The sequence below is a fragment of the Moschus berezovskii genome, chromosome 11, assembly GCF_049115385.1.
Source record: "Moschus berezovskii isolate FMDL1 chromosome 11, NW_MosBer_1.0, whole genome shotgun sequence".
Classification (NCBI taxonomy): Eukaryota; Metazoa; Chordata; class Mammalia; order Artiodactyla; family Moschidae; genus Moschus; species Moschus berezovskii.
Genome location: NC_142470.1, coordinates 39,844,506 through 40,103,992, shown reverse-complemented (window position 1 = coordinate 40,103,992; position 259,487 = coordinate 39,844,506). Strand labels below are relative to the sequence as shown.

Here is a 259,487-nt window from a genome sequence, read left to right as displayed (position 1 = left end):
AGCAAAATGGAGTTACAGATAAATAACCTGGAGAAAAGGATTGAGAAGATGGAAGAAAGATTTAATAAGGACTTAGAAGAAATAAAAAAGAGTCAGTATACAATGAATAATGCAATAGATGAGATCAGAAACACTCTGGAGGGAACAAACAGTAGAATAACAGAGGCAGAAGACAGGATTAGCGAACTAGAAGATAGAATTGTAGAAATAAATGAAACAGAGAGGAAAAAAGAAAAACGAATTAAAAGAAATGAGGACAATATTAGAGCCCTCTGGGACAATATTAAACGCTCCAACATTCGAATCATAGGAGTCCCAGAAGAAGAAGACAAAAAGAAAGACCATGAGAGAATACTTGAAGAGATAATAGTTGAAAACTTCCCTAAAATAGGGAAAGAAATAATCACCCAAGTCCAAGAAACCCAGAGAGTCCCCAACAGGATAAACCCAAGGCGAAATACTCCAAGACACATATTAATCAAATTAACAAAGATCAAACACAAAGAACAAATCTTAAAAGCAGCAAAGAAAAAGCAGCAAATAACACATAAGGGGATTCCCATAAGGATAACAGCTGATCTTTCAACAGAAACTCTTCAGGCCAGAAGGGAGTGGCAAGACATACTTAAAGTGATGAAAGAAAATACCCTACAGCCCAGATTACTATACCCAGCAAGGATCTCATTCAAATATGAAGGAGAAATCAAAAGCTTTACAGACAAGCAAAAGCTGAGGGAATTCAGCATCACCAAACCAGCTCTCCAACAAATGCTAAAGGATCTTCTATAGACAGGAAACACAGAAAGAGTGTATAAACTTGAACCCAAAGCAATAAAGAAAATGGCAACGGGATCATACTTATCAATAATTACCTTAAACGTAAATGGGTTGAAATTTTCAAAAAGGCTAGGAAACAATTCTCATAGCCATCAATAGTTCAGTGTTGAGTTCATGAATAGTTTTTAAAGTTTGGGACAAACTGTAGTATTTGCTATTTGAAGTACTATTTGTAATTGGCATATTATGATGTAACATTGGTCTTCATTTCCAACTTAAAACGCCTAAAAATGCCTAACAGGTTTTTAGATTTGTGAATTTTAGTTGATATGTATTTTATGATGTTACTGAACCTGCAGAAATATTGAAATATTTCAGAGAACTTATTCGCTGTACATTTAATTTATTTTATTTATAAAAGTTATGAACTGTAGAAAGTTTTACTTGTTGGGTCAAATGCTTGTTGCTTCAAATGCTTGTTGCATTTGAAGTGCTAGTTACAAGAAAATCAAATACCTTCAATGTATAAATGCTATTAAGTTTTTAAAGGACTCTGGAGTATAAGTAAGTTTGTTTAAAGAAATTTAGTCTATTCAACCTGAATCAGCTCTGTCAAACATTAATTAAAAGCCTCATTTAAAATAAATAAATAAATAAATAATGGTGGTGGGAGGGAGGGTTGGGAAGCTGGCTGGAGGTGGAGGTGGAGGTGGTGAAGTTTATTAATCTAATTAAAAATGAAGTTGCATTTCCATTTTCCAAAACCACCCATTCACCAGCGTACTGTGTCACTAGACATTATGTACGATTCTACTTTGCAACAGAAACCATTACATTTAAAAATTCATTACAGCAAGGTTAGTTAGACACATGATGGATGCAGCTTTAATCCTGCCATATATTATTACAGTTAAAATGTAAATGATGAAAAATATTTTGTGCTTATCAGCATTTATGTGGAAATGTGTTTTACAGTGATATATGGTGTTATATTTCTATTATTGTGATGAAAAAGAAAGCAATACAAAAAGACGAAGTGTTTATTAAAACGTGAAAAAAAAAAAAGAAATAAATGGTTTTGCAGCACTGAAGAGATTATAGAAAGTAAATAAGCTAGATCAGACCTGTTTTATGTAGTAATTTTATAGTTTATTTTAATTATTTCAGTTGTAAAATATTGTTATACTGTTCATTAGTTCTGATTGTTCATATTAAACTATTGTAATGCAAATAAATAAATAATTAGAAAAAAAAATAAAATGCCATTGAAAAGCTAAAAAAATAAATAAATAAAAAAAATAAAAAAAAATAAAATTAGTGGTGATGGTGTAAAACTGTAAATATACTAAAATCCATTGAATTGTATACTTTTCTATGTGGGAATTTTATGGCATATGAATTATATATGTCAAGAAGGCTATGATAAAGAATGCAAAAGGTGACATTGGCCTTTTAGAAAGAAAGAAAGGAATTCAATATCAGAATATATTCTTAGAAGTTATGTGATTGGAGAAGGCAATGGCAAGCCACTCCAGTACTCTTGTCTGGAAAATCCCATGGATGGAGGAGCCTGGTGGGCTGCAGTCCATGGGGTCGCTAGGGGTCGGACACGACTGAGCGACTTCACTTTCACTTTTCACTTTCACACATTGGAGAAGGAAATGGCAACCCACTCCAGTGTTCTTGCCTGGAGAATCCCAGGGACAGGGGAGCCTGGTGGACTTCCATCTATGGGGTCACACAGAGTTGAACACGACTGAAGTGACTTAGCAGCAGCAACAGCAGCAGAAGTTATGTGATAGCTCATGTTAATTTTTAAGAACAGTTTGATGTGCTTTTCATAAACATCCTGAAGACACTTTTGAGTATAACGAATGTATAAATATTTAACTTCATTTTAATGAAAATTTTCTGCTTGGACTATATATAAGTGTATGATTTTCAAAATAGAGGCAAAAGTGATGAAATTGGTGTGCTCAAAAGCATTGCTAACAAAACTTGATTTAGTTGCTGTCCTAAATAGTGGATTGAGAGTCAACTATCCCTATCATGGTATTCATAGAATTCAAGCTATATCCTAACCTCCTCCTTCAAGCTAAGAATGGTCACATATACTTTCCTCACTAATGTGCTTAATTCGAAAAGCAAATGTTTAGGTGAGGTGGGTTTTCTGGGACCTTGGGAAGCTAGAGACATGAAGATTTTCAGTGACACGTGGGTACTGATTCTGCTTTTCACCCAAGTTGAGGATGACATTATTGATACTATTTCTAGAATTAGAAGACCCTAATGATTGTAAACATTCATTATAATGAAAAGAAATAGATTGTGAGTGTGATTTTTCCAGAATGGTGATGTAAAGGTAAATGGATAGTGACTTTCTTCTGATTTATCTGTGCGAAGTTCAGTGTCACCAACACATCCCGTCGAGGCAGAAACCACACACCAACGTGCTACATCTAGCCCTGCTCTTTGAGTCCACCTTCTTGTTCCCATTACTTTCTCTTTCTTGAGGAGGAATCTGTAAGAGAGTCTCTGTATGTTCTTCCTGCCAGTCTGCAAACCTACAAAGCTGCTCCTCCACAGTAGGTATTGAAAGAAAAATGATATTGCTGAGATCATTACTGGCCATCCTGATATAATGTACACAATAAATTTGATTATCATAAGCAACCACAGTTGTACTCTGTTCTGCCCAAGACCCTGTCTTATGTGCTGGTGATTCAAAGAAGAATAGCATGGAGTTTCTGTTTTCAGTGTCCTACAGTCTACTGGGGAAGATAGGAATATTTATTCATTTGGTAACAGCGACTGCAGAATACTGTGGAGAATGCAAGGAAGAAAAGGACATCGCTTCTACAGTCAGAGAGCTCGCAAAAGCAGTGAGGCAAATATGCAAATAACATAATGGGTAGAAATGCAATAGTCCGAGAAAGGCATGCCGGAGTATAATTTAAATGGCCTGTCTTGCTGTGTATTGAAATACAGCCTTTGTCTGATTGAGTTGCAAGCTGAACTTATAGATTTTTTTCATGGAACACAACTTTTATCTTCAAAAATGACTGGCAGACATACTGCGGTTATTCAGAATGGAGTGTGTGGCTGGCATTTCCTCAAAAATGAACTTAGCCTATTTTTTTTTTTCCCAAGGAAAACATTGAACAGTATATAATTGTAAAAATGAGCTTTCAAACAAAACTTAGAGTTTTAGAAAACTTCTATATGTCACTGAGCTTGTTAGGTCTCCAAAACTTTAAAAATTTTTCTGATGATATTGTTCGTGATATAATACAATGAAATGTGTCAACATTTGGAAGATCTATAAAACTGAGCAAGCCAATGTTTTCCGAATGACCAACGCATATTATAAAATCACGCATGGGTAAAAGATCCCCTCAAAGCATAAAATAGGCCAACGAAACTTAGTGTAACAAGAGTCTGTAAAGTTCATTAATATGACTTCAGATAATACATTGTGCCTAACACATTTCAGAAGCTGCTATTTATTTTTGGTGGCACATCAAAAATAATATTCGCAATTATCTGAAAAGCGTATGAAACTATTTCCTTTTCCAATTACGTATCTTTTTAAACCCTAATTTTCTCTATCTACTTCAAGCAAAACAACATACAAGAGCGCACATGAGAATCTAGCTGTCTTCTGTTAAGCCAGGCATTAAAGAATTTACAAAAATGTGAAGCAGTGCCACTCATTTTACTAAGTTAAAAGATTATCATAAAATATTTGTGTTTACATGTAATGAATTATTTTAAAAATCATTAGCAAATACACTTCTCAATTATAATTTCAAAAAAGGTGTGTATCTATAGATAAGACCCTCATAAATGAAAGCTCTTTGGGATCCTCAATAATTTTTATGAGTTAAATCTTAAGTCTCAACATTTTGAGAACCATTTAATTAAGTCACTATACCAATCAGTGTCAGATTTTATTTTCTTGGGCTGCAAAATCACTGCAGATGGTAACTATAGCTATGAAATTAAAAGACACTTGCTCCTTGGAAGGAAAGTGTGACAAACCTAGACAGTGTATTAAAAAGCGGAGACATTACTTTAGCAAAAAAGGTTTGTCTAGTCAAAGATAATTGGAGAAGGAAATGGCAACCCACTCCAGTGTACTTGCCTGGAGAATCCCAGGGAAGGGGGAGCCTGGTGGGCTTCCGTCTATGGGGTCACACAGAGTCGGACACGACTGAAGTGACTTAGCAGCAGCAGCAGCAGTCAGAGATACGTTTTTTTCCAGTAGTCATGTACAGATATTAGAGTTGGACCATAAAGAATGCTTAGTGCCAAAGAACTGATGCTTTTGAATTGTGGTGCTGGAGAAGACTCTTGAGAGTCCCTTAGACATCAAGGAGGTCAAACCAATCAATCCTAAAGGAAATCAACCCTGAATATTCATTGAAAGGACTGATGTTGAAGCTGAAGCTCTAGTACTTAGACCACCTGATGTGAAGAGCTGACTCATTGGAAAAGACCCTAATGTTGGAAAGATTGAAGGCAAAAGTGGAAAGGGTGGCAGAGGATGAGATGATTAGGTATCATCATGGACTCGATAGGAATTTGAGCAAACCCCAGGAGACAGTGGAGGACAGAGGAGGCTGGTATGCTACAGTTCATGAGGTTGCAATGAGTTGGACATGGCTTAGCAACTGAATAACAACCACCATTCAGTTAGGCTAGTTGTAGTGGGATAATCCCCAAATCACAGTGCCTTAACACAAGGAAAGTTTTCTTAAGCCAAGATTCTGTGTTGGATGAATCTTCAGGCCACTGTCTTTCATGTGGCAGCTCATCATTCCAGGATTTCAGAAGCTCTGTCATCTTGTAGTTGCACACTGGAACATGAAACTTACCAATCATGACTATAAGGGGAATAGAGAAAGTGAAAGGTTGTACCCTGTTAATTAAATGCTTCCGGCTGGAAGTGTCTATTCAACATCTCTACTTTAATGATAGACATCTTGAACTTTACATGTTCAGGACTGAATTCTAATTGCCTTTTTTTTGCTCCCACGCAAACCTTCCTCTCCTGATCAGGCTAAACAACTTGACATTATTCTTGACCTCCCACTTCCTCCTACACTCAGCAAAATCTTGATGGATCTACTTTCAGAATATATCCAGAATTTGACTCTATGTCTGAACTTCCACTCCTGGCAACTTGGACTCCCTGCTTCATTCTTTGGCTCCTACAGTCATGCACTTCAATTCAGTTGCTCAGTCGTGTCCAACTCTGTGACCCCATGGACTGCAGCACGCCAGGCTTCCCTGTCCATCACCAGCTCCCGGAGCTTACTCAAACTCATGTATTGAGTTGGTAATGCCATCCAACCATCTCATCCTCTGTCATCCTCTTCTCCTCCTGCCCTCAATCTTTCCCAGCATCAGGGTCTTTTCAAATGAATCAATTCTTCACATCAGGTGGCCATAGTATTGGAGTTTCAGCTTTAGCATCAGTCCTTCCAATGAATATTCAGGATTTATTTCCTTCAGAATGAACTGTTTGGATCTCCTCACAGTCCAAGGGACTCTCAAGAGTCTTCTCCAACACCACAGTTCAAAAGCATCAATTCTTTGGCACTCAGCTTTCTTTATAGTCCAATTCTCACATCCATACATGACTACTGGAAAAACCATAGCTTTGACTAGACAGACCTTTGTTGGCAAAGTAATGTCTCTGTTTTTTAATATGCTGTTTTCGGTTGGTCATAGCTTTTCTTCCAAGGTACAAGTGTCTTTTAATTTCATGGCTGCAGTTACCATCTACAGTGATTTTGGAGCCCCCCAAAATAAAGTCTGTCACTGTTTCCATTGTTTCCCCATCTATTTGCCATGAAGTGATGGGACCAGATGCCATGATCTTAGTTTTCTGAATGTTGAGCTTTAGAACAACTTTTTCACTCTCCTCTTTCACTTTCATCAAGAGGCTCTTTAATTCTTCTTCACTTTCTGCCATAAGGGTGGTGTCATCTGCACATCTGAGGTTATTGATATTTCTCCCAGCAATCTTGATTCCAGCTTGTGCTTCTTCCAGCCCAGCATTTCACATAATGTATATAAGTTAAATAAGCATCTAAGTTAAATAAGCTGAGGACAATATACAGCTTTGACATACTCCTTTCTGATTTGGAGCCAGTCTGTTGTTCCATGTCCATTTTAACTGTTGCTTCCTGATCTGCATACAGATTTCTCAGAAGGCAGGTCAGGTGGTCCCATCTCTTGAAGAATTTTCCACAGTTTGTTGTGATCCACAAAGTCAAAGGATTTGGTGTAGTCAATAAAGCAGTTGTTTTTCTGGAACTCTTGCTTTTTTGATGATCCAACAGATATTGGCAATTTGATCTCTGGTTCCTCTGCCTTTTCTAAATCCAGCTTGAACATCTGGAAGTCCATGGTTCACATATTGTTGAAGCCTGGCTTGGAGAATTTTGAGCATTACTTTGCTAGCATGTGAGATGAGTACAATTATGTGGTAGTTTGAGCATTCTTTGGCATTGCCTTTCTTTGGGATTGGAATGAAAACTGACCTTTTCCAGTTCTGTGGCCACTGCTGAGTTTTGCACATTTGCTGGCATATTGAGTGCAGCACTTTCACAACATCATCTTTTAGGATTTGAAATAGCTCAACTGGAATTTCATCACCTCCACTAGCTTTGTTCATAGTGATGCTTCCTAAGGACCACTTGACTTCACATTCCAGGATGTCTGACTTTAGGTGAGTGATCATACCATTGTGGTTATCTGGGTCATGATGACCTTTTTTGTATAATTCTTCTGTTATATATAGCCTTAGTGTATAGTTATATATAGCCTTAATTTGGTGCTAGTGGTAAAGAATCTGCCTGACAGTGCTGGAGACATAAGAAATGAGAATACAGCCCCTGGGTTGGGAAGATACCCTGGAGGAGGGCATGGCAACCCACTCCACTATCTTTTGCTGGAAAATCTGATGGACTGAGGAGCTTGGCAGGCTATGGTCCATAGGGTTGCAAAGAGTCAGATACAACTGAAGTGACTTAGCACGCACGCACATACATATTAGGATAAAGACTACAAATGAACTAAGTAGTTTTCTCAGGAAATAAGACAAAGGCATCAAAATAAACCCAAAGAAAATAGGACAGAATTAATAAAGTAAAACTTGGAATAAAAGATTAAAAAAATAGTAGACTTGATCAATAATATACAAAAATAATTCTTTGAAATGATTGATAAAATAGAGCTGTGGTGAAAAGAGACAAATATTAGAAACAAAAAGGGTTAGAACTATATATAGGAATGATGTAAAGTTTTTATAATATAATATGTACAACTTCTTATTAATAAATTTGTAAATCTAGATAAATGTATGATTTTCTGTAAAAAGATAATCAAAGCTTACTTTAAAATAGATTTAAAATCTGAATAAATCAATAGCTCTAGAGGAAATAGAAAGTATTCAAAATTCTTCCCCTAGTGTGGTACTAAATGCTGGGGATTACAAGTAGGGCTATTAAATCTTTGTGCAGCAAATAGTTCTCCTGTTATAAGAACTATTACAAAGTGTGGAAAGACATGGGTCACTCTCCAGTTCTCCAAATCAGCCAAAGACATCACCGAAAAGCTTACAGATTTATTTCAATTTGAACATAGACATAGATATCCTAAATTGTTACTCAACTTGTCTTCAACAGTGCATTAAGATATCATGACGTAACAGGATTTATGCTGAGAATATAAGGGTAGTTCAGTGTCAGTTAATCTATGAATGTAATTCATCACATTAACATCATTGATCACATTAAGAAAGGAACAACTTATGATCTCATAAAAATCCAAAAAAAAATACTTGATAATTCAACACTATTCTTCAGAAAACAAAAAGAAAACACTTGGAAAGCTAGGAGTAGAATTAAACTGCTTTAACTTGATGAAAATATTTATTGGGTTGGCCAAAAATTTCATTCTGATTTTTTTCTGTAAGATGTTACAGAAAAACCCGGACAAACTTTTTGGCTAATCCAATATTAGAAATTTACAGCAAATATCCCAATTCATAGGGAAGCATTAGAAGTGTTCCCAGAGAAGTCTGAAATGAGACAAGGGTCTCCATGATCACTTCTACAATTTCATTTTCTGAGTATCCCACCCCTGGTAATAGAAATGAAGAGAAATAATGGTTTTCGGTATTGGCTAGAAAAAAAGCCTGTTACTATTTGCAACATATTTGACTACTTAGGAAACACATGAACTGAAAAATTCTTAAAATTAACAAGGATATTTTTTAAATTGGCTAGATACAAGGTCAGCAAAAATTAACAGCTTCCCTTTCTATCTGCAGGAACAAGTTAGAATGTATATGTGAAAATGTACTCAGCCTTAGTGTACATGGGTGAAAATTAATGAGGTTTTCTTTTAACTTTATTTTGTATTGGAGTATAGCTGATTATGTAATAGTTTCAGGTGAATAGTGAAGGGCTCTGTGTATACATGTTTATATGTATACAAACATATACATGTTGTGTTTATATATATATTTATATGTATATGTACATACACATACTCAGTCATACATATACACACGTTTCCCCCAAACTCCCCTCCCATACAGGTTGCCACATGACACTGAACAGAATTCCAGGTACAGTACAGTAGGTCCTTGTTGCTTATCCATTTCAAATATAGCAGAGTGTACATGTCCGTCCCAAACTCCCTATCCTGTCCCCTCATCCTTCCCCCCAGCAACTAAAAGTTCATTCTCTGTGAGACTGTTTCTCTTTTGTAAGTAAGTTCATTTGTATCATTTCTTTTTGGATTCCACATGTAAGTGGTGTCATATAACATTTTCCCTATGTCTGACTTACTCACTCAGTATGACAGTTTCTAGGTCCATCCAAATTTTGCTGCAAATGGCATTATTTCATTCTTTGTAATGGCTGAGTAACATTCATTGTATATGTGTACCACATCTTCTTTATTCATTCCTCTGTCAATGGGCATTTAGGTTGCTTCCATGTCTTGGGTATTGTAAACAGTGTCATAATGAGCATTGGGATGGATGTATACTTTAAGATCATTTTATATGATGAAAGAGTTCTTGACTGCCAAGTTTTAAAATCTGAAAATGTTGACAGCTTTCAGTGATAAGGAGTACAGTTCATCGGTCAAGTCTTTCTGGAAGACAATTTAGCTGTAGTTATAAATATTTATGACTGTGAAGAAAGCTGATCGCTGAAGAATTGATGCTTTTGAACTGTGGTGTTGGAGAAGACTCTTGAGAGTCCCTTGTACTGCAAGGAGATCCAACCAGTCCACTCTAAAGGAGATCAATCCTGGGTGTTCATTGGAAGGACTGATGCTAAAGCTAAAACTGCAATACTTTGGCCACCTCATGCGACGAGTTGACTCATGGAAAAGACTCTGATGCTGGGAAAGGTTGAGGGCGGGAGGAGAAGGGGACGACAGAGAATGAGATGGCTGGATGGCATCACCGACTCTGTGGACATGAGTTTGAGTGAACTCTGGGAGTTGGTGATGGACAGGGAGGCCTGGCGTGCTGTGATTCATGGGGTCGCAGAGAGTCGGACACAACTAGGCGACTGAACTGAACTGATAAATATTTAAAGTTCATGCCCTTTGAGTATACTCCTATTTTAGGAAACAGTCCTGCAAAAACATCTGTGTAACAAATTTAAAGATGTAAGCAGGTGTAAAGATGAATATTCCACAAAGTCCATTGCAGCTTTGTCACTAGTAAGAAAGAAAAAGAAAAGGAAAAACCCTTAATTTCCAACTATCAATAGGGAAATAGTCTAATAAATTATGAAGCACCATATTATGGAGTGTTATACAGCCATGAAGAAGAATGTGTTTGACTTTTGTACAAATATGAAGAGCTCGCCAAAAAATTCTATTTCAAAGAAAAGAAATAATTGAGGCCAGTATGACCACATTTATGCAAAGAAGTACTGTGTATATTTATGTACATTTGAATAGAAAAAAAACAGGATACAGGTAACTGTTAATAGTACTTACCTGTGAGATTGGGAATGGATGTGGGAAGGGAAGGCGATTAAGGGTAGACTGTCAAATTTGGTCTACTTACTAATGTATTGCAGAATATATTATTATAACAAAGATATATTCAAGTATCACTTGTGTCCAAAAAAAAAAAACAAAAACAAAAACATTACTGAGGATCCTCATTGGTGAAAGTGATAGCAGTGCAGTCCCAAGATAAAGCCCTCAGTTCAGTTCAGTTCAGTTCAGTTCAGTTCAGTCGCTCAGTCGTGTCCGACTCTCCGCAACCCCATGAATCACAGCACGCCAGGCCTCCCTGTCCATCAAAAACTCCCGGAGTACACTCAAACCCATGTCCACAGAGTCGGTGATGCCATCCAGCCATCTCATTCTCAGTCGTCCCCTTCTCCTCCCGCCCCCAACCTTTCCCAGCATCAGAGTCTTTTCCAGTGAGTCAACCCGTCGCATGAGGTGGCCAAAGTATTGCAGTTTCAGCTTTAGCATCAGTCCCTCCAATGAACACCCAGGATTGATCTCCTTTAGAATGGTCTGGTTGGATCTCCTTGCAATGTAAGGGACTCTCAAGAGTCTTCTCCAACACCACAGTTCAAAAGCATCGATTCTTCAATGATCAGCCTTCTTCACAGTCCAACTCTCACTTCCATACATGACCACGGGAAAAACCATTGCCTTGACTAGACGGACCTTGGTTGGCAAAGTAATGTCTCTGCTTTTTAATATACTATCAAGGTTGGTCATAACTTTCCTAAGCCCTCAGACACATGCATTATTTCTGCTGCTGTCAAGAACATTTCTGTCAATGAAAACTATTTTAGTGACCAGGACAAATCCCCCCTATGCCCATGGCTCCAGAGGTTTTACCAAAATTAAATTCAAATAAAAGCAATTTAACTAGTAGAAATGTAGGCGCTTTTATGGATTCAAGGTATACTCTATGCCATGGGTATCAAACAGTGAAGAAACATGAGAGATTTTACCAAGAAGCTAAGCTAAATTTTCCCAGTTCCCTCCAAATTCCAAGTACTTAACCAATGTAACTCCTGGATGAGGAGTCTAGAGGAAGCTATAGAAGAAGGAGCATCATAAGGTGTGACTGGATGAACCAGCTCAGCGCTGCATCCCCGTCCAGTCCCAGAAGGAATCTTTTTCCCTCCTCCTGGCAATCTCTTGGCATTCCATGGTGTTTAGCATCCATCATATATACTGAATGTCTCGGTGCCTGAACTCTTCCACTGTGTCAGCATCATTAGGTCAGCAAGCATGCACCCATGATCGTTGATATCCTATGTATTATCACAGAGCAAGGTGAAAAGCCAGGAGGGCTCACCTATTGGTCCTGAACATTGGATGAGGAAATGCACACTGAAGAGTGTGAGCTAATTAAGACCCCAAATAATTCCCATCCCAGTCCAGTGCTTAAGTGAGAATTCCAGAGTATTCCCTAATTGTGTTCATGGAAAAACAGTGGAAACAGTGTCAGACTTTATTTTTTGGGGCTCCAAAATCACTGCAGATGCTGATTGCAGCCAGGGAATTAAAAGATGCTTGCTCCTTGGAAGGAAAGTTATGACCAACCTTGATAGTATATTAAAAAGCAGAGACATTACTTTGCCAACCAAGGTCCGTCTAGTCAAGGCAATGGTTTTTCCCGTGGTCATGTATGGATGTGAGAATTGGACTGTGAAGAAAGCTGATCGCCGAAGAACTGATGCTTTTGAACTGTGGTGTTGGAGAAGACTCTTGAGAGTCCCTTGGACTGCAAGGAGATCCAACCAGTCCATTCTGAAGGAGATCAATCCTGGGTGTTCATTGGAAGGACTGATGCTAAAGCTGAAGCTCCAATACTTTGGCCACCTCATGCGACGAGTTGACTCACTGGAAAAGACTCTGATGCTGGGAAAGGTTGGGGGCGGGAGGAGAAGGGGACGGCAGAGAATGAGATGGCTGGATGGCATCACCGACTCTGTGGACATGAGTTTGAGTGAACTCCGGGAGTTGGTGATGGACAGGGAGGCCTGGCATGCTGTGATTCATGGGGTCGCGGAGAGTCGGACACGACTGAGCGACTGAACTGAACTGAACTGAACTGAGCTTGTGTATGTGCTCATTCACAGTCTTGCCCAACTCTTTGTGACCCCATGGACTGTAGACCACCAGGCTTTTCTGATCATGGGATTCTCCAGGCAAAAATACCAGAATGGGTTGCCATTTCCTCCTCCAGGGGATCTTCCCCCCATCTAGGGATCGAACCCGCATCTCCTATGTCTTCTGCATTGGCAGGCAGATTCTTTTACCACTGAGCCACCTGGGAAGCCCCTGGAACAAATCATCTATGCCTAAATATTAACCACGCCACGTGGTAAAGAGATGGGCCCTTTTTATGACTTAGCAGGTTGATAGGTCTGTGAAATAATGTTTGAAATTAGCAGACTGGATAAATTTTCCCTAATCAATGACACATGTTTGTTCCCCCCAAACTTTTTTTTCCCCAAACTGGCACCCTATCTGTATTCCTCTAAATACTAAAAAAAAATCACAGTTACCTAAGATGTTTTAACAAAACAAAACTATCAGCTCTATCAGAATGACAAAGTTAATGAAATTCCCACATTTTTACTCAGCACGTCCTTGGTTCATTTTAAAGAACATCGGAAGTTTCCTTAGTGGAGGTTGCCCACTGGTGATGGTCTGTAGGCTCTGAGAACGTGCCCAGGTGTGATTCAGGGGACCACACCCCAACTCCATGACCCTACCTCTCTATTCTCAGCCACTGATGCAGGGTGAACTCAGACCCCACCAGGCCCATCAGGTGCTCCTTCTAGGAAGTTTGTTCTGAATGAAGACAGAGAGGAGTTGGAGCTGGGGCACTTGGCGCAGTGGCTGTCTTGAGAGCGGGTCTCCAGACCTTTGACTGAACTGCCAAAGGGTCTTCTTTAGTTTCCTTAAGCTGGCTAGAATTGATATCTGCTGCATCCAAAAAGGAGAAAAAAAAAACACCCTTTTAATTATTACCCTATACATTATGATTAAGCTATGTAGTCAACACTACAGTTTTCATTTAATTAAGGGAATTTTAATTATTGTTACAATCTTTCTTCTGTTTTCTTCAAAAGTCAGTAATTAAAGAGGTAGGCTGAGATAGAAATGTTGAAAAAAAATATTGTCTGTCTTTTAAAACATCTCACATAACACTTTCAGGTGAAATTCTTGGCATTTTATCAAGTGATGAGTCTCAAAATGTATTTCGTTATACAGGTGCTATTTCAATGCTTCCTAAGCTCAAATATGTACAGGGTCTTCTTAAAGGAAGACCCCAGTATGTCAGCATTTATTCAGCTGATTAGAGATTTAAGAATAGCTTTAAACTACCAAAACTGGAAGTGAAAGAAAAAAAACCAGTGACTCTATTTCTTAATAAAACATTACATAAATATGAATTTATGATTGCATAGAAATACTACTGTTACTAATATTAATAATAAATATTTTTGCAAAGTGAAACAAGGGAAAGTCATTTTCATTAACTTTCTGCTCTGGAAATTTGAAACAACATTTTTCCTGCCTTTGAGGAGGAGCTGCATTTCATCCTCAGTAGAGGCGGGAAATCTTGTTTCACTGTAGAATGCCAGCTAATACGTGGAGAAGAAATGAGAGAACTAGGAAATCACCATTTTCTGACTTGCCAAGTGATCACAGATTCAGTCAAGGACAGTCAACACATCCTGAAAAGTATCACCCTGTAGAGAACTTATTAGAGAATGAATGTAGCTTTACAATGGGGAGGCAAGGTGTCACCACCAGTATGACCTTATGTGCTTCCTGAAGTGATGTTCTTTACCACAATATTTTATTGAATCTAATAAAGCCTTTGAAATTAACTCCCAGGATACAGGAAAATAGAGTGGGTAGAGAACCATGGTAAATGACACCACAATAAAGTAGTCAGATAAACACAAAATGTAGGACATTATACCTGATCTCTTAAAAAAAGACAGTGTTCTAAAAAGATTGACAGGGAACCACTCTAGACTTAAAGAGAATATAAAGTCATGAGCACCACAAGCAATGCACAAATCTTGATTTGATCTTTCTTTGGGGAAAAAAAAAACAGCTATAAAAGATATTTTAAGGACTATTGGAGAAATTTGAGGGCTTCCCTGGTGGCTTGGCAGTAAAAGAATCCATCTGAAATGTAGGAGACCCAGGTATATGACCTAAATATTAGAAAATTCTTAATTCCTTTGGCTGTGATAATAACATTTTGATGCTGAAAAAGAATGTTCTAATTGTAGGAGATATAAGCTGAGGTATTTATAGCTGAAGTGGCATAATATATTAATATTTAGCTTATTTTCAAACAGTTCCATTTATACTTTTTGCCATTTATACAGTGAAGTTAAGTGAACAATATGAAGAAATAGAGGAAGATAATAGAATGGGAAAGACTAAAGATCTCTTCAAGAAAATTAGAGATCCCAAGAGAACATTTCATGCAAATATGGGCACAATAAAGGACAGAAATAGCAAGGACCTAACAGAAGCAGAAGAGAATAAGAATAAGTGGCAAAAATACACAGAAGAACTGTACAAAAATGGTCTTAATGAACCAGATAGCCATGATGGTGGGTCACGCACCTAGAGCCAGACATCCTGGAATGTGAAGTCAAGTGGACTTCAGGAAGCATTACTATGAACAAAGCTAGTGGAGGTGGAATTCCAGTTGAGCTATTTCAAATCTTAAAAGATAATGCTGTGAAAGTGTTGCACTCAATATGCCAGCAAATTTGGAAAACTCAGCAGTAGCCACAGGACTGGAAAAGGTCAGTTTTCATTCCAATCCCAAAGAAAGGCAATGCCAAAGAATGTTCAAACTACCGCACAATTGTACTCATCTCACATGCTAGCAAGGTTATGCTCATAAGCATTCAAGATAGGCTTCAACAATATGTGAACCAAGATTTTCCAGATGTACAAGCTGGATTTAAAAAAGAGGAACCAGAGATCAAATTGCCAACATCTGCTGGATCATAGAAAAAGCAAGAGAATTCCAAAAAACTCTACTTCTGCTTCATTGACTACACTAAAGCCTTTGACTGTGTGGATCACAACAAACTGTGGAAAATTCTTAAAAAGATGGGAATACCAGACCACCTTACCTGCTTCCTGAGAAATCTGTATGCAGGTCAAGAAACAACAGTTAGAACTGGACATGGAACAATGGACTGGTTCAAATTTGGGAAAGGAGTATGTCAAGGCTCTATATTGTCACCCTGCTTACTTATATACAGAGGAAATCATGCTAAATGTGGGACTCAATGAAGCACAAGCTGGACTCAAGGTTGCCAGGAGACATATCATCAACCTCAGATATGCAGAAGATACCACTTAATAGCAGAAAGTGAAGAGGAACTAAAGAACCTCTTCAGTTCAGTTTCAGTTCAGTTCAGTCGTTCAGTCATGTCCGACTCTTTGCAACCCCATGAATCACAGCACACCAGGCCTCCCTGTCTATCACCAACTCCCGGAGTTCACTCAAACTCATGTCCATCGAGTCGGTGATGCCATCCACCCATCTCATTCTCTGTCGTCCCCTTCTCCTCCTGCCCCCAATCCTTCCCAGCATCAGAGTCTTTTCCAGTGAGTCAACTCGTCACACGAGGTGGCCGAAGTATTGGAGTTTCAGCCCCAGCATCAGTCCTTCCAATGAACACCCAGGACTAATCTCCTTTAGAATGGACTGGTTGGATCTCCTTGCAGTTCAAAGGACTCTCAAGAGTCTTCTCCAGCACCACAGTTCAAAAGCATCAATTCTTCGGCGCTCAGCTTTCTTCACAGTCCAACTCTCACATCCATACATGACCACAGGGAAAACCATAGCCTTGACTTGACGGACCTTGGTTGGCAAAGTAATGTCTCTGCTTTTTAATATACTGTCTAGGTTGGTCATAACTTTCCTTCCAAGGAGTAAGTGTCTTTTAATTTCATGGCTGCAATCAGCATCCACAGTGATTTTGGAGCCCCAAAAAATAAAGTCTGACACTGTTTCCACTGTTACCCCATCTATTTCCCATGAAGTGATGGGACCAGATGCCATGATCTTTGTTTTCTGAATATTGAGCTTAAGAACCTTTTAATGAACCTTAAGAACCGCTTAATGAAGGTGAAAGAGGAGAGTGAAAAAGCTGGCTTAAAACTCAACATTCAAAACACTAAGATTGTGGCATCTGATCCCATCACTTCATGGCAAATAGATGGAGAAAACGTGGAAACAATGACAGATTTCATTTTCTTGGCCTCCAAATTCATTGTGGATGGTGACTGTAGCCATGAAATTAAAAGACGCTTGCTCTTTGGAAGAAAAGCTATGACAAACCTAGACAACATATTAAAAAGCAGAGACATCATTTTCTGACTAAGGTCTGTATAGTTTAAGCTATGGTAGTCATGTATGGATGTGAGAGTTGGACCATAAAGAAGGCAGAGTGCTGAAGAATTTATCCTTTTGAACTGTGGTGCTGAAGAAGATTCTTGAGAGTCCCTTGAACAGCAAGGAGATTGAACCAGTCAATCCTAAAGGAAATCAACCCTGAATATCCATTGAAACTATTGATGATGAAACTGAACTTCCCATACTTTGGCCACCTGATGCCAAGAGTTGGCTCATTTGAAAAGACCCTGATGATGGGAAAGACTGAGGGCAAGTGGAGAAGGGGCAACAGAGGATGAGATGATGGATGGCATCACTGACTCAGTGGACGTGAGTTTGAGCAAGCTCCTGTAGATAGTGAAGGACAGGGATGCCATATGTGCTGCAGTTCATGGGGTTACAAAGAGTCAGAGACGACTTAACAACTGAACATCATATGGATAATGCAAACATGACAAAAGTGTCAATTAATATTGAATGTAGGTGATAAATATCCAGATGTTCATTGTATTATCATTTTAACTTTTCTGTGTTTTGAAAAACTTTCTTTAAAAATCTTAGAACAGAATATTGTAGTGGTTTTTGTCATACACTACAATATTGTAAAGCAATTAGCCTCCAATTAAAATAAATAAATTAAAAAAAAATCTTAGAATAGAATAAATGAAGATAAATCATGGGGGTGTTTTTTAAATTACAAAAGAAATTCATGCATAGCTCTATCCTAGTCAATCTGATGACAGAAGAATTCTGTTAAAAATATGGATTATTTCAAGTTGATCTCATCCTTTAAAATATTTTATTTTTTGTATTTTATAGTGCACATAAAATTAATATATTAATATAGTGGTGCATATAAATACTTTATGTCAAGTATTTATGTGGATACTTGATTTAAGATTTAAAAAATATACATGCTGAAAATTTCTTGTTGATGCAATGTGCAATCAAAAACATTTGGAGACCACTTCTGTGTTTAAAATTTCTCATATTTCCAGGTCAACTTTTGAACTGCTACCAAGACAGGTAGAATAACTGCTTGTGGGTTTGTAGAGCAGAAAGTAAGCAGAGTAATCAATTAGCAAGAATTTGTTAGGGGGCTTCAATCAAGATTGGGAGTGTTGGGGGGTGGTGTCTCTCTTAAGCCTCAGAAGTTAGAATTATGGCTGTACCAAGCAAAATTGCAGAGAGCTCTCTAGACTGTGTTTCTCTGTCTTCAATGACTTATTTGACCCCTTGGAAATTTGACGTCTATGTAATATGATCAAGAAATTTCCTATAGCTGAGCTCCCTATGGCTCTGGCTGCAGTGTTTCCTGGAACTAAGGCTCATGGAAAGATAATAAAATGATAATGTATTATATACACTGTAAAACAGAAAATCAAAAAATTTGAAGGATGAGGTCAGCTTGAAATAATATTTTTAACAGGATTCTTTTGTCTTCAGATTAACTAGGATAGCTGTGTATCACTTTCTTTTCTAATTTAAGAAACCACCCCCATGTTTTGTTTGCCTTTATTCTAAGATTTTAAAGAAAGTTTTCAACAAAAACACAGAAAAGTTAAAATAATAGTATAATGACCATCTGGGTACTCACCATGTAAATTCAACATTAATTCACATTTTGCCATATTTTCATTGTCTCTGTGTATATACGTATAAGTGAAACCATTTAGATCTTTGGTAGAAGAAGGTGTCCTTGAGGAATGATATTCGAGTCAAGAAATGAATGAAGCAAGGCAGTGGTCACTAGGGAAGTGTCCCCAGCAGAGGTAACAAGTACGAAGGCCACAGGCAAGAAGGAGCTGTGGTTGTTCAGAACCATCAAGAAAACCAGAGTGCTTAAGGTAGAATGAGCAAGGCTGAGGGGAGTAGGAGGCCAGGAGGAGTAAGAGACTTCTCCCTTTAGCAGAGGGCAGAGCCAGATCATGGGGATTTTCAGAGAAGACGTGAACAGTTAGGGCATCTGGGAGGTGATAGACTGTGAGTTACAGAGAGTAAGTTTTGGAGTTGGGAAGGAGTGAGAATTGCATATATGTTGAAAACATTGGTAGTAATACGATACTAGGTGAGATTACTATAAGATACTAGTTGAGAAGTGATCTTAGACTGACTGAAGCAAACAGGGCTGTGGGGCATGATGAGATGGATCTGATAGAAAATAATTAGCTCTAATTGCAGCCTCCAATGAGGCTTTGTCTATGGGCAGCTGAGTCTTTTGTGGTGTCCTGAAGGAGAGGAAGGGGAAGCATATTACCAGGGCCATTCAAAACTCATCGGGGTTTCATTATTTCTAACTGAAGGCCCTGCCCCATCAGGGAAGGATGGTCATGTGGGTCCAGTTTCCTTGAGGGTGAAAACTATGTTCTCTTTTTCTTATGCATTTCTTAGCCCCTTGCTGTATACATAGCTGATTTTTACTGAGTGTTTTTTCCAGTGAATTGAATTTAGATCTTGTGACTTTGAGATGAATGATCTAGAACAGAAAGCGACTTGCACTATAGCCAACAGAATTCATTGGAAGTACTCATGCTGAAGCTCCAATACGTTGGCCACCTGATTTGAAGAGCTGATCAGGGAAACATTGCTGGGAATGTTTGTGGGCAAGAGGAAAAAGGAACAACAGAGGATGAGATGGTTGAGTGGCATCACAGACTCAATGGACACGAGTCTGAGCAAACTCCTGGAGATGGTGAAGAAAAGGGAAGCCGAAGCCTGGAGTGCTGCAGTCCATAGTGTCTTAAAGAGTTGAATATGACTTAGTGACTGAACAACAACAGAATCCAAATCCATATCAGCTGAGAGAAATATAGATTCACAACACAAGAAACCTTATGAACATTTCTATTATAACCATTAATAACACTCATAATATTAAAAATTTAAACACTTCAAATGAAAACAATAGGCTTTTATACATATTAATAAAGCATGTATTATTTTACATGTATTATGTGTATAAGTGGGGAAGGAAATGGCAACCCACTCCAGTGTTTTTGCCTGGAGAATCCCAGGGACAGGAAGCCTGGTGGCCTGCCGTCTATGGGGTCGCACAGAGTCTGACACGACTGAAGCGACTTAGCAGCAGCAGCAGCAGCAGCAGCATGTGTATAAGAGGTATTTATTCATGTTAATAAATCATGTATTATTATACATGTGTTGATATGTGTAGAAGAGATACTAAGCTTAAAACCTTCTTTGATGCTCAGTGTGTATTTGAATCTTTGTTTTCCTCCTTAAGGAAAAGAGAAAAACCTTCATATCATTTTTATCTAATTGTTGTTCAGTTGCTAAGTCTTGTCTGTAATTCCATCTAACTTAAAAATGTAATTTCTTCTCTGGCCATCATTATGCTGGAAAAAAAGCTATTGAAAATGTGACTAATCATGCCCTTTCTGTAAAGCAGTTTCTTGAATTGATGAGAGGTTAGCTAATATTCCTGAACTTCTCTGTAGGGCTCATTAACTCCCTGCCAGACATTAACCCCAGAAAGCGTTTCTGTTTCACCGTAATGACTGGAGAATATGTACTGGTTGAAAGTAGTAAAGGTATCATTATCATTTAATTTTATTGCTGGAAAAAGCTTGAGAATTTATTGAGAAGCAATGTAGACTGTGAAAAAATGTTGACTATAATTTGAGACAATGATGAGCTTGTTTCCTCTGTTATGACCCTGTGTGTCTGAAGAGCCATCAAAAAATATAGAGACTGCAAAAGAGACATAGGCATTTAGAACAGTCTTTGGGACTCTGTGGGAGAGGGTGAAGGTGGAATGATTGGGGAGAATGGAATTGTAGCATGTATATTATCATAAGTGACCAGTCCAGGTTCGACGCATAAATTTTCCTCTGTTCAAAAAAAAAAAAAAAAAAGAACATTCATCAGTAGGGAGGCAGTCACTTAACCCTAAGGAAATATTAATAATATCAATGTGTAAAGATCAAATAATATTTAAATTTATAATAGGCTTAAGATTTTATTTCCAAAAAATCAGAGGAAACAGAGAAGCAGAAAGAACAACATAAAAGTCCCCCATAATAACCACCACCACCTCAGACCATCGCTACTACTTTTCTTTCAGAGTATTCTATTCCCATTTTACAATTGGTAAATTAAAGATCAGAATGTTAAGTGAATCTTCCGAAGTTACAGATGAAAAATTAGTAGCAAGGGTAGTTCTAGGAGGGGATGGCAGGTGATTTAGGCCTTTTTGTCATTCACTCTACATCAAGTTCTCCCTTCCAGCCTAGGGTCCTTTCTACCTTCTGAAGCAGCCTCCAGGTAGCAGAGGATTGGTTTAGGGATCGAATTGGTTCACCTGATGCCTGAACCAACCCTCTCACACCTAATCTTATAAACAGAACAAAGCCCTAAGGTCAGATTTTTATCTCAAACTTTGATCTTGCTTCAGGGCACTACTTTAGGATGTGGACAATCATTGACAGGTTAATACCATTATCAGCCCTACTGAAATCCATCCTCTTAGTGAACTAAGGTCTTGTTTGCTAGATTTGCTGCTTAAAAGAATGAGAGCTATAAGAGAATAAAATAGGTGCCAACGTGGCATCATTCTTTCAGTGATAAAATATTTCTGAAAGGAGTTTCTGCTTAAAGATGCAGGGACCCTGTCATGCTAATTTCAGCCAATTTCCTGCCTCGAAATGTCTTCCTGTCTCTCTCACTGCCAGTGACTGACAGCTGGCTTAATAATTAAATTCAAGGAGTGTTTGCTTTTCTTGACCTTTACTGAGAAATGAGTTTTCAGGCTCTGGACATGAACAGAGTGCTTTAATTTGGGGGAAATAATGTGTTTGCATCATTCCCAGCAAACCGTGGATTTGATTACCTGTGCTATTTCTACATTCCACTTCACAGCAGACTTCCAGAGGATGACTGGTATTGTAGCTTCTCTGTAATTAATTCTGAGCTTTGGCTATCTGCACATTCATTACCTAAGAGAGGGCATGCTTGTTTTTGATTGGATGAATAAAGGCTCTAGCTGACCACTGCTCTCAAGAGCCTTCAAAACCTATTTATTTTGAACACTAGATTTTTCATGTTTTACTAAGGTCTTTGTTCGTGCTGGTTCATATGATCAAGTAGTTTTGTCCAGTAGTCTTGATTTTCTTGCCTGTCTTCACCTTGTGTCTCTCCTTTGTTTCCCTGTTGCTCTCCACCCCCCTCTACAGGGGAAGACCTGATGGTGCAGCAGTAAAGAGCCCTCTGGTTTTGTTGCAGGAAAGGGAACCCCTTCCAGGGCCCGAAACTGGGCTCTTGTCTAACACTGGGAAAAGAATTGTCCGAGGAGACACGTGCTGACAAAGCAAGAGACTTTACTGGGAAGGGCACCCAGGTGGAGAGCAGTAGGGTAAGAGAACCCAGGACAACTGCTCTGCCACATGGGCTGCTCTGCAGTCTCGGGTTTTATGGTGATGGGATTAGTTTCTGGGTGGTCTTTGGCCAGTCATCCTAATTCAGAGTCTTTCCTGGTGGCACACGCATCACTCAGCCAAGATGGATGCTAGCAACAGGGATTCTGGGAAGTGGACAGACACCTGGTGTCTCCTTTCCACCTTTCCCGAACTCTTCTGGTTGGTGGTGGCTTATTAGTTCCGTATGCCTTATCAGGATCTCCTGTCATAAAACAACTCAAGCAAATGGTTACTATGGTGCCTGGCCAGAGTGGGCGGTTTCAATCCCTGTGCTTCCCCTAACAGTTTCAAGAGTGAACTTCAGGATTTCAAGGGTAAAATGGAGAATAATAGCCATCTCATAGATGTATTGAAAGGATGAGGTCAAACCATGTATGTAATGTGCCCAGCAAGTGCTTGGCACATGCTGCGGTAGGTGTTGGATCCATGTAACTGCTGCTATTTTCTTACCTATCCAAAGTCTTCTTTATGACCTTGATTTCTCTTGCTGTGTGGGCTTTACAGGTGGTCTCCCTTCCTTTTTTTTTTTTTTTAAACTGTGCAAATTTCTCAAAGCCTTCAAAGAGAATCAATTTCTTGAGTGAAAAATCCCCTCGCCCCTTTATCAGCATTGGTTTAGCTATTTCAGAACATCCTGGGACTCTTTCTTTGGTTAGTCCTTACCCTAAAATTTCTCCAGTCCTCTCCGGACACTGGAAGATTCCACCTCCAAGAACTCAGCTGACTCCAAGCAGGAAACCTCCTTTGTAAATGAAAGGGTGATTCTATTTCTGAGAACTCATCTAAATTGAGTCTAAGGATGAATAAGGACAAGCCCATAAACCTTAGAGGCCTGTTGTGGGGGTACAGGATGTCCAGACATGTTATGTAAAGCCAAAGTGACCATATAATATACCACCCCACTGGGACACTTCTGAAAGTGAATGGAGACACTAAAATTATCAGAATTAAATTATTTTTATTTTTTTCAGAATTAAATTATTTTTAAAATATTTACTTAACCAAAAAAATTGGTTTCATTGACCTGCAAAAGAGTTTTATCCAAAACTATTTTTCAAAACTAAAAATCTTTTTAAAAACTTGAATACATAAGAGCATAGAGTAGATCAAAATTTAAAATTCCCTTATAGGTTTTCTTTACTATTAAAAAAATAACATAAGCAGAGTATTTATTTTGGATAAATCCAAACAGACTTAGAAAAAGATGGTCAACATCACTTATCATTCAGTTCAGTTCAGTCGCTCAGTCGTGTCCGACTCTTTGCGACCCCATGAATTGCAGCACGCCAGGCCTCCCTGTCCATCACCAACTCCCGGAGTTCACTCAAACTCATGTCCATCGAGTCGGTGATGCCATCCGGCCATCTCATTCTCTGTTGTCCCCTTCTCCTCCTGCCCCCAATCCTTCCCAGCATCAGAGTCTTTTCCAGTGAGTCAACTCGTCGCATGAGGTGGCCAAAGTATTGGAGTTTCAGCTTTAGCATCAGTCCTTCCAATGAACACCCAGGATTGATCTCCTTTAGAATGGACTGGTTGGATCTCCTTGCAGTCCAAAGGACTCTCAACTTATCATTAGGGAAATGCAAATAAAACCTGCAATGAAATATCACCTCACACCCACTGGGATGGTTACTTTCCAAAAACAAACTATTACCACAACAAAACCCAGAAAATTACAAATGTTGACGGTGATATGGAGAAATTTGCACACAAGTGTGTCCACTATTGGTGGGATAAAAGATGACGAAGCCATTGTTGAAAACAGTACAGAGGTTCCTTAAAAAATTAAAAATAGGACTGCCACGAACAACTTTACTTCTGGGTATACACGCAAAGGAGTTGAAAGCAGTGACTCAGATATATTTGTATACCCATGTTCATAGCAGCGTCATTTATAATAGCCAAAAGGCAGAAGAAACTCAAATGTGCACTGGCAGATTAATGAATAAACAAAATGTTCTGTACACACACAATGAGTATTTTTCAACTTTAAAACAGAAGGGAATTCTGACATATGCTGCAACACAGATGAACCTTGAAGATACTGTGCTCAGCGAAATAAGCCAGTCACACAAAGACAAATAGGGTAATGATTCCACTTATCTGAAGTATTAGAGGAGTCAAATTCATAGAGACAGTTTACCAGGGGTTTGGGGTAGGGAGAAAGTGGGCAATTGTTGTTTATGGGTATAGAATTTCAGTTTTGCTAGATAAATATCTGAGATTTCCTTGTCAAGCAAAGTGGATATACTTAATATTACTGAGCTTTTCACTGAAAAATGGTTAAGATGGTAAATATTACGTTACATGTATTTTTAACACAATGGAAAAGAAAGAGGGCAGAGGTGAGAGGAGGAGCCTGGGGAGTGCCCCACATCAACCTTCCTGCAGTCACCTCACTACCACAACCTCACCTACCCTCTCAACCACCTCTCCAAACCCTCCAACCCCCATTTCCCAAATGGTAGCATCCACCAGCCTTCCCAGACCAACTCCCAGTTGCCAGTACGTGCTTTAGCCTCTGGGACTCAGTTCAGTTCAGTCGCTCAGTCGTGTCCGACTCTGTGACCCCATGGACTACAGCACGCCAGGCCGCCCTGTCTATCACCAACTCCTGGAGCTTACTCAGACTCATGTCCATTGAGTCAGTGATGCCATCCAACCATCTCATCCTCTGTCGTCCCCTTCTCCTCCCGCCTTCAATCTTTCCCAGCATCAGGGTCGTTTCCAATGAGTCAGCTCTTTGCATCAGGTGACCAAAGTATTGGAGTTTCAGCTTCAACATCAGTCCTTGCAATGAACATTCAGGACTGATTTCCTTTAGGATGGATTGGTTGGATCTTCTTGCAGTCCAAGGGACTCTCAAGAGTCTTTTCCAATACCACAGTTCAAAAGCATCAGTTCTTCAGTGCTCAACTTTCTTTATAGTCCAACTCTCACATCCATACATGACTACTGGAAAAAACATAGCTTTGACTAGACAGAGTTTTTGGCAAAGTAATGTCTCTGCTTTTTAACATGCTATCTAGGTTGGTCACAGCTTTTCTTCCAAGGAGTAAGCGTCTTTTAATTTCATGGCTGCAGTCACCATCTGCAGTGATTTTGGACTGTGGGACTAGGCCCCATTAAAATTTTTTTTTAAAAAGAAAATTCTTCTTATAAGTAGAGACATTTCAAAGCACAATTAGAAAATATCAGTTAAAATTCTCATTTAATTTTTAAAGGTCCTGTAACATATATAGGAATAAATGTCAATGTTTCTGTTTATAAGCTTTGTTTTCAAAGATTGTAATTTGCTAAAAGCTTTAAAACTTGACTTGTTTTGGTATTATAGTTAGTGACACTTTAATTACAGATTTTAAATTATTTTATGCTTAAAATGCATCCAAATTTAAATTTATTTAAAATTTAATACAGTTATAAGACACTTTAACTTACAAAATTATTCCTTAAGGGACCCAGTTTTATAAGATCTGATTAACAATAGAAAATAGAGACAATAGATTCTGCCAAGCTAAAGGTTTTTCTTTAGATTAATTAGTTAATTTGGCTGTATTGTGTCTTAGTTGGATTTTCATGGCATGTAGAATCTTTAGTTGTGTTATATAAGATCTAGTTCCCTGACCACGGATCGACCCTGGGCCCCTTGTATTGGGAGCATGGAGTTTTAGCCACTGGACCACCAGGGAAATCCCAAAGGGCTTTTTTTTTTTTTTTTTTTTGGTATTTAGCAATAACTTAATTTTCTGTACTATTCCATTTATACTCATATTTATAAACGTTGTCAACTGCAGCTCCTACGTGGTTTTATAGAATATTGAAAGCTTGAGTATGATTATGAATTATGTGTGCAAAAAACTAATTCTAGAGAGAGAATTCTCCCAGAAAGTTTTTTAATTTAATAAGAACATAGCTCTTATTACAACACTGAAATTCAGATTACCAACACACACACACAAACACACACATCCCCCTCAAACAATTTTATCATAAATGTTGAACTTATTACTTGATTCTATAATAGCATTTAATATAATGGCAAATGTTTGTCTTTTCCAGAATAAAGTTCCAAAAGCTTTACTATATGATTCTGTGTTTTAAAAAAGTAGTCAACCCACTATTGGAATCAGTCCAGCTGATTTTCAAATAGAATCATTTGATGATATCAATGTAAAATATATAAATTTTTTCTTTGATAAATGAGGCCTGCCTATATACCAACAGCCATAACTTTGTTTCTATATGTCAAAAAAACTTGAGTTAAAGCAGAGTAAGAACTTAGTAGTAAGAAAGTAAGAACTTAGAAAGTAGGAACTTGGAAGACTGATCATTTATCTAAATGAAAAGTTACACTTCACAGAATGATAGGTAAATGCACCTTCTGCAGTTGGTGATGGCAAATTAGACACAATCTTAAAATAATCTCTAGCTGTTATAGTAGATAGTGATGCTTTAACAAAAGATATGTATCTTCTTGTTTTCTTGTGGTCAGTGATATCACTATGGCCCCCATAGTAAACATTTATCATCAATTTCCCTTAAAAAATAATTAGTATTTTCCTTTCTGTAATTTCATTGCTATCAAAAGGTTTTATTGCAAAATAATTTTTAAAGGCACCAAACCATATTGTAAAATTTTAAACTTTCATGTTTTTCTGATGCCTGAAGATTCCCATGAATAGACTGTGAGCACCCTGCCCAGGTGACCAGGAGATAAGACTGGTCCCTGCCACATGTTCCCCTTCTTGCCTTCCCTGACTGTGACCTAGAGGCTTTCAATCACCCCAGTGAAATTCACTCACACCTTTTACTTATTACTTCACCTGAACCCCCAGTATGGCACTTGTCCACAGGGCCTCACTCTCTCTTGGCTGCCCGCCTGCTTGGGTGAGCCCACTCCCCTGGCACTCCTCCTGTGTGGCCCCTGCCCCAGTGCTGGGTTTACCTCTTCTAGGACCTGTGAACACAGTAAATCTCTTGCACATTCATGTCTCTCTGTGGTGTTATTCTGTGTCTGTTCACTGATCAGCCAAAAGATCCATTTTACGTAATAGAATTATTACAACACACAAACCCTAAAATAAATACACAGATCTGGATTTACACTGTCCCCAAAATAATGAAACTACTATAACACAAGCATTCAGACCACTCTCTATAAACTCCAAGGCAGGATAAGTCAGCCTCTGTTCCCACAGTCCTGTCTTATCACTTTTTATGTTTGCCAGGGACCCTGACAGCTGGTGGCAGGAAGCTTGGAGCATCTCACAGGCCACAGCATGTGAACCATGGCACAGCTGGCAGATTTACCAAGGAGCCAGCAGGAACAGAAATGGTGAAGACCTGAAGGAGTTACGTGACTCTCAAACCTGGTTTTATCTGCCCCTGGAAGCGTCATCTATTTACACTTCCTTCCAGGCAGATGTTTGAGTTTGTCACTCCTGGTTCTAAAATTCTTTACCATTCAGTTTTGTGAAGGTGTATTTTTGTTTGTCATCCTTGGATTTCTTTAGGTGATTTCTTTCTCTGCTTTCTTTTTCTTGTAGCGGCATATTATCTAGTTTTATTTTTAATTTATTTTTTATTATTGAAACATATTTGACTTGGATCACGTGTTAATTGGATACAGTTATATATTGTGATTTGATTGCCATTTTAGTGAAAATTAGCAACTTTATCATGTTGCATAATTCTCCTTTCTTTTCAGGAGTTGAAATAGTTGAGTTATAGTCTCTTAGCAAGTTTGGTAATCATGGTGCAAAATGTTACACAAGACTGTGGATTGTATTTCTAAGGTTCATTTACTGTTTGTTGTACCTGGATGGTATCTAGGGCTTCCCAGGCAGTGCTAGTGGTAAAGAATTCACCTGCCAATGCAGGAAATGCCAGAGATGCGGGTTCAATCCCCGGGTCAGGAAGATCCCCTGGAGAAGGAAATGGCAACCCACTCCAGTATTCTTGCCTGGGAAATTCCATGGACGAAGGAGCCTAGCAGGTTGCAGAGTCAGACACGAGTGAGCACGCACGAATTCAAGAGATGGTCTCAAATACTTCTTCTATCCATCTACTAACTTTCTCAAGTACTTCTGACAGAAGCAAAGTGCTGCTCCCTTTCCTGCAGTCCAAGTAGAAAGTACAGATGATAAATGACAGTGCAGGAACGTGGACCTTGATTTATCTGATTTCAAGGCCCACGTTCCGTCCAAGACTCGGTACTGCCTGGCTTGTACCTAAACCCTGGTGAGAACAGAGATAATGGATGACTGTTATAGCCCTTGTTTGTTGAGAGCTGCCAGGTTCCATCATAAGCACTTTAGCTTCTGAAGTACTTCAAAGTTTCAAAGTGGTTGTTTTAAGTTGCTTGGTTTGGGTGATTTTTATGTAGCAATCTATAATTAAAATGATTAATGTTTAATTTGATTCCTTTAACCAACTTCCCGACTTTATTCATCTTCCACTGCTGCCCAAGAAACTTACCCAGAGAGAAGGGGTGATTCATGGAGACTGGTATACTCATGATTCCGTGTGCATTAGAGCTTTCCTTTTAAATTTGTAAAGGGAAATAATTTTATTCTTCAGTCTTGCATGGTTGACTAATATGAGCCCACTCTTAAGAGGTGGATCAGCTATTATTTGGCCAAAAATCAGGTTGCTGAGGACTGTAGCTGAGTGGTTGTGAACATAGGGAGTTAAAGATTGCCCTGGGAAGGTAAGCCAGCCTTCAGGCCATTTCTTCCATGAATGCACCTGCTACTCCACACAAAACTCCTCAACATGGGAATAAGAGTAGGAGTTCCGAGGAGCCTAACTCTCATGGAACCTTGAAATGGCAGAGCCCCATGACTCATCTGTTCTCTGGTTTAAGTTTTAATGAAAGTTGAATGAGATTGAGGCAGTTGTGGTTAAAGAAATTGAATATTTATGGGCGTGTTAATTATTGATTATTGTGTAAAAATCATCCAAAACAACGAACACTTATTATTTCTCCATTTGTATGGGTCAGAAATCTAGGCGTGTCTGAGCTGGGAGCCTCTGTGTTAGGAGCTCTCACAAGACTCCAACCAAAGTGGCTGATGTGGTTGTGTTTATCTCAAGGCTCAGCTGGGAAAGTCTACTTCCAAGCTCACTCACATGGAGTGTCAGGCCTTATATCTTCACTGGCCATTGGCCAGAGACATCAGTTTCTTGCTCCATGAACCCTTGCCCCAAAGGGCAACTCATATTATCGTAGCTTCCTGGCTCTAGATCAATTGAGGGAGCAAGAGAGTGTGCCTAATACAGAGTCACAGTCTTTAAAACCTGATCTCAGAAGTAATGTCATCACTTTTGCTATGTTATATTTATTAGAAGTGAGGCATTAGGACTAGCCTGCTTAAGCAGAAGGGGTTACATGTGGCATGAATACTAGGAAGCAGGGGTCACTGGAGGTCACTTTAGAAACTTCCTTCCACAGCCCTCCTTGTTGTTTTTGAAAGTTGCCATGGCTATTCTTGCAGATGAACTTTAGAATCAGTTTGTCAAATTTAGTAAGGAATTCTATTCTGATTTTTAATGAAAATGCACAAAATTTATAATTTAATGGGGTGATGCATATTTACACACCCCTCGAGAAGGAAATGGCAATTCACTCCAATATTCTTGCATGAAGAACCCCATGGAACCTGGCAGGCTTAGGTCCATGAGGTCCCTAAGAGTCAGACATGATTGAGTGACTGAACAGCAGCAGCAGCATATTTACAAAATTCAGTCTCACCCATGAACATACCAGTCCCTCCATCTATTTGGTTCTTCTATATGCTTTAGTATTATAGCTTTTAAAATAATGCCTTGCATATATATTTCTTATCACTTTTATTTCTAAATCAGTTCAGTTCAGTTCAGTTCAGTCACTCAGTCGTGTCCGACTCTCCGCGACCCCATGAATCACAGCACGCCAGGCCTCCCTAACCATCACCAGCTCCCGGAGTTCACTCAAATTCATGTCCACAGAGTCGGTGATGCCATCCAGCCATCTCATTGCCTTTGTGAAGGGAACATATATTTCCTCTGCATTTTCTAATTGGTTATGGCTATTGCTATGAATAAGAAAACAACCCAAATTTTCTGTGCTGGCCTTTTATCAGACCAATTTAATGGAGAGCCTTATTAGTTTTAGCATTTTTTAAACACATTCTGAGAGATTTTCTTGTTTGACCATGATACCATCTGCAAACTATGGCAGCTTTGTTTATTCCTTTCCAATGTTGGCACTTCACTTATTTTTCTTGTTGCATTAAGTGTTGAATGATGGGAACTTGTAGCCAGATTCCTTACCTTGTTCCTGATTTTAACGGGATTGCTTCTAAGGTTTCACCATGAGGTATGGGACTCACTGCCATTATAGACTAAAAAGATCATAGACTTAGAACTTTACAAAGCTTTTGTTCTTTGCATAAATAATTGTATAGAGAAAGAAATAAGGGACACACAGTAATTTAGTCTTTTTCACATAAAAATCAAGGTCTTTTTACAATATTAGCATGACCTAAGAGCTGCTCTGCCTGTGCACCCTAGAGCCCGTGCTCCACAACAAGAGAAGCCACTCATTGAGAAGCCTGCACTCCACAACTGGAGAGAAGCCCCCACTTGCTGCAGCTAGAGAGAGCCTGCATGCAGCAATGAAGACCCAGGGCAGCCAAAAAGAATTTGCATTATTTTAAGCAAGGAGGAAAAGGGTCTCATGACATAAAATTGGGGGAGATAAGACCCAAGACACTCAAAAAGGAAGGTTAAAGTGGTACTTATGTCATAATTTAGAAACTCCAAGTCCACTTAAAAAAATCATTGATAACACACACATTATTTGTCCAGAAAAGTATTTGAGAAGGCACCCTGGCATCTTTTCAAGGAGAAGATTTAGAATTTTATGAAGCTTTGTTTGTAAAGCACTGAAGATCTTTTTCTTTTCCATGGGGATGGTCTTGGTCCCTGTCTCCTGTACAATGTCACAAACCTCTGTCCAGAGTTCATCAGGCACTCTATCAGATCTAGTCCCTTAAATCTATTTCTCACTTCCACTGTATAATCATAAGGGATTTGATTTAGGTCATATCTGAATGGTCTAGTGGTTTTCCCTGCTTTCTTCAATTTAAGTCTGAATTTGGCAATAAGGAGTTCATGATCTGAGCCAGAGTCAGCTCCTGGTCTGGTTTTTGCTAACTGTATACAGCTTCTCCGTCTTTGGCTGCAAAGAATATAGTCAATCTGATTTCAGTGTTGACCATCTGGTGATGTCCATGTGTAGAGTCTTCTCTTGTGTTGTTGGAAGAGGGTGTTTGCTATGACCAGTGCGTTCTCTTGGCAAAACACTATTAGCCTTTGCCCTGCTTCATTCCGTACTTCAAGGCCAAATTTGCCTGTTACTCCAGGTGTTTCTTGACTTCCTACTTTTGCATTCCAGTCCCCTATAATGAAAAGGACATCTTTTTTGGGTGTTAGTTCATAATAAACTGTGGAAAATTCTGAAAGAGATGGGAATACCAGACCACCTGACCTGCCTCTTGAGAAACCTGTATGTAGGCCAGGAAGCAACAGTCAGAACTGTACATGGAACAACAGACTGGTTCCAAATAGGAAAAGGTGTACGTCAAGGCTGTATATTGTCACCCTGCTTATTTAACTTATATGCAGAGTACATCATGAGGCACGCTGGGCTGGAAGAAGCACAAGCTGGAATCAAGATTGCTGGGAGAAATATCGATAACCTCAGATATGCAGATGACACCCTCCTTATGGCAGAAAGTGAAGAGGAACTCAAAAGCCTCTTGATGAAAGTGAAAGAGGAGAGTGAAAAGGTTGGCTTGAAGCTCAACATTCAGAAAACAAAGATCATGGCCTCTGGTCCCATCACTTCATGGGAAATAGATGGAAAAACAGTGGAAACAGTGTCAGACTTTATTTTTTTGGGCTCCAAAAATCACTGCAGATGGTGATTGCAACCATGAAATTAAAAGACGCTTATTCCTTGGAAGGAAAGTTATGACCAACCTTGATAGTATATTAAAAAGCAGAGACATTACTTTGCCAACCAAGGTCTCTCTAGTCAAGGCAATGGTTTTTCCCGTGGTCATGTATGGATGTGAGAGTTGGACTGTGAAGAAAGCTGATCGCCGAAGAATTGATGCTTTTGAACTGTGGTGTGGAGAAGACTCTTGAGAGTCCCTTGTACCGCAAGGAGATCTAACCAGTCCATTCTAAAGGAGATCAGTCCTGGATGTTCATTGGAAGGACTGATGCTAAAGCTGAAACTGCAATACTTTGGCCACCTCATGCGACGAGTTGACTCATTGGAAAAGGCCCTGATGCTGGGAGGGATTGGGGGCAGGAGGAGAAGGGGACGACAGAGAATGAAATGGCTGGATGGCATCACTGACTCAATGGACAAAAGTTTGAGTGAACTCCGGGAGTTGGTGATGGACAGGGAGGCCTGGCATGCTGTGATTCATGGGGTTGCAAAGAGTCGGACACGACTGAGCGACTGAACTGAACTGAAGATCTATAAAAAGATCATGAAGTTGGTCTAGCAGAATAAAATACTAAATAATTCAACTCTTGTGACCTCCTGGATTATTGCCCACCAGGCTCCTCTTCCATGGGATTTCCCAGGCAAGAATACTGGAGTGGATTGTCATTTCCTTCTCCAGGGGACCTTTCTAACCCAGGGATTGAACCTGCACTTCCTGTATTGCAGGCAGAGTCTTTACCACTGAGCCCCCAGGAAAGCCCAAATAATTCTTTGCTGAGACGTTAAGATCTGCAATATGTGACGTGAAGTTTTATTGATAGTGGGCCTGTTTTTTTCTGTACGATCGATTTCTAGTTAAGTTTACTTTTATTCACAGCTTATGAAGAATTTTTAAAAGAAAAACTGTTTTTTAATTTATCAAATTCTTTAGCATCTAGTGAGTATGTTTCTTCACCATTCGCTGCTTCATGTAATGAATTACATAGTAGATTTCTAATGCTGAACCACGCTTTTAACCATGGAATATATCCTGGTTGTGATTCTTCTACTATATCCAGTTTTACTAATATTTATCATAAGTTCTTGATCTTTGTTCATAAGGAGGGTGGGTAAATATTTGGGGGGAATTTCCATCATCTGTTACTCACTCTTCAGGAGACTTTTTACATAAATCTGGCTTTGTTAACTTTCATAGGAATAGACTTCACTTTTTCATCTAATCTATAATTGTGATTTTTGCGATGAGCTGACTCACTGGAAAAGACTCTGATGCTGGGAAAGGTTGGGGGCGGGAGGAGAAGGGGACGACCGAGGATGAGATGGTTGGATGGCATCACTGACTCTGTGGACATGAGTTTGAGTGAACTCCGGGAGTTGGTGATGGACAGGGAGGCCTGGCGTGCTGTGATTCATGGGGTCGCGGAGAGTCGGACACGACTGAGCGACTGAACTGAACTGAACTGAACCTCTTTTGAGTCAATTTTTGTAATTTATAAAAAAAGATTCATTTCATCAAGTTTATAAAACTTTACTGTCATATTTTTAAAAATCCTGTACAACCACATTTACTTCCTTTTTTGATTCCTAAAGCTATCCTTTGTCACTGATCTGTTTATTTTCTTCAGAAATTTTGTGCCTTTGAAACTTTGCCTTGGTAATGGTAAATGAGGTTTGTAGGTGATTTGAATGTGTATGATTTTTGTGTGCTTCCCTAGCATTAACTGTTAATTCCTTTATTCTGTTTGCTCTAGCTGCCTCCTCAGATCACTGACCACTGAAAAATCATAATCAAGTAGGAAAAATGTTCTAAAATCCAGCCAGACACCTGGATTCTAAGCCTGGTTCCAAAATTTACAAAGTTTGTAAGCCTAAATCTCAAACACATACCATGTCATGAACAACCCACTCCTCTCAAAGTGAAAATTATTATAATAAGAGCCAATGGCCCTAGGTGGGGGAGGGTAAGCCATAGTGATGTTTAATCTCTAGTCTTTCCCTCATTCAAGAATGTAACTATAAAAAAGCACTGTTATGGATTGAACTGTGTTCCCCCCTTGACTGATATTGAAGCTCTAATTCCCAGTACCACAGAATATCACAGACTTGGAAATAGGGATACTGCAGATGTATTTAGTTAAGATGAAGTTATACTGGAGTAGAGTGGACCCCTCATCCAATATGACTGGTGACCTTAAAAAAAAATTCAAGCTTATGAAAACATTTGGGCATAGGAGAATGCCATGAGAAGACGAAGAGAGAAATAGGGTGATGGTACAATATCACAGATTGCCAGCAAACCACCGCAAATAGAGACACACAACAGAATCTTCCTCATAGCTCTCAGCAGGGACCAACTTTGCACCTTGATCTCAGACTTTGAACTTCCAAAACTGTGAGACAATCAATTTCTGTTTTTTAAGCCATTCAGTTCGTGATGCTTTGTTACTGCAGCAGTAGAAAACTGGCCCTAGATGGGCTCTCAGGGGTTATTTCTAGATACCCCAGCATTTCATGCTGTTTGTCTTTGTGAACCATTACAGACTGTATTAGTCAGCGTTTGCAGCAATAATGGAGCATTACTAAGCCCCTCAAAGCTTAGTAGCTCAAGTCCCAAACAGCTATTTTTCACTTGTGGATCTGTGGCTGTGGCATTGCTTGATGCTGCTGGGCTGTGCTGGCCTTGACAGCATGTGGGAAAGATCTAGGTTTCTCTGTCCTCTCGTTTTAGGACGAAGGCTGAAGGAGCAGCCACTTTTTAGACATGTTATTTGCAGGTGGAAGATAGGAGTTCAGAAGGCCAAGTCAAACCATGCAAGTGATCATACTATGTTCATGCACATTCTATTGGCCAAGCAAGTCCTAAGACCATGCCCAAAGTCAACCCAGAACGGGCGGGGCTTGTAGCTAATAGAGTTAGCAAAGTATACTCTACCTAGATAAGTATGAACAAATAATTAGTGATAAATAATACTGTCTAGTGCACAATCAGGCTTAAAATAAGTTGTTGGTTTGGTTCACAAGATGTCTATATATCTACATCTATATTTAGTCATATTTGTATTAATCCATAGAAGTTCTCTGAGCCATCACTTTGATTGTCCTGAAATGCCCTCCCCACCTCCATTTCCTCATTTCTCCTTTCAAAATCTACCTGGTTTCTTTATTTAAAAAACATACACAGAGAGTCTTCTAACAAACCATGTTCACCAATAGAGTATTAGACTAATGCTCTGGCCCTCAGGAGGGTATTTTTTTTTTTTTTTGGTAGCACCCTGTGGCAAGCAGGATTTTAGTTCCCTGAAAAGGGATTTAAGCTGTGGCCCCAGCAGTAGAAATACAGAGTCCTAGCCACTGAACCACCAGGGAATTCCCATGAGGTGTGTGTTTTGAACATTTGTGGCTTTATAGTCTACTGTCTACTTATATTTTAAAATACATTGACATATGCTAGCATCGCATTAATAAATTCTGTATAAAATGATTTTAAGACACTCTGTTCTTAGGAAAATACCTACACCAAACTGCTAATAGTGGGATTTAGGATAAAGGTAAGTGTGAGAATTTTCATTTTCTATACTTAATATGGTTTGAAATTTTGTTTCACAACAACAAATGTTACTTTTATGATCACAGACAAAACTTAAACAGCCTGAAAATATATACTTGATGTACTATGCCCAGTTAAACACCATATATGTGTGTTCTTGAGAACACACATTTCTTTGTTCTTGAGAATAGTATATGATGTTGGGGGGAGAGAGAGAGTATGAGCAGGTGTAAGTGAGCATGGAGTCTAGAGACACAACTGAGCTTGGATGAGGTGATGTCATCAACAGGAAAAAAGCTGAGGAGATGAAGTTCTGCCATACAAAATAGCATTTTGGTCTGAACAGCTTCAACTCTTCTCAGACCCTTCCATCTAGGTCATGGCGTCTGCTCTACTTTACCTAAATGACAAAAAGTCATGTACTTTGTTTCAGTATTCACTGCTTTTACCCTTTCGGTAAATTAACATTGAGAGCAGTTTCATTAGATGAGCTGTATCACCGCAATCTGGCTTTTGGCCAGTGATAGTGACTCGATGGACATGAGTTTGAGCGAACTCCGGGAGTTGGTGATGGACAGAGAGGCCTGGCGTGCTGTGATTCATGGGATCGCAAAGAGTCTGACACGACTGAGCGACTGAACTAAACTGAACAGTGCTTCCAGGCGGTTGCCATGTATATGACTTGTCTCCCACCTCCTCTACACACCCTTGCAAACCATACACAGACACACACACACAGACATGCACACACACACACACACAACTTGAAAACGGTCTGAATATAAGGCAGTTTTGTACATTATTCAGTAAAACATGTAAAAGATCAATTTCACTTTTTATGTGTAATTTGAATTCAGCCTTCTCCTGTGCATTTCTCTATAAGAAGCACAGAACTCTGACACTTGACTTAGAATGACATCATCTTCTTGGCTCTGTGCCTGTGGCTGCAATTCAAGCAAATGTTAGGCAGATCGAAAATCAGAAGAGGGAAAAATGGTTGTGTGAAATCAACTGAATCAACTCACATTTATTATAAAGCAGCTCTTGGCACAATGCAAGAAAGGCTGAAGAATCAGAGAAAAGCTTAAGATATTCTCAAAGTGAGAGGGTTTATTTGAATTCTTAAATTAAGCTACTGATCCAGTTTCCATTTTTACAATCTGTGATTGTGACTAATTTGGGATAGGCAAAATTGTATCTCATTGTTTTTAGATGAAATTTCTTTGATTACTGGTGAGAGTAAGCCCTTTAAAAATACATTTTTATTATTAGTGGTATTTCTTTTCATGAACTGTCTATTTGTATATTTTGCTCATTATTCTTTCGAGATACCAGCTTTTTCCTTATTATAATGTAAACAGTATTTCATATATCAAGAATCTTGACCTTTTGTTTGCAATATTTGCCATCAATATTTTTCCTAGTTTGACATTTAGTTTTGACTTTTGTTTATAGTTTTTCTGACTTTCAAATGTTTTTAATCTATCCATTGCTTTGGTGATCATCTATTACCTTTTTGATTTTTACTTCATAAAGCCTTCACTATCACTACTCTGAAATCTCATGAATTTCATAAATTTTTTTATCAGCGTTTTCTTTCAGTTTTTAATTCTTTGAATTTAACTCTTTAATCTTTCCTTATTGCATTTTAGAATACACTGTGAAATAAAGATCTAAATTAATGATTTCCCTTAATAGTTGATTCTCCTATTCATTGTATTGATTAATTCACCCTTTTCTCATTTATAAAATTTAAAGCATTATGCAAATAATATAGCTTCATTTAAGAATAAGAAAAATAAAAATATTTGAAATAAGGGAGAGAACACTTGTATTTTCTTTCCATTCTGAGTTGAGTGTTAGCAATTTTAAAGACATTTTCTTTTCCAGAGGATGCATATATTTCTCCTGATGTTTTTCCATTCAGTAATGCATCATGACTATCTTTCCATGTCAATCAATATCCTTTTACAGTACTATGTCCTAAGTAACTTTTCATTGAAATATACTGTACATTCAGAAATATTTACATGACATAAGTACATAAGTACTTAATGGATGAATTGAATTTTTACAACTGAACACATTCGTGTAGCCAGCTACCAGATCAAGAAAAAGAATATAACTAGCACCCCCAAAACCTTCAAGATGGCTCTTGCCTGTGAATCTTCTTTCTCCAAAGGTAACCACTGTCCTTCTGTCCTGACTCATAACACCATAGATTCATTTCACAGTCCTATTTCTGACAGCTAAATGTATTCCATCATACATAAATGCATCACAATATACTTGCTTTGGGTTAAATTGTGTCCTCCCAAAAGATATTTTGAAAACCTAGCCCCTAGTACCTGGGAATGTAACCTTATTTGAAATAGGGTCTCTGAAGATGTCATCAAGCTAAGATGAAGTCATTAGGGTGAGTCTTCATCCAATATGACTAGTGTCCCTACAAGAGGAAAATGCCTTATGAAGACAGAGACACACAGAGGAGAAGACTATGTGACCCTGGAGGCAGAGATGAGAGTGATGCCGCTGCAAGCCAAGGAACCCGTGGGTTGACAGCCACCACTGGAAGCTAGGAAGAGGCAAGGAAGCATTCCAACTAGAGACTCAGAGGGACCATGGTCCTGCCAACACCTTGATTTCAGATATTAACCCCTAGACTATGAGAGAATAAATTTCTGCTGCTTGGACTTCCCTGGTGGCTCAGAGGTTAAAGCGTCTGCCTCCAATGCGGGAGACCCGGGTTCGATCCCTGGGTTGGGAAGATCCCTGGAGAAGGAAATGGCAACCCACTCCAGTACTCTTGTCTGGAGAATCCCATGGACGGAGGAGCCTGGTAGGCTACAGTCCACTGGGTCGCAAAGAGTCGGACACGACTGAGCGACTTCATTTTCACTTTCACTTTCACTTTAAGCCACTTAGTTTGTGGTACTCTGCTATGACAGCCCCAGGAAACTGATGACCCAGTTTTGATGGCTTTGGGGTTTTTCTAACATTTTGTTATTCTATAGTGTTATGAATATTTATTGTTTACCTTAGAAGAAACTATAAGAATGAACTATCTAAAACAAAGAATACTAGTAGACAATACGAGTACAGTCTACTTAGTAAGACAAAGGCTGTGTGTGTGTATGCTCAGTTGTGTCTGACTCTTTTTCACCCCATGGACTGTAGCCCACCAAGCTCCTTTATCTATGGGATTTCTCAGGCAAGAATACTGGAGTTGGTTGCCATTTCCTCCTCTAGGGGATCTTCTTGACCCAGGCATCAAACCTGTCTCTTGTGTCTCCTGCACTGGCAGATGGATTCTTTACCACTGTGCCACCTGGGAAGCCCAAAGACAAGGCTCAGTTCAGTTCAGTAGCTCAGTCATGTCCAACTCTTTGCGACCCCATGGACTGCAGCATGCCAGACTTCCCTGTCCATGAACAACTCTGGGATGTATCTAGTTCTTAACAGTGGGCACACCTTCTGCTCAAACTCATTACCTGCTGCCTTCTTGAACTTTCACATTTTGATATTTACAGGTAAAATTTCATATTATTTCTCTTCTTTTTCAAAACATGTATGCCATCATCTGTTTACTTTTCCAGATAAACATATGAATAGTTTTGTCAACCACTAAAAGTTGTCAGGGATGGCATCAAACCAATTAAATTAACAAGAGATTTGACATCTTTGGTGTGTTTGGGAATGAGAGCATGTCTCTGTGCCTAGCTGAATCTCTCTTTACATCTCCTCCTGAGGGATTTGGGGAGCTGGAGAGGAAGGCAGAGAGCAGTCCAAATGACCTGCTGAGTGGGCTTTGGGAAGCCGATCAAGCGTTGCTGGCTTGAGTATAGGGGAGGTCATTGGAAAAGGAGGCAGGTTGAGTTCTTAGCCAGCTCTGGGTGTCTTCCAGGAATCCTTCATTTTTTTCATGGCACAGAATGAGAGTGTATGCCCAGGGAACAAATCTGATGAAAGCAGAAAATAAGCTGTTTTAGTAAATTTGCCAGACAGGAGGAATTGTGGCTGAACCCTGGAGCCAAGGATCATGGAAAGAGGGGCAAATTGAGAATAGGTAGTGATGTGTATTGTGGGTGTGCCTGGCCAGGGAGGCAAGGGTTGAGCTGAAGTCCAGAAGACTGGATTCCAATCTGAGATCTGAAGTCAGCCTGTTCCCTTGGGCTAGAGGCCTCCCCTTTTAAGCATCGGTTTGCTCCTTTCTCAATATGAGGGTTCACAGAATGACCTCTAAGGCCCTCCCTGAGCCGGGATTCTAAGTGGCATTTGCTAGAGCATCACGGGAGTTGCATGGCTGAAAAAAACCCCAAGATGTTAAATTTTCATGTCTAACCAATGAACTTAATTATAGAATAATATGATGAAGAAATGCAATTCCAAAGGGCCTTTGGGATGATTCCTACTAGTGGAATGAAGTGAAGTGTAAGTCACTCAGTCATGTCCAACTCTTTGCAACCCCATGGACTATAACCCACCAGGCTCCTCTGTCCATGGGATTCTCCAGGCAAGAATACTGGAGTGAGTTGCCATGCCCTTCTTCAGGGGATCTTCCCAACCCAGGGATCAAACCTAGGTTTCTTGCATTGCACAGATTCTTTGCCATCCGAGCCACCAGGAATAGGAGAGGACAAAAATCCAAGATAACTCATGAACATTATTTAGGGGTGAGGGACACCTAAAATCACTAAAAAAAATGCTTTCCAAACCAGTTCTTTCTTTCAGTTTTCTTTGGTGAGGGCTCCCTGGGATGACATTCTCTCAGGTATTGTGACTTGCTTTGTAGGCAGGATGAGGCAAAGCACATGCCCTTTGTGGCAGCAGACTCTAATCACACACACATACAAAAACTTCCAGGTCATTGGTGTCTCTGGGACTAGACATTTGGAAAAAAATGACATTACTGGAGTTCCAAATTTTTTTAAAACCCTTTCCTTTCCTTCTTCTCCTTAGCTTTTCTTTTTTTTTTTTAAGGAAAAAAAAAAAGCAACAAAAAACCTTTTTAGTTCCAGATTTTGCTATAAGTCTGGGTTTAACTCTGTCACAGAGATGAATTATTAAAACTGACTGCCAGATGGATGTCTGCTTCTCAGATGGAGGGAGCTCCCCTGAAGCCTTTGGCAGAGACTGATCTGTAGGGACCAAGTCCTTCAAAGGAGTCCCACCAAGACCTTCAGTGCATGGAACCTGCCAGACTGTGTCTGCCTCCAATATTTCCCTTTTCCCCAGAAGGGGTCCTGGCCAATACGGTATTTCAATTATACCTTCCTGACTCCAACTCCAGAAGCCACCCTGTACCTCCCTACTCTGAAGGTCAAAAAGTCTTCATTGTGGCTAACTTTGTTAGCCTCAAGAACCGTTTGTTATCAGGTTTTTGATGGGGAAATAAGAAAATTCTAATTTTGCATTAGTACCTAGCTTCCAAGATGGCCTCCAAATCAGCTCCCAGTGATCCCCCTCTTGGTATTCATGCACTTGTGAGGTCCCCTCCCACACTATGGCAAGAGATGTGTGTGTGACAAATACATGCTGCAGAAAAGAGGAGGTCAACTGCATGTAGTGAGGTCACTTGGGCAGTCTATGGTAAGCCCCCCATGAATAGGAGGAACTAAAGTCTCCAGCAACAGCCAGTGAAACCTAGAGGCATGACAACTTTGTGAGTGAACTTGGGAGTGGATCCCCTCCACCCCAGTTGAGCCTTCAGATGAGGTATCACCCAGGCCAACAATTTTACATCAATCCCAAGATATACCTTGAACCTGGAACAGGCCAGCTAAGCCACTCCTAAATTCCTGACCCTTAGAAACTAGGTGAGACCCTACCTGTTTATTGCTTTCAACTCTGAAGTTTGGGGGTAATTTGGAATGTGGAAATAGATAACTGAAGCACAGTGTGCTTTGCTTTATGATTGTTTGAGTAAATAGGAAGACATACTATGTGGAATGAACACATATATGTTATCTGGAATGACAAGTCAATAATTGTCTGAAAAACTTTTTCTATCTTCCCTTTGTTTGGGGCAGGACCTGGGACTTGTATGTTTAACTAACACCCCAAATGATTCAAATGACCAGGAAAGTCTGAGAAACAGTATGGAAGAGGATTAAAAAATGAATACTTGTTTTTCTCTTTCTGACTTACTTCACTCTGTAAGACAGACTCTAGATCCATCCACATTTCCACGTATATGGTATCTAGAAAAATGATACAGATGAACCTATTTTACAAATGAGACAGTAGGTTTTGGTTAGCACATGGTTCAAGGTCATGTAGCTCCTGTGTGCAGTACTAGGGAGAAAGGAGGCAGCTGACTCCATCCGCCATGCTTTTAACCACTAGGGTGTTCCACGTCCCAGAGAACATGAGTCTCGCTGATGTGAAAGGGCTGTGGCATTTTTGCAAAAGACAGGAGTTTCATGGAAATAACAGAAGTTGTCCATGCCGGGGATACGGACCAGAGGAAGATACTGCGTGGAGTGTTGGAACCTGGCAGTAATTTCCAAGGGAAAGCTCAGCTCATTCATTTAGTAAATGAGGAAGGGGAGACTCAGAAAGCTTTTGTGACTTGTCCAAAATTTGACAGCAGCAGAGAGGAATAAAGGCCAGGTCCCTGGCAGCCCCCTTTCCAGTGTGGACAACTGGAGGCCAAACTTGGATGTGGTGCTAAGGAGGTCTGAGCTCTTTGATGGCTTATGTTTGTTTGTTTGTTTAAACAATTTTAAGCGTACAGTTCAATGATGTTAAGTGTATTGGGTGTTGTGCAACCATTACCGCTATCCATTTCCTTGTCATCAGCCCAAACAGAAATTCTGTGTCCATTAAATAATTTCTCGCTATTCCTCCTCCTCATTCTATTCTGTCTTCATAAATCTACTTGTTGTAGTGCCTCAAATATGTGCAGTCATGTGTGTGTCCTGTTGTGTCAGACTTTTTTCACTTAACATGTTTTCAAGATTCACCCATATTGTGTCATGTGTCAAGACTTAATTTTTTTGCCCCATTTTTTTCTATTGTGGTCAAATACACATAATATTTGGGCTTCTCTCGTGGCTCAGTGGTAAAGATCTGCCTGCCAATGGAGAAGATGCCAGTTTGATATCTGGGTTGGGAAGATCCCCTGGAGAAAGAAATGGCAACCCAGTCCAGTATTTTCGCCTGGGAAATTTCCATGGACAGAGGAGCCTAGTGGGCTACAGTCCATGGGGTTACAATGAGTCAGACGTGACTTAGCGACTAAACAATAACAGCATATAATATTTACCATCTTAACTGTTTTAAGTATGCAGTTTAGTGAATTAAGTACATTCATATTATTGTGCAACTATTACCACCATCCACCAGCAGAACTTTTTTCATGTTACCAAATTAAACCCTGTTTGTATTAAATAGGAACTCCCCTTCGCTTATGCCCCCAGGCCCTGGCAACTACCATTCTACTTTTGGTCTCTTATGATTTTGATGCATCTAGGTACCTCAGATAAATGGAATGATGCAGCATTTGTCTTTTTGTGACTGACATTTCAATTAGCATAATGTCCTTAAGTTTCATCCATATCCTATCATATGTCAGAATTTCCATCTTTTCAAAGTCAGAAAAATATTCTGTTGTACAAGCTGCAATTGTATTTATGCATTCATCTGTTGATAGACATTTGGGCTGGTTCCACCTTTTGGCTGTTGTGACTAACCTTGCTAAGAATATGGGTGTACAAATATCTCTTTCAGACATTGCTTTCAGTAATTTTGGGGATATACCCAGAGGTGAAATTACTGGATCATATGGTAATTCTTTTTTTTTATTTTGGTGGTCCTGCCATATTGTTTTCCAGTGTGGCTGCATCACTTTAAGTTTCCACCGACCGCACACAAGGGTCCAATTTCTCCACGTCCTCAACAACGCTTTTATATTTCCTTCCTTGCTTCAAGGATGAGATATATTCTAATGTATGCATAACCACATTAAAAAAATTCCATTCATCAGTTGATGAACATTGGGTTGTTTCCACCCTTTCCCCTGTTGTAAACAAAGCTGCTGTGAACATTCATGTGCAAGTATTTGAGTCCTGGCTTTGGTTATTTTGGGAAGTGGAATTGCTGGGTCATAAAGTAATTTTATAGGGCTTCCCTTGTGGCTCAGCTGGCAAAGAATCTGCAGGCAATGTGGGAGACCTGGGTTCGATACCTGGGTTAGGAAGATCCCCTGACGAAGGGAAAGGCTACCCAAGGTAATTTCATATTTAAGTTCTTGAGAAATTTGTAGACTTGTGAATGAGATCAGTGCTCTGTAAGTTAGCTTTGAGCATCCTAGCTTTTGGAACAGATACCCCTGGGTAGATGGGTGGATGGGCGGGTAGGGGGCTCCTCTCTCTCCGGCATCCACACCGCTACCCTCCCCCAGCTTCCTTGCTTTCTGGAAAGCAGTTCTCTGAGCCTCTAACACCGGGGTCAAACGGCTGAAATGAAGCTGACCCCCACGTCCAGTTGGGCTTGCCCGGGGGAGCGACGTTTGAGTTGCTCCCAGTGTGTCCTGCGAGGGCGGTGTGGGCAGAAGGGGAGGCTCCTCCCGGTTCTTTGAAATCTCGCCGGCTCATCAGCCCGGCCGCCCACTCTGGCGGTGGCTCCGGGGCAGGCCAGGTGAGCGGCCGAGCAGTCCCGAGCCCCGGGGACTGCGGGGTGGGTACCTCGGAGTCGGCGCTGAGCCCGGCTCCCAGCGCCGCCGCCCTTGTTCCCGCCCCGGGCGGTCGTTCCGGAGCCTGAGCCCAGGGAACGCGCGCTCCCTGCGGCGTGTCCTCGCCTCCGGCTTCGCCTCTGCGTCCCCGACACTCCGGCCCGGGGGCGACTCCCGGGTCCCCAGCGCGCTGGCCTGGGCGCCCCGACGTGGCCCCGCCTGGAGCCCAGACCTCCCAGCCTCGGTGTCTCCCGGAGCCTCGCGGCCCCGGCGGAGCACGCCTCCCAGAGCCGGCCACCCGGGCTCTGGGCACCCCGCGGCCCCCGGGGCGGGGACGGCGAGTGCGGGGCGGGGGTGACCTCGCCGCGGAGCCGCGCTCCTCGGCTCTGCGGCGGCGAGAGCGCACCTCCTGCCGAGCCCAGCCGGGAGAAAGCCCTGAGCGGGGACCGTGCTCCTCCTGCGGGCTTCTGGGAGCAGCGGCTCGTGTCCTCCGACCCGGGCTAAAGAGCCCAGGATCTCGTCTGCCTGGCTCGGGACTCCGGGATGAATCAGGTACAGAGCGCGCCCTCCGGAGCGATGCTCCAAGGACTCCAGGCGGCACCGGCCGCCGGGGCGCGAGGGCTTTTGAGTGGGAAGGGGGCTTTCCTAGAGACTCGCACTCGTGCTCATATCTTCACCGGATCCGGGCCGCCCGCTCCTTCTGTCCTTAGGCGTAGCCTCTGAGGCTCCGGAGGACAAAGTTGCGAGCCGGAGACAGCTTACCGGCAGGGGCTGCGAAGGGAGGCTTCCAGAGACGGGAGGGGTCTGGCCAGGGGGGCGAGCGCTAAACGCTGGGACTCCAGGGGACACCAGGTGACAGTGGGGTTCCTCTCGGGGAGGTGGGAATAAAGGATAAAGAAAAGATCCCTGGACAATTTCTCCCCAAATCCCAAAGCTCCTAACACCCGGTCTCCCCAAGAAGTTTTTATGCTCTTTGTTTTAAAAACGTGAGGGAGGTGGGAGGGGGGTTCAAGATGGGGAACACATGTACACCCGGGGCGGATTCATGTCAATGTATGGCAAAACCAATACAATATTGTAATTAGCCTCCGATTAAAATAAATGAATTTTTAAAAAAATAAATAAAAACGTGATTCTGAGTCTTCCAGGTAGTAAGCTTGCAGGGCCTTTTCCAGAGGCGCCCTGCCTCAGAGACACACAGGGCCCACCAGGGATAAGGACTGTCCCACTCTGCCTGGGTCTTTCCTGCCTGGGTGGCAAGCCTGACACCCTCTGCCGTTTAGGCTCTGGATTCTGCTTCTTACATCTGACAGGGGCAAAGGGCAGGGCCTGAGAGGGGCAGAACTGATGCTCAGAAGAGGAAAGAACTATCTGAGGAAAATAGAGAAGAGTTGGGGGCAAGATGGAACTGGAGCCGAGCCTCCCTGGGGTGCAGAGGCACTTTAGTTCTACCCGCAAAGGCAGGCTCCAGGCGTGTCACCTTTGAGGGATGTGGACAGCAAGCTCTCCTGGGGGGGTCCCTGGAGTCTTCCTTGTGTCTCCCTGTCCCAAGAACCTCAGACTTCCACATTTCCCCTCCCTCTCCAGATTTCCTGCCCTCCACGGAGCTCTCTAGACTCCAGCCTTCTTATTCTATCCCAGCAACCTGGTCTGATGCTTGCAGACTGTGGGATGGACTGGGTCTGCAGGGTGAGTGCAGGGGACATGGGGACTCTGGCTTGCTTGCTCTTGGTTCTCTGTCCCCATCGGTGCAGCCGACAACCCCTCCTGATATCCCAGCCCCAGCATCTGGGTCAGGTGGACCCTCTTCTTCTTGCAGCTGACCGAGGAGGCTTGGGTCCTCACTAGGAATTCCTTGCAGTCCTAGGGTGTAACACCCTCCCTCTCCACGAAGCTCAGTGCTTTACAGACATCACTGGTCTCTTGCCTGGAGGATGTCTAAACTCTTTATCTCAGGACACACAACCATCCCAGGAAGGACTTTGCTCCGGTGTCCCCTTTCTAAGTCACTTGGTGATTAGGCTGAGCATTCACCCTGCAGTCCCTGTCTGGGGACAGGCCTTGGTAAATGCTGTGTGTGGCTTCTAGGGGCTCAGCTGCCTTGGATGTAGGAACAGGAAACCCAGTGAGGAGAGGGACAGGCAGCTGCTACATAGGCTCTGTGATTTTAGAGCAATGTTTTGCCAGAAGGAAGGAGGCCAGCTCATGGAGAGCAGTCAGGTTTGTCTCAAAGCCTTGCTTCTTCAGTGGGATTCAGAACAATTTCTTTTAAGCCACAGAATGGGACAATTTCTCAAGGACATAGTTCAGGCTGTTGAGATAAGGAAAGGAGTTTGGAGCAGGTCACTTTGGTTCTCTTCAGCCTCCCCACACTCCTACTTTGGCCCCTGAGAAAAAGTGCAACATTCAGAATCTTCAATGGAATGGAAATAAACTGAGTTGGTGCCTGTTTGTCTCTATAGCAATCTAACCTTACCTAAATGAGTGGGTATGTGGTTTGGATTTCTTTGTTTTCTTCCCCTGGTTCCTTTATTTCTATTCCAACCTAGTGTTCACTCTGGGCAGGTGGCTAATGGGCCAGCTTAGGTTACAGGATGGTTTTAAATTTGGCCTGGTTTGTGAGTAATGTCTTTTGTGTGCCGATTGTGTATAATGTCTTTCAAAGGCTTAGGATGAAGCTTGGATTCTGGACCCCAAGGATGTTTGCAGGAACACACTGACTCATGAAGGAAAAGCTGAGTTTCAGCAGAAAGGGGAGACCTCAGCCTAGCAACATCACCCCAGAGGAATTCCCATGAGTGTGGCTCAAGGCTTCAACTGGCCAGATGGAGATCACCATGGGGGTCATGGATGAGAATGCCACCAATACGTCAACCAACTATTTCCCTCTGCTTGACCCCCTCGGAGCCCAAGCTGCTTCTTTCCCCTTCAACTTCAGCTATGGTGACTATGATATGCCCTTGGATGAAGAGGAGGATGTGACCAATTCCCGGACCTTCTTTGCTGCCAAGATTGTCATTGGCATGGCGCTGGTGGGTATCATGCTGGTCTGTGGTATCGGCAACTTCATCTTCATCACTGCCCTGGCCCGCTACAAGAAGCTACGCAACCTCACCAATCTGCTCATTGCCAACCTGGCCATCTCTGATTTCCTGGTGGCTATTGTCTGCTGCCCCTTTGAAATGGACTACTACGTGGTACGCCAGCTCTCCTGGGAGCATGGCCACGTGCTGTGTGCCTCTGTCAACTACCTGCGCACGGTCTCTCTCTATGTCTCCACCAACGCCCTGCTGGCCATCGCCATCGACAGGTGAGTGGAGGTGGGGACAACCAAGGAAGGACAGTTGTGATTGATGAGAGGTATCTGTATTCACCAGAACTGTGGGTGCATGGAGGGGCCAAAGGTGGCCCATTTATTGAAAATGAGAATTCTAGTTTTCTAGCTGTAAGGAGTCAGGAGGTAGTAGAGGCCCTAGAGTTGGGTAGCCAGGTATCTTCTGATCTCTCTGCCATGGACTTGCTGCTAGGTGTTGTATCTGTCCAAGGCCTGGAGGCAGACAGCCACCAGGAGGTGTGGAGGGAGAAGTTTAAGTTGCAGGCAGTTATCTCTTGAGTCAACTTGGTAATCTTGAAGGAGGTTTCTATCTCATCAAGACCTACTATACTAAACATGACACCCTACTAACACCAGTTGACTTTTTAATAGTTATTATTATTTAAAAATTTTTAATTTTATATTGGAGTATAGTAGATTAGGGCTTCCCTGGTGGCTCAGATGGAAGAATCTGCCTGCAATGTGGGAGACCTGGGTTCGATCACTGGGTTGGGAAGATCCCCTAGAGAAGGGCATGGCAACCTGCTCCAGTATTCTTGCCTGGAGAATTCCATGAACAGAGGAGCCTGGCTACAGTCCACAGGGTCGCACAGAGTCCGGCACAACTGAGCAACTAACACAACTACTACAGCTATAGTAGATTAACAGTGTTAACACTGGTTGATTTTAAAGAAGGTTGAGGAATTTGTTTTGAACAAACAAGTCAAAATAAAGTATATGCTTACTTACTCTTTTTGTTTTTGTTACAATAATCAGTTTGCTCCTTTTCATACATTAGCGTGCAACAGTACAGAAGAGCTGATTCTAGTGAAGACAAAATCAGTAAGAGCAGCCTATGCCAATCTTATATCTTCAGGCTTTTCATTTAGTATAATCACCTGTGCTAATGGGCCAGAGTGGTTTTTGTGCCCTTGGGACAGTCTTTGAAGGCTCCTCTGCCCAAAGTTGAACTCCTGTTACAAAATACCATGTTGCAGTGTAGAGACAGTTACCCTGAGGGTCTGACTGGGCCTCTGTGTACTTGGATCTGAACAGTCTGTCTCTCCTTCTTAACCCAGAGGGCCTGAGCACAGATGCTCTCTGTGTCCCATGGCCCGAGGGCTCTGGTGGCATCTGGCCCACTCCTTGCAATTAGGATACCCTGGGATTGAGAGGGGGTTGAGAAGGAACCTGGCTTTAAAACCTCGAAGCATGTCAGAGGGTTAGCACATTAATCAGCCCTTGGTCTGTCATCTGTAGAAGGTGTTTGGAAGCGTCATCCCTGAAGAAGGCTTGGCTGAGGTCCTCATTGTGAGCCATGGAGCCCCATGGTGTTCTTTCCACCCATGAACAGACCCTGGGTGAATATGTGGAAGGAGCAGGAGGGGGACAGTTGAGCAGAGTACCTGCTTCCCAAGTCCTCCTCACAGCTGTTGAGGAAGATCTCCAGGGACCTTGTCTCTGAACTATTCTGAAAGTGGAAGCTGCACCATCTCTTTTAGCACACGAGCAGGACAAAACATATGAGGTCATTTCCTGAAGTTTCGCTCTAGCAGGACATCCTTTCACAGAGGGTGCTCCCAGGCACTGCACGGGGGTAGTAGATGCCTGCTGTGGGGTGGGCCCCTGCTGCCTGCGTGAGACCCATTTTACCAGGAAGGGGCCTAACTGGTGGAAAGGGGTAACACTCAAGGAAGAATCAGCTTCAAGGGGAATGGTAGCCAGGGTAAAATCAGGACATTGGGCTATTCTGAACAAGTAAGATAATATTATCTATTATTATGTCAATCAGCTCACCTCCATCTACCAAACTCTTTCAAATTCTTATTCAACTTTCATATGAAACAGTTTGTCTGAAATATTGCAGGCATTTCTCTTATAGTGGGGGTTTTAATTGGGAGCATGCTTTGCATCCTGGGGACTGCTTTTGTAGAAGTGTTGTGATTGGAAACTTGAACCCAGACACTGGAGGAAACTGTTGCCTGCACAGGACCATCCAATGGCCTTGGCCGACTAACTGACTGCTCCAACGCATTAAGTTCATATAGTGATGATTGTGATCTTTGTTTCAAATTATTTAGATTTTTATGTGTTTTTCACATGTCAAATTTCAGTTTCATGAATAGATTCCTGTTTGGCCTCATGTGTTCAGGATTTGATCAGTGATTTTCAGGTTTGATTTTGTTGTTGGGAACTAGTTTTTATCTTGATATAACAAATATGCCCACAGTTATAAAAAATATCTTTAATTTTATAAATTTCTGTAGGAATAGTATGAGCAGTTAGTCTGTTGTTCAGTCACATCCAACGCTTTGTGACCCCACGGACTCTAGCCTGCCAAGCTCCTCTGTACAAGGAATTCTCCAGGAAAGAATACTGGAGTGGGTTGCCATTTCCTTCTCCAGGGAATCTTCCCAAAACAGGGATCCAACCAGGCTCTCCCACATTGCAGGCAGATTCTTTACCATCTGAGCCACCAGAGAATCCCCAGCAGTTAGTCTTCCCGGGTTTAAACTCCTACTGCACTGTCTATTGGCTTCAGGGCTTTGTTATTTGACCCCTCTCTCCTTCAGTTTTCTCATGTATAATATGAGAATGATAAGAAAACCTAACGTATTGGATTGCTTTAAAGAGAACATGAAATAACACATGTAATTCTTTAGAACAATGCTTAAAGCAGAGTAAATCCTAAATAAACAGCGGATGTTATAATATGTAAATTACCCTTTAAAGGAACAGTAATAACAAAACCAGATAAACTATGACTATTTCTGATTGGCTAGCCTCTTTGCTTTCATCGCAGAGGTTGTTTCATGATTTGATTAAAGAAATAATACTGCAAAGTTTCTAAGAAATACAGCTCTCAAGTTATAGTAGAGCAAAACTATTTATCTCCTACCTGTTCTCAGTCTCTACTGTTGGTTCCATGGTTCTCCCAGGCATCTCACCTGGCAAATCCCTTTTGTCCTTGCTGCTTTCTCCCTTTCTCCACCACTCATTTTATTCCCAGGGCCTGACAGTACCCCCCACCCACACCCCCTGCTCCCACCTCCCAGTTTTCCAGCAGGGGCTGAACTGTCACAGTCTTCTCTTGGCCTTCCTGCCACCAGTGTTTCTTGGCTCTGCCCCTCTGCCCACCCTCCTCCCTCACAGCCATCCTAAACATTCATTCTTTCACTCATTTGTTCATTCAAACAATGCATTTTTATAGAGCGCCTTTGATGTGACAAATACTATTACAAGCACTGGTGAAATGATGGTGAATAAGCAAAAAAATTCCTTGCACTCACAGAGCTTGATGGAGAGAGACCAGTCAGGCAAGCAAAGAAAGAAGGTAATTTCAAAACATCAAAAATACTCTGAGTAAAAGCAAACATATACATACCCTATAATGAAAAAGAATCCAAAAAAACAAGTACATGTAGGCATAACTGAATCACTTTGCTATTTACCTGAACCTAATGCAACATTGTAAATTAAGTGTTCTTCAATAAGGCAGACACACAAGCAAACGCTGAGAGTGACCGAGCGTGGGAGATGCTCTAGGTGGGAGTAAGGAAAAGCGTCTCAGAAGAGATATGGAAACAGATCTCTGAATGATGGAGGAAAAAAAACTGGCCTTGTAAAGACTGGGAAAGAGTATTCCAGACACAGGGTGCAAAGGCCTCAAGATGGGAGCAAAATTGAAGGTTGTAGGAATAGTGAGAAGGGCCCTATAGACGGAGGGAAGAAAGCAAGACGACAGCCAAATTAATCTTCTGCCTCATACACCCCTCTTTCTCTTGCTTGAAAGACCTCGAACACCACCATTGTCTACAGAACACGGCTGGAATCTTTTCATCTGCTTTTCCAACGTCTTATTATTGAGCTCCAGACCGCCTGGCAGTCTCATGCTGGGTTAACACATTGATGTCCTGTTTTCCAAAAACAGGTTGCAATTTTTTTGAGAACTGTCACCGTGGCCTATTACATTTCTGTTCATCCAGAGCGAGGTACTTGTCGAGGGTGAAGTTTTATTAAGATTGTAAGTACCCGGAGTTCACAGTCAGCAAAAGGTTATGAAAGAAGTAAGACATGATCCCTATTCTTGGGAAGCTTGTCAACCAGGGTGCAGGGAGGGGTGAGAACTAACATGGAAGAGTTAGAGGGGAAGTAAAGCGTCAGTTTGAAATGAAATTTGGAAAAGGGGAAGATCATCCGATACCAGAAGAGTCAAAGGAGGCCTCAGGAGACAGATTTTTAACTTGGCTTCAATCAGTGACTATCAGTAAAGAAGAAGAAAGGATTTCCAAGAGGGTAGAATGGCGTTTGCAAAAGCTGAGAGGTGAGAATGCTTGCGGTGAGAGTGAGATTCGGGGAGGACAGGAGGTGTGGGGACAGAGCAAAGAATGTAAGAGAGTAGAGATCAGAGAGAACAGCAGCCTGCTCTAAAAAATAAACGAATGGGACCTAGTTAAACTTAAAAGCTTTTGTACAAAGGAGGAAGCTATAAGCAAGGTGACAAGACAGTCTTCAGAGTGGGAGAGACTAGCAAATGAAACAACTGACAAAGAACTAATCTTCAAAATAAACAAGCATATGAAGCTCAATACCAGAAAAGCAAACAACCCAACCCAAAAGTGAGCAGAAGACTTGGACATTTCTCCAAAGAAGGCATACAGATGGCTAATAACACATGAAAAGATGCTCAACATCACTCATTATTCAGTTCAGTTCAGTTCAGTTGCTCGGTCGTGTCCGACTCTTTGCGACCCCATGAATCACATCACGCCAGGCCTCCCTGTCCATCACCAACTCCCACAGTTCACTCAAACTCATGTCCATCGAGTCGGTGATGCCATCCAGCCATCTCATTCTCTGTCATCCCCTTCTCCTCCTGCCCCAATCACTCATTATTAGAGAAATGCAAATCAAAACTACAATGATGTATCATCTCACACCCATCAGAATGGCCACCATCAAAAAGTCTACAAACAATAAATGTTGGAGAGGGTGTGGAAAAAAAGGAAACTTTTACACTGTTGGTGGGAATGCAAATTGAAACAGCCACTGTGGAGAACAGACTGGAGATTCCTTAAAATGCTAGGAAAAAAACCATACAACCCAACAATCCCACTACGGGGCATATACCGAGAAAACCATAACTGAAGAATACACATGTACCCCAGTGTTCATTGCAACACTATACACAATAGCTAGGACATGGAATCACTCTAGATGTCCGTTGACAGATGAATGGATTAAGAAATTATACACATACACAATGGAATATTGCTCAGCTATTAAAAGGAATGTATTTGAATCAGTTCTAATGAGGTGAATGAACCTAGAGCCTATTATAGAAAGTGAAATAAGTCAGAAAGAGAAAGACAAATACTGTATATTAATTCATATATATGGAATCTAGAAAGATGGCACTGATGAACCTATCTACAGGGCAGCAGTGGAGATGCAGACATAGAGAACAGACTTTTAAACACAGTGTGGGAGAGAGAAGCTGGGATGATTTGAGAGAGTAGCATCGAAACATTATACATTACCATATGTAAAGTAGATAGCCAGTGAGAATTTGTTGTATGATACAGGGAACCCAAAGCTGGTGCTCTGGGACAACCTAGAGGAGTGGGATGGGGAGGGAAGTGGGAAGGAAGTTTAAGAGGGAGGGGACATATGTATACCTATGGCTGATTCAAGTTGACATATGGCAGAAACCATCACAATATTGTAAAGTAATTATCCTCCAATTAAAAATAAAATAAAATTTTTAAAAATAGGATCTTGCTCTACAGGATCACAAAATCTGGGCACAGGGAGTCAGACCTGAGGGTAGCAGGGGACTGAGAAAAACCCTTAGAGCCCTCTGTCCCCTAGGTCTGGGTTTCCTCTTTGATATGGAGATAAATGCACAATCCTTGGGGTGTATCTTTGGATCTCAGGCACATAGGGCACTGGAGTCCCTTCTTTCACCTGGAATCTAGGGGAAGCTGACCAGTCAGCCTGCCTATTGGCAGCTCTTCTCTACTGTCTGGATGAGGCAACTAAGGCAGGAGGAACAGCATTCAGCCTTAGGAAGCACAGATACTTCCTTGTGAGCTTATTGGTTGCTTAAGGAGCAGGTTGTGCATTAGCTGCCCATCCCATTAGCCACCTAGTAGCCACTGTGATCACCATTTCCATGATGAGATCTGGGGCTGAGTCCCGGGGACAGAAAAGGAGCTCCAAGCCTCTTTGCTTAATCACACAATCCACTGCCATCACACAGCTAGTGGCTGGACATTTCTCTGTCTGGCAGCCTTCATTCTTTGTTCTCTGGGAAATGCTGACTCTAAGTGGATCTGAACCTGAGCCATTGTAGTGTTAGACACACTGGTCAAGCCAGTGGCATACTCCTAAGCAAAGAAAAGTAGTTGCCAACTATCTAACTGCATTTTGTACCATCTATAGGTAGAAACTGACTATGATGAAAAGAAGAGAGGGGCTGCTAGGATTTCAGGAGGGAAGGATGAAGGGTTGCTTGTTCTGGTTGGAAATGGAAAGAACAAATGGAGTACTGGAGAACCCACTGGATTTGGAAGAAGATACGGATGGATCTGCATCATCAGTATCAGTTCAGTCACTCAGTCGTGTCCGACGTTTTGCAACCCCATGAAACACAGCACGGCAGGCCTCCCTGTCCATCACCAACTCCCAGAGTCCACCCAAACCCATGTCCACTGAGTCAGTGATGCCATCCAACCATCTCATCCTCTGTCGTCCCCTTCTCCTCCTGCCTTCAATCTTTCCCAGCATCAGGATCTTTTCCAATGAGTCAGCTCTTTGCATCAGGTGGCCAAAGTATTGGAGTTTCAGCTTCAATATCAGTCCTTCCAATGAATATTCAGGACTGATTTCCTTTAGGATGGATTGGTTGGATCTCCTTGCAGTCCAAGGGACTCGCAAGAGTCTTCTCCAACACCACACTTCAAAAGCACCAATTCTTCAGCACTAAGCTTTCTTCACAGTCCAACTCTCACATCCATACATGACCACTGGAAAAACCATAGCCTTGACTAGATGGACCTTTGTGGACAAAGTAATGTCTCTGCTTTTCTATATGCTGTCTAGGTTGGTCATAACTTTCATTCCAAGGAGTAAGCGTCTTTTAATTTCATGGCTGCAATCACCATCTGCAGTAATTTTGGAGCCCAGAAAAATAAAGTCAGCCACTGTTTCCCTCTCTATTTGCCATGAAGTGATGGGACCGGATGCCATGATTTTAGTTTTCTGAATGTTGAGCTTTAAGCCAACTTTTTCATTATCCTCTTTCACCTTCATCAAGAGGCTCTTTAGTTCTTCTTCACTTTCTGCCATAAGGGTGGTATCATCTGCATATCTGAGGTTATTGATATTTCTCCCAGCAATCTTGATTCCAGCCTGTGCTTCCTCCAGCCCAGCATTTCTCATGATGTACTCTGCATATAAGTTAAATAAGCAGGGTGACAATATACAGCCTAGTTCTGTCAGTTACTAGCTGCATGGCTTTTGACAGTTATTTAACTTCTTCACATCTCAGTTTGCTCATCTGTAATACGGGCATCTTTGCTTCCTTAGCAATAGGGTTGGGGTTATCTAACAAGAAAGTAGATTTGAAAATGCTCTGTAAATTGTAAGCTGCTTTAGAAACTTAAGCAAGTATTACTAATAATATGCCTCCCTGGTGGCTCATATAGTAAAGAATCTGCCTGCAATGCAGGAGACCTGGGTTCAATCCCTGGGTTGGGAAGATCCCCTGGAGAAGGGAATGGAAACCCACTCCAGAGTTCTTGCCTGGATAATCCCATGGACAGAGGGGCCTGGTGGGCTACAGTCCATGGGGTCACAAAGAGTCAGACACAACTGAATGACTTTTACTTACTAATAATGGAGTTCGGAGTGTAGCATAGCCAAAGCTCGTGGCTATCCTTGAAAGAGTTTTCTGCAATTTGCTTATTGGTAAATATATTTGGAAGGCCTCTTGCACACCTCCTGGTGCTGACCTTGGGGATGGAGGTGGAGTGATGTCAGGATGAACTGATGGGAAGTCACATATTACCCTGAAGATTAGTGTTGATGCAAAAATGAACAAATCCAATAAAGTAGATCCAATAAAATAGAGCCAAGTAGCAGAGGACTTGCAAATGCAGGATTGGCAAGTAACAGGTGAAAGAAAATTGCTTGCTATACAAAATAGCTCTGAAAAATACATTTTAGGATACTAACAATTTCTTGCATATTAATAGTCTATTGTTTATATGCAGTGTCACTTTGGAGCCTCACAGTATCTCTGTGAGTTTGAAAAGGCAGTTGATATTCCCATGTCACAGATAAGGAAATTGAGTCCACAGGGCTAAGTAAATGACAAATTTACATAACAAGTTTGTGGCAAAGATGGGATTAGATTCTTAATATTCTCATTCCTGGATCAGTATTCTCTCTTACATAGTCACTGAAAAAACACTCTGAGTTCGAAACATCATAAAAACAGGAAATTACTAGTGGGAAAAGAAGGAATAGAATTGTATGGTATAAATTCAAATAGCAAGCAAGTATAAATACAGAAACCTTCTTTGACAGAGAAATCAGCAGAACATGGTGGGGTAGATAAGGGAGAGAGATGATGAGAACAAAAGCTCTAAACTCTCAGTTTTCGTTATGACTCAGAGCAGATTGGATGCCCGCCTTACAGCAGGAGCGACATGGTCTTCAGGGAGGTCCACTGCATGCATTGACAAAGGCACCACCAACACGCTGCAGGCATTCCCATTTCACCCTCAGCATCCAGCCTGGGAGACTGGTGACTACCAGGGTTTGCTGTTGGTGGTAGAACCTGTCAAGCAGTCAGCTGGGTGGCCAGCATGAACCCAACACATCCAACTTCATCTAACATCTGGAAGAGAGCAGAAGTCTTGTGCCAGTGAACTCTCCAAGTAACACTCAGCGGGGTTGGCTGTCTGTGTTATGGGATGGACAGAAACAGCAGAAATATGAAAAAAAAAAAAGAATGAACCTCCTGTTGCAATCAGAATCCCAAGTAAGATGACCTCAAGGGGATCAGTTGCAAAGAAAACAGAATTGTTTAGCTTTCTTCAGGCGCCTGTCATGTTTGCCCTTGGTTTTACCAGGAATAAGCTGTGGATGCGTGAGGATATGTTTATTTCCAGTGTTGATTAGTCATTCCCTCCCACTTCACTTTCCATCTTTCTCCTTCTCCTGCTTCTACCCCCTGCCAGACAGAATGTCTTCCAGGAAATCAGAGCTGTCTGCCTAAGTGTGTGCACTCTCTCTGGGAAGGATGCTTTCATACTGCACGAATGACTCACATCCCCCAGAAAATGCTCTCTCTTCTTTCCTGGACAACTGTGTGGTTTAGGGTGAAAGGACAAAAGCAATATCTTTTACTGTCTGTTGCTTTGTGGTTCAAAAAACATGTTCATGTATATTCTCAATTGATTTTCACATCAACCATGTGAGATAGGGTTAAATGTTGAGAGTACTATGGTATATGACCTTAAGAAAGTCAGTCATTTCTCACTAAGCTGCATTTTCCAGCCTGAAAAATAAGATAAATGGTCACATGCTTTTCTTTCACCTTTGCATGTAGAGCAATGTTTTAAATGTATTTAAAAGTATGGAATGAAGGCAAAACCTTGCCCACTATTTCTATCAGGAAGATCAAATTCTCCCAACAAGTCCTTGGAATTATCAAGTCCTATTAACTCTAAACTGTGGGATAATTAGAATGAATTTCCCTGAAAACAGCATGGACCTGGGAATAGTGCCAGGCTAGAAACCAGTAGGAGATGTTATTCTTACATTTAATAATAATAGTTACCATTTATTGCGTGTATACCATGTTTAAAACTGTGCCAGAAATTCTGTATATACTGGCACGTTTAATCGTTAAAAACAAGCAAAAACTTTTGCAGGTAAGGAAGTCAAGATTCAGAGAGATTAAATTTAAGTTGCCTGTCCTGGGCATATATCTGGAGAAAATGCTACTTCAAAAAGATACATACAGCCCTATGTTCACAGCTGTACTATTCGTAATAGCCAAGACATGAAAACAACCTAAACATCCATTGACAACTGAATGGATAAAGAAGATGCGGTACATATATACAATGGAATATTACTTAGCCATAAACAATGAAATAATGTCACTTGCAGCAACAAGGATGAACATAGAGATTATCATACTCAGTGAAGTAAGTCAGAAAGAGAAAGATAAATATCATAAGGTATCACTTGTATGTGGAATCTAAGAAGTGAAGTGAAGTAAAGTGGCTCAGTCATGTCCGACTCTTTGTGACCCCATGTACTGTAGCCTACCAGGCTCCTCCGTCCATGGAATTTTCCAGGTGAGAATACTGGGGTGGATTGCCATAAAATATGACCTAAATGAACCTATCTATGAAACAGAAGAGACTCACAGATATAGAGAACAAACTTGTTTTTGCCAAGGGGCAAGGGGTGGGGCTTGGGGCAGGGATAGATGACCAGTTTGGGGTTAGCAGATGCAAACTATTATATATAGAATGGATAAACAGCAAGGTCCTACTGTATAGCACAGGGATGTATATTTGCTATACAGCAGAAATTAACATTGTAAAACAGCTGTCCTTCAATTAAAAATAACTTGCCTGAGGTTGTACAGCTAGTAAGATATGGGGCTGGAGCTAGCATGCAAGTCTGCCTTTCCTGGAAGCCCACATACCATAGGTGCCATTTGATTGTGCCTCAATGTTGCAAAAATAATATCCTCCCGCACTTCCTTACTATATGTTGATACCAACTGTGTCCTTATCCTAGATATCTGGCCATTGTTCACCCGCTGAGACCCCGGATGAAGTATCAAACAGCCACTGGCTTGATTGCGTTGGTGTGGGTGGTGTCCATCCTCATTGCCATACCATCAGCCTACTTCACCACTGAAACAGTCCTCATCATTGTCAAGAGCCAGGAGAAGATTTTCTGTGGCCAGATCTGGCCAGTAGACCAGCAGATCTACTACAAGTCCTACTTCCTCTTCATCTTTGGCATCGAGTTTGTGGGCCCAGTGGTCACCATGACCCTATGCTATGCCAGGATCTCCCGAGAGCTCTGGTTCAAGGCCGTCCCTGGTTTCCAGACGGAGCAGATCCGGAAGCGACTGCGCTGTCGCCGGAAGACTGTCCTGGTGCTCATGTGCATCCTCACAGCGTACGTGCTGTGCTGGGCGCCCTTCTACGGCTTCACCATCGTGCGGGACTTCTTCCCCACGGTGTTTGTGAAGGAGAAACACTATCTCACGGCCTTCTACGTGGTCGAGTGCATTGCCATGAGCAACAGCATGATCAACACGGTGTGCTTCGTGACTGTCAAGAATAACACCATCAAGTACTTCAAGAAGATTATGCTGCTCCACTGGAAGGCTTCTTACAATGGCAGTAAGTCCAGTGGGGACCTTGACCTCAAAACCACGGGGGTGCCTGCCACAGAAGAGGTGGACTGCATCAGGCTGAAATAACTCCAGAACAGGACCTTTGGGCCCCTGACAATGTGCTTAAGCCCACACTATCAACCAAGAACTCTAGGTTTGCTGCACAGGGCAAAAGAAATGGACAAATATGTCAGTGCTGTGTTCAGGGAGCTCAGAATCTCTAAAACTGGTGTGACTACACCATCACCAGTGGCTGACATTCAATGAACATCTAATTTGTGCAAAGTGTAGGCACTGGTGAAATCTATATCTGTTGGTGATATTTGATCGGCAGAAAGAAATAGGGATTAAACAAACAAACAAAAAATAATAATGATGGGACATAGTGTGGAATGATGGATTTTCCAGAAGGGAACCTGAGTAGTCACTAAAAACTGTGGCCTATATGTTTGTAGGGTGAGGTTCTCTCTGGATCATCTCAGCTACTCATCAGACACTGAGATAACCTATCTCTGGGATTGTTCTTAGGCTTGAGTTCACACCTAACGCTTGCTGACCTGGGGCAAGAATACAAAGCAGGTTCCTGGCTCTTTGTGCAATCTTCCCTTCCATCCCTGGTTCTGACTCTCACCCTGGGCACCCAGGAAAGAAAGAAACATACAAATAGGTGGTGGGGGGCCCAACAGTGAGATTCAGAGGGCTTATTGAGGGTTTGTCCCTCTTTTTAATCCACCTCCTTTGTTTGGTGTTTTGAATTGGAAATTTGGAACCAGACGATCTGACCCAACCTTGGATCTGTATGGGCCTGGGTAAGGCCTCTCGGAGGGCAATGAAGATGATATAATACCTGTGACAGCTACCAATGCAGTGACCGTGAAGAACCAATAAGATAGTATATGGGAAAACTCTTTCAACCATGCAAGTAATCAAGAGTGGACTAATAGCTATGTGTAGTGCCCTGAAAAGGAAAAGCTTGTCATCTTAGCTTATATATCTAGAATCCTCACCATCTCCCCCTTTCGTATTGTTTGTGTGAATTATTCCTCTACCCCTGTTAGCAGTTCTATGTATGCATTACGTTCCTAATAACAGATTGGTACAAAAAGGCATTGAAATTTGGTGGCAGAATTGTGAAAGGAAATGGTCTCCAGTGAGAAAATGAGCTCAGGGTTTTAGAAACTTCAGAATCAGAGCATCTTTGTGACTGATCGTGGAAGTATCAGTCATGCCTGTTCCTCGCCAGCATGAATCTGGGGGATGTGATTCTTTTTTTTCACTCTAGTTTCATCTCTGGGGGTGGATAGATGTGGAATGGATTTGTCTTCTTATTAAATAATTCTAGAGCAGCACATCTATTGACATAATGCTATTTAAGTGATGTCTGTATGGTGTTTCCCCCTCCAAATATAGTCAACTCTTTAGTTTTGGTGGCAAAGTTTTGTTTTTTTTGTTTTGTTTTGTTTTTTAATAGTTACTGTATTTGCCTGGAAGACGTATTTCTAAAACCTGTTTGTTTCTTTTTATTCATCGTCCAGCAGATTTACCTTCCGGTTTAACTAGAATACTCTCAGAGAATGAAAACGAATTAAAATATTAGCCTGAAGCCAATCTGCTTTGGAAGGCAATTCTATTGCATTCTAAAACTAGGAAAGTTTAATTTTTGAACTGAAAAATGATAAAATTACATAATTTGTTGTCCTTTTGTTCATCTTTTCCATTAGGAATGTTAAACATGAGTTGACTATATTACATGGGAGCTTTTTACATGTGACAATCAAACCTCTTCCTGATTTTCAGCCTAAAATATCAAATTTTCACTTGTTTGCCTGTCTGTAATATTTCTAGATATTATGTCTGTTTGTGATTGTACAATGAATAAAAATGTTATTATCAACTGAACTAAATAGTCTCTCTATGTATATAATTATTAACCATAGTATTCCTGTAATTTCCTCCCTCCCCCATTCTTTTCCCAGTTACAGTGTGATGGTTTTCTGAGTGAACACTGAATAGGTGCTGATTCCATGATCATATGAATTCTGAGAACAATGCTCTTTCATGTTCTTCTTGCCTGTGAACTTCTCTCCATCCTAAAGAGATTTAGCTGGTTTATATTTTTCTCCTGTAAATCTACTTTGGTAAATCCATAGCACCTGAGTGCCAAGACTGGAAATCTGAGGACCACTTTATGCTGGTTACATAAACTAAAGCTAAATCTTTGAACAGGCTCAATGTCCACACATAGAAAGTGAGCCAGGAGATGAACTTAGGGTACTACATCTCTTTCAGATTAGTGGCTGAGTCACTGAACTGAGCAGTGGTCTGTCCAGCTGATGGCTTCTCTAAAAACTGGTAGAAAATCCAACAAGGTGGCACTTGTACTTATGTATTTCTTTTCTATTTTCTAAATACTTACAGTATGCAAAGAGATATGCACATTGTCCCATACAGAAGAATTAAAACATGATTTTATAAAATCAAACCATCTCCTAAACCAAAGTAAAAGAGGAGGGCAGGTTTAGAGTAAAACTTTGAGAGGTTTTGCCTAATGAGTATACATTTAGAGAATAATTTCTTAAAGACATTATGAAATGGCAGTCACCATAGCAAGCCCTGAAGCGTGAAACAAGTTCCATGCTCAGTGTGGAAAAGAATGCTCAAGAAATTGTAAGATTGCCAGAAAATTATAAACACACGTCTTATTTTTTGAAAAATATGATTAATTTTGGAATGCGTCCATGAAGAATGAATCCAGTTCTCCTTCCTAGAGTGTAAGAATATCAAATTCCAATGATTTATTTTGCAGGTAATGAAACTGAAGTCCAGAGAGGGGAAGAGAAGTTCAATATCACATAGCTGATAACTGTAAGAGCCAGGGTTAGACCCAAAAAAACTCCTGAAGCCCAGTCCAGAGTTTTTCTACCACAGCATTCATGAATGTAGGGAGCATCAATCTTGGAAAGAGAAGGATCCTTTCCAAGAACCCTTGAGAGTACTGTTCATCTCCAGCCTAACCTTCTCTGGAGACCCTTAAAGAGTTTAACAGAGGCATTCCTGGTTCCTCTGCAAGCCAAGTTTAACTCATCCTACCCCTGGGAACTTTCAGCACAGACATGGAGATCAGGAGGTTTTAGGGAAGAACTCCTAAAAATATTTATAGCCATTCTTTCTTTAAATGCTTAGTTGGGGGTCCCTAGGAATATAAAAGAAAGGTATCAGGCCCCTGTCCCTGAGAATAACTGCCTTGCCCTGGAAAAGCAGAGGAAAGTGATAAAGAAGACTGGCTTAGTCTGGTGTCCAGATGAAGGGCAGGCCTATGTGTTCAGTGGCATCAGAAGTGAAGATGAGAGGTAAGGAGATTGTGGACAAGGTCAGACTTGAACAGGACAAGTCGGGTGTAGAAAAGCAGAAGGCAAGCACTTTACATGGGAAGAGAAACATTATTTTTATCTGCTCCAGTAAATCGAAATTGATCTTTTGCTGGGAGAAAAGGCTTCTCACTCAACGATAAGATTATCATCCCTGGAAGAGGTAACCAAGCACTGAAAAACACGCAGAGACATAAGCAATAGTACAGGGCTTATCTGAGAGTGGGTTCTGATAGGAGGAGAGGGTGGAGGGAAGGAGAGACCGAAAGCAGCTTTGCGAAGCCGGTCTGTATGATGGGGTGAGGGAGGCATCTCATTATTAGGTGGGAAAAGTACAAAAAGGATGTGGAGGAGAAGTTGAAAACAAATTTGGCTGACTTTAAAAAACCTGCAGTGAGGGGCAGCCACCATGTGTCAGGGGCTGAGCTGAGCAGGTTGCAGGAATTATCTTGCGCAGTCCTCAGAAGAGACCCTCCAAGGTGGGGGTGTGTATGACCCTCTCTTTATAGATGAGGAAACAGAGCTGCTCAAGGCCATTCAAGGAATGAATGGTTGAGATTTGAACACAAGAAGCTCCACTCATGGGCTCGAGCTTGTGATCAGTCTGTGCTGCAGCCTTCTCATGATCTTCCATGTGCCTTCTAGTATACCAAATAAATGCCAGTCTCCTTTGTGATACATCATCTAAGTTAATCAGATTTTCTCAAAATCCGAGAATGACACAAATCCCACCTTCATTTTTCCTTCTCTGAGAAGTTTTTATTACCCTCAGCAGCTGACCATGATATAGAGTTCTTAACCTTTGAATGCCATGGGTGCTTCTGACATCTTCTCAAGTTCATAGCCCCTTCTCAAAACAGTGTATTGAATAAAAGGTATTAAATAAAATATATAGATATACCAAAAAATGAATTATATGGACATACTCTTATCAAAATATTTTTTTTAATTTATAGTATAATTGTATCAATATTTATATTAATTTTTTAAGTTAAATATTTAAGGCCTTAAATTATCAGATTAAGATCAGGGTTATTAACTACCATGATGGTTGTTATAACTACCAAGATGGTTGGATGGCATCACCGACTCCATGGACATGAGTTTGAGCAAGCTCTGGGAGTTGGTGATAGACAGGGAAGCCTGGCGTGTGGCAGTCCATGGGGCTGCAAAAAGTGGGACATGACTGAGCAACTGAACTGAACTGAACTGAATAACTACCATGCTTCTGAAGTAGTGATGAATGTAAATGACATTTTGAGCTCTCTTTTCAAGCTGCAATATAATATAAAGTATCTTATCATTTCCCTTGGGAACAGTTTCAGCGACTGTTAATGTTCAAGGGATTTGTTGCTTATGTCATAATAGCAGGAATTGCTAAAGTTTAATTATAGGTTAGTGAGAATAACAGTGGAATTTTTCCATCAATATTTGTGTTGTGCTCAGTCGCTCAGTCGTCTCTGACTCTTTGCAACCCCATGGACTGTAGCCTTCCAGGATCCTCCGTCCATGGGGTTCTCCAGGCAAGAATACTGGAGTGGGTTGCCATGCTCTCCTCCAGGGGATCTTCCCAGCCCAAGGATTGAACCCAGGTCTCCTGCACTCCAGGCAGATTCTTTACTGTCTGAGCCACCAGGGAAGCCCACCATCGGTGTTTATGGCCCCTCGCTTGCCTGAGAGGGAGGCCAAGGCAAGCACAACTCAGAGTGGGCATTGGTAGAAATGGAGATGGCAGGAAGGAAGATGCGTGTGCATGTGAATGGAATTAAATCAACAGATCTTTTTTTGGGGTACTTTTCTTATAAAAACACTTCTAGAGGCGCTGTGGTTCACCCACTGTCTATCCTGTGCCTTCTCAGTGGCCCCAAACCTCATCCATGTGGAAAAATTCATTCAAGAAGCTAGAGATGGTCTCTTTCCTTATAACCTGGATACTCAGGATTCTTTCATAAAATTATTTAACAATCATATATTGTCTTAGACTGTGAAGTTACAAAAATGAATACGACACAATTTCAGCTCCTGTTCTTTAACAATTGGTCTCAAAGAGACCAGACATTTGGTTGATGGAAAATACAAAACAGATTTACCTATCAAATGACTGCTTTGCTTCTCTGTTTTGTTACTTTTAGGTCTTATATAGGTTGGCCAAAAAGTTCCCTCGGATTTTTCTGCATGGTGTTCTGGAAAAACCCAAATGAAGTTTTTGTCCATCCCAAAAGTTTTATTTTGTTTCTGTTTTCCTCATTTTAATATTGTTGATCCTTTCATGTATTCTTGAGTTGAATACACATTTCTTTAATTTGTATTCTTTCTGTGTCTTGTAAGTAACTAAGGGAGCAAGCTTTCTCTCCCTAGAGCTTTACTCTTGGTTGGAAGTATTGAGTATCCTTATCTCTGAAACATATCTTTTTATTTCATTATGTCTGACAAATGTATTTCTTTCGTCAGAGTTTCCATATTCTCTCTATGTGTTTAAGATTTCCAACATTTGCTGTGTTTGTTTCTCTTTGTTCCTTTGATATTTATTTATTCCATAGTAGACTTCATTTTTCTTTTGCAGGATCTCTTTCTTTTTCCTCTTTTTTCTTCTTTCTTACTTTCTTTTTTTGCATAAACATGCATTGTTGTCCTGTTTTTTTTTTTTTTTTTTACTGACCTTGGGCAGAACCAGCTCTACTGGCTCAAATACCGTCATTTTATGTCTTCTGTTTGTTTCTTCCATCTGAGCTTCAGCTGGATAGTTTGTGCTCCATGTTCTGCTTTGCTTAGGATGGGAAGAGAGGACTATTTATAACCATGACTGGTGAGTTGGGTCTTTTTTCTATTACTTTAAGTCCTATCCTGGGGTTCAGGTTTCCCAGGTGGCACTAGTGGTGAAGAATCTTCCTGACAACGCAGGAGACATTAAGAGAATTGATTTGATCCCTGTGTTGGGAAGATCCCCTGGAGGAGGACATGGCAGCCCACTGCAGTATTCTTGCCTGAAGAATCCCATGGAAAGAGGACCCTCGCGGGCTACTGACCATAGCGTCACAAAGAGTCAGTCACAACTGAAGCGACTTAGCACACACGCATGCATCCTGGGATTCACTGTTGCTAAACAGGTGCATATCCTGCCCTTGGATTTTGGATTGTTCCTTCAACTCAAGGAGAGCCACTGAATCTTCACTTCAGTCAATGATAATCTGCCCTAAACTAATTATTCCCAATTTCATCTTATTTTTCCCCTCCTATTTCTCTTTATCCTCCACTAGTCATTCAGTGGGAAAATAGAACTTGAAGGCTTTCATGAAAGGTTTTTGCAGTAGTCATGTATGGCTTTGAGAGTTGGACCATAAGGCTGAGAGCTGAAAAATTTATGCTAATTAGTGCTGGAGAAGACTGTTGATAATCCCTTGGACAGCAAGGAGATCAAACCAGGCAAACCTAAAGGAAATTAACCCCGAAAATTCATTGGAAAGACTGATGCTGGAGCTCCAAAACTTTGGCTACCTGATACAAAGAGTCAGCTCATTGGAAAAGACTCTGATGCTGGGAAAGACTGAAGGCAGGAAGAGAAGGGGGTGACAGAGGATAAGATGGTTGGATGGCATCACTCAATGGACATGAGTTTGAGCAAACTCCAGGAAATAGGGAAGGACAAGGAAGCCTGGCGTGCTGCAGTCCATGGGGTTGCAGAGTCGGACAGTGAAAGAACAGCAACAACAATTTCTTCTTTGCTTCTCTGAATCCTCCCTCTACTCTGTTCTAGAACCCAAGAGACTGACTTTGGGGTTATACCACTGATAAGCCATATGTTGTATTTCTTCTAGCTTCTTGTTGGATTAAGTCAATGGCAGACACTGGCAGAGGGTCAGAGGATAAGACAGAATGAAGATGGGACTCTATTCAGTTGACTCCCAACTTTCCAGATCGCAGGGGCTGCATTCTACAGCTGTTGGTTCCCTTGGGTACCGCTCCTCCCCTTTTCCTTTAGGGCTGGGGGAGATCCTTTGCTGGCTTTAGGGAGCTCACGACTCCTGGTTAACTTCTTCTTAGTCCTATCTGTACCATTACAAACCTGTCCTTTATTAAGGATAACCCCCAACCCCGTTTTTCCTGATAGTTCCCTGGCTAGTAGAGTATCAATCACAGCACTATGAATTCTAGTGGAAGAAGGCAATCATGCATATCTCTTATGGATTACCCACCCTGTAAGATTTAAAAACAAGTTATTATCTGACTTTTAATTTTCTCTTTCCATTTTGCTAAGTCACTTTTCATTCTCAGAAATATTAACCATGGGTAGTCATTCTTCAAACCTTCCTTGACTTCTTCCCAGCTGGTGAAAAACAAACTGGTGAATCCTGCAATTTTTCTCATTTCTGGTATGTTATCACCCATAGTAGTCGGAAAAGCTTTTAACCCAGAAAGGAATTTTTAGTTTGTTCCTCTAAGATGCCTACCTCCCACATGCAGTATATACTTCTTTTGTATTATTTTTCAAAATTTCATCTTCTCACCTTGTTTGTGGTACCACTTCTAAAAGATACACTATATATATATATATAAGGTTGTGATATGTATCATTAGGTTTTGTGGTCCTATGTCTCCTTTACCATATTTCCCTAAAAGTCCCTCATATGTAAGAGTACTACAGGAAGATTAGTATGTTGGAAGGATTTTTGCCAGAAGAACTAGAACCAGATAGATCATTAGAAAGTTAAAGAAAATGAAAGTCACTCAGTCGTGTCCGACTCTTTGTGACCCCATGGTCTGTCCATGGAATTCTCCAGGCCAGAATACTGGAGTAAGTAAGTAGCCATTCCCTTCTCCAGGGGATCTTCAAACCAGGTCTCCCACATTGCAGGCAGATTCTTTACCATCTGAGATCATTAGAAGGGAGTTAAAAATGCAAAGGAAGACATGGATGGAGTGAAGGTTTTAAAGCGTTACTGGAGGTAAGGAAAGGGGAGCAGGAAGGGATGATGCTGATGTTTTGAGTTTGGCTGACTGGAAATTCAGGAGGAGGAACTGATTTAAGAGGGGGCAGATAAGTTTATTATTATATTGATTTTGAGGTACTGATAAATATTTGGTTATATCCATCAAGTTTTTATTGATGAGGAATATAGGAGAAAATTGGAAGCTAGAGAGTATGGCTACCATCCACACTGAATTATCACAAAGGATCAAATTGTCAAATTAGACTCACAAATTAGAGCTCCTTTTCAGTACCAAGGTTTACTAATGATCTCAAGTCTCAAGAAATCCAGAGGCTTAGGTCAAGGAGGGATTTTCTAGGACAATCTAGTGGCTACCTACATCCTTCCTATGTAAGACATTGCCTTTGCTCCCAAATAAAAGATGAGGTCTCTAACTGAGACTGAAAAAGCGTTGGACAAAGAAGGTCATCTTCATGTAAACATACACAGAAGTTTATAGACTCTTTGAATTGGAATATGTATTTGAGTTTTATTGTAGTTATTTTTGTATTCCACCAAGAAAAAAAAAATGTCTGTTGACTCTGAAAACGGCAGTTTGTAAAATAAACCACACCTTATTCTTGGTGTACCTCCAGACATGTTAAAAAGCTTTTGGATCCTGAGGGAGAGGTCAGGTCTTTAGATAAAATGTCCTTAGGAGTAGGTCAGTGTATCCATGGCAACCTATTTCCAAACCAAACAAATGTACCCCTCCCCCAATTGTGAGAAAGCACTAATATCACATTTGCTTAATGTAATTGTCATTTCATTGTCGCCTGTGCATAACAGCAGGAAGTCCTCATGTATGATCCTCTTTTGAAGTATTACTGGGGCTCCCCAAGGAAGGTCTAGGTCCCACAAATTTCTTCTTAGTTTTTGCTCATCACTTCAACCAGGCTCTCATGCCCACAGTCTGCACCAGCTGTTGTTTGAGTCTCTAGGCTGTGCCCTCCACAAGGGGTCTCCAGATGGCCTGCATGTTGTAAGCATTTGTCTGCCTCTCTTGAGGTCCTTCAACACAGGAGCGATAGGCTTATCCAGTCTGGGACCTGGCTGCGTACATTTCCTTTGTCACAATTTTCTCATCTCTCACCCAGGGGTTTATTAATATTTCTCTCGCCAGTGACTCAGCGATAGAGAATCTGCCTGCAACGCAGGAGCTGCAGGAGACTCAGGTTTGATCCCTGGGTCCAGAAGACCCCTGGAGGAGGATATGGCAACCCACTCCAGCATTCTTGCCTGGAGAATCCCATGGACAGAGGAGCCTGGCAGGCTACAGTCCAAAGGGTCGCAAAGAACTGGACAGAACTGAAGTGACTTAGTGTGCTTGCATGTACTCACTTACAACCTGAGTTTTTAGTCTTTAATGCATGGGGTGGGGGAGGGAGTACCAGTCGTCCACCTCAGCTGACTTGTGCCAGAAGTCTAACTCCTTCCATTCAGAGGGAGGTAAGGAGCAGTTGGCCCCAATGTGTGGTCTTGAAAACGTGCTATTCAGTCAGTAAATCTTTGGGAAAAATATACATGCACCTCTACTAAAAATGAACTCTTAATTTTAGGGATTATTCACAATCCACACTTGGGATGTGTCTGTTGACAAGGTAGAAGAAGGTTGCTTTTGGTTGTAAGGACATAGTCTCACCAATGATATATCGAATTACATTGTGAAAGCCAAATTTATCTCAGTATCAACAATCATGTAATGGTGTCTTCTCCGTGAACAGTGAACAAGGAGTGGTTATTATTAATGTATATACTATACATATATAGTACTGCATGAACTGACACCACCTTGGGCTCTTCCAGATTCTCCTGTCCTTTCGCTGACTCTACCAGGGACTGTACTGTGTAATAAATCACTTCTCTGTGGTCGATGGCTTTGCACTTAATAGATACTGTTTAATCATTAGGATCAGGTGGCCTCTCTGCCCTGTTCATCTCCAAACAATGATGAAAACCTTCACTGACATATTCCCAGCACTCGAGAGAGTAGTTCCCCATTCATGAATTTTTTAAAAAATTAATTAATTTTATTTTAGTTGTGCTTGGTCTTCATTGCTGTGTGCAGACTTTCTTTAGTTGCAGTGAGTGGGGACTACTCTCTTGTTGCTGTTCATGGGCTTCTCATTGTGGGGCTTCTCTTGTTGCAGAGCCCATGGGCTTCCCTAGTCACAGCTTGTGGGTTCTAGAGCACAGGCTCAGTAGTTGTGGCTCATAAGATTAGTTGCTCCATGGCACATGGCATCTTCAGGGATCAAGGATTGAACCCATGTTCCTTGCATTGGCAGGCAGATTCCCATATACTGTAATACCAGGGAAATCCCCATTCATTAATTTTCACTTAGGAATGTACTGTTTCTGTAGCATCTACTGCCACCTCCTAGATTAACTATAAAATCTCATGGCCACTTAGCTGTGTGGAGTGTAGCTTCAAGTGCTTCCAGATCACTGTCCATGGGATCCTGATTCTACCCTGGAAGTAAGTAACCCTATAATAAATGAATCCATTGATTATATAGAGCTAGCTTTCTCTCTTTTTTTTTTGTCTCAAGATGCCTTCCTGGTTTGATGGATGCTTTTCATTCCTTCCTTCCTCTAACAAGTATATAGAATTTACTTTGTATACTGTGATAGGCTGAATAATGGCCCTGAAGATACCCAGGTCCAAATCCCTGCAGCCTATTGAATACTTTGTTATATAAAAAGGGACAGTGCAGATGTGACTTAGTCAAAGATTGTGAGATGAGGAGGTGGTTTTGGATTAGTCAGGTGGACCCTAAGTGTAATCACGTATCCTTATAAGTGGGAAACAGAAGGAGGAAAGGTGGCCCTGTGACCACGGAAGCTGAGATTGGAGTCACATGCTTTGAAGATGGGAAAGGGGGTACAAGCCAAGGCCACTAGAAGCTGAAGAGAAATGGATTTTCTCCTGGAGTCATTCCCACCAACACCTTGACTTTAGCCCAGCGAAGCTGATTTTTGGACTTCTGACCTTCAGAACCATTAGATGACACCAAACTTTACTTAAAATTGCTGCCTGAGACTTTGCTTTTCAACCCTCTCAGATCTGCCTCTAGAATCACTTGTGGGAGCTCCAGGGTAGGTCTTGCCTTCATGCAAATCCCTCAACTCTAGATTCCGTTTGCTGTTGGATTTCAGGCTCCAGTTGCCAAACCTGCCCTGTCATGCTGAAAATGCCTGCCAAGGCCTTCCTTGGGGGACTGCATTTTTAGAGAGTGAGATTATTATTGTGGTAAATGAGATATCTTGACTACCATGGAATTTCTTTTCATTGTCCTCTCTTTACCCCTTTTTACAATGCAGGTAGTCCATAGGAGTTGACAGTCTAAATGAATAAATGCTCTTCTTAGAAAAGCCTCCTTCATGGCATAAAGTCCATCCTTCCTCCTCCTCACCCTCCCCTCCTTCTCCTCTCCCCTCTCCTCCTCATGTCTTAGAGCTGAGAGAAATCGTCCCAGCTGTGAAAAGGCAGATCACTTGATCTATTCTTCCTCCAAAGGATTCTCCTTGAACCATCAGTCAAGAACCACGTTCCTTGGTAGGTCCTTGGTCCATCTTTGATAGGAATGTAAATTTGTCCAACCACTATGGAAAACAGTATCGAAGTTTTTCAAAAAACTAAAAATAGCGCTATCATGCCCCAGCAATTCCACTCCTGGATCAGAAAAAAACAAAAACACTAATTAGAAAAGATACATGCATTCCAATGTTTAGAGCTGCCTTGTTTACAGTAGCTGAGAAATGGAGCAGCTTAAGTGTCCATCAACAGATGAATGAATAAAAAGGATGTGGTATACACATATATATGTATGTGCTGCTGCTGCTGCTAAGTCACTTCAGTTGTGTCCGACTCTGTGTGACCCCATAGACGGAAGCCCACCAGGCTCCCCCTTCCCTGGGATTCTCCAGGCAAGAACACTGGAGTGGGTTGCCATTTCCTTCTCCAATGTGTGAAAGTGAAAAGTGAAAGTGAAGTCCCTCAGTCATTTCCAACCCTTAGCGACCCCACGGACTGCAGCCTACCAGGCTCCTCCATCCATGGGATTTTCTAGGCAAGAGTACTGGAGTGGCTTGCCATTGCCTTCTCCGATAATTGAATACTACTCAGCCATAAAAAATAATGAAAGTTTGCCATTTGCAACACCATGGATAGACTTGGAGGGGGGTATTATGCTGAGTAAAATAAACCAAGCAAAGAAATACAAATACTGTATGATATCACTTATATGTGGAATCTAAAAAATAAAACTAGTGAATATGACCAAAAAAGAGGTAGACTTACAGATGTGGAGAACAAACTAATGGTTACCAGTGGGGAGAAGGAATAGGAAGGGGTAAGAGAAGGATAGGAATTAAGAGGTACAAACTACTATGTATAAAATAAATAAGCTACAAGGACATATAATACAATACAGGGAATATAGCCAATATTTTATAATAACTGTAAATGGAGTATAACCTTAAAAATTGTGAATCACTCTTATATACCTGAAACTTGTATAATATTGTAGATCGACTATACCTCAATTTATAAAAAACAGAATCGCTTTCCTGGAGAATTTAGCTCACTTGGAACTGAGAATGCTTCTCCCTTGGTGTGTCCCAGTGAAAGCATTTTATTTATATGCAAATAACAAGCGAGGCAGCAGATGACTTGTTTACATACTTAGCTAACAGAGGTGCTGTATTGCTCCTCTTCTGTGCCTGAGGCTCTGACAGAAGGGAGGTGCCTCTGGGGCTCACAGAAGAATTATAGAGCATGCTGTTAGTCTAAATATGGTGTCTGCAGCTACTCCCTTGAGGGCTTGAACGTGTAACAAAGATGAAAGCAGTTTCTTTTGTTTTGCACAAACTTCTACTTTATTATTTCAGATTGAAAATCAGAGAAGCTATAAAAACAATTATTGCAGTTGGAATCATTGTTTTTACCATCTGACATTATTTATTCATTTAACAAATCTTGTATTTAATGCTTACTCTGTACTAGGACCATGTAGGTGTTGGGGATTCAGCAGTGAATAAGACCAAGTTCCAACCTTCATGGAGCTTATAGTCTAGATCGATCAATCAATTAAACAAACAATACCACATGCATAAACATAATTTCTGATAGTGGTAACCATTATTAAAAAAACAAAGTAGAGCAAGGTGAAGGGACAGCAAGTGACAATTCGTGGAATGAGGTCTAAAGGAATTGGAGGTGGTTTAGGTTGGAGGTCAGGGAAAACTTGGCTTCTTGGAGACTTGAAATGAAGGAGCCAGCTCTGTCAAGATCTGGGAAAAGAGCTTTATAAGCAGAGGATCTAGCAAGTGCAAAGCCCCTGAGGAAGGAGCAAGTTCGTATGATGTGGAACAGCAAGAGACTAGTGTGGTTGGAATGTCAGGAGGGAAAGACCAGAATTGCCCTTGGTGAGGAATACATTAGATAATGCAGGACCTCACAGGCCACAGTAACTGTGCGAATTTCATCCTAACTGTGAGGGAAGTTAGCTGGAGAGTTAAGTTAGCAAGGAATTAATATGGGTCTAAATTAGGGTTTAAAATTAAGCATTCTGCCCATTGCACTGAGAGTAACTTAGAGTGAGTGGGCCAAGTTTGGAAGCTGGGAGACCAGTTGCAGAGTTATGACTTGCTCTAGCTTCTGAAAGAGTTCCGTTCCAAGGAGTATGTTTTCATATTTTTAATTGCTAACGAGATTCGTTGGTTCTCTTAGTATTCCATTTTAATAGCATTCTCTTCTTGTTCAGCATTCTTATTTTCTTAGATAAAACTTCTTCCCTTATATTACAAAGGATTATATTATTGTTAAATTTTGAAGTTCCGTTTTCTAATAATTGCCTTTATTACTAACAAGTGTGTCTAATTTATTATTATTGTTGGCTTTGTGGTTAACAGCATAGATTTAAGCCAGATTGCCTGGTTGAAATAACAGCTTCTCCACTTATTACCTGTGTGACCTTGAGCAAGATACTTACTATCTTTTTGCCCCTGTTTCTTTATTTCAATGGAGATAACAATAGTGTTAAATGCTGATTATAGGGTTAAATGAGTAAATTCATATAAAGTGCTTAGAATAGTACCTAGGTCACATATATGCTCAATAAGGGTCAGCTTTTATTTTCTCTATTTGCTTTGGTCTAATTGTTACATTAGATGGTTTCCTCAACTGTCTGGGAATTCTTGACTCACTGTACAAACTTATGAATGAGGCTCTAGGCACAGAGGAAAGGCTTGTCTACTGTGGGCATGATTCTAGCATTCCTGGTTAAATTATACCTTAATTATACCTAATCTAACTTGCTCTTTTCTCTTGGAGTGATCAGGTTCATAGAGAAGGATCTCCCATTCTCCAATTTGGAGATTACAGGCTGAGCTGTGCCATCTTATGAAAAAGAGCCAGAGATCTAAACATTCAGGCTATAAACTTTCATCTAATCCCCCTGTTTGTGAGTGGTGCCCAATGAGTGTTATCCATTCATCCATCAACTGTGCTTTATGCCATAAATCCATAGTTCCTTGTTTAATGATCTCCAAAGAACAGGTCTTCTCCTGGATAAGGTGGGAAAGACATTTAACTGTCTAAGGTTGGGAGAAAATCTGGAGTTCAATTTTCTTTTCCACACACTTTCCATCTCCTTGTTTTCAGCCTCATCTTTACTCTCACTTCCAAAGTGCCAGGTCCTACTAATTCCTGGATTTTCTGGGGATTCAGTGGTGCAAACAGGGCTCTTTCTCAAGCTGTTTTCACTGATTTGGGGAATTTTGGCTTCTTGAACACCTAACTCTACCTGTTTTCAAATTTCCAAATACTATTGCTATTTTTCCTCTTTCATTTTTCTTTTCTTTGTTGAAAATTCCTTTGCAGTTGTCCGTCTAGTCAAGGCTATGGTTTTTCCCGTGGTCATGTATGGATGTGAGAGTTGGACTGTGAAGAAAGCTGAGCGCCGAAGAATTGATGCTTTTGAACTGTGGTGTTGGAGAAGACTCTTGAGAGTCCCTTGGACTGCAAGGAGATCCAACCAGTCCATTCTAAAGGAGATCAATCCTGGGTGTTCATTGGAAGGACTGATGCTAAAGCTGAAACTGCAATACTTTGGCCACCTCATGCGACAAGCTGACTCACTAGAAGACTCTGATGCTGGGAGGGATTGGGGGTAGGAGGAGACGGGGACGACAGAGAATGAGATGGCTGGATGGCATCACCGACTCGATGGACATGAGTTTGAGTGAACTCCAGGAGTTGGTGATGGACAGGGAGGCCTGGCGTGCTGTGGTTCATGGGGTCGCAGAGTCGGACACGACTGAGCAACTGAACTGAACTGAGAAAGGATTAGAGATACATATGAGTGTTCAATCTATCATTTGTAATTAGATGTTCAGCTCCTTGTTTTTTTTTAGAAATCTGAAGCCTGAGGTCTAGGGAGGCTACGAAGCTGGTTGGAGACAACATGAAATTAGGATTGGTTTCTTTTGATTGTGGTCAAATGCTTTCCCCACTTGTTTTAGTCTGTTCTGACTGCTATAAAAGAGTATCATAGACAAGGTGACTTGGAAAGAACAGAAATTTATTTCTCATGGTTCTGGAGCCCAGGAAGTCCAAGATCAAAGTGTTAGCAGGTTCAGTGTCTGATGAGAGCCCAATTCCTGGTTCATAGACAGCTGTCTTCTCACTGTGTCCTCATACGAAGGAGGAGGCAGAGGATAGTTCAGGGGTCTCCTTTATAAGAGCAGTAATCCCATCATCAGGGCTTTACCCTCATGACCTAAGAACTCCCAAAGTTTCCACATCCTAATATCATCATATGGGACATTAGGTTTCAACAAATGAATTTTGTGGGAGACACAAAGTTGCAGAACATAACATCACTACTATTTCATCCTAACTCTGAATAGCCTCAGGAGAACGGATTTGATAAAGCAGAGCGAATTCCATTTGTGATCTCCGTGGCCAAGATCAAAGAGCCCACTCTGGCCTCCAGGCTGTTATTAGAGTTTAAAAAGTTTTGATTCTACCTCTGCCCCATCTTCTTACCCACACTTCTTACCCATTAAGTTGTCATCTGTGCATTGGAGAGCAACTATTTTCCCTCACGGAAGGCTAATACCTGAGGGAGGCACCTCATTTTAAGAAATTAGTTTTCATAAAGATGGTGAAACTCCCCTGAATTTTAAGCGACATGATAGATCAGTTCAGTCACTTAGTCATGTCCAACTTTTTGTGACCCCATGGACTGCAGCATGCCAGACTTCCCTGTCCATCACCAACTCCTGGAGTTTACTCAGACACACATCCATTGAGTTGGTGATACCACCCAACCATCTAATTCTCTGTCATCCCCTTTTCCTCCTGCCTTCAATCTTTCCCAGCATCAGGGTCTTTTCCAATGAGTCAGTTCTTCACGTCAGATGGCCAAAGTATTGGAGCTTCATTTTCAGCATCAGTCCTTCTAATGAATATTCAGGACTGATTTCCTTAAGTATTGACTGGTTTGATCTCCTTGCTGCCCAAGGAACTCTCAAGAGTCTTCTCCAACATGACAGTTTCAAAAGTGTCAATTCTTCAGTGCTCAGCTTTCTTTATGGTCCAACTCTCACGTCTATACATGACTACTGGGAAAGCCATAGCTTTGACTAGATGGAACTTTGTCAGCAAAGTAATGTCTCTGCTTTTTAACATGCTGTCTAGGTTGGTCATAGCTTTTCTTCCAAGGAGCAAGCATCTTTTAATTTCATGGCTGCAGTCACCATCTGCAGTGATTTTGGAGCCCAAGAAAATGATAGATATGGCCCGACAAAATGATAGACATGATAGATATTTCCTCTCAAGTTGAAACTCAACTAGACAATGAAATTATGTGTAAAATACAAATGAATGTGATATAATATAGGGGATGAGTTGGGGTGAGGGGGAAATGGCACCCAATCAGGGCTAGGATCAAATAAAGAAAATTAAGAGAAGATGAGTCCTAGGATGAGCTGGTGTGTGGCAGAGAGGGAGAAATTCTTTAGAAAGTTTTATCTGCTGAAGTTCTTATATTTGGGGGTTGTGACTATCCTAACTATAAAAGAGAAAACCTTGCCATAATATGTGTCGAAATGTTAACTGGAGTCTGCTATAATTCAGAACAATAGATGCCAACAAGGCTTGATATCTTATCAGTATCTACCTGCCAGCCCATGAACCACTGAATATGACTCTGGAGAGAACCACTCCTGGTACAGGAAAAACTGCAAGAAACCAACTATCCAATAGACCTGGGCCTCCACTTCAGCAATTATTGTTGAATCTCTGTAAACCCAGGTTCCCCCCTTCCTACCCACTTGCTATGAATGGTCCCATTTAAAAACACCTGAATGAACAAAAATCTTTACAGAAATTTTAGGGCTTATCATTAGACCATTTGTGAGCTGGAAGAGACCCTAGCAATTACTTAATCTATGTTTTATATTAATAGTAAAGGAATTTGGTCCTAGGAATGTTTAAGGTTCTGTAACTAACTCAGTGGAATTTTAGAAAAATTTAATTCCCCTTCACATAGGGATGTAGAGGATGTTGAAAGTCATTTATTCTTTCAACAGATATTCATTGCAGGCCAACTATGTGGCAAGTGGTGCTCTGGACATTGGAGCTCCTGGGGTGAACAATCAAACACAGTTTCAGTTTCATGAAGCTCATATTCTAGTGGGGATTGGCAGAGGGAATAAACCAATAAATGAATGAATATATGATACAGAACATGGGAAAAAGAAAAGGCTGACAGTGAGCAGGGGGTGATAGCTGTTTTAGATTGATGGTCAAGGAAGTTTTCTTTGAGGAAGTACACATGACCTGACACCTTAATAAAGTGAAAGGAAAAAACTGTGGCAATATCTAGGGCAGATCATTCCAGGTTGAAGGAACTGCAAGTGTCAAAGCCCTGAAAGGGAAAAATGGCTCACGTGTGTGAGGAACAGCATGAAGGCCATGGTGGAGGTGCCGAGTGAATAGATGGGGGAAATGGGTGATAGGAACAGGGCAGCCAGAGAGCAAATTCCACAGGATCTTGTAGGTGTGGAAGAATATTGGTTTTAAGTGCATGGAAGATTTGAGTAAGGAAATAGCCAACATGAATGGCCCTCGCTGCTATGTGTAGAATAGACTGTGGCAGACAATGGTAGAAGCAGGGGGACCAGTTAGGAAGCAGCAGTCCAAATATGTTATAAATGTATCACAGACGAGGATGGTGATGGTAGACGGGGGAGAAGTGGATGGATTCATGTTATATTTTAGAAAGCAAAGCTGATCAGACTTAATCAGTTTCAGATATGGTATAGAAGGACATAGGAGCAGGTTTTCTTCCTGAAAAGCTGGGCAAATGATGATATTTTATGTGATGAAATCACAGGATGATCAGGTTTGGGGAGGATAGTCAACTGAGCATTTGGAAAGACTTAGTTTAAGTGTTAATAAAGAATAAAGAAGTTAAAAAATCATTTGGATATCAACTCTAAAGATCACAAAAACAATTGGAGTTGGAGATAGAAATTTTCGAGTCATCAATGTCCAAACAATATATATTCAATTTTGTATGATCAAAGACAAAAATATAAGCAAGAACCATAGGACTTCAAGCAGAAGACAGTAGAATATCTTCAAAATCCTGGGCAGAAACAGACTTTCTAAAATTAAAAAAAAAATTTTTTAAACACCAAAACCCTTTTATATTGAAGTCTAACTGATTCACAATGTTGTGGTAATTTCAGGTGAACAGTGAAGGGACTCAGCTATATATATACATGTATCCTGTACACCATGGCTGATTCATGTCAATGTATGGCAAAAATCACCACAATATTGTAAAGTAATCAGCTTCCAATTAAAATAAATAAATTAAAAAAAAACATATACATGTATCCATTCTCCCCCAAACCTCCCTTCCATCCAGTCTGGCACATAAGGTTGAGCAGAGTTTTCATGTGCTATACAATAGATTTTTGTTATCCATTTTAAATATAGCAGTGTGTACATGACCTTCCCAAAGTCTCTAGCTGTCCCTACCCCTTGGTAATCATAAGTCCATTTCCTAAGTCTGTGAGTCTCTTTCTGGGAAACATATTTATTGACATATGAAAAGAGTAACATAAAATAAAAGTTTGATGAATTGAATTCATCAAAACAAAACATTTTGCACATTTAAAGGCATCATTAAGGAAATAGGCAAGTTACAGACTGGGAGAAAATTTTTGCAATACAGAAAACTGACAAGAACTTGAATCCAAAATGTATTTAACAACTCCTCAAATTAACAATAAAAATGACAAACAACCCAATAAAACACAACAAAAGACTTGTATAGATACTTCACAAAAGAAAATATATGATTCATATGTGCTGATAAGCACTTGAAAATGTTCTCAAACATCATCAAATATTAAGAAAATGAAAATTAAAACCACAAGATGTCAATTCTCACCAACTGGAATGGGTAAAATAAAAGATATTAGCAATACTATTGTTGTTGTTCGGTCACTAAGTTGTGTTCAACTCTTTGCAACCCCATGGACTGTAGCACGCCAGGCTCCTCTGTCCTCTCAGAGTTTGCTAAAATTCACATCCATTGAGTCAGTGATGCTATTTAACCATCTTGTCCTCTGCTGTCTCCTTCTCCTATTGTCTTCACTCTTTCCCAGCATCAGGGTCTTCTCCAATGAGTTGGCTCTTCACATCAAGTGGCCAAAGTATTGGAGCTTCACCTTCAGCATCAGTCCTTCCAATGAATATTAGGGTTGATTTCCTTTAGGATTGACTGGTTTGATCTCCTTGCAGTCCAAATGACTCTCAAGAGTCTTCTCTGGCACCATAATTCAAAAGCATCAATTCTTTGGCACTCAACCTCCTTTATGGTTAAACTCTCACATTTGTACGTGACTACTGGAAAGTGAAAGAGGAGAGTGAAAAGGTTGGCTTGAAGCTCAGCATTCAGAAAACGAAGATCATGGCATCCGGTCCCATCACTTCATGGGAAATAGATGGGGAAACAGTGGAAACAGTGTCAGACTTTATATTTTGGGGCTCCAAAATCACTGCAGATGCTGATTGCAGCCATGAAATTAAAAGACGCTTACTCCTTGGAAGGAAAGTTATGACCAACCTAGATAGCATATTAAAAAGCAGAGACATTACTTTGCCAACAGAGGTCCGTCTAGTCAAGGCTACGGTTTTTCCCGTGGTCATGTATGGATGTGAGAGTTGGACTGTGAAGAAAGCTGACCGCCGAAGAATTGATGCTTTTGAACTGTGGTGCTGGAGGAGACTCTTGAGAGTCCCTTGGACTGCAGGGAGATCCATCCAGTCCATTCTAAAGGAGATCAATCCTGGGTGTTCATTGGAAGGACTGATGCTAAAGCTGAAACTCCAATACTTTGGCCACCTCATGCAACGAGTTGACTCACTGGAAAAGACTCTGATGCTGGGAGGGATTGGGGGCGGGAGGAGACGGGGACGACAGAGAATGAGATGGCTGGATGGCATCACCGACTCGATGGACATGAGTTTGAGTGAACTCTGGGAGTTGGTGATGGACAGGGAGGCCTGGCGTGCTGTGATTCATGGGGTCGCAAAGAGTCGGACACGACTGAGTGACTGAACTGAACTGAACTGAACTCTACTGTTAGTTCCTTCTGATGTGTTTTTCATTTCAGGTATGTTATTCTTCCGTTCTGGCTGGTTCCTTTTTATATTATGTGTGTATAATACTTTCCTAGATAAAACAAATTATGTACATGCTTTTTTTCCTCTTGTTTTGTGTGTACTTTGACTAACCCTTGGTTCATTTCAGTTCAGTCGCTCAGTCGTGTCTGACTCCTTGAGACCCCATGAATCACAGCACGCCAGGCCTCCCTGTCCATCACCAACTCCTGGAGTTCATTCAAACTCATGTCCATCAAGTCGGTGATGCCATCCAGTCCTCTCATCCTCTGTCGTCCCCTTCTCCTCCTGCCCCCCATCCCTCCCAGCATGAGGGTCTTTTCCAATGAGTCAACTCTTTGCATGAAGTGGCCAAAGTATTGGAGTTTCAACTTTAGCATCAGTCCTTCCAATGAACACCCAGGACTGATCTCCTTTAGAATGGACTGGTTGGCTCTCTTTGCAGTAAGGGACTTTCAAGAGTCCTCTCCAACACCACAGTTATTAGGACAAATTTTGAGTTATTTCCCTTAGTAGGAAATAACCAAGACCATACATTTGCAAGGGGTCTAGCTAAGGTCAGGGGTATACCTGGAACCTTGAAACTGTTTTTCTCATAGCAGCTCTGAGGTAAAACATTGATAGATTTGAGCATAAATCAAGCCCTGACCAGTGAGAAGCAGCCTCTCAGTCGCTGACCTAATGTGCCAAGATCTCTTCTCTTGCCAGTCATAGGGCTGATGTATAGACCTCAGGATTGGGGGCTCAGGATGCTGTGTGTGTCATTCAGCTCCATGCCTCATTTTCCTGGTCATCATGAACAATAAACAGCTTGAGCAGGTTGAGAGGTATGACCTTTTTGTTATTGGTTGACTCCTCACCAGCTTCAGAAGGAATGCACTGATACTAGCAAAACCCTTAAGGAAAGGAAATGAGAAAACCAAAGATAAGAAATCAGCAAGACTTCAGAAGTTTGGGTGTATGCAGTGCTGAATGCCTCCCCAAATTGCTATGATTAGTTTCTGAGAATTTTTCAGGAGGATAGGAACTGTGAAGAGAGGGTCACTTAATCAGGGCTTTCAGCCTAAGGAAGCAAGGCTGTAGGTACCATTTTAAAAACCAAGCATATTTGGTCAGGTTAATGCTTAGCCTTTCCCCACCTCTATTAAATCTGTAAAACAGATATAAATTTGACCTGTAGCAACCAGAATAAATGTAAAACATAAAAGAAAACTTTTAGGACCTGTGGTTCCTAACCAGGAGGTCCAATAGAATCATCTTGGATTCTTTTTCAAAATAAACATCTCTGAACCCTTCTCAGGCTTACTTCTTTGTAGGGCGGGCTGGAGAATCTCCATTTTACTTGGATTTATCATTGGGAAGCCCCCTCTTCTATTTTCATCTTTTGGTGCACTGGGCTTCTTGAGATTTTCCCCATTGATGTGGATCTAACTTCCCTATCAGCTCATGTGTGGCAAGAAAATGGCCCTCTGGTGGCACTAGTGGTAAAGAATCCACCTGCGAATACAAGAGATGCAAGAGACACGTTCAGTCCTGGGTCGGGAAGATCCCCTGCAGTAGGGAATGGCAATCCATGCCAGTATTCTTGCCTGGAAAATTCCTTGGACAGAGGAGCCTGGCAGGCTACAATCCATGAAGCTTCAAAGAGTTAGACATGACTGAGCAACTGAGCACACACATACAAAGCACAGGACCCCTGGTAATAAGGGGACAAGTGGTTTTCTGATGGGCCAGCAGAGGGAGCTGAGAAACAAGGGCTTTCCTCTTACCAAATATTCCCGTGGCTACGGATGAAGAAGCTCTTTTCTTAGAATGAGTGTTAGTCGCTCAGTTGTGTCTGGCTTTTTGCAATCCCATGGTCTGCAGCCCATCAGGCTCCTCTGTCCATGGACTTCCCCAGACAAGAATACTGGAGTGGGTAGCCAATGGGTTATATTTTCAGTTCAGTCCAGTCACTCAGTCGTGTCCAACTTTTTGTGATCCCATAGATTGCAGCACGCCAGGCCTCCCTGTCCATCACCAACTCCCAGAGCTTGCTCAAACTCATGTCCATTGAGTCAGTGATGCCATCCAACCACCTCATCCTCTGTCATCCCCTTCTCCACCTTCAATCTTTCCCAGCATCAGGGTCTTTTCCAATGAGTCAGTTCTTCGCATCAGATGGCCAAATTATTAAAGCTTCAGCTTCAGTGTCAGTCCTTCCAAGGAGTATTCAGGGTTGATTTCCTTTAGGATTGACTGGTTTGATCTCCTTGCAGTCCAAGGGACTCTCAAGAGTCTTCTCAGACATCACAGTTCAAAAGCATCAATTCTTCGGCATTTAGCTTTCTTTATGGTCCAACTCTCACATCCATACATGACTACTGGAAAAACCATAGCCTTGACTAGACAGAGCTTTGTCAGCAAAGTAATGTTTCTGCTTTTTAATATGCTGCCTAGATCTGTCATAGCTTTCCTTCCAAGGAGCAAGCTTAATTTCATGGCTGCAGTCACCATCTGCAGTGATTTTGGAGCCCCCAAAATAAAGTCTGTCACTGTTTCCATTGATTTCCCATCTATTTGCCATAAAGTGATGGAACCTGATGCCATGATCTTCGTTTTTTGAATGTTGAGTTTAAAGCCAGCTTTTGGACTCTCCTCTTTGCTTTCTGCCATAAGGGTGGTGTCATCTGCATATCTGAAGTTACTGATATTTCTCCAAGCAATCTTGATTCAAGCTTGTGCCTCATCCAGCCCAGCATTCCACATGATGTTCTCTGCATATAAGTTAAATAAGCAGGGTGACAATAAACAGGCTTGACGTACTCCTTTCCCAATTTGGAACTAGTCTGCATGTTTGAAACACATTATATAAAGATCTTAATATTCCAGAATTCGGCAAGTGAGTGTGCCTGATATTTCATTATCACTGTGCCTACCTGAGTCAGTCATGTGGTCCTTGTCCTTGTGTGATGGGAAGACAAATATAACACTGTGTCCAAATGTGGAGATTCATGATGCCTGTAATACTCTCTGGGTAGAGACAAAGAGAGCAGAATCAAACTGGATTACAAGACAAAAAATGGCTACTGCATTTCCCTTTGGATTTTTTTCTAATAAGTTAAAGAATGATTTTCCTTAAAGCAATAGTGTTATTTATTCTTTTTGAGAGACAGCTTAGTGAAAAGTCTAATGGCAAGCCCTTCCATTAATCCATAAAAAGAACAGCTAATTACTCAGGACAGATAGCATAAGGTTGATTTTATGCTAGGTCTACAAGTGACTTAAATAGATAATTTATAAGGGAAGAAGAGAATCAGCCATAGAAAGGGAGGAAAAAATATTAATTCAATCTAGGCTTGCAATTGTAAAGAGAAATGGAAATACTTTGAAAAAATACAAAATTTGAATTAAGACATATTGTTGAATAAATCCATTAAGTTCTTGAGTAAATGGAATAATGCAATAATTTTGTTCCAGTGACAGAACTTCATATTATTTCCTGGGTATTAGTGGAGAACGATGGCCAGAACCAATGGAACAGGATTATTACTGGAGTAGGAGCCTGATGAACTCTGGACGGAGGTTCGTGACATTGTACAGGAGACAGGGACCAAGACCATCCCCATGGAAAAGAAATGCAAAAGAGCGAAATGGCTGTCTGAGGAGGCCTTACAAATAGCTGTGAAAAGAAGAGAGGCGAAAAGCAAAGGAGAAAAGGAAAGATACAAGCATCTAAATGCAGAGTTCCAAAGAATAGCAAGGAGAGATAAGAAAGCCTTCCTCAGTGATCAATGCAAAGAAATAGAGGAAAACAACAGAATAGGAAAAACAAGAGAGCTCTTCAAGAAAATTAGAGATTCCAAGGGAACATTTCATGCAAAGATGGGCTCGATAAAGGATAGAAATGGTATGGACCTAACAGAAGCAGAAGATATTAAAAAGAGGTGGCAGGAATACACAGAAGAACTGTACAAAAAAGATCTTCACGACCAAGATAGTCACGATAACGTGATCACTGACCTAGAGCCAGACATCTTGGAATGTGAAGTCAAGTGGGCCTTAGAAAGCATCACTACGAACAAAGCTAGTGGAGGTGATGGAATTCCAGTTGAGCTATTTCAAGTCTTGAAAGATGATGCTGTGAAAGTGCTGCACTCAATATGCCAGCAGATTTGGAAAACTCAGCAGTGGCCACAGGACTGGAAGAGGTCAGTCTTCATTCCAATCCCAAAGAAAGGCAATGCCAAAGAATGCTCAAACTACCGCACAATTGCACTCATCTCACACGCTAGTAAAGTCATGCTCAAAATTCTCCAAGCCAGGCTTCAGCAGTATATAAACCGTGAACTCCCAGATGTTCAAGCAGGTTTTAGAAAAGGCAGAGGCACCAGAGATCAAATTGCCAACATCCGCTGGATCATGGAGAAAGCAAGAGAGTTCCAGAAAAACATCTATTTCTGCTTTATTGACTATGCCAAAGCCTTTGACTGTGTGGATCACAATAAACTGTGGAACATTCTGAAAGAGATGGGAATCCCAGACCACCTGACCTGCCTCTTGAGAAACCTGTATGCAGGTCAGGAAGCAACTGTTAGAACTGGACATGGAACAACAGACTGGTTCCAAATAGGAAAAGGTGTACGTCAAGGTTGTATATTGTCACCTTGCTTATTTAACTTATATGCAGAGTACATCATGAGGAACGCTGGGCTGGAAGAAGCACAAGCTGGAATCAAGATTGCCGGGAGAAATATCAATAACCTAGATATGCAGATGACACTACCCTTATGGCAGAAAGTGAAGAGGAACTCAAAAGCCTCTTGATGAAAGTGAAAGAGGAGAGTGAAAAGGTTGGCTTGAAGCTCAACATTCAGAAAACAATGTTGGTCCCGTCACTTCATGGGAAATAGATGGAAAAACAGTGGAAACAGTGTCAGACTTCGTTTTTTTGGGCTCCAAAATCACTGCAGATGCTGATTGCAGCCATGAAATTAAAAGACGCTTGCTCCTTGGAAGGAAAGTTATGACCAACCTTGATAGTATATTAAAAAGCAGAGACATTACTTTGCCAACCAAGGTCCGTCTAGTCAAGGCAATGGTTTTTCCCGTGGTCATGTATGGATGTGAGAGTTGGACTGTGAAGAAGGCTGATCGCCGAAGAATCGATGCTTTTGAACTGTGGTGTTGGAGAAGACTCTTGAGAGTCCTTTATACTGCAAGGAGATCCAACCAGTCCATTCTAGAGGAGATCAATCCTGGATGTTCATTGGAGGGACTGATGCTAAAGCTGAAACTGCAATACTTTGGCCACCTCATGCGACGAGTTGACTCACTGGAAAAGACTCTGATGCTGGGAAAGGTTGGGGGCGGGAGGAGAAGGGGACGACGGAGAATGAGATGGCTGGATGGCATCACCGACTCGATGGACATGAGTTTGAGTGAACTCCGGGAGTTGGTGATGGACAGGGAGGCCTGGCGTGCTGTGATTCATGGGGTCGCGGAGAGTCGGACACGACTGAGCGACTGAACTGAACTGAACTGAGGAGAGCCTATTCTTTAGATGATGAATGGGATAATGATCTAGAGTAAATCAGGCTAAAAACAGTTGTAGGACTTTATCTTAGCCCCTGTGATAAGTCAGGCTTGGCATTCTGATTTTTGCATAGGTGAACATCAGCCTAGGATTGCTCAGAGTTGTTTGATCTGAAGGACGTGATCAGTTTTTGGTCATTCGCTCCCATTTCAGCTGACTCTTAATACCCCAGACCACTCTTTCTTTCTGGAAGATGTCCCTGCCACAGGTAACAGTTTTCTCAAGGTCAAAGCCCTCAGTCAACTGGGTGAAACATTTGTTCCCTGATATGGACTCGGTGGTTTTTCCTAGTTCTTATATGACAAACTGGGATGTCAACTAGGGGCTGACCTTCCCCTCGAGACGTAGGTTAAATTACCTTTGACCTTCTAATAACTGGTCCTGTGGAAAGTAAAAAGGATTTCTGCTCCATTTCCCTAGGGTGGACCAGTCTGATATTGCTCTCTGAGTCTCCTCTGCCCGTTTGGCTTTCTGCTTCCTCCTGGGTTGTCTGGGTCATCTTAGGCCAAATGTGAAACAGAGCTGCTTTAGTTTCCACCACAAAAACTCACTCAAACAAGCGTGTGTAAGACTCTTAACAGAAAGAAGGACCTGGCGAAATGATGAAGGAGATCCAAGTGAGAGTTCACAGCTCAAAATGCAATTCCTCCTTCTCAGTGGCACCCAACTTTGTCTCCTCCTCTCTGCTTTCCAGTGGATTTCCTGAGGAGGTCCAATGACTTCTTTCATTTGTAGGTCATTTCAGCCCTTTTCTCTTGAGCCTTCATTTTGGCCTTGATGGAGCTTCATGCTGAGTAGCAGTGGAGGCGATATTTTTCCTCAGGTTCTTTTCAAATTATTTTTCCAAAGGGGAAGAGTCTTCTTCCTCAGACAAATTTTGGTGCAAACTAGAGGTTAATATTTTGTCAACCTCGGGGCTTCCCTCATGGTCCAGTGGTTGAGAATCCCCCTGCCAATGCATGGGGCATGGATTCGGTCCCTGGTCCAGGTCAATCCCACAAGCCTTGGAACAGCTAAGCTAGTGCACCACAACTGCTGAGCCTGTGCCCTAGAGCCCTTGAACCACAACTACTAAAGTCCACGTGCCTAGAGCCAGGGCTCCACAACAAGAGAAGCTACCGAAAGGAGAAGCCTGCATACTGCAACAAAGAGTAGCCCTCATTCACCATGACTAGAGAAAGCCTCTACACAGCAACAGAGATCCGGTGCAGTCAAAGTAAATCAATAAAATGAAAATGATAAAAAATATTTTTCAAGCTCATGATGATGATTTTAACTCAGTTACTCAATAGCTACTCCCAGCTGCATTAAGCTCCATTCACAACCTTGATATTGATACATAGCAATGGATGATTAGAAAAAGGAAGAGAGGGAAGATGTTCTTTAGGAAGAAAAACACGCATTACAAAAGCATTTTAAGAAAGCAATAATACAGATGAAAAGAAAACTCCTATCAGTTCAGATGGGCACATAATCATAGTAAAATATCTCATTACTTCCTTCCATCCCCTCTTCTCCCTCCTGCTCCCCAGGGGCAGCCACTTTTGACCATTTCTGCTTTTAGTTCACCTGATGGTTACAATCATAACTTCCCTGAATGAGAGAGATGACTAAGCTCTAAGCATGAGGGTGGACCGTGAGCACCAGAAGCCTTAACTTAAAACACGTGGGCAGGAAGTCAGGTTAGAACTATTTACAGTGCTGAAAGAGGATGGGCCCTTTCACTGTTGGTTGCTTCCTCAAACCCAGTAACCACCACTATCAGCATCACCTGGGAACTCTTCAGAAAAGCAAGTTTTTGGCCCCATCCTGACACTGAACCAGAACTTCTGAGGTGGGATACAGCACTGGGTGTTTTAACACACACTCCAGGAGAGTCTGATGCACACTCAAGTTTGAGAGGTACTGCTCTAAATCAGCCACAGAATCACATTCCTCTTGCCCACAATTGGCTTAGGGTAGACATGTGACCCTGTTCTGGCTACTGAGATGTGGCAGGTTTGTTTGAGGGGCTTCTGAGAAAAGAGTGCTTTCTCTTAAAAGGGATGCATGAAAGAATGGGAGCCATCCTTGGTCCTTCTACCAGGAGAGAGGATGGAACTCCTGTGGCATCTATTGGTGGTGGGGTGAAGTGACAGAGTGAACAGGGCGGAGTTGAGAGGTGGAAAGAATCTGATGTCCTAATGATATCCTGGGGCTCTGAAACTAACCATCCTGAAATTATCCTCCTGGGGACTTCTTGTTGTATGCATGGGGGAGGAGAGAGGACAGGAGAATGGACCTACTCCGTCGTTTATTTCATAAACATTTGTTCAATCATTTTCATCCCTGAGTCCAGGACCCCTGTTCTGCAGCAGGCTTCTCTTGGACATGTTCTGAGCTGACATCCCTTCTGCCAGTGTCTATCCCTCTGTATAATCCCAACTATTGACTCGCTTCCAGAGAGCCATGGAAATCCTCAGTCTGCTGATCCTCTCCTATGCTCTCCATTCTTCCTGGTTTTCTTTATTGTCACTTAGATGAGATTGGGGGGAGAGCAGAGCAAGAAAAGGAATATGCTTAGCTTTGCTAACTTGAATCAGAAGTCCCAGTTTGTTAGTTTGTTTGCTCTTATTGAGACTTGACACCCATTTTCCCTGGTAACCCATTTCAAAAGGAGAAAGAAAGCATAGGGAAAGAGGAGAGCTGTTCAGAGTGGTCTCTTCTGGGACATCCATGTAACCCTTGTGAGGCATTTCCATATGTGGAAATTATGCTTAACTTTGTCATGCTGTGGCTTCTCCCAAAACGTGGATCCTTCAAGAGAGACAGGACTACTGCAGTGAGTCAGTGTGGCAGTAGAGAAGCCCAGTAGGGCTCCTGAGCTTGTCTTTTGTGGCTTCTACCGTTTCCTGGACCTTGGGACAACATCCTTCCCTCCCAGAAGTAATTGAAACGGAAGTTTCAACTGTCTAGCACAAAAGGATTAAAAATGTGTGTATAGTTTTATCCAAACCCTCAACCACATGAAGTAATCTCTTAGCATACATTGATTTATTGATTAGTGTTACTGAATATAGCTGGTTTACAATGCTGCGTTAGTTTCAGGTGTACAGCAAAGTGAATCAATTATGCATGTACATATAGTCGTTCTTTTTCAGATTCTTTCCCCATACAGGTTATCACATGATGTAATCTTGAAGTAGCACTTACACTAGTGAGAAACTGCCATGGGATCTCTAGAGCCATTTTGGATAGACATCTGTATTCTACTTTATAGAATAATTTTCCAACCTATACTTCTTTCAATCTGATGTGGTTTTGCCACAGCTATTTCAATTTGCTCTTTGATCTTAACTGAGCAATAAATGTGATTCTTTTTCTCTCTGTAAAGGTCAGAACGTGACATTCTGTTGTTTAGAAGAGCGACCCTGGGTTGTTGAGGATCAGCCAGGATGGAGAGGCTTTTTCTGACTCTAGAACTTCATCAATATATGCCTTTCTTTTTGACCTTCAGATTCTTCCTCTGCAAAAGATAGAGATTAATCGCAGCTTCCGACAGGCTTGTGGTGCTGAGGCTTGACAGGGGTGGTAAGTAACACTGACTGCAATGTTGTGTAAGAAAAATCAAAGTATAGTATAAGTAAGCACACCATTCCCACACTGAGAGTGGCAACAATCAGTTGATCTTTTAAATTTTCACTTAAAAAGTAGATCCATATTCCCAGATGCATAGTTGTTTGTGTAAATCTTGTCTGTAATGCACTGGCAGAAAAGTTGTGGTTTCTTTAAAATGAGAGTGAAATTTTAAAGGCACGTTTTAAAATACTCAGTGTAGAGATGTTTATGATTCTCCCTTGCATTTACCCATCTGTGATTTGACGTATTTGATAGTGACATACATTCACTCTCTTTCCAAAGCCATTAACTTAATTTTCATAAAAAGAGTTCTGCTTTTATCTTCACACTCATATTTCATTGGTTTAGGTAATCAACTTAATCCTATAATTAGAATAGTAAGTACAGCTTTATTGCCTTGAGACACACTCACTTGGGGACAGAGCCAACTGAGTTTATATGTAGAATATACTTGGTAGGAGTGGAAATGAGTTATGCACGACCTGCTCTGGGCATGCCTCAGACACCTGTCAAAGTTTTATAGAGGACTGGACAGAGTTGGGAAGGTGCCAAGCAAATGTATTGCCTTTGTCCTTATTCACTGTTGTTGGAAATGTAAATTGGTGCAGCCACTATGGAAAACAGTATGGAAGTTCCTTAAAAACTAAAAATAAAATTACCACATGATCCAGCAATTCTACTCTTGGGTGTATATCTGGAAAAGACAAAACCTCTACTTTGAGAAGATACATGCTCCTTAGTTCACAGTAGTACTATTTACAATAGCCTAGAGATAGCCAAGCACCCATCAACAGACAATTGACTTAAGATATATATATATACACACACACACACACACACACACACACACATGTATGTGTGTGTCTGTGTGTATACACGTGTGTGCAGGCTCAGTCACTCAGTAACGTCTGACCTTTTGTAACCCCATGGAGTAGTCTGCCAGTCTCCTCTGTCTGTGGGATTTCCCAGGCAAGAATACTGGAATAGGGTGCCGTTCTGTGGCTCATGCATTGGCAGGTGGATTCTTTACCACTGAGCCACCTGGGAAGCCATATATATGCACCCACACACATTAAAAAAATGACATATTGCCATTTATAGCAACACGGATGGACCTACAAAACATTATACTTAGTGAAGTGAGTCACACAGAGAAAGAAAAATATATGTGGAATCTAAAAAATAATACAAATGAATCTATGTATAAAACAGAAACAGACTCACAGACATAGGAAATAAATTTTTGGTTACCAAAGGGGAAAGAGAGAACAGGGGGTAAATTAGGAGTTTGGGATTAACAGTTATAAGCTACTATGTAATAAAATCGATAATTTACAAGGAAATACCATATAGCTCAGGGAACTATGTATTCAACATCTTGTAATAACCTATCATGAAAAATAATCTGAAAATATATAGATAATTGAATCACTTTACCACACACTTGAATCCAACACACAAATCAACAATACTTCAGTTTTTTAAAATGCATGTTCCTCTAGAGAGCCTGGCGACTCAAAGGCTGATCTGGGGACCCGCAACGTTGCATCATCTGGAATGTGTTAGCAATGTAGCGTCTCGGGCCTCACCCCAAACCTGAATCGGAATGTTCATTTTATTTATTTTTAATTCAACAACTTGTCTTACAATTCGCACATTTCATAGAAGAAGGAATGTAGCACACGATCAGGTTGTATGAAAAACAATAAAATGCAGGTTTGTTGCAGTTGCTCTACTGACACCTAGGGCAGGCTCTTTCCGACATCAGGCAGAGCAGCTGTGCTTGTCCAAGGCCCCTCTGCAGATGCAGCCCCGGGCACACTCGCCCAGCCTCCAGGGCAGCCGAAGCAGCAGCTCTCCTTGAGGGAGGTGTACCTGCAGGCTCCTTGGGTGCCGGAGCCACCAGTGGACAGGAGCGCTGAGGTTCCCACGGGAGGAGAGCTGAGGCCTGAGGTCCAGAGGAAGTGGGCAAGCAGATCCACCGGTCTGGTAGGGGGGCATTCAAGGTTCATTTTAACCAGAACCCTGATAATTCAAAGTCACAGAAAAGTCTGAGAATCACTGCTCTGTGGTCTGCTTTAAGGCCTTTGTTCTTCCCACTCTGCAAACTCAAAGAGCTATGTCATGGATATGTTATAATCTTGTTCTGAAAAAAAGGGAAAGGTTGTTTTGTTGGAAATTGCCTCCCTGGCCCAAGCTAGCTTATGAACCACCCAAGAAAATAAGTTTTAGAATCTTTATATGAGTTTTTGCTTGCTCTAATGACAAATTACCACAAACTCAGTAACTTATCCTGGATTTATTCTGAATAATACTGGAGATCAGAACTCCAAAACCGGTCTCACTGGGCTAAGTTCAAGGTGTTAGTAGGGCTTCCCTGATGACTCAGACTGTAAAGAATCTGCCTGCAATGCTGGAGACCCAGATTCAATCCCTGTGTCAGAAAGACCCGTTGGAGAAGGGCATGGCAACCCACTCTAGTATTCTCACCCAGAGAATCCCGTGGACAGAGGAGCCTGGTGGGCTACAGTTCATGGGGTCGCAAACAGTTGGACATGACTGAGTGACTTGCACTTTCTTCACTTTCAGCAGAGCTAGTTCCCTCTGAAGGTTCTGAGGGAGGCCTGACTGTCTCCTTACCTTTTCCAGCTTCTAGAGGTCACCTGGATTCCTTGGCTGTGCTGCCTTTCTCACCTCACTCCAACCTGTTCTTCCATATACACATAATCTCCCCGTCTCCTTCTTAGAAGACCCCTGGTGTTGACACTGGGCCCACCTGGCTAGCCCAGTATCGTGTTCCCATCTCAAGATCCTTGACTTAATCATACCTGCCAAGTCCTTTCACACATTTTCAGTTTCTGGGGATTAGGATGTGGACATCTATAGGCTGACCATTATTCAGCCTTCCACATTGTCAGACACTGTTTTAGGGAAAGTTAGCCTTATTATCCGGAGAAGGCAATGGCACCCTACTCCAGTACTTTTGCCTGGAAAACCCATGGACGGAGGAGCCTGGAAGGCTGAAGTCCATGGGGTCGCTGAGGGTCGGACACGACTGAGCGACTTCACTTTCACTTTTCACTTTCATACATTGGAGAAGGTAATGGCAACCCACTCCAGTGTTCTTGCCTGGAGAATCCCAGGGACGGGGGATCCTGGTGGGCTGCCGTCTATGGGGTCGCACAGAGTCGGACACGACTGAAGTGACTTAGCAGGAGCAGCAGCCTTATTATCATTGTGGGCATGCTGCATGTTAAGTCGCTTCAGTTGTATCTGATTCTTTGCGACTCTGTGGACTATGGCCTGCCAGTCTCCTCTGTCCATGGGATTCCCCAGGCAAGAATACTAGAGTGGGTTGCCATGCCCTCCTTCAGGGGACTTTCCCCACCAGGGGTTGAACCTACATCTCTTATGTCTCCTTCAATGGCAAGTAGGTCATTTACCACTAGCATCACCTGGGAAGTCACTATTTAACAATGCCTGCTATGTCCTGGCACTTTACAGCCATGAAGCCTAATCCTCACAAGAATTGCCCATAGTAGATATTATCATCTGGTCCTTGTAGATGAGAAGTCTGGGATTCAGACATCACAGTAACACAGAGACTATTACCCAGACCTTCATGAGTCCAGACCTACTGAGCACCCCTTGGTACGTGGCTTGTTAACTCAACGCGAGTGATGAATCCAGGCTTGTCCAGTGGCCTGTTATCCCCACTGATCTTAAAGCCCATATTAATTTTGAGAAGAAATTTTGAAATGTTATTCAAAGACCAAAGTGATGGTTTTGGTAAAAAGCCCAAATGACTTCCTGTGCGCTATCAACTGAGTGATCAGCCCATTTCTAGAAATCACACCCCTAGACAGAAAAGTTTCCATCCTTAAAACTGCAGAAGACAGAAATGCTGTCACTTGGCAGGAGGCAACTTGTGAGATGCCACTCTGATGAGCTTCCAAGGCAATCCGTGGGCAGAGGAATGAAGCTGGGACAGAACAGAGGTGGCAGACATGGAGATGTTTCAGTTTGTTTTTCTAAGTAAAAAACAGCTCTTACACTTGCTCTGGAAGCCGTGCTATGGGCAGAGGTCAAATTCCTTTCAATATGTGGCCATAATCACCTTGTTATTGGGATCATTTAAAAGGGCAAGTTCAAGGACCACAGTTTGCTTTCAGGATTGCCCCAACCCCCAGATTCAAACATCCTTTGGCAAAGGTGGGCAAAATCTATGCGACTCTAAAATGTGTGCATCTGCAGATGAATGGATAAGAAAGCTTTGGTACATATACACAATGGAGTATTTTTTAGCCATCAAAAAGAATGCATTTGAATCAGTTTTAATGAGGTGGATGAAATTGGAGCCAATTATACAGAGTGAAGTAAGCCAGAAAGAAAAACATCAATACAGTATACTAATGCATATATATGGAATTTAGAAAGATGGTAACCTGAATCCTGTATACGAGACTGCAAAAGAGACATAGGCATATAGAACAGTCTTTGGGACTCTGTGGGAGAGGGTGAAGGTGGGATGATTGGGGAGAACGGCATTGTAGCATGTATATTATCATAAGTGACCAGTCCAGGTTCGACGCATGATACAGGATGCTTGGGGCTGGTGCACGGGGATGACATGGAGGGAGGATATGGGGAAGAAGGAGGTGGGAGGGGTGTTCAAGAAAGGGAACACATGTACACCTGGGGCGGATTCATGTCAATGTATGGCAAAACCAACCAATATATTAATGTAAGGTAATTTGCCTCCAATAAAATAAATTAAAAAAAAAACAAAAAACAAACAAAAATGTGTAGGCTCTTTTCTGATATACTTACCCTCACTCCCAGCCGTTCTGGAATATTTGAAGGTGATCTTTTTAGACACCTCTGCTTGAGCAATATTATCTTTCAAGCCTGAAATAAGCTTTTGTAGAAATCAGCTGTGATTACAGACTGAATGCAGAAACACTTATGATATGCCCAGGCTCCAAGGTCTTCAGTTCAGTTCAGTTCAGTCGCTCAATCGTGTCCGACTCTCCGCGACCCCATGAATCACAGCACGCCAGGCCTCCCTGTCCATCACCAACTCCCGGAGTACACTCAAACTCATGTCCACAGAGTCGGTGATGCCATCCAGCCATCTCATTCTCCGTCGTCCCCTTCTCCTCCCACCCCCAACCTTTCCCAGCATCAGAGTCTTTTCCAGTGAGTCAACTCTTCGCATGAGGTGGCCAAAGTATTGCAGTTTCAGCCTCAGCATCAGTCCCTCCAATGAACATCCAGGATTGATCTCCTTTAGAATGGACTGGTTGGATCTCCTTGCAGTATAAGGGACTCTTAAGAGTCTTCTCCAACACCACAGTTCAAAAGCATTGATGCTTCGGCAATCAGCTTTCTTCACAGTCCAACTCTCACATCCATACATGACCACGGGAAAAACCATTGCCTTGACTAGACGGACCTTGGTTGGCAAAGTAATGTCTCTGCTTTTTAATATACTATCAAGGTTGGTCATAACTTTCCTTCCAAGGAGTAAGTGTCTTTTAATTTCCTGGCTGCAATCAGCATCTGCACTGATTTTGGAGCCCCAAAAAATAAAGTCTGACACTGTTTCCACTGTTTTTCCATCTATTTCCCATGAAGTGATGGGACCAGATGCCATGATCTTTGTTTTCTGAATGTTGAGCTTCAAGCCAAACTTTTCACTCTCCTCTTTCACTTTCATCAAGAGGCTTTTGAGTTCTTCTTCACTTTCTGCCATAAGGGTAGTGTCATCTGCATATCTGAGGTTATTGATATTTCTCCCAGCAATCTTGATTCCAGCTTGTGCTTCTTCCAGCCCAGCGTTCCTCATGATGTACTCTGCATATAAGTTAAATAAGCAAGGTGACAATATACAGCCTTGACGTACACCTTTTCCTATTTGGAACCGGTCTGTCGTTCCATGTCCAGTTCTAACTGTTGCTTCCTGACCTGCATACAGGTTTCTCAAGAGGCAGGTCAGGTGGTCTGGGATTACCATGGGTTAAAGTCTTCATTCTTTTTTCTGCCCAAGTGTCTGGAACCACACATGAAACTCCTTGGTGACAACTTTACTGCCATCTATTAACACTGAAAAGAGTGATGTTTCAAAATGTGTCCAAGTTTTAATTTGTGCTGGCTAGGTAAAATTTCATAAACAAAGCTTTTTTGGAATAGCACATAAAGTATGTTGACTCCTTTTATAAAACTGGCCAAAAGTCAGACATTTTACTGAACTCCTCTTTTTACCATCAGAACTAGCAACCAGCAATGAATTCTTGGGACTTCCCTGGTGGTCTAGTGGCTAAAACTCCATGCTCCCAATGCAGGGGACCTGAGTTGGATCCCTGGTTGTGGAACTAGATCCCACACACCACAATAAGAGTTTGAACACCCCAACTTAAGGATTCCACATACCACAATGAAAATGAAAAATCCCAGGTGCCACAATTAAGACCTCATGCAGCCAAATAAATATCTTAAAAAGGAAATGAATCCCTATGTATAAAATAGAATACCAACAAAGACTTACTGTATAGCATAGGGAACTATACTCAATATCTTATATAAAGACAGAGAATGTAAAAAAAGAATATGCATATGTTCTTATATGTATTAGTATATGTATATACATATACATAAAACTGAATCAGTTTGCTGTATACCTGAAACTAACACAGCACTGTATATCAACTGTATTTCAACAGAATTTTTTTTAAATAAATAAAATTAAAATTAAAAAAATGAAATGATTCCCTTGCTTTATTTTGCATTTTATACTTTCTTTTAAGGATTATATTGTATGTTTTGGGACTATTAAGGTTTGCAACAACTCATGGACAAAACATACATGTCTGACCTTACTCTTAAACAAGTTAGCTCTCTAGTCCATGCTTCAGCTTTCTGATCTGTAAAATGGGATGCGTTGTGTAAGTTTGTTATGAAAATCATAAGGGGAAAATGGGTTTGCAATGGGTGTGAAAGTCAAACTGTTCTCATCACCAATGTGTGGAGTTAAAGTGACATGCTCGCACCAAATTCCCTTCCCTCAGCAAGGTCTGGCTGTACTGTGTGTAATTACTCAATGTGAACTGTGGGTTTTATATCACCAATGAAATCAGCTGCCCTTGTCATTTCCTGTTCTGGCAGTACCCTGCTGAACATCTTGTGATCTCCGGGGACTAGAAGCTGGCTGACAGAGGATGGGCCTAACAATATAGCTGCCCAACTGTTGGATTAGATTTCCTCTTGGTGATAAAGCTCCAGGTAGACAAGAGACAACACGTTTATCTTTCTGCAACTTGAATCCCTTTCTCTCATCTCTGTGTTGGGATTAGAACGCTACCCCCTCCCCACAACACCACTTCCTTCCTCCAGTGTGTCCAGGCTGGTGAATTGGGTGTGTCATTGTTTGCCCACGTGCTGGGCTGCTGTGGGGTGGTGGGGATGGGGGCTCTTTAAACCACAGTGCTGGTTTGTGGTCCAGAATTAGTCACTACTCTCAGCATCTCAGCCCTGCAGTGCTTTGTGGACAGACAGCGCCCTTCCTCACTCCAGTCCACACCCCTCCCCACCCCTCCCCAACCAACCCAAGTTGACTTTGCAGCCTCATAGACCATTGAAACAAGGCCGGTCCCACCTGTTCCCCAAGTGGTAGCTGATACAGCATGTGTTAACTTGTTAGCTATCAGCTTACTTTCTTATTAAATCACATGAAGTGGAACTTCAAGGACTCTTCAGGACGCATCATTTTGCCAGTACAAATTATATTCTTCTTCAACCTTTGTTAAGAACTTGCTATGTGGCAGACACTATCTTCAGTGTTTTTGATGTGTTGTCTCATCTGATCATCTCATCAGCTCTATGAGATAGATGTAATTACCTTCATTTTGTATATGGGAGAAGTAAAGCTTGGAGAGGTTCATTAATGTGGTTACAGTCACACAGGTAGACTAGTGAGCAAGGAAGATTCAAACCTGGGAGTTGGCTTTAGAGGCCCTGCTCCCCATGGTGACTCCCACCCCAACTCAGGCTCCTGACCCTCCCAATACCCCACCCCGACCCCCCACCGACATTTCCACATCAGTGATGGGTTCCTGAGCCCTCAAAGACAGCTTTGTGAAGCATTGGGTCAAAGACTCAGGGCAAACACCAGCCAGTGCCAGTAGGTGTGGATGCCCTTGTGCAGATGGGGAATAGGTGAACCATTTCCCCACTCTCTGCACTGAGGGGAGTGCACTTGGCTTGGGTCCATGCTGAGAGGAGTGTACTTGGCCTGGGTCCACTCTGAAGGGGGTGTGTTTGGCCTGGGTCCACACTGTTCAGTTCAGTTCAGTTCAGTCACTCAGTCTTGTCTGACTCTCCACGACCCCATGAATCACAGCATGCCAGGCCTCCCTGTCCATCACCAACTCCCAGAGTTCACTCAAACTCATGTCCACAGAGTCGGCGATGCCATCCAGCCATCTCATTCTCGGTCGTCCCCTTTTCCTCCCGCCCCCAACCTTTCCCAGCATCAGAGTCTTTTCCAGTGAGTCAACTCGTCGCATGAGGTGGCCAAAGTATTGCAGTTTCACCATACTGAGGGGAATGTTTTTGGTCTGGGTACATGTTGAGAGGAGAAAACTTGGCCCGGGTTCACACTGAGAAGAGGGAGCTTGGCCTGGGTTCACACTTGAGGGGAGTAAACTTTTCTTGGGTTCAAACTGCAAGGATTGAGCCTGGCCTGTGTTCACAAGGAGAGGGGTGGTCTTGGCCCGGATTTACACTGAGGTGGGTGAGACTGGCCTGGATTCACATTGAGGAGAGTGAGCTTGGCCTCCATTTACACTGAAAGGAGTGAGCTTGGCCTGGGTTCACACTACGAGGAGTGAGCTTGGCCTGGATTTACACTGAGGAGGGTGAGCCTGGCCTGGGTTCACACTGAGAGGAGTAAACTTGGCCTGGGTTTACACTGTGAGGAGTGAGCTTGGCCTGCGTTTACCCTGAGAGGAGTAAACCTGGCCTATGTTCACACTGAGGGGGGTGAGCCTGGCCTGTATTCACACTGAGGAGAGTGAGCTTGGCCTAGTTCACCCTGCATGGAGTGAGCTTGGCCTGGGTTCACACTAAGGGGAGTGAGCTTGGCCTGGATTTACACTGAGGGGGGTGAGCCTGGCCTGGGTTCACACTGAAAGGAGTGAGCTTGGCCTGGGTTCACACTAAGAGGAGTGAGCTTGGCCTGGATTTACACTGAGGGGGGTGAGCCTGGCCTGGGTTCACACTGAGGAGAGTGAGCTTGGCCTGCGTTCACACTATGAGGAGTGAGCTTGGCCTGCATTCACAATGAGAGGAGTGAACTAGGCCTAGGTTCACACTGAGGGGAGTGAGCTTGTCCCAGATTTACACTGAGGGGGGGTGAGCCTGGCCTGGGTTCACACCAAGAGGACTAAACTTGACCTGGGTTCACACTGAGGGGAGTGAGCTTGGCCTGGGTTCACACTACGAGGAGTGAGCTTGGCCTGCATTCACAATGAGAGGAGTGAACTTGGCCTGGGCTCACACTGTGAGGATTGAGCTCAGCCTGTGTTCACACTGCGAGGATTGAGCTCAGCCTGGGTTCACACTGAGGGGAGTGAGCTTGGCCTGGGTTCACACTGTGAGGAGTGAGCTTGGCCTGCCTTTACACTGAGAGGAGTAAACCTGGCCTGGGTTCACACTGAGGGGGGTGAGCCTGGCCTGGGTTCACACTGAGGAGAGTGAGCTTGGCCTAGTTCACCCTGAGTGGAGTGAGCTTGGCCTGGGTTCACACTGAGAGGAGTGAACTTTGCCTGGGTTCACACTGAGTGGAGTGAGCTTGGCCTGGATTCAGCTGGATGCACGTGGGCCTGTATTCCAGCAGAGAGGCACCACCACCTCTTTGCTGTCTCTCCTTATGGGCAAGTGTGACAGTGGCTGTGTTTTGCTCTTGAGCTGGCCATTCCCATGCTCACATAGCCGCATGGCTGCAGATGGTAAGGAGAGAGGAATAGACAGCAGATTCTATGAAGCTGGGCCCACTGGGAGGAGTGGTCATAAATGGAGTTTCTCTTATCAGAGATTTCCAGCACATGATAAAGGGGTTCATTTATTGTCCAACAGTGTGTGGCCATCCATTTGAAAGAGATGGACAATCCTGTGGCTTAAAGCAAAGCCCCCTGTTCAGGAGCAGGGAGCCTGGAAAGTTCATCTGCTTGTTTTGGCCAGACCCCTGGGGATGCAGGCCTTCTCACTTAGCTGGCAGACAATGTGTTTCTATATCTGATAGATTCCTAGTTGGCCTTCCTGGCCCTTGGTGGCTGTTCCCTCACTGTGCTGGTTCTGAGCATGGATCCTGCAGGCCTCTGGGTGCTATGGGCTCATTGTCATGGCTGCTGTACCCAAAGGCTCCTTGTGGTTTTTCATTCCAAGCATTTTTAGTTTTCATAAGTGGACCCCTCACCCACCCCCATAGAGCACAATCCAACATTTGCAGCCAAGAGGGGGGAGACCCTGGGTACCCACTGACCCTCCTGCCCATGATCAACCCTGCACAAGTGATGGAACCAGTGTTTCCTCTGGTAAAGTGTATTGATTTTGAGTAAATGCTGCCCAACTAGGTGTGCAGAAGGACTAGAGGGGGTCCTGGGGTGGAAAGATGTCTCCCCTACCCCAAGGGTGCTAACATGTCAGGAGAGAGCAGTAATCAGAGTGGCCACAATGTCAGCAGACCACTGAAATCCCTGAGAGGGTGGGTGCAGATCCTAAGAAGGGGTGGCAGTCTGATGGCCATACACGGTAGACTCCCCACCGGGGGGAATGGGGCCATCAACCTGCAGGCCTTCCATCCCTCTGATTCTCCTCACAATCCGGAAGGACTAGGGGAAAAATGGGACCCAAGATACTTCCCTTGGATAGTGCAGTTACTATATGAATACACTGTCCAGACTCTGGGAGAATGAGAGCTGGGGTCCCTAAGGCATGAGCCACCAGAATCTCTAGATGAAATCTCTGCGCTGTGGAGTGACAGGCAGCAAGGGGCTAATGCAGGGATTTTTTTTTTTAATGGAAAAATAAAGTATCTAGACTAGCTGATCAAGAGTGGGCAGACACACCTGGCCCAGCCTTTTTTTTTTTTAATACAATTTTAAAGGTTATTTTGCATTTACAGTTATCACAGAATATTAACTATCCTCCCTGTGTTGTACATCACTGAGGCTTATCTTTTTAAAAATTTACTTATTTTAATTGGAGGATAAAACTTTACTAGGGGTTTCCCTGATAGGTCAGTTGGTAAAGAATCTGCCTACAATGCAGGAGACCTGGGTTCGATTCCTGGGTTGGGAAGATCCACTGAAGAAGGGATAGACTACCCACTTCAGTATTTTGGGGCTTCCTTTGTGGCTTAGCTGGTAAAGAATCCTCTTGCAATGTGGGAGACCTGGGTTCGATCCCTGGGTTGGGAAAATCCCTGAAGAAGGGAAAGGCTACCCACTCCAGTATTCTGGCCTGGAGAATTCCATGGACTGTATAGTCTATGGGGTTGCCAAGAGTCGGACACGACTGAGTGACTTTCACTTTCTTTCACTTACTTTACAGTATTGTGATGTTTTTTGCCATACATCAACATGAATCCGCCATACACATACGTGAGTCTCCTCTCTCCTGATATCCCTTCCTACCTCCCGCCCCACCCTATCCCTCCAGGCTGTCACAGAGCACTGGCTTTGCATTTTCTGCATCATACATCAAATTCCCACTGGCTGTCTGTTTTACGTATTTTTGTATATGCTTATGTTAATGTATATGTTTCAATGTTATTCTCTCAAATCATCCCACCCTTTCCTTCTCCCACTGAGTCCAAAAGTCTGTTCTTTGTATCTGTGTCTCCTTTGCTGCCCTGCGTGTAGGATTGTCAATACCATCTTTCTAGAGTCCATATATATGCATTAATATACTGTATTTGTCTTTCTCTTTCTGATTTACTTCACTCTATATAATAGGCTCTAGGTATATCCACTTCATTAGAAGTGACTAAAATGCATTCCTTTTTATATCTGAGTAATATTCCATTGTGTATATGTACCACAGCTTCCTTATCCATTCATCTGCCAATGGACATCTAGGTTGCTTCCAAGTCCTGGCTATTGTAAATAGTGCTACAATGAACACTGGGGTACATGTGTCTTTTTCAATTATGGTTTTCTCAGGGTCTATGTTCAGCAGTGTCATCTGCATATCTGAGATTATTGATATTTCTCCCAGCAATCTTGATTCCAGCTTGTGCTTCTTCCAGCCCAGCATTCCTCATGATGTACTCTGCATATAAGTTAAATAAGCAAGGTGACAATATACAGCCTTGACGCACTCCTTTTCCTATTTGGAACCAGTCGGTTGTTCCATGTACAGTTCTGACTGTTGCTTCCTGACCTGCATACAGGTTTCTCAAGAGGCAGGTCAGGTAGTCTGGGATTCCCATCTCTTTCAGAATTTTCCACAGCTTATTGTGATCCACACAGTCAAAGGCTTTGGCATAGTCAATGAAGCAGAAATAGATGTTTTTCTGGAACTCTCTTGCTTTCTCCATGATCCAGCAGATGTTGGCAATTTGATCTCTGGTGCCTCTGCCTTTCCTAAAACCTGCTTGAACATCTGGGAGTTCACGGTTCACATATTGCTGAAGCCTGGCTTGGAGAATTTTGATCATGACTTTACTAGCGTGTGAGATGAGTGTAATTGTGCGGTAGTTTGAGCATTCTTTGGCATTGCCTTTCTTTGGGATTGGAATGAAGACTGACCTTTTCCAGTCCTGTGGCCACTGCTGAGTTTTCCAAATTTGCTGGCATATTGAGTGCAGCACTTTCACAGCATCATCTTTCAAGATTTGAAATAGCTCAACTGGAATTCCATCACCACCACTAGCTTTGTTTGTAGTGATGCTTTCTAAGGCCCACTTGACCTCACATTCCAAGATGTCTGGCTCTAGGTCAGTGATCACGTTATCGTGACTATCTTGCTCATGAAGATCTTTTTTGTACAGTTCTTCTGTGTATTCTTGCCACCTCTTCTTAATATCTTCTGCTTCTGTTAGGTCCATACCATTTCTGTCCTTTATCGAGCCCATCTTTGCATGAAATGTTCCCTTGGAATCTCTAATTTTCTTGAAGAGATCTCTTGTTTTTCCTGTTCTGTTGTTTTCCTCTATTTCTTTGCATTGATCACTGAGGAAGGCTTTGTTATCTCTCCTTGCTATTCTTTGGAACTCTGCATTCAGATGCTTATATCTTTCCTTTTCTCCTTTGCTTTTCGCTTCTCTTCTTTTCACAGCTATTTGTAAGGCCTCCTCAGATAACCATTTTGCTTTTTTGCATTTCTTTTCCATGGGGATGGTCTTGGTCCCTGTCTCCTGTACAATGTCACGAACCTCCGTCCAGAGTTCATCAGGCACTCTACCTATCAGATCTAATCCCTTAAATCTATTTTTCACTTCCACTGTATAATCATAAGGGATTTGATTTAGGTCATACCTGAATGGTCTAGGGGTTTTCCCTACTTTCTTCAATATAAGTCTGAGTTTGGCAATATGACACTACCCTTATGGCAGAAAGTGAAGAGGAACTCAAAAGCCTCTTGATGAAAGTGAAAGAGAAGAGTGAAAAGGTTGGCTTGAAGCTCAACATTCAGAAAACAAAGATCATGGCATCTGGTCCCATCACTTCATGGGAAATAGATGGAAAAACAGTGGAAACAGTGTCAGACTTTATTTTTTTGGGCTCCAAAATCACTGCAGATGCTGATTGCAGCCATGAAATTAAAAGGCGCTTACTCCTTGGAAGGAAAGTTATGACCAACCTTGATAATATATTAAAAAGCAGAGACATTACTTTGCCAACCAAGGTCCATCTAGTCAAGGCTATGGTTTTTCCCGTGGTCATGTATGGATGTGAGAGTTGGACTGTGAAGAAGGCTGATCGCGGAAGAATTGATGCTTTTGAACTGTGGTGTTGGAGAAGACTCTTGAGAGTCCCTTGTACCGCAAGGAGATCCAACCAGTCCATTCTAAGGGAGATAGATCCTGGGTGTTCATTGGAAGGACTGATGCTAAAGCTGAAACTGCAATACTTTGGCCACCTCATGTGATGGGTTGACTCACTGGAAAAGACTCTGATGCTGGGAAAGGTTGGGGGTGGGAGGAGAAGGGGACGACCGAGAATGAGATGGCTGGATGGCATCACCGACTCTGTGGACATGAGTCTGAGTGAACTCCGGGAGTTGGTGATGGACAGGGAGGCCTGGCGTGCTGTGATTCATGGGGTCGCGGCGAGTCGGACACGACTGAGTGACTGAACTGAACTGAACTGAACTGATGTTCAGCAGTGGGATTGCTGGGTCATATGGTAATTTTATTCCTAGTTTTTTAAGGAATCTCCATACTGTTCTCCATAGTGGTTTTATCAGGCCTATCTTACACCCAATAGTTTGTGCCTACTGACCCCTCATCCTTATACTGCCCCTCCCCCTCTCTCCCCACACCCAGCTCAGTCTTAAACTGGACTCACAGTGAATACACTTACACACCCATTTGGGGAACATGGGAAACCCCGGAGGCAAAGTTGCACAGCCCTGCCAAGACCACAGGCAGCACCTGGATCAGCCTGCCCTATGAATCCCAGGCAGAATGGGTACAATCCCCAGGGCTCCATCTAGGAAAGAGGGGAAAAAGGGTAGAGAAAGTCCAAGAAGGGAGCTTAGGTCAAATCACCATGAGAGGTCCTCACCTGAAGCAGGAGGGCTAAGAGCAGTTTTGTTAGACAAAAAATGGAGGAGTTTCCAATTCCTAAACCACAGGGGGAAATGCTGAAAGCCTGAAAGGGGAACCAGGCTTGGCAGAGTCTCGGGAGAACCCGGGCATGTGTGCCTGAGTTCTGTCCATCTCTGCAAGGGGCAGCGGGCTTGTGTTCAAGACCAGGGGGACCCAGCTGGGCTTCAGAGAGCCTATGGGCAGCCACCTAGGTTCCAGCACTGTGGCTGCTGGTTAATAGCAAAGAAGGCTCAGCAAAACCAAAGTGAAGGAAGCGGGGCTCTCAGCCCAGTGAGGGGCATTCGGGTGGGCTTGCCCTTGTTGGACTCCTTGGTCAGTCTGTCCAGACCTGTGGCCCTACTGTGGGACCAGCTGTGAAACAGAAAGCCAGCGGGCTTTCTCAAAAATGACAGGAACGGACCACATTTATTGAGAAATTTCTCTTGTGATAGTTGGACAGAGTAAGAAGGAACAGATTACAAACCTCGAGCAGGTATGAGAGGGAGGGTGACCATGCAGAACACGGCCAAGGTCAACGAGGAGAAAGAGCAGGAGGACTCCCTTCCTGCCCTAGGGCTCCCTCTAGGGATCGGTGAGCCCCTACTCCCCACTGGGTTCCAAGAATGGGGGGAAATAAAGGGCACTGAGTCTTGGCACCTCAACCATTTTCACCCATCTTTGGGGTCTGGGGTGAGCTGAGTGCTTGGGAAATGCTGGGCTGTAGGGACTCCCTGGGGGGCAATCATGAGGCCCAAGCTCCTCCGTCATGGGAAGACCCCTGGGCCCCTGAGAGTGATGAAGGAGGGGTGGGAGAACTAGTCCTCCGTCCCTTGCTCACAAGGCCTGCTTGGCCATGTTAGCCTCCGACTTGCTCTGGCCTCGCCTCCTGGGTGTTGGTGCCTTCACTGCAAGACACTTGTAAAAGGGTTTGAGTGAGGGGGACTGGGAGGAGACAGGCTCTAGTACTGCTTGTAGCCAGTCAGTCTGGGACGGACACAAACTGGACCTGAAGATGGGCATGGGTTTATACTAACACACTTTCTGATCCCTAGAGGTTCCTTCTGGTGGCAGGATGAAAACTCCTTGCTCCTCTCTGAGCCTATTGCTCCAAAGAGAGGCACACATCACCTGACTCACTTGGGAAGGAATGGAAGACCCCAGCTGCTTGACCATGGATATGCCCGACACTGGGAGGTGGTGGAGTAGGGTAGCTTCCCAATCCAGACACCACAGAGCTATGTCCTGTGTGCCGAGCCATTGGGGTCAGAGAGCCGAACTAGAGCTGAGCAGGGATGTCCAGTGGAGACTGCGCGGCCGGGAAACACGGGGCTTCTCTTCTACCAGTGGGAGAGGCTGAGGCCCCCCTGGACTCAACTTCCCATTGGACTGGGGGCCCTGACTCTCCAGGTTAAGGAGTGGATGTTTCCCCCAACCCCCTGAACACCTGGGCTGTCCCTAAGACCCCTTGACATCTGAGCCTGCCTGACATCTGGGCCTAAACTGAATATATCTCCTGGGCAAGACCTCTCATGCCCAGACCCAAGGAAAAGGAGAACAACCTGTTAGGGGGTGCATATCCCCACAGGAGCAAGGCCCACAGTGCATTATCTCTGCAGGATGCGAGGAAAATAGGGCCGGGAGCACCGGAGGCCCTCAGTTTAATACCAACTGTACTTACTGATGTTCTTCCTGAGCCACAAGGGGGACCAAAATAAGTGTAAGGTCAAGGAAGTGTTTGTTTACATGAACTAAACTATCCATCCAATGGATCTCAGCCCCGAACACCAGACTCCCACCCAACTGCCCACTGGACCATCTCCACTTGGAGGTTTATTGGGCATCTTTAGCTCATGATGTGCTGACCTCCACCCTCTCTGCCTGGCTTGAACCTTCCCCATCTCAGCCAGTGGAAGCCTCATTGTTCCATTCTTTCAGGCCAAGACCCTGTACTTTCCTATGAATCCTCTCGTTCTCTCACACCCCTCACCCAATCTGTTAATAGAACTGACAGGACTGATCCACGATGCATTTAGAATCTCAGCCCTGCATCATGCGTCGACGCATGATGCAGGATGCCTGGGGCTGGTGCATGGGAATGACATGGGGGGAGGATATGGGGAGGAGGGAGGTGGGAGGGGGGTTCGGGAGGGAGAGCACATGTACACCCGGGGCGGATTCATGTCAATGTATCGCAAAACCAACCAATATATTAATGAAAGGTAATTTGCCTCCAATAAAATAAATTAAAATTAAAAAAAAAAAGAATCTCAGCCCTTCTCACTAGCTCTTTGGCCACTGCCAGAGCCTGTGCTGGTCCATATGATGATGCTTTTGTAATATTTAGAAAAATATCACTCCATGACTTAGTGGGTAGACAGAGCATTTGAGAAAGGAATGGTTCCCCTTCTTTTGGAGGAATGCAATTCCATACTCAGGTCCTGGCTGGATCCCAGGGCCCCTTCAACCTGCTGGTATGGCCGGTGCCTCTGCAAACTATCAACTGCACAACCATGTGTGGTGTGCTGGCTGGTCCGCACCAATCCAGACCCACCATCCCCTCTCACCTGCATTGTTGCAGTCAACCTCGGAAGTCTCTGCTTCTGTCCTTGCCCTTCTCAGCCCTCACACAATTTGCTCCTTTTTGTTTCCTTCCCACCTACTTAAGCTGGGATCTCTTATCCTCTCTCCCCCAGCCCTCAACATGGAAGCCATAGTGATCTTTTTTTTTTTCTATCTACTGAAGTGCAGTTGCTATGCAATATTATATAAGTTCAGTTCAGTTCAGTCGCTCAGTCGTGTCCGACTCTCCGCGACCCCATGAATCACAGCACGCCAGGCCTCCCTGTCCATCACCAACTCCCAGAGTTCACTCAAACTCATGTCCACAGAGTCGGTGATGCCATCCAGCCATCTCATTCTCTGTCGTCCCCTTCTCCTCCCGCCCCCAACCCTTCCCAGCATCAGAGTCTTTTCCAGTGAGTCAACTCATCACATGAGGTGGCCAAAGTATTGCAGTTTCAGCTTCAGCATCAGTCCTTCCAATGAACACCCAGGATTGATCTCCTTTAGAATGGACTGGTTGGATCTCCCTGCAGTATAAGGGACTCTCAAGAGTCTTCTCCAACACCACAGTTCAAAAGCATCGATTCTTCGGCGATCAGCTTTCTTCACAGTCCAACTCTCACATCCATACATGACCACGGGAAAAACCATTGCCTTGACTAGACGGACCTTGGTTGGCAAAGTAATATCTCTGCTTTTTAATATACTATCAAGGTTGGTCATAACTTTCCTTCCAAGGAGTAAGCGTCTTTTAATTTCATGGCTGCAATCAGCATCTGCAGTGATTTTGGAGCCCCCCAAAAATAAAGTCTGACACTGTTTCCACAGTTTTTCCATCTATTTCCCATGAAGTGATGGGACCAGATGCCATGATCTTTGTTTTCTGAATGTTGAGCTTCAAGCCAACTTTTTCACTCTCCTCTTTCACTTTCATCAAGAGGCTTTTGAGTTCCTCTTCACTTTCTTCCATAAGGGTGGTGTCATCTGCATATCTGAGGTTATTGATATATCTCCCGGCAATCTTGATTCCAGCTTGTGCTTCTTCCAGCCCAGCGTTCCTCATGATGTACTCTGCATATAAGTTATGTACAATATGGTGATTCACACTTTTTAAATGATGTACTCCACCTATAAAATGTTGGATATGTTCCCTGTTGCTGTACAACCCCTCCTTGTAGATTATTTCATACCAATTAGTTTTTCCCTCTTAACCCCCTACCCCTATATTGCCCCTCCCCTTCCCTCTCCCCACTGGAAACTACCTAGTTTATTTTTTCTATCTGTGAATTCACTTCTTTTTAAAAAATATTTACTAGTTTGTTGTACTTTTTTTAGATTATGCATTTAAGTGATGTCATACAGTATTTGTCTTTCTCTGTCTGACTTATTTTGCTTAGAGTAATGCCAAGTCCATCTATGTTGTTGCAAATGGCAAAATTTGATTCCTTTTTATGGCTGAGTAGTATTCCATTACATATATATCACTTATATCTTCTTTATCCATTAATCTGTTGATCAGCATTTAGTTTGCTTCTGTATCTTGGCTGTTGTAAACAGTGCTGCTATAAACATTTGAATTAGTGGGTGTTTTTTTTTTGGATATATAGCCAAGAGTGGAATTAATAGGACATATGATAGTTCTTGGACTTCCCTGGTGGCTCAGACGGCAAAGTGTCTGCCTACAATGCAGGAGACCTGTGTTCAATCCCTGGGTCCAGCAGGTCTCCTGGAGAAGGAAATGGCAAACCCACTCCAGTATTCTTGCTTGGAAAATCCCATGGCTGGAGGAGCCTGGTAGGCTACAGTCCCTGGGGTCGCAAAGAGTCAAACACAACTGAGTGGGATCACTCCTGATAGTTCTACTTCAAGTTTTTTGAGAAATGTCCATACTGTTCTCCATACTGGCTGTACCAGTTTATGTTCCCACCAACAGTGCATGAGAGTCCCTTTTCTCCACATCATCACCAACGTTTGTTACTTATGTTCTTTGGATGATAGTCACTCTGACAGGTTCAAGGTGATAGCTCATTGTGGTTCTGATTTGTATTTCGCTGATGATTAGCAATGTTGAGCATCTTTTCATAGTGGTCTTTTAAAACTGCAAGTCAAGTTACTCTTCTGCTCAAAACCTCACTCCAAGCATAAGCCAGAGTCCTGGCCAGGTTCTAGAAGGTCCTGTGCAGTCAGCCCCCTGTTACCTCATCGACCCATCCCCAGCGATCTCCCTTTCTTCCCTCCACTCCACGTACAAGGCTGCCTCGCAGTTGTGCGTGAGTGGGGGCCCTTGCATTCACTCTCCTTTCTTCTGGAATGTTCTTCCACAGATACGCACCTGGCTCATTCCTCACTTTCTCAGGTCTTTACACAAGTGGGGCACGTCCACCCATTTACAGCTGCAGCCACCCCGTCCTGAAACTCAGCACCACTTCTCCCTTCCCAGGGCACAACTACTCTCCCCCACAGCCCTCACCCCTGTCTAACAGAGCACACCCACTCTGCTTACTATTGTGGTTCTCTCTGCTCTCACCAGAATAAACTTCACAAAAGCAGGGGGTTTTCGTTATCCTGATTCTGGCTGTGTTCTCAGCACCTAGAACAGTGCCTGGAACATCACAGGTGAACAACTTATTTGCTGCTTGTTGAATGAGTGAGTGGCAGGAAGCACAGTGGGACTTTTACACTGAAATATGACGTTCTTTTTGCAGGTTCAGTTCAGTTCAGTTGCTCAGTCGTGTCCGACTCTTTGCGACCCCATGAATCAAAGCACGCCAGGCCTTCCTGTCCATCACCAAACTCCCGGAGTTCACTCAAACCCATGTCCACAGAGTCGGTGATGCCATCCAGCCATCTCATTCTCTGTCGTCCCTGTCTCCTCCCATCCCCAATCCTTCCCAGCATCAGACTCTTTTGCAGGTTAAAAGTGGTCAAATATCAGGAACTTCATGCAGTTCATTTAGCCTAATACAATGTAACCCATGTTTAGCCCAAAGGATGTATTATGTGGGAGGACACTTTCCTCACATAACATTTGCTCTGTGTGCTCCCATTCAAAAACTTAAGATTCTGTGTATAATCCTTGGGTGACAAATTTCCAGCAGCAAGAGTAGATCTTAGGCATTCTGACCACACACACACTCACGCACACACGCAAAGAGTAAGGATGTTAACTACGTGAGATGATGGGTGTGTGAATAATCTTAATCTTAGTAATCACACATGTAGAATGTATATGGATATCAAGTCATCACATTGTTCACTTTCAGTATAAATAATTATATTTGTCAATTATTCCCTAATAAAGATAAAAATGCATATACACCTACACTACATCCACAGAGAAGACAGAGAATGAGAAACATTTTCATTACATCTTAAATGGTAACAGTGACTTTTATTGTCTTTCAGTTCAGTTCAGTTCAGTCGCTCATTCGTGTCCAACTCTTTGTGACCCCGTGAATCACAGCACGCCAGGCCTCCCTGTCCATCACCAACTCCCGGAGTTCACTCAAACTCATCTCCATCGAGTCGGTGATGCCATTCAGCCATCTCATTCTCTGTCGTCCCCTTCTCCTCCCGCCCCCAATCCCTCCCAGCATCAGTCTTTTCCAGTGAGTCAACTCGTCGCATGAGGTGGCCAAAGTATTGGAATTTCAGCTTTAGCATCAGTCCTTCCAATGAACACCCAGGACTGATCTCCTTTAGAATGGACTGGTTGGATCTCCTTGCAGTCCAAGGGACTCTCAAGAGTCTTCTCCAGCACCACTTCTCCAGCACCACAGTTCAAAAGCATCAATTCTTCGGCGATCAGCATTCTTCACAGTCCAACTCTCACATCCATACATGACCACGGGAAAAACCATAGCCTTGACTAGACGGACCTTTGTTACTTACTTAAATATATGGAATTTAGAAAGACGACAATTATGATCCTAAATGCAAGGCAGCAAAAGAGACACAGATGTAAAGAACAAACTTTTGGACTCTGTGGGAGAAGGCAAGGGAGGGACAATATAAAAAAATAGCATTGAAACATGTATAATACCATATGTAAAATAGATGACCAGTGCAAGTTTGATACATGAAGCAGGGCACTCAGAGCCAGTACTCTGGGACAACCCAGAGGGTTGGGGTGGAGAGGGAGGTGGCGGGGGGGTTCAGGATGGGGGTTTCGGGAGCACCCATGGCTGATTCATGTCTATGTATGGCAAAACCCACCACAATATTGTAAAGTAGTTTTCCTCCAATTAAATAAATTTTGAAAAACTTGCATAGACATCTCTAATGGTAAAAATAACAATACAAGAAATGTTTAAAAAGTCCACTGTTGACTCTCACCCCAGGGTAGAGTCCAACCCCTCAGCCAGTGCCTGAGGCCCTGCCCCTTTGGCCCGTTTTTCCTTCCTCCAGACTTACCCCGCAGCCATAGACCGCTCCGGGTACTTCTCTAAATGGGTTTCCTGTTGTAGCTGCTCTCTGCTCTTTCATCAGCCAGAACATCTTCTTCCCGCACCCCGACCCTGCTCCTTGTCTGCCTGGTCTCTCCTGGGTCACCTCTCCTGGGAAGCCACCCTGGCCACCCAAGCAGAGCTCACATTTCCTGCTCGCACCCTACCCTGTGTGTGCATTATTTTTATGCCTCCAGTGACATGGCTGTGATGTTTACACTTCTCTCTCCTGAGTCATTTGAGGATTCAGTTCAGTTCAGTTCAGTCGCTCAATCGTGTCCGACTCTCTGCGACCCCATGAATCACACAGCACGCCAGGCCTCCCTGTCCATTTGAGGATCAGGCAGGTTGTTAATCATCCTGTTTACTCATCATTCATCCAGCACAGTCCTGGATAAACGTTTATGGAGTGAAGCGGGGAATGAATGAATGTGAGCTCTGGGCTCTCCCACCAGCAGAATATCTGCTCTTAGCACCTGGTAGCTCCAACCTGCCCCAGACTGACAGAGCCCACTGTCTTCTCCCTGGGGTATCTCTCCTTCCTCATTAGCAACCCTCCCTTTTTCTGTCCACCCCCCACCTCTGTGATTGGAGCCTCCATCTCTGCAGGGCCAGGGGCCAGGACCGTGAGCATCTTTTTTCTCCCATAGGAACTCGTCGGGTGCCATCAATCTTACCACCTGTCTGGCTCTTACCTTGTTTTCCCTCCTGCTGTCTTTCACTGTCACTCTCCCTTGGATGTCTGTCCCAGCCTCCCCATTCTAATCCCAATAAAAAGCTCCCCAGTGGCTTCTATTTCCTCCAGTGTAAAGTCAAACCTCTCTCCAGGGATCCAGCCCTGATCCAGCCCTGGTCTCTCTCCCCAGCTTCACCTCTCCTCCATCCCTCCTCTTTTATCCTTTTTAGGAGCAACCTGATAAGTTCTTTCTTGCTTCTGTGCCTTTTGCATGCTGTTTGTTTCATCTAGAAAACATTTTAAACCCTTTTGCTTCCCTAACTCATTCATGAAGCCTTAAAAGACACTTCCTCCAGGAAACCTTCCCTAACTCCCTAAGGCCCAATTAGGGCCCTCCGAGGTAAAGTCTCCTGCTTCCCAAACTTTCAACTCAACATACCCCTTCTCATGTCATATTTAATTGTTTACTTAATTGTTCTCTCTCAACAGATTGTAAATTGAATGTGAAACAAGAGCGGCTTATTTAACATTCTGAACATGAACATTCCTCCAATATCCAGTAAAAAATTAAGTCCTGGGACTTCCCTGATGGTCCAGAGGTTAAGACTTCACCTTCCAGTGTAGGGGTGCGGGTTTGATCCCTGGTCAGCAGCAGCAGAAGCATGCCCAAAAAACCAAACATAAAACAGAAACAATAATGTAGCAAGTACAATAAAGATTTTAAAAATGAACCACAACCTAGATGTCTATCGGCAAATGAATAGATACATATACATAATGGAATATTCAGTTCAGTTCAGTTCAGTCGCTCAGTCGTGTCCGACTCTCTGCGACCCCATGAATCACAGCACGCCAGGCCTCCCTATCCATCACCAACTCCCGGAGTTCACTCAAACTCATGTCCACAGAGTCGGTGATGCCATCCAGCCATCTCATTCTCTGTCGTTCCCTTCTCCTCCCGCCCCCAACCTTTCCTAGCATCAGAGTCTTTTCCAGTGAGTCAACTTGTCGCATGAGGTGGCCAAAGTATTACTCAGGTATAAAAAGGAATGCATTTGAGTCAGTTCCAATGAGATGGATGAAACTGGAGCCTATTATTTAGAGTGAAATAAGTCAGAAAGAGAAAGACAAATGCTGTATATTAATGCATATATAAATTAAGTTCTCAATAGCTGGTTAGCATTCAATAAGCAAATAGATGAATGAATGTTTGCTTTTCCTTTAGCTGTTGCAGATGCTGATTCAGTCTTTGGAACCAGACAAGACATCTAGTTCTTCATTTTCTGGAGCCCAGGAACTGGGGAGCAGCCCTGCAGTGGTGCTGCCATCTACCCCTACCCTGGCAGCAAAAGGCGTCACAGCAGGCTCTTGGAGGCAAGACAATTGTGCTGGGCCTTTCCGGGGTGCTTTTCTTCTGCCCGCCTTTCCAAGTATTCACGAGCAACTTCCCCATCAGTCACGAGTTTTTCCAAGACTTACAGGAACCTACACTGAAGAGTAAGGGAAGTTCTCTGCATGCTTCTACATGCTACCTTTAAGATATTTTCAGAGTTCTTGAGTTTAAGGTCTCAGGACTGAAACTTTGGGTGATATCAAGTTCCCTGTCGAGATGCTGCTGGTCTGAGCTCAGGATGGCTATCTACTTGTGCCCCCTCCCCACACCCCCTGCAAGTGAGGACAGAAAAAGAATAGTGTTGTTTGGGTTGGGCAGTCAGTCATGCAGAGTGGAGGCTGTGAAATGTGCAGTTGGCTGAGTCAAGTTCAGAGGAATCCAGCACCCTGGGGGTGGTTAGAAGGTGGCTGAATGAGCCGGGTTGGTGGGATGGATTGGAGTATTGATCAGTCTCTTTTAGTCTCTCCTCCCTTCTTCCCCCTCCCCCTCAGGGCTGTATTTCCTGTCTCACTGACGTTGGACTTGGTCACTTGATATGTATTGGCCACTGGAATGTGAGCAGATATGATAAGAAGAGAAGCTTTAAATGTGCTCCTGTGGTTCTTCCCTCTTACAGTCTTTTCACTCACAAGAAGGATATGCCTCAGGTCACCTTTGCCCCTTCAGCCTGGTTCCCCAAATGTACATTCTGGAACAGTTTTGTTTGAGATGGTTATTCATTATATGAGCAGAGATGTGTATGACTGGAGGGTTCAGGGAGCAATTTGGGCTGGAAATCTACATCGGAGGGGTCAGCAGATGCGTAGCATGCAAGCCTTGAAAGCCACTGAGGCGTGGGGACAGACGGAAAAAAAGTTCACTGAATGCATCCTGGTTTCTTCCGATGTTAAGAATTCAGAGATGAGATGGAGTCAGCAAGGATATGGAGATGGGGCAGAAAGACAGCAAACAACCTTGCCAGCAGGGAGTCCTGGGGGCCAAATGGACAGTGGGCCTGGAGCTGGAGATGGTAATCAAATGTGTCCAAAGTGAAATGACAGGGGAGCTGACCAGTGGGTTCAGTGATGTCATCAGTGTCCTTGATAAGAGTACATTTGGGGGAGTCATGGGATCAAAAGATCAACGAAAGACATTCAGAAGAGAATAATAAGACAGATATTTGCAAGTACACAATTCTTAAGTAAACTTTGCTCAGAAATGAAGGAGAGAAATAGAGCCATAACCAAAGGGGGAAGAAGCATCAAGAGAGATTTTTTAAAACTGTAGGGTGAAAAAGAGTAAGTTTGAATGCTGGTAGGAACGATCCAAGAGAGAAGAAATTGATGATGCAGTAAAGATGGAAGAGGGGTGACATGATTCATCCTTTGTAGCCAGGAGAGGATTGAGTGTGTGAGCTTCCCTGCGTGGAGGTGGGGCCTACAGTGGTGGGAGCTTACAGACATTCTTCTCCATTGCATCAACTTTCTCAGTGAAACAGGAAGCCAGGTCACCAACAGAGTGAGCATGTGGGAGGCAAAGAAGCAAGTACGGCAGAGGCTTCTAGGAGAGTGGAAGAAGGAATGAACCAAAGCTTTGCAGCTCGCAGGCTGGCCAGTAGCGACTCTTGTGAGCTTTCTTACCTATTGCTTTATTAGCCCCATTACCTTATGGCCTCATTAGTCTTATCACCTACTATCTTTATTAAGCCTCATGACAGCCCTGTGAAGTAGGTCCTATTGTTTACCTCATTTACAGATGAGACTATTGAAGTACAGAGTAGTCAAGAAACTTGTCCAAACTCATACAGTGAGAAAGTGGTTGGGCCAGGATTTGAACACAAGCAGTCTGGCTCTGGGCCCAAGTATTTTATCATTAAGTTAGTCCAGCCCAGTTGAACATTTGAAAGGCTGTCACAGAACTGAACTAAATGGAATAAGGATTGAAATACATTTGTGGGGCACCCACTGTGTGTACTAGATGCCTTCACAGCTCTGTGCAGTCATGGTTACTATCAACCCATTTTACTGCTGAGGATACTAAGGCCCAGAGAGATTCAGTTGCTTATTAAAAGCTATAGCGCTAAAAAGTGGAAGAACTGAGTTTTGAACCCTGATCCACAGCCTGTACAGAAGATCAAAGAACCGTTATAACACCTAATACATCACCTAATGTGTAATGTTATAACACCTAATACATCAGAATCCTCCTGACATCAGGTTGAGATCACTTGGAACCTTTACCCAGAGCAGGTGGAGAATTTACTATGTGGGCCTTATAGCAGGAAGAACTCAAAGAGGGAGACTTTGGGGGAGTGCTGATTGTCTTAATGATCATTTTTGGAAGCGCAGTCTGTTCAGTGAGAAAGGAGGCTTAGAGGTATATGGCCAGAGTCTTCGAATTTTAGTCAAACCTATAAACTTTATTTATAAACTTTATGGAGAAGGAAATGGCAACCCACTCCAGTGTTCTTGCCTGGAGAATCCCAGGGACGGGGGAGCCTGGTGGGCTTCCGTCTATGGGGTCACACAGAATCGGACGCAACAGAAGTGACTTAGCAGCATAAACTTTATAGCCCAAGAGCACTTACTCTACTTATATAAGCATTTCTAAAACCTATTCTCTGAAGAAAGAGCTTCAGAGCTCAATGTATCATCTACACTGAACAGCCACCCACTTCCTCAAATGCAAGGAAGCAGACAGTTAAAAAAAAAAAAAAAGCCAAGAGGCAGCCGTTGTTTATCACGACCTCGCCTCAGTGAGGCCTGAGATTCTTTCGAACAGGAGCTTTGCTTCCCATGACGCAGAGCGAAGTGTCAACTGGGATATTTCTGGTAATACTGAAAGCAAGAGAAGCAGGGTGTACACTTCACAAGGCACCAACCCCTGAGGGACCGTGGGTTAGGGCTTGGTGCCATCCCCCATGACAGATGGATGGACCTTTCATCTGAGAAAGGAGAAGATACTTGGACAGATCAACCTCAAACCCAAGATTGCTTGTGAAGCAATCGTTAAGGGGAAAAACACATACACACACACACACACACAAACAAAGCTTGAGAGGCAAGAAGATCAAAAAGCCAAGAAGGGCGCGAATTGTGGCAGACTCCCCGCTTCAGCAGCGACTCATCCAGACCAGAAGCAAAATGTCCCTGAAGTTGCCAAGAAACTGGGATTTCAACCTGCGAGGGGAGGCTGGCAAAATAGGTATGGTCAAAGTCTTTTTGCTGCTTTTGTGGTTCTTACACTTGAGTTCCCACCATTTGCATGTTGGTCTGCAGGGAGCATAGTCTGCTTAAAAATGGATCTCTGGGCAAAGCTGAGTTTAGGGTGAAACTTGCATTCAGATTGGTATATTGGCTCAAAGTCCCCAAGCGCCAGGGGAAGCCTAATTTTTTTTGGTTTGTTTGGAGGTGGTGGGAATGGAGCTTCTTGGCATGTGGGATCTGGGGTACTTGGCGTGGACTAAGGCTACAGATCTCACAAAACACGGTAAGTTTTTCTCTGTTTATCTTGGAAGGATAATTTCCCTCCTGTTTGGACACATCCATGTACGAGTGGGTTTTGACAGAGTTTTGGAAGTGCTTGATCTGTTCTGTTTTGTGAGCCCACTGGGTCGCCAGACTTTTGTGGACTTGGGGCTGAAATGGTGTTACTTGTAGCAAAAAGTAAATAGTGTGGACAAGACAGGAACATACAGGCATTTGAAGGTATAATAAAGACACTTAATTAAAAAGGACAGAATGGAAGGGAAATCTAGAGGAGTTGAAATAGATGCATTCTAGATAAATTAAATTAAGGGACTCTGGTATGTTTTCTCAGATACTCTGGCCTTTAATTTTGGTGTCTTCTCATTAACAATATTGGTGATATTTTGATTTTTTAAAATAAATTGTTATTGAAATACAGTTGATTTATAATGTGTTAGTTTCAGGTACACAGCAAAATGATTCGGCTGTATGTGTGTGTGTATATATATATATATATTCTTTTTTTTTGCATCATCTTCCACTATAGGTTATGATAAGATATTGAGTATACATTTATATCATTTTTTTAGATTTCACATATAACCAATATCATATGATATTTGTCTTCCTTTGGCTTACTCTACTTAGTATGATTATCTCTAGGTCCACCATGTGATCCTTTGATTTTAATCTGTTCTATAATTGTTATCATCAGTTTCTTTATATGGATTTGTTCTACAATTAAATTGATCACAGTAGTTTACAATAGAGCAATTGGGTTGGAAATGATTCCCTGTGTTTTACCTCTATACAAGTATAGTGAGATAACTTCCTTGATACTAGACATAAACAAGTGTTAAGGTATTTCTAATGACTTAGAAATATTCAGTTTGGAACAGGTCTAACTTGGACTTCTAATGATGGTTAATGTGCTACTAAAACAAAGGGTTTGTTGCAAAAAGTCACGTAGCTGGGTGTTAATGATACAGGTCTAAGAAAAGATTTGAAAAAAAATTGAGAGTAATCAGAGAAGCCATTTATCTTGGTAACCAGAGAGGATTAGTGGTCTCTAATCAAGCTGGGAATTATTGCAGGTTGGTTCAGAGAATAAGGAGAGATTTTATATAATCAGAGATTTTTCTCCTAACTACTGTTGATAGCAAGGTACTTGGCTAATGCTTATTCTATTGTATGTCATAAAAATTTGCTTTTAGAAATATAACTTCTATGGTTCTGTTCCTTTGAAAGTGTCTTGCTTCTGTTTATGTGGGGTCATTCTACCCCCTTATCTGTGTTTCAGTCTTATTCTCCTTCTGTTTAAAAAATGGGAAATGAAACAATTAATGGTTAAATGATTAATTGATTAAATAATTAAGGTTTTTTTGGGGGGGGATATAGGACATTACCATATTAGAGTGTGGGTCTACATAATCTCAGACTTGGGATTAGGTTGGGTAGATTTCATGTGATATCAACCACTATTTCTTTTTTATTTATGTATTTATTTTTTAATTGGAGGCTAATTATTTTACAATATTATATTGGTTGGATTGTTTCTTAAACCATGGTCCCATAGTTAGCCTGTGTTAGAAGTCACCACAAGTGCTAGGTAAAAATACAGATGCGTGAGCATCATCCTGACTTGTAAATCAGAATCTCTGAAGGGAGACCCAAGCATCTGCAATTTAATAAGCCCCCAGCCCTCCATCTCACCTCATCAAGAAGTCCTGCTGTAGGGGCTGTGGTCTAAGTCAGTGGACTTAGGAAATTGCCATTCATCTTATACAGCATGGTGCTTGGTCCCAGTGGGTACATGGCAAATATTTGTTGACTGAATGAATGATTGAGTACAAGCAGATGATATTGTTTAGTACTATCTAATGAAAATATCAGACTTCCCTGGTGGATCAGCGGTAAAGAATCCACATGCCAAACAAGAGATGAGGGTTCAATCCCTGGGTCAGGAAGATCGCCTGGAGCAGAAAATGGCAACCCACTCCTGTATCCTTGCCTGGGAAATCCCATGGACAGAGGAAACTTGTGGGTTATAGTCCATGGGGTTGCAAAAGAGTTGGACATAACTTAGCAACTAAACAATAGTAATAACGAAAAAAATCATAATCACAAAATTAAATACAGAGGAGCCCTTGTCATTATCTATGCCATTTACAAGTTTGTCACCCCAAGGATTGGACTGCAGCCAGAACACTTTTCGTATCACGTTGGTGAGAATTCAACTCACAAACTGAGCCCTCCGAGGGAGGAGAGTTACTGACTCAGCCATGGGACCTCTGGTTCCCTCTCCAGCATCCTGGGTCCAGGTGTGACTGCAGGAACTGGCTTAAGAATAACCAAAGAAGCTTATGTCTATTAAGAGAGTCGTGTCAGGGTGTCAACGACCTGTAGTTTCTGCAGCCTGGGCTAGTCAGGAGTAGATCAGTTTCTCAAGCTGGACACCACAAATTTTTGTGCTGGTTGTTTTTTGTGATGAGGGTCATCCTCTGCATTGTAGCAATGGTCCTCAGGGACTGGTTACGTGGGAGACAGTTTTTCCATCGGCTGAGTGGGAGATGGCTGTGGGATGGCTCAAGTGCGTTACATTTATTGTCCCCTTTATTTCTATTATTATTACACTGTGATAATGCGGTAATGAGAGCAATGGGGAGCGGCTATAAATACAGATGGTGCTTCATTCACTTGCTCACCTCCTGCTGTGTGACTGGGTTCTTAACTGAATGGTTAAGCCTGTGGGTTGGGGACTGGTATGCTGTCCAGTATGATGACCGGTACTGGTCCATGGCCTGGGGTTTGGGGACCCCTGCATTCTAAGATGTTAGCAGCATCCTTGGCTTCTATCCAGTAGATGGTGGTAGCACTCCCCTACCACCACTAGTGTGACAACCATACATATCTCCAGACATTACTAGATGTCTTGGGAAGAGACAACTCTCCTAGCTGAAAACCACTGAGGCAGATTATCATCAAGAAGGTGTGGTTATCAGGCCACTTGGATCTGGAATTCAACTACCACTTCATGATTCATTGTCAAGGGCAACTTTCAAGAGGCTCTTAGTAAGTTATAACTTCAGGGGATGGACAGTACCCTAGAAGGATACCAGCTTCAGCACTTGTTTAGGGAAATAGCAAGACACTGATGTGGCCCAGGAAAGGGCCCAATATCTTTTTGCTGAGTGGCACTTTTAGTTCCCCTAAATCTTATCTTGAGAGTGCTGAGCCGAGGCTTGAATGAAAGTGAAAATTTCCAAGGTGGGGGGCAACTCTGTACTTCCATCTCAAGACTGAGGAGACCCCAGTGAATGGGAAGTGGATGTAAGACCACACCATGGGTCTGGATGTATGGGAGAACCTGACCCAGGCCACCCTGAATCTGATCTATTGGTCTTGGGAGGGAACAGGGGTTGGAGGTAAGGGAGGTAAGCCAACGACTTGACTTGAGATGGAGCCAAGAGCACACATTTCTTCCTTTGATCCTTTGTCATCTTCAGTTTTAGTCCAACACTTAAAATTGCGACAGCTTTCCATTGCTTTCTTGCAGTGTTTTGTCTTACTCTTTGCAAATATGTTCTATCACTTATTTGTCTAACAGAATTGTAAGCCCTGAAGGGTAGTTTTAGAATGCAGTGTCCTTTCTTGCATTCTCTCCAAGGGTCTGGCACATCCAATGGATGGAATGTAGGTGCTCTATTGAGAAGGTATTGACCATCAAGGGAAAGTCCCTTCTGCCCTGCAGCTGGAGAGTGCTTAGTTAGAATATGACTGGGTGAATTTCAGGACTACATTGTATTCATCCAGTTGCAGGCACATCTTACTTTTTTCTCAGGTACCCTAAGCCAAACTAGGGGAGAATGGGCCCTAGAGAGCATATGACTCTGAGATACATTTTTTAAAAGAAGTGACTATGGAGGGGTAGTGTTTTCAACTTTCTTTTGTGTTTGGACATACAGTTTTAAAATTTTTATTGGAATATAGTTGCTTTACAATGCTGTGTTAGCTTCTATTGTACACCGAAGTGAATGAGCTATACTTTTAAAACAAATTTATTTTTACTTATATTTTGACTGTGGTCGTATGTGGGATCTTACTTCCTTCACCTAGGGATCGAAACTGAAGCCCCTTCAATGGAGAATCTTAACCACTGGACTGAGAGGGAAGTCCACTCAACATTTTTTCTTGCTGAAATTTCATGTTGAGAAAAACTTATTCAGAAACAAAAATTCATTGTTTTAATCTCCCAAGTAGAAAAGTGAATAATGACGGTAGAGGAGGGTTTTTCCCCCACTTGATAAATCATTATTTTTCTGATATGGAATCTAGTTTTGTCCTTTAGAAAATTAGCATAAGGAGAATAAAAATATTTGTTACTTAAGGCCCTGGAACTAGATCAATTTCCAGTGTAAGTTATTATTCTTGTTAAAAGAAGTTAGATTTGAAAGTATAGTTTTAGATAGATAGATGCATAGAGATAGATCAACAGAGACAGAAAGAACTGAATATATAAATAAGTCCAAGAATCCATAAAAATGCTTTTAAAAATGAACAAACAATATGAATAGGCATTTTACAGAATAGGAATAATGATTTCAATAAATACACAGAAATATGGTTAACCACAGTAATTAGGAAATATAAATTAAAAGTATGCAGGTCAAGAAGCAACAGTCAGAACTGTACATGGAACAACAGACTGGTTCCAAATAGGAAAAGGAGTACGTCAAGTCTCTATACTGTCACTCTGCTTATTTAACTTATATGCAGAGTACATCATGAGGAACGCTGGGCTGAAAGAAGCACAAGCTGGAATCAAGATTGCCAGGAGATATATCAATAACCTCAGATATGCAGATGACACCACCCTTATGGCAGAAAGTGAAGAGGAACTCAAAAGCCTCTTGATGAAAGTGAAAGAGGAGAGTGAAAAGGTTGGCTTGAAGCTCAACATTCAGAAAACAAAGATCATGGCATCTGGTCCCATCACTTCACGGGAAATAGATGGAAAAACAGTGGAGACAGTGTCAGACTTTATTTTTTGGGGGCTCCAAAATCACTGCAGATGCTGATTGCAGCCATGAAATTAAAATACTATCCAAGAGCAAAAAACGAATTGTGATGTATTTAAATGAGACTGAATGGCAAAAACTTAATATTAGACAGAAAAGGGAAGTCACAAAATCAGAATGGGGACTCATTTATAAGAAACTTAAAAACTGTGTACGTCTATGTATGTATATGGCAAAACTATAAGGGAAACAGAGAAACCAATTAACATAAAGTTCTGGGTGGTTGTTACTTCTGGAGGGAAAAGAACAGGAAATGCATTTGGAAACTCCAAAGGTACTTAGATGGCTCACTGGTAAAGAACCTGCCTGTCAATGCAGGAGATGTGAGTTCAATCCCTGGGTCAGAAGAATCCCTGGAGAAGGAAATGGCAACCCATTCCACTATTCCTGCCTGGGTAATCCCACGGACAGAGGAGCCTGTGTGGAGTCAGACATGACTTAGCGACTCAACAACATCAAAGGTACCTAACTAATCTTAATTGGTAGGCACATAAGAGGGTATTTTATTAATGTGTATAAAATGAACAAAGAAAGAAAGGTGTAAATAAACCCTCAAAAATCTGGAAGGTGGTATACAATTTGTTTATACAGTTGACCTTTGAACAAGGTGGGGTTGGGGCACAGGGCCCTCCCTCCCCATTCCATGCAGTCGGAAATCTGGGTACTGTTATCTTTGCCTCCAGAACAAAGGAATTGATAAATGACTCACCCAAGGAGGCAGGATATTGAAATAGGAAAAGAATCTCCAATTGGACACAAACTTTGTGCTACACTTAGTTTATTTAAAGATCTGTAAAGTGAAAACACAGAAACTATATTTAACAAGAAAAGAATCACCTATAATTGGACATGCCAAGTTCAAACCCATGTTGTTCAAGGGTCAACCATAGTAGCTAATTATGGGTGAAAGATTTATGGGTGAGGTATACCCACACATATATGTATTATTACATTACAGGTATTTGCCAGAGTTTCTACAGTGAACAAATATTATTAATAACTACATCATTAAGAATATGTGGGTGCTCAGTTGTGTCTGACTCTTGGCAACCCCATGGAATGTAGGCCTTCAGGCCCCTCTCTCCATGGGATTTCTCAGTCAAGAGTACTAGAGTAGGTTGCCGTTTCCTCCTCCAAGGGATCTTCTCCACCCAGGGATCGAACCCATGCCTCCTGGTGCTCCTGCATTAGCAGATGGATTCTTAACCACTGAACCACCCAAAACAAATTCCAGTGCTTGGCTAGGCGGGTTGACATGAGGTCTGGCAGGCAGCCCATGCTGTTAGAGCCAGCCGCAAAGCCCTCCTCCAGCTGCAGAGGTTGCAACCAGCTAGGACTTATACATGGGTATCTGCAGACTTTCTGGGCCTCTAGCCTTGGGATACAGGGTTTTCTTGGAACTACAAGGTCCTTCTGTGACCAAGCCAGCCTGGTTGAGCTCCCCAGGTTGGAACAACAAAGATCACGTAGCCTGTGGTGACTGGTGAATGTTTGTGGCATTCGGCTCTGGTGAAGGCTTCCTTTATAATTCACTGCCAAACTTCCAAAGTGCTCATCCAGACCAGCCTGGGGTCTGGCCCAAATGTATGGGGCTATATGCTGTGGCTGCCTTTGCACACCCTGAGCAGCTCCTGGTCCCTGAGGCGTAAGGGGCCCCGCACACACAGGCCGAGTCCAAAGGAAGAGTGTTGATTCCTCAGCCCATGACACAGGGTTACTCCTCTCGGAACCCACCCCGTCTCTGTTCCTTGTTCCAGTAAAAATGTCTCTTCCTGTGCAGTCACTGACTTACCTTTGGATACAAATTAAATACATGCCTCTTGCTGCCCAAGTTGAGAGCCTCCTGACCACTTGGGGAACGGGGACTGACATCATCCTAAACAGCAGCAGAGCAAAGACCAATTTGAGTAATGATGGGAAGTCAAAATCTTGTTTTCTGCTTACTTATGGATAAAGTCGTCCCAGCAGACACTAGGCAAGGCTGACTTAGAGTCTGACTTAGATTCTGCAATTTTGTTAGATTGGAGCCAAGTGCCCTTGGATCGGCAGAGGTGAGCTCAGTCGCTCTTGGTATATGAACTTCCAAAAATGTGTCTAGGGTGAGACGTGCCTAGACACACACCTAGGCATGGTGTACACAGACGTAAGTACCTTCCAGGCATGGTCAAGCTGTCGTCTCTGGCTCTGTTTATAAAGCATTAGCAGAGAGCATCCTATGGGAGAACTAGGGAAACTCTGCCCCTTCCCTTCAGAGCTGGAGCGTGGTCCTTTGAGAAAAGGACACTCATTATACAGCAGTTAGAAAGATCCTGTGACTGATTAAGAAGACTAAGTTGGTGATAATGGTCCCACCACACACAAGACAGCTTGAAAGAAAAAAAAGTGTAACCTCTCATGAGGCAGCTCTGTTGTTGATTAACTGGATATGAGAAGGGACTGTATAAGGAGCTTTTATGAAGCCCCAGCTGTGGCCACAGCAACTGACACCAAAGGGCACTCATAGAGACTCAGGGAAATACCGCAGGGAGAGCCAGCATGGAGCACAGGCCAGTGGGAGGGATTCTAGCAAGAGCATGGTATGTAAATTTTGTATAATCCCCAGACAGGAACTGAGATGCAGAAGTTACAAAGAGAGAAGATAATTTACATTTCTTGATACTTTACTCATCACCATTTTTCTCCTTGAAAACTTGATTTATCCTTTGAAAATGTTCTAAAAAATCAAAATCACTGTACAGAAAAATGATACCCATAGGTCTGGCAAACAAATATAAAGGCAGTCAGTTCTGCTCTCTGTTTTTGCAAGGCTTACAGGCTAGTGGGGCACAGACAAACAATCAAAGGACATCAAGACAAGTCCTGTGATGAGAACAGTCATGGGAGCCATAGGAGGGCGCTTAGGAATCTGCATTCCGGTCCCGCCACCCCTCTCCCCATCGCTGCCATCCCTTTTCTTTAATATATAGATGCATATGTTCTTCAGTGAGTCCCAGACTTGCCATCCTTCTCACACTGATTTTCCTGTACATGGTCTCTGTTCTTTCAGAGAAGAAAAAAGCTCTATAATTTTGTGTAGCCCTTGTCTCTTGCAGGACCTGCTTCCCCAAGCAGACACAGACACGCTCTAGACTGCAGTCACATCTTCTGCAGCTCCTGCCCTTCCTCATCTGTGTGGAACCCTGTCTCCTTAGGGCTCCCTTAACCACCACCCGATTCTTGCTCATGGTTTAGCCCTCCCTTGATCTCACTTGACAGACTGACATGCTTCCTCCTTTCTGTAAAGACAGTTGTGAAGCTGACTGTGTGTCTTTTTTGTCCTGGCTGCCAGGAAGCTCAGAGCTAAATAGAAACTCTATCATGTTTTAGTCATAGAATAAACGCCTTGTCCCCTGGGAGCTCCTGAGCCTGAAAATCACTGGAAGGAGAATATAGCAATCCTTTCCCAGCCCATTTGAACAGAGACACTCAGAGCTCTAGAAACCGTGGACTTCCTTTGTGGTGAACTCAGTGAAGGCTCCTGAACATGCAAGATATGACTCAAACCTACTAACTGATCACTGGTTTTTAAACAAAGACATTTCTCCTTAATCAGTAATGTGCAACACCAGTGCTCTAGGCCCTCCCTGGAGAGAATTAACTTGAATTGTCTGTAAAAAGGGGCATTGACTGAAGTGTGTCTAAGGGATGAATTGCCCATTGGTTTTTCTTGATAGGATGTAGGAAAACAAGAGGGTGTGTGTGGTACTGAAGACAGTGCATGAGCTTGGGATGCCTTTTCTAAATTGCAGAAACATTCACTTCATTATTAAACAGAATTAATAATACATATGTTGAGAGGAAGAAATTTCATGCATATAACACAGTAGATGTTCAGCAAACACCTGTTTCCTTTCTTTATAGATAATCTCATTTCTAACCTCAGATCAAATGAGAAGCTGTACTAGGGCTGCCTTCCCTCAGCACCCTCGGTGAGACAAGTTCACTGAGCTGTGCTTTACTGTCACACCATCAGTTTCAATGGACTGCCTTCCCTTGGCACCCTCGGTGAGACAAGCTCACTGAGCTGTGCTTTACTGTCACACCATCAGTGTCAATGACCATCACAGGTAATGAGTTCTTGAAATCCGCTCCTGATTATTTTGTAACAATGAGAACAAGAAATGAACAAGGCAGGTGACTCTTAGATGTAACTCTAGGTGAGAAAATTCGCTGAGAATTCAGTGCTTATACTTTGTCTCCTTTGAGGGATTGGCATACTTCCTCCTTTCTGTTAAGACAGTTGTGAAACTTACTGTATTTCTCTTTTTATCTTGGCTGCCAGGAAGCTCAGAGTTAAATTGAAGCTCCATCACAACATTCACCCAGGCAGCTAAGTACACATATTTTCCTTTGTCTTTGGCATAAATTTATGTGTTCATTGCAAATGAGTTTTCTATTTGAATATGAAAAACCCATGAAGTCTTTTCTTTTAAGGAGAGAGTATAAGTATATGTAATCTATCCATATATACCTCCTCAGGTATCCTGGCAGTAGACTTGCTACTTATTAGTGGCATCTGGGTATTGTAATTTTTCTAAAACCAGTGTTCAGAAATTATTGATGCTGAGAATCAATTCTTTTAGTTCACAAATGAAAGCACATTTCTATGATCACTCATATTTTTTCGCTACTTACATCAAATCATGGTATGTTCGGTATACTAAGACCAAACATTTAAATTTCATTCATTCATGTAACATATATTTGCTCACCTTTACATTATAGACCCTTTTAAGGAGCATTCTCAATATCATGCCTAGTGATAGCTGGTTCACTTTCTCCATGTGCTACTCAGTTCATTTCAGTCACTCAGTCATGTCAGACTCTTTGCGATCCCATGAACCGCAGCACACCAGGCCTCCCTGTCCATCACCAACTCCTGGAGTCCACCCAAACCCATGACATGTCCGTTCAGTCGGTGATGCCATCCAACCATCTAATCCTCTGTCGTCCCCTTCTCCTCCTGCCCTCAATCTTTCCCAGCATCAGGGTCTTTTCAAATGATTCAGCTCGTCACATCAGGTGGCCAAAGTATTGGAGTTTCAGCTTCAACATCAGCCCCTCCAATGAACACCTAGGACTGATCTCCTTTAGGATGGATTGGTTGGGTCTCCTTGCAGTCCAAGGGACTCTCAAGAGTCTTCTCCAATACCACACTTCAAAAGCATCAATTCTTCGCCATTCAGTTTTCTTTATAGTCCAACTCTCACATCCATACATGACCACTGGAAAAACCATAGCCTTGACTAGATGGACCTTGGTTGGCAAAGTAATGTCTCTGCTTTTTAATATGCTGCCTAGGTTGGTCATAACTTTCCTTCCAAGGAGTAAGCGTCTTTTAATTTCATGGCTGCAATCACCATCCACAGTGATTTTGGAGCCCACAAAAATAAAGTCAGCCACTGTTTCAACTGTTTCCCCATTTATTTGCCCTGAAGTGATGGGGCCAGATGCCATGATCTTAGTTTTCTGAATTTTGAACTTTAAGCCAACTTTTTCACTCTCTTTCACTTTCATCAAGAAGCTCTTTAGTTCTTCACTTTCTGCCATAAAGGTGGTATTATCTGCATATCTGAGGTTATTGATATTTCTCCCGGCAATCTTGATTCTAGCTTGCGCTTCCTCCAGCCAAGCATTTCTCATGATGTAATCTGCATATAAGTTAAACAAGCAGGGTGACAATATACAGCCTTGACATACTCCTTTTCCTATTTGGAACCAGTCTATTGTTCCATGTCCAGTTCTGACTGTTGCTTCCTGACCTGTACACAGGTTTCTCAAGAGGCAGGTCAGGTGGTCTGTTATTCCCATCTCTTTCAGAATGTTTCACAGTTTATTGTGATCCACACAGTCAAAGGCTTTGGCATAGTCAATAAAGCAGAATTAGATGTTTCTTCTGGAACTCTCTTGCTTTTTTGATGATCCAGTGGATGTTGGCAATTTCATCTCTGGTTCCTCTGCCTTTTCTAAAACCAGATTGAACATCTGCAAGTTCATGGTTCACATATTGCTGAAGCCTGGCTTGGAGAATTTTGAGCATTACTAGCATGTGAGATGAGTACAATTTTGCAGTAGTTTGAGTATTCTTCGGTGTTACCTTTCTTTGGGATTGGAATGAAAACTGACTTTTTCCAGTCCTGTGGCCAATGCTGAGTTCTCCAAATTTGTTGACATATTGAGTGCAGCACTTTCACAGCATCTTTTTTAAGGATTTGAAATAGCTCAACTGGAATTCCATTACCTCTACTAGCTTTGTTCATAGTGATCCACCCCCAAAATGTGTACACACAGATCTTGTTTCACTGGGCTGGTGACACTCTACTGCTGGAACTCTGGCCTATGACTTCTGAACCATCTGTATGTTTCCTTGTTGGTTTGGGGGTTTCAAAGTGAAAGAGGAAGTGGTACAATATTATGTTTCTGATGCTTATATAAAATATTTTTTAATATTTACAAATAATTTTATAAAGTTTACCAAATAGATTTGTAACAAAGTCTGAACTAGCTACCGTGGCATGAGCCAATTATGTATAGTACAGTAGTTAGAAAGTTACCCTGGAGTCAGACTGCCTAAATTTGAATACCACTGTCACTCGTTGCTAGTCGTGTGACTTTGGTTCTCACTTTCTTTATCTGTAAAATGGGCATAATCACAGTGCTAACCCATATGGTTATTGCAATGATTAAAGGAGATGATCTTGGTAAAACTCCTTAGCATAACAGCAGACATTGACATGTGTTTCATAAATATCACTTATCATCATCACCATCAAGGGCATTACTACAATTTAGGTATTCTACTACAACTCCTTCTAGCCAAGTCATTGGTGAAGGCCACAGCCAGCAACGCTAGAGTCCACTTAGGTTTGTCTTGGTCCTTTTTAATTCTTCTCTATTTTCTTTAGACAAATGGTCTTTGCAACACCTGCTGACCCACTTTCCTGCCCAGTGTTGTTTGCCTGGCATGTCTTGTTTCTGACTCCCTTACCTCCAGTCTTTGAATCTGCAATCCTTCTTTAAGACATACAAATTTTATCCATTATGTTTATATAACTTTGTCATTTTTCCTTTTTCTTTCTTCTTGCTTTTCTCTCTCTCTCTTTTTTTTACTGACATTTCTTTCCCAAGTTGGTAAAGAACCTGGGTTGTGATTTTCCTATAAGGATAAGGAGGAGCTTTTGGTAAGTTCCTGAAGGATGCCTGCTGTCAAAAGTTCAGTCTCCATGCTGTTGCGATGGGGGCCATTCCTCATGCTTAACTCTGGGTGGGAAAAGAGTGAGTGACTCTGGGTGGCACACCACCTGGAAGACCCCCTACTGTATTATCGAGAAGCTGTTTCCTCCAGGGCTGCAGCTATCTCCCATGTCACAAGTCTCTGGCCTCTGATATGAGCTTGCATCTTGTTTGTTTGGGCCTCACTCGGGTCAATGTTTAATGTCTGTGATCACTTACATGTGAGTTACGTAGCAGCAGACTAGATTTTCCAGTTCTGTAAGAATCCTGCACGTGGCCATCTATTCATTTCCACATCATTATTTTTAGATACAAGTGAAGAAAGAGCAGGACCTTCTAAATGAGGTCTCTGTCTTTCTTGGCCTCAATTCGGCTGTTGCAGCTGAAGGGCTCTTGTGAGTGTATTTTCCCCTCCCTGTCCTGCATTTTGCTCTGGGAATTTGGTCATTTAGATACTGGAAGCCCATTTTGCTGGTAGATGAGGAATCTCACCAGGCATACAACTGAGAGTTATAAGGCTCACAGGTACAGAGCGTAGTTGTCATTCTCAGTCCATTCTTAGCCAGGGCCCTTTGTGCTCTGTTCTGAGACCAGCTTGGGCACCCATCTTCTCTGTGTGAGCCATCCTGAGTTCTTCCACTCAGCTAGGGTGACCAGCTGTCCGGATTGGCCTGGCACTCAAGAGGTTCTTAAAATATGAGACACTCAGTATAGAAACCAGAAAGTTCACCCTAGTCCCATGCTCTAAGTTTGAGATGTTTTGACAGAAAATTGCCATTATTCTAATAAGTAGTCTCTCTATTCATTGAACTAGCTTTCCAATGAGGTTGTACAGTTTAGGGTAAAATAAATAGGAAGAAACATCTTTAAACCTTGACTTTTTCTTTTTTGGTACTTATGATCAAAAATCCTTCCAGATTCTTCCTTCAGGCTACCTGAATCTGCCATGCTAACTTCCTCTGTTTTCATGAAATTTTAAAATTCTTGCTCATACTTTCTCTTGAAGGATTAAGGGCCACACCTGTCAGTCATGGCAAGGAACATCTTCCCAGAATGACACAAAAACCCTGCTTTGTGGAATCTATATCTGGCCCCTGGGTTTGCCATTATACTTTCTGGGTTTTCTTTCAATTCTACCCCTTCCTCCCCACCACTGTGGCCACCACCCATCTCCCTCTGGAAGCCTTCCTGAAATTGCCCAAGTAAGATTAAGCCCCCTTTCTTGTGTGAGATTGTTCCATTTTGCTCGTTTTCCTTCTCTTTTGACGAACACGTTTATCAGACACCTACAATGTGCTGGGCACTGTGCTAGGCTCGGGATATAAAAAGATAAGAAATATTATGCTCTTCACTTTAAGTAGCTCAGTCTCATTGGAGAGACAGGAAAGCAGGGCTCTCCCATTAGAGAGAATCAGAAAGTCATAAATGACCTAAGTGCGACTGTAACATTTTAAAAAGCTGACGCAGGGTTTGTTCTGTAACTAAAGTTTCTGAGCCCCAACTGAACCACAGCCCCTAAATATCTACAAGGGGCAAGTTTTCACTTGTTAATACGTGCGCGCCCCGCCTCCGCCCGGCAAAAATCTCCAACTCCAGATGGCTATTCTGACTAAGTGCCAGTAGAGGGCGCCCACATACAACATAGCTGCATTTCCAACAAACTGTTTCCCTGGTTTCTCTCCAGAAAGCCCTGGATTTAACCAGGCTGTGATCATCACAAAGTTGTCCCCATATCTCATTCCTCTGTGGCCTGAAATACCCAGCATTAGAACAAAAGTCACCTTTGTATCTTTAGAGATACAAAGTGAGTTCCAGATAATACCTATTTCTTGAGAGGAACTGCTCATAGTCCTAAGTAAACCATGTCATTCTTTATCACTGTACCCTCTCTGAAGTCTCACTTGCAGGCTTCCCACGTGGAAATGTGACGTGACCACCACATCTTACCTGCCCAGGCCACGCACTCCAGCAATTCCTCCCATTCCATTGGTTCTACCACTTTTCCACCATTAATCATCCATTATATTCTCTTTAACATAGATAATTCTGGGATTGCAGAGCTGTTAAACAAACACCTTCGACTCCTCTGCCCCTCCATCTCACCTTGATAATCACCTGGTAAAACCCTTCACTATGTTTAAACTCAACAACTGACTTTCTTGGTGCCTTGGGCATCTAATCATCACTAGGGAAAATCAGACCACTGAGCTGCCTGGATTTACTTAAAATTTGTGATCGATCATGTTAGGTGGCTTGGAGAATTTTGAGCATGACTTTACTAGCGTGTGAGATGAGTGCAATTGTGTGATCGTTTGAGCATTCTTTGGCATTGCCTTTCTTTGGGATTGGAATGAAGACTAACCTCTTCCAGTCCTGTGGCCACTGCTGAGTTTTCCAAATTTGCTGGCATATTGAGTGCAGCACATTCACAGCATCTCTTTCAAGATTTGAAATAGCTCAACTGGAATTCCATCATCTCCACTACCTTTGTTCGTAGGGATGCTCTCTAAGGCCCACTTGACTTCACATTCCAAGATGTCTGGCTCTAGGTCAGTGATCACGTTATCATGACTATCTTGGTCGTGAAGATCTTTTTTGTACAGTTCTTCTGTGTGTTCTTGCTACCTCTTCTTAATATCTTCTGCTTCTGTTAGGTCCATACCATTTCTGTCCTTTATCGAGCCCATCTTTGCATGAAATGTTCCCTTGGAATCTCTAATTTTCTTGAAGAGATCTCTTGTTTTTCCTATTCTGTTGTTTTCCTCTATTTCTTTGCATTGATCACTGAGGAAGGCTTTCTTATCTCTCCTTGCTATTCTTTGGAACTCTGCATTCAGATGCTTATATCTTTCCTTTTCTCTTTTGCTTTTCGCTTCTCTTCTTTTCACAGCTATTTTTAAGGCCTCCTCCGACAGCCATTTTGCTTTTTTGCATTTCTTTTCCATGGGGATGGTCTTGGTCCCTGTCTCCTGTACAATGTCACGAACCTCCGTCCAGAGTTCATCAGGCACCCCGTCTATCAGATCTAGTCCCTTAAATCTATTTCTCACTTCCACTGTATAATCATAAGGGATTTGATTTAGGTCATATCTGAATGGTCTAGTGGTTTTCCCTACTTTCTTCAATTTAAGTCTGAATTTGGCAATAAGGAGTTCATGATCTGAGCCACAGTCAGCTCCTGGTCTTGTTTTTGCTAACTGTATAGAGCTTCTCCATCTTTGGCTGCAAAGAATATAATCAATATGATTTCGGTATTGACCATCTGGTGATGTCCGTGTGTAGACTCCCAGATGTTCAAGCAGGTTTTAGAAAAGGCAGAGGAACCAAAGATCAAATTGCCAATATCCGCTGGATCATAGAGAAAGCAAGAGAGTTCCAGAAAAACATCTATTTCTGCTTTGTTGACTATGCCAAAGCCTTTGACTGTGTCGATCACAATAAACTGTGGAACATTCTGAAAGAGATGGGAATCCCAGACCACATGACCTGCCTCTTGAGAAACCTGTATGCAGGTCAGGAAGCCACTGTTAGAACTGGACATGGAACAACAGACTGGTTCCAAATAGGAAAAGGTGTACGTCAAGGTTGTATATTGTCACCTTGCTTATTTAACTTATATGCAGAGTACATCATGAGGAATGCTGGGCTGGAAGAAGCACAAGCTGGAAACAAGATTGCTTGGAGAAATATCAATAACCTCAGATATGCAGATGACACTACCCTTATGGCAGAAAGTGAAGAGGAACTCAAAAGCCTCTTGATGAAAGTGAAAGAGAAGAGTGAAAAGGTTGGCTTGAAGCTCAACATTCAGAAAATGAAGATAATGGCATCTGGTCCCATCACTTCATGGGAAATAGATGGAAAAACAGTGGAAACAGTGTCAGACTTTATTTTTTTGGGCTCCAAAATCACTGCAGATGCTGATTGCAGCCATGAAATTAAAAGGCGCTTACTCCTTGGAAGGAAAGTTATGACCAACCTTGATAGTATATTAAAAAGCAGAGACATTACTTTGCCAACCAAGGTCCGTCTAGTCAAGGCTATGGTTTTTCCCGTGGTCATGTATGGATGTGAGAGTTGCACTGTGAAGAAAGCTGATCGCCGAAGAATTGATGCTTTTGAACTGTGGTGTTGGAGAAGACTTTTGAGAGTCCCTTGGACTGCAAGGAGATCCAACCAGTCCATTCTAAAGGAGATCAATCCTGGGTGTTCTTTGGAAGGACTGATGCTAAAGCTGAAACTGCAATACTTTGGTCACCTCATGTGATGAGTTGACTCACTGGAAAAGACTCTGATGCTGGGAAAGGTTGGGGGCGGGAAGAGAAGGGGACGACAGAGAATGAGATGGCTGGATGGCATCACCGACTCTGTGGACATGAGTTTGAGTGTACTCCGGGAGTTGGTGATGAACAAGGAGGCTTGGCGTGCTGTGATTCATGGGGTCGCGGAGCGTCGGACACGACTGAGCGACTGAATTGAACTGAACTGAACTGAACTGATTTTTGGTGGATGTTCAGCCAAGCCAGAGAAGCCTACTATGCCTACCTAATAAATTTCCTTTCCTTTTCGCCAAAACGTGTTTTTCTTTTCTGAATGTTTTAACACCTACTTCCACAGTCACGCTCACTTTTACATTTCTTAGAGAAAAATATGTGCAACTGATTGATAACCACGTTGTTTTCCTACCACCAAGTGCTTCTGTCTACCCATATCTACCCCCATCTTCCCCTCAAGAACTTCCCTTTAGATCTGGACATGGGACCCCCATTTCGAGACTTGGATCTTATAGGGTCCTGCTCAGATCTGGCTCTGTGTTCTCCTCATAAGACAAGGCATCTTCCCACCTGTAGCCTGGGCCCTGCTTGCCATCTGGAGCACTTGGGAATGTGCAGTTCCTACAAGGATGGCCAGAGCTGTCTTCCTGGGTCCCCCCAGTGGTTGTTCTGCAGATGGTTGTTGGCAAGGAGGCCCAGAATAGAGCTTGGATGTCTGGGCTGGTGTGTCTACATGCATGTATGTGAAGCCCCTCACTCTGCTAAATGGAGCTGGGATTGGGAGGAGAAGGGGTGTGGGCTACAGGATGAGGGGCCTCTATCTGTGCCATACTTTCTCCAAGGTTGGTGGTGGAAACCTGGCCACTTGTCATCTACAGTCAGCCAAGGTAATCACTGGGGACCCCACTCCACTAAGAATGTCCTTGTCAGCATCACTGATTGTTGGTATCTTGGTCAAGGGGGCATGGCTGTCCTTGTCTCATTCTACTACCCTGCAGCGTTTAACCGAGTTAGCCATCTCCGCCTTGAGATAATCTCCAGGCTGGCTTGATGCCACACTTGGGGACTTCCTTACTGAATTAGCCACTCTTTCTGAGTTTTCTTTAATGGAGTTTCCTTCTCCACCAGACACTTAGCTTTGAGGTGTTCAAGGCAGAACTGGAGCCGTCATTTTTAGGGCCTGGTGCTGAGTGAAAATGTGGAGCCCCTCATTCCAAGTTATGAAGAATTTCAAGATGGTGCACTTGAAGAGCCCTTCAAGTAGTGCGCTGATGCAGGGGCAGAGATGTGGGGCCCGGTGGGACCAGTGTGTGTCTATGAGGCCAAGCCAGGCCTCAGGACTCAGTTCCCTCGTCTTCTTCTGTTTATCCGTCCTCACTTGTTGGGTGCTCTCATCCCTTCCTGAGGCTTTAAATTCCATCTACCCTTTTCTCTGTTCACCCTAGTCTTCGTGCTGGGCTCCAGACTGCTCACCATCTCCACTTGGATCCCCCTCAGGCTTCACTCTCCCAGTATGTCCAACACAGACTCCAGAATTCTCTCTCTTCCCATTCTTCCCCACCCTGTTTACCAGATCTCAATGAAAGGCTCCACTTTTCACCAGGTTGCTCAACTTCCACCTACAGTCCTCTTCCACTCATCTTTTTCTCTCCCACCCTACATCTAACCCATCAGAAAAAAATTTCTGTATTCATGATTGATTTGGGTTCCCCATCTGATTATTTTTTATTATTTCTGATACTGTAAACACCATCATTTCCGGCCAAGTCTTCTGCATTTGTTTGCTGACTAGTCTTCCTGTCGCCCATCTTGTTCTATACAATTTACACTCTGCACCAAGGCAAGTCTCAATAGCGTTTTTTTTTTCTTTTTTCCCCCCTTCAATTATTTGCTTTAATATAATGAAGTTGCTATCCAGATGAGTTTTACAACATCAGTCCTGATTTCTCAGAACATTGAATAACTGCCCCCTCAATAGAATTTAAAAGCAGAAATCAACTTGTGGAATGCTTTCTCCAGTATATTTAGAATGAGATTCAAGCCAATGAGACCTGCCTATGGGATCTGACCCCAATCATTTTCCCCAACCCACCTGCTGCTTCTCTGCTTCTCTCCCACTGCCCTTCAGCCACACTCACCTTCTAGTTCCTTGAACACTTGGAGTTCAAGGCCACCTAGAGGTCTGTCTTGCCACTGTCTCTCTGACATGCCCTTCCCCAGCTCTTATGATGACCTTTCGTCCATTTGGCTTCAGTTCGAATATCCTCTCTTTGAAGATGTCTTTCCTGCCCACAGTATCTAGTATAATAACACCCCCTTACTTCAGTCTCTTTATCTCATTACTTTATTCCATTTTCTTTATAGCACTTTAGCACCAGAAATGATATTTATTTGATTTCATTTTATGGTCTCCAACTCCTACTAGACTATAAGTGCCTTGAAGGAAGGGCTTTGTCTATTTCCCTCACTTTTAGGGCATTGCTGCCAAGAACAGAGCCTGGAATCTAAACAGATGATCTTGGAGATTTTTGTGGTATATCTGGGGACTATCCTGTGGCCTGCTAACTTTTCTCCACCCCAGTGAAATTCGTGAGTAAAAATAAGATCAATGCATGTTTTTAACTGCTGCCCTTACTACTGTGGAGCAATGGTTTGATCCAGAGAGATGATTCTGAATTTCTTTAAGAGAAGGAAGTAGAACTTTTGGTTTCTGAAGCTATTTTGGAATAACATGAAGGTGACTGAGTGTCATCTGTTCTCAAGAGAGGTCAGGACCAAGTCACAGGGTTTAAGCTGCTGAATAGGGTGACAAACTATGTCCTGCACTGGCTTTGGTAAGCCCACAACCCTCCCAAATTTGTATGAAAAATTATATGTGCAGATTCTCAAAGGAGTCTATACAAAGGCTAAAACCGCTGTTTTATGTTTCCAAGCACCAAAAAAAAAAAAAAAAAATCCCTCACTAAGGAACCTTGTGATAATTAAGTACAATGTAGTGGGCACATGAGTCTGTCCTCTGTCTTTTCCAAGGGTATTTTCTGGGTGTCGTGTGTAAAGAGTGAAAGGCCAGAAGACTGAGTGGTGGGAAAACGCCACACGGTTCCCTAGTTCACAGCCTTTCCTGGCCCCACAGTGTTCCTGTCCTGGGGCGATTTGAGGGTGACAACTAACTGGGAAGTTCCTAGAACTGCTTCTTGTTGCTGACCTGCAGGTCCTGGCATCCTGGACCACATCCCGGTCATGGATGTGTAAGCTGAAGTGGCCTGTGGCCACCAGAGGGCAGCACACTCAGCTGCAGCTGGGGCGGATCTGTAGGCCCAGACAGACCTCGGGAGCTCCCTTGGGCAACTGAGCTGGTTCAAGGCCACCCTGCCATTTCATTAGCTTCAAAATAACGTGGTCTTGTGCTGCAGATGACTGATTTTGGCCCCCACTTGCTATGTTGGGGCGGGGTTTGACTGTACTTTCTAAACACTCACTTGGTCCTTAAACCATAAAGTTCAGGGGGAAAATTACCCTTTATATCCTGGTAGCTCTAAGAGAGTAAAACTTGGGACTGACATAAGCAAGCAAAACTTATAAATGTTCATGGAATCCATTATGCAAACTGGGGAACATAAGTTATGGTTCCATTTATTGTATAGTAGCATAAAAAGTGCAAACTGTTCTTCAAGGGTGAAAAAAGCAAGATTATGAATTCCATTTCAAGGAGAAACCTACAGCTTCTACTTCCAAGGGACTTGAGAACCACGGTCATTTATTTAATGGTAGGCTTCTAGTAGGTAGAAGCCTTGTCATCACTTTACAGATACGTTCAGTAACGTCTTGGGGGATGTATTCCCAGCTCCCCCTCTTGGCTTCTAACCCATCTCCATGGGTGGCCACAGGCTCAACCTTTGCAGGTCTGCCCTTGGACAGAGCTGACTCAAGCTGCATCTGTCTGGCTTGCTCTCTCTCAGCCTGAGGTTCACAGAGAATGGGCATTTGCAACAAAGCCCTGCACATTGTAGGGTGCTGAGAGAAAGGTCCTTGAACTCTAAGAGCTCAAAACTTGCAAAATCTATCTTAATTTCTCATCATCCTGAGCCATGGTCTTTTCCCCCAAATTGCCTTAGTTTTTTAAAATAATATGCTATCTTTAAAAAGATTATGCACACATGCACATTTGTACATTATGTATATACATGTATGTGTGTGTCTGTCTTTATATCAGGTTTTGTCACCCTCAGCACTGGTCCATTTTGGTCTAGACATCTGTTTCCTGGGAGGGCTGCCCTGAACACTGTGGGGTATTTACCAGCATCCCTGGACTGCTCTACCTCATGGAAATAGCAACCCTCCAAGTTGTGACAAACAAAATATCTCTGAACATTGCCAAATATCCCACGGGGGTAAGAAGGTCCCGCATTAAGAATGATTGATTGTTCTAGCTATTGGTTCATGTATGTGTGTTTGTGTGTATATATGTATATATGTACATATGTGTCTATCTATCCATCTATTATCTATCTAGCTTGATTCAGAGTCTGTTTTTTGCAGCCAAAACAAAAAAAGAAAAGTCTGGTAAGACAATGATAAAACATGAATAAATTCTGTAAACTGCTCAAATAAGAGCACAGTGAGTTAGCAGCAAAACCAGGCCTGGAAAATCAGGTCTCAGAAACACCGCCCAGTGAAACTTGTACTACTTGCCACCAGAGAACTCCTTTTAGGGGTCTCTCACACCACCAGCTTGCCTATCCTTGTGCTCGCCCTTGTACTACAACATGGTAACACTGGAATGAAGAAACGGTGTTGAGGTGAGGAAACAGCGTGGCTGTGTTGCCTTGTTAGCCTGGACACCAAAATGAGTCATCCGGGTGAGGACAGTGGTCAGACTTTCTTCCTTGGATGTAGGCTTGGTGCTGGGGATGGCGGGCCATGAGGTGGACCAGCCTTTGCAGGGCTACCATCCACCCTTCCTGTGATCCTGCTCCCTTACCATCAGGGGAGATTTGGCTTAATATCTTGGTTCTCCTAACATTCCCTTGTTTTTTGAGGTCACTCACCTCACCCAAGTCACTGTGGGATGGTAGGAGTCACTTTTTTTTCCATTCAGAACTTACATTAGCTATGGAAACTTTTGAAGGTCAGGAGGAAGTGAGAATGTCAGGTGGTTCTGTGTAACAAACATACAACAAATGAGAGTGGACGAAAGAATTATTTTGAAATTCACATCTAGTGAAACATATTTACTTTGCAGTTGTATGCATTTTGGAAAGTGCCTAGAGTCATGTGATAACCATGACAGTCAAGATACAGACAGGTCCAACACCATCTCTTTTTAATCAACCCTTCTTGGCCACCCCTGGGCAGCCCCTCATCTGTTCTCTGTCCCTGTAGTTTTTCTTTGTCCTAAATGCTGATAAATGCAATTGTACAGGATGTAGCCCGTCTGGAGTCCGATCGCTTTTGCACAGCAGAATGTATTTGAGGTCCATCCATGTTCCTACTTCTATCAGTGGTTGTGTCCTTTTTATTGCTGAGTATTATTCCATCATACATATGTAGCCACTTGTCCGTTCAAAGACACTGGGATTGCTTCCAGTTTTTGGAGATTATGACTCACCTGCTATAAATATGGTGCTTATAGGTTTGTTATAAATATAATGTCTCATTTCTCTTGGGTAAATTTTGAGTAGTGAGACTGCTGGGTCATATTATAAGTGTGTGTTTAGCTTTGTGAGAAACCACCAAATTATTTTCCAAAATAGCTGAACCATTTTGTACTGCCACCAGCCAGGTTTTAAAGTTCCAGTTGCTTCTCCATACCAGTCCATACTGTTTGCTTTTAAATTTTATCTCAGTCATTCTAATATGATTGTAAAGGTAGCTCATTGTGCTTTTACTTTGTTTTCCTAATGGTTGATGATGTTTGGCATCTTTTCATTTAGTGAATTATCTGTTCAGTATTTTACCCATTTAAAAAATTGGTTTGTTTGTTTACTTATAGTTGAGTTTTAAGAATTCTTTATGTATTCTGGGTACAATAGCTTTGTCAGATATGTGATTGGCAAACATTTTTTACCCCCAATCTCTGGCTTGCTTTTCATTCCCTTAGTACCTTTCAAAGAGCAAAAGGTTTTAATTTTGACAAAAGCCACCATCAGTTTTTTCTTTTCTGGACCGTGCTTTTGGTGGCAGAAGTAGTTTCCGCTAACTTTGACCCAGGATATTCCATGGATATCAAATATGTTTTGTAAATGTTATAGACTCTTTGAGTCTCTCATTCAGCTCCTGCCTGCAATGGTTTGCAAACAGTTTCTTTCATGTTTCCTCTCCAGCACTGCCCACATGAACACACCCACACACTTAAGCATTACAAGCACAGATTTCCTGTGTCACTCTGAAACCTCAGCCCTCCCTTTCCAGGCCTCCTCCCAATGATCACAGAAGTCACATTTTCCAAAGTATTTTTTATCATGCAGTGGAAAGTGCTGGAGATTGGAATGGTCAGTGCTGTTTTTAACGGCTAAATAGTCCAGAATGTCACTGTGAAGCCTCTTTCTCAAAATTATGCAATTAAAAATGGCATTCTGGAATCTCGTCCCTGCAAATACATCCATCCCTTGTGTAACAAAGCTCACACTTTATGTCAATGGGATTTAATGTTCAAGTGAATTAATCAGCTATGTTTGTCTACTTGTATTTTGAAATATCTTTCCATATATTCAAAGGAACAGATGATTTTGGGGGCTATTTTTAAGTCTGGGTACAGCTTCCTGTCACTATCTTAGGTAAGATTTGAAGTCCTCCCATTTCACAGCTGATACAAACTAAGGAAATGCCAGAAAAGTGAAGGAGAGCGGGGAAGGGTGGAGTTAAGGAATTGAAGGAGAAAAAAAGTGTGATCCATTCTTGAGCACATGAATAAATCTTTTCTTCCATGTTTAAAATTCCACATTAAGATGTTTGCTACTTCTTTTCTGATTGAACCCCATGGAAGCTCATTATAAAACATGTCAGTTATTTTATCTTTATTTAGTGCATATCTTGAGTTGAATGAAATCATTCCCTTTCAACAAAACCTCATGCAAACATAAGTGATTTTTTTACCTTTTATGCTGTAAGGTGGGCCAGACCAGAGGGACTTGGAACTGGGGACAAACCTTGCGTGTCATAGTACCGATCACCAAGTCACCCATGTGTGGTTCCCTGTCTTCTGCTTCCTGTTTATCCATCTGGGCTTTCTGCTTCTTCAGCTTGCACACCTACAACTTCAAGGCTTAGTTTGTCCTCCAGTGGCCATTGGCTGAAAACAAACAAATGGATAATGGAGGAAGAAAGAAAAGTGATGTTTTTCTACATCTTCTATGGACAACAAGAGATGTAGTGCAGAGGCTGGGAGGACCATCAAGGTGGGGGGGAGTCAGCCACAGAGAGCGATCAGGGGAAAGGTCTGTGTCTGCCTGTCAAAGAAGCCCACACTTCAGACAGATGGTTTCAGAAAAAATCCTAACATTTTTGTGAGGACCTCGAGCGATAATAGGGAAACCCCCTTGAGCATTTTTTTTCAGACAGCTGATAACGTTTGACAGCTTTGAAGAGGAAACACAACTGTAGCATGTCAGCAGCAGAGTCGCAGGGGAAATTCTGTCTTCTGAGAAGCCTCACTCAAATACCGTGATGCATAGCCTGAAATGGATAGAAATGCTGGTAAAGAATATTATTTCCCAAAAAAGTAAAATCTCAATGATTTCCCACATCATTAGCCCTATGTGAGACCTTGATGTTAATTTTTTTTTTCTATTGGATTATGTTTCGTGGACTTTAGAGTAATTTCTTTTGTTGAGCCTCAAAAAAATGTTTAATGGAACTGTAAACTGTCAGAGCAATGGAAACAGTCAGGCAGTCCACAGCCCTTGATTATATGACCCGGGAGAGTGTCAGAAATTTTATGCTGTGCCATCTTCTGTTTCTTTGCAACTCTCTCCTTCATCACTTTTCCTTACACAGCTGAACACCCTGCTCCTAAGAACTTCTTTCTTGAAGTTTTCTTAAAGATGCTTTCAATTTTCAGTAGTTGAATTTTAGACAATGTAGAGTCTCCTTTCAGCTTCCTGTCTCTGGTTTGAGATAGACCTTTCTTACCACCTAAGCATGTATTCTATTCTTGATAATTAATTTTGTAATATCAATCGATAGTTAATTTATCAAATGTAAATTCAAAATATTTAAAAAAACAAACAGCCTTTCAATTCTTTTACTTATTGCTGTAATAAACCATTGTATAATTTTCTTAATAATGAAATATTTGCATTCCTGGAGTATTCCAGACTCTTGGGCTACCTAAGTGGGAAATCACTTAATTTGTGGAGTTTAATGATCTATTTTAAATGGTGAAGTGAAAATCACTCAGTTGTGTCTGACTCTTTGAGATCCCATGGACTATACAGTCCATGGAATTCTCCAAGCCTGTATTAATGACTTGTAAAATGTAGTTATAAAATTCCACTGTAAAATGGAGTGGAGCTACACACTCCAGTATTCTTGGGCTTCCCTTGTGACCCAGCTGGTAAAGAATCTGCCTGCAATGCGGGAGACCTGGGTTCAATCCTTGGGTTGGGAAGATCCCCTGGAGAAGGGAAAGGCTACCCACTCCAGTATACTGGCCTGGAGAATTCCATGGGCTCTACAGTCCATGGGGTCACAAATAGTCAGAGACGACTGAGAGACTTTCACTATGACATGAGTTAGGAATTGTTCCTTGTACAGTAATTAACCACAACTCACTTTTAGAACAATTTCATCTTTCCAGAAAGTTCCCTCTTGTCCATGCACATTCAATCTCTGCTTTCACTGTCAGCTCCAGGCAACTGATCATCTGCTTTCTGTCTCTATAATGTCGCCTTTTCTGGGTATTTCTTACATGGATTTGCAGGATGCTATCTTTTGCATTCAGCATCTTTCACTTAGCATAAAGCTCTTGAGGGTCACCATGTAGCAGCGTGGATCAGCTCTTCATTCCTCTCTATTTGTGGGGCAGTGATGCACTGGAAAAGACTCTGATGCTGGGAGGGATTGGGGGTGGGAGGAAACAGGGACGACAGAGAATGAGATGGCTGGATGGCATCACTGACTCGATGGACATGAGTTTGAGTGAACTCCGGGAGTTGGTGATGGACAGGGAGGCCTGGCGTGCTGTGGTTCATGGGGTCGCAAAGAGTCGGACACGACTGAGCGACTGAGCTGAACTGAACTGAACTGAACTGATACATTGCACAGCCATGGCTTTGTGTTCATCCATCCAGCAGCTGATGGATTATGGATCATTTCTGGTTTGACCATTATGAATAATACGACTGGAAACACTTGCATATAAGCAATCTGTGGACATGTGTTTTCACTTCTTGTGAGTAGATTCCTAGAAGTGGAATTGCTGGGCAGCATGGTAAAGCTTACCTGTAACTTCTAAAGAAGCATTCAGTTTAGGAAGTGCAGCTTTGTTCATGGGCAATTTTCTGTTTCCTCTTTGGGGCCGCCCCAGGTTAGCTGAAAAAATTTCCCCTGCTCTCACTGGTTCAGTGGCCTCAGTAAGGGATCTGCGAGACGGGACCTCCCTTGCCTTTCTGACAGGACTCGTGTAAGCTGAGATGGCACAGCCTGCCCAGCCAGGCCTCTGTGCTCCGCGGGTCTCCCTCTGCTCCCCTCTCCAGTGCTGCTGTTCCGCTCGAGGAGGTGGGCAGATTTTTGGGGGACCATCCCCATCTCATGGACAACTGCTCCTCCACAGACACTGAACTGTGGGTTGGTCAACTCTTCTCTCAGTTTAGTCCTGCTTAGCCTCCAGGTCACAGAAATCCTCTTCACCACCAGTAGCTGACACTGTTCCTTCTTTTACTTTCATTTCACATGTCCCCTTACTACTGAAGTCACTCTTTGGTCATTTCAATGGAAATTTGAAAATGGGGCTGTTATACCGAAGGGTCAAACCATCCAGAATTCCAGGGGAGCCTTCCTTCCTGGGATCCCTCAGGTTGCCTCTTCTCTTTCCCCAAGCCCTGCCCTTCCTAGCCCCAAAGAACTTGTTCAGATTCTATGGTTTCTGTGATGTCTTGGCTGACGGCTCCAAACTATACTGATCTCCCTTCCTCCCTGAGTGCTTTCTCTCTTGTTTTCTTTCCTAAATAATGAGTCTGCTCTGCTCTCCTTTTTTCTAATTCTGTACTCTGTGTGCATATTGTATTAGTAGAAACTGCTTGGATACAGAGAGTAGAAGAATTTGGGGGCTGAAGAGGACCTTAACAAGAATCCTAGGACCTTAACAAGAATCCTGCTCAACCATTTCATTTAAAATACGTAGAAACCAAGATGTGCAGAAATTATTCTTATAAATGACAATGCTGTGTGTGAGTGTGTGTGTGCACGCTCAGCTGCTCAGTTGTCCAATTCTTTGGGGCCCCATGGACTGTAGCCCACTAGGCTCCTCTGCCCATGGAACTTTCCAGGCAAGAATATTGGAGAGGTTTGCCATGTCTTCCTCCAAGGGATCTTCCCAACCCAGGGACTGAACCCGCATCTCTTCTGCCTGCATTGGCAGGCAGATTCTTTATCACTAGCACCACTAGCGTAACTGGGAAGCCTGTTTAATGATGATAATAATAAACAAAATGTCCTGTATCTCCTGTATAGGACATTTATATGTTGTATCCTGCTGGCAAATGATACCATCAGGCAGGGAAGGGGGATTTGCCCAAGATAACACACTAGTGTCTGAAATGCTTTATTTGAAAACTTTTGGAATTTACTTTGGCTTAGATTATGGCAATTTTTCTAACATTGGGACACAAATTTCCCTCATTCTGTTCTTTCTTTTTTCAACACATGGCCAATCTTGTTTATAAATGATAATGAATCATTCCAAAGTTTCAGTCAGTTCTTTCTTGACTCACACACATTAAGTTTTAAAATTTTTAAATTGGGAGATAGCCTGTAGATCACTGAAGAAAAAGCCGATGTAGAGATTTTACAAATAACTCTTGTTTTCTTTATGAAAAAATGACAGCAGGTAGAAGACAAAAATTACCCATAATTCCACCTACCAGGAAAGTAACCTATAACCCTACATCAGTCTTGTGTGAATATTGCATTATGTTTTTCTGTGCTATTCCACACACATATTTATGAATTTCCTGCACTATAGTGTGTATGTGGGTGTATTTAACAAAATGAAGTCATATATTATTTTGGAGTAAGTAGATTTTAACCTAGCTATCAATATATAAATTCAGTGTTTCCATGTCATTATATGGAGAAGGCAATGGCAAGCCACTCTAGTACTCTTGCCTAGAAAATCCCATGGATGGAGGAGCCTGGTAGGCTGCAGTCCATGGGGTCGCTAAGGGTTGGACACAACTGAGCAACTTCACTTTCACTTTTCACTTTCACACATTGGAGAAGGAAATGGCAACCCACTCCAGTGTTCTCGCCTGGAGAATCCCAGGGATGGGGGAGCCTGGTGGGCTTCCGTCTATGGGGTCACACAGAGTCGGACACGACTGAAGTGACTTAGCTGCAGCAGCAGCAGCATGTCATTATAACCTAAGGAAGCATCAACTTTAATGCATAGCATTTTATTTTATGGACACACCATACTTCATTCAACCGATTCCATGTTGTTGAACATTTAATATTTACATTTTTTAAACAATAATCCTGCAGTGAGTATCTTTACTTACATTATTATCTCCTTAACTAAATTAGTAGACGGCTTCTTGGTCAAAAAGGTATGGATGTACCTGCAGATGTTGATAAGGAGAGCATGGTTTAAAGTTGGAGAGATGCATCCAGAAGGATGATGGGTCCATAAGATCTGGGAGCTAAGGTATCACCCCAGAGTAAATTGATCACGCAGCCTGTTTACCTGTCAGTCCTTGAGGAACAGTTACAGTGGCCTTTGTCTGCGTGCTTCCTTCCCTGTATTATTACTGGGACTTTCCAGGGAATCTTTAGCCTTCTATTGAAATTAGCACTGTAACTAGAGCATGCCAAATCATCTGGTCTGATTAACATCACCAGATTATGTCTTTTTCACATTCGTTTTTCTTAATGAATTACATAAATGCATTGCTAGAGACCTGTGATTTTGGTATGCAGTCTTGACTGGGTTGGCAAATTGTTAGAGACGTTGCATCTGAAAAGCAGAATTACAGCACAAAGTAGTTGGCTGAAAGATGTTTAATAGGCCAATCAGAAAAATTTAGAGTTGAAAAAAATTGTTTTTAATTTAGAGTTGGAAAAGCATTCAAGGTGCTTTATTCTCATGCTTTTATTTTACAAAGGAGGAAATGAAGACTCAGAAAGGCCCAGAGAATTACACAGCTGGTTTGTGTCTGAGCTGGAACTTGAGCTTCGGTCTCTTGACACCCAATGAGATGGCCTTCCACTGCTCTAGGCTGACCGCCTACCGGCTTGTCCGCAGCAGGCTGGGTCACCGTCATCAAGTGTAAACGAGTTACCAGGTTTCAGTAGCCTAGGGACTAGCACTTCCTCCAATTTTTGTCATTGTAAATGCTGATAATCAGTCACTCCATTCTTTCCATTGATCTTGAACTAGGCGTCCGACGTCCCAGACGTTACTTCCGGTCAGAAGGAATTGTCAAGCAAGACAAAGCCTCTTTGCCTGCCTTGCAACAGCTGTTTTTAAAGCTCATTCTGCGACCGTGGGGAAGTGTGTGTGTGTGTGTGTGTGTGTGTGTGTACATGTACACACACAGACCATCTCCACCACTAACAGTTTGAGTAAAAGATGACTTTACAGGAAATATCATCCTAAATTGAAAGCGTCAGGGGTTCCTGGGTTCTTCCCCTTCATTAACTGATAAAGTGACAGAGCTGGGAAACGGAGGGGCAGGCTCCGTCCGGAGGGGAATGCGTACGTGTGTGGTAGAACATCTGTCTAACATCATTCTGCGACGCTCAGAGGAACAACTAACAGGTCTGGAAATGCAGGCCTGGGAAAACCAACAAGTTGAAGTTCAGGGCAACAGCTGATGTGTGAAAAAAAATAAGCTTAAAAGAATTTATTTTTAAAGACTAGTGAATCTGGAGTCTTTTTTATTTTTAATTATACATACATTTTAAATACCAAAATAGAGAATAAGAATAATGATCCCTACCATGTATATCCATTACTGAAATTCAGAATTATCAAGATTTTATCACATTTGCTCTATTACTTTCTTTTTCTTTTCTTTCTTTTTTTTTTTTTTTGCTGAGATATTTTAAAGCCAATCCCTGATACAGTATAACTTTATTCCCCTTACTTAAGTATGCACCTCTGAAAATATGGACACTTAATTTCCTAACCATATGCCTGATTACATCTGTGAAACTAATTAATAATTTATAAGTATCCTTTGTCCTCCATCCATAATCTAATTGCCTCCATTTTTAATAGAATCTTTTTATCAGATTGTACAGTACGAGAAGAGCCGACTCATTGGAAAAGACCCTGATGCTGGGAAAGATTGAGAGCAGGAGAAGGGGGTGACAGAGGATGAGATGGTTGGATGGTATCATTGACTCAATGGATATGAATTTGAGCAAACTCTGGGAGATTGTGAAGGATAGGGAAGCCTAGTGTGCTGCAATCCATGGAGATCTCGAAGAGTTGGACATGACTTAGCGACTGAACAACAGGAAGAGAAACATATAAGGTCTTGTTAAGCGAGGCCCATCCCACTGCAAGAACTGTTCACTGTTAACACTTTTAATAGAACTGTAATGTTAAAAATCACTATTCCCAAGGACCATAGAGGGCCCCTAGAAACAGACTGGAGTGGCATTTGTAGACTAGTTAATGGCTTGTAGCATCATCAGGGCCCAGTGTTTGATTATGGGGGCCAACCCTAGGGCATGAACCTGGCTGGGTCCCTACTGTGAGTTACTAGAGCCACAGAATTTATTTGGGCTTATAAAATGCAAATAGTTCAAGCATTCTAATGTACTACTTATTTATGAATGCCAGTGACTAAGCAGAGCCCCCTGCCTAGAACACAGGACTGACTTTGACAGTGGAAGGGTCAATACTAATGAGTACATCTGACTGTGCTACTGTCCTACCGGTCTTAATGATGCAGAGTGCTTCCTTCTGTTCATGTCTGGGGAGCCAGGTAGCTTGGATACAGTGGAGGGGCCACAGTGTGTACTCCAGGGTGCGTGTGCCACTTGGTTGCCAAATCTCCTCTTCACCATGAGCTGAGGAAGAGGCAGCCTTGAGCAGTGTTTATTCGGAAGCGCTCACAATCCTGTGTGCTTCTTGTTTTTATGCTTGGCTTCCTGTTATGCAAAGATCGGCCGAGGGGGCCAGTGAAGTGTTGCAACGGATGGAGACACACACCCACAAGAGGCAACAGCTCTGTGCATTCCCAAGAGACACACAAGTTCCAGAATGTGAACCCCAGAGGGGTGGCCCTGGAGAGGCAGCCTAGGTCGGGTGAATTCAAAGTGTAGACATTGAAAGCCTGAAGACCCTCGCTCTCTTCTTCATAATCTACGGAGACCACATTCTTATCTTTTCCTACAAAAGACGTAGCTGTGTGTGCTGAGCCCCTTTGCAAGGCAGAGTTTGCTTTTTTAGATTGAAAGGCTCACTTGTCAAACAATGAATGTCTCTGAGCTATAGAACACGGGAGCATTAAAGCTGCTCAGTTCCTGAGTCTGGAGGCAGGTATTCAAGGAACAACTTTAGGTATTTCTTTGAATTCTGTCTTGTGAATTTGTCTCAAGGCCAGTGTCCTGGGTGGGCCCACGTGACTTCATTCTGGGTGCACAGAGCTGTCCTCGGTCTTACATCTCATTGCCTTTTGCAGGGGTGGGGGTGGAGCAAAGATTTTTCAAGCCAAGTTAAAAATGAAACTGAGAATTTATGACAAAATTCCAGGAGAGTAATCACAGGATAAATGTATTCTAAAGCCTAAATGCCAGGTTTTGAAAGTGGAAAGATTTTTAAAGCTCCCCACCTCCCTGAATAGTGGGTGTTTCAAAAGAGAGGTCAGTTTGCCTTGGAGAAGGAAAAGAGAAGAGGGGGATAAAAAGTGGGCCTGGAGGGTCTGAAGTTAAAAGACTTCATTTTTGTCCTAGGAAAGCTGTCTTCCCACAGTCTGTTAACTGGATAGCTGAGGGTCTGCGTGTGTGGTGGGGCAGACAGTGTGTGGGTGTGTGTGTGACTGTGTGTGAGTTTAGGTGTGAGTGTGGGGAGTATATGCATGTGGGTGGGTGTAAGTGTGTGTGTGTGTGTGTGTGCACAAATGAATGTGTGTGGCTATGTATGAGTGTGGAAGGGGGGTGGGTGGGGGTGTGTGTGTGTGCAAATGTGTGTGGCTATGTATGAGTGTGCAGGGGGTGACTGTGAGTTTGTGGGGGTGTGCAGGGGGGTGTGAGTGTGTGGGGGTGTGTGCAGGGTGTATGAAGGGTCTAGGCAATGGTGTAATGACCCTTAGTGACCATCTCCAGGGAGGCAGCCATGAGGGGCTACTGTTTCCCACGGCTCCCAGGGCTGCCCCCTCAGCCACGTGGGGGATCCGCTGTGAGCTGTCCTGTGGGCCGAGTGCTGGGCCCCCTGGGGATGGTTCCAAGTTCCTTCCTCCCAGGTCTCAGCCCCACTGGGCTCTGCTCAGGTCTCCTCAAAGGAGCTTGTGCAGAGAGCCAGTAGGACGCTGCAGACTGCCTAATACGTCCATTTTCCCCTTGGGTGTCAGCACCGCCTTGGTGCTGGGCGGCAGTTTCAGTGCTACTCTTCCCCACCGCGCTTTCATCAAGGCCTGCTGAGCCCTGCAGAGCTTTCGTTGGACGGAAAAAGCAGCACCGAGTGGTTTACACATTACATTGCAGCAAAATGGGTGGAGGCCAAGGAAGGTGTCTCCCACGATGGGCAGGGAACGATCTCCTCTTCACTTCCCTCTGACTGTCGAGCTCTGTGAATTTTTACACACGATTCCCAGTCCCAGTGTCTCTCTTTACAACTAGAATATGTGCCTCTCTGTGGGCTCTTAGGTGGCACTAGTGGTAGAGAACCCGCCTGTCAATGCTGGAGACTTAAGAGACACAGCTTCAATCGCTGGGTCAGGAAGATGCCCTGGAGAAGGAAACGGCAACCCACTCCAGTATTCTTGCCTGGGAAATCCCATGGACAGAGGAGCCTGGTGGGCTACAATCCATGGGGTTGCAAAGAGTCAGACATGACTGAAACAAGTTAGCACACAGCACATGTGCCTCTATGGACTGTGTGCCTAGGTGTGGATTTTGGGCTTTGAAATTAGATTTCTTGCTGTGTACCTGGGCCAGTCACTTCACTTCTCTGAGCTCCGGTTCCTGGTCTGTAAAGTATAGAGCTTTCTGTGAAGATACAGGGTGAGCATTCAACCACACTGGACTTGACCAGTGTGATTTCATGGTGGCTGACACAGCTAAGACCTCACTAAATACAGCACTGTTTGTGTGGATCTTTCATATCAGGGATTCCATCTTCCCTGGCTGCTCTGCTTGCGTGGGCACAAGTGAACATATCTAGAAATCCCTTGGTTGCAAATATATACAATGTTTGGTGGTGACTCACATTTCTCACTAAAATATTTATTTTATTCACTCAAGAAATATTTACTGAGAACCTTTAGTTGACCAAATGCTTTTCTAGGAGGTGTGGTTAGATTGGTGAAAAAAAATTTATAAAAATCCTTGTTCCTGGGAACCTCCTTTCTCACGCCTGAACTTCTGTCTTTTCACACTTTGCGATTTGTGATTGATAATCAATCCCCTTTGGTATACAAGAGGAATATGAGAGGGCTCTGGTCCACCAGTAACTAGGTCAGAGTGGAGTCAACTATAGACATCAGGGTGCAGTAGAATGTATTTTTGTGTGCCAGGCTGCACAGCAAATGTTTGAAGCCTCATACGTCTTGAGTTGAATTTAGAGGGTTTCCTCTATATTTTGAACTCTGCACATTACCTAGCACCATGCTCTGCACATAGGAAATGCCCAAGAAATTTTTCTGGTTGGTTAATTTAAAGGATATAGGTTTCTCTGTTAAAGAGAACATGTCCTATGAATCTTCTGCCTGTGTGCAGGCTTAGTCGCTCAGTCGTGTCTGACTCATTGCGACTCTTTCAACTGTAGCCCGCCAGGCTCCTCTGTCCATGAGATGTTTTTCAGGCAGGAATACTGGAATGGGTTGCTATTTCCTCCCCTGGGGATCTTCTGGACTCGGGGATCAAACCCCTGCTTCCTGTGTCTCCTGCATTGTAGGTGGATTCTTTACCTGCTGAGCCTTATTCAACATTATTTTCTCTCCTTCTAACACACACACACACACACACACACACACACACACACACACACTCTTCCTCTCTCTTTGTTCCTTCCAATTAGCTTTGCTGAGCCAGACACAGTGAGGGTGCTCCTTCATGATACCAAATGAATACGACATGGTCCCTGTTTCATAGCTCTAGCACCTGCAGACTTGCACTAAAAAGCACAAAGATATTTATTCCTTACTACGGAGCCATAAAAAGGAATGAAAATAATACAATTTGAAGCAACATGGATGCAACTAGAGGTTATCATACTAAGTGATGTAAGTCAGAAAGAGAAAGACAAATAACATATAATATCACTTATATGTGGGATCTAGAATATGGCATAAACGAAACCATCTACAAAATAGGAATAGACTCACAGACATAGTGAACACACTTGTGAGTGCCAAGGGGATAGTGGGGGAAGGAGAGGGATGGACTGGGGGTTTGGGGTTAATAGATGCAAACTATTAAATATAGGATGGATAAATAAGGTCCTACTGTATAGCACAGGGAACTATATCCAATATCTTGTTATAAACCATAAAGAAAGAGGAAAGAATATGAAAAGAAATGTGGACACATGAGTCCCTGGTGGCTCATTTGGTAAAGAATCTACCTGAAATGCAGAAGACTGGGCTCAATCCCTGGGTCAGGAAGATCCCCTGGAGAAGGGAATGGCAACACACTCCAGTATTCTTCTTGGAGAGTTCCTCGGACAGAGGAGCCTGGTGGTTACTGTCCATCAAGTCACAAAGAGTCAGACATGACCGAGTGACTAACACACACACACAGACACATGTGTAACTGAGTCACCTTTTTGTGCAATGGTAATTAACACAACATTATAATTCAACTAGGCTTCAATAAAAACATAAATTAAAAAAAGAGATATTTATTCACAAACCACGGGGCCTTTGCTCACCTACGCAGCCAAATATGCTTTTCTGAAAGAGAACACTGAAATCAGAAGCTCAAACACTTCTTTATAAAGGACCTCTTGCTTTTGAACAGTACTTGTATCCTTAAGGGTCCTCTAACAGAGCACGGACGTTTGTGTAAGTGTGTGGTCAAAAGTCTTGGCAGAAAGAGTGATCAGGGCTGAAATCCAGCCAGTGCTCCTCTCATGAAGCTGTTACCTGGCGAGTGGCTACATCCGTCCATCCAGGGGTACTATCAGCTCCTGGCCCAGGGGTGTGAGATGGGCCAATACTGGCCCTGGATCTTTGCTTAGCACGGAATGACAGCCTCTCCTTTCACATCCCTTCCAGGCAGCAACCCCTGCTCCATCGCTAAACTCTTGGGGAGAGTGGATTTTCTTGCTGTACTTCCTTTCTTCCACACTTACACCTAGTGCAAGCTCTGTAAAGAGAAGGAAAACAATAACCTTTTCTGCTTTGTAGCTAAGTTGATCTCCAGTGTCCTGATTTAAAAATGTTTCCCACAATGCTAGTCTCCCCTGGGCTCAGCCTTTTCTTTGATTTCTGAACATCTGTTATTTTACTTTCCAGACAGGAGATTCTCACATCCTGCCTTTCACTTGTACCTCTTTTCCCCCAATAACCTCTTTCTGAACACACAGGCCTCACCTGTCAAAACCAGAATTCTGGGGAAGTCAAAAACTCTCAGTTCAGTTCAGTTCAGTCACTCAGTCGTGTCCAACTCTTTGCAACCCCCTGAACTGCAGCACTCCAGGCCTTCCTGTCCATCACCAACTGACAGAGTCTACCCAAACCCATGTCCATTGAGTCGGTGATGCCATCCAAACATCTCATCCTCTGTCGTCCCCTTCTCCTCCTGCCTTCAGCATCAGGGTCTTTTCTAAGGAGTCAGCTCTTTGCATCAGGTGGCCAAAAGTATTGGAGTTTCAGCTTCAACATCAGTCCTTCAATGAATACCCAGGACTGATCTCTTTTAGGATGGGCTGGTTGGATCTCCATGCAGTCCAAGGGACTCTCAAGAGTCTTCTCCAGCACCACAGTTCAAAAGCATCAGTTACTCGGCGCTCAGCTTTCTTCACAGTCCAACTTTCACATCCATATATGACCACTGGAAAAACCATAGCCTTGACTAGATGGACCTTTGTGGACAAAGTAATGTCTCTGCTTTTTAATATACTGTCTAGATTGGTCATAACTTTCCTTCCAAGGAGTAAGCATCTTTTAATTTCATGGCTGCAGTCACCAGTCCACCCTTATATTTCATCACACCCAGAACAGGACTTTCCTGCCCATTCTACCCACCACGCTCTCTGCTTCTTTTCCTGCATCTACAAAAGGGACTCTGAGGTCTATGAGCTACCTGGAGGCAGGGTTTGTGTCTGGCTGATCTTAGAGGCCAGATCCAGTTGCTGTTTCCAGTTTGTGCCAAGTGCTTGGCCAGTATGCACAGAATGAATGGATGGGGAAGGCCCCCTCACCTCAGCCACTCAAACCCCAAACCTCACACCCACCTCCTGTTCAGCTGGGTGTGGGGCTCCAGTGATCCACCTCACCACTGCCTCTCCTATGCTCTCTGTTCCCCTGCCATCATCCTAATTCAGATCTCTGGATTTGTACCCAGAATATTGTACACTGTCCAGTTAGTTTTCCCCTTTTCCTTTCCTCCTTCCCTCTTCCTTCCTCATCTCTTTCCTTTCAGCACTTCTATCTTTTCTCTCACTTAATATAAAATCAAATCTATACTATGATAATAATGCTAACAATTATGACCTCCATTTAATGCCCATGTTTTAAGAGGCAAACATAGGCTGACGCCTGTCCTCTTAGAGTTCCAGTAGAGAGGGAAGACAGAATAAGAAAAGGACCAGAAGGCACGATAAGTGTTTTGAAGGACATGTATCCCCAGCTAAGAGGGACCAGAGCCCAGGGCTTGATTTAGTCTGCCTGGGCTGAAAAGGCTTCTTGTGGGAGGTGTGACCAGAAGTCTTAAAGGATGAACAAGAACATTCCAAGAGGTCCAACGGGGGGTGGCTAAGGATGGGTGGGAGAATATTCCCGCAGAGAGACTAGAATATTGTCATGGATAAAGTTCAGGATGGGTATGGAGGAAGAGCAGGAAACACAGTAGGAGAATCACAAAGGATTCTGAATCCCATGGTAGGTAGTTTAGCCTTCACCTTTTGGGATAAAGATGTTGGAGGGTCATTGAAGGCTTCTAGGTCAAATAGTAACGTGGTTAGACTTGTGTTTCGGAAGGACCATGTCATAAACAATGTCATCAGTGGGTTAGAGGTGAGATTGGTGGGAGGGAGACAGGTCAGGCAACTATTGCAAAAATCCAGGGAGAGGATAAATGGGCCTCCAAAAAATGGTGGGGATAAAGAGCAGGGATCAGAGAGAAAGAAAGCTGTTGATTGTGAGGATGTAGGAATGGAGCAGCCTTCTGGATTGGCTGGTTGACTGGGAAGAGGTCAGTCACAACAAACCATAGAAAAGCAGGTTTGAATGTGTCTGTTGCAACAAGCCCAAAGAATGGGTGGGAGACGGGGGAGGAAGTGGTAAGTTCAACTAGCAACACATGACCTTGAGATCTTCACGGTGGTACATATGGGCAGTTGGGTAGATGAGGCCACAGCTCAGGAGAGGGTGTCTGGGGGGCGGCCATGTAAATTCTACTCCCTTTTCAAATTTATTTAAACAAGGTTCCCAGACTAATGCACTGCTCAGATAAACATATTGAGAAAATATCTTCAGAGATTTCTGGCTTTGACAGAACAATTCCCATCTCGCTCACGTGTTCACAGCTTCTAAAATAGAATCTAAACTGAGGCAGAGTTGAGAGAAGTTGGAAGAAGAAACATCTGCGAAGTAGATCTTAGATTTTGTGCTTGATTATCTGGAGGGGAAGGGGTCAGAAGATGAGAAGATAAAGAAAGGAAGTGATAACGCCTCCCCAGCTGACTGCTCTGTTTAAACTTCCTCCTTTAATTTTTTTCTCCTTCCAATTTGGGGCAAAAAGCAGCTAACTTCTACTGCAGAAACTGCATCACTGAGAATATGGAACTCCTTCTGAGTCATATTTTCTATGTCTCATCTCACCCTCCCTCACCTGCAGACTAGAGTGCAGCCTATTCAGTTCAATTAAATCACTTGTCTATTTTATCACAGACCTCTCTTGCTCAGGTAGGTGAGTTGGCTCCCTCTAACCTCTCAGATCAAGGCTGAACTTCTAACTCTGCTATCAGACGCCACTTCCTCTCTGGACCCTCCAGTTTGATTTCTCTATTTGATGAAATGATATTCCCACCTTTATGGCCTGTTTCATCTCATGCTTGAAGTGCCAACCAATAGAACTTTTTGTGATGATGGAAATATTCTGTGTTGTCTATTACTAGCCATGAGCCTCATGGGCTATTGAGCACTTGAGAGGTGGCTGGTGTGAACAAGGCACTGAATTTAATTTATTTTAATTCATTTTGATGTATGTAGCCAGTCATAACAAGTGGTTACTATATTATTGGTCAGTGCAGGTCTTGGGGCCTATTCTTTCTTTATCTACGAGAGTAAGGGTGGGTTTCCCACACCCCTAGAGTGTTCTGTAAATTTTTAACAACTGCCTTCCAACTGCCCACCTTGCCTCACTGGGCACTCGCCACCCCCTCTCCAGCCCACAATCCAGCTCAGACTTCCTGCCCGAAGGGCTGGGAGCATGCACTAGTATGTGATGACTGGCTTACAAGCAAAGCTTATCACACTTACTATTTTCATTATGAGAAACAGCCCCCATAAATAGTAACAGATTTCTTTGTTTACTTTATTCAGGAACAAGTCACACCCACAGAGAAGAGAGACTGTTCAAAGGAAAAAATCAGGAAATGTAGTCAAAACCAAGTCCAACTTGGGGCCCATCAGGCTTTCTTCTCTGGTATTTGACTCATCTCATGATAAGCGGGCTGGCTGAGGGGCCTTACTGGGGGCGAGGTGGGAGACAGCTCTGATATGGGATAGAAGGAGCCCCGGCTTCTTTACTGTCTCATCAGAAACTCTGCTATCATCTCCCCAGTATTCGGGCCTGATTCTAGCAGTGGGAATTTGTTCTGAACCATCTGTACTCATGGCCCAGTGCCCCAAGTCACATCACATTTGATGGACGTATGGGTGAACGGGGTCATTTCTGAAATATAACAGATGGTCAGCCAAGACCTAGATCCCACAGGTGCGGACAAAGTGGTCACTTACTTGTTACCAGGACATCAAGACCCCTCTTAACCAAGTCTGAGGATATAAGCTTCGCATATCTACTTCTCCTTTGCCAGGCTATTCTATAATGCACGGATGCTTCTAGGAGGAGGTGTGGAGCTTCGCAAGTTTGTTTCTGTTACTGCTGTTTTTGCCACTGCTGTTGTTGTTCAGTTGCTCAGTCATGTCCGACTCTTTGTGACCCCATGGACTGCGGCACACCAGGTTTCCCCATCCTTCACCATCTCCCGGAGTTGGCTCAAACTCATGTCCATTGAGTCAATGATGCCATCCAATCATTTCATCCTCTGTCGCCCGCTTCTCCTGCCCTCAAACTTTCACAGCATCAGGGTCTTTTCCACTGAATCGGCTCTTCACATCAGGTGGCTGAAGTGTTGGAGCTTCAGCATCAGTTCTTCCAAAGAGTATTCAGGGTTGATTTCCTTTAGGATTGACTGGTTTGATCTCCTTACAGTTCAAGGGATTCTCAAGAGTCTTCTCTAGCACCACAGTTTGAAAGCATCAGTTCTTAGGCACTCAGCCTTCTTTATGACCCAACTGTCCCAGTTTTTGCTACTACAGAGCATGACAAATTTCCCAGAGCTATCCCAGCATCTGAATTCGTCTTCATTGAGTTAGTTCTCTTCAGTCTCCAGTGTCTTTTTGGGTCCTGCTCCCCTGCTCCTACTTCAGTGCTTCTGGAGTCCTCCGGTTTCTCCTATCTCCTAGAGGAGTTCTAACAGTTTCTGTGGATCTCTTGGAGGGGCAGGGCGTAGCCTGAGTCTGGGGAGACCGGAATCTTCAGAACCACCACATGGCACCCACCTGATTCCCTCCTCTCCTGCACAGGCTGCCTTTAGTGGCATCACCCTCGAAGCCATATGAAGGTTTCTGATTAAGCACTTGCTAGGAGGGCATCCCTCCCAAGTCTGGTGCTGCTTCAGTTGAATGATCACATAAGTCCCATTGAGCTGGGCTACACAGAGGCTCTTGGGGTGAGAAAAGATCCCTGTGCATCTGTCAGAATCCCTCACTCTTCAGTCTTCTTTCAAAATTCTGAATACAAGCCATTCTTTCCACTTCTGCCCTCTTTCTAGTACAGATATGAGTCCTTCCAAGTGACAGTCTCTGGACTAGAGAGACACATCTTCAAATTCCCTCCTCCCACGACTCCTACCCAAACCCTCCTCTGGTTCCTTCAGATCATTGAAATAGCCTTAGAGCGAGTAATCAGCCCCAGAGTGGCTGTTCTTTGAGTTACAGATGGAAGACCTTGAAGACAGCAGTAACGGGAAGAGCAAGATCTAAGATAAAATCCTTAACTGGCATGCTGCTGAATTGTCATCAGAATGTCAAGTTACTTTTTACTACAATGGGGTATCCTCACTCTTATGATGTCTGTGCAAAGGAGGTTGAATTAAGTATGTCTTGTGTCCTGGTGTACAACACAGGCTGATCTCTCCAGTCCCTGGTGAGAGGCAAGGGGTGATGCTGCAGGCTGCACCTTGGGAATGACAGTATGTGACAGGAACGCAGACCCTTTGGGGGGTCAAGGAAGCCCAGTTAGGGAAGAGTCCATCTCGGACAGCAATACAGGATGAAATATATAAATAGGGTGATAACTCTGGATCCAATTAGAGTCAGTGGAAGAAAGACTCTGTAATGCTGTATACAATTCTGGTATTTGAAAGCATGTCATGAACAGAAATACAGAATGAAAAACCAACAGGTCTAGAAAAAGATTTTAAAAAGGAATCAAAAGCCATGACAGAAGTTGTTGCTTCAATGCACTGAAGGTGGGAATGAAGGAAGAAGGAAGGTTTGATGATGGAGCAACATTTTGAAACGAACGGGGAAGTTTAGGAGATCCTCAAATCTCCATCTTCAAAGTAGGAAGTAAAGTCACCTGTTGATAAAAATAATGAGTGACCTTTGTTCACCCTGGACGAGGGACTGTGCAAAGTGGTTTATATATATATATATATATATATATATATAAATTCATTTAATCTCCACAGCAATTCCATAGAATAGGGGCTATGATGATCTTAGTTTAACAAGTGAGGAAACAGGCTCAGAGAAGTTGCCTGATGTATCCAGGCTGAAAGATCCAAGAAAGGAAAAACCGGTCTTTAACCAGATGAGATGAGATGGGCTGAGAGAGGAGTTGGCTTAGTTCAGCTACGGCATGAATGTTCTGGGGACTGACAAAAGCTGGATAAAGGGGTTATAAGATGGAGACTTGCTCCAGCAAGGAGGAGACTGCAGACGCAGGAGACTGACAGGTATGGAGTTCCCTTAGCACAAGGTTGAGGAGACAGGGAGCTCCAACATGATTTTCAGGGCACTGTTGAACCAGCTGGGAAAGAAGGAAGGGGAGAAACAGAGAAAGGACATGCTGACCCTCGGGGGACCCCAGGTTGGCTGATCGATTGCTGTGGAAAGCAGGGAAGGAGAGAGTGATCCTCAGTGGGAGTTACCATGGAGACAAGCTGTGGTCGCCTGGACCTAATCTGATGGCAGGCAGAGCTTTCCTGTGAAAACAAAAGGAAACTACACAGTGTAGTGTGTTGAAGGGTCTGGATTCAAATTCCGCTTCTGTGTCCTGTTGGCAGGCTCATGTTCCTTTCAAATGCTTGTATGCTGTCAGCCACATGGGAGGGGCAATCCAACCAAAAGGGTAATGGGAAGGCAGCCACAGGGAGGCCCTTGGTCCAACAGAAAGGGCTGTGAACACGCCCAGTGGGCAGGGGGACAGAAAGCACTTGACGACCCTGGGCAGAAGGATTTGGGAGGTGACCGCATCCTGCTTGGTGGCTGTCAGGTCAGGGGTGAGGGGCTTTGGGGGCAGCTGGGGCAGGGCAGAACCAGACAGTGAGGTAGGGGTACACAGCAACTCCTTCTATGGAAGAAGTCAGCAGCTTCTGGCTGCTCTGCAGCTGCGTGGGACTCACCCTGAACCCTGAGAGCAAGAGGCACTATTTTCTCCCCTCTCTTGTCAGATATTGACTCCCACGCAGGAAAAAGGAAGCACCTTTTGTCAGATGCTGTGGCCACTTCCTCTTCAGACGGCTCCAGCCAATCTCTGGCTTTGTAGAAGGAGGGAGCAGACTCCAGCTGCCGGACCTTGCGGGTGGAGAGCCCCAGGGCCGGCGCTGGTGGGAGTGGGCCCCTCCGCTGGTTTGCTGGGTCCCGGGGAATCCTCTCTGCAGCAGATCTGGACTCCTGAGCCCGGCCTGGCTGGGGCCCGGTGCCTCCCGGGCCCTCCCTGCACACTGCTCACAGCCCAGGTCAGCCCGCCTGTCTGTCCCTCTCCACAGCTCGGTCAAGGAGCGTGATGACCGGAGAGCAGATGGCGGCCTTTCACCCTGCATCCACCCCCAACCCGCTGGAAAGACCCATCAAAATGGGCTGGCTGAAGAAGCAGAGGTCCATCGTGAAAAACTGGCAGCAGAGGTACTTCGTGCTGAGGGCGCAGCAGCTCTATTACTACAAGGACGAGGAGGACGTAAAGCCACAGGTACCAACCAGGCTGTTTGCACCTTCTTCCTACAGCGGTCCCCTCCCCGGCGTGGGAGGCGGATAGAGCGCCGGAGCTTCCTATAAACTCACAGGGGGCTTCTCACTAGGATAACATCCTGTCCATTCAAAAGGACTTCTCTCTGTCTTTCTCACCCTTGTCAAGATAATATAAACTGGGCTTCAGAGATGTCAGGGTGATGATCCTCCTCGGAGGCCAAAGATGATCACTGGGTCTCTTCTTAAACACAGCACTAAGTCAAGTCTGGCAGCTATGGTCTTTTCAACTTTTTATTTTGTTTTCGGATATAGCCGATTAACAATGCTGTGATAGTTTCAGGTGAACAGCGAAGGGGACTCCATGACAGCGTGGTCTTGATGGGGATGCAGAGCACAAGGGCTCAGGGAGAGTGGATTTGAATTCAGGAAAATTGATTTGAGGCTTTGATTTGTCTGTTCAATCAGTATTTGTTGAGCATCTACTTTGCACCAGGCAGTGTTTTGGGGAATTGAAATAATCCCAGTGAGTAAAACAGACTAAAAAAAATCAAACCCTGCCATGTGGAACTTAGAAGATGGGGTGGGGGGAAACAGCAAATAAACATAATCATTAAGAAAAGTATGTGGTTTGTTAGAAAATGACTATTTCTATGAGGAAAAAAATAGAGTGGGCTGGGGGATTGGTCATTTGAGGGAGGTGGTACTATTTCAAGAAGGGTGGTCAGAATGAGTTCTTGAAGAGGGGGACATCTGAGCAAAGATTAAGGAGGAGTGGTAATTGGCCAGGCAGATCTCTGGGGAAAGAGCACTCCAAGTGGCAGGGACAGCCAGTGCAAAGGCCCTGAGGCCTGAGGCCTGAGGTAGAGTGTGTCTGATATGTGTGGGAAATAGCAAGGAGGGCAGAGTGGGGATGTAAGAGTTAGAGAAGGAGAGTATCAGAGGGGATGAAGTCAGAGAGCAGAGGGCAGGAGGTGGGGGTGCAAACTGCAAAGGACATGGTAGGCCTCTGTGAGGACTTGAGCCTTTACACTGAGGTGAGAGGGAGGCCTAACAAGGTTTCCAGCAGAAGGGGGTCATTCTTGGTGTGTGTTGTAAAAAGATGGCTCTGGCTACGACAGTCCAAAATAGATCCAAGGCAGAAGTGGGGAGGCATAAGGGTGATTTAGATGAGAGGCTATAATGTTTAAAATCTCAATAGGATTTGGGGGCTGCAGGAAAATGACCAGATTGCCTGATATACTTTGAAAGTACAGTAAACGGGACTTCCAGGTGGAGTAGATGGGGCTAGAGAGGGCTTTGATCCTAAATCTTGGGTTGGGTCTTTTATTCTGGCCTCATGGCCATTGTGGTGAATGAGAGCAAAAGGAGATGTTAGTAACAGCTGAGAGCCCCAGGTGTAAATTGTATGTCTCAAAGCAACCAGGAGGGCTGGACACCCTCTCCTAGAGCAGTAGGCTTGACCGGAAGGGGGTTACTAGGGAGAACAGACTCTGGAGGCAGGAAAAAAATCCCCAAGAAGGGTGAAGATATTGGAAGTGGGTGACAGGGTATGTAAAGAAACGAGAAGGTTCTTTTGGAAAAGGACGGTTCTCTCAAAGGGCAGGCTTGAGGCTCTGTAACACATCGGCAATGCCTGGTTGGCCCTCCACCCAGAGGGCTGGGAGTGTTTGTTCCTGCAGAGGTTGGAGAAGGGCTGGAGACCCCACTGCTGACTGAGTTCTTGATCAGTGTCCCGTGTGTAGAAAGCAGACTTTCTTCACTTGACAAACAGACCCCATCAGAGTCAAGCAATTACAGGCTAAGATGGAGTTCCTAGTGCATTAACAGTGAGGCAGGAAGTCTTCCCATCTGCGAAGAGTGAGGGAGATAGCAATGCGCTGACCTTCTCAAATTAGCAGAAAGGGCAGCTCAGTGAGTCTTAACTTCAGTGAGGTGTAGTAGGGGGAGCTTATGTTTGGTTCTATTACCATCCAGCCATGTAATTTATTAATTTTTCTAGACCCCTCTTTCTTCTTTTGTAAAATGAGACAGTTATCTGTCATAGGATTATATGAAGCACAAGTAAAAAGTTGTTTTGTAAAAGCATAAACTGATGTCAAAGGGTAAATCAATTATTGGTGGTGCTAACTTTTCTCCCTTACCTTGGGAGGAGGAAACTCAGAATCCTCTCAGGATTAAATTAGTAAAGCTGCTTCAAGGATGACAAGTGTGACTTATTTTTTAGGAAACCTATTAATGTATCAAGCCAATAAGTCAAGATCAAGAAGTCAAATGAGAAAAATTACACAACCCCTAAAGAGATGGCTGAAAAGAGAATTTGATAAAATTCAAAACTCATTTCAAATATAAAAAGTTTTTAAAAAAGTTTTTAGTAATAAAGTGATAGTTTCTTAATATTTTACATAATATGGGTATGAACATTATGACTACAAAAGCCATATGGGAACATGGTAGGAAATTTGGAGGATGCAGAAAATCAGAAAGTAGAAAATAAAAATTATCCCATCAGGAAGAAATAGCTACCCAAATCCTCAATTCTTCCAGTTTTTTCTATGCATACACATTTAGAAATATCTATTCTAAATGCAAAATTAGTATAATGATATTTTAATTAAAAATTAACAATATGTCATGAATATTGTCCCTTATTATTAAATATTCTTCTTCTACAATGTTATTCTTAATGCTGGCAAAATAATTTCTTGTGTGGACATTCTGTAATTTTTTAACCGATTTCATCCTAGAAATTAGTTGAGAATTTGGGCTGATGTTTCTATATTACTGTAACAAGAATTAAGTGGACATCTTGTAGACTTTTCATATATCCATCATTATTTCATTAAGATAAAGAAAAATCTAAGAACTTTTATTATACTATCATTTAACATTGTTTTGGGATCCATAGACATTGCAAATATCTTGAAGTGAAATGAAAGCTATGAACTAAATTCATGGGAAAAAATAAAGGTCTATTTCCACCCTATGTTTCACACCATTCATGATGCTGGATGGATTAAAGGCTTACATGTGAAAACAAGTTCATGAAGATCCAAGAAGAAAGTGTAATTACCTGCATGATCTTTGGGAAGCAGGTGTTTCTTAGACACATGTTAATTTCTTAAACTGATTTTAATTGCATAAATAGAAATTTCTCTATCTTAAAAACCAAAATAATAAGGTGAAAAGGCAAGGAATAAACAGGAAAAACTGTTCATATACATCTGGTAAATATTCTTCATTTCTAAAGTACTCTCAAACCTATAAGAAACAATAATAGGAAAATGAGCAAAGGACTTAGATGGAGAATTTCCCAAAGAAATGTAATAGCCAAAAGGCATATGTAAAAAATTTCAGTCTCAGTCGTAATTAAAGACATGCAATGGAAGTTAATGAGATATCATTGTCCTTTTGTAAAACCGGCAAAGATTTTCTAGAAATTCCAATATTAGTGAAGACTAGGGAACACTCCCATGTTCTTGCCTGGAGAATCCCAGGGACGGGGGAGCCTGGTGGGCTTCCGTCTATGGGGTCACACAGAGTCGGACACGACTGAAGTGACATAGCAGCAGCAGCAGCAGGGAACAGGAATTCTCATGCACAATTGGTAGAAATGAGAATCTGTAAAACCTTTGTGGAGAGTAATATGCCTCTTTAAAAATGCAAATTCTTTGACCCTACATTCCTATTGTAGGGGTTTATAATAGTGACATAGAAAGAAGATATAGCAAAAGGGGCTAAGTTATATCAGGGAACTTATGTGTATTTATACAATAGAATATAATTCAGCTGTTGATGCTGAAATTGATACTTTTTGAAAATAAAAGACATTGATAATTTAATTGCTTTGAAAAAAAGCACTTAACAGCAGAGGATGATTTATATGCTAATCCCATCTTTGAAGGAAAAAAGAATCATGAATCTGTAATTTATGGGGAAAGACTTGGAAAGAAATACACAGAGGTGTTAACTGACTTATCTGAGTACTAGAGTTACACAAAACTTTAATTTTCTCTTTCTCTATAACTAAAATATAAATTAGTTGTAAGTTTAAAAAGAACACACATCCCTAAAAAACTCAAAACACAAAAATGCTGCAATCATCTTAGAGCAATAATATGAAAAATGCTCTCACGTATACTGATGATGAGTACGTGCAGCCTTTCTAGAAAGCAATTTGGCTAGATTTCTGAGAGCCAAAAATATCATGTCCAGAATGACCCTGTCATTCTGGTTTTAAGCTCTTCAAAAGAAATCAGATATGTGCAGTGCTATTTGTAATGAGAAACATTGGATGAAGTGTCTGACAAAGGAGAATGATTAAGTAAATTACAGAGCCCTGTGTAATGGACTCTTATTTATGCTCTTCTGGGGAGGGGGGGTTGGGAGAAGGCAGTCTGTACATTTTTTCCTCTGAGTTCTCAGAAAGGTCTGTCCAGCTCTAACAGTATAATGCCCTGTAAGTCCATGACCTAGTTTTCTATAACTCATTCCAAAAGTTTCTTTGTCAAGGAAGTTGTTTAAAACAGAATCTCAGTGAATTGCTCTCAAGCCTCTGCTACAATGACGGTTTTAGACAATCCTGGTATAGCTGTCCTGTTGCTTCATCTGCTTTCTCTGAAGTCAGAACAGATGGTTGTCTATTGGGGGCATGCTGGGATGTATCTAACCAACAGCCTGCTGGTAGAGGAACTGTTTTGGACGAAGCACTTGCCAATTTCTGTGGTGTAAATACTCCCACCGTGGCTGATTCAAACTACCAACATCCCTGAACTCAGAATTGAGAATGGAAGTACAGTAGCACAGGTTAGACACTAGTTCTACCACACAGATTGATTAAATGTAAACAATTATATGAAGAAAAATGATAGTAAAATATAGCAAATCATTAGATAAATAGAAATTTTTTTTGTATTTATATAAGATGATGGATGTTCACCAGACTTATTACAGTGATAATTTCATGATGTTTGTGGGTCAAATCATTGTGCTGTGCATCTTGAACTTGGACAGTGTGGTATGTCACTTGTGTCTCAGGAGAACTGCAAGAAAAAAAAAAAAGAAAAAAGAATTAGAAAATGATGAATTATGAATAGTACCATATTTATTTTTAATACAAAATATTTCATTGATAGTTCCTATAATTTAACTTTTAATAATGGCTATGAGCTATGGGAACAAAACAAAACACTTGTTTTTTAGACAGAAGGGAGCACTGCCTAGTAGGAAGGAAAATAAAATGTCATTTCAGAGGTCATCTGTCTCTCCTAAGTACATCTCTAAACTATTATTTGATAAATTTAATCCAAATAGAGTAAAAATAAAACACAAAATGTTTAAGTACTATTTATTGAACAGTTACTTGGTGCTGGGATCTGTGTTTAAAGTCCTGCATATATTATCTGGCAGCATAATCTCAGGGTCAGTTTTTTCCTGAGGCCACTGATATTTAAAAATAATGAGGAGTGTGTTGGTGGTGGCTATTTTTGAATAATAAAATTAGAGAAGTATAAGCAGATATTTTTTATTCTCCTTCTTCCCCACCTCCCTCCACCCCCTCCTTCTCCTCTTCCCCTTTCTCCCCTCACCCTCTTCTTCCTCTTCTTGTTTTTTTCCTACTCTGTTTCTCAGTCTTAGACATTTTCATTTCTAGACCCCCAAGGAACATTTAATTTTTCGGGATTCGGAGCTGATATGAGAGTTGCATAAGACTCTTCCTTTATAGCTTCTCTGTTGCCAATCCTTTCATCCGTGGTTTCTTCTAGAAATAAGATGTCCCTGTTTACTCAACTCTGAATCAGATACACTACCTATTACAGTCAGTGAGATGTAAATGATGAGTGAGTAACTCTCAGTTCAGTTCAGTTCAGTCGCTCAGTCGTGTCCGACTCTTTGCGACCCCATGAATCACAGCACGCCAGGCCTCCCTGTCCATCACCAACTCCCAGAGTTCACTCAAACTCATGTCCACAGAGTCGGTGATGCCATCCAGCCATCTCATTCTCTGTTGTCCCCTTCTCCTCCCGCCCCCAATCCTCCCCAGCATCAGAGTCTTTTCCAGTGAGTCAACTCGTCGCATGAGGTGGCCAAAGTATTGGAGTTTCAGCTTTAGCATCAGTCCTTCCAATGAACACCCAGGATTGATCTCCTCTAGAATGGACTGGTTGGATCTCCTTGCAGTCCAAGGGACTCTCAAGAGTCTTCTCCAGCACCACAGTTCAAAAGCATCAATTCTTCGGCGATCAGCTTTCTTCACAGTCCAACTCTCACATCCATACATGACCACTGGAAAAACCATAGCCTTGACTAGACGGACCTTTGTTGGCAAAGTAATGTCTCTGCTTTTTAATATGTTATCTAGGTTGGTCATAATTTTCCTTCCAAGGAGTAAGCGTCTTTTAATTTCCTGGCTGCAATCAGCATCTGCAGTGATTTTGGAGCCCCCCAAAAATAAAGTCTGACACTGTTTCCACTGTTTCTCCATCTATTTCCCATGAAGTGATGGGACCAGATGCCATGATCGTCGTTTTCTGAATGTTGAGCTTCAAGCCAACATTTTCACTCTCCTCTTTCACTTTCATCAAGAGGCTTTTGAGTTCCTCTTCACTTTCTGCCATAAGGGTGGTGTCATCTGCATATCTGAGGTTATTGATATTTCTCCCAGCAATCTTGATTCCAGCTTGTGTTTTTCAAGCCCAGCATTCCTCATGATGTGGACAAATTAGTTATGTCCTTTCCTGCAGTTGCTTAGACTTTGAAAGCATTGGTTTCTTCATCTTAAAATGGGTGTGGTCATCCTGCCCTGCTTTTGGTTTGGGGCTGTTCTGAGGTCTGAGATATTGCCTGTGAGGGTGCACTGCCAGTGGTACAGCAGTGAGTGTACATGTGGTAGAAGTGACTTGTTTTTCTGATGACATTTTCATGTGTAAGGTCACAAGTTCCACCCTAACTCTTCAACTCCACCCACCCACCGTGAATCCATGATCCTCCTCCCCAGTCCCTTCAAAGGACATTATGCTGAAGGGTCTCAGCACCTCAGCTGTGAAGGTGAAGAGCGCAGGCTGTGAACTCACTTCTGAGATAAATTTCTGCCACTTCCTAGCTCTGTGACATTGGGCAAATCACAGAACCATTCTGATCCCATTTCCTCACTTGTGAATTTGTGTAGCAATATTTTACTTGGAGAATTCATGAAAGGACTAAGTGAGTAATACACAGTTGAAGTGCTTAGTAAAGGCACAGACTCCTGGAGTGTGCTGCTTAGACGCTCTTGCTGCTGCTAAGTACTGCATCTCCTTGATGACCTTGGTTCAGTCCTCAGTGCCCCCTCTGGCGAGCTGGCAGGTGGTAGGATCCCACCACCCAATCTCAACATGGCCTACACAGAGATCAGGTGTCTGGTTTGGCCATGAATTTGGGCTCTTGGAAGAGTAGGAAGAGACACAGGTTGTTGACAGCACCCTCTCAGCTCATTCTCTGGTCAAGACCTTGTCCTCTTTGTCTCCTCAGGCACCTCCCTTGTGCTCACATAGCTGCCACTTAATTTGACCGAGGTCTGAACAGTCGAAGGGCCCCATTCGAAGCTGAGATGCTAGCTTTCATGTTCCTCTCCACCAGCCCATCACTATCCTGCCTGACCTCCAACTTAAGTTTATTTCGAAGCTGATGACATTTCTGTTTATCTTAAAGGCCTCACTTTCAATCTTTCAGGGCTGCATGTATCTACCTGGAAGTACAATCAAGGAGATCGCCACAAATCCAGAAGAAGCGGGGAAGTTTGTCTTCGAAGTCATTCCAGGTAGGTGACAAAAAGTGGGAGAGATGTTCGTTACATTGCCCTGTTACCTCTGATCCCAGATGATATACTACATTCAGTGAGTCTGTCAACCAGCTAGCCAACCAACCTAGTAAGAATGCATAATAGTTCTATATATAGTTAATGACCCTATACTAGTTCATTAATAACATGGAAACTAAGTGGATATGCATCTGATTCAGCTCTGTAAGCATTTCACGGGCACTCGCTTGGAGCCAGGTATTCAGTAAGCAGTGGGAGACTGATCTGAAAGTATATCACCCTTGCTAACTAAAAGGGAGCTTCCCTCATGGCTCAGTGGCTGGTAAAGAATCTGCCTGCCAATGCAGGAGACACAGGATTGATTCCTGGATCAGGAAGATCCCCTGGAGAAGGAAATGGCAACCCACTCCAGCATTCTTGCCTGGGAAATCCCATGGACAGAGGAGCTTGGCAAGCTACAGTCCATGGGGTCACAAAAATATTGAACTCGACTTAGCAACTAAGCAACAACATGAAAAGGAGCTTGTTTTGAAGGTGAGTGGGACAATAAAATGAACAAAGTATAAATCAAACCATGAGAAACTGCCGTGTTGGTAGGTCAAAAATGGTTGATAGTCAGCAGTCTCATATGGTGCAATGTGACCTAATAAGAAATGACAGCTCCAACTTCCTGAGTACTTGTTACGTGTCGGGTGCTGTAATTCACCTGTTACACAAGTTAACAGCACACTGGAGATGCCTCTTTCTAATCAAGAGTTACCTTCCTCGAACGCATGTAGGGAACGGGGGGATTTGTCTCCGTTTGTCTCAAGGAGAGTTGATGTGTCACACTGAAGCTGCTTCTGCCCGTCTCTTGCCCCACCAGGAACTCCAGGGCTGCTGGTCCAGCTCTGCAGCCAGGTTTTGCTGCTGCCGTGGTGACGCAGCAGGAGAGGCCCCAAGTCCCCTGAGTGCCCCTTCCTTTAATTCTCTTTTTGACTCTCACACAAATCAGTCGTATGCGTAAGAAACTTGAAGGGGAAGGCAGAATAGCAGAGAGGGTAGACATGTACTGTCTGGAGCCAGCCTGCCTGGGACCACATCTGGCCCTGCCATTTGCTATGTGTGTGATAGAGTAAAGTGAAAGTCGTTCAGTCGTGTCCAACTCTTTGCGACCTCACCAGGTCCATGGAATTCTCCAGGCAAGAATACTGGAGTGGATTGCCTTTCCCTTCTCCAGGGATCGAACCTGGGTCTCCTGCATTGCAGGCAGATTCTTTACCATCTGAGCCACCAGGGAAGCCCCTGCTATGTGTACAATTGTGATCAGTTATTGAATTTAATTATTTAATTTCTCCTCGCCTCTGTTTCTTTACCTGTGAAATAGGGACAATGATGATGATAGTGAGGATTAAGTAAACAAATATATATGTCACACTTGGTATAGTACCTGGTAACAGTGTCATGTGATGTTTTGGAAATAACTAGAGGAAATTGTAAAATTCAGGAATCAATCTCCAAACTGGCTATGACTGTTTATAGAAAACAAAGAAAATAGGATTATTTTTTAAAGTTCAGCTCTTCCTAATTGGCCACCTCATGGACCTTCCCTTGATTTTTATCTGAGGAGCTATCCACTTTTCTTCCTTCTGAAAGGAAGAGCCTACTTTTCCAATCTCTCCTTTCTGGGAGAACTCCATCCCTTTCCCACAAAGTTTCTTCTCTTTCTAGGTCCCCTTTCCCAGCACAAATCATGAGACACAGCCACTTATGATAACCGTGTACCACAGCCTGATTTTTCAATATAGGGTGACCCTACTGAGAGTTCCAACTAGAAATTTACTGTGGGCTTTGCACCAAGGATCCTGTACCTTTGGAGACTGCTGTGCTAGGGTAGGGTGAAGACTGGTCCTCTCATCGTAACTTACACTTGCAGTTGTCTCCTGGGCTGCTGGGGCAGTTCTTGGGCAGATTCACACATGTATGTAGGTACACGCACACACTCATCACATAAGGAAAAACAACACTTATAAAGCAATAGTAAGGTAGGGAGCCATTTTCCCAAACATGTCATCATTCACCCAACCTGAAATGAGACAATGCTTTCTGTTACAATGTAGAGAATTTTCAGTTCCTTTTTTGGTCATCTTTTTGTAAGAGATGATTCTCAGGGGCCAACCCTGGCATAAGAAATGGCCTTCCTAATCAGGGCCCCCTCTCTGTGATCACCAGTGTTAGCTGTACAAAGCCCACAGAGAAGAGTTCCATTGTTGCTATGCTCTGCTTTTCTTTATTTGGAGCAGGCAAAGATTTGAGGCAGGCTTCCCTTCCCTGCTTAACTCAAGCAGAATAACAATCTCCCACCCAAAGGGAATCATCAGGTAGAGGAGGGCTATTCCTTCTGTGGAATATATAGGGTTTAATTCTCCTACTGCTTTCTGAGATGTGACACCAAATTTATTGAGCACCTGCTATGAGCTGCACATGTTGTAGGAACTGGGAACCCAGCAATGAATGAAACAGCCTGTAAGCAGCTTAGAATCAATGAGGCGGGGGGGAGACTGACAACAAGCCAAATAAATGAGTACATTGTACAGTTTTATTTTGGGATCAGTACTATAAGAAGAAAGCAAAGTAAGAGAGAGGAAGTTCTGGGTGAGGTGGGGATGGCAACTGTTGATTTATCATTTGAAGGAGAGCAGGCAGAATAGACATCATTGAAAAGGTGACCTTTGAGCCAAGATCTGAATGAAGTGAAGGCATGAGCCAAGTGTGTATCTGGAGGAAGAGCTTTCCAGGGAAGGGAACAACCGGTGCCAAGTCTCTGAGCCTATTTCTCATGTTCAGGAAACAGCAAAGAGGTCAAGGTGGTTACATGGAGTGCTGAGAGGAGAGAAGAGGAGGCAATTTGGTCAGGGGTGGGCCCAAGTTTCACAGGCACTGGTCGCTAACTGTACAAAGTTTGATTTTTGTGCTAGAAGGATGGAGAGCCATTGGGAGTTTTGAGCAGAGAAGTAACATGTTCTGACTTTTGTTTTAAAACTCTTTTGAGTTGAGGCTAAAAAGGGGCAAAGACATAGCAGGAGCAGCAGAGGAGGTTATTGCAATTATACAATTGAGTGATAGAGACAATGAAGGGGGTGAGAAATAAGCAATTTCTGGACACATTTTGAAAGCAGAGAGTACTTCATTTGCTGACAGATTAGATGTAGCAAAGAGAAGTCAAGGTTGACTCCAAAGTTTTCATGCAAACAACAGGAAAGCTGGCTTTCCTGAGATTTGTGCATGTAGAAGATCAAGGCTTTAGCTTTGTATTTTTGTGTTAGTATTAAGCAGTTAACTCAATTTTAATGATAAGGAAAACAATGTTCAGGATAATTTAGCTACTGCTTCCATAGAGGTAAGGATAGGATGTTAAGAGATTTTTAAAAAAGACTCCCCACTAGATTTGGAGTGGGAGGGGAGATGTGAAGGAAGGGTCCCTAGAGAAAATAACATTTGTACTAGATTTTAAAGGATGGGGTTCTCTGCTGGCTCTCTCTGCTTTGCAATGAGGGAGACCCGGAGTTTGATTGCTGGGTGGGGAAGATCCCCTGGAGAAGGTAATGGCTGCCCACTCTAGTATTCTTACCGGGAGAATTCTGTGGACAGAGAAGCCTGGCGGGCTACAGTCCATGGGGTCACAAAGAATCAGACACAACTGAGCAATTAAACTTTGACTTTAAAGGCTGGCTAGGAGTTCCTTAGGCAAGGGAAGAAAAGAAGGCAGGTTCCTCTCTAACAAGAGAAACAGCCCAATAGGTGACACATGCTGAACAGACTGTTTAAATCAGAGAAAGTGTGTGTCTGAGGGCAGAGCTGCTGTTCTTGGGCTTTGTATTAATGTCAAACGGTTTCTCTCAAAGACAGTTCTTCCTAGCACCTCAGTGTATCTAAACGCTCATTTGTTTGTAGGGCAACAAGAACTTTCAAATTCCCTGTGGTTCTTGTCCCTCAAATCTGTCTTAATCTCACTCAGCCTCACTTTCCTTAGCCTTTGAGATAACCTGCTTCTGAATCCATCTTGTCATCAGCTCTTCTGATCAGAAAGATCAGTCACAGAAGCTCTGGTTATTTAGAAACATCAAGATCTGGGTATTTCTTAATTGTTGCCATGATGCAACCAAACGAGTCTCTCAGGAATGAGTGTGCACTGAAAGGCATGTTCTCTCAGAGTGGAGTGTAGGCATGATGGAAGACACCAGATGAATTTTGGCCATGGTCAAATTTGAAGCACTATGGGCTGATGGAGACTCTTGAGAGAAAGATCTGTAGCCTTGCCCTGAGTTTGATGGTAACTTATTGGGTGACTTATGGGCTTCCCACGTGGTGCTAGTGGTAAAGAAGCTGCCTGCCAATGCAGGTGATATAAGAGATGTGGGTTTGATCCCTGAGTCGGGAAGATCCCCTAAAGTAGGAAATGGCAACCCACTCCAGTATTCTTGCCTGGAAAATCCCATGGGTGAGGAGCCTGGTGGGCTACAGTCCGTAGAGTTGCAAACAGTCGAACATGACTGAAGTGACTTAGCACTTACTGGGTACCAATGGGCAGGGCCCGTTGCACCTCTGGGCTTCATTTATCTGTGGAGCAGAAATGATGCTGCTGCTGCTGCTGAGTCACTTCAGTCGTGTCCGACTCTGTGTGACCCCTTAGACGGAAGCCCACCAGGCTCCCCCATCCCTGGGATTCTCCAGGCAAGAACACTGGAGTGGGTTGCCATTTCCTTCTCCAATGTGTGAAAGTGAAAAGTGAAAGTGAAGTCGCTCAGTCGTGTCCGACCCTTAGTGATCCCACGGACTGCAGCCTACCAGGCTGCTCCATCCATGGGATTTTCTAGGCAAGAGTACTGGAGTGGCTTGCCATTGCCTTCTCCGGCAGAAATGATAGTAGAGCCTTATTCTACTCTGAAGGGATATTGTGATTCCTTTGGGATTCCTTTGGGACTCTTTAGTTCTGGCCCGAGGGCTTTTTACTGCCCATTTTACTTCTGGAAACATCTGGATGTTCCTCAATAGCCAGTGCTTCCATGGACTGAGACCAGAAGAGCTGTTGATGACCCAATGATAAGATGGATTCAGAATCAGGTTTGTTGTCATTGTTGAGTCACTAAGTCATGTCTGACTCTTTGCGACTCCATGGACTGTAGCATGCCAGGCTACAGAATCAAGTTTCTCCAAAGCATAAAAAAAGTGAGACTGGGTAATTTTAAGGTGGGTTCAAGAGACTGGAAACAGAGGAACTTTGGAAGTATTCTGTTGCTATGAAAGAAAATACAGGTTTGGGCCCAAATGGGCAGATATGACAGGTTCTTTTTAAAAGTTCTTTTTAAAATAGATGAACCTATTGCCGGGCAGGAATAGAGACACAGACATAGAGAAGGGACACATGGACACAGTGGTGGAAGGGGAGGGTGGGATGAATTGGGAGAGTAGCACTGACATACGTACACTAACGTGTAAAACAGATAGCTAGCGGAAGGCCGCTGTATAACATAGGGAGCTCAGCTCAGTGCTCTGTGGTGACCTAGAGGGGTAGGGTGGAGGGTAGCGGGTAGGGACGCTAAAAAGGGAGGGGGTATATGTATACCTATAGCTGATTCACTTTGCTGTACAGCAGAAAGGAACACAAAATTATAAAGCAATAATACTCAAATAAAAAAATAATCAATGAAAAAACAAAATTGGGACTATGTTTTCTGACATCTAAAAGAAATTGAACTTATTTGATGTACATTTTTATGTAACTTACAGGTGTCCAATATAGTGATTCACAATTTTTAAAGGTTGTAATCCATATATAGTTATTATAAAATATTGGCTATCTTCCCCACGTTGTACAATATATCCTTGTAGCTTATTTTATTTTATTCCCAACAGTTTGTCCCACTTAATCCTCTGCCCCTTATTGTCTCTCTCTACTTCCCTCTCCCTACCAGTGACCCCTAGTTTGTTTTCTATGAGTTTGCGTCTCTCTCTTTTTTTTATTATATCCACTAGTCTGCTGTATTTTTGTAGATGTTATCTATAAGCAATATTATACAATAATTATCTTTCTCTGTTTGACTTATTTTACTTTGCATCACGCCCTCCAAGTTCATCCGTGTTGCTGCAAACTACAAAATTTCAGACTTTTTTTATGGCTGAGTAGTATCCCATTGTATGTATATACCACATTTTCTTTATCCATTCTGTTAATGGACATTTAGGTTGGTTCCATATCTTGGTAATTGTAAATAATGCTACTATGAACATTGAAGTATTTGTATCTTTTCTAATTAGTGTTTTTGTTTTGTTTTCTGATAAATACCCAGGAGTGGAATTGCTGGGTCATATGGTAGTAGAGCAAACTCTTTTTGAAGGAAATGCCCTGATATTTTGAAAAGAATGGGTTGATATCCCCAAGAACAATTTGAAATTTAATAGTATCTTGTCATTGAAAGGAATTGCCCTTATTTTCTTGTTATTTTTAAGACCTGTGTTTGAAGGGTTGCCTCTCCTATGCCTCTCCTTCTCTCTCCCTACTTTGCTCTGTTTATCACTTCTCTCATTCTTTGTCTCGGTCTCCTGTCCCTACTCTGCCCCCTCGTTATTTCCTCTACCCTTTTGTCCACTTGACAGCTCCAACCCAGGACATACTACAGATGTATGTCTATAATGTTGGGTTTAAAGCGAAAACAGTAAATAAAGTCCTAACAGACTTCATTTGTCTGTCAACTATGTATCAAGAGCCACTGTTTGCAATGTCTCATGCAGGCAGGAGAGCAGTAATCCTGAACAAGAAGCACTGATTCACAAGAGAGAGACACCTGTGTGCTCACTGTCCCTCCCTCCTGAGTTGCTGTTTCCTTTCCCACACCCACAGCTGAGCTCAGAGTAGCCTAAGAAAGTATCCATGACTAGCATGATAGACTGAAGTCTTCAAAACTTACACGGGCTGAGCCTGTCTCCTCTAGTACTGACACTGCCCCTCGCACTTCCTCTTACTTTTGGTAGGAAATGGCTTCTGTCATTCACGGGAGCAGATCTCAGCCCAAATCAACTCAACTGCAAACCAGTGAGTTAAGTGATTCATCTACAGAATTGGGAGTTTCAGCAAAAACAGCAAAGGTGCATAGATATTCAGTTCTTCTGGGAATAAGTAGATACTTTTGTGTTGTTTGACTGACTGTTTAATTGGACCAAAGAAGCAATTCGGGCTTGACTTCCCCCTTGCTGCCCCTTGCTCTAGTCCCTGACAAATGTAAGACCTTCATTAGTGTTACTTCTTCCTCCAGCCTCATGTGACCAGAGTCGTACAGGACAGGATTCCTATGTCCTCATGGCCAGCTCCCAGGCGGAAATGGAGGAGTGGGTTAAATTCCTTAGGAGAGTCTCTGGCACGCCCTCTGGAGGTAAGGACCCCTGCAGGCTTTTCTGAACAGGTGTCTGTGACATCTCAGAGATGGGAAGGAAGTAGTTTCAGACATGATCTTTCCTGGAACAGGGTTCAGAGGAGACCACAAGGGGTCAACTCTGAGGCCGTGCTCATTGCCAAGGCTCTAACTTCCCTCCCCCAGTGATATCAAAGCCAACTCTAGATTGGCTGGAAAGACCTTTGTTTGCACTCATCGACAAATGTGTGTGATGCCCTGAAGTGGTCCTTTCTCCTCTCTGGACACAGTGCTTTCATCTGTAAAATGAATGGATTGGAGCAGCTGACCCCAGACCCCAGCAACACTAACCTTCAGCGGTACCAAGAGTCTGCCCAGTTACAGGGACTTCGAAACCTAAGAGGGTTGGTGGCAGGATCTATGCTAAATGCATAATAAGGCTGATCAGCGCAGGAAAGGAAAGTTGCTGTGGGGGTCAGACTGGGGAGAGGTTCTGGATTTGTGTCTAGTGTTATGCAGTGAATTCAGAACTGAACACTTTTCTGGCTTACAAGTATTTGAGTGTACGAGCTCGAGTTCAAGGTTACAAGCCTGAGTATTTGAGCTCTCTGAGAAACCTGATGCTGTGTCCACCAGGAGCCCTGCCTATGAATAACTAATGTGAAAAAAATCTGAGAAACAGGTGAATCAGTATGTGATTTTTCATGTCATAAAAAATATGAAAGAACTGATGTGGACATGATCTCAAGGGACCACATGACACAAATGAGTGTATTCAACTTTCTTAAGAAGAACACTCATTTTGTCAGCTTCAGGATAACTGTGTAATACATGATTATTTATCAGTTATGCTGCCTGTTAATTTGTAAATCATTTGGGGGGAGGTGCTTTTACAGCTCAAATATTATATACTTTTTAATTGCCCAATTATTTCTTTCAAAAATGATGAGCACCTTAACAATTTTGTGGACATTGGAAAAAATATAGGAAATAACCACCTGTAAGGCTACTGAAGATACTTTTATAATTTCCATTCAGCCAGTGTTCGTATATACACACTTCTTCCCCAGGATGACAAACATAGGTTATATGTAATTCAATACCTTTTATTTTCTAGTTTAATCTTCCCAAATGGTTGTATAATCTTAATTGGAAAGTTTTATGCAAATGATGTTAAACAAGAAAGACGGACACACTGGACATCTGTAGTCTCTCCTTCAGGAAACCAAGGGCAGGAACTTCCAGGAGGACTCAAGGAGCTGAGACTGAGAACTGATCAGCATGAGCTTATCCTGTTTGTTTCTAAGGGGCCATGCAGCTGTTCGTTCTGTTTTTCTCTGCCTGCTTGTCTGTTTTCATCTAGTTAACAGCCCTCTAGCACTCACACCAGTCCCAAATACTGCTGTGCTAGCCCCAGCTTCCCTGTGTTTCTCCCTTAACTACCAATGGAGATTGAGCTCAACCTCTTGTTAAGTCACTAAGTCACGTCCAACTCTTTGCGACCTCATGAACCTGCAGCACACCAGGCTCGTCTGTGCTCCACTATCTCCCGGAGTTTGCTCAAATTCATGTTCATTGAGTCAGTGGTACTATCTAACATCTCGTCCTCTGTTGCCCCTTTCTCCTTTTGCCTTCAATCTTTCCCAGCATCAGGGTCTTTTCCAATGAGTCGGCTGTTTGCAGCAGGTGGCCAAAGTATTGGAGTTTCAGTTTCGACAACAGTGCTTCCAACGAATGGGGTGGCAGCAGCGGCTGAGCTCATTCCCTTTCATGGATCACATCCTTGTGGCGAAGGCGCTTGCATAACTCAATGAAGCTATGAGCCATGCCGTGTAGAGCCACCCAAGACAGATGGGTCATAGTGAAGAGTTCTGATGAAGTGTAAGGAAATGGCAACCCATCCAGTATTCTTCCCTGGCAAACCCTGTGAACAGTATGAACTCAGCCTCTACCACTGCCCCATTCCAAACTCCTGGCTCAGCTGTGGTCAGGATCAGGGGCAGGGATGCTGTCTTGTGACCTATGACCTGCATGGGGGGTTGAAGGGTGAGCTGTGAGAAGAGAAGTGACTTGGATGGGACAGCCGAACTCAAAAGTGCCTACCTCCTACAAAGAGTTGCAACCTATTACAAAAAAAAAAAAAGGAGTGTGATTTCATTAACCATTTCCCAATTCCTAAATATGGCATTTTGGGGGGGTGCTAATCAAGTAGGAAATGGCAGCCCACTCCAGTGTTCTTGCCTGGAGAATCCCAGGGAAGGGGGAGCCTGGTGGGCTTCCGTCTATGGGGTCACAGAGGGTCGGACACTACTGAAGTAACTTAGAAAAAAAAATCAAGTAGAGATGAGACGTTTATTAATTAAAGGTCTATGTGGTGATGCTCAGCCTGGCTGGTCTTGTCTGTGACCTTCCTTAGTGCCCTGGAGTGTGAGATGGTTGACGTTTTCTTTCCTGGATCCAGTGCTTTGACTAAACGGACAGGGGTGGTAGATGCCTTCTAAAATATGTACCTGTTCTGAGTCAGAATGCTGTGGATGTGCTGTGACCAGCATCTGTGCCTCCTGCGGCGCTCCGCGCAGCCTTGTCAGGGTAAACTGCTGCTACAGTCATAACACAAACGGGGATTTCTCCCTCACCCCACCTGGAGGCCGCCACCATGAGAAGCAAGTCAAGCATAAGTCCTGTAGGCAGAGGAAAGTCCAGGGGAGGAAAAATAAGAGCACGGCACTATTTATTTATTCAGAGAACAAGGTTTGGATTTGATGTGGCATCTCAGATGCTTAAAAGTTTTGCATTGAACCAAACTCGGAGAGCTCAGGATGAGAAGGCATTTGAAGACAGCAGAATCCAGTCCGAGACCATGGGACAAGTCAGACATTTGTCCTTCCTGTTTTTAAGTCAGGATAATCCAGTCCTGAGGAAGTAAATGATTTTTCCAAGGGGCCCAGGTGTCAAGGGGAAGCAGCAGGGCTACTGTCTCTGTAGGGGGCCCTCTTTTGCCTTGTAAAGTGCCTCGGATCTAGGTCTACTGGATCCCCAGGGCGCATCCTTCAAACACTGGAAGACACTGAGATCTGTTGCTGCTGTCTTTTTCCAGCTCTTCATGAAACTTTCTATGACTTTTTTTCACCCAGAACCTAATCACTTCTCACCACCTGCACTACCACCATCCTGGTCGAGATGCCAGACTTTCTTGTTCGAACTGTGGCTTTGATCTCCACGCTCTCTCCAGGCTTTCAGCCTTTCCATCTTATAGTCTGTTTTCAACAGAGCAGAAGAGCAAGCCTGTTAACCTGTCATATCAAGATCCTGCTCTACTCATCACAGTCCAATAGCTTCCTTTCTCTGTCAGAGGAAAAGTCAGAAGCGTTAGGATGAATCCGTACACAATCTGCCCCCATCTCTGTGACCTCTCCGACCTTGTTTTCTAGAACCCTCTCCAGTGCTCATTTCACTCCAGCTTCACCAGCCTCCTTGCTGTTCCCCAAACACCCTGGACACAGTCCTGTCTCAGGGCCCTGGCACTTACTGCTTTCTCTGTCTGTAATCTTCCTTTCTCAGGCAGCTGTGTAACTTGGTCCCTTGCTTTGCTCATGTCCTTGCTCAAATATCACTTCAGCAAGCCCTGCCCCAATCTTCCCATTTAATATCAAGCCCTTTTCCTACCAAGTCATTCTCATGACAGTTCTGCAGAGCTGAGGCTTCTTCCTGCCCCAGTTCCTTTTCTAACTCCCGTGATGGGAGAGATAGTCCACGTGGTTCCCATGCAAACCTAACTTCTTCCCCATGGCTCTTCCTGCCTTGGAACAGATTCTGAACACGCCTATAACCATGTCTGATTCTGGGACCAACTTCGGTGGATATGTGTTGTGGGGACGGGGAGGGTTCCCCCACAAGTTCAAGCAATTCTTCTATAGGAGCTAGGTGCTATACAATTGAACTCAATTTTGACACTATCTACAGTGGTAAAGAGTCCACCTGCCAATGCAGGAGATGCAGGAAACGTGGGTTCAACCCCTGGGTTGGGAAGATCCCCTAGAGGAGGAAATGGCAACCCACTCCAGTATTCTTGCCTGGAGCACCCCATGGACAGAGGAGCCTGGTGGGCTACAGTCCTTGGGGTGCAGAGTCAGATAAGACTGAGTGACTGAGCACCCACGCATGCACCAAGAGATAGCTTCAGATTTCACAGATAAGAGCTCAGTCCTACAAGACTGCCCCCAAGCACACACTCACTTCATATGCCTTCGACAAGTCCATATTGTACCACGTGCATCCAACCAAACAGCTAGAGATTAGAAATTCCAACAATCCCTCCTTGGGTTCTAATAATTTTCTGGAGTGGCTCAGAGAACAGAGGAAACCAGTTTACTTACTACATTGCTGGTTTATTATAAAAGGACAAACCTCAGGAACAGACAAGTAGAAGATATGCGTAGGGAAGGTATGGGGAAGCCCTCTCCCCAGCGCCGTTCTATCAGTTCCTCCTTGTGTTCGCCATCCTGGCACCTTTCTGAACCCATTTTGTTTGTCTGTTTCTGGAGGCTTCATTACATAGGCAGGATTAATTAAATCAGTAGTCACTGGTGATTGAATTCAGTCGCCAGCCCCTCTCCCCTTCCTGGGAGGCTGAGACTGAAAGTTCCAAACCAATAATCCCATGGTTGGTTCCCCTAGCAACCAGCCCCCATCCTTAGCTAGGATCCAAAAATTACCTCTTTAACATAACAAAAGACACTTGATTACTCTCATCTCAGGAAATTCCAAGAGTTTTAGGAACTCTGTGCCAGGAAATGGGTGGAAGAGCAAATATATATTTCTTATTATAAATCGTAATATTGCACCTTGGAAAGCAACATTTTGGTGCACCTTGGTGTTCCAGCTTTTTCCTTCCTAGACAACCAGTTTATCTCTCTCCTCCTCCCCCCTCCTTTTTTTTTTTTTTTACTATGCTTTCCCTAAGGGTCTGTCTGGAAAGGTTAATTTTTCCCAGAAGTTCTGGATGCAATTCTAGAGTTTTCTAGAATTAAGGAGAACAGAAAGGGAAGTGATCACACCTTAACTTTAAATGACTCTCCCCCAGGCTCCCAGCTGCCCATTTTCTTCAAACCATCTCCTCCCTTTAGTAAGACAGCTCTGCCTTCCCTGGATCCGGTCCATCCCCGGGAGGCTGTGAGCCACTTTGCAAATTGTTCCTCGGTGGGGACCTGCTTTGCCCTCTTCCTCTGTAGGCTGGCCTCTGAGGTTTTCCTGAGCCATCGCTGGGCACAGAAGCACTGATCTAGGTTGTGTGTAGTTTTGTTCCACCCAACCAGGATATAAGACCCTGGGGCAGGTCCCACAGTTTAAGAGTCTTTATGTGTTTGCTAGCACTAGGCATGGAGCGTATAATTATGCAATTGTTCTATTCCTTGGGTTCTTTTTCTCCCTCATTTCTTACTGTGTCTGCAGCCCTCAGAGCAAAATTTCACAACCCTCAGCCCAGTGTTGCCTAAGGGAGTGTAGTTTCTGTAATTCACTGTTACCCCGTGTGCCCTGCTTCTTTTTCTCTAGCTAAATGGGCCATTTATAAAGGATGGTCTCTGTTTATTTTCATTAATTCTTTCACCTTCTTTCCCCTGAGGCCTCAGCACTCAACAGATACTCAACAAATGTTTATTTACTCAACAAATATTTCTTGAGCATGTGTCATGTGCCATGCACTATGCCAGCACTGGGTACAACAGTGAGAGAAAGAGGAGAGAAAAAAATCAAGTCTCTACTTTCATAATCTAGTAAAAGACACAGAAAGGAAGTTAAAACTCCAAGGAAGATCATAAAAGGACAATTGCATAAAGTACCATAGAATAAAACTCATGATGCCGTATGTGGGGAAAATGTCTTTATTAAGAAGTTCAGGAAACTAATGATGATTCAGCTTCTATCTGAAAGGCCAGAAAAGGCCAACTAGGCAAAGAAGGGGAAGAGGCACAGTGTCTCAGTCAGAGGCACAGTACAGAGGTCCTGTGGCAGAAAGGAGAATGGGCTCTGGAGTGGGAGGAAGGTGTGAACCGTGGAGATGGCCTGGTTAAAGCTGGGTCTTTATGCTAAGGTGGTTTGGATGAGGGTAAGGAAGGTGGAGATGGAGAGAAGTAAGCAGGTTTGCATAATGTTGCAGTGGTAACATTGCCCAGACATGGGAGTGAGTTTGATCCTTAAAGAGAACGTGGTATCAAAGATGAGTCCTCCATTTCTATGAGTGCGTGGAAGGATGAACTCAGTTGGCAGCATCACACTGTCCAGGATCCTACCTGGCAGTCCTTCCCTGCTCTTTCCTGTCTTCCCCATGACGCCAAGAGTCCATTTCAAGTCTCCTGGGCACGCCTAGCTGGCTTGCTGTACTCTTTGCTGAGTCTTCTCAGTGGGAGGGGGGAAATCTTCTCATTTTACCCAGCAACCCACCTCCAAGATTCTTTTCTCTGAAGGCTCAACTGAGCCACGTGCAACTCATTTCCAGGGAAGGGTGGGCTGGCTTCATCAGCGCTAAGTGAAATGCTGTGTTCCTGCCAGAGGCTTTGATATATGGAGCGATGCTGGGAAGGGCTGTGTGTGGGCTTTCTTTCTTTTTTTTTTTTTAAACGCACCTCCCTGGTACTCCTTGAATGGCAGTTGACAATTAGCTGCTAAGTAAAAGGGGCACTTATTTTTATTGCGGGGGCCTTGACAGCTTTATGTTCACTCTTTAAAAGCCAAGAGTCATGTGTGTTAAGGTGAGTAGGGAGGAGAAGATGTGTGGGAAGGAGGAACGGAGGACCAGGGGGCAGGTGCCGGCAGATCCCATGGTTTCAGTGCTGGAGGCAGAACCTGAGCAGTGTTTACAAGCATGTGTTGATCTGGAAACAAGAGAGAATGGTTCCTGCAGCTTGTGGAGGAGGGAAGGTCTGAGGCTGGCCCAGAGGAAAGTACGATTCCTGGGCCCCCACCATGCCTCGTATCCCCAGGATGCCGCGGTGGGAGCTGGGCTGTGGCTTTCCTGCCCTGGCGCTGCTCTTTTGCTGGAATTTCAGGAAGAAAACCCCCAAGCTCCAAAAGAAAGGTATTTCTTTCCAATTTTGTGATTTGGTTCTTCCCCGAAAAGACGCTTTGCCTAGTGTTCCCCTTCCTTCTCCTATCTGAGAGGGGGGTGCTCCTAGGACTGAGCCTCTGGGGACAGGAGTGGGGGAGCAGGGAGAGAGAGGCAGAGAGGGGGCTCTCCGTGACCTGGACTGGACTGGAGGCCAGGTGGGAGGGCTCTTGTCCTGAATCCAGGAGTGTTTGAGCAATGATGAAAGAGGAATGAGATTAAAAAGGAGGTGACAGCTAATCCTACTTGTGCTTAACAGAATCAATACAGCGGTTTTCCAGCAAATCTGGGGTGGAAGCTACAGAAGTAAGGAGTGAAGGATGACTTGTGAGAGGACACTAGACAGTTTACCCCTTTCTCTCTCTCTTCGAGCTTTTCGGATGTCTGAAATTTTACCTGGACACTTTTATTCCACTGACTTTAAATAAGAAAGATTAAAGTATACTGGTTTTAGAATCCCAGGGTAAATATTAATATGACCTTAGACAGATTTGTAACCTGAGTCTCAGTTTTCTCATCTGTAAAATGGGACAATAATATCTAATTTATTATATTACGAGGACTAAATGAAAGAGCACATGAAAACTTTTAAGGTAGTTTGTCATAAAATTTGCTTAATTAATTAAATGTATTAATAATTATATGGCATATTATAATTACTTAAGATTTGTACCTGTTTAGATGGAAATGCGTTTGTTAATGGTAATGGGTCCAAAGTAATGAGCAATTCTGAGTGGACGAGTGGTTGGAGAGGGTAGAAAGGGCAGTTCCCTGAAGGACTGAGTGCAAGCTAGGAGGGCACAGAAAGGGGAGCTGGGTTTCTCCTATTAGTATCCGTGGGGTGTGAAATGGTCTTTGAGTACTTTCCAACCCGCTGTCTGTTGTCTTCCCCCTTCACCGATCCTTTACTAGTTTCCCTAGATTTCTCAGTTCACCTATTCCCTTATAGCTAGGCTATTTCTTGTCCACCCAGGATCAAAGAATTCAGGATCTTTGAATTCTTTGTCCACCCATGATCAAAGAATTCAGGATCCTCTAGCAATCAGGATCCAGAATTCAGAGGCATGTAGAACTCAGAATGGGGTCTTTGAAGTTCCAGGGATACTTTGGACTCCAAACCCGTGACATGTGATGCGAGATGAAGAGTGACGAACCCTGAGGTAGACAAACTGAAGAGATAAGGTTGCCCTTTCTCTCCTGTTAGCAGGGACCTGTGGGGTCCTGCTGTCTCCAGAGCAGCCGGTAGTCATCTCTTGTTGGTAAGACTAGCTTAAACCGATTTCTAAGCTGGAGCTGGAAAGTTTGGAGTCTTCATTATATGGGTGATATTTAAAGTCGTGAGATTATAAAGTACATGCAAAAGCGGAAGGAAAAGCTTGGGACATTAACCTTTAGCGGACAGGGAGAAAGGAGGAATCATCCAAGGTGGCTGAAAATGAGGCTGGTGAAATAAATGGAGAACCGAAAGCCTTGTGAGAAATTGTCTCAAGAAGGAAGGGGTGATTTGCTGGGTCACATGTTGCTGATGCATCAGTTCAGAAAAAGACTGAGAATTTGATCACTGGACTTTAAAAACGTAGAGGCCATTGATTTCCTTTCCAATCAATCCTAAAGGAAATCAACCCTGAAGATTCATTGGAAGGACTGATGCTAGAGCTCCAATAATTTGGCCACCTGATGGGAAGAGCCTGACTTGCTGGGAAAGACCCTGATACTGAGAAAGATTAAAGGCAAAAGGAGTAAGTGGCAGCAGAGCATAAGATGGTTAGATAGCATCACTGACTCAGTGGATGTGAATCTGAGCAAACTCTAGCATGCTGCCAGTCCGTGGGGTCACAAAGAGTCAGACATAGTGACTGAACAACAACAACAAATTGATTTCCTTGACAAGCGCAAGTTTGGGGAAGTGCTGACCAGAGCGCATTTGGGAGAGAAGGGACGAGGAACAGGAGGAACGGGAGACAGCAGGTAACAGCTCTTTGAGGACTAGTCTGTCATGTGCCAGGCTCTGTGCCAGGAGATAAAAATAGATGGTGAGCCAGACAGGCTGTCTGCCTCTGAGGAACCCACAGTCCAGTGGAAGAGAGATACTTAAATAAATCATCATAAGACGACATGAGAAGTGATGGAGGTATACACAGGGAGTGCTGTGAGCACAACGTAGGGAATAACCAATTCCTCTTAGGAGAAGGCATTTGAGTTCAGGCTGTAGGAAAATCAGGTTTCCCGGTGGGGAGGAGGAAGGGCTTTCACTCCAGAGTTTTCAAGAGGAAGGCTGGTTTTCCTTCTGTCATAATCTACAGTTACCAAAGAATCTGGGCTGCAGCAGATGCTCAGGCTATATTTGCCAAATGATTTTGTGAATTCCAGTGGAAGGAGTTTGCAAAAAAAGAATTGCAGAAGCACTCATTACAACAATGTTTGCAGTACGAGTGAGGATTAAGAAGAGAGGTGGTTTAAAGTGAATTGAAAACGTCCTGATCTGTTAAGAAGGAAGGAAGGGGTGTTGCACATCATTCTAATGTGCAATAGTTAGTACCTTGTGTTAATGGCTTTGTATTCTCAATGCCTATGAAAGTGCCTACTGCTTGAATGATTGACTGAATTGCTGTTGCTTGTGAGAAAGTCTATAGGAGGAGCAGTGACTTGGGAGAGTTGGGAATGGGATGACAGTGAGATTGGAGAAAACAGTGGGAGAACCGCCATCAGACATTCGGCTTACAGGAACAGAGGAGAGAGGGAAAGAAGTGAGAGAGGCAGAGATGATATCTATAGAAGGAGATTGGACCAGATATGCAGATTTGTGTCAATTTATGGGTGCTATCCAAATGCATAGACTTGTATGAACTTTCCCAATGATAACGTCTAGAGTGAGAAGTCTGAATTGGGATTCCAGGAAATGACACATTGCAGGAGCAGGTAGAAGATGGGGAAGTACAGGAACCTGCTTTTCCCTCTGAGGTGCCCTCCCTAGATCTCTCAAAAGGAATTTTTTAAATGCCCCATTGTCTATGCTTCAAGTCAGATCATTTAATCATTTCCTTCCAAGTTGGTGCAAATATCTATCTAGCTCTTTTCATAGACAAATAGAAACCTAATTCTATATATTTCCTGACACCCTCTAATAGTTTCTTATTATTTTGCATGGGTCCTTTCATTTTCATAACTTGGTAATAGGCTAATTGAAAGCGAGAGTCACCTCTTACAGGCCCTTGTCTATAGAACCCATTCCACATGGCCTGCTGCTGATACATGCAGGGCACTCAGGAGATGCTAGTATGAGACTGAATTCACTTACTGAGGGCATCCCTATTAGGGTTTAAACTACGGAAATGCCCAAATTGTCATTAATCATGGAAAGCACTTGCTTAAAGATGACATAGCTCATTAAGTAATTCAGCAAAATTGTTTGACTGTCTACCTTGTCCCCATGCTAAACATAAGGGTGAAATCAGGTTGAGTTGGATTGAGAGATTACATGAATGACAAGAGAAGAAATAGAAGCTCTGAGGGCTGGTGACTCTCCTGGCCTACTCCTGGCAATAGGGAGCCTACAGTCTTGCAGAGGGCACACCGCAGATAAGTGATAGTAACTCAGTGAGAAAAGGCTTGGGATGGTACAGAAGGGATATGGGTGCACTGAGTGAGGATGGAGTTTCTCAGGCTGGGTCAGGGAAGTCTTGGCAGAGGTGATGGTATTAGAGTTGGGCCAAGGAAGACATGGGCTTCCCTTCTGGCTCAAATGGTGAAGAATCTCCCTGCAATGCAGGATACTGGGGTTCGATCCCTGGGCCAGGAAGATCCCCTGGAGAAGGAAATGGCAACCCACTCTAGTATTCTTGCCTGGAGAATTCCACAAACAGAGGAGCCTGGTGGGCTACAGTCCATGGGGTCGCAGAGACAGACACAACTGAGTGACTAACACTTTCACTTCATGGAAGACATAGAATCCTAGTAGACAGGGAAGAGAGAGAATCCTAGTAGACAGGGAAGAGAGAGAGGAGGAGACTAGGCAGCTAGAAGAGACCGTCCAGGGCGTGTAGTCTGGTGAGCACTGTAGGCTTTGAGATCACCAGGGTGAGGTGCCTTTGGGGGCGTGGGAGGAAGTCAGGCCAGAAAGGGAGGTGGGGGCTGGGCCAGTTGCCGACCTAAGGGATGCTGGCCCTGGTTTTCAAATTTTACCCACAGAAGTATTTAAGCAGGCAGTCTCACTGGAATGCTGTAAGTAAAACAGATAACAGCCCAGCAGGTCTGAGGTGATGAGGATCCCCTGGAGCTTTGAGGGGTAATTTGAAAAATGCTGCTGTGGCAATTGGGGAAGCAGTCAGTGACTATTAAAAATGGAAGCATACTTGGGTAGACCAGTTGTTTACAAAGGCAAATAGCAGGAGGACTTTGAAAAATTACAGGAAAGGAGACCACAGCAGAGGGAGGGGAGGGAGGAGTCCAGTTGGCCTCAGGCAGTGGGGAGTATGGAGGACCCAGATTCCAGAGATATGGCTGCAGCTCTTACATGTGGCATCCATGTTAATTAGAGAGCAAATAAAGGGGACCCACCAGAGAGAGAATCCTGGGGAAAACCAAAGGACTTTGGGCACAGTGTCCTAGGGATTGGAGTGGTCAGTGCAGCAGAGCCCTAATGATGCTAGAGAGAAAACCCAGCAGGACAGAAATGAAACCGTGACTGTCTTCTGACCTCCAGGGCATGAAGGGCATGGGACCCTGGTGGGGAGATGGGTAGCCAGCCAGTGTCCTAATTCATAAACTAACCTTGTTCCACTGCTGGGGTGGGGAAATTATAGAGCCAGATGCTGGCAGGGCTGGGTGGAACTGGTCCACACATGCTTCGCTGGAGGCAGTGTAATTCGGAAAAATATTTCTGGAAATCAATTTGCATACCATAGTCATTAAAATGTTCAAACGACTTGACCTAGTAATTCCACATGTGAGAACTGGCTTTAAAGAAATATTTCAAAGGAGGAAAAACCAATGTTCATCCAATCCAAATGCTAATTAATCAATTAATTAGAAATTATACATTGAACTAGATACATTCCAGGAACTCTGCTAGGCAGTGACCATGTTCACTGTGGTAGTGTTAACAACAGTAGAACATAGTAAACAACATAAATTATTTAAAATGCTGCGATGGTTTAATACAGTATGAGACATCGATATGATAGACTATTATGCTTTCATGCTAAATGACACAAGCAGAATTCAAAATGGCCTATTTGCTTCTCTTGCGTTTACTGCCTGGGTGTGAATTCTGACTTGTCCTGTGTCCTGGCACCTGACCTTGGCAAGTTCATTAGCGCCTCTAAGGCTCCATATCTTTAATAGGAACACAGGTATAACAGTACTATCTCATGGAGTTGGCTGTCAAGGTTAAGTGAGGAAAGGTGTTCAAATTTAGCACAATTCCGAGCACAAAGCAAGCAGTCATTAAAAGTGAGTTGTTCTTTTAAATACTATAAATGTAGACAAACAGACTGACCGACAGCCTCAAATGGACAGCCCCCACTCTAGAGCCCCAGGAAATATGATGTGTGGTTTGTCTTGTATATTTTGTTCAGTATCATTGCAGAAAATCCTATCACTTTGACTGCTCAGTTCTGCCAAGGGAAATCGGAGTGACGGGTAGGCTCTGCTTTCTCTCTTCCCAGCCGTGTTTGGCCAGCGCTTGGATGAGACCGTGGCTTATGAGCAGAAGTTCGGCCCCCACCTGGTGCCCATCCTGGTGGAGAAGTGTGCCGAGTTCATCCTGGAGCATGGTCTGAACGAAGAGGGCATCTTCCGACTGCCTGGGCAGGACAACCTAGTGAAGCAGCTGAGAGATGCTTTTGACGCGGGGGAGCGGCCCTCCTTTGACAGGTATGCTGTGCTCACCTCGTCATCCCTGTGCCCTGCTTGGCTGAGAGGACCTTTGTTTACCAGTTGAGCTATGGGACTTGCATAGATGCTTTCAAAATCCCTGGCTTGCAACAGAAAAAGCCTTTTGTTCTGCTCGTGACTCAAAATTTGGGAGCCTGGAGCATGGTTAGAGAAGCATGCCGACCATTTATGTGAGAGAGGACATGAACTAGGATAGGGCCTTGAGGTCAGTCAAGAGGTATTTCGGATATGGGGAGGGGAATACAGACGAAGAGAGAAAGATGGGACCTAGCTCAAGGCGCATGATTTGGAGCGGATGAGGGATGGAGAATGGCAGAGCTGGCTGGGCAGACTTGGGGTAGTAGATTAGGCACCGTGTCAATATCCAAGGGTTCCGATGGTCTTTCTTGGCTTTCCAGAAATGGCCAGGGCCAGGACTTCTTGCTTATTTGCAGGAACACAGTCCTGTGCAACTCTGAACTTGATTCAGAACCCTTTGGGAGGGAGTACAGATTGACATCATGGCAGCCTGGTGCCCTCCCAATCTCGTTTAAGGAGGTTGCCCAGCCCTGTTTGGGGCATTTCAGGTGCAATGATGTTTCTTCCACCCTCCGCCTTCCTCCCCCACCCCCCACTGCAGCTGCACAGCCGAGGTTTTCTTCTCTGCCCTGCTCAACTGGCCCAACCCCCACCGACACTGTATACTTTTGACCTGTTGTGCAATATTCTCTCAGTTGCCTGCACGCGCTTGTCCTGCTGGCAAGAAAGAGCCATTGTTCTTTCCAAATCAGCAGCCCATAAACCGAGGTTTAGTGACCCGAGCCTGAACTCTCACCACTTTCCAAAGATTGAAATACCCGCAGGAGCTTGTTTACGATGAAGGACTAGGGCTGATCCTGGGACAACCATGAACAGCTAAGTGTGGTGCTGTGTCAACTGTCTTATCCTTCCTCTCCCTCACCTCCCACTCCAGTCACCAATGATGCCCACTCTCCTTCGGAAGCATCACTGAGAGCCGTCTCTTTCTCTCCATTCTCAGCCACTGTCTTGGTTTGGAGCATCATATGTCTGTCTCTGCTGTCCTTGGCATCCAACAGGTTAATTTATCAAGGTGCTGTGTTTTAACAGGAAAGCAACAGGCGAAGATGTTACTGGAATGAGAGCAGGTTACGGGCATCACATTTACAGGGCTTTCTGGGAGGGCCGTAAATCACATTTCACCATCAGGCACCTTTCAATCAAGCGCACTACCTTCACACTGACTTTTCTTCTTGTGTTTTTACTAGCTTTGCGTGGATCAAAAGATGTAGATGGATTATTGCTAAAGCAATGAGAGCAGTCAGCCAGGAGGACTAGAGGTGATTATGGGAGTTGCCAAACACCTGACCGAGGCTTGAGCTCCTACATCTATAAAGTCAGCCTGGGTGGTTGGAGTTGAGTCTTTGATTCCTGTGAAATAAATATTTGGGGCTGGAGGGAGGAGAGTTACACACACCTTGTCTGATTGCTCCACCCCCTAGGGCTGAGGAATAGAATTTACACATCCAAAGTAAGAAGGGTCACCTGAGGCTCTTCAGGGCCGACTCTTGGGGCCACATGACCTCTAGGGTACTTGTCTAGATCTTCTACATTGGTCATGTGTGCAGTTCTACAATCAGATCCCCTGAATTACCTCATTAGAAAGAAGAAAAACAAAGATGCTCTTATTTGGTAGGTTCTACTGCAGATGTATCTGGTTCTCATTAAACATATAAATAAGAATTTTAAAATGTCTTTGTCGAGTTACTTCTGGGCTAGATACTGCCCATATATGATTCACTTCCCATACCTATATTTCTGTGAGAAAAGGACAAGTGTGCCACATTATAAGGTCAGTGTTACAACGCAAGGGTTGGCAGACCATCTGAGAGGCCTTGGCTAATCTCTGATGGGTCAGTCATTGAACTCAGAAGTCACTTGGCTCCTGACTTGTTCTTAGTCTTTGATTAAAAATATATATATGAGGACATTTCATTAGGTTGGAGGAAAAGCAAACCCAGGAAAAATCATGCTGAAAATTTAGACTATAACCATGATATTCGAGCCAGTTCTGTAACCATAGGGGCACAGACATTAAACCAAAAATTTAGAGACAAAACTGTATAGTTCTATTGTGTTAAGGGCCAAAAAATGAAAAATAGATGGGGTTTTTTCATCTATTTTTAATTTCCTTTTTTCATCATTTTTCATTTCAGCAGGGGGCTTTTGACATGATCTGCTGGGTTTAGGGGGCTTCCCTGGTGGCTCAGACAGTAAAGAATCTGCCTGCAATGCAGGAGACCTGGGTTCCATCCCTGGGTTGGGAAGATCCCCTGGGAGGAGGGCATGGCAACCCACTCCAGTGTTCTTGCTTTCACCCCAAAATGGCACTTAATCTGAGATACAGTGAACAAGCCTAAGGATTTAGCCAAGCCAAGCAGAATTATCTTCCCCTGACAAAATGAACTGGAAAGCTTTCAGTGGGTTGCAATATTCTGTGATGATTTAGATGGCTAATTGTGTTTTTCGATGATAACTTTGAAGCATCAATCCTGTATCTGTGGTTACAATCCCTTTCTCTTTTCTAATGTTGGCTATTACCTTCTCCTGATTGAGCTATCTGTAGAGTTTGACATTTTTGTTGTTGTGTTTATCTTCAAAATTTTCTGGTTCTTGATGTATTATCTATACTATTTTCCTCATTTCAAATTCTTTGTTTTCTGTATTTGTTCTGTGGGTGTGTTCTGAGTTTTGGGGACTGTGCCACATGATGGCCGAGGCATTGGAGAATGGAGTCGTGGCAGTAGGAAGCCAAATAGGGGCTGGGGCAGAATCCAGGCAAAAGATGATGGCCTTCTGGAACACGGCGGGGAAAGGAGGGGCAGGACTTAGAGGGATTCCAGGGGCACTTGCAGAGTAAGATTAGAGGCTGTGGGGTAGGGGAAGGGCTTCAGTCAAACCAGAGATGCCATTGGGTGAACAGCGATTCAGGGGCATTGGGACAAAGGAGATTTCTGGACTTTGGAGAATGCTGCTCAGCAAAGTGTCAGATGCTATTTTCTGGGGAACTTCTGCATTTTGATGAGAGGGCTTTGCCAAGGTATTTTTAGGCAGTGACTCAGCAGGGAAGTCTTTTCCAGAATCCCCACCTTAAAGTGAATAGTCCCCACCCCTGATTTCCTGAGGGCAGCAGTGGAGCAGAGGCAGGGCTCTGTGCTTGCTCGAGTTCTGCTTTGGAGTTAGAGTTCACGGGCTGCAAAGGCTGGAACCTTTTCAGAAGGCAGCTCCAAGCACCAGCCATCAAAACCAACCAAAGATAAAACATTTACGTGAAACATCAAGACAGAGAGCTCCACACTCAAACCGTGATGTTCTGGTTTCTGGGGCCTCAAATGCCTGCCTTCTCCTCCTCATGCCCAAATCCACCCCTCCTGGCCCTCCTCCAAGAGTGGTTCCCACCCAGCCCATCCACTTCTATATCCCCCATTGCTGATGTCCAGGAATCACTCAGATCAGCTCAACCTTTTACCACATCACAGCTTTTCAAAATACTACTGGGGCTGTCTCTTACAAACACCAGCTTTTCTTTTTCTTTCTTTTTTAATTGAAGCATAGTTGATTTACAGTGTTTCGAGTGTACAGCAAAGTGATTCAGTTCCACACACATATGCATCTATTCTTTTTCAGATTCTCTTCCATTATAGGTTATTACAGGATATGGACTATAACTCCCTGTGCTATGCAGTAGTCCTTGTTGTTTACTTATTTTGAATGTACTCGTGTGTATATGTTAATCCCAGACTCCCAATTTACCCCAACCCTCCTTCTTCCTTTGGTAACCATGAGTTTGTTTTCTATGTCTAAGAGCCTATTTCTGTTTTGTAAGTAAGTCCATTTGTACCATAGTTTTCAGTTCAGTCGCTCAGTCATGTCCGACTCTTTGCAACCCCATGAATCACAGCACGCCAGGCCTCCCTGTCCATCACCAACTCCCAGAGTTCACTCAAACTCATGTCCATTGAGTCAGTGATGCCATCCAGCTATCTCACTCTCTGTTGTCCCCTTCTCCTCTCGCCCCCAATCTTTCCCAGCATCAGAGTCTTTTCCAGTGAGTCAACTCTTCGCATGAGGTGGCCAAAGTATTGCAGTTTCAGCTTTAGCATCAGTCCTTCCAATGAACACCCAGGATCGATCTCCTTTAGAATGAACTGGTTGGATCTCCTTGCAGTCCAAGAGACTCTCAAGAGTCTTCTCCAGCACCACAGTTCAAAAGCATCAATTCTTTGGCAATCAGCCTTCTTCACAGTCCAACTCTCACATCCATACATGACCACGGGAAAAACCATAGCCTTGACTAGATGGACCTTTGTTGGCAAAGTAATGTCTCTGCTTTTTAATACACAGAAGAACTGTACTAAAAAGATCTTCATGACCAAGATAATCACGATGGCATGATCACTGACCTAGAGCCAGACATCTTGGGATGTGAAGTCAAGTGGGCCTTAGAAAGCATCACTACGAACAAAGTTAATGGAGGTGATGGAATTCCAGTTGAGCTATTTCAATTCCTGAAAGATGAAAGTGCTGCACTCAATATTCTAGCAAATTTGGAAAACTCAGCAGTGGCCACAGGACTGGAAAAGGTCAGTCTTCATTCCAATCCCAAAGAAAGACAATGCCAAAGAATGCTCAAACTACCGCACAATTGCACTCATCTCACACGCTAGTAAAGTCATGCTCAAAATTCTCCAAGCCAGGCTTCAGCAATATGTGAACCGTGAACTTCCAGATGTACAAGCAGGTTTCAGAAAAGGCACCAGAGATCAAATTGCCAACATCCACTGGATCATGGAGAAAGCAAGAGAGTTCCAGAAAAACTTCTATTTCCGCTTCATTGACTATGCCAAAGCCTTTGACTGTATGGATCACAGTAAACTGTGGAAAATTCTGAAAGAGATGGGAATCCCAGACCACCTGACCTGCCTCTTGAGAAACCATTGTTTTAGATTCCACATATAAGCGATATCGTATATTTGTCTTTCTCTATCTGACTTTACCTAATATAATCTCTAGATCCATCCATGTTGCTGCAGATGGAATTATAAGATTTTTTTTTAAAGGCAAAGTAACATTCCATTGTGCATATATGTAGCACATCTTTTTCCATTCATCTGTCAATGGACATTTAGGTTGCTCCCATATCTTGGCTATTATAAATAGCGCTGCTATGAACAGTGGGGTGCATGACCAGTGTTCCTTGATATGAAATAAGCATGTTTTTTCACTGTTAAGCTTCAAGTTTATGGTATATTCAGACTCATTTTCTCTTACAGAGCTGTGGGATAAATGCAATAGCTCCATAAACCCCAGGGGTCAGTAGACTTTTCTTAAAGGGCCACAAATGAAATATTTAGGCTTTGTGTGTCAGACAATATCTATTGCAGCTACTCAACTCTGTTATAGCATGAAATCAGCTGAAGACAATACAGAAATGAATGAGCATGGCTGTGTTCCTATAACACTTTATTTATAGATGCTGAACTTCAAATTTCATGTGATTTTCACTTGCCATGAAATCTTCTTTTGACACCCCCCTCGCAACCATTTAAAAATGTGAAACCCATTCTTAGCTCATAGGATGTACACATAAAGGCGATGGGCCAGATTTGGCTCCTGGGCCATGGTTTACCCAGTCTGGCCTCCATCCTGCTTGTTGATACATGTGCTGCCTGCCCCATGCCCTAATTCATCATCATTCTTCAAATCTTTTCTGAAGCGTCTCCACCTCCTGCTAAGTCACTTCAGTCGTGTCCGACTCTGTGCGACCCCATAGACGGCAGCCCACCAGGCTCCCCTGTCCCTGGGATTCTCCAGGCAAGAACACTGGAGTGGGTTGTGTCTCCTAGGACTCCCCAATTCTATGCTGGATATCCCTTTTCTACATTTCGGTGCAGTCCCAGGTCCTGAATTCTCTTGTCTTTGCACTGACCGCACAGTATTATAATGACTTGGTATCATTTGAGTCTGTACAGCTTTGTCACTCCATGAGGACAGGGGTCTTGTGTGTCTCTCAGGTTCACTGCTGAAATCCTATATCTGACATAGTATCTTGAACCTAGTAGGTTGTCTCAACACTTACTGTTGAGAGTAAGTGTTGAATAAATGATCATGTTAATATATGAATGAACCCCAGAACTATGTTAAGCTCTCTGAGGGATTAAAGAGAACAATGGCCATAGCTATAAATGAGTTATCACATGAAAAACTATAGACTACATGCTGCTGCTGCTGCTTAGTCGCTTCAGTCGTGTCCAACTCTTTGCGACCCCATGGACTGCAGCCTACCAGGCTCCTCCATCCATGGGATTCTCCAGGCAAGAGTACTGGAGTGGGCTGCTATTGCCTTCTCCGATAGACTACATAGAAAATGCTAAATTGTAATATACTAAGTGACTTAGAGGGCTTCCCTGGTGGCTCAGAGTTTAATGTGTCTGCCTCCAATGCGGGAGACCCGGGTTCGATCCCTGGGTCGGGAAGATCCCCTGGAGAAAGAAATGGTAACCCACTCCAGTATTCTTGCCTGGAGAATCCCATGGATGGAGAAGCCTGGTCGGCTACAGTCCACAGGGTCGCAAAGAGTCGGACACGACTGAGCGACTGAACAGAACAGAACAGAAGTGACTTAGAAGAAAGCAATGAAGGCTAGATAGTTTAACAGGTTTAATGGAAAAGTAGAACTTCAACTTATCTTTGAGGCACTTAGATAGAAGAGATAAAGGAAATGGTGTTGGGGATTGTTATTCCAGAAGGGGGAGTAGTAAAAATATTTTAGTCAAATGTATCTTTATCAAACTCTACTCCTTTGCAAAATTTCCTTTTGGGGACCTGGGATTTTATTCAGTGGATTGCCAGCGGGGAGGTGAGGAGAATTCTGGAATTTTACTTTCAAAAAGCATTGCTTATTTTCTTCCAGAGATACAGACGTCCACACGGTGGCCTCCCTGCTGAAGCTCTACCTCCGAGACCTCCCAGAGCCCGTGGTTCCCTGGAGCCAGTACGATGGGTTCCTGCTCTGTGGGCAGCTCATGAATTCAGATGAGGCAAAGGTTTGTATGTTATTAGAGTAAGTTGTCCTACTTTGGAAGAAGGTAATGGTTACTGAACACTAGTCTGGTAGGCAAGCAGCAGTGGGTCAGGGTGGACCTTCTGGTGAGATACTTTGTTAAACTAGAACTTTCTCAACAGCAAAAAGTCGAATGAAGGCAATCATGGTGACAGTCTTTATGGGATGTCGCACTCCAACAAAGAACTGGGCTATCATCAAATACCCTTAAAGCTAGTAAAAGAAGGAGGATGCTTCTGAGAAGGTTTCTGGCCTTGCTGAAACCTGCTGGAACAGAAAGACAGACTGACTAACCTGGAGGGCAGATGCGGGGTCCGAGTGTTCTAGTTTTGTGATACCACGCATGACAGGCGTGGGTATATGAGGAACATATGCCAGGGAGAGGAAGGACAGGAACTTTCCTTGGCTCATTTCAGCCATAGCTGCCTGCAGGGCCTACAGTTCTGTCTGCAACATCACAAAGCTCCTCACCAGCAGGAGTTTTGATCCTCAGGTAAATTGTTTCCTTAAAGACCTTACAGTCAACAGTTAACCACATTAGAATCATGTGGTTCTAAACAAACTAACCAACAACAAAAGAAACCAGTTAAACCCTACTGACAACGATAAAACCTTCATGGTTTTTAATCAAGATTTGCAAAACTAAATGGTCCATGAATGCGTTTGTATTACACAGCTAATAAAGGGGTCTAATTCCCCACATAGGGGGCGGGGGGAGATTTGTGTTTAGCTGCTGCTGCTGCTAAGTCACTTCAGTCGTGTCCGAGTCTGTGTGACCCCATAGACGGAAGCCCACCAGGCTCCCCCATCCCTGGGATTCTCCAGGCAAGAACACTGGAGTGGGTTGCCATTTCCTTCTCCAATGTGTGAAAGTGAAAAGTGAAAGTAAAGTTGCTCAGTGGTGTCTGACCCTTAGCGACCCCACGGACTGCAACCTACCAGGCTCTTCCATCCATGGGATTTTCTGGGCAATAGAACTGGAGTGGCTTGCCATTGCTTTTACTATGCTAAAAACTCTCTCTGGCAAAATGGTGCACAGAAAAACTTGCAATAAATTTAACTTTGATTTTGCCATTTATTAATAGCAAATGATGTATCTTCTGTAAGACTCAGTTTATTTACTTAGACCAAGAGAACTTTCTGCAATGATTGAATTGTTACATAGCCTCACTGTCCAATGTAGTTACTTCTCATTGTATGTGGCCACTAGGTACTTGAAATGTGGCTAGTGCAACTAAGGAACGAAATTTCTAATTTTATTGTATGTATTTTATAATAGTCATATGTGGCAAGTTGCTGCTATATTAGACAGTACAAACTTAGATTTCATAACAGGATCATTTTGAGGACCAAGGGATATGTGTCACAAGTGAGTGACATTTTAAAATTATTGATTCGGGCCTTCCCTGGTGGTCCAGGGGTTAAGACTTCACTTTCCAATGCAGGGGGTGTGGGTTCCATCCCTGGTTAGGTAGCTAAGATGTCACATGCCTTGCAGCCAAAAACAACCAAAACAGAAAACAGAAGCAACGATGTAACAAATTCAATAAATACTTTGATAATGATCCACATTAAAAAAAATCTTTAAAAAATAGTGATGGCAGCCCCTGAAGTTACTGTGAGTGAAAAGAGGAAAGAAAGCTTGCAGTCCATCTTCCTGGCACATGCGCTCCTTGTATGACTCTCTGACACTCAGTGTCATCATGGAGCTCTAACCTTCAGACCTCTCACCTGCCCTCCAGGCTGGTCATCCTGGCCTTGTGTCCCAGTGTGTTCCAGGAAAGCCATATTGCTTAAAATCCCAGTTCTCAGAAGCGTCCTCCTCAATACATTTGAAGTTACTTGGGGGCATTTGGTTCGGGTCCAGCTCTTTATTGGAGTGTTACATCTTTAGCATTTATGAAACAAACAATTATTGTGAGTATGGTTATCACTTAGTTCTTGCCTTAGAGCAGCTCCGAGTTGGGGAGGAGAGCATAATTGCAGATGAATAAAGAAATACACTGTACAAAAAGCAATGAGCATCTCCATGCTCTTTTTGCAGCTTCTTGTGGATTTATAGTTATTTCAAAATGAAACATTTTTTAAAAACACATAGAAAACTATAGAGACAGACAGGATTGACTGCCAAAGTGTTGCTCCTGCAGAGATAAACCCCAATTATGTTCCAGGGTCCCATTGCTGGCAAGTGAGCAGCCTCATTCACTGGTGTTGAAATCTCTTCACAGGCCCAGCAGGAGTTGATAAAACAGCTCTCCATTCTTCCCCGAGACAACTATAGCCTCCTGAGCTACATCTGCAGGTAAGAGGCCCCTGGAATCAGCTCCATAATTTTCAGCCACACCAGAAAGAAGCCCCTAGTTAGAGAAGGAAAGACTATCTCTGTGAACTCAAGAGATTCAGGTCCAGATCTTTGGAAGGTCAACTTTATTCACGTATCACTGAGGCAGTTTCCTGTGACCCCAAGATAATTTAAAGGATCCCCTGAAAATCTGATTAACACAAAAAGGAAACACACATCTTCCTTCAAACCTACTCCAGGGCTGCCCAGAATCCTGGGACAGGCATTAGAACCCAGAATCCTTATAATTTTTCTAGAATTATCTCCCATCTTCCTGACTCTGGACCATAACTTAGCACCCCAGAGGCATTCATTCCAGGCCACCTTTCTTAGTTCCCTTTCTGAGGACCTGCTGTGTGCTAACTTTGTGGCAACACATGGTGTATGAATTGACCCAGATCAGGCTGAGTTGGAAGCCTGGATCTCCATCCCAGACATAGCTGAATTTCTCTTTATTTTTTTAAAAATATTTTTTATAGTTTCCAAATTATAAAAGAGATAGATGCTTGGTTTGGAAACCAGCAAAATACAAAGTACTGTATATAAACAAAAATTACCCCAAGTCCACTCACCCAGCAAAAATCATTATTAACATTTGAATGTGTTTCCTTCTGAATGTTGTTGTCTCTGTGCTAGATCTTCACATCTATCAATATAAATAATAGGGAAACAATTTTTATACCAAATTAGAAATATGTATATATGTTAATTATATATATATATATATATTTGTAACCTGCTTCTTTTGGCTAAACATAGTTTGAGAATTTTCCTTTGTCGCAAAATAGGGTTATATATGACTATAATATTCCATAAAGTTTTCTCATTTGGGCACCACACCCTTCTCTGAGAATTTCTCCATATTGGGAATTTTATAGTGCTTCAGCCTTTCATTTAAAAGTGTTTTTTAGAGATAGTATTTAGAAATCCCTTTGCTGATCTTTTCAGGTTTTTTTTTGTTTTTTTTTTTTTAATAATGAGTCTGAGAGCTTCATGCCTCAACTGGGTAGAATTATAGTGAAAATTCATTGTTAGTTTTTGAGTGCTTGCTGAAAATTTTAGATGCTCGGTGGTGTAGTCTGAGGATGAGAGCAAGGAGGCATCATGAATTCCCATTTATGAAATCTCACTGTAACATTTTCTTCTCTGGAGACTCAGCTGGGATGTACAGAGAGCCTGGGAGATAAGCCTGTAAAGTGAAGACTAGGCATGGACCGCACCCATTTTAGTCTTGTCTCCTCTTAGCTCCTTGCACTGGACCCTGCTTCATGCCGATGTAACTTTCTACACACCCTTGGCCCCTACACCACCCTCAGCAGCTGAGCTGCTTGTTTCTTGTCTTCCTTGATCTTGAATCTTTCGAGACAAAGCCAAATTCTTGTAGTCAAAGCAGAGTGGTCCCATTCCTGAGACCAGGAGGAAAGAGTTGAGACATACCTCTGTGATCTTGTTGATACCTGGAAGTACTTCCTTGTGGCAACTTCTTGTCTCCCACCCTGGGATATCCTGGCTGCCCACAGGTTCCTCCATGAAATCCAGCTGAACTGTGGAGTTAACAAAATGAGCGTGGATAATCTGGCTACTGTGATTGGTGTGAATCTCATCAGGTCGAAGGTCGAGGACCCTGCTGTGATCATGAGAGGTACCGCTGGTCCCAAGGTGATGGCAGGGGCAGAGGAAGTAATAACAGTGACATCACTACCAAATTGCTCTGGAATTTGCTGAGCATTTTCTGTCGATTATCTTATCTGAGTTGTAAAATAACCCTGTGAAATCAGCAGGCAGTTTATTTTCTGGGTCACAGCAGAGCAGAGAGGTTAGAGATTTACCAGTCATCACACAGTATGGTTGGTTAGCACAAAAACATTTAGCTGGTGTTTCTTAGTCTTTTAGTATTTTTAAACACCCTTAACCAGAGAGTGCGAACAAATGTAATTTTATAAGACACCTCAGAAAGAGGCTACTTGTAAAGCTATGCTGAAAAGACTTATGAGGCTGTGTCTTAGTTCAGTGAACAAGAGTCCTGACACAGAGGATTAATATCTGCCATGATTTGGGGGAGACAGTATGCTTGGCACACATTTGGTATGTGTGCAGTAAGAAATCAGATCCACATCAGGAGAAGAAGATGTCTTCATTTTCTTTCTTGTCATATTCCCTATTTCCTAATCAAAGACGATGCAGAGGACTATAGGCTGAAAACAACCCTTTTGCACCCCAGTCCCATATCCTTCTGTCTTATCCTTTTCACCAGGATCCCCTATCCCAAGCAATTAAGAAGGATCCTGTGAGGAACAACTGAAGTCCTTGGGGGCCATGTGGTTTTAGAGTCAAGTTTAGTGACGTCTCATGGGTGGAGACCTTTGAGGACTGCCTGCTCCCTGCCCATGGTCTTGCACTACAAATCTCTTTCTTCTTTCTTTCAGGGACTCCTCAAATCCAAAGAGTGATGACCATGATGATCAGAGACCACGAAGTCCTTTTCCCCAAGTCCAAGGATGCACCTTTATCACCCCCTGCCTCCCAAAATGATCCCAAGAAACCTCCAGTTGCACGAAGCTCTGTGGGCTGGGATGCCACTGAGGACCCTCCAATTTCTAGGACAGACAGTGTAAGTAACATGATAAGGTGTAGAAAACCTTCCTCTTTCCATCCAACTGTTCCTTCAGTCCAAGTCATTCCACATAAGAGCTGCTTTGGGCTGGCAATCTAGGGAATCCTGAGAGATGCTGTGGCAGTGGACGCAGCTGGTATAGACTCATTTGAATGCATCTTGAAAGCCTGGCCTCTTTCAATATCTAGTTTCTGTTGGTATCCTGGAGATGAGATTAGTGACATGTGTGCCCATCCCCCAGTGACTGAGCAATGGGAATCCTCACTGAAGCCCACGTTAAAAAGGAAACCCTTTCAAATGCAGTCCAGGGAAGTTTGATAGGGAAATTAATGTATACCACAGTGTAAACGTTTCAGTGAGAGTTGTTGAAAATTCCGGGTGAAAGTCCAGAGAGAACTGGTTTCCTGCTAAGCCATGAAACGTGATTTCTTTCTGAGTATGTGATGTGTTTGTGTATTATTTCCCTTTCCCTGATAAGCTGTCTCAGCAATGTCAACCCCCTCATTTGTACTGAAGGATTGCGGCTCACGTTCACAATGTCAAAAAACTCTGCAGACTCTGAAATTTAGACTAAGGCCAACAATTTACAAAGCTCAACTATTTTTACATCTTTAGAGAAACAAATATTTTTTAAAAGAACATGTGAACTTTACGTAGCAGTTTGATTCTTGATGTGTGACCAAGTAATGAATCTAAAATTCCCAGTTGACCAGGTGCTGTCAGTTGCCTACAGTACTGTTAATCCGGTGGATGATGAAGAAAGTATTAAAAAAAAGGTGGTGGTGGTTGTGATTTTTCTCGGGTGATACCTGTCTGGATACAGTGCATCTTACTAATACTCTAAAATCAAATTAATATTTAGAAATGTTCCTAATTCATATAGTGAAATCATCCTGGACATCCTTGAGAGTGGCCATTTTGCTCATTTGACAGGTTTCTGTATTTATTGTAACAGTAATGGAGAGGCACTGTGCTGGAGACCTGAAATAGACCACGTCTGGAATCGTCACCCTTCCTCTGTAGGGCAGACTTTATCTTACACATCTTATAGCTGAGGTGCTGAGGCTCAGGGAGGTAGACCAGCTAGCCCAAGGTGATGGTACAAGAATTGCAGGAGAGTGGGACTTAGATCTAGTTTGTATCTCAGGGGCCAGGCCCTTCTGATTCCAGGTAGGGTCGCTGAAGCAGATGATAAGTTAGAAGCTTCAAATGACAGCTTGAGCCCTGATTTTCTGATTTTACATTTAGGGCTCAGTCTTTTTCTCTTTCTTCTTAATTTAATCTAAACATATATATCCATGATATAAGAACGTCAAAAGAAAAAGAGATATAGTTAGAACTTCAGCTCCTTCTGCTCTCTCCACCCACCTCATTCTTCCCTGCCTTTATCAGTTCCTTTTTTGTCCTTCCAATGTTCCTTTATGAAAATATAAGTAAATATGAATGTAAACTGTTGTTTACCTCCCTTTTTATACAAGGTATAACATACTCATTCTCTCCCTTTTCATATACACACACAGGCACACACACGTGCTACTCTGTATCTTGAATTTTTCTGTTTAATGGCATACCCTGGAGACATTTTCACGTCAATACATAGACAGCAACTTCATAAACTATGTTTTTGGCAGATGTATGATGGTAAAGAATCTGCCTGCAATGCAGAAGACCCAGGTTTGATCCCTGGGTCAAGAAGATCCCTTAGAGAAGGGCATGGCAACCCACTCCAATATTCTTGCCTGGAGAATTCCATGGGCAGAGGAGCCTGGCAGACCACAGTCCATGTGGTCACAGAGTCAGACACGACTGAGCGACTAACACACATGGTATTCCATTCTGTGCATGTACCATGATCTACTCAGCCAGCCCCTGTAAATGAGCAGGTTACTTTTATTCCTTTATACTACAAATAAGGATGCCATAAATAATCTTGACCATGCTTTATTTCATGCTCAGACAGATATATTTCTGGGATAAATTCCTCAAAGTGGGATTGATGAGTCAGAGAGTAAATAGATTTGCAATATGTAATTTTGATTAAAATTGTTAAATAGTGGTTTTCCTCTTTTGTACTTCCACCAGTGATGCATGAAATAATCTATTTCCCCACACTTTTCCCAGCAGAGTATGCTAGCTTTCAGGGTGTGGGGGTTCCCATCTGATAGGAAAGAACTGATCTTTCATTAATTTTAATTTTGAATTTTTCCTGTTATAAGAGAATACAAACATTGTTTTCTTATGTGTAAGGGCCAGTTGCATTTTCCTACATAAACCATCTGACCTTGTTCTTTGCCTATGTTTCTATTGATTATTGGTCTTCTTCTTCTCAAATTTTATGAACTTTATGTATTAGGGAAAACAGCCTATTGTCTGTGATATGCATTGCAAATATTTTTGTTAGTTTGTTAATTCTTTTTTTATTTAGCATGTAGTGATTTCTGTGGCTTACTTTTAATTTGGGAAATCATGGAAACCCATGTAGTTTGACTTTATCAAACGTTTCTTTTATGACTTCTGGATTTTGGTCATGGAAAGGCCTCTACACTCTAAGGTTATTTTAAAAGATCCTATTTTAGGACTCCTTCCCACAAGCAATTGATTTTAGTCAGCATTTCATTTCTAGAGCATGAGTTCCTTCAAGTATTAATGTAATATTCTTCTGAAAAAAATGCCAGGCAGAAAATCAACTAATGTGACAAATTAAGAGATGGTCTTCTTACCTAAACAGACATGTCTCCAAAGAAGACATACAGATGGCTAAGAAACACATGAAAAGATGCTCAACATTGCTCATTATTAGAGAAATGCCAATCAAAACTACAATGAGATATCATCTTACACAAGTCAGAATGGTCATCATCAAAAAGTCCACAAACAATAAATGCAAGAGAGTGGGGAGAAAAGGGAATTCTCCTACACGTTCGTAGGAATGCAAACTGATACAGCCACTATGAAGAACAACCTGGAGATTCCTTAATAAACTAGGAATAAAACTACCATACAACCCAGCAATCCCACTACTGGACATTTATCCTGAGGAAACCATAACTGAAAAATACACATGTACTCCACGGTTCATTGCAGTACTAGTTACAATAGCTAGGACATGGAAGCAACCTAGATGTCCATCGACAGATGAATGGGTAAAGAAGTTGTGGTACATATACACAATAGAGTATTACTCAGCTATAAAAAGGAATGCATTTGAGTCAGTTCTAATGAGGTGGATGAACCTAGAGCTTATTATACAGAGTGAAGTAAGTCATAAAGGTAAATATCATATATTAATACATATATGTGGAATCTAGAAAGATAGTATTGACAATCCTATATGCAGGACAGCAAAAGAGACACAGTCATAAAGAACAGACTTTTGGACACAGTGAGGGAAGGAGAGGGGGGATGATTTGAGAGAATAGCATTGAAAGATATACATTGCCATATGTAAAATACATCGGAGAAGACAATGGCAAGCCACTCCAGTACTCGTGCCTAGAAAATCCCATGGATGGAGGAGCCTGGTAGGCTGCAGTCCGTGGGGTCGCTAAGGGTCGGACACAACTGAGCGACTGCACTTTCACTTTTCACTTTCACACATTGGAGAAGGAAATGGCAACCCACTCCAGTGTTCTTGCCTGGAGAATCCCAGGGATGGGGAGCCTGATGGGCTTCCGTCTGTGGGGTCACACAGAGTCGGACACGACTGAAGTGACTTAGCAGCAGCAGCAGCATGTAAAATACATAGCCACTGGGAGTCTAATGTAAGATGCGGGAAACTCAGAGTCAGTGATCTGTGACAATCTAGAGGGGTGGGATGGGGTGGATGATGGAAAGGGGATTCAAGAAGGAAGGGACATATGTATACCTATGGCCAATTCATGTTGATGTGTGGCAAAGTCCATCACAATATTGTTAAGTAGTTATCCTCTAATCTAAAATATAATCATAAAGAAAATACCAAGGAAATAAAAGAGATGGTCTTCTAGAGTTTGATAGATGTGCACCCAGGAGATGCCTTCTTTCAAGTTTCTCATCCTTATCCTGAGAACATGACACATGTGACAAAAACCCATGTAACATCCATGGCCATTTTTTTTTTAGGCCAGTGACTCAGATGCAACCAGCCCCACTGGACAACAGCCAAACGATGGGTGTCTAGAAGACAAAGCATCCAGGGACAAGCCAGGAGATTGGAAGCTGCAATCACGAAAAAGGACTCAGACACTCCCAAACCGGAAATGCTTCTTGACCTCCACTTTGCAAGGTGCCAACAGCTGCAAAACAGAGATCTTTAAAAATGAATTCTGGTCATCTTCTTCAGAGGCGAAGGCTGGGGATGGGCACAGGAGAACGATGTCTCAAGGTGTGCCACAGTTTTTTGACTCCCAGCGGACTTCTACCTATGATAATGTCCCCACCCAGCCTGGGTCCCCTGGGGAAGAAGCCAGTACACTCTCACCCCAGGCCTGTGACTCCAAGAGAGATGCTCTTCCCAGCCTAAACTCTGAAACTGGGTCTGGGAAAAAAATCTCTGGTGAAGAGGAACTTGAATCTTTGCAGAGGATGGTCCAGGAGCTGCGAAAGGAAATAGAAACACAGAAGCAAATGTACGAGGAACAGATTGAAAAGTAAGTCAATCCCAGAGGGGCTTGGGCAGCCACTTAGTGTCCATATTAAAAGCAAATAGGGATTTTTCTCTGCCAAAGGAGTGACATCATGAAACTTCAATTATAGACAACAGTTTCTATAGTAAGTAGTCTGGCCTAATGAAGAACGAGGGCAAAGGGATTGAGGAGATGACCAAATTAGTGAAAACACTAAACTTTAGATTAAATTCATGGAAAAGTAAGTATGTAGGTTAAGTAGCTTAACCAGCTATTTCCAAAAAGTGATTCTTTAAGCATCAATACGCCTTAATATGAGCTTCCCAGGTGGAGTAGTGGTAAAGAATGTGCCTGCCAATGCAGGAGACACATGGGAGGCAGATTCGATCCCTGGGTTGGAAAGATTCCCTGGAGGAGGAAATGGCAACCCACTCCAGTATTCTTGCCTGGAAAATTCCATGGACACAGGAGCCTAGAGGACTACAGTCCATGGGATTGCAAAGAGTCGCACGCATTTGCCTTAAAACATTAAGAGAAATTTTAAAACTTTTTTGTATTAATGCCATTCACCAACTCTGCAAATATTTATTAAGGTGGCCACTCCTCCTGAAGGGAACAAAGTCTTCTAAATCCAAAATTGGGAGGGGGGGTGGGGGCTCCCAACTCCTCCATGGGAGAGGAAAGAGGACTCACAATCTATAATACTTTCTCTAATCTTCACGCCTCAGATATCCCTTCTCATATAATCCCTTCAGTAATCAGGTGAAATAGGCAATACCCTCATTTTACAGAAGAAATAAGAGTTTGGGAAGTATAAAAAGGTTCCTAAACGTTGCACAGCTAATCATTGATGGGGCTGGGGTTTGAACCCGGGTCAGCCACCCTCTCGAGCCCACTCAGATTCTACCTCTTCACCACCGAAATCAGTGGTCAAGATCTGGCAGTATCTCGTGAGGTTGCCCTCTAAACAAGAGGGATGTGGAGAACTCTGAGAAGAAAACTAGATTTGTGACGAGTAGGATTCCAGAAAGTAAAAGTGTTAGTTAGTCGTGTCTGATTCTTTGCAACCCCATGGACTGTAACCCACCAGACTCCTCTGCCCATGGGATTTCCTAGACAAGAATACTGGAGTGGGTTGCCATTTCCTCCTGCCAAGTATCTTCCCAAGTCAGGGATCAAAACTGGGTCTCCCACGTTGCAGGTAGATTCTTTACTGCCTGAGCCACTAGGGAAGATGGGAAAGAATCTCCCTGCACTGTGGATTCCAGAGGAATGTCTAATTTGGCTTTAAGAAGAAATGGGCAGAGGTAGGCAATGCTCTGATGAGAGGCCATTACGTGCAGCATCGACCAGGCCCTTGATGTTAGAAACCAGTCAAAGTGTTAGTTGCTCAGTTGTATTCAATTCTTTGTGACCCCATGGACAGTCACCCACCAGGCTTCTCTGTCCATGGAATTCACCAGACAAGAATACTGGAGTAGATTGCCACTCCATTCTTCAGGTGATCTTCCCAACCCAGGGATCAAACCGGGGTCTCCTGCACAGGCTAGAGATGGGTCTCCTGCATTGCAGGCAGATGCCTTACCATCTGAGCCACCAGGGGAGCCCAGGGATGGGCTCAAACAGGAACTCAAGTCTCCATTTAAGAATGCCTCTGCCGTTGGGTAGCATGGAGGAAGTATCTCACAAGATGAAACTCTGAAGCGACTTTTCTAATCACATTCTCCTCACAGGCCTGAAATTCCCTACTGTGGTTTAAAAATGTCATATGTACACTCACTTTCAAGGGTTAATTCAGCACAGCCTAAAGGGGAGCAGACAGACACCTGGGATGAGACTAAGATTTTGGCCAGTAACAGTGAAAATCCTGGGAATTCAGGAATCCAGCAGATCTGCACTTTATGTGGGATTCAGAAGTGTGGGTGGGGCTGGCAGGACCATTGCTCCCAAAGGGCAGCTCCCCGGATTCTCCAAATCTTGGTCTCTAGGAGCCTTCATGAGAGAAGGCTCTGGTCCGTGGTCTGCATGGAGCAGGATGAGAAGGCACGTGTGTGTACATAGGCGCTGGGGATCCATACACACGAAATCTGGGTGAGGTTCAGCTGTCAATCAACACTTCCACAGAGCAGGACAGATGTAAGGCACTAGTGGGCTGTAAATATTAGTGGTGGTATCTTCATTCAAAGTCTTTATAGTGTGGTGGAAGATACAAAACACAAAACGACATGAAAAACAACACAAGATGTCACAGGATGAATGATAAATGACGAAAGAGGAGCAGGAACACGCTCTGGGAGTTCAGCTTTACTGGGACGTCCTCCTGTCTGGGGTGGGACACAGCTAGGAGGCACAGGCTGGAGATGGGTCTTGTGATGTGGAAGGTGAAACGGACAGGGTGGCGGTGGGCAAGGCTGGAGGGAGAGTCTAGAGGTCATGCCTTGTCATTCCATTCTTTTCTTCCCTTCTTCGTAGCCTCGAGAAGGAAAATTATGACGTGTGGGCTAAGGTGGTGAGGCTCAGTGAAGAACTGGAGAATGAGAAGAAGAAGTCAGCAGCCTTGGAAATCAGCCTCCGCAACGTGGAACGCTCCCGGGAGGATGTGGAGAAGAGGAACAAGGCCTTGGAAGAGGAGGTCAAGGAGTTTGTCAAATCGATGAAGGAACCCAAGGTCGACGCTTGAGGATCCCAGGAACCACAGAGACCGCCGGGAGAGACCCAGCACTGCTGCCTTTCTTGCTGCTAACCAATAGCCAGGAAGCAACATCACTCCCTAAGAGGGAGACGACATTTGGAGGGAAAAACATCACATTTCCCAATAAATGGATCAGTGGAGTTTGCAGGAGGAAAAGAGTGAGCGGCGACTTGTGGGGACGGCTCTGAGCCCCTGGGGCTATATTCAAAAGGGTTGCATTATCCCATGGTGGTTTCAGCTGAGTGAAACGTCACCTTCCACAACTGGACGGCTGTGTCCAGTGGAGACTGACGCAGGCCACAGTCAACAGGCTGCCCCCGACAGAGGCTGGACTGAAGTGTTAGCTGTGTTTCTGTTGTGGAACAACTTGCTTGGTCAGATGGCTGACTGGGGTGTCTCTGAGACATAGGGGCCAAAAATAATATTCAGCTTTTGAGTTCTCTGCCTTGGGGGAGGGGAACTGTGTCTTGAAGGGCTGCACCTGCTGAAGCCGGGACCCCATTCTGCCACCCCTACCATGAGGCATACTTTCCAGGGCTGGAAACTCAAAATTAGTGTTAGACAAAGACAAACCAAGCAATAAACTGTATTTATGAAAGCAAAACCCATTAAAAATTATATTCAAATAAAGAAAAAGAAGCAGCAGAGCTGTTGGTAACACCTTTATGAGAATAAATGACTCCCCTTCCTGGGGGCAGAGACACCCCTTTCCAGGCACATGGTGAGCAGAACGTGGGCTTGTTCCAATTCCACTTGCATTTCAGGGGCCGCGATTGCATAGGGCAGGCCTACGATGATACAACTTTTTTTAGATACTGGTTGTGAGTTTAGTAACCATCATATAATAATATTTTTCCTGTTTCACCAAAATGCATATGATTTTATTCTTTAAACGATCCCGAGGCACTAGAGAAAAGCTAGGGCTTTCCCAGCTGAGAGCTGACTTTTCCTCTATATTAAGCCAGCCTGGCAGAGGCCCCTAGTGAGGCCCCAGACCTTCCTAGGAAGCATGGTGGAGTCTGTAATGTTTTTTGTCATTGTTCTAGTTGAGTGGTCTCTAAGCTCTTTTGATCATGTATCCCATCAATAGAAAATATTTGAGCATACCTTCCTCAACATGAAAAAAAGTGAAAATGTTAGTCGCTCAGTCGTGTCCTGTTTTTGCAACCCCATGGACTGTAGTCTGCCAAGCTCCTCTGGCCATGGAATTCTCCAGGCAAGAATGCTGGAGTGGATTGCCTTTCCCCTCTCCAGGGGATCTTCCCAACCCAGGGGTCAAACCCGGGTCTCCTGCAGTGCAGACTAATTCTTTACCATCTGAGCAGCCAGGGAAGTCCATCCTTCTCAACATAAGTATGTTTATTTATTTATAAATGATATACACATACTACTATATTAATCTATCAGGTATATCACAAAACATACACAGGAAGAACCTAAATAACAATGAGATAAAAACAAACCTCAGTAAATATTCTCAAATGTGCTTTCAGCTCTGGAAGCCCCTAGCCCAATTTCCTAGCGGGTATTCAGTTCAGTTCAGTTCAGTCGCTCAGTCGTGTCCGACTCATATTACATATTTCATCCATTACTCCCATAAATATGCGTGAACTCTGGAAGACACATGGCTGAATTAGTGGTTTGGATCTCCGGTTACCACAGTGAGAGTTTAGCCTTCCCCAGCATCTGTGTCTCCTCAGCATTTCTTTTTCTCCCTTCATTTTCTCCCTTTTCTCCCTCTTTTCTGTATTTTCCTCACTCCGGTCATCATATCCCTCACAGAGGGAAAGGCCTGGACAGGAGCTGTTTCCAGTCCTACCACCCAGGCCCTGCTCCTTCCGCCTCCAGCATCCTGAGGACCAGAAAGGTGGAGGACAGGATGACACGGAGAGCTCCTACTAGAGGCCTGAGGGCAGGGAGACTGACTTGGAACATTATTAAGTAAAGCAGTTAAATATTTGATTTCCTGGGATTTGTTTTTCAGTTACAGAGTAGCAAACGTAGAAACACTTCCTGAATGCTTAATGTCCACTGATGAGTGTCTAGTTCTGCCAGGCATGTGTGCCATGTTCTCCCATGGGTTCCTGACATGGACCCTTTGGATGCTAATACAGACTTGAGTGTGGAAGTAGCCGGCTTCGTAGTTCTAAAGGAAACATTTGTCTGCAGGTACAGAGAGGACTCACTGGAAAAGAGTCTGATGCTAGGAGGGATTGGGGGTGGGAGGAGACGGGGACGACCGAGAATGAGGTGGCTGGATGGCATCACTGACTCGATGGACATGAGTTTGAGTGAACTCCGGGAGTTGGTGATGGACAGGGAGGCCTGGCGTGCTGTGATTCACGGGCTCGCAAAGAGTCGGACACAACTGAGTGACTGAACTGAACTGAACTGAACAGAGAGGAAGCCCTGAAGCCTATTTGTTTGGGGGGTCCACATTATAGGAACTTGCTGGCCCACATTTGAATCCCAAGCACCTCCTGGTCAGATCATGCCTCTCATTCCACGCCTTTTGCCAGAACCACAAGATCACAGAGTGGCCGGTCCAGCTTCACAAGCCAGTGTCTCAATACCTCTTCACAATCGAGGGCATCTGGCTTGCTGAAGCTACCGCTACCTGCTCTAGTGCCACCCTCTACATAAGGAGAACACAAAGAGTTTCTCCAAGACCTCGGACCCTTGAGTCCTAGGAAGGGCCAGGGAAGAAGATCTGGGGTCTGAGGCCAGTGTCATCAAAGCCCCAAAAGACCACCTACAATATGCATAGCAGTGTAGCTCCAGCTCACCTGGATCTGGGAGTCAGTTTCTGGGAGGCAAACCCAGACTGACCTATGTCCCCTCTGTTGGACCCTGGAGCTCCCAGTGTTACTCTCAAAGCCCTACAGTGGGCAGGATCTAAGGAATCTGCCTTTTCCCGGCCACCCCTTTACCATCCCCTTTCTTCTACCTGCACAGGTGATGAGAACTTCAAAAAGTCTGCAGTATGCACCTTCAAACCCCTTGCCCTCTTCCCACCAACATTCTTCATTTCCTCACTGCCTCGAGCATGGCACGTTTTCTCCTATGTGTGAAGCAGACCAGTCTTCCATCTGTTTGTGCATAGGGCAGGAGACTTTGTATTAGGGAATTGCCTGGGGTAAGTCCTGTCTTCATCTAACAAAATTCCACAGATGGGGTGGCATTTATTTGTCACAATTCTGGAGGCTGGAGGCTGAGATCAAGGTCAGGTGAGGTCCTTTTCTGGGCTGAAGGCTTCCGGTTGTAAGCATACATGGAAGAAGCTCCATGGGGAGCTCCATGGGGCCTTTTGTAAGACATTAATCCCATTCTCAAGGGCTCCAGCTTTACGACTTACCGTCCATAGGCCACATCTCCTTTTACCATCATCTTTAGGGCTGAGGATTTCTACATGTGAATTTTGGGTGGAAGGGAAGCAAACATTCAGACCAGAGACATTCTTTCCCAATGAATCTTGGTCAGTCTGAGCCTCGAGAGATGTAATGTGACATCACAATACTGAACCTACTGCAGAGGATGCAAGCAACAATCGTTTTTGTTGTTGTTGTTTTGACCAATTCTTTCAGTCCGGCTCAGATGCCCATCCTCTCGGGAAACATGGAACAGGGGACTCTCAAGCAGCCTGAGGCTCTCGAGAAGGGGAGGGCCAGGAGCCGCATGGCACAGGAACGGATGGCTGGGCTCTGGGTTTGGGACAGGAGGATGCATATTCGTTGACATCATGTAAACTTCCACATTCCACTACTTCCTCTGCAGATAGCATCAGGCCGTGTGCTGCCGGGGAGCAGAGAGATCACTCAGAGGCAACTCCTGCAATTCACGTGGGCTGCCTTCATGAGAATTGCAGGAAAGCTTTCATCCTGCCGGGAAGGCTGGGTAAAAGGAGGCCCCGGGGATGGAGATTCAGCTGTTGCTCAAGGCTGGCCTTTGATCAGCCAAAGAGAGAGCTGCTGAGTGACTCCAGATGAGGAGTGAGTGCAGAGTACCAACAGGGATGCCAACCTCTCTTTCCTCTGCTGCCTGGAAACTGTTTTACAGTCCTAGAATAACAGCACTGGAAGATACCCTTGAACTTGTCTACTCTAACCTGTTCACTTAATGGATAGTGAAACTGAAGCCTAGAGACAAGAAATTGTCAGAGTTCACACAGCGATGAGGAAGAGGTTTAAAGGGCTCCTCTGTTCCACTGTTCAGTGATGTCTGTGATTCTTAGCTTCTGTCCAAGGGTTCTGCCCCCAGACCAGGACTACGCTGTGAAACCCACTGAACATCTATCACTCCAGTGCTTCCAGAATATAGAGCTGGGCTTAGCTCGTGGTCACAACCAAGACCCACCTAATATGATAACATTTTCCACCTTCTCTGCATTACCAAAGCTGCCCTAAGACAGTGGTTCTCAGACTTAGCCTCACAATAGAATCTCCTTAATCTGACCATCAGATCCTACTCCATATCAACTGAATCAGAATATTAGGAGTGGAGCCTAAGAATTAAAAAAAAACAGAAAACTTTTCAATTACTTATAATACAGACAGGATTGTTAAACATGAGTCTAAAACTGCTAAGTATGGCTCAAGTCATGACTAATGATAATATTAAATCTACCTGCTCCCTCTCCCATTTTCAATCAACACAACTATACACTCGTCCTCCCTACATGTTGGTTTATCATGGGCTCATTCATATAAGGTAAGAGATGCCTACAAGATAGAAAATGGATTTATGATATGAACCCATTTTTCAGATGGGAAAAACTGAGCCTGAAGATGTTACCAAACAACTTTAATATAGCAGTAGCTTCAGTTCAGTCGTGTCCGACTCTCCGCGACCCCATGAATCACAGCACGCCAGGCCTCCCTGTCCATCACTAACTCCCGGAGTTCACTCAAACTCATGTCCATCGAGTCGGTGATGCCATCCAGCCACCTCATTCTCAGTCGTCCCCTTCTCCTCCCGCCCCCAACCTTTCCCAGCATCAGAGTCTTTTCCAGTGAGTCAACTTGTCGCATGAGGTGGCCAAAGTATTGCAGTTTCAGCTTTAGCATCAGTCCTTCCAGTGAACACCCAGGATTGATCTCCTTTAGAATGGACTGGTTGGATCTCTTTGCAGTCCAAGGGACTCTCAAGAGTCTTCTCCAGCACCACAGTTCAAAAGCATCAATTCTTCGGTGATCAGCTTTCTTCACAGTCCAACTCTCACATCCATACATGACCACAGGAAAAATCATAGCCTTGACTAGACGGACCTTTGTTGGCAAAGTAATGTCTCTGCTTTTTAATATACTATCAAGGTTGGTCATAACTTTCCTTCCAAGGAGTAAGCGTCTTTTAATTTCATGGCTGCAATCAGCATCTGCAGTGATTTTGGAGCCCCCAAAAATAGAGTCTGACACTGTTTCCACTGTTTCCCCATCTATTTCCCATGAAGTGATGGGACCAGATGCCATGATCTTTGTTTTCTGAATGTTGAGCTTCAAGGCAACCTTTTCACTCTCCTCTTTCACTTTCAAGAGGCTTTTGAGTTCCTCTTCACTTTCTGCCATAAGGGTAGTGTCATCTGCATATCTGAGGTTACTGATATTTCTCCCGGCAATCTTGATTCCAGCTTGTGCTTCTTCCAGCCTTTAGTCATGAATAAATCCAAAGAGTCTGAGACTTCCTTAATACATGGGGATATACTCAGCTTACTTTAAATGTTCACATAAGCAAAGAAAGTAAGCCCCTGAGAGCCTAATTTAAAGAGTCTTGAGAATGTGTGTTAGTAGATCAGTCATGTCCGACTCTTTGCGACCCCACAGACTGTAACCTGTTAGGCTTCTCTGTTCATGGGATTCTTCAGGCAAGAATACTGGAGTGGATTGCCATTCCCTTCTCCAGAGGATATTCCCAACCCAGGGATTGAACCCAGGTCCCCTGCATTGCAGGCAGATTCTTTACCATTTGAGCTACAGGGAAGTCCCAGTCTTGAGAATGACTCTGATTAAAACCATCTCTCTTTCAGACTCAAGGCAGATAGTGACTCTCTACCAGGAGCCTTCGGGATGTTAACCATGAGTGTTGACAGTCCTAGGAGACACCCATGAAGTTTCCATTAATCGTTAATACCATCTTTATACCATGTAGTTATCTGATTCCTGGCAGAGAGCTGTGTAATTAGGATGGGAACCTGGCTGGCTAAATTGTGCTATGGGTGGAAGTGTGGATGGAGTGTGGGATGTACCAAAAAGTAATGCAGATGAGGGCTCTGGTCACCTGAGATTACAGGTTATACAATCTGAGATGGGTGAAGGGCTGTTTCGTGGTTCAGTTGCTCAGTCATGTCTGACTCTGCCACCCCATGGACTGCAGCATGCCAGGCTTCCCTGTCCTTCCCTATCTCCCAGAGTTTGCTGAAACTCATGCCCATTGAATCAATGATACCATCCAACCATCTCGTCTTCTGTCATCGCCTTCTCCTCCTGCCTTCATTCTTTCCCAGCATCAGGGTCTTTTCTAATGAGTCGCTTCTTTGCATCAGGTGGCCAAAGTATTGGAGCTTCAGCTTCAGCACCTGTCCTTCCAATGAATATTCAGGCTTGATTTCCTTTAGGATTGACTGGTTTGATCTTGCAGTCCAAGAGACTCTCACGAGTCTTCTCCCGCACCACAGTTCGAAAGCATCAATTCTTCAGTGCTCAGCCTTCCTTATGATCCAACTCTCACATCCATAGTTGACTGCTGGGTGAGGAGGCAGACAAGGGGACAGGGGATTCAAACAGCAGGATGGACAGCTCATTTGCCCTCAAGCAAACCTGATAACAGATCAAAGTTGGCACTTTGACTTCCTTTTCTGCTCTCTCCTCCCATTTACTAATGGCTGTCCTCCCTGCCTGCAAGGCCAGTCACGTTCAAACATCAGTCTGGATCCTTGATCAGTGTCATCATCGACATCATAACAGTCACTACCATTGATAAGCAACAAATACCATTTATTTTCTGGAAGGCACTGTGCCAAGCATTTTGTACATAGCGTCTTTAAATCTTACATCAACTCTTCTTTCTTTTCAGTGTTTTTTGAAGAGAAAGGAAGAGTGGCTTCATTACTTTGCCAGGCAAAGGGGGAACACAATAGGCTTGTGCCTCAAGAACTGTGCCTTAAACCAACACTTGGATTAACTGCTGCTATACCAGTTTTACAGATGACAAAAATTGAGGTTCCAATGTTGCAGAGCTAGGAACTGACTCAAGTCTGTCCAGTTTGCCGAGTGCTAGAGTGGATCACTAGCACTTCAGATAAATTAAAAATTTCTAAACTACAATTCAGAGAAACATTTCACTCCCTATATCATAGGTTTATTATAAAGGAATATAACTCAGGAACAGTCAGATGGAAGAGATGCACAGGGCAATGTAGACGGGAAGGAACACAGAGCTTCCTTAATCTTCCGGCATCTCCATGTGTTCTCCAACACAGAAACTTACCAAACTTCGTCATTTGGGCCGTTAGGAAGCCCTCATTCTATAATAACAATTGGTTAAATCACTGACCAAATTGGTGCTTCAAATTGGTGATTAAACTCAATCTCCAGCCCCTCTCCCCCCACCCTCCGGGTAAATGATGAGACCGAAGTTACAGACCACTGAATTGGCCCTGAACGTGAGTTAGTCACTCAGTCGTGTCAGACTCTCTGTGACCCCCATGGACTGTAGCACACCAGGGTCCTGTGTCCATAGAATTCTCCAGGCCAGAATACTGGAGTGGGTTGCCATTCCCTTCTCCAGGGGATCTTCACAACCCAGGGATCAAACCCAGGTCTCCTGCATTGCAGGCAGAATTTTTACCAACTGAGCCACCAGGGAAGCCTAGTGATTGCATTCCTGGCATTCTTATTCAAATTGTTGTTTTAATTTTTAATTGAAAGTGTAGTTTAGCTCATATAGTTTAAATGCATGTGTGAAATTAAAAGTAATAATGATTATAATGGTAATAATCACTAACCTTTACTGTGTGCTGAAGATCGCCAGTCAGACTGTTCTAAGTGATTTTTTTGGTATTATCTGAGTTAATCCTAACAAAATCCCCTGAACTAGATAGCACCAACCCCTTTTTACAGCAAAGGAATTTGTTGCTGCTTTTGCTCCTGCCTTTCATGGTGACTCTGCAAACTGTCTCACGTCCAGAGGAGAACATTTTTCTGACAGCTCCTGGGGTTGGAGATGGAGTTGGGAGCACATGAGGGCAATATTCAGTAATTGGGTGAATTGTTCATCTGACAAATTGGGCAAATTAGTCTGCTTCACACGCTAATAGCCAAGCTTGGCCAACTGGAAACAGAGACTTACTGGAAACCCCAGTAAAGCATCAGTGAAGTTCACACATGATAGGAAAATATTAGACAAGGCAGGCAGAGGCTGCTTCCTGGACCACTGAACTGAAGATCAGGACTGAGGGCAAGGTGAGATGCGGCAGTTGGTTGCAGACCCTGCAGAGAGCATCAGAAGGCACGGAAAATTCACCATTTGGAACTCCGAGGCTGGGGGGTGGTGAGTGCACCCTGCTCCAGGCTGTGTGAGCAGTTGTACAGCTGAGGGGGCAAACACAGATCCCTCACTCTGCTGTCTACAGCCTGATCTGTCCCCTAATCCTCCATCCTGACTTCTCACCCCATGGAAGGGGGCCTTCCTCCATGCAGAGCCACACTCAGTTTGCTAAGCCCAGCACCTGCAGGGCTCTGCCAGCCCACAGTGGGCACAATTTTCAGCTGATACCAAAGAGCCACACTGACTGCTTATGACTCTCGAACAGAGGTCTTGGTGAAGCGGAAATGGCCACCTAGCTGTTGAGAATGATGAAATTCGGGTCTTTTTACAAGTAATTTGTAAATACTTGGTGAATACTCAGAGACAGAGGGGGAAAGAAGATTCTTACACGTCAAGAGATTTGCCAAAACATCCACCTTAAAATAGATCTTTGTTAGTAACTGCTGCTGCTGCTGCTAAGTCACTTCAGTCGTGTCCGACTCTGTGTGACTCCACAGACGGAAGCCCACCAGGCTCCCCCATCCCTGGGATTCTCCAGGCAAGAACACTGGAATGGGTTGCCATTTCCTTCTCCAATGTGTGAAAGTGAAAAGTGAAAGTGAAGTAAGTGAAAAGTGAAAGTGAAGTCGCTCAGTCGTGTCCGACCCTTAGCGACCCCACAGACTGCAGCCTACCAGGCTCCTCCATCCATGGGATTTTCTAGGCAAGAGTACTGGAGTGGCTTGCCATTGCCTTCTCCATGTTAGTAACTGAGCCAACTGTTATTACTTCCTTTGATGAAAAGCTCTCTTATAGATAAAAAAACAAGTATCAAAAGTTCTTAAGAATGAAATAGAGTTGCCACATGATCCAGCAATCCCACTCCTTGGCATATATCCAGACAAAACTATAATTTGAAAAGATACATTCACCCCTATGTTCATAGCAGCGCTAATCACAATAGGCAAGACATGCACGCAACCTAAATGTCTACACTTCAACAATAAAAGAAAATAAAAAGATTTAAGAATGGAGAGAACCAGTAGGTTGCAAATTTAGCAAGAGGTGCTCAGGCTTCCATTCTAAAATTACCTCCTCTCTCTAGTCTAGGTGATGCGTGGTACTAATTAAGTATAAATAATACCTGGGAGAATTGTTCCTAGTTTAAAATTATTTAGTCTATTTAGAGGCATCCTACACAGCTAATAATGCCATCTGACCACTCTGCCTCTTAAAGCTTTGCCTGCCGCTAGGACAAGCCCAACTGCCTGCACTTGGTGTAGGGGGCACTTAGATCACGGCTGGGCCAGAGCCCTTTTATAGGAGTGAGCCGCATCCTCCCTTCATGCATGTATACACTTGCAGTCCCCCTGTTACCCCGGGAGCTGCCATGCCTTGGCCCAGCCCGCCTTGGCTTTCTTCCTCTGGAGGGCAGGACCAATGCCAAGACAAGGCTGCCACAGGAACCTGCTCTCCACTGCTTTAATGTATCGCCTCTGTCCTCATCGTCATGCCATTCATCTGACTGGCAGTGCCAGTGTCTTCCGAGTCACCTGTGAGACATCACTTCGCTCACCCATGAACCAGGGCGGTGGGGAGGTCTATCTCGCTCAAAGCTCATGATGGCCCTTAGGACCAAATAAGATGATATTGTGAAAGGGCTAAGCAAGCGTGAGCTACTGGCCTGAGGATTAGGACTCCACACTTCACAAGCCCGGAATAGGAATTGTCCCGAAAGCAGGCTCTGTACCCTGCTTGCCTGATGGCACTCTGGCTCCCCCAGCAGGAGCAGGACAGAGATCCTTCCTGGCCCCTCTGACTGCCTGAGCTGAGGATGAGGGTCCTTGCTGAGATGAAGGGCACCAGGGCCTCCTGATGCAGCCTGAAAAAACAGGCTGTTAGTGCGCAAGTCACCACAAGCAGCTTCACGTCTGTGACCCAATGTGCACATGAGGAGCCTCCAAAGCAGGGAGGCGCTCACACAGCCCACGGAGACCCCACGGACCTAGTTTCTCCATTTTGCCTTCCAGGAACTGTGTTCGCACCAGAGCGCCTGGTGTGGAGGAAACATCTGGAAGAGAAACAGACGTCAGGTTTGTGCCTTCAGCTGAAGCCTCAGCAATGGGACAGAGCAATGAAGAGACTCTGTTGGGCATCGAAGCTTCCTGCTTACCCCCCACAGCACTAAGAAAGCAGACTCTATGAAAAGTACTCCTTCCCCAGATGTATTTTAATTGCCTTTCAAAAGCCAGCTCAAAGTGGTGAACAGTGAGTTACATTTACAGTTTGTGTGGATTCCAGAGTGAGAATTAACCTGAATTTGAATCCCTGAGCCCCGCTGTGCACAGTCATTATAGTCCTGTCCAACTGTCTGTGACCCTATAGACTATAACCCGCCAGGCTCCTCTGTCCGTGGGTTTCCCCAAACAAGAATACTGGAGTGGGTGGCCATGCTCTGCTCCAGGGGATCTTCCTAACCCAAAGATCGAATCCGCAACTCCTGTGTCTCCTGCATTGCAGGCAGATTCTTTACCTGCTGAGCCACCTTGCAAACCCTGAATTTGAATCCCAGTTCTATTCTATTCAATCGTATCATTTTGAATTCTCCATCACCATTCAAATCTTCAGAAAAACTCCCACCCTTGGTGTATCAGTTTTCTTGAGCCGCCATAAACAACAGAAATTTATTATCTAACAGTTCTGAAAGCTGGACGTCCAAGATCAAGGTGTGGGAAGGGCCAGGTTCTTCTGAGCCTCTCTCCTTGGCTTGTGGATGGTCACCCTCTGCCTGTGTGTTCACGTGGCCTTTCCTCTGTGCACATCTGTCTAATCTCTTCTCATAACACGTCAGTCTTGGTGGATTAGAGCCCATCCTAGTGATCCGATTTTACCTTAATTAGCCCCCTAATTACAAAATTGTACCATCTCTCCAACTACAGGTCACATTCTGAGGCACTGGGGGTTAGGGCTTCAGCATGTAAATTTTAGAGGGGACACAATTCAACCCATCACATTCGGTAACATGACACTTCATCACTTATGTTTCCAATGAAGCGGGATCCTCCCACTTTTCAGAATTTCTTCTGCACATCAATGAAGATTTTAATATCTTCACAACTAGAAACTAGGGGCTATGGTTTTATTTAGTTTTAAATTTTCTATCACAGGAGATGAATAAGATCAGAACTCTAAAGTCTTGCTGATCCATGGATGTCATGAGAAGGACATTGGTTAGGGGTCAGGAAACCTGATTTCTATTTATAATATACAGCATTTTAATTAGATTATTTATTAAATGATTATTAATAATAATAGGAAGGTGTGATGAGGCACTATTTCACTTGAGCCCAGGAACCCTGAATGCCCCAGCCTGCACTCACTCAGTCATTACTGTGGTGGGTTTGTGGGGCTATGTTGACAATTGCGTGCTCTTTATTACTACAAAGGTTTTGCCCCAAACTTCAGTTTAATCCCTTGGTAACCTCACGGCGGCACCATGGTACCTGGGCTAGAGGTGGGTTTGCAGCCTGGTTTCCAGAAGGACTGTGCAGCCCCTCCTCCCCTAGATGCTGGGCCCCCAAACCTCCCATAATGACACTGAGAAAAGACAGGCCTGGAGAGAAGCAAAGGAGACCACTTTCCTTAACCCCTGTGGAGAGCTTTTCTAAACCTCTCATTCCAGACTCCCCAGGAGCTCTTCCAACCTCCCAGCTGGCAGGAGGCAGAGATAAACTAATCATATATGTGTGTATGTGTGTGTGTGCACGCAAAACTCACAACTCTTGATTCTGAACAGTCCTTAGAAAAAGAAAGTAGTGGAGGTCAGTGGAGGTGGTGGCAGGATTGAGGTGACCTTACACTTCCCGCCTAGTAGCTGAGGCTTTGGCGTCAACTATAAGGAGACATTCATGAAGGTCTGGAGGCATCCACTGTTCCCCGTAGGTCCATAGAAAATTGCTAGTATTTGGAAATAATGTACCCATAAAGGTGAAGATGATGTTTTGTAATATCTCTTGAAGACCACTGGCTTAGCTGTTAAACCCATTGTGAATGAGGGAAGAAACCAATGAAAAGTTGAGAAATCCTCAATGGAAAAGTTGAGAAGTGTTGGGGACCCACTCCTGCCACTAGTGGGAGCTCTAGGTTCATGCCTCCATCAGCCCCCAGATGGGCTAGAATATGGGGTGAGGATATTTTAATGGGGCCTTGAACTAGGGGACCACAGGCTGTATTCCAAAATCTCCCCTATAGTGTTATCTTCTGAGTCTTATTACTCCACACAGCTAGCTGGGCAAGAGAGGTTCCACCTCTTCAGATCCTTATACATTCAGTTCAGTTCAGTTCAGTTCAGTCGCTCAGTTGTGTCCGACTCTCTGCGACCCCATGAATCACAGCAGGCCAGGTCTCCCTGTCCATCACCAACTCCCACAGCACCACAGTTCAAAAGCATCAGTTCTTTGGTGCTTAACTTTCTTCACAGTCCAACTCTCACATCCATACATGACCATTGGAAAAACCATAGCCTTGACTAGAGGGACCTTTGTTGGCAAAGTAATGTCTCTGCTTTTTAATATGCTATCTAGGTTGGTCATAACTTTCCTTCCAAGGAGTAAGCGTCTTTTAATTTTCTAGCTGCAATCACCATCTGCAGTGATTTTGGAGCCCAAAAAACATTACGAGTTTAAAAAACACAGACCTAGAGGTGAGGGCTAAGGGGCCCAAGGCACCGAGACCCAGAAGGCCAGACAGTCTGCTTCCAGGCTGTAAGCTTCAACTTGCCCAGGAACCAGACAAAAGTCATTCATTCCAAAAGACCCAGGCAGTCAACCTGGCCCAATCTCTAGAATTTATAGAAAGAAAGAAAAAAAAAAAAAAAAAGTCTTATTGTACTAAAGTAGTGTTTCTTGGAGAGCCCCTTCCGAACATGGTCACTGAGAACCAGAGGTAAGAAGAAGACACTGAGGTTGGCATAAACATCCTCAAACCCACCTCGATGAATCTAACATGGATTCATTAATACTAATACTGTTATTTTAATGCCTCAGTTTGGAACCTACAAGTTTTCTCCTCCCTTCAAGTCATTGTTTGAGGAAGGATGGTGCTGAGCAGGATTGTGGATTTGCAGCTGCCAAAGGAAACACCTGCTGAGAACCAGATGTGGGTAGATTCTTCCCCCAGGCCTGAGAACAAGGTCCTGCTGGCAACATGCTGGTTTTGCTTCACTATACTTATCATAGTTTGTAGTGATACATTTCAGGTAAGATTATTTGATTAATGTTGATCTCATCTGCCAACCTATAGACTCACAGGGCGCAGACTGTGTCTATCTGGTTCATGCATGAGCCTCAGTGATCAATGGATTTCTTGGTCCACAGCCCCTGCTCTATTAAGACCTAGAATAATGCCCAAGGGGTGCTTCCAGTAATTCCAAAAGGAGCTGTTTTTAAAAAGAGAACACGCTTTGGCTCAAAGCTCTGAGGAACCAGTACCTGTACAGCAGTATTTAGTCCTCGTCACCAGAGACTGTCCCATCGAGAAAGTCTTTTGAGAGGCTTCCCTGGTGGCTCAGTGGTAAAGAATCCGCCCACCAAGGGAGACATGGGTTCAGTCTCTGATCTGGGAAAATCCCACATGCCTTGAAGCAGCTAAGCCTGTGCACCACAAATATTGAGCTGGAACCCTGGAACCAGAGCTACTGAGCCCATGAGCCAATGAGCCATAATTACCGCATTCCAAGTGCTCCAGAGCCTGTGCTCCACAACTGGAGAAGCCACCACAATGAGAAGCCAGTGCACCGCAACTGCAAAGGAGCCCCCACTCACCACAACTAGAGATGAACACAGCAGCGAAGACCCAGCACAGCTAAAATTAAAGAAAAAAGTAAAAAATCGTTTTCATGATTTCCACCTAAACATTTTGGTTTTTGTGTGTATCATATCAATGATAGTGGTTGGCTTGAAATAAAGATTTCCACCAAAACAACAACGGAACAACAAAAGACACAGATCATTCGTTTTTTGAAAGACATGCAATAAAGCAGCCCCGGGTTGACTTTTAGGTATGTTTGACCACCGTGTGCCAGGCATTATTTATTCTAATATTTTTGGAGCACCCAGTGAATGCCAAGCTCTGTGAAAGAGACAGGCAGACAAGAGCTTTGCCATCACACAAGGGCCCTCCTAAAGCAGGAGGGAGAGAGATGCAGAACTACAGATGGAAGCAAATGGAAGAACTGCAGATTGTGATTAATGCCATTAAAGAAATAAATAGCACGCTCCACAAGAGTCAGACACAACTTAGCGACTAAACCACCACTACTCGAGAATAAACAGATTTTCAGAGAGAGCCCTAAAAAGGTGATTCCTGCAAAGGAAATGGCAGAGACACTGTTCCTGGCAGATATAGGCTTAAATTATTAAGAATGCAGTCCTTGTGAGTAGACTTTTCCAATCAACAGAAGTGTCGTAATAGAAGCATGTACAGGTTGTTGGGACACACACACAAAAGAGCACCCAACACCAGATGTGGGGGAGCTTGTGGAGAAGACACCACTTGAGCGGTAGACTTATAGTGAGCAGGCGGCGGGGCATTCGGAGGAGGGGAGGAAAGGGTTCCAGGCAGAAAAATTGGCACGTGAAAAGCAGAGTCATCAGTTAATTCAGAAACCAGCCATCAGTCTGACCAGATGCTATTAGGTCCCAGAAGAGGCTAGAAACGAGTGGACTGAAATCAAAGGTGGCAGGATTTTATATTAATTGTTCACAGTTCACCTTCTCTGAAGACAGCCATCAGCAGTTGTTTGTCCTTAGCTCCAGCTTAGACATTTAAAAATTTTCTGCTGAGCAGATTGGTGCAAATCTAGAATTTTAAGAACTTAATTTTCCTCTTCTGCTCATTTTCCTGATGGCAGTCATTTTTCATCTCTTTTTTTCTTTGACTCCATTATCAGCTCTATTCATTATTTACAATGTGGCAGCTGAAATAGTTATACATTCAGGCTAGGAATTTTGGAGAATGAATTACTGCCTTAAAAAATTGGGTTCATCTGTAACACAGAGCCATTTTTATGGGGTCTTTATTATTTGATAGAAACCCATGGCTCCAAGCCCAGGCAAGCCACTCTCTGTATTACTTCTTTGATCTCCATAGAGTATTGAAGAAAGTGCAAAGAGCTCAGAGCATTTTTTGAAAAAGAGAAAAATTCTAGTATTTTTATGGCTGTCTTTTGAATGCCCCACCCCACCCCCAGCAGTAACTTCTCTTATCCAGTCTTTTATGCTCCACCGTCATCAGTCTCAAAATCACTTTCTCTACTGGAGATGTGTTGTTGATTTGTGTGTTTAACCTTACCTCCTCCCTGACTTCTCTAATTGCCATCTCCTTAGTCAGTCTGTAGTCTAGTCTCAATTTGTCCTCTCCTGATGACTTTCCGTTATCTGACTCTCTTTCTTTGCCCATCATCCAGCTCCATGCCATGTAAGTCTCATAACCTGGCAGACGCAGACAGAGCCCAGAGAGCAGGCTCTGGAGTCCAGCTGTGTGTGTTCAACGCCAGCCTCCCTCCCCACTTAACCAACCTCAGCAAAGTCACTGACCACTTTCAAGTCTTGGTTTCTTCTTCTAATACTGGCGATAGCCTGATTTAGTTAAGAGTGTTTGCCTGTAAATTAAAGGACACCCAACTAAGAGCAACCCAGGCAATGAAGACACATAACTCTCTCTCCTCGTGAGAGCTCTGGAGGCAGGTGGTATAGATACTGGAGGGAAGCTCCACAATTCCTTAGGGGCTCAGGTTGTTCCATGCTTCCCTATCCCTCACCATCCTCAGCCTTTTGGCTTGTCTCACATTAGTCACCTCATGTTTCCAAAATGGCCACTTCAACTCTAGGCCACTTGACCACATCCTAAGTCAAGGAGCAGAAGACAAATGCACCTCTCCCTTTGAGGCACTGTCCTTTGATCTGAAAAAATAAGTATCCCCAGAAGACTTGCTATTGCTTAGAATGGAATCATGAGGCCACAGATGAGGTATATGGCCACAATATAGATACTTCTTTGAGACATCGTTTTAACACCACTATAGTTTTCTAAAATATTTTCATGACATAGCTCTAAGGCATTGTAAACTAAAGTTTCTGATGAAAAGTCATATCTTACTTTTAGGATTCATTCATTCATTCACCCAACAAATAGTGATTACCCACTTGATCAGGCACTATTCTGGGAACTGGGAAACATGCAATACATGTGACATGAACAGTGGTCCACGTGGTATGACATTTAAGTGCTGGCCTTAGGATAAGACTTGAGTTCTAGGAAAATACCCTAAGTTGCATCCCCTCCCTTTTGTGTACCTTGCCCATATAGTCACACACATGTTTGTAAGGAAGCATGCAGACTCCAACCTTGAGAACTCTGGAGAGTAACAGACAGGGCTGTAATTTAGGAGTTCTTGATTCAGTCTTGCAATTTCTGATCCCAAAAGTTTATTTGGCCTCTCTGGCTTCCACTTCTGTTTCAGGAAAATAGAGTTCAACTTCAGATGAAATCTGAAGTCATTTCCAGCTCTACAAATATATAAATGTATATACTTATGGAGTTGGATGAGCCCATAAATTCATCTTGCCCACTAAGTATTTAAGTTGGTCATCAGTAGAATCTTGATGAAAGAGTGGCTGTGTCTGGGCCACTAAAAAACCCAGAGCAAGAAGCTCCACTATAGTGTTTATCCAGAGACACACAAACACACAGAAGCTTTGCCATGAAGTCACCTTGCCCTTATCTCTGCAATGTTAATGGAATATACACATCTGTCAGAATTCTTCCCCCAGAGCTCCGTGAGTCCACCGGAAGCCAAGCTGCAGAAAGGTTCACAAGTAACCCAAGAAGTGAGTGCCTTTGCTTTCTTATCTCCCCTCCTGCCTTATTCCTCTGGTGACAGGAAAGTGAAAATGCTCTGTGGCCTGGGGGAAGGTTTCTTGGAGAACAGAATGCACAACTGCAAATCAATCTCTTGCTTTCCAGAGCAGGATAAGGAAGAAGACACGGCCTTTGTATGAACTGCCAGATTTAGAAGAGGCGGCACTCTTCAAAGAGTCACCTCCCAGCCTTTTCAAATGTTTACTGTGGAAAAGTCCTGGCAAGGGTGGTCTCTTTTTTTTCAATCTGGAATTTTCTTCTCAGCGGTCATTGCAAAGCTGAAAATCTTGGGAATTCCATTTTGGCCTGTTTCTCCGGGACTTTCATTGCCAACAGAGACTTTCAGATCAACCTCATTTAAAAATGTGTGTTTCAACTCCCCAGACTTCTAGTCTGCTGGCTCCACTGGGCTTTGCCTTCACTTGGAGTGGACATCAGCGGGTTCCCTGAGAGCTCTTCCTTGAAGCCATCCAGGGTTATAAGATAGTGCTTCCTGCCACGACAATCAACCAACCCCCACGCACACTTAAATATATGACAAAGTCAGCTTTATACTCAGCCTTATGGGAAAAGAATGGAAAAATGGAACAGGAAAAGATGAAGAAAGTTTCAAAGGCAGCCCAAGGTTTTCAGTGGAGAGGAACTGGGGCTTCCTGCCTTTACTTAGTAACACTTAGTTGTCATTTATTGCTTCCTTACCCATTGGCACGCACTGTTCCAAATACTTCATATGCATTAGCGCGTTTGATCCTCTCAGTATGACTGTGAGGTAAGGTGTTTTCTTTCTCTCACTTGGCAATGAGGGAACATAGGCACAGAGAGGTTCGGTAACAGGCAGACCGCCTCCAGCAGTTCGGTTTTTAGCCACCATGCCAACGTTGGTCTTCAAGGAACAGAAAGGAGGCAACCCTTCTGAGACTTGTTTGCCTGGCCATCTATCAGTCTAGGGAAAACTTAGCTCTTCCTTTCCACACCTCTGGTCAAAGCACCATCCCCTCTTAAAGATGCCAGGAATCCTTAGTTTGTGAAATGTGGCGAGGAGAATGGGAATTTTTTTCCTGTTTCTATTTTCTCTTCCAGGTGATCCCCTCTTCTCATTTTGCTACCTTCCTTCCACGTTATTAGACCAGAGTGGTGACAAACATTTGTTCAAATCAGATATATTTAAGAATGTCTACAACATCCATCTAAATGTATACATGCACACACGTCAAAAGAGAAATTTGAAGTATGTTATTTTAGTACATTTTCCCACTGTTTAATAGAATTAGCTTCAGAACCGAAGGGAAATTTAAAGTTCATTTAGTCCAGTAGGTCTCAGTTAAAGGCCATGTCACCCTCCAAATGACTTTTTTGAGAGTCTGGGCATGTTATAATAACTGAGGGTGGAGTGCAGTGCTACTTGTGTTTAGTTAGGGAGCCTCGGATATTAAATGCTCTATAGCATAAGGGACAGTCCTCCACAATGTCAGATTTTTCTGCCTTGAATGCCAGTGATGTCCCATTGATAAACACGGACTGAGTTTCAAACTTCCATTTTACAGTTGAGAAACTGAACCATAAAATGTTGTTGTTATTTGCTAAGTCGTGTTCGACTCTTTGTGACCCGGTGAACTGTGGCCCTCCAGGGTCCTCTGTCCATGGAATTTCCCAGGCAAGTATTCCCAGGCAATGCTGGAGTGGGTTTCCATTTCCTTCTCCAGGGGATTTTCCCAACCCCGGGATCGAACCCATGTATCCTGCATTGGCAGGTGGATTCTTTACCACTGAACCACCTGGGAAACCCAGAAGCCCAGTTAGTAGTGAAGCCTGAGGTAAAATCCAGATAGACATATTTTTAGGGAAGGGCTCATTTTCCTACACCAGAGAGTCCACAGAGTCAAAGCTATTTTCATAATAATACTAAGACATGATTTGAATTTATCACTCTCTTTCAGTGGCGTTTTCCAGAGGCTACACAATGTGTGCTGATATTGAACATGAAATGTGTCAATATTTAGGGTATCTGTGAGCAATTATTTTCCAGATAATAAGTGCACAATATTATAGACTCCCTCTTGTCCAAAAGATCCATTAAAAGTGCAAGAAGACCAATGGATTTTAATGTAATTACATACAAAGAGTTCATTGATATGATTTAGGATTTTACCTTGCATCTAACATTTAAGAAACTATCGCTGAGTTTTAGTGTAGTGTCAAAGAATACCCACAATTATATGAACGTGCTATTAAAATGTCTCCCTTTTTCAACTACAAATTTGTAGGAGTCCACATTTCCTTCATCAACTTCAACCAAAATAACATTGCAAAGAATTGAACATTATAAGAATCTAGTTGTCTTCTATTAAGCCAGACATTGGAGATTTTTGAAAAATTATAAAGCAGTGCCAATCTTCTTGTGATGCTAATTTTGTTTTGGAAAATAGAGTTATTATTCTTAAAATGCATTGTTTATATTAATGTAAAATGTATTTAATTTTAAAATGAATTGGTAAATGTATTTTTTAACTTGTGAGTTTAAATTTCTAATACAGTAAATATCAATAGCTATAACCCACAGAAATGTGAGCTTTTTTGGGGGTCTTTAGTAATTTTTAAGGCTGTAAAAGGGTCTGAGGAATAAAACATTTGAGGACTACTACCTGGCATTATATCCATTCAACTAAATGTAAGTCTCTTGGCTAAGAACAAGGACTCTGTTTTAAAAATTGTTTCTCAGATGATTCTAAGGCACAAATTAGTTTAAGAACCATTGACAGAGAGCATGTCTTTGCTGGAGAAAGCCTCATTTTATTGTTGAGCTGTAGAAACAATGCCAGGATCAAGGATAGGCCTTAACAGTCTAGTTGGGGGGGGGGGGGCATTAAGGATGCTGTTGGCTCCACATCAACGAGGACCAGAGGTAAACTCCCCAGAACTGGGATGAGGGGCAAGGAAGTACCCAACTCCTGGTTCATTCTGATCAAGAAAAACAGCTGGGAGTCAGAGAATGAGCCTCAAGAGGAACATGAATATGATTGTTGGATTCAGCAGAAAAGCCACCGTCCCAGTCAAGGGGAATGTGATTCTCTCAGTGTCCTAACCAAGCTCAAGGCCAGACAGGGAAACAAAGTGGCTTATGAGCCAAATTAGGCTCAGAGATATGTATTATTTGTATTTCCCAGAATATAGACCTTTTCTGAAATCAGTTGGGAAAAAAATTTTTTAATTACAATTTCAAATTTCTAGTTTATCTTAAAATTGGAAAATCTGATGCTCACAGGCCTTAAACTACTTCAGCAACAATTGTCTGGTTCCTCACAGCTGCTGCTGCCCACAGTTGAAGCCTGAGTGTTCCAGTGATCCACAGTCTCCAGGCCTCCTCACTTGTTTATGTCACTTACCGGGCCTCTGGGGTTGCCATCCCAGTTCTAGATAGCTCAAAGAGAATGGTGGAATCCTTTGATGGTCTAAGAAGAAGGCAGGGAGCAGGGCCGTACCAGAATATGAGACAGTCATACAGGATCAAACATAGCAAAGTCTGAAATCTGGAGTCCTACTGGATGCCAAGTTGGTCTAATTTGCCTGGACACAAGGGTTAGGGACAAATAGTTCAATCTTTCTACCATTAATTTTAAGTTACTGTGCTCGTAATAGCACTAGTTATAGAACTAAAGAGCTCAAATTAGCTGTAGGTAGTTGATTAACTCCATCTTTTTTGTGAATATTAGTGCTCAGAGTAACAAGTATTCTCTGCTCAGTGTCTTTTTGACATCACTTGTGTGATGATGAAAAGAGCAGTTATAATAAACCCCTTAATAGCCTCCTCGTGGAAATCTCTTGCTATGTTGCTGAATTTCACATTTAGTCTTTGTTTGTCAAACCAGTTAAGAAAAGCCACTTCCTCAATGTCAGCTCTGGATCCAAAAACATCTACCAAAGATAAGCAGTTGTCATGGCAAAAAACAACAAACCCAAAGGTGATGGATCATGGGACTTGGTCACTGTACTTGCCTTGTGAATCCACACTGCCTTCAACCTTTACTGAACTCCACATGTAGCTTTTCAACACGTGTTCTGGGTTCTCTCAAAAGCACTTTGCTTCTCACTTTTCAACTCCTCAAGCCAATGGCATTCAACCATATTATGTAAATTCCTATTTACTAAATAACATTGCTCGGCAATATTTGATTGTCAAAAGTCTGGCTTTTGATCAAACATGTTCATGAAAGTTTAGAAAATGCAGAATATAGTCTAGTAGGACCTGGGATATTTTGCTTGTCTGTTTGCTGCTCATTAACACAAAAAAGTATTGAGGCAAACATTAGTCTATAACTTCACTAAAAACATCTTGGTCACTTGAGGCTGTAATATATCTAGGTCTTAGGATTAAGTCTTCCACTGACTAATTAGATGACTTCAGTTAAATTACTTAATATTTTTGCAACTCCTTTGTCCAAAGACCAAGAAATCCAAATAGAGTTTTAAAATCTAATAAACCCAAAGAACCTGAAAGAGGCCTCTAACTTTCATTTAAACACATTGCTTAGCCATCTTGAGTCACCAAGCTTAAAAACTTATCATGATTTGACTTAAGAAAAATATTTTCCTATCAAGAAAAAATTTGCCATGCCTACAGATATCCTTCAAAACTTGATTTTAGTGACTATTAATTTATTTGGGATGTATCTTCATTTATTTGGATTAGCTCTAATCATTAGAATTAAGGGAAGGGAGAAGAATACTTGTCCATCTCATACATAGTCAGAGTTGCTTCAAATTGTACCCCTCTGAGAACATGACAGATGTTTTCTATGTTTGCAAGGAGGGGCCTGGATAGCTCAAGTCTGAGCCCCACCCAAGAGATCTAAGGTCAAGAGATGAGCTGGTGATCAGCTCTGGTGGAAGAGTACAGAATAGTTACTGTGAGGGGCAGGGAAGTGTGTCTCAGAGTTAGGCAGGGCCAAGAATGCATGTGTTTCTAGTGGCCTCTGTGTGGGTAGTACGCAGAAGAAAGAGAATCACCTTCAAGATTTTTTAGCTAGTATCTATGGAGGTTTTAAAAGATGGCTGAAGCTTCATCAACACTTCTCCCTGTGAAAGTGAAAGTCCCTCAGTTGTGTCTGACTCTTTGCAACCCCATGGACTATACAGTCTATAGAATTCTCCAGGCCAGAATACTGGAGTGGGTAGCCTTTCCCTCCTCCAGTGGATCTTCCCAACCCAGGGATGGAAGCCAGGTCTCCCGCATTTCAGGCTGTTTCTTTATCAGCTAAGCCAAAAGGGAAGCCCCTCCCTTTGGAAGGTGGAGTCCAACTCCCATCCCATTGATTATGAGCTTGTTGGCCACAAATAGAATGTGGCAGAAGTGATGTTCCTTTACTTTCAAGGCTAGACATGCACACTGGAAACATTCTGCCACCAGAGAAGATGTCTGGCTACCCTGCAGGAGCCACATGGAGAGATAGCATGGATAGACAGAGAGAGAGACCCAAGGTGCCCCAGGCCAGATGCCACAGATGTCATTGAGGAATCCTTGGAGGTGATGAACCCCCAGCCCCTGTCTGACTGCGTGAGCCTAATCAGCATTCAGATTTCATGATCAAAATAAATGACTATGATTATTTGGGTAAGGTTGCTTATACAGTGATGCATAATGGGAACACCATCCAATATAATTGCCTGAGGACATGATGGGACATTAGCACAAAAGAGCCTGAGGGGGTGGGGGGGTGGTACCGCTGGTTCCCTGGGTGTTGCAGGAGGAGCAAGCAGACCCTCAGGTCACAGAAACAACAGAGTCAAAGGCAGTTGCAAAATCAAAGGTTTTTTTTAAAGAACTCTCAGGAAAGAAGCAAAGCTTTAAGCTTTTTTCAGTCCCAGTGTGAAATTGGCTTCTGTTAGTCCTAGTCAGGAAAAAAGCTTTCTTCTCCTTATTTTTTCTTCATTTAACTGTTTCATTGAGCTGGATCAAATATTACTTTGCCAACAAAACATTTTAATCATTTTGTGGAAGGGAAATTATTTCTAAGCATAACATGAAAAATCAAGAAGCTACAAAGGAAAAGACTGACAGATTTGACTAAATAAAAGTTTAAGACTTATGAACAGAAAAAATATTTTTGAAAGTTGAAAAGTAAATGACAAACCAGGAAGACCATTGGTAGTATAAAACAAAGGATTGATTGCATATAATATACAGATTTCAACAAACCAGCTAGAAGAATGTGAATAGTGGCTAAAAGACAGGACAAGTCTATTGGCGGGATAAAGAAAATTAATCGAGAAATATGTAAAAACATATTCAATTTCACCAATCATTAAAGAGATAGATTTTTAAATTAAATGTATTGTACTTAGCATTTGGTCCCTGGGTCAGAAAGAGCCCCTGGAGGAAGAAATAGCAACCCACTCCAGTATTCTTACCTGGAAAATTCCATAGACAGAGGAGCTTGGAGGGCTTCAGATAGCAAAGAGTTGGACACAACTGAGCAACTGAGCACATTGTACTTAGCATCTGTATTAGTTTCCTAGGACTGCCATAACAAAGTACCACAAACTGAGTGGCTTGAACAACAGAAACATATTGCCTCACAGTTCTTGAAGCTAAAAGTCTAGGAATGTGGTGACGGCAAGGTTGGTTCCATCTGAGGAGTGTGATGGAGACTTTGTCTTTTGCCTCTCCCCTAGCTTCTGGTGGTTTGCTGACAATGTTTGGCATTCCTCATCTTGGCGAAACATCCCCCTGATCTCTGCCTTTGTTTTTACGTGATGTTATCTCTGTGTGCGTATCTATATCTTTGTCCAAATTTGCCCTTTGACTAGGGAGTTGGTGATGGACAGGAAGGCCTGGCGTGCTGTGATTCATGGGGTCGCGGAGAGTCGGACACGACTGAGCGACTGATCTGATCTGATCTGATCTGATAAGGACACCAGTCATACTGGCTTAGGAACCACCCTAATGACCTAATTTTAATCCAGTGACCTTTATGAAGACCTTATTTTAAAATTAGGTCACACTCTGAGGTACTAGGGCTTAGAGCTTCAACATGTATTTTGAGGGGACACATTTCAACCATGGAAGCATTCATTAAGAAAAACAATAGTATTTAATGGCCACCTCATGCGACGAGTTGACTCACTGGAAAAGACTCTGATGCTGGGAGGGACTTGGGGCAGGAGGAGACGGGGACGACAGAGAATGAGATGGCTGCATGGCATCACCGACTCGATGGACATGAGTTTGAGTGAACTCCGGGAGATGGTGATGGACAGGGAGCCCTGGCGTGCTGTGATTCATGGGGTCGCAAAGAGTCGGACACGACTGAGCGACTGAACTGAACTGAACTGAATTAGAATTTAATAGTATTTAATATTAGAAACAGACTTCTTGTATCCAGCTGGTGGGGCAGGGTAGTATAACATTTTGGAGAATAACTTGGTAGTATCTCTCAGAATGATGTAGTCTAAATATGTACATCATTTATCTCCAGTAATTTCACTTTTGTGAATATAACAAAATCCAAAATAGGCAAAGTGAACATGAAAAATAGAAACTCTGAAGGTAAGATTTCCAGGGAAAGAAGGAGGAGGATTTGTCTGGGATTGCTACTGTTTTTAGTGTTAGCAGTTATCATAGTGAAGTGGATTTCAACTTCAAATCTCAAAGTTTCATTCAACAAGGAACCCAGCTAGGCTTGATTTGTTATCCTCTGAGTAGCTAGTTGGGGAATTGATGGGAGATGAACTTCATTTCCTCTGGCCCTTTCTGCTCAAGGAATCTTCTGAGCAATAACCCACAAAGGCTGACAGATTTAGCAAATAATACACAGGACACCCAATTAAATTTGGATGTCAGATATATAACAAACATACTTTTAGTATATGTATGTCCCATGCAAATATTTGAGACATACTCAATCAATTTTTAATTGTTTATCTTAGATTCAAATTTAGCTGGGCATCCTATATTTTATCCAGCAACTTAATACCTGACTTCTTACCGTACAAAGCAAGAGGCCTTGGCCCTTGGGAGCTAGGATGCAATGGTATGATTCACTGTGTTGTGCTTTTGCAGGAACTTTTTTAAAAAAGGCAACAACAACACCCCCCCCAAAAAAAATATATTAAAGAACAGAACATGTGACAGGAGCTGATCTCATGTAAATATTACGTTAATTAAAACAGATGGATCTGGAGCATAAACAACATAGCAGCAGGGACTGTTTTTTGTTCTGGCTGGGTTTCTTAATATAGTCACTCAGTTCCCATCCTGTTAGCACTCTTTCCTTATCAAACATTGAACTGGGGTATAAGGAAGTTTAAATTACCAGTGATTGGAGAGCCATTTTCTAAACACTTAAAACAGATGGTTTACTGCCTGAAAAGCATGCTTCTTTTCGGGGAATGGCGTGTTGAGCGTGGTTATTTCAGGAAAATGCTTGGCCGTAACTCATGTACTGACATCACGTTTGCCACGCGGATGAATAGCTTCCCCTCCACTCTGTTTTCCTTCTGTCTACCCACTGGGCAAAGGTCTTATTTTGAATGCTACTTGCTTGCTTCTTGCAGATGACATTGGGCCAAAGGCCTGGTTACTCCTCCCATACGACTCCCCACAGCTTCAGAGAAAAAGCAATAATCATGCAGATTTTTTTTAAATGACCATCATTTGAGAGTGTAGAGCTGAAGACTCTACCCCCTGAGCAGTAGGGAACTTAACAAAAAGAGAATATCCTTTTGCCCTTTTGGTGGAGGGGGGTGCTGAGGCGGGAATCTAGGATCCAATCCAGGATGTTGCCTTTTCAAAGGTTGTTGCCTTTTCATGTGTTGCATTTACTTGTCATGTCTCTTTAGCCTCTTTTAATCTATAATAACTTCTCAGTTTTTCTTTGCCTTTCCTTGAAGATTTAAGAGAGTACAGCTTGGTTATTCTCTAGAATATTCTCCAGATTCATCTGATATTCCCTCGTAATTAGTCAGGCTAGGTCATGCATTTTAGGCAAAAATACTAACGAGAGGGTATTAGAGGGGTTAGAACTGGATTTTCTAACACCATTTCTCTTCTGTGGGAGAAAGCTGGCCTTGTATCCTCTGAGTGAAAATTTTCTGCTGAAACCCTGCTTCACACTTCTCACCAAAGAATCTTAATTTGAACGGAGAGTCCTAAAGCTTTTACAAGAGTCTCTGAATCTCATTTAAGAGTGAAAATGGACTGGTGTCTGTGTAGTTTCTGGACTTTCTCCTTGGGATGCGCTGAGCTCCTGTGGATCTGTGTGAACTGTTTGATGAACGTTAAGAGAAGGCAGGAGCTGGTTCTTGTAAACTGACAGTTTGGGGGAGTGAGTTGAAGATAATCCCATAATCCATTTATAACCACCCAAGTTAACAAGCTCTCACCTTCTCCAAGCAGGCCCCTTATTTACAAATAGTCACTTCTGCACAAAAGCGGGCTCTTGTCCATGTGACTGGAGTCACATGGAGCCCCTCTCATGGCACTATTTTCCCTCAACACCACAAAGACACATTCACCTTAAGAGCAGTAATACAACCTATAAATAGTATTAATGTATAATATGAACTTTGAAAATCATTTTTTCTCTTACTTTGTAGACAAACTACCCCCCTCCCCAAATCACTTACAGCCCTGTCTGCCCAATGTACTACCAGACTCTATTGTAGATGAGAAACTTCTAGAACCATGATAGCTAGTCCTGGGCTGCCAAGCTCAGGTCAGACCAAGGTGGAGAATGAATCCAGGCTCCACACTGGGGGAAACACTCAGTAATGGTCTTATTTACAGAAAGGAATGAATATGTTGTTAAAAAATTCAAAATTAAGTATAAGAATGGCTTTTCAGGTTTTGTCTGTCCAGTCCTGGCCTATGCCCATCTCAGCTTCTCAGCTCCCTTTTCTCCGCGTCTGGAACTCTCATCCTGCCTTCATCACTTCTGATGCTGAGGAACTAGGGTTGTGCTCCCTGCTGATGCACTTGCCAGATATGACCTCCAAAAGAAGTGCAGGATGATTGACAAAAGGAATTTTAACCCACCTGGGACTGTCTCTATGTCCTTCAGATCCCATGTTCTGCCATAAGAGTAAACTTCCTCCCAGGACAACAGCACCATCTGTCTGTCCACCAGACCTATTACCCCGTCAGGGCCAAGGTCTAGACCAGGTACAGGTCTTCCTTCTGTTTGCCTCTGGCTGAAGGAGCTGTTTCCGGGCATGTGTTTCAACATAGTCTATTGCTTCCCTGGTGGCTCAGACACTAAAGAATCCGCCTGCAATGCAGAAGACCCTGGTTTGATCACTGGCTTTGGAATATCACCTGGAGAAGGAAAGGGCAACCCATTCTAGTATTCTCGGTTGGAAAATTAGATGGACAGAGGAACCTGGCAGGCTACAGTTCAGGGGGTCACAAAGAGTCGGACATGACTGAGCACCTAACATTTTCCTTTCCTATTGCAGAACAAGGGAAACAGTGGGTCCAGAAGGACAGGAGAGCTGTCTGCAAGCCAGAAAGGCTGTCAGGAAGGTGGATCAGATGTACATGTTCAGCCCCAGGCGCTGGGAACTGGAAAGCTGTGAGGGTCACTGAGAGAGAATTAAATTTCATATAAGGAAGAACCCTAACAGCTTTCTGCTTACCTTTGTCTCTCCTGAAGTGACCTGTATGCATAAGGTCATCAAGTAGGACCTAACCTACTTGATGAAGTGAGTATAATCAAGGCAGACCCTCTAAAACCACATTCAGTTCAATCCAGTTCAGTCGCTCAGTCGTGTCCAACTCTTTGCAACCCCATGAATCATAGCACGCCAAGCCTCCCTGTCCATCACCAACTCCCAGAGTTCACTCAAACTCATGTCCCTCGAGTCGGTGATGCCATCTAGCCATCTCTTTCTCTGTCGTCCCCTTCTCTTCTCCTGCCCCCAACCCCTCCCAGCATCAGAGTCTTTTCCAGTGAGTCGACTCTTCGCATGAGGTGGCCAAAATATTGGAGATTCAGCTTTAGCGTCAGTCCTTTCAATGAACACCCAGGACTGATTAGGTGCTCCTTAAAGGAAGTGTGTTCCTTTCTCGTCACTAATATTTATGTAGAAGAGGTGAAAGGTGTTCTGTTGGCTGCCTGAGTAGCCCTCAGATAACTTTCAAGTTCCCTTCTGAGCCTGAGATTCTGTAAAGTTTGAATAATCAAATTTCAGTTAAATTTAGCATAAGTATGTTTCCCAAAGAAACTTCTGCTCGTCCTGCCTCATTCCACACTCAAATAACTATTTCTCAATTATTGACAGGAGCCAACATCATTGTCTACGTATGTCTCTGGAATTCTTGGGAGTCACAGAAAGTTGTATAAAATGAGAAAAACAACTACTCACTCTCTGGGGAGACCAGTTAGAAGCCAAAACCAACTCATCATTTCCTCTGGCCATGCTCTACAAATGTAGCAGGAAGCTTTATTCCATCTGAATAGACTGTGAAACAGATATGCAAAAGAAGGGGGTGGGGTGGGAAGGGAAGGCAGAAAAGATTTCATCTCGAGGAAAAATAAGCTGCAAATAATTATTGTCAAAATAATTTTTCCATTTTATTTAACAAGATGATCCTGCATGTACACATGTGGCTTATGAACACAGTGTCAAATATTTATTTCCATCTTCACTTTAGTCTAATAGTTGCTGCATACGTTTTCATTTCATTTTCACTTTAGTCTAATAGTTGCTGCATATGTTTTCATTTCATTTTCACTTTAGTCTAATAGTTGCTGCATACGTTTAGACATGGTTTGACAAGAGAACATGAACAGGCTTCAGCTGGTTCAGTGTGACTGTGGTATTAGCTGATTTCCCGTGTTTGTGGGGCCGTGTTAGGTGGGCATGAGTAGTCCACATTCCCACAGCACTCAGGCCAGACTCTCACAAAACAAGTGCTCATGTGCAATGGACACATGTGGATCACGACAAACCGGCATTCCTTGATGGGGTTGTTCATTTTGGATACATTTCCACACCCAGAAACACCCTTTTTTGCTGCTATTATACATTATCTACTTTCCTTCACTCTAATGTGTGAAATCAAATGTCTTCGTTGGAGGCAAGAAAACACAGAGTCACAGAAACATTGCTTTTTTTAACCAGATCCAAAAAGGGCTAAGTACCACCCATGGTGACTCTGTGAAAAGATCCACAGTCTTTAAAAAGGGCAAGGTCCCTCCAGTGTTACAAATTGCAAATGATTTTGCTAAAACACTGCTGGATTTTATAGTCTGTTGATGAATGCAGTAAGCAGTCATACGTAAAATTCCTTTCTATGAAAGTATCTTTTACTTCAACAATATAAATTTCAAAGAATACCACAAAATTTACTAAGAGTTCTGGGGAAAGTATTTACCACTGTTTCAGACCGAAAAATTACATGCAGGAAAGAAGCTATTCACTTTAAGGCTGATTCTTTGGAGAAATCATTGAATTACTATATATATTATGTATACCTTTTTCATTTATAGCATAATGGGTCCAATTACAAACAGATTTTTCCAACTGGGTATCTGAATTGGTGGGTCCTTGAAGGCAATGGATAAGATCAGAGGGGAAGCACCCAGTGTGGGGGGATGAAAAGCCCCCATTACATTCTGTCTCCATTCACTGAGCAGCAATCCTAGTCCCTCACATCCTGACATTCGCCTCTCAGAGTAAAATGATTATGTCAGCTCATTAGAGTGACATTTACTGATGAAATGTTTTCTGAAAACATGGGCACTTCAGTTAAAACTGTCCTATTTACAAATCAATAAACGTGCCAAGGAGCTCACAGCATGCCTAGAAGGTACAAATGTACAAAGTTATGGCAAAGTTTTGAAAAGACTCCTTAAAGTAACAGGAAATGTTGGTGCAAAAAGAGAGAGATGAAAATACAGGCCATACGTTGTAAAGGAGCCATATTTAGGGGAAGGTACTGTTTGAAAAAGCACAGAAGACTCTTTTATCCAAGAGAAAATCACAAACATAAAAATAAAATATTTGGTATTCTACACTATATTACAAAAATAAATATATTCATCAATAAATAGTAGGAAGCCTAGAAACTTTTACATGAATATTTGGGTTGTTGGCTGCCAAAGTCCCTCTGCTATCTTTCTCCTCGAAAGTCATTTAGGTTTATCAACTTCTATGATGATAATTCTGCCATAAAAGTATAAAAAAAAGACTTGTGTGGGACATAGCAAAGGTCTATGACCAGAAAAGACAGTAGTGAATTCTACTTTCCTAAGGGTCTGACAACTTCCTGGCTTTGTATCAATGCAGTGATGTAGAGAGGTCGCAAACATGCTTCAGGAGCTCTCAGGGGAGATGGCAGGACTCCTCTATCTATGGTCAGTGTCTCTTTATTTTTTGATGAGAAGAAAGAAAAAAAAATACATTTGAATAAGCAATAAACGGCTTTCTGCACTCTCTTTGTGTAGGGTAGAAGAAAATCTTAGAAACACATGTTTACATCTGGACTGCAGTAAAAAGAGAAATACCTGGCATATGCAGCCTGGTTGTCTACAGCCTAGATTTTCACATCTCTTTAATGCAAGAGTGATTATGAGGGCTCACGACAAACTTCTCTAGGAACCCGGCAGAGCCAGCAGAGGGGATGAGAAAAGCAGAGTCTGGCACCTCACACCAAAAGTGTTCTATTATCTATGTGCTAACAGCAGAGGGTACCAGAGCTGGCACGCATGGCTCCTGAGAACCTGCTGTTACGTTTATGGGAATTTTGTGAGCCAATTGACAATACACTGGTGGCTTGAAATAGGCCATGATGGTGGTGGTGGGGCGCGTATTTATACCATCAAAACCTGCAAATCAGAGCTATTCCCTCCCACTACTCCCATCCTTACCTCTGCTGGTTATAAAGCATTCACCAGCATACAACTCCTATGTATTTGACATATAAAGAAACTCTTGGTTGGTTTTTATCTAACTAGAACAATCCTGTTCAACCAAGGTTTTACCATATGTCTATTACCGTGTCCTTTAGAAGTGCTATAGAGTATACGAGTAAATGGTGTGTGCCATGAATGGAAAGGATGGACCCCTTCTCACAGAGGGTACTAAGCTTGGCTATATAATGCCAGTTACACACACACACACACACACACACACACACCGTTTTAGTTAGGAGGTATTCCATCACTGAATAATTCTGAGTTGCCTAGCTGTCTCAAATTGTCAGTCACCATATACCCACTGATGGCCAAAACTCTATTTTTCCAGGGCCAATGAATTCTCCAGGACTCACCCTCTGGACACCAGCAGACAACGGATGTGCCGAGCTGAGGTCCAAATTCAGCAAAATGTCCTTCAAAATAGCTTCCCTTGCCTCTATTTTCTAGTACAAGATGAGCTTATGAACCCAGAGTTTTGTCAAAGGAAGGCTGATGGCTTCCCAGGGTTTAAAAAAAGAAAAAAGTGCAAAACTTCTTCAAGAAGTATTCAGTTGGGTGAGGGTGGGGGAACCACATTTCCAGTTCTAGCTTGGACCGTCCCTGTCGTCTGCCTGGAGGTGTTGGAACAATTCTGCCGTTGTTCTGCCTGCACAGCACCTGTGGTCCTGCATGAGGGGCACTGGGACCAGAGTCAGAGTCTCAAGTATCCTTCCAACTGGCCAGCTTCTGGGTGGACCTCCCAGACCATTCCCACCAGAAATAATTTCCCAAACCCTTCATCTGGGCAAAGTGGAAAGACTGCAGAGGGAGAAGCAAGGGAAGGCACAGGGTTTCTACCGTAGCTGATTTCCAAATTCCAGCTTGGCTTTCGAGTCATTTGGTTGTGTGTCTGTTTACTAACTCATTTGTTTAAGTGTATTCATTTTGCCTCTGGTTCTCTTTTTCTTACACTTTAGTATTCTTCATGAATAAAAATCTTATATATTAGCAATTCAACTAAATAAAATATTAGGGGAAAATCTAGACATAAAGCACTAACTCCTTCTATCCTAAGAGCAAATGCTTTTTAGGTGTCCTCTTTTAGCTCACAGAGGGGGCAATGAAGGCCAGTGAAGACAGGGGACACAGGAATGGAAGAAGGACACAAGGTGCTGGGGCAGAAAAAGAGACGGAAGTGAAAAGGTGGGAAAAGCAAGAGCAGAAGTTCAGAGGCAAAGGAGAAAATGTGAAGAAAAGAGTAAGAAGTGAAGAGTCCAACAAGCAGATCCCTTCTGATATTTCCTTCTTCTGGTCTTTGATAATTTTATTTTGTCCAAAATATTTAGCTATCCAATTAGACCTGCTTATACTGTTACCAGAGAAGGCAATGGCAACCCACTGCAGTACTCTTGCCTGGAAAATCCCATGGATGGAGGAGCCTGGTAGGCTGCAATCCATGGGGTCGCTAAGAGTCAGGCACGACTGAGCGACTTCACTTTAACTTTCCGTTCCGTTCCGTCGCTCAGTTGTGTACGACTCTATGCGACCCCGTGGACTGTAGCCTACCAGGCTTCTCCGTCCATGGGATTCTCCAGGCAAGAATACTGGAGTGGGTTACCATTTCCTTCTCCAGGGGATCTTCCCGACCCAGGGATCGAACCCGGGTCTCCCGCATTGGAGGCAGACGCTTTAACCTCTGAGCCACCAGGGAAGCCCTCACTTTAACTTTACTTCACTTTTATCCTGTTACAACAGTCCTGGGACATCTCTATTCTTTGTCCCTCCTCCCCTAGGAGCCTCTCCCACCTCCCACACCCTCTTTAGCCATAAAGGCCAACACACAAGGCCTTGAATTTTCTATCACCTCAGGAACAGACGAAGTCCCCTGCTTTCCTTTCTTGACAAGGCACCACCTTCGAAAGCACACTAGTCTTCCATGGGCTCCTTCCTTGCTATTGTCCCTTAAGGCCACTGCCCCTTGAAGCCCTTTGGTTTCTGTACCAAACAACCCCTCCCCTCAAATGTACAGCCCCTTTACCAGGCCTTGCTGCTCTGAGTAATGACAGAAATTCAACTCACCAAAGCTGCATCTAGATTTCCAAGAGTATTGAAGAGATGTAATAGCTCCTAGGATGGTTAAATTCCTGGTACAAAATTATCTTGATGTAAATCCTACTCAGAGAAGAGGTGACCGAGACTTTCCCACTGGCTTTTAATATATACACATTTGATGGTGCATGTGAGTAGAATCTGCCTCTATAGACCCAAAAGGGTTGATGAGCTTATCTATGTACACATATACATATGCAAATATCTACCTCTCTCGACACTGTATTTCTGCTTAGCGGTGTTCCTTTCAAAACGACATAGAAGGCAAGTAGTGTGGGTTTGCCCCTTGCTGTTAGAGATGGCATTGCCAGGACATGGTAAGTCCAAAGAAAAATAGATTGGAAGGGACTCGACTGTAGAGTAAAACATGAATTTCCTACAACAAACCAACCTGTCAAATTTCCTAAGGCAGCAAGCCTCTATGATCTGTACACCCTTATTAAATAATCTCATTAAATAGGAACACAAAATATACACATTTACAGTTATTAAATAAGCCACAGGATTCCTCTCCTATCTACAGCCACATTCAGAGACAGCCATGCCTTCGTATTTAAACTTGTAGGTGACGACGCCCTTATCTAAATAGAGGATGGAGATGGGCTCGAGCTTGGTGGGCACACAGCAGGCTTTGGAAGCCTTCTGGGAATTCTTGAGGTGGACCAAGGCCTGGATAATCGCGTGCTTTGTCGGGGTGAGATGCTCTGCCAAGGGGTAGTTGCAAACACCACGACATTCGTAGGCTTCATATCCAGGCGGAGCAATGATCCAAGAGTCCCAGCCGATCTCCTTGAAGTCGATGTAGAGTGGGGTCCTCTTGCAGTAGTTTCCTTTCGCATTCCTTCTGATGCGGGCAGTGGAGTCATAGATGATATTTGACCTCATCTGCAGCAAAGCCTCTTCCCCAGGTCCGTTGGAATAACCGTCCAAATCCAGGTTGTCCATCTCTGGGAATTGCTCGTGGGCAATCATTTCATCCAGTTCCTCTTTGCGCTCCTTCTCGCTGCTTTGGTCATCAGAAAACACGACAAGCAAAGGATCATGCTTATTCCGGGCACTGGTGTCTATTTCCAGTTGTCCCCTGCCAAGTGTGTCCTCCGTTTCATGTTTGCTCTCAATGTGGACCTCCAGCTGGTGGGTGGATGAGCCTGACTTTTGCCAATGCCTGATGGCATCAGTGACATCAAAAGTCTCCCACTCACTGTTGGTTCCATAGATCTCCCCTGACACCAAGACCAGCATGCTTCTTTCCCCTTCATGGTCCTCTTTGCTCTCAAGTACTTCAAAAATGGTGATTTTCCGGTCCACTCCTTCGTATATAAGGCGGTCTCTTTGCACCAGGGTGTACAACCTGAGCTCAGCCATGATGATGTCTTCATGGTGAGGGATGGATACATTGAAGAGGAGAGGGTATTTTCGGAGTCCGTTAAAACTGGCTGGTTGGGAAAACAGATCTGGAAAAAACAAAAAAGAAATCAGATTTGCAGCATGTAGCAGAGAAAAACAGATGCTTATTTATGCAATAAGAGTGCCTGTCTATTCTCTCCACACAGAGAAAATGAAGGAAAATCAGTGAAAACAAACACAGTGTTGGCATTCTCTAAGAGAAAGTACTGAAGGCCAAGCATTAAATGCTCAGTTCAGTTCAATTCAGTTCAGTCGCTCAGTCGTGTCCGACTCTTTGCGACCCCATGAATCACAGCACGCCAGGCATCCCTGTCCATCACCAACTCCCAGAGTTCACTCAAACTCATGTCCACAGAGTCGGTGATGCCATCCAGCCATCTCATTCTCGGTCGTCCCCTTCTCCTCCTGCCCCCAACCCTTCCCAGCATCAGAGTCTTTTCCAGTGAGTCAACTCGTCGCATGAGGTGGCCAAAGTATTGCAGTTTCAGCTTTAGCATCAGTCCTTCCAAAGAACACCCTGCTAGACCACCCTAATCTGCCAAGACTAAAATGGAAACTGACCCCCTAATGAATGAGAGAAGATACACCCAGCCTGGTTCCCATAGCTTGTCAGTCACAGAATTACAAAACTGGGAGGGTCCTTGGAGATTGTGCAAGCAAAGCTTTTCTAACCAGTGCTGCTGCTGCTGCTAAGTCACTTCAGTCGTGTCCGACTCTGTGTGACCCCATAGATGGCAGACCACCAGGCTACCCCGTCCCTGGGATTCTCAAGGCAAGAATATTGGAGTGGGTTGCCATTTCCTTCTCCAATGCATGAAAGTGAAAAGTGAAAATGAAGTTGCTCAGTTGTGTCCGACTCTTAGCGACCCCATGGACTGCAGCCTACCAGGCTCTTCCATCCTTGGGATTTTCCAGGCAAGAGTACTGGAGTGGGGTGCCATTGCCTTCTCCGTTCTAACCAATGAGGAGTTATCAAATGAACTGTATGGTGGTTGTTCTTTGCTTGAAACTTTTCAGAGATGAAGTTGTCATGGCTTTTCGTATTTGTACTTATGGATGGAGTCCTTCACATAGTCAGGGCCTTCCAGAAAAACATCCATTTAGACCAGGGGTTTGTAAACCTAGCTCATGGACCAAATCGGCCCTGTCACCTGTTTGTTTTTTAAACTTGGCTGCAGGCATATGGGATCTTAGTTCCCTGACCAGGGACTGAACCCCAACCTTCTGCATTGGAGGGTGGAATTCTTAACCACTGGACCACAAGGGGAGTCCTGCACCACCTGTTTTTGAAAATAAAGTTCACCCTGATAGATAGTTGATAAATAATCCACATGCAATGCAGGAGACCTGAGATCGATCCCTGGATTGGGAAGATTCCCTGGAGAAGGAAAAGGCTACCCACTCCAGTATTCTGGCCTGGAGAATTGCATGGACTGTATAGTCCATGGGGTTGCAAAGAGTTGGACACAACCGAGCGACTTTCACTATACTATGCTATTCATTTCTGCATTAAGTTTGTGGATACCGTTGCACTACAATGGCAGAGTTAAATAGTCTCAACAGAGATCATATGGCCCACAAAACTTAAAATATTTACTTGTCTGGCCCTTTACAGGAAAAAAATTGCTGACCCCTGCTCTAGACACCAAAGCCTAACAAGTTCAACAAGATAGCCATAGCACTAAGGGAGTCACAGCAGTTGAATCTGGAGTGTGTGGTCCTTTGTAAGAGGGATGGGGGAAAATGAACCTTGAGGGTGAATTGGCTGCCTTAATTTTGCCCTTGATTTTGTGCACATAGGAAACATTCAGAATGTTTATGAAATAAAACTTTAAAGGTCCCTTAGTCTTAGAAGCACACCTCCAGATATTATCATGTTGACTCCCTATATGTGAATTTTATAGGTGTCCAAATCTTGTACACTTGTACACTTGTGTGTTAGTTGCTCAGTCACGTCCAACTCTTTGCGACCCCATGGACTAGAGGACATCAGGCTCCTCTGTCCATGGGATTTTCCAGGCAAGAATACTGGAGTGGGTTGCCATTTCCTCCTCCAGGGAATCTTCCCGATTCAGGAATCGAACCCCGGTCTCCCACATTGCAGGCAGGCTCTTTACCATCTGAGCCACCAGGGAAGTAGTTTGCCCCAGGTAGTACCTGTCTATGATGAATTCCTAAAAGCATCTGTCTTCAATCAAAGTGTTCCACGACGCCAAAGATGTTCAGAATCACCATCTGAGGGGGGTCTCCATCATCTTTGGCAACCTTTTCCCAATTGTATATCCAGTTCATGATTTCTCTTAGGTCCCTATGCCAGATTGTATTTTTTAATATTTAATTTGATTTTACTGTTTTCATACTAACTTTTAGACTTGTCCTAAGCAACTCTACTCTTGAAATGAGAGATTTGAGATGATAGTTATGTGGATTTTTTTTTCAATCAACATTAATAAAAATATATAATGACTTTGCTTGATTTACAGCTTCCTCTGGGCATCATCCAAAATCTTCTCATACACCACTAGTGAGAACTACAGGTGAATGGAATGAATTTAGACTCTCTAGCATGACTCTCAAAACTAGACTGTAATCAGGTCTTAATCTGTTGACCCAGTCATAGCTCCCATTCTTTGCCAGCAGCATGGAATATTGCAGTTTATCAATTAATATTCATTGAAAGATTAAACAAATCTTTTAAACAAAGTCTCTTATTTAAAGTAGACTGATATCTTCACTACTTGCCCAAACATTTCTTTGCTTTACTGTCTATTGCACCTTTAGATATGTTCTTCTGACCCTTGAAAAGGTCTACTCCCCCATCTCCACCTATCTAGCTGTGACCCCTCCCTATGGGACCCTCATTTCCTCACCTCCCAGTCTGGAAGTCCACTCCCTTCTGGGTAACTTGAGTACTTACTCGGTATATCTCTCCTTTGACCTTGCCATTCATGTCCTTGTTTTTCAGTTGTCTTTATAAGTGGATCCTCCAGACTATTAATAGATTGACATCCTACTCTCAGGTACCACAATTTAAATTCCCTTCTATGCCCCTAATCTACTGTGATGGAGATAGCACTTTAAAAAATATTGATGAGTTGATGATTCTGGGCATCAAACCAAATTGATTATGGGCATGATATGTGTCCTTAATATATCAAGCAATTTGGTAGTTGTAGGCCTCCCCCCCACCCCCACCATAGGAATGGAGGGAGCTTCACTCCCCTTGGACAGGAAACATGAGAAAACCAAAAATAGGGAAATAGACTAGTGTTCCATCCATTTAAAAAATGCACACAATAAAAGTTCATTGTTGTGGGAGGAAGTGTTTACAGAGAAGCACAAAGGAACTTTCACTGATGATGCATATGGTCACACTATCTGGATGGTGGTGATGGTCCCGATGGATGTTTACATAAGTCAAAACCTGTTAAATATACACTTTAAGTATGTGAAGTTTATTGTATGTCACTTATGCTTCAATAGAGCTGGTATAAAAAAATAAGTTCACTGTGCTTGTCCAAGTATAGTAATAATAATGGTGTTATAATTCAGGCAAGGGAACTAAAGTTTGTTGAGCAAATTTCACGTGCCAGGTGCTTTGTAAACTGTTTTATCTAGCTCTTACAATGATTCTATAATGCTCATATTGCTCTTCTGTTCATCTGATTCTGGAAGAAATCAAGCCTCAATGAAGAGAACTGGCTTCTCCAAGACAAGGTCGAAGCAGTGGTAGGAAATAAAGTCGTGTTTTTCCACCTTGGAAGGGGCTCTTGTTTTTCCCTGATTAGTTAGATGTAGAGGAAATTTTATTTTGTTTTGTTGGTCTTTGCCTCCTAGGGAGTTGCATTGAGCAAACGCAAAAAATCAAAGAAACACAATAACAGCCAATAGGGTGAGCGCAGTGCGGGATTCATGACCTTGGGCTGTGCGTTTTCACCCGAGGACTGACAGAGGTGTGGGGAGCAAGGGTGTTCACTGAGAGGTTTGCTCCCATGCTCGCTGATCTTCAGTAATAAGAAGCTCTGGAAACTTCACTAGGTCATCCAAATCCTCCACAGAAGTGAGAACTAAAAAAAACTTTTTTCCCCAGGGATGCGAACAGTTTCCCACCCACATTCTGAGCCAGCTGCCCAGGCTTCAAAGGGAAGGAGGTTGTTTATTTTCAATTCAGACTGACCCAAAATGAATCTGTAGTTTCAACTTGCCATTGTCATTATGTTACTAAATGTTATGAAGTCACATTTTCAACCTTACTAAATATTTGAAACTGGCAGTCACCTACATTTTAAACCAAATAGTTTCTCCAGGACTGAGCAATACCTATTCAATACTTCCTCCAATGCCTAGAATTTAAGGAATTCATTAGTCATAGCAATTGTATACTTTCTTACTCATGACCTCTTTGTGAAATTGCTCAATGTGTTATATGTATGTATACGTGTCTGCTAAGTCACTTTAGTTGTGTTGGACTCTTTGCAACCCTGTGGATTGTAGTTCACCAGCTCCTCTGTCTGTGGGGTTCTCCAGGCAAGAATACTGGAGTGGATTGCCATGCCCTCCTCTAGGAGATTTTCCTGACACAAGGATTGAACCCATGTCTCTTAAGTCTCCTGCATTGGCAGGTGGGTTCTTTACCACTAGCGCCATTTGGGAAGCCCGCTATGTAGGTACACTATTCTCAATTTACAGATGAGGAAAAATTGGGATTCAGAGACATTAAACTAAATATCTGCATCTATTAAGTCAACTCTGTCTCAAAAATCCAAATTCTGAGTTACTACCTGTTTGCTTTTAAGAACATTTGGCCAACATCTACCTAAACTGTCTTTTGTACCTGGTTAATGACTATAAAAGAAGAATTGGTAAATATGAGAGAATTAGTTTTTCTGGACCCACAGCTTTTACCATATATTCTAGAAAAAAAATTTTTTTTGATTACTTGCACCATATTAAACAAAGGATTAACTTTCTAGGTCATTAGATTTAGTACTGAATAAAGATCTAGAGAGAGAAGACACACTTTTCCCATGATATCTAAAGTTTGTGCATTGTTCTTCATAAAGACACAGAATAAGCTGAATCATTAATTGGGCATGCACACTTCCTAGATGCTTCAAGGATATACACGCATGCATGCTCAGTCGCTTCAGTCGTGTCCGACTCTTTGCAACACTATGGATTACAGCCCGCCAGGCTCCTCTGTCCATGGGATTCTCCAGATAAGAATACTGGAGTGGGTTGCCGTGCCCTCCTCCAGGGCACATTCTCCACCCAGGGACTGAACCCACATCACCTGCATTAGAGGCAGATTCTTTACCACTGAGCCCTCAAGAATATACACGTCACATCAAACAAAACAAAAATTTAGGAAGAATCTCTAAAACGTCAATCCTGTTTAAATATTTTTTACATCAGGTCACAAAATGAAAACTCGGTCAAAGTTTGAGTGAAACACAAATCACAACTCTGTATTTTGTCTTTTTTTCAACCTTTCCATTTGAAGTAGAAGTTCACCAACCTGGAGTCAATTAAAAGCCAAATGGAACTGAGGCCTATCTGGAAAATGACAAAGGTGTAGTGGTAGACCAACATTAAAATTTTTTATTACCTGCTGTCAAAATTGAAATTTTTCAAAGAGCCAATTATGATTGTGAAATGGTAGACACTTTATGGCACTGGATTAAAAAGCTATTCTTTAATACCTTTTAGTACTATCTGGAAAATGACCATAAAAATAGTATAGAACAAAATGGGCCTTGCTTCGGAATATCTGTGTACACATACCCCTATGTAGATGTCTTCACTCTTATCTGTATTATTTCCACGCACTGTAAATTTACCCACCACTTCTGAAAACTCGAAGCCAAATTTAATCAGTAAAATCTCCACTTACCTTCATTCTTGAAACTCCTGATGATGTTGGCGGATGGCATGGAGGTGCGATCTGTCGCAAATTTGTTGTAGAGCTCCAGCATGTACTCTGGTGGGTCAACCTTGGCCGAGTCCTGCATGGGGATGTCAGACAGGTTCAATGTCTTGAGAAACTCATTCTTCATGCTCTGTAGCAGTGTGTTGAAGTCTACACCATCTTGCTCTGAGAAGACATCATCGAAGAGGGGCATGTCTTCTTCCAGGGGCGACTGCTCCAGACTCATGATAGGGTTGCCAGAAACCGAGAGAACCAGCAGGCAGGAGAGGGTGCACAGCTGCAGGACCACGGAACCCATGACTCTGCTCCAGCCCCCAGGCCAACCCGGGAAAGTTTAGCGCTCCTGGGGCTGTAAGTGGCAGTTTTATCTCACGGAGCATAAATGTCTCGTGTCACTGGAGACAAGTTTGGAAACTTCCCCTCTCTCCCCCTCCCCCTTACCACTCTTCCTCTCCCCCCACCAAAAAATCAGGTTGCAGTAATTGGATAACAAATCCCCCATAGGGGCCTAGCCTTTCTTATCTCCCTAGTGTAAACTGCACACCAGATTTTGTTTCTATCTTGCAATCCTTTTTTCTTTTAATGAGCATTTTGTAAACATTTCCACATTCTGACACTGGCTGAGAGATAGGACAATTTTCTCCTCGCAAAGGCTCTGCTTCTCCTTTTAATTCACTTCCTTTTGGCAGGAATGCCTAATTCTGCTTTTACATGGTTTGGTTTCACATATGCATAAAATAGACATTAGGAATCTACAGGATATACATCAATGGTGATACGTATTAATGCAAGTGATGGGGTTTCATCCTCACATAAGCTTTTCTGAAGAAAGACAAAATAACCAACATTTCCAAGTTAAGTTAATACATATGAATGATCTTAAATAAATCGTTGGAAGCTGACATTGTTAGAAACGGGAAAGTATAAACCTCACGGGCAATAGCCTTTTTCGAACAGATTTGATCTGGCTAAAATGGCTTTGGGAAAATAGGGCAAGTGCTTCATTATGACAGCAACTAAAATTTATTAGGTGCTTTCCTACGAAGAGGCATTGTACTAAGTGCTTTGCATATATCACTGAATGTGCTTCCTATAATAACCCTACTATTATCCCCATTGCCTGTATGGGTCACTAAGTTTCGATAAGTTGCCAGAAGTCACAAAGCTACAAAGTGATAGAGCCAGGATTTGAATCCAGGCAGTCTGACTCTTATGAAACAAGAAAACAATCAGACCATTTAACCAGGTTTCTGCTAGTCTGGGCAGAGGCAGTTTAGCCAGGCCAGGCCAACCTGTCCCCAGGGAGTCCACAGTCAGGAGAAGGAAGGTGACAGTTTGCAGCTGGATGTGGTGCTCAGGTCCTTCACCTGTGTGACGAGTTACTAAAAAGACGACAATCTCTGCCCAATTCATCTTTCTGGATAACTCAAATGACCATCAAATGGTTCAAGTAAAAGCTTGCAAACAAAGATGAAAAGTGCCAAATGCCTTGGTCTGAAAAACAATGGTGGAATTGACTGTATGTCTGCTGTAGGGAAAGACAAGTCAAAGTCATCCCAGTTTTCAACCCTAATTAGTGGCGGGAGCAGCATGCAGCCATCAGGGTAGTTCTTCAGACAAAACCCCAGGGTTGCTTTTTCTGCTGAGGTATTGAGGCTGGTGTTTCTCTGACCTGTTCAGGGCACGCCTTGGTTCAGAGGTCTGCGTCTATGTATTTGATGCCCTCAAATAATCTTAGTTTCTGAGTTACACTTTCCTACATTTCCCCCAATAGGATAACTACAGCATCTCTCCTTTTTTCCTCTAGGTTCCCTATGGTTTATTGTCATCTTCTAATTCTTCCCTCTCTTAAAAATTTAAATTTTTATATCAATTTTTTTTAATTATCAGAGAAAAGATCTGTATTTTGAGGGGATAAAAAATAATGCCTCCATAAAATTGGTCATCTCTTTAACAGTTGTGGAGTTGATTCAATGCTATATTTCAACGAAGGCTTCTGCCCCTTCATTAAAAAGACAATTGTAGACTGAAAATAGATTGCAACCTGAACAGGTTCACAAGTGAGTGAGTCCAAGGGCCATACTCTATTCCATAGGCTTTACTGTCAAAATCCTGACAGCATACCAGCAGGGCCCCTATATGACACTCTGCATTGAAACCAGCGCCCGTTTATCTTCACACACACACAAATGTCAGCGCACACTCCAAAACTCTGAATGGCAGGCATGTGCGTCTAACTGCCACAGGACAGCCGAATAAGTGGTGGTACTTGTAACCCGGGTGCGCTGGTTTCAGATGTCAGGAGAGAGAGGCATCCTGCCTTGCAGAATTCTGGTTCTGAACATTCTCAGAGCTAAGGTGTGCAACTGAGATTTCACTGGCTTCCCTGTACTCTGTGTTGGCATATCAGTGGGGTTAAATATTTGGACCCATTTCCCCATCACAAATGTCTAACTTTGGGTTGATTTAAAGATAGAAATGAGCCTTTGCCTGGTGGCTCAGATGGTAAAGAATCTGCTTGCAATACAGGAGACCTGGGTTTGATCCCTGGGGCAGGAAGATCCCCTAGAGAAGGGAATGGCTCCAGTTTTCTAGCTTGGAGAATCCCCATGGACAGAGGAGCCTGATGGGCTACAGTCGTGGGGTCACAAAAGAGTCGGACATTACTGAGCAAATAACACGCACAAAGATAGAATAGAAAAATGTCTACAACCACATCTCAATGCCTATGACTTCTTGGAATGCAAGGTCCTTATGCTTCTCACCTGTGCTGGGTGAATAAGGCAGAAGATGGGACTTCAGGCTTGAAAGAAGCATACACAACTTCCTCCCTCTTCTAGGCATCTTACATTTTAGCTACAGAGTCTCTTTATTACCACAGTTTTCTTGGGCTTTTCCTGGTGACTCTCTAATGACTCTGAAAAGTCCAAATATCTCCACATTCCTTTTTTTTTTTTTTAATTTTTCTTGCAGTGTAGTTGCTTTGTAATTCTGTGTTACTTTTTGCTGCACAGCAAAATGATTCAGCCATCCATATACATATATCCCCTCTATTTTGGATTTCCTCCCCTTTTCAGGTCACCATAGAGCACTGAGTAGAGCTCGCTGTGCCATGCGGTGGGTTCTCATCAGGTAGCTATTTCATACATAATAGTGTATATATATGTTAGCCCAGTATTCCAGTTCATCCCACCCCACCTCTTTTCCCACTTAGTGTCCATGTATCTGTTCTCTGTCTCTATTTCTGCTTTGCAAATAGGTCTATCTGTACCATTTTTCTAGATTCCTTGTATGTGTTAATATATTTGTTTTTTTCTTTCTGACTTATTTCTCTTTTGTAGACATAGTCTCTTCTATCACTTTGCAGGTATGATAATAAACTTTCTTAGGAAGATACATATGTAACAGGTCCCAGCCAATTAAAAGAGATACTAGCAGGATCCCAGGGGCCCAAGCTTCACCTCTTAAGCTCTGAATCCTGGGGAGATTGGGGTGTAATGGTGAGGAAGGAACTTGGGCAGCAGCTATCTACCAACCGGTATGGGAATACGATGATAAATTTTAGCACGACATAGTACTGCTATACCATATATAACAGGTGAATCTAAACTCTGCTGGAAATTCCTCAGCCAGAGCTCTGAAAATTACATGCTGTTAAAACTTGCAAGATCAACATGAGAATGACGGCTTGTTCTGTTCACTTCCATGCATACTACTAAATCTGCTCTCTGGCTGCCTTTTTCTCTCCCTCCCAGATGGTGCCTACTGTACCAGATGTAGGAATCCACCGAGGGGGGATTGGGTGCCTCTGTTCCCAGGGTGGGTTTTTCTCTTTTGATATGGTCTGCCCAGGACTTCCTTCTAGGATTAGAAGTTGCCTTGGCAGTGGTATTTCTCATTAACTCCATAAGCCATAGTCCACCTTCTTGTAGGAGATGTTTACCCTTGCCTCTACTGACTCCTCAACAGTTAGGTGGCTGCTGACCCAGGGTTTACCAGTGTGCCAAGTGCTTCTCATGCCCTAACACACAGGAGCCAGTGCCTCAACTCAACTTTTCGATGTAGGGTCTTTCAGTGTAGGGTCTTAGGTCCTTCCTTCAATAACCTTCCACCTGATCCCTTCACTCTCCAATGAGGCCTAAAATGTGAATCATCATCAATAATTGTTAGCAATTTTTAAAAGTTCAAGCCTTTTTAATAGTCTTCCATTCAACAATTTCTTGCATGTACCTACTATGTGCCAGTTATGGTTCAAAAACAAAACCTGAAGGAAACATACCAAACCCCTGACCTTGTAGAGCTTACTTTTCAGTTGGAGGGAGAGAGACAAATACACAAATCAAGCAAAGTGCCTATTGAGTGGTGATAAGTACAATGGCAAAACCAAAATGAAGCAAAAGGATATGAAGCAGAGCCAAGGGGGAAGGGGACTGCTGTTTCACTGTTAAGGCCTTACTGGTGGAGGTGAGGGAGTCAGTCGGGTGGGTTCAGGGAGCCCATGGAGCACACACAAGGGGACTGCATGCAGAAGGAACAGCTCATGCAAAGGCTCTGAAGAAACAGGATGCTTAGGAGGCTTAAGCATCAATGAGAAGGTCAAGATGGCTATAGTAAGCCAAGTAAGGGGGAGCCATATGATAAATCCAAAAGGAAATGGGCTGGATCAATTAGAAAGTCATAGATTTTTTTTTTTAATCGTCATACTGTGCAAATACACAGCTTGCCTCTTGTTTTTATTTTTCACTGACCACTTCATCTTAAGTGTTTTTCACGTTGGCATATAGTGTTTACAACCATTCATTATAATAATTGTATAATTCCATTGGGTAGAATTTCCATAACCTTGCAAGAGTATTTTTAAAGTAGCAAAGGAAAACTTACAATTTTATTAAAGCATGAAGGCATTGGATATTTAGATTTCAAATACAACTGCCAACATTTTCCAAGACTGAGAGCAGTCATTCATATATTCGCTTACCTGGAATGTAGGTCCAAGAAAAATGCAGAGTACTTAAATCACATTGTTTTCTTCATAGAATACCACCAGTTTCAGAAATACTTGAAGACCGTCTGTGCCACATTGCCTCTTGCCTGGATTATGGTAGCAGGCTACCAGCTGCTTCTGCCCTCAACTCCTAACCATCTGTTCTCGCTATGATAACCAGATCCTGATATGATATTGCATCATCACTCCTTTCCTCACTCAGACAAAAAGACAAAGTCTTACAAAGTCCTCATGACCCTCCACTGCTGCTCTGATGTCATTGTTACTTGCTGACTCCACTCTAGGGCCAGTGGTCTTCTTGCTATTCCTAAACACCTCATGCCTATTCCCATTTTAGGGCCTTTGTTCCCTCCACCGGAAACAAGCTTTCCCCAGTAATCCACATTACTCTCACCCCATTCAAGTCTCTGCTAAGAAGCAACATCCTCCATGAAGCCTACCCTGACCACTAGTCAAAATGGCAGCTCATTCAGCAATCCTGAACCTACCAACCCTTCTCCAGTGGTCACTTATCACCTCTCAACATAAGATATAATACAATTTATTTATATAGTGTACTCATTGTTTTCAGTCTGTCAGTCTGTCTCTCTTTGCCATCTCTTCCTCCCCCCCTAGCTAGAATATTTTCCAGAATGGTAAGAATCCTAGTTATGTTCCATGATATATCATTAGTGCCTAGAGCTTTACTTTCCCCACAATTAAATCATCACAGTCACTCAAGGAAAAATGATATCAAACACTCAAATATCTTCTTCCTGAGACTACTTACAGTGATATCATAAAAACATAAATGCCATTAAAAATAAATAATTTTAAGTAATATAATAACATGTAATAATTTTAATATGATTTAATCATTATTAAAATGTGCATGTGTTTTCTTGAGACACAGTGTATATATCTAGGTTGGTTTACATTCTAGAATGGTATATAATGGTATTACATACCATTCAACTAAAACTTCACAAAGAATTGGTTTATCATTCTTCTAAAATTTTATTATGCATTGTACTATATATGCAAAGTGTTTATATGAAATATATCAAAAGTTTGAAGACAATAATAGAACAGACACACTCATGTACCTACCACTTAAAAATTAAAAATTGAAAAAGGCCAGTACATTTAAAATCTCCAGTGTAACTCTTTCCAATTCATCTCCTCTCCAACAGAGAGAGTCCAATAGTCTATCAGACTAAAATTTTTAATTAATCAATCTGTTACACTTTTGTGATTTTACTACAAATGAACCAATTCCAAAACACATATAGCTTAGCTTTGTACGTTTTAACTTATATATAAATTGAATCATGCTGTATGTCTTTTGTATGGCCTACGTTTTTGCACTTTTTAACCTGTAATCCATTGATTTTCATAACTACATAGTTACCAGCTTTATAAATATATAAAGATGTGCTTTTTGATTATGCTGTTGATAGACACTTAGGTTATTTCTTTTTTCCTCATTATTTACAGTGAATTATGAGTAATCTTATTGCCAAGTTGAGATTATTTTTCCCAATTCTGTTCATCCCAGCAGGAGTACCTGTTATTCCACATCCTTGCCAACACTTGTTCTGGGGGCTGAATGAGGCTGTCTCATCTGTTGCTGGCCCTGTTTATTCCCAGGATCCACAACAGAGCAGGAGATAGTCTCTTGGACAAAAGGCATAGTTTATATGGGAAAGCAAGCACTGTTTTAAGGTATTGTGTCAGTTCCCAAAGCTCTATAATAAGTGATTCAAACCATGTAAAGCATGGTTCCCAGGAGCAAAAAAAAAAGAAAAAACTTATTGAAGGGCAGGAAATGGGACTGATATAAATACAGCACCATTGTTTTTTATTATTGCCATGCTGTGTGACATGTGGGATCTGTGTTTCCCAACCAGGGATCAAACCCATTCCCCCTGCATTGGGAGTCAAGAGTCTTAACCAGTGGACCACCAAGGAAGTCCTGGCAGCACCATTCTAAGTCCATGAATAAGAAGAGAATATAACAAAGCTGTCAATAATCCCCAGTCAGTACACAGATTCAATAAGATCCCAAGCACAATTCTAACAAGACTTTTAATTGAGCTTGAAAAGATGATCCTAAAACTTGAATGCAGGAGCAAAGAGTTAAGAATAGCTTAGATACCCATGGAGAATACTATCGACTTCACTTTTTCTGAAAAAATCAAATTAAGATAAAGTAAGAGCTTAATATGAAAGTAATTTTGAACCTTTGTCTTGGTGATATAGAGACTCTTGGGAGAAAAAAAAAAAATCCTGGGAGAAAAGCTCCTTTCACCCCAAGAGCTAGTGCTTCATATGCTATCTACAACTGCGAAGATAAAAAGGAGATAAATTATTATCTTATCTCCCTTTGCTTTTTTAAAAAAAAGAAAAAAGCATATAAATTGATTCTATCTATCAAATTCCAAAGTAGCAAAATAGTATTATCGTTATTAGCTTTAGAAAAAATGTCACCAAGAGTTCCTTGGAACAGAGTTCCCCAATTACATGGTAAATTGATTTTGTTACACTGCTTTCAGGAACACAGTTATTCATGGAATGAGACAAGCTTTCCCTGTCACAAAAGATTACATTATTTGTATCTTAATTCACATTTTCATAGTTCTTTAAAGCTAACAAAATATTTTTTTAGCATGCGTGTCTTAAGGAGTCAGTGCTAAAAAGGAAAATGCCCACTGACCTAGGATATCCTGGGAGTGACATAGACTGTCCGTCAGCATGCTCTTAGGATCACTCGAGGTGTTTGACAGCTGCGCTAAGCAACCATCCAGCTTGCGAAGACAAAGCAGCAAAGCCAGCCAGGGCGCTCTGCCACCACCCTGAGATAAGTCAAGCCCTTTAACACCAGAAGCTGCTAAGGTTTTATTCCACACTCTCAGCAAGATAAGCTGCCTTTCACGCCTCACAAGACACTCAGATCTTGAAAGCAGCTCAGAAGGAAAAAAAAAGCTACTCAAATAAATGCAATTATTTTAGTGAAGAAAATTAGTAGGTTTCAAGTTATTTGAATTCTAACTTCATGAGGAGCCAAAACACACATGTCTTCTAGGCTCTGCAAACAGGAATAACTCCAGTGCCTTGAGTCTCTCTCGGTATCAGCCATCTTGCACCTATATCTGAGCCCCACTCTGAAAGGTGTCATTTGTCTCCCCATTTTAGAGATGAAACTGAGGTTTGAAAGGTTGAAACAACTTGCCCCAAGTTCATGCATTGGGGAAATTTGTATTAAACCTCACCCTCCTGGTACTGCTCCCTCTGAATTGTCTGAACAGCTGGTAGTCCACATAGTTAGACTCTGAGAAGATAAATAGGGCATACCTCTTTTTACTGTTTTTCTTTCTTCAGGGCTTCCCTAGTGGCTCAGCTGGTAAAGAATCTGCCTGCAATGCGGGAGACCTGGGCTCGATCCCTGGATTGGGAAGATCCCCTGCAGAAGGGAACGGCTACCCACTCTAGTATTCTGGCTTGGAGAATTCCATGGACTGTATAATCCAAGGGGTTGCAAAGAGTCAGACACAACTGAGTGAGTTACACTTCACTTTCTTTCTTGCACTTCACAAATACTACATTTTTTACAGGTTTGTAGCAATCCTGACGGAGAAGGCAATGGCAAGCCACTCCAGTACTCTTCTTGCCTAGAAAATCCCATGGACGGAGGAGCCTGGTGGGCTGCAGTCCGTGGGGTCGCTACGAGTCAGACATGACTGAGCGACTTCACTTTCACTTTTCACTTTCACACATTGGAGAAGGAGGTGGCAACCCACTCCAGTGTTCTTGCCTGGAGAATCCCAGGGATGGGGGAGCCTGGTGGGCTGCTGTCTATGGGGTTGCACAGAGTCGGACACGACTGAAGTGACTTAGTAGCAGCAGCAGGAGCTACCCTGCATGGAGTAAGTCTATCAGCATCATTTTTCCAGTAACATTTGGTCACTTTGTGTCTCTGTGTCACATTTTGGTAATTATCACAAAATTTCAAGTTTTTTCAGTTATTATATTTGTTATGGGGATGATACTATTGCAAAAAGATTATGATTTGCTGAAAGCTCAGATGACAGTTAACATATTTTTAAAAATAAAATAACCTTAAATTAAGATTTGTACACTGCTGTTTTAGACATAATGCTGTTGCACATTTAATAACTAAGTATAAGTATAATTTTATACGCATTGAGAGGCCAAAAATATACGTGTGTGACTCACCTTACTGTGATATTTGCTTTATTGTGGTGATCTACAGAGCCAAATCTGCAGAATCTCCAAGGTATGCCCATATAAAACCTTGACTGTGTGATTATTCCTGTTAACTCAGCTGGTAAAGAATCCGCCTGCAATGCAGGAGACCCTGGTTTAATTCAAGCACAGAGTGGTGGACTAGTCTGTACTCTGACTCCTCTGTGGTTTCCCTAAAGACTGCATGAAACCTCTAATATTTTTAGATTTCCTAGGATGGTTCCACGGAGAAGGCAATGGCAAGCCACTCCAGTACTCTTGCCTAGAAAATCCCATGGACGGAGGATCCTGGTAGGCTGCAGTCCATGGGGTCGCTACGAGTCAGACATGACTGAGCGACTTCACTTTCACTTTTCACTTTCACACATTGGAGAAGGAAATGGCAACCCACTCCAGTGTTCTTGCCTGGAGAATCCCAGGGACGGGGGAGCCTGATGGGCTGCCGTCTATGGGGTCACACAGAGTCGGACACGACTGAAGTGACTTAGCAGCAGCAGCAGGATGGTTCCAATTTCAAATGTTCTGTCCAGGCAAAATATGAGTCTCCTTTCTTTTTTTCATTAAGAAAATATGGTCACCTTACCTGTAGAATTTTGAAGGAGTAACACACATTCCTTATTTGAGTGATCACCGCCAGGACCTTCCCCAGAGAGCTGCAAGGTCAAGGCAAACCACTCACAATATTTTTGAACTTGGAAGGTGACTGTTACTAGATGATGACTACCTGGGGGAGGAGGAAGGCATGCAGTTTTATAAGCTTCATCTCAGCCAAATCACAATATGAACGCCACTGTCGGAGTCTGAGAATGTTCCCCAAGTAACTCCTTGCTCCCCAGTTTCATGGCTCACTGAAGCAAACCCTATAACTGAGACCCACTACGTCTCAATTGGAAGGAACAAAGGAGGTCAGCCCAGCTGGCCTCAGACACTCTGCAGGAAGAGAGAAGGAAGGAGAGAGTAATAGTTGAGACCTGCCTTATCTGTGGGTAGCCACTTTTCTGACTACTTTCACTTGACAAGTTCAGAAGGTTGCATGCCAGAAGGGCTTCTTGGAGAAGGTCTTCCATATCAGAGTGATAGCCTAAGTGTCTTGTGACAGAACTGCTGCTGAGCATCATACAGTTCTTTGTGAAATTAGAGTCTGCATGTGATCCGTCTTCATTAAATGTCATGCAGAGAACAAAGAGAAAAAGAAACTCGAAACCATGAATAATCTTTAGGTAATGTTGCAAAAGCAGATACATTTAGAGTCAAACTTTCAGTTCCTAAACAGAGAGGGATGATCATTTTGCCTTAAAAGGCTTAGTTACCTCCCCATGAAAATCTCTTTTTCTGTCTTTCTTTCCATGGTAAAAGGTCAGGTTACAGACTCAAGCTCCAATCCAATCATATGATGTCATAAGACAGTAATTTAGTTTAAGCAGTCCTTACAAAGTGATGTGAATACATGACTGGAAGATGACAAAGTGAATTTTAGATAAGCACCTTCAATTAAGCTTGTTCTGATGTAGAAGTCCAAGGGACCAAAGCTATTTGTTTGGTCTTTCACATACCATCCAAAATTATTATTAGCGAATTATCTACCAAGGTTTTGTTAGGAATCACTGGTTAATTACCTCTGGAGAATTTGTGCAGTTAGGATTGAAAACTGAATTCTTTAAACAGCCAATCAAACAGTTAAGTGGAGTTTGGAGTGCCAAAGAAGAGCAGCATGTAAGACTTGGTTTAAGGAGATTGTTATGGTCACCTGATTTCTGCCACTCTCACTACATAGTAATCCACTAGCTTAGCTAACATGAAATATCCATGTGAGTTCTGTTATAAAGCCAAATGACCAAATCTGTGATAAAAAGAATTTCAAAATATGCATCCCCCAGCTGTTATTCCAGGCACAAAAATGGCCCTTCTCTGTTACATGATTGGCATACTTGTGAGTTGTGTCATCTTTCCTGAGATAATGTTAGAATGCCTGTCTTCTCAGACAAGTTGAATGCAGAGGCTGTATTCTATTTATTTATCCCTGGAATCTAG

The 259,487-nt window shown here is 43.0% G+C and overlaps 3 protein-coding genes and 1 long non-coding RNA gene across 7 annotated transcripts; 2 read left to right on the top strand and 2 right to left on the bottom strand.

Moving 5' to 3' along the window:
* Positions 1-47,518: 47,518 nt before the first annotated feature.
* PROKR1 (prokineticin receptor 1) lies at positions 47,519-61,519 on the top strand. The gene is made up of 2 exons (XM_055399938.2): positions 47,519-48,214; positions 59,045-61,519. Exons 1-2 carry the CDS (start codon positions 47,730-47,732, stop codon positions 59,739-59,741), a joined length of 1,182 nt encoding a protein of 393 aa, XP_055255913.1. The 5' UTR covers positions 47,519-47,729; the 3' UTR covers positions 59,742-61,519.
* A 54,990-nt stretch (positions 61,520-116,509) lies between these two features.
* ARHGAP25 (Rho GTPase activating protein 25) lies at positions 116,510-209,395 on the top strand. 4 transcript variants are annotated; one of them, XM_055400272.2, is made up of 11 exons: positions 116,510-116,962; positions 159,684-159,883; positions 167,590-167,677; positions 174,970-175,086; positions 187,834-188,041; positions 195,033-195,165; positions 197,411-197,484; positions 199,044-199,165; positions 199,950-200,134; positions 204,239-204,765; positions 207,214-209,395. In XM_055400272.2, the coding sequence occupies exons 1-11, from the start codon at positions 116,902-116,904 to the stop codon at positions 207,419-207,421; spliced, it is 1,923 nt and encodes a 640-aa protein (XP_055256247.2). In that variant the 5' UTR covers positions 116,510-116,901; the 3' UTR covers positions 207,422-209,395. The 4 variants fall into 4 exon arrangements, with proteins under 4 accessions (XP_055256247.2, XP_055256248.2, XP_055256246.2 ...); XM_055400271.2 differs by lacking the exon at positions 116,510-116,962 and adding an exon at positions 117,169-117,247; XM_055400273.2 differs by lacking the exon at positions 159,684-159,883 and having other exon boundaries at positions 116,511-116,962.
* A 1,096-nt stretch (positions 209,396-210,491) lies between these two features.
* On the bottom strand, positions 210,492-222,350 carry LOC129539594 (uncharacterized). The gene is made up of 3 exons (XR_008682487.2): positions 221,773-222,350; positions 217,956-218,021; positions 210,492-210,522 (listed from the first exon to the last, which is right to left on the bottom strand). It is a non-coding gene; the product is annotated as an uncharacterized LOC129539594 (long non-coding RNA).
* A 19,033-nt stretch (positions 222,351-241,383) lies between these two features.
* On the bottom strand, positions 241,384-248,504 carry BMP10 (bone morphogenetic protein 10). Its single transcript, XM_055399009.2, has 2 exons — positions 248,171-248,504; positions 241,384-242,324 (listed from the first exon to the last, which is right to left on the bottom strand). Exons 1-2 carry the CDS (start codon positions 248,502-248,504, stop codon positions 241,384-241,386), a joined length of 1,275 nt encoding a protein of 424 aa, XP_055254984.2.
* Positions 248,505-259,487: the final 10,983 nt, after the last annotated feature.

Coding starts and splice junctions, on each gene's coding strand:
- PROKR1 (XM_055399938.2), top strand. CDS start 47,730: ATGGAGATCACCATGGGGGTCATGGATGAGAATGCCACCAATACGTCA. Junction 48,215..59,044: donor CTGGCCATCGCCATCGACAG/GTGAGTGGAGGT, acceptor TCCTTATCCTAG/ATATCTGGCCATTGTTCACC.
- ARHGAP25 (XM_055400271.2), top strand. CDS start 117,178: ATGGAGCTTCTTGGCATGTGGGATCTGGGGTACTTGGCGTGGACTAAG. Junction 197,485..199,043: donor CTCCTGAGCTACATCTGCAG/GTAAGAGGCCCC, acceptor GGCTGCCCACAG/GTTCCTCCATGAAATCCAGC. Junction 200,135..204,238: donor CAATTTCTAGGACAGACAGT/GTAAGTAACATG, acceptor TTTTTTTTTTAG/GCCAGTGACTCAGATGCAAC.
- BMP10 (XM_055399009.2), bottom strand. CDS start 248,504: ATGGGTTCCGTGGTCCTGCAGCTGTGCACCCTCTCCTGCCTGCTGGTT. Junction 242,325..248,170: donor CAGGAGTTTCAAGAATGAAG/GTAAGTGGAGAT, acceptor TGTTTTTTCCAG/ATCTGTTTTCCCAACCAGCC.